This window comes from Neolamprologus brichardi, chromosome 12, assembly GCF_056152115.1.
Source record: "Neolamprologus brichardi isolate AB-2024 chromosome 12, ASM5615211v1, whole genome shotgun sequence".
Classification (NCBI taxonomy): Eukaryota; Metazoa; Chordata; class Actinopteri; order Cichliformes; family Cichlidae; genus Neolamprologus; species Neolamprologus brichardi.
Genome location: NC_142115.1, coordinates 33,029,956 through 33,239,326, shown reverse-complemented (window position 1 = coordinate 33,239,326; position 209,371 = coordinate 33,029,956). Strand labels below are relative to the sequence as shown.

The window sequence follows — 209,371 nt, the reverse complement described above, 5'->3', positions numbered from 1 at the left end:
TGGTCAACCTTCAAATATTGTGATTCCATTTTTGCCAGATGTTGGATATTGGAAAGTCTCGAAAGCCATTCACTGATGTCAGCGGGTCATTTTTAAAATGTTCTGCTGCAACTTTGTAGTGACTCACAGAAAGTCTTTGATACAACAGATTTTAGAGTGTTCAAGAAACTTGTGAAGTACAGGATTGGAGCTATAGCTCGTATGTGGCTGAAAAGCAACATGGAACAAACACCAGAGAATTAATGATACAGTCAATAGTTAATAGTCAAAGGCCATTTAAAGTAATGATACTATCATTTTATCATTTAATATTCTTAGGAATGGTTTTAATTATTGTATCTTCTTTTATATATTTTCTTTCCAAGTAAACATATTTATTGTGATTTCTTATCCTTGTATATTGTGGATATAAAAGCCCAACTAGTCACAAGGGTTGGAAATTACGAATAGCTATACAATCTGTGCAACATATCACTTTTATTGCACTGCATTGCATTGTCTCTATCAAATAACATTTAATATGTAATAATTAGTAACAGTAATTTACTCTCTTATTTCTTTCGTACAGACGATTCAAATTTATTTTGTTCTGGGAAAAGTCAATAATCAATATATGTCCCTACCATCACGAATCGTTGTGCGCTCTGGGTAGTGACCAAAAGAATGATGGAGATTGTAGATACAAACGACCAGTAGGGGAAATGATCTTCATCCAAAGATCCTCCTGTCAGGATCCTCCTCCATCCTGTCAGATGGAGAAGGATCATTCAGGAGGCATATAACCACCTCTCCACCGCACTGAAAGGAGCTAGTCGAGATGCTTTGGTCACCTGACCTCCTGGATGAGGTGTTCGGGACATGTCCCATCAGGAGGAGGCCCAGAGTAGAGCCTTGAGTCTTGCTGGTTATCTGCCAACATCTCAAATTTCTTCAGCAAGAGTCAAATCTGTCTTGCACACAAGTTTATTCATGCTGTGCATTTTAGCATTTTAACATTAGAGTCTATGGGGATTGTCTCACTTTTGCAGTCAGCCTCTTGTGGCCATTAGAGGAACTGCAGTTTGGGGGGACATTTCCAGCCTTGAAGGTTGCTGATCGTCTTTTGAGCAGAACGTTGCTCTGTGCTGAGATAAATCTCATCAGCTTCACCTGACAGTGGGTTTAATGTTGTGGCTGCCGTGCACAAACGGACTCTTTCATGTGATATATCTGAAGCTGTGGTCGGGTTACCAGCAGACAGATTTTCTCACAGTGAAACTTTCTCCTCCAACATGTTTCCAATTAAAACTTAAGAAGAAAAAAAACTCCAAAGCTTGATGTCTAATTGGTTTTGAAAGTGCAACCTCTACTCTGCTTAATATGCTCCCAGTCTTCCGAACAGGAAATTCCACTCAAAGCAAAGCATTATAACCATTACACCCATTACACACACACACACGGTGGGGGGAAACCCCATTCTCTGAAGTCTTCTTCTCTTGTATCTGCCACTGTGGAGTACAACCGAGCTGACCCACAGTGTTTGTTCTAAAGTGTGTGTTTTAGTTCCCATTAGCCATACTGTCGTTATTATTATGTTTCTGTTAATCCACCAGTATGTGCAAGCTCTGAAACTCAATTTGCAACTTTACTTATTCATGAATGAACAGTTACTTTTAGTGTTTGACCTGATTGACGATTGATTAATGTTTGACTTCTCGGTGTCCAGGGTGTCAGCTCAAATTTGGACATCTATTTCAGTGAATGTAATAAAAAATAAATTCTTAAAATAACTTTAAGAAAAACGCTGAACAAGTACAGTTTGTCTGGAGAGGTTGCCTGTAAGAAGAAAGCTGCTTCCCTTTATAAAGAACACGGCAGTATAGCTTCTGTTTGCAAAGTCTCATCTGCAGAAACCACCAAACGTCTGCAACAGTCCTTTGGACTGATGAGACCAAAGTGGAGATCTTTGTCTATAATGCCCAGCGTGCATTTGGAAAAAACAAAACGCAGCATATCATCACAAACCATCATCATCATCTCCGAATCACTGTGGGGGACGGGTGATGATGCGGGCTTGTTCTGCAGCCACATGACCTGTGCACCTTGCAGTCATTGAGTTGACCATGAACTTCTCTGTAAGTGTTTTAGAGAATGCCATTTCTAACAAATGAAGCTTGGCTGACAATGGGTCAAGCAACAGGACGTTACCCGTTACAGTTAAGCACAGAAATCTACAAAATGACTGAAAATAAAAAGAATCAAGTTGTTCAGTGGGACAGACCTCAACCCGATCAAAATGCTGTGATGGGACCTCAAGAGAATGGGCTGTTAGTAAAACGAGTCACAAAGCAAACCAGATTGTCATTTGATTGCATTAAAAATACTCCAAAATGAATCAACAGCACAAACCTGGTTTAAAAGTCCGGTTCAGTCACTCACTTAGCAAAAACGAAGCAGTTAAATGTCGCAGCATCCACCTGCCTGTCAAAGAGGACACGCCCCTAAACTTAAAACTGGACATTTATGACAGGAGTCTGTGGAGACTCTCTTTGGGAGTCTAAGCCAAAGAGAGTCTCCAACCTTTTTTGCGCCACGGACGGGTTTACGCCCGACAATATTTTCACGAACCGGCCTTTAAGGTGTCACGGATAAATACAACAAAATAAAACTACCGGTACCGAAAAAAAAGAAAATTTATTCATAACACACGTGAAAAGACCCAGGAAAACAGAGTTAATGATAAAAACGATAACAAAATAACGCTGAAAACCGATAAAAACCCTGAAAACCATACATTTCACACCTGAGCCTCAATTGTCGCGGCCCGGTACCAAACGACTCACGGACCGGTACCGGTCTGAGGCCCGGGGGTTGGGTCCAAAGGTGCTCTAACGGGGGCTTAGCTAAGCCCCCGTTAGAGCACCTTTGGTTTTCCAGCCCTGAAGGTTGTGATGCCTAAACCTGCAATGCTTAGATCCCGTTTTGTAGTTTAGTGTTTTTATTTTCTTTAGTGTTGTTTTTTGGTAGTTTTCTGTCTGTTTGTTACATGTTTTGTTTATTATCATTTTATAATAAAAAAAAGTTTAATATTATTACCTCCTTTGATGTTAAGCAAAGCTTGTAATAGTAAAGTTTCATTATTGCACATTAAGTTGTTCTTGGGTCACAGTAACCTGATTTCTATTACAAGTACTCTGTTTATGGTCTAATTTACATCCTGTTGTACATTAACAACTTTTTTCCCTTCATTTCAACTCATTTCCAAATGAGCGATTGCTATAATTATTGTGCAATTTTCCTTTTTTCTGATTTTCCTCATTGCATAATCTGGATTCTCTTTCAGCTGATGTTTTAAATTATTTAGGTTGAGGTCATAAATCAGGCATTCTTGTCTTTTTTTCCTCTTCCTGGGAATTTAATGTCTTTGTTCATTTTTCACTTGTTCAAACAAATGAAACTGAACAGTTTTCCTTCTCTCTCGTCTCTCAGTCAGCAGTTTCTATACGTTTGTTTTTCTTCCTTCACACTAACTGCTTCTAATTAAAACTATCGCTGCCATAATCTCATTACGTGTAATCTAATCTTGACTCACTCATGTGTCTGTCAGACATTTAGAAAGTGGGGGGGAAAAAACTTCTCGTTGTGGGATCATTTGTTTGGCTTCGGAGTTTGGATCAGTTTCCCACGGTGAAAAAAAACCCCTGTGAGTGATGTCTGAAGGCTCGCCTTGTGTTTGTTTTGGTAAAATTTTGTTGAATCCTCACAGGAATAATTTCAGAAATCAGACTGGAAAGTTTGAAAATGCAGCTTGCAGACTGACAGAGAGGAGGTCAAGGCAGGGCTGTGTGTGTTACACATTATTAGCAGTAAGTAGAGGCAGCTGGTGATTGAGGGATGGACCATCCTGTGTGACAAGAAGATAAAATATTTAAGCCGTGTGAAGGTGAAAAACTTCAGGGAAATTATTTAAAAATAGAATTTGGGAACAGGGATCGTTTTAATCTGATTAATATCCGATTCTCGTCTTATTAGCACCTCTCTGACCACTTAAAGGTTTGACAGTGACAACTGACAGCACCAATACATGTAGGGTAAACACCAAAGACTGTATATAAAAGATGGCTGGGGTCTTCGTGATGTAACCCTTTTCTTTCTAGATACATTTTGAAGGCTCAATGTTACCATCATGACCACTGATCATGCTGTTTTTGGGAGCCATTAGTGATCACATTTGTTAGATACAGTAAAAAAAATTCAGCTAATGATAGCAAGCTAATAACAACTTCAGTCATTTTTTTTACATTGCTAAAGCTACTTTCATAAACATAATTTAAATTTAATTAATGGAAAAGAGAATTTTCCCCATCAAGGACAAACTTTTTGGACTCCTTCACGAGTAAATCATCTGTAAATATAATGTAGCAGCAATAAATCCAGATGGATGAGTTATAAAAAAGACAACAAAGAAATTCTATAACGAAGATGTTACAAGAGGCTAAAATAATTTTCGTATCAGACCAGTTATTTCTGCTCTATAACAGGACATTTGGAGAGACTCACTTCTGGAAAGAGCCTTTAAGCCAAGTCACAGTAGTAATATTTTCTGTGCAGAGATGAAAGCGGTGTCAACTTTTGTTGTAAACAAGACAAATTTCAAGTTCAACAAATCGCCGTGGACATAAAAGTGGTTACATTTTTCTGTCATCACCAGAAAGTTAATGTAGTGCAGGTGATTTCAGCAAACAATGCAAGACAATAAGATCACAGAGAGCATCATGGGTAAGAATCAAAAGTGGATGTCAGCTTTATTTTCCTCTGGAACAACGTCTTTTTGCTATTTGAGCTCATTTTGTCAATCTTTTTAAAAAATGGGAATGGGAGGAGGGAGGGGAGCTGAGGGAATCATGCAAACAAGATTGAGCTGAAATTGGAGACTTTCTGTTTGACATTACAGAGCAAATGATTATCATCATCATCATCATCATCATCAGAGGCCCCAAGTAAGTTTCACTTTCTGTTCAGGTCATCATCAGAGTTTAACCCTGAAAATGTCAGAAGTAGGACTTAAAACACAGAAAGTAAATCTTTCTATTGCCTAAATTATTATTAGAATACTTACCTATTTAATTAGAAACATCTGTTGGAGCTTTTTTTCTCAGGTTAGAGTGTTAAAGTCCGGCTTCTGGATTCTGAACAAGAAGTGAGTTTGGTCAAAGTTTCACTTTAGTCCCAACTGATCCATAGTTTGCATCTTTCTATATACATCGTTGGATCGAGCTGCATTCTGAGTAAAGAGATATTTCTCTCAGGTGCAAAACTGTTTTACTTTTAAGAACACAAACGAGTCTGTAAGAGTTTGAGGAGCACCTCTGTCCAGATGCTCGACTGCCCAAACATCTGGATTTATTATCTTTATTGCAGAGGCTGAAGGCTGCCAGTTGCTAGGTGAAGTTGGATGCTAACAGCTAATCCTCCTCATTGCTTTGGTCACTAGCAGGTTGCTGCTGTTGCCTGCACAGAAGACGTGTCTGTAAACACAGTTGCCAATCGGTAGTGAAAGAAATAGAGCCATTCACCTGCAAAAATAACAGTTTTCACCTTTGGAAATATGCCGTGTCAGCACTAATTTCGTGGGGTTTTTTTTCTAGTTTCTGGTTTGCATCACACCTTTTGGTTTTCTGCACAATTTACAGCTGAGAGCAGTAACCTGATAGAGGCCAGAGGAATCCCAAGGACGTGTTTGGTGTAGCAATGTCCACCAACCAGTGTGGGATTTTTCTTTGGTAACCTGTGGTTTCCAGGTGGATTCTCACTGGTTTCTAGGCCTGTGTGACTTTAGCGATGATTCTGTCGTCAGCCTTCACCAACTGGTTGGGGAATAAACATTTTTTCAATTTCTCCAGGCCTGTGTGAGGTCTAAAGGTGCTCCTGACCTCTCTGAGACACGCGTGTGATAAAAAATAAAATAGTTTCCCTGCAGTGAAACATCTGTTTGAGTTTTGGTTTGGACAGCAGAGTTACATCCACTCGGCCGGTCTTTGGAAAGAGAAGCTACAGTTTTCAGATTATTATCATTATTAAAGCTTTTTTAACGCTCAGGCACAAAAACCTATTTGGTGTTCATCTGGTATTAAATGTGCTTTTTTACCCTCAGTCGTTTTAATAGAAAGTGAATCGTTATGACACAGGACTATTTACACATCTGAGATCTGAGTGGATTCAAACTTGCATCGCGTAGCAAATATACTCTACCAGACAACATGATAAACTATTCTTCAAAACCCAAAATTTGTTAACATGTTTGTGCCTCATCTGAGATAAAAAAAAAAAAACCCATGAACTTAAGAAATGTTTAGCATACGAAAAAGAAATTAAACACATGCTGTCAACTTCATATTGAAACCTTTTAAAAAATGATTATTTCATCAAGAAAAAAGAAATTTCAAGAAATCACATCCATCATCTCTGCACTATTTCCCTCCTTTCTTCATCATCTCTAATATTAAATTATAAACGTTTTAAAACAAAAGTGCCTGAAGCATGATATGAGGAAAAAGATAAATATAATTTGTTTCCTTTGTCCTTTCTCTTTTTTTTTGTCTGTTTTTTGTTTTGTTTTTGTTTTTTTACAGTACATACTCTTTGTATTGTGTTCATTTTGTGATGTAAAACTCGAGCGTCATCCTCAGACGTTCGAGTCGTTGCTCGGTGTTTGCTTTGGTCGCGCCCTCCTTTGGCATCACTGTTGCAAAAAGAAAAAAAAAAGAAGTAAAGCTACAGACAGACCATTAGTCTTAATATTTTTGGTATTTCATTGTTATTGTCCCGGTTTCAGGAAAGAGTTTTCTTTGGAGGGAACCCTGTTGTGGATTCCAAAACGTCCCCAATAAATATTCAAAAGTTTGTTAGTCCGACTCCTCCGTCTGAATCTCTGCTGAGAAAAAAAGAAGGAAAGAAAAGAGATCTTTGGTTTGGTTGAATCAGGAGTTTCTCCAGCAGGATGAATGTGGCTTGAATGCTGCTCCTCTCCAGAATTCTCAGTCAGTCAAGTCAAAAGTGTAAACAGTCAGACAAACGTTCACACCAAGACAGATAAATCTGAAAAAAGTCTTAAGTAAAGACCCCCATCCACACGGAAACATCGGGAAAGCATGAAATCTGTTCCCTTTCTTCCTGTGTGCTTTAATAAAGAGCATTCAGTTTGTTTGCAGAGACATGTGACCTCTACTGTGTGTTTTCAGAAACACTGAACATATCCTGATATAAATCTGGTGACAGTTAAAATAACTGTTTTTTTAATGGTCACCTGACACTGCATCACTCAGCAGAGAGAGGCCCAAAAATGAGCCCTAATAAAAAGCAATCGTTGGTATTTATTAGGGGACCAACACATTTAACTCCCTCTGTTGGCATCAGCTAAGACCTCCAGGGAAAACCATCCCAATCTAGAATCAGCTACAAAGTGAGGATCTGATATTAGGAGCTGGTTACTTATCATATACTGACTCTTCTTCCCATCATCAAAAAAAGTCTGCAATGGTCACGGCAGACTGCGCCAGCTCCCTGAGCCTGCTTCTGCCAGAGGTGTTATTCCTGTTTAAAGGGAGTTTTTCCTTCCCACTGTTGCCTTTCTCATAGGGATCATCTGATTGTTGGGGTGTTCTCTGTATTATTTTAGGATCTGTACCTTACAATATAAAGCGCTCTGATGCAACTTTTGTTATGATTTGGTGCTAAATAAATAAAACTGAACTGAATTAAAAAGCGTTATCGTGTCTGTTAAAATGGGCCGATCTATTCAGCTAATAGATGAAGGAAGCTAACAATGACTGGTGGAGAGTTTGGACATAAATGCCACAACCAGCAGCTTTTCTCTGTGTGTTTGCAAGTTTTTTACTTCAACCGCAGTCAGGTGGGTCAACACTAAGGGTGCAACGATACTCTTATCGATATTGAACCGTTCGATACAGTGCTTTCGGTTCGGTACACATATGTATCGAACAATACAAAATTTTTAATTTATTTTATCAACTTTTCTTCTGACGATGCTGTCTGTGTTGAGCGCTCAGTGGATCTGCGCTGGACAGTGCAGCCTAGGCGGAGTAGTCGAACACAGATTCACTGAGCGCAGGGCAAGCTAGCGAGACAGAAGTTAATCTCTCCTTGCAACATGGCAAATTGAACCTCCCCCACCCTCATTCAGATGTGGCCTTTGGAACTATTTTGGTTTCCATGTGACGTATGACCCTGAAGGTAAGCCGTCATGGACTAAAGTAAAACAGTATCTTGGATGTGCCAGCAATGCTCAATTACATTGGTGGGAACTAGTGTGTTAGCGCAGTTAGCTCGTCAACGTGTTGACGCTGTCCAGCCCCACGCACGGGGCGATCCGCAGTAGCTCGTTAACGGAGATTTGCGGTGTTGTGGCGTTAACGTCATTTCAGATTAACGCTGACAGCACTAGTGCGAACACAAGGAATATGACTGCACATTTACTCTGACATCATCCTAGTGCAAAGACAAGTGGAAGCAGACAAAAACAAGTCATTTAGACAGCCGTTAGCACATGATTCTCCTTATGGGGACCTGATATGTTTAATGTGCTGCTGAGAATATAGCCCAGAAGAAGCGTATAGTATAGCTTTTATTTTGGAAAGAGCCATTTCTCTGTAATAAACTCTCTTTTCCAAAGATGAGTGGAGAGAGATGTATTTTTTTTATTACTTTGTTGTTTCAGCAACATTAAATTTAAAAACTGTACTTTTGAGTTAAAACATATATTTATAATTTTAATAAATGAGAAATTAAAAAGGCATCAACATTTTTTTGTATCGAAAAAATATCGAACCGTGACACCAAAGTATCGAACCGAAACGTGAATTTTGTGTATCGTTGCACCCCTAGTCAACACGACTGAAAAGTTACAACAACCACGACACTTCCTCTCGTGTTGTTTGGTTTAAAGCTTGTTGGAAAGCTGTTATTGCATTACTGTGGTAACCTAAGGTGTTGTCGTCAACTTAAAAGCAAGGAAAGGTGAAACAAATGTGATTGTAAATAACACCAAAGTGACTCTCACACTACACTGAAATGATACTTGTCCAAAAAAATTAACCATACATTCCCGTTTTGTTGTTTATCCCCGGAAACTCCTGGAATTTGCAAACTTTATTTTTAATCCACACGTTTAATTTAGTGCAGGTTGGACCCAATTAACACAGTGATGCTCCTCAGGAGCTTTATTTCTGGAAAACTAAATTAGGATTAATATGAAGTGAGCGTCTTGGTGTGGATGGAGGTCCAAAACTGAAGAAAGAGTCACATTTTCATATTGAACTGTCTTAATGTGGACGTGGTCTCAGTCGGGAAACAGTCGGGGGTTAATCCACCTCGATGGACTCGCTGGTCTCGTTCACGGGTTTGCACTCGTTGGGAAGTCGCTGATGGCGGCTGAGCTGAGTGGCCTGTGTGAAGCTGCGGTCGCAACGCTCGCACCTGACGCACAAACAGAAAGACGCACAAAAGACGGCGATTAGAGGAGTCTGAACAGAGCTGAGGAGAAATACACTTTAATCTGCTGACGCACATGTACACAATCACGCGCACGCACACACCTCCCTGTTAACCCTAATATCCAGTGACAGTATAAAGTGTGTGTGAGGCCCAGCGGAGCAGCAAGCTGTAATTGTTGCCCTGATCCTCACAACCTGACCGACAAATTACACACAGTCCACCTGTCAATAATCTATCAGGCGGGCTGAGGAGGGTATTCCCATCTCACACACTTTAACACACACTCAGATATATCCAGGCCCGATAAGGCAGTGTCACTGTCACTTTCAATAGAAGTAAAGAAGAGAGGGAGCTTTTAGTGTGCGCTGGAGGGGGTTAGGGGGTAATTTAAATGTATATAAATGTGTGTGTGTGGGGGGAGGCTCTTCAAAGAGAAAGCTGTGTGGAGATATTGGACTTAACAGCCCTGAAACAAGACTAACGTGCTCTCGGATAGATAGATAGGTTGAAGGGGAGGGAGGAGGTGTTAGACACAGGAGGGGAAACAGTGTGGACTGGACAGCGGTCGTTAGGAAGCTCTTTAACCAGAGCTTTTCCTCAGTAAACCTCATAAACACGACACAGTTTTGTGATACAGCTTCTGCCACTACATTCATCACAGGGCCTGACTTTCTGTCTCGTACATAAGGTGATCTCTGCCATAAACCGGCAGCAGGATTATTGGATGCAGGGTTGCTCAACTATAGCAAAAAACACTCATTATTTAGGTCAATATTTATAATAATGAACTGATCAGGTTATTTATTCCTTAGGTTTTGTGCATTTGCTGAACTTTTTAAAAGAGTATTTATCAGAGATTGCATATAAAAGATGGATGTAGCCACAGTGAAGTCAGCCGGTGTGTTTGTGTTGAAGTCAGTTCACATGTGGACAGCTAAGACACTTGTAAGCTGGATGGGTGCAGCGCACAAAGCGACAGCATCAGCGCCTCCGAAATGTTACTAAACCCACAAACTCTGTCATGATGTCTGGTTCAGTGGCTTGAGTTTTTTGAGGGAAGACGGCTTGTTGACTGCTGCCTGTGTCAAGATCCTCTCAATTTAAGTTGCCACAAGCATCAGTGAAATCCAGGTTAAAGAAGAAGAAGAAGAAGAAAAACTTAAGAAAAACCTTATTGAGCACACACAGTTATTAAAGCTTTCTCCTTCTGTGAAGGTGGACATTTTAAAAAGGAAGTCTTTAACGATTATCTCACTTATGGCCTCAGCTTCAAGTGAAGTATTTCTCAATTTCCGAACAGGGAACGCAGGGACGACATGGGTGTTCAACCATCTAGCGTTGACACCGTTAATGTGGTGGAAAGTTGCAGAGACAGTCATCAACTGCCAAGAAGAGCAGGACAGGTTAACTGAACTGATGTCTGACGACGGGTCGCATTTGTAGCTTTTTGGATTTGGTGGTTTTATGGTTGCTCTAATTAAAATCATATGTTTTTAAATGTGTTATTTAAACGGTGTAATTTTAGCTAATGTTGCTGATCTGACTGACCACTGTAAACCGAATTTCATGCTAATATTTTGAATAGATTACTGTCAAACATGTTGCTCATGGGCGAACCTAAACTTTAAGGTCTCAGAGAGAAGCATTTACCATGAAGGATCCTGTACTTTGCATTCAGTTTTATTCCAAAACGTCTGCAACAGCTGAGACCTGAACTGGTTCTCCCTGTAACGGCAACCTTTGGTCCTTCTTTGCCGTTTCTGCAGGACGTAAAGTTTCTGACTCGTGCTGTTGTTATGTAGCTTGGATGCCTTCCGGTAGCAAAAACGAGGCGAAGGAAAAAAGGGGCAAAACATTTATTTTCCATATAAATCGAAAGGTACAAAACAAATGCCTCTGGTGGGAGCTCCGTTTACATTCCCTTTATGTTACAACAAAAAATAACATTAAAACGGCGACGGTCAGAAAACTGTTGCTCCACGTCCTGCTTGCTTACCTAACCTTTTACCCACACCCCTCCGCATGCGGGCCAAATAAACTCCCCCTTTACGACACCTATCAACACTTTACAACAACAGACTAACAAAGCAGGATTAATTTATGGAGCACAGCCGATTACATTATAACATAAAATGATCAAGATTATAATAGAAACTTAAAGATCATGACAAATACTTAAATATGGCATGATGTAACTGAGTAAAATATTTGCCTGGACTTGGCTCCAACACTCCCCATTTTTTTGACACATTTTGTAAAAGCAGCTCTAGATTGAAAGTACATTAAAACAATGAAGCTTATTAAACACGTTTTCAGTGGGTTCCACCTATCTTAATCTGTTTGGGTCCCTGTGATGTAAATTTCAGCATCAGTCAGAGCGTGCAGCGGTCTGCACAGACATCCACCCGCTTGCCTGTTTTCATGTGTCCAGCTGTCCAAATCCATGTCCACAACCATTTATAATCCAGGTTCGGGCAGTTTGCGTTAACACACGTGTAGGGAGACAACGCTGCAGCGACTTCTGCCTTCTCATTACTTTGTCTGTCACTCTTAAATAACCAGTTTCTTTAAAAAAAAAAATAAACACAAACTTCTGTTTAAGCTTCACCAAAATTAGTTTGACAGAAACTGTTAGTTCGCCCCATCACATCACAGGATATGAATGTTTTTCTGTGATCACATGAATTTCAAGAAGTCCTGTATGTTTATATATATTACATATACGTGTGTGCGTGAGGACCAGACTTTGAGCTGATGGATTGGAAATGATTCTCATTTTCTAAATTTTCTTGCAGCACAAGAAAAAGAAAACAGACTGCTCTGCCATTAAGGTGGATGTTCCTGCTGTCATTCGTCTGTAAATTTACAAAACCACAACAGCCACGGACTTCAAAGCTCCTCTGAAGCTTCTCTGTCACAGCGACTTATCCAGGCACGAAGACGGCTGTCCTGCACAACAAAGAGCAGAGCTGAAACGAGGCAGCTGCGGGCCGCTGGCTATCGACCAGCGGGCGTCTGTTAGCGGCCGCCGCCTCCATTTCTCAGCAGGGAAAAATAATGTTGAGCTGTTGTCCTGACAAAATGACAGAGGCCGCTTTAATCACTTTCCCTCAAGGATCAGTGAAGTTTCAGCTCACCTCTTATCTTAATCTCATCTGTACGGATGTGGATCGAGTGCGTGATAAACAAGTACAGACTGTGTTCAGTCACAGACTGATAGAAGCTGAAGGGCTAGAAGAAGTACAGACGAAGTCTTCATTTACAACAACGTTCACATTTACTTCCGAAGCACCGAGACCGAGCAGTTCAGACAAACTCTGACCACACCTTTACTTCAAAATCAAAGGCTGTGTTTGTGGGAAACGTGCAACTCTGGTTAGTGAGATCTCTTTCCTGAAGGAATATTTTTGAAAATAAATCATGATCTAACCATGCATTCATGTGGTGTTGGATTAACTGGAAAAGAGAATTTCCCACTGGGGAAAATCCACATGAACACCACCTTAAAGTTGGAACACTAACTGGGAAAGTCTGAGAAATTGTTGTTGAGCTTTTGCAGTCACACATTAAAACATGGTGGATGAAAGACAATATTTTGTTGAGTGCAAGAAACTTTTTCAATTATTGGTGCAAAATGCTCAAAACCTGTTTGGGCAGCACCATCGAAATGAAATTTCATTCTAATGGACACAACTGCAATAATATCTGCATGTGGAGAATTGTGTTTTAAAAATGTGTTGATTTTTTCCCAAAATAAGTTGTATCATCTTCTCTGTTTTGAAGAATTTCTCCAGAGATGGGGATGATTACATCCCCATCTTTACATCCATTCAATGTAAATGCTTTGCGGACTTCTGTGAAATTTCAAAGTTCAGTCTCCCTCGAGTCTATCCATCATTTTATGAACCTTCTACTTGGAAAGGTAGCTACATTTGATCTGAAATGCCCTCTATAGCAGCGCTCCCCAACCCCCGGGCCACGGACCGGTTTAATGTCAGACAATATTTTACGAACTGGCCTTTAAGGTGTCGCGGATAAATACAACAAAATAAAATGATACGACCAAGACAAAAACTGTGGTATTTTGTAAATATAATAATAAACGTGAATTCACTGTGTAATTGTGTAACTTTATTAGCAGCGTCCTCCTGAAATGTGCCAACAACACTGAGAGTAACATCCTCCTCTCTGCCCCTTTATGGTCGCTGTGGTAACGCGTAAATATTTCTTTCAAAATAAGACACACAAAGCTACGGAGCCCCGCAGGGGACATGGGAGGAAAAAAAATTACGGACTTTTGCGAGATCTCGCAAAAACTTTTGCGAGATCTCGCAAAACACACTCGGGATCTCGGAGGCCGCCAGCTCAAAGCCGACCGGGAGGTCGAGGCACGATGTGCCGGAAAAGCGGTGTTCCTCCCGGCTGTAGTAGGTCTCGACCTCCCGTTAGCTTCGAGCTACTGGGGTCAGATCTCCAAAAAGGTCGGAGCACTTTTGCAAATATGTGGTGTCTTGTAAACTCAGCAGGTATCTGACATTTACACAACTACATTCACGCCTCAAAATATCTTAAAAGTGCATTTTGTGACCCAGAAAGAGTAATATTACAACTAAGTAGCTGCCGCCATTGTTGGAATTCAACTTTTGCGAGATCTCGCAAAAGTCCGTCTTAATTTTTTTTTCTCCCATGTCCCCTGCGGGGCTCCGTACAAAGCACATGAAAATATATAGGAAATTTATTCATAACACACGGGAAAAAAACCAGGGAAACTGAGTTAATGATAAAAACCCTGAAAATCATAAATTTCACACCGAGCCTCAACTCTCGCGGCCCGGAACCAAACAACTCATCCGTGGCCCGGGGGTTGGGGACCGCTGCTCTGTGCCACGGTCCTGAGTCTGGCGACTCATTGTTTATGTTCTTGTTTATTATTATTCTTTGATTGATTTAGTTTCTGCTTATACTTTAGTAATTTTTAGATCTCAGGTTTTGTTACTGTCCTTGTGTCACATCAAGTCATGTCAAGTGTTATTGTCTGTTTTTTCCCAGTCTCCATATTCATGCACCTCCCGTGTCTCCCCAGTCAGTCATGTCGCCGCGTCGCACTTTGTTACTCTTGTCTCTGTGCTCCATGTTCTCTCCGTCTTCCCTGTCAGCCGTGTCTCCTTGTCAAGTCTGCGTTCCCGTGCCTGTGTTCAGTATTTCCTGTTTTACTTTGACAGTCTGGTGTTCGGTGTTTTCAGCTTTGCTTCCGCCCTTTCTCGTTTGGTCAGATTAGCCCCAGCTGTGTCTCACTCCTGTTTCCCATTCCCTCGTTACTCCCTGGTGTATTTAAGCCCTATGTTTTCCTCTGTCCGTTGTCACGTCTCCTGTTTAAAGTGCTTTATAAATAATATTGAATTGGATTGGATTAGATTGGATAGCTATCTAGTTTCCAGTTTAGGTTAAGTTTCTGTGAGTTTTGGGTTTTGTTTGATTTCTGCTACAGTGCAATAAAGCTGCTTTTTTATTTCATCTGCATTTGGGTCCTTTATCCTGCCTGCCACACAGCGCTGCGTGACAAATAGATTCAACAAATGTTTAAAGAAACATTGAAAAAATGTTTAGTTTTCCTAATTTATTACAAGAGGTAATGACTCTACCAGCATCTACTACACAAAAGCATAATCTCTGTGTGCTGGCTATAGAAATAGGCATTTGTTAGTCCTAAAAAGCATAGTACATATTAGTGTTTTGGTTTTTGTCAGTGTTCGCTCACTCTGAATGCTGTCTCTATGCAGCTTCACAGTAATAGAATCATAAATATAATGTACTAAGTCAAACAACTTTCTTTGGTCTCCAGGATGACATTTAAAGCTAAGACGTTGCTTCTCTGAACAAAATACAGAAGAACAAAAAGCGGAGCCGAGAAAACAGCAGCACGCTTTGACAGCCTGCACAGTCCAGTGAGCATCAGCACCGAAAAGCTGCCGACCACACAGAATCGCGGCCTCCGTCTCCTCAGCGGGAAAATAAAGTTGAGCGTTTTCCTCCTGACAAAGTGACAGTGGCAGCTTTAATCTATCCGCCGCACCGTCCGAAAGGAGATAACTCCCCGAGGCCATCGATCCGCTAAAGATTTCTGACGCACGTCCGTGATTGTCTTTGTCCCGCTCTGCCTCCACCGAGACTCTGAAGTGCTGATGAAAAGGTTCGGGGGTTTCCTCTGATTGCTTATTAAGAATGCTGATTTGGTTTAACTGAATTTAATCGCCACCGCTTGTCGTTTCACTTTTTACACCATGATCTCTTGTTCCTCCTTGCTCTCTCTCACTCATCCTTCTCGCCTCTTCGCTCTCCACGTCAATGATGACTTTGGATTTCTCTGATTGCTTATTAAGAAGGTTAATTCGATTCTACCCCCGTGTTCCCCTGATGCCAGTCCTTTAGATTTTGCACAACTCAAACATCTTATTTTGCTTTCTTCACTTTCTTTCATGTCTCTTACTCTTTGGCCCTTCTGGCCTCCACTTGAATGCTGACCTCTTGGTCCACTGGAGGAATCCTTATTGTCCTCTGTTGCTGATTAGATGACAGGATGACAACAACAGCATCCAGAAGCCTCGAATTGCAGCGTGGCATGCCCTCTAATTATATTAGCCTTAACCAGCAGAAGAAAATGGAAATGAGTGTGGGGGGATTCATTACCAGGCTGCTAACAGATCCTGTATTTACACTGGACAATCTGCTGATGCTCTCTGATTTACAATGAGGAACAAACAAGAGAATTTCCTCATAGTTTAACGTTACAGGCAGCCAACAGTAAGGAATCAAAGGTCAGAGGTCACAGCAGACATGATGGAAGTGAATGGAAGCAAGAATCATGAAAAATAGAAAAGTGATTGAGAAAGTAGTAAGGGATATAAAAGCAGTTTGCAAATGACTCTTATTATGATTTTGTTTTTTAGGACCAGAGCTAAATTTAGAGCTGAAGACCAAAAAGAAAAATGTAGACAACAAATCAACTGGTTTCTAAACTTCTGAAGCGTTTGGTAGTTTCAGTGAAAATGTGTTAGCCACCATCATGTTTGATTTTTGGAGGCAGAAGTGATGCGTTTGGATGGAGTGCTAACTTGTCAGCTAACGCTAAGTAGTTTGGTGAGCAAGCTGGATGTAAGTGTGTAATGCACAGACAGATATCGGCGTATTAGTAAGTAAGTAAGTAAGTAAACTTTATTTATATAGCACCTTTCACAGACATATGTCACAAAGTGCTTTACAAGGTAAAAACATAATACAGTCATAAAATACATGAAAACCCTGGTCTAATTAAAAGCTTTTTGAAATAAAAATGTCTTAAGCTGCTTTTTGAAGGTCTCCACTGAGTCCAAACCCTGTAGAAATAGGGGAAGTGCATTCCACAATCTGGGTGCAACAGCTTGGAAAGATCGGTCCCCTCGGGTTTTAAAACGAGTGTGGGGGACCACTAAAAGATTTTGGTTTGCTGACCTCAGATTACGAGTGGAGGTGTGTGTATGAATCAGATCAGCAATGTAGGGGGGTGCCTGTCTCTGTAATGCTCTAAAAGTTAAAACTAGAATTTTAAAATGGAACCTGAATCTGATTGGTAGCCAGTGCAGCGACTTTAACACAGGGGTCATATGAGCACCCTTGTTCGAGCGGGTCAGTAGCCTCGCTGCAGAGTTTTGAACAACCTGTAGGCGGGCTAGCCCTTTCATGTTTAGACAAGTAAACAGGCTGTTACAGTAGTCAAGTCTTGTAGAGATAAAAGCATGTATTATCATCTCGAGTTCACTTGTTGACACGATGGATCTAAGTTTAGAAATGTTCCTCAGGTGAAAAAAGCAGGTTCTTACTGTCTGATTTAGATGTCCCTCCAAAGAAAAAGCTTCATCAAAAATGACACCCAAGTTTCTAAGGTTATGTTTCTGGGAGGAACCTAAGTCACCCAGTGCTTCTTATTAGTGCATCAAAACTGAGGCATGGACTTCTTAGATGGTCTTTTCTCATTTTTAAACTCCAGTGTTTCCTTCACATAAGTTTAGATCAGGGGAGGGGAACTCAAGCCCTCAAGGGCCGGTGTTCTGCAGGTTTTAGACGTGTCCTTGATCCAAATGGCTAAATTAGCTCCTCAACATGTCTTGAAGTTCTCCAGAGGCCTGGTAATGAACTTATCGTTTGATTTACGTGTGTTGACCCAGGGTGAGATCTAAAGCCTGCAGGACACCGGCCCTTGAGGCCTGGATTTCCTCACCCCTGCTTTAGTTGGTCAGTCCTGGTATGTTAACAGCTGCCAAAGTAAAACTGTGACTCAGTTGGAATATTTACCTGTAGATAATCTGAATGGCCACTCTAGAACCTGCAGCACCATTGGAGGACGTGTTGATGTGTCTTTCCAATATTCATGAACAAGAACCTGAGTTCCCGCTGCTTTAGTGCATATTATTTATTAATTTATTTACTAAAGCATATCTGTGTACATCTGTTGACAACAATGAAATCCAAACCCATTTGCTACCATTTTATATTTTTTTCTTTTGTGCAAGCTAAAACCTTCAGGACTTCAAGCCCTCGGTGGCTCACTTTAGTTTTCTTATGGTGACGTAATTAGCAATGCTAATGAGAGAAAGCGTTGGTTTCAGGAGTGCTGGGGGAAATTGATTCAGCATGCAGACAAAGCAGATGTGACACACTTAAAAACATATCAATCATTTTATGATTCTACAAATTTGATGTCAATGACATGAAATCATTCCATTGATCTGTATCAGACTCATATGGGAATATACACCATGATTGCTTTTAATACTGATTTAAAAACCTGAATAATTTACAAGCTGGCGTAACAAAATATTTCGATTCACAGTTCTAGTACCTGCTGTTAGAGAAGTTCGGTCAGAGCTTTATTTGTTCTAAATCGTTCTCTGCTGTACCAACATGGGTTGCTGTTGATAATTACCAGTTTATGGGAACATCTATTGCCCTCCACATTAAAAACAATCCATGGTGCCTTTGACATTTTGAGCGGTTTAGCGGATCCCTGAGCTTTATATTGTCCTCTGTACAGTTTATTCAATGACCTCAAAGACATAATTATGAGAGACACAGAAAGACAGAGACGGCGCTCAAAGCTATGGAAGTGAAATTATTGGTGTCAAAAGTATAATTTTCAGGAGAGGAAAAACTTATTTGGGACAAAGTCACCCAATATATCTAAAGGTGAGACTTGCTTCTACAATAATTTTGGTGGTGACAGTTAAGAGCAAGTCGAGTGGTATTAGCTGGGTTGTTTGTCGCAACAGGTGGCAGGTAAGGTGGGTGGATTTTATGGGTGTTTGGGGGTACTCACTGTTACTTACTTGAACGGCTTCTCTCCCGTGTGTGTGCGGATGTGGTTGTTGAGCGTCGTGGCGCCAGCGAAGGCCCGGCCGCAGTATCCACATTTGAAAGGTCGGTCGCTGGAGTGCGTCACTACATGGTTCCTCAACTCTGACGGCTGAGAGAAGGACTGGGAGCAGTGGCCACACTGGTATGGTCTGAGGACAAAGAGAGTCGGATGAAAGAAGAAAACAGAAGGTGTGTGCGTGCTTAAATATTCTCCCTGCAGGTGTCTGATTTAATAACGAATAAGTACAATAAAAAACTTTTACATTAAGATAACAGCACGCTATGTATTTTTGTTATTGATTTTTTATGGATGTTGCTGAGATGAAAGGCACTGCCTTAAATTTGCATTCTTTCTAACAGTCAGCAGGGGGCACCATTTGTAGTTGCACAAAGAGGACTGCTACTAGTGCTCACTTTATCGAAAATGAATTTAGAATATTATTGTAAAAGGCGAGATTTTAAACTAGTGATTGAGGCGAGGTCATAGAGGATGTGAGCTGATGCTTCATTTTCTCATAGACTTCTACACATTCACATCCTCTTCAGTTACCCGAGATGTCTCCCCCTACTGGCCATGATGTTACTTACCCTTAGGTCTATTGGTAAGATCTTATTTTATTTTGTTAGCTCTGTTACTTTGTGACTCTTGTGCTTCATGTATTAATTTACCACAACATGAAAATTCATCAAAAAAAGAATTATTTCTTCATCTTGCCCATGAAGATTCTTCATTTTTATGGGTTTGTTCCACCTTTTCTGTTGTTCTATTATCACAAAGAAACAACAATGCACAGATGAATTTTTCTGGGTGCTTGTAACTGGAGTGGAGCAACGTGAATTAACACAAAATGAAAATTTGGAGACATTTTGTTTGCATACAGAGAAACATAAGCCTGCACACATTACAGCTCACTAAAAAGCAATACATATGGTCTATAAACACACGCAAACAGGGGGCAGGGGAAGTCGGACACTGCTCCGGTAACCATGGCAGCCTGACCCTCATCAACAATGCAGGCCTAGATCATGACTGGACCATTTATCATGGTGTGTGTGTGTGAAGAATAGCAGTTACACAGAATGAGATAGAGACAGTAAGAGAACAAGAAAAGAAGAGATATATTAGGTTATTGTGTGTCAGTGTGTGTGTGTGTGTGTTTGGCCCAAATGGGAGTTAAACAAACAACCAAACAGAAGCTGTGTGTCTGCTAATAGAGTGTCCTGCTTCCATACAGCAGCAGATCTAATCTCACACTCCTTCCATTCGCTGAGCCGAACACGCAGCCAGCTGTGAACATTATCGAGGTATTTTGTTTTCACTTACAGGACACTTCAGCCTCTGCTCATATCTTGCATCTCCTCTCTTTTTCCCCCATTCTCATTTTCAGGTTCTGTGTGCAAACCTCTGTTTCCCACATACAGACTTTACTTAGGCAGCCCGCCCAAGCATATATGTTGATGCTTTTCTTTATTATCTTTTTGAGAGGATCATTTAGTACTGCTCAACCCTCTGCTAAACAAACTCACATGTTTTCCTTACAGGCCACATTGCTATCTGTGTAGGTTTCTCGATATCATTTAGCTACTTCTTCAGAGGGGATCTCATTGTCCACCTCCCTGATGGCAGCAGTCCCTTCATCTGATCTGAAAACTTACTGAAGTGGAGAGTCAGTCTAACCAGAACACAGCAGCTGATTATATCGGTCCAATATACATTTATCAGTAAGTATTTTTGAAATGTCACTATTTACAGAGCAGAGACTTGTAGCAGTAGTATTTCACATGCCTTTTTTCTTCCACAGTTTGGTTTGCATATTGCATTCCAGTTTTATGGACTGCTTGTTTAAAATCACTAAAATTGCGAGTGAGACCTGAAACAAAATCAAGCTTCGAGGCCCTCCATGGCTTTGACACAGCACCACAGGAGGATGTGGGGTTAAAGTACATAGAAAGTCAGTTAGTGCCGTGTATCAGTCAGTGTGTATTGATGAGCCGGGAGCTCTGAGGTGATTAGCTGCCGTGTGTCTTCTGTCAGTCACATTAACGACCTCAGGAGTACACAGAGGATCCCGTTTTTAAAGCTGCTTTAAAGACAGGGATCAGGGACGCTCTGGTGATTACCATTGGTACTTTATCTGCTACAGTCACACTTTAGCTAAGCATGGATATTATATTTATAATTACTTTAATGAGTGTTATGGCTACTTTTACTCATTGTAATTGTAATCAGCATTATTATTGCGTCAAACGCAGGTGGGGCTCCTCTGTGTTTCATTTGCTGGTTCTTCCCATGTGTGGATTTTCTCCAGGAGCCTGGGAGACATTCAGGCCCAGGATACACTCAGAGCTGGAGCCTATCCCAGCTGTCAGAGCTACCTCTCACCCCACGAGAGCAGGGTTCACCTTGGACAGGTTGCATGCTCACATTCACACTTACGGCCAGAGATGGGCATAACACGTTAAAGGTAATGCGTTACTGTAATCCGATTACTTTTTTCAAGTAACAAGTAAAGTAAGGGATTAATGTTGCAAAAAGGTAATTAGATTACTGTTACTTTCCATAATATGGAGTGCGGGAGAGAGTACGACCATGCAGTGTTTAAAGCTTGGAAGCACTTTCATCACTTTGAGTTTGATTCCATGAAAAGTGACAAAAACATCAGCGTCCAATGAAAATTTCTTTCTACAGAGAAAAATTAAACTTCTAATCTGAGCAGGCACCTAGCACGCCGCCACGGGAATGTGAAATTTACAGAGAAACCCCCGGATCACTGACATGACTGCTGCGGCACTGGGCAAACCTCCACCCGCCTCACACGACTCAGTGCTGCTGGATCTTTGAATGTATTTATGTGTGTTTTACTTGCATCTATTTGAAAGAGTGAGTGTAAACACAAAACACTTGATTTTATATGACGGATTATGCAGAAGAAATTGAATTGGGCTGAAAGGTCTATGCTTTATTATGCATTTAGGTTGTGTGTCATCATGTTTTTGAAAAGTATCTAAGTAATAAGGTAACAAATTACTTTTCAAAAATAAATAATCAGCAAAGTAATGAGATTACTTTCTTTGAGAAGTAATCAATAATTAGTAACTAATTACTATTTTCAAGTAACTTGACCAACACTGCCTACAGCCAGTTTAAAATCACCAGTTAATCAGGCAATCATGGAATACACTGCAGAAGGATTTGCAGCTCTCTCAGCTGATTTCGCTGAGAGGTGTCCTTCTTCGGTGGTTTCTTTCTTCCTCTTTTTCTCAAATTTACAGATTAATGAAGTTTATTTTATCCTTTTATGAACCAGGCTTTTAGACCTCTCTGAGACACACTTTGATTTCTTGTCTTTACCATCTTTATCTCTCTGTAGTCCAAAAACACCTCATCAGACTTGTATATCCATCCATCCATCCATCCATCTTCGACCACTTATTCGGGGCAGCAGTCTAAGCAGTGAACCCCAGACTGCCCTCGCCCCCTCCAAGTCTTCCAGCTCATTCAGGGAGCACACCAAGTTTATCCAAGACAGCTCAGAGACATAACCTCTCTGGTGAGTCCTGGGGCTGCCCCTGGTTCTCCTCCATGCCCGAAACACCTCACCTATGAGGCACTAAAATCAGTTGGCTCAACCACCTTAAGTGGCTCCTTTCAGTGGAGGAGCAGTATCTCTGAAGGAGATCCCCTTCATGATTTCCCCCTGGTAGGATCTCCCAAGGCAAATTGGACCTGGGTGAGGAACCAGACAACGAGAAATTCTGACAACCGCTATGATGACTAAAAAAAACCCCTCAAAAATCAAGGGTCCAGTTTACACTGTCCAGACAAGGTCACCAGAGGTAGAGGCTGAAGGTGCGAGCCTCTGGTGGCCCGATCCAACTAGGCTTAGCCTGAAAACCTACATGAATATATAGAAGCCGCCAGGGAGGGCTTGAAAAGTGTTTAGTCATGAAGGAAATGGAAAAATGATATAGTTTTTTGTTTTTCTTTTCATATGGGTCACTTGGTTCTGTATTACTGTGTAAGCTGTTAAACTGACAGGATAAACTCCCATGTGCTGCCTGAAAATAAAGTGATTTTCATTCTGAAACTAATAAGACAAAACTCTGACATCAGTTCCTTACAAATGGGCAAATACCCCAGAACTAGAATAAAACAAATAGACCAACATCTTCACCACTCTAATAAATCACAAACACCCACAATACCCCGAGACGATGTAGACACACACACACACACACACACACACACACACACACACACACAGGAAAGTAATAAGAGTAAAATAGTGTAATATAAAATCGAAAAATTCTCACTTGCAGTTTTTTGCAGGGGGTCGGTTCATTTATCAGCCGGCCGGTCTATAAGTTCACGCCTCAGTGGGCCGCACCACTATTTATTAGGTGGGTTTTCTATGAAGAGCTGCATTGATTGTGAATAGTTTAAGTTGATGAATGTGTGGATATTATTTATTAAGGCAGCAGGCCGGGAGATTAATGCCCGGTTATTGTTTATTACAGGGAGGAGTGGAGGAGGAGGAGGTGAAGCATAAACACCTCTATCATGCACATAAACACACATGGACACGCAGGTTTGTGCATATGCAACCAAAATATGGGAACAGACAGGGACATGCAAATACGATCATTTATGCATAAATTACCACGCATACTGTATGGTCTGGGTTTTATACCAGAAACACTGAACTTCTTTAACATGAAACACAGGGGTGTGCGAATAACACAGAGAGGGGAAAAAAGCTTTAGGAAACTTTTTAACAGATTTTACTGGTGAATGTGACACTGAGCACTGAAATGAAATACATATAATATTTCAAAATATCAAGGTTTTACCTTTTAATGGGTGTGCTGAAAACCAGACTAGGTCTGCCTATAGCTAAAACAAGTAGTCTGTGTTTCCACGTTTAAAAGGACCCTTTTCCTGTCAATTTCATAATGAAATGTAGCTAGCAAGCTTTCTACTCTTGTTCTATGACAGCTGAGGTAATTAAGAAAAGTGAGACTGACATTTTTTGCATGCGGGATAAATCCTAATTAACTCCCCAAATAAGTTCCCAGAGGACTGTTACTGAAACGGCACATTAAATTTGTTTTGAAGGGGAAACAAATTTCAAACAAATTGTTTTACATCTTAGAATAAACTCATATTTTGATGGAAAAATAGGTTCTAGGCAAAACTGAGAGTCATTCTAAAACCATTTTAAACCCAAAGTCAAAAAGCATGGGGAGAAAATATTCTCACAAAATAGGGTTGAACTCATCTTTATGACTCAGTGACTCAGATCATGTTCATATTATCAAATCAAAGGACTAGATGTCAAACATATGACACATCATCTCCATTTTAGGGATGCTCCTCGTGACTATTTTACTGACAAACAGGATTTTAAAAAAGTCTAAAAGTAAGAAAACACTAACGAGGAGAACAGAGGAGAAGTGGAAAGTGTATCATGGGGTCTACAGCAGCATAACTAAGTGAGGCTCAGGGTCAGCCGATCAAGCTCTAACTATAAGCTTTATGACAAAGGAAATCTTAAATGAAGAAAAGGTCTGTCTCTTGAATCAAAACTGGGAGCTGATATCACAGTACAGGAGCCTGATAGCTGAATCCCTGCCTCCCATTCTACTTTAAGAAACTCTAGAAACCACAAGTAAGCCTGCAGTCTGAGACTGATATGTCTACTCGGATATACATCATAACATCATAAATGGAGCCTAATAATTATGTGACAAGAAGGATTTAAAATTTGGTAACAAAACACATTTTAAATGTTGCAAATGCCTGAGAAGTCCAACCTTTATATACAGTCTATGTAAACAGTTGGACATGATTTTTACAAATATGAGACTTTTTGACTGCAATTTTGGCTGGCTGAGTAATATTTTCACAATTTTTATGTTTTCCAAATAGTGTTCATTATAATTTTTCAGAAGCCTAAGCTCATGTGTCAAAAAAAAATAGACACACTGGAGAGCATTTGACATTTATGATGAAAATTTCCTTATTTTACTGTCAAATTAATGAATTAATTTGGTATTAATTCTTGTAAGAAGTCATTATTTCAGTCTTTTCTTCATCTTTCTTACAGCTGATCTCATGAATCTCTCTGTTTCTCTTTTTATTGCTACAAACGAAGCTGCTCCATTTGGACTGCTGGCTAACTGTATCACGTCTCTCTCGGTGGCCGTTAGCATCAAGTCGTTACTCAGTCCGATTGTGACGACAGCACAGACAGCCAAATATGTCTAGAATCAACAACGCAACAAGTTAATAAAAACACCAAATGGACAAGTTAAGAATGCTTAGTTTGGATACTCGACGAGAGCAACATCAGCTGCTGTGTTTTTCACGCTTAGCTTAGCCTGTGTGTGTATGTGAGATCTGTAAAATTAGCCATTTTCAACACATCCGTGTAATACGGTTCAGGACAATAAACCTCGTGTCAGCTTTCAACACAACATGTGGTAGGAACAACAGAGTCAGAGTCAACATGTCGCTGTGTCCACACCTTTAACACATGAGCTGATGAAAGAGGCAGCGTGTGTGTGAGAGACCCGACTGCATGCCGACCAGACCTCACTACTGAGACTACATGGGAATGAAACGTTCTGGCTCGCATACATGTTTTCATGGCATCAGAGAGAGGTCAGAGGTCAAGAAGGTGGACAGGAGAATGGAAAGTAAGAGCGTTGCCGATCAGATCTCTCGTAGACTGGAGAGAAAAACATTTAAACTGTGTGTGGTGAAGTGGGAACTTCACACGACGACAAAAGCATGTAAATGACTGCTCTACTGCAAAACAGCAGGCAGTGAAATTATGGGCTCAAATTGTGGTCATAAATATTGTGAATTGAGTTTTGTAACCTCGTAAACCAAAATATCTGAAAATTTTATGTTTGTCCATCTATTTGTATGTTTGTAAAAAATATTTACACAAGTTGCTTTTTTTGGTTAAGGTCTAGTTACAGATACAAACCAAAAAACTACGTGTAAAACTCACGTTCGCTCGCTTGCGTGTGAAATATTCATGACCACAATTTGAGCCCAGACGAAAAGTCTGTCCATCATATTGCTTTTACAGATTACTATGAAACAAGGGCCTGTGGGTTAGAGTTTTCCCTTGTGACTTCAAAATAAAAGCCTGGGTAAATATAATCACTACGACTCTAGACAACCTGAGGTTTGCAGTAGCGGTGGAAAAAACTTACAAAAACACTATTTGAAAGTCTATTTTCTAAACAGTTTGTAACATTTTCTTTGTCATTTTTAAAAAATGTACAGATGTTGTAACATCTGTAGAAATTGTAAGATTATCAAATGTATGATCAGTTGCCATTTAAGGCTCCAAAAGTGAGTTCATTCAAAAAAACCCAAAACCAAACACAATGCATCATTAGCATTACCAGGGGTGCAGCTGGTCTGACTGACAGGTGGATGTTCTGCTCTGACTGTAGGTTTCACCTCCACTAATTGGAGTCAGTGAACTGGACTTTTTCACCGTGTCTCTGCTGCTGCTCCTGCTGCTTTTGGACCTTCTTCAACAGAATTATCTTAGAGTTTGTGCTGTTTTATAGCAGTAGTTTGCAGGTATGCATTTGTGAGTTGCACTCATGCAGTTTCTGGATGCAGACTAACAAAGTGAGCGTGACAAGTGTTAGCGTGTAAGCTTATTTTTACAGAAGGACAAACATATCTGCTTCTAGATTTAATAAAAACAATATTTAACCACTACATTTCTGACAGCATCACATTCATATTTTTATGTGTTTGGGGGTTAAATCGGTTGCTTGCAGATGATGTTTTCATTTTCTGAGCTTTTAATTTGATTTAGGACCTCAGTGACTCAGTGAATATGTGTGTGTGTGTTTATTTGCAGCGCGCAGTGATGCAGAGTGAAGTGTGTCGATTGACCCGCATGGACTCAGTCTAATCCATATGGAGTTATATCTGTGCTGTGAGGACGTCTCCTCTGTCTGCCTCATATGAAGACATTATTCCCTTGAGACCAGCAGCTATAAATCACTGCTCCCACATCGTCAATACAGAATCAATGGCCCTCTGAACACACATAAAAATATGTATGTATGTGAGTGGAGCACGGACATCCTAGCACAAACAAAATCACCGGAAGACAACCGTGAACACACACAACTCCTTCTTTTATGTGCTGTTTTTTATCCTCCAGTATCCATGTCTTTTTGTTTCTCTCTGTCTTTTCTTTTTCTTTCAAACCTTATTGACTGATCTATTAGAGCAGAAAGCTCACATAATGTCCTCTCATCAGCTAGCTGTACTCATCAAACCAACCTCATAAAGAAAACTAAGCCAATATTGTGTCATTGTAGATAATGCCTTTTGTGTGTTTTGTCTTTTTTTGTATGTATGTGGTCAGGGGGTACTGAACATACATTATCGGTATTGTAGTTTAAAAGGAAAACATAGTTATTAAGAAGATCTACTGATGGGTCCCAAGCAACACTGGGTGATTTTACCAATTTACCATTTTCTGTTTATACTCAATAATGGATTTCCCGCCATTGTAATATCTGCAGTAAATGTCAGCTTTGAATGTGCATTTTGCAACTTTTTTCACTGATGCATTTATGACCACGCCCTGAATGAACAGACCAATTTTATGTTAAAATGAGTGTTTGTTTTGTCTCAGCGATCCGGTCTTTAAGTCTGACGTCATTAGCCGTGTCTGGGCCCAAACTCTGCTGCAGGTCCATAAGTCAACGATCACTGCGGGATCGCTGAGAGTTGAAAAACTGTCTAAATTCTTTCATCTGTAATAAAATGATCAGTGTGGCTGCTCTACCAGTTGTAACAATTAAGTTTAACATCCAGGCATCCATGGAAATCGAATTTATTATCTCTCTGTAGTTAGAAGTTAGCAGGGAGGTAGCTTGCTAGTTTCCATCTAAATATAATATACCATGTCCTGACTGAAGGATTTCTGAAACAAATTAAGATGTACAGCTGTACAGCTCTGCTATCACTTCCGACATAAATGAAGACAGGAAAGTAAACAGCAGTGGCGTTTGTAGGGTTACTGAAGTTTGGCTAACTGGTATAGAACGATGTGCTACGTAATCGGTGGCGACACAGCTAGCATAACATAAACAGTGAAGCTGGAGGATGAACGTTAACTTTTTTCCTCCACTCGATAAAAGTTAATGTAAGGATTCTTGATGGTCATGTGCACAATCACATGACCACGTTTACTGTGTTTGTAGTGTGTAGTTAATGTGTTGTCTTGTGTAGTTAGTGTGTAGTGTTGTGGATAGTTTTGTGTTGTGTGTCAAAACAAGACTGAAGACTGCTGTCTTCAGGTAGAAACAGGAGTGATACACCTGCTGTCAGACCTGTAGGCTGTGATTTTCTCCTTTATAGTGGACAGAAATGATTTTTTTGGAGTGACACAAATAATTTGTGTGTATTTAATGCAGAACACCTGATTGTTATGCAAATAGTTTGAAATGGTTATAACAACGGGTAAAAGGTAAATGGCTGCAAATAACTTTGTTTGCAAAACTTGTGCATAGGATTTTAAAATTGACAATTTATATTTGCATTTTAAGTTATGAAATATGATTCAATAAACATGTTTGTGGTTGTTACAGTAAAAAATATTACTTTTTCTACTCTGATTTTATGTTTTTTGTCTGATTTTAGGTAAATTCTGTTAATACAGTATGTCAAAATGAAAACATAATTGTAAATTCAGACACGTGAGGTTGTGCTGAAAAGAATGACATCAATTTTTAACACCAGTTTGTAAAGGTATGTAGAGGAAACATCAAAAATAGTTAAAAATGGCCAATTATAACCTGGACCCCAGAAGGTTAACGCAATAGTTACTTTTCAAGTAATTAATTACTTTTAGAATCTTGTAACTCAGTTACTAACTCAGTTACTTTTTTGAAGAAGTAACTAGTAACAATAATTACTTTTTCAAAGTAACTTGCCCAACACTGGTCACATCCAAGCTAATGCTATTGTCATTATTCAGGTAGTATTCAACATAGTGATACATGACAGAGCAACTTAATTGTGCAAGGCAGTCTTGTGCATGTCTCAGCAATGTTTTTGTCAATGCCAGCTGACAAATGTGAGCAGCGGTTTACTGACTGCAGTTCACTTAACAGCCACGGGTTTCATTTATACGATGGTCTGAGGGTACCCTGAGCTTTCTGCTTCGGTTTTCAGAAATGGTGGCTGTAAATGTCCCAGGCCTCTAAGCACTGTAATATGACCAAACTACATTAAACAAATAAAAGCGATTACGGATAAGCACATGGGAACATTTTAAACTGGAAAAAGTAAAACCACCTGAGACTTGAGAGTCTAAAATTTGCTCCAGTGTGCTCTGCCAGCCCACAGAGCTTTACTTACTGATACTAAACAAAACCCACTTGCATGCAGATGCAAAACAAAGTAGGTGTTTATTATAATGGCAAACATGACAGATAAAAATAGACTTTGAAGAAATTTCTACAAGCCCGTCCATCACTGTGATGAATCATTATCCTGCGGCTACACATTGAAAAGAGAAAAAAGCTATTTTTCAACACATCTGCATGTCCAGCAGGGACAACACACATCTGTGTTAGTGTTAAATGCAAATATGTCTTCACTGCCGGGTGATAAATCTCCTAAATGTCAACTGTTTAGTAACACAAAGGAACAGCCTCGTTATAGACTGGCATGCAAACATTTTGAGTTAATTGTGTTTTGAGAATTTTCTCAGCTGACAGAGCAGCAAGTGAGACCCAGCTGAAAACATGAACAAGTGTGTTGGTTTTAACACTGATAAACCCATTACACTTCTACAAAACATCTCTGAGCATTGCTACAGCATCAGATTCTTCAAGAGACAACTACGTTTTAAATGTGTAACCAGTTACAGTCCAGAGGTTTTATATTTATATTTAATTCACAGAGAAACACTTTCAGATGTTAATTACCACCACTGGTCCACTCCCCCCAGTGCTCCCAGTGAGCTATGGTTTACTCCGCTAAGATAAAGGAGTGCAAGACATAATTAATTAACTCCATCACGTGTCCCTCACCATCTAGCATTTTGACCTGTAGCTGATGACAGTAATACTTGTTTTGCTTACAACAAGCTGGAGAACCAACTGCCAAGTTGATTAGTTCTAACCAGAACCTGACACAAGCAGAGAACTGGTTTGATGCTGCACAGCAGAGCAAGGACTATTTACACCAAGATAGTGGAGGCGGAGTCTGTCCATAGGATGACGAGCTTAGTGGAATGGTAGCTGATTATTGCTCCATTTTGTATTGGGATGGTATTATTCTATAATAAATATTTATTTAAAATGTGTACTACTCAAACAATGTTAGTGTTGGGAAGAGTTTAATTAGATCATTAGAGAAGGGTGATTGGACAAAACAGCAGAAACTTAATGCAATGAAAAGTGACAGATGAAGCTCCAATTAAGGCCAAACACAGGCTGATATATTAATGAAGAATAGTCTACCAGAGTGCTAATATAAAGTCAGTGGCAGGTTTCTCAAACTGTGGGGCAGGCACCACTAACAGGACTTTAAATCATTGCAAATTGGGTTTGGCTGACCAGGAACAGAGTGAAACTCAGTTGAATAGATGAATTTGTGGGGGTAAAATTTCAAAAGATTACAAATAGATTGTTAATGCTTTGGTGATCTTTATTTTACTAAAATTGAACATTTTTATTTTTGATTGGCAAAAACTTTAGGTATTGGGTATGCTGGTTGGGTATCCCAGAAAAATGTTATTGTCTGTAAAATCAGCACATTTACGTCAAAAATATTTGAAACGCTTATGTTTTTACCATTAAATTAAAAAAAATAAAATAAAATAAATTTGTAATCCTAAAAAATGATAAGACAAAATAACACATTTTGGATTATTTTGGGGTTGAGCTAAATGAAGCCACCAAAAAAGGAGGAGCTGGGGTGGAGGTGGGTTGGTTAAGGCTAAATTTTGTATTTTAAGTAGGCTATATTGGATATGTCGACGATTATCAGATGAGCCATCAGTTGACCTGGACTGACATTTGATCAACATTAACATCAAATATAATATATAAAATACATAAATAAAAATCAAATCAAGTGGGAATTAGGGTTTGCCATATATACTTGTACATATGATAAACACGATGATTAAAAATGAAATATTGCTGTCATATTTATATTTTTCCTTTGGGATGCATGTCGGTGTAAAACAGACGTAACAGGTGCTAAAAAAAATCACTACTTGATTAGCCTGTAACACCCAACCCATCAAAAAACAGCCTGAACATTCTTATTTTTTTGGAACTGAGATGTTTATTAACCCTTATAACAAAATTCACAAAAGCTTTATTGCTATATCATGTTGTTAATGATATATTTATTATATATTTTTTGTATTGCATTTGTGCGTCTTTGGCAGGTTTTTGTTAACAACAATGTTAATTTTAGACAAAAAAAGCGATTTTTGTACATAACATTTTGAAATTATGACAAGCATTGATCATGTTGATGAGCTAGAGGTCTCAGAAACTCATGTATCAAATATGATGCAAAAGCATTATAGGGTTAATAATCAAGTGGAGAATATAATATCATGATGTTCCTCCCCAGCGGTATTATATTCAAGGAAAAAAAATATCTAACACGATTAATGTCTAGGAAAACTTCTCGCTCTATCAGTTATCTCGGTTCAGGGTTTTTCGGCTTTTCCACTGAGAAACATTAAACCTTAGAACATTTAAATGCCTCAATGCTCTCATTATTGTAGCGCTTACGTGAGTAATGGAGAATTTTAAATGTTTAACTGGGCTGCTGGAAAGCCGGAGAAATCAGGCCAAACCACCAACAAGCGATTGTTAGATGCCAGAAACAAATGACAGAAATTAAAATTTAATTCCTCCATAAAGTCGGGCTCTGTGATGATACACTTTCAATCGGCTGTAAACCTTCTGTCCTCCGATATACAAGCGTGATTGTGTCCATATACAAATACAGGCCTTACTCATAAACAACATCAGCCACCAGAATGAGACCTGAATCGTGAACTGTGGAGATCAAAGTGCTTAGCAAAAATATCCAACTTTCCCTAAAAGCACTAATGACTCTTTTAAACACCAGTATGGTAAACACATCAATCATAAAAGCAGTGGTTATTAATTTAGTCCATTGCTGTGGTTTACACTGCACTGCTTTTGTAATATGTCAAGGCTATAAGTGGAAACGCAGGCCATTTATGATCTGATTTTTTCCTGATTCATCACTCATTGCCATCACAAAACTTAAACAGTATCCTGTATCTCGACACCAGTTTAAAGCTGAATCGAAAGCACTTCCAAGGCCTCGCTGACATAAACAAACTGCTCCTCTGATGATGGATTCTGTTGAAATGACACACAGAGGGGGGAAAAAAATGACAGAGAAGAAGAAAAAGTTCAGAAAAAGAAACAGTCAGCAGAAAAAAGCAAACCGGAAAGAGATGGAGCTCAGAGGAGGTGTGCAGTGTTTTTTCTTTCCCTTTTTTTTAGGCTGATATAAAGAGCCATCAGTCTTCAGCTCCAAATGTTCCCATCAAGTAAACATCAATAAATATGTATGAAGGGGGAGAGGGAGGCCAGGAGAAAGTGAGGGAAGCTGTTAGAAATCAAAGTGAGAGATGAGCTTTTATTACTAGTGAAACCATACTGGAAGAAGAAACTAAACCTTACCATACTGGTAGTAGAATCTAAAGACTCAAATCTGCAGAGGAAAAACAGAAATCTGTAACTTACCAATTTCCATAATTTTTCAAAGTTAAAACCAACTATCAAATTTAACAGTGTTTGAATGTTGTTAGGGCAGTACAGCTGTTGCACCAGATGATGGATTTAAAACAGGGACCTTCTTGCTGTGAGGTGCAATGATCAGCACTGTGTTGTCTCCCAACAAGAAGGTCCCGGGTTAAATTCCAACATCTGGCCAGAGGTGTTCTGTGTGTTTAGGTTGTTTCCAGGTACTTCGGCTCCTCTCCGTAGACCAAAGATATGCAGTTAGTGGAGTTAAATTATGATTCTAAATTGGCTGTAGGTGTAGGTGTTGGCCCTGTAGGTTGTACCCCAACTCATGGTCTATGATAGCTGGGATAGTCCCCCTGCAACCCTGAATTGAATAAGTGGACAAAAATGGATGGATGCTGTTAAACTTGATTTCAGAAGCTAACATTTTAATCAAATCGATATTTAATCGAACATTTTACTCTTCCCTACAACTCGCCTTAACCCTACAACACTAACATGAGTTTTGTAACACTATCACTTTTTAGTGTTCTACATTTAATCTTGGATATTTGATGTCAATGAAAAATTTCACACATGGGGTATATTGAGTGCTTGTTTACACTTTAAAGACCTTTACAGGATGTAAGAAACTAATACCAGTTTTGCATTATCAGCATGTCATGACTTGTAGGGATAGTGGTAGTTCATAGAGCGCATTTTTGTGAAACACCTGGCCAAACAGAGCCCACAGTGATACACTATGATGACTTGTGAGTTTGTGTCCAACAGAAGCTTTTCTGATTTGCTTTACTTTCCATTATCACAACTTCATTCATGTTATGAACTTAAATATAAAAGATAAGAGATGAGATAAGATAAGCTTCATTGTCCTCGTAAGCACAAACATGCAACGGAACTGGAAGCACTGCTGAAATCATTCTACTTGAATGAAAGAGTAATAAAATATAAAAATAAAGTAATAATTACATAGCTAATAATCCTAATGACAGCAGCTTTGACAATGGCATAGGTAGAAAGCAGAATAGATGATATTTAGAGGTAGTTTAGCTATTGCACTTTGCACTTAAGGGGGATATTGCACAGGATTGGAAATATTCAGTGAATTCTTAGAGTTTAATTTGGGTGTTGAATAGCCTGATGGCCCAAGAAGCTATTCTTTAGTCTTCTGGTACTGCTTTTAGAAGGTGGCAAACTAAAGAGTTGATGGCCAGGGTGAGATTGAACCTCTTAAACATACAGACTGCCAACTCTTGTCCTTTGTACAATGAAGAATAGTGCAGCAGAAAAACATAAATTTCATCATTTGACGCATATAATAGTCTGGTTAGGTGCAACTTTAAGAAAAAGATTAGTGCTTATGTTGGGGCATGACTTTGCCTCATGGGCATACTGGTATAATGCCAGTTCACCTGAACGGTACAGTATGGCCTTGGAGATCCAGGACTGTTTCTGTTTGGCTTGTTCAGCTGAATTTTATCTGCTCCTCTGTCCCATAAAACCTTCCTATTGACAGGCAGCTCCCCATCGACTCTCCCTCCCTCCTCCATATCCAGCCCACATTTTTCTTCCCTATGAGTATTAGTTTATTGAATAAGTGGCATCTGTTTTCCTGGCCCCGTCACCGTAAGGCGAGGTATTTCTCAGTGACGCACAGCGCTGATTTATACGCCGCTCTGACTCTCCCCACAAAAATAAAGCTAAGCAAAAAATTTCCAATACATCCTGTGTCCCCCCCTATGCACACACATACACACACTCCACGCATGCTGTATATAATTAACTTGGCAGATGTTATACACACTCAAACACTTTTACACACTCTTCACTCTCATCCCCAAACTCCCACTTTCTGTCACACACAAATAGTGCCATGATGGAACAACGAGAGTCATAAATCACAGCAAACGCATCAGATTTGCTGGCTTCCTCTAGGAAAACAGCAACAACTATCTGACACTTTGTCACTTTGAGGGTCATATTTTTTTCTTTTTATACAAAGTATTCTACACTATAATACAAAAGACATTGATGTGGTGAAGTGTCATCTTTGTGCCAGAAAAGTATTTCTTTTCAAGCTGCCAGTAGGTACAGACCAAAATCTCGAAGCCAAATTCTTGACTGAAAATGGCGTTTCTGGACATATGAGCACTTGGCACTTGCTACCTATGTTGTTTATACACGTTATCTCTAGATCGTGCTTTGTTTACAGTTAAAATCTTCGCCTTTATTCATTTAAAACTCATTTTAAATGATGCCGAAGCCCTTCTACCTTCTTTAAGGGCTTTAGTACAACACAGTTGCTTACAATGTTGATTGTAAGCTATCAAAAGATTTTGATCCCCTGAGGTTTCAGACATAAAGAAAAGTTTTTGGACTCATTCTCAAACCAACACTGTGTCCATTTAGTGTCAGTTTATCCTGCATTACAACAACCTTGAGACAAACTGTCAAGCACCTAAAACCACTGTGTCTTACCGGTCAGGATTTTGCGGACAGACATGCATCTGGAGCAGGATCCTCTGGGTGAAGGTCTTGAAGCACTGGCCACATTTCCACAGGTGCCAGTCGCTGAACTCACTGCTAAGCTGGCTGGTGGATGTGGGACTTGCCAGGACTCTCTGGTTCTTTGACCCCAACTGGCCAAAACTGGAGTCCGACTGAACCCCAACCTTATCCAACAGGGAGAAACTCCGAGGGCAGGGGGAGTGGGGGAAGACCATGGAGCGCATGAGGGTGGAGGACGGAGTGGAGGACGATGAAGAGGACGAGGAAGAGGGTTTGCCGTTTTTGCTGAAGGACTGGAGGGATTCCTGCCTCGTCATGGCCTCCACCACTGTGGCTGGGACATTTACTGGACACAAGAAAGACAGAAATGATTTGGTTTTAAGTAGAAACAAGAGAGTCCAACAACTGCCAACAACTGAGGAAAATGATGCAAGTGATGAAGATGAAGATGTTCTTTAAAATTTTGACTTGGAGGAATAGCTGGAAGGCACTCAGAAGACTAGCAATGCTAACATGGACTGTTAAAGTTTTCAAAACTGCAGCACGGGATCAAACAAGGGTGCAAGACTGGAAAAATATTCTTGGCCTGAACACAAACAAATGGATGAAACCATTTATTCTTTCAGGTGGCCCTTAATGATATCTGTCCCTATAGGTTGTTGTCAGTGGGCTGGGCTTAATAGATAAAAGTATGGTTTAGCTGTTTTGATGGGAGGAAAGGAAAGCCAGAACTTTATTGTCCTAACTGACACCAGAGCTGGCTGACCAGCCCGGGGCAAACTGCAGCTCCTGGTATCAATGAATGGAATTATGGGAATTATGTTAGTACAGCAACTCACTGTTTTCCTCTCAGGGAAGTCAGAAAGCTGAAAAAGCTACGTTTTAGGGTCAAAAAATGGACCTCCAGCATGATGCTACCACAGATGAGTTTTCATTTACAGAACTACTAACATTTCTACTTTAAACTTTGCTTTCATTCCAGAGACTCGAACATTCTAAAATGTTCCCTTCACTAGTTCACTGTTAAATCCAGAATTAAATCTACCAGTCCTTTTCATATAAAAAGTTAGCCCCCATCATATCTGAAAGATCTCATAGTCTTATACTGTCCCAATAAAGCATTTTGTTCTCAGACTGCAGCCTTACTTTTGGTACCTAGTTTGTAACAGAAGAATGGGACAACAAGCTTTTAGCTATCATGAAGTTCTACCACAGAACCATCTCCAAGTTTAAATTTAGGAGACAGACACCCTTTTTACTTTAGAGATTATACTCAAAACTTTCCTTTTTAAGAAGGCTTACTGTTAATGCTGGTTGAGTTGATATTGAAGCATCCTTTAGTTGTGCTCCTATAGGCTCAAACTGCTGTGGGACTTCCCATAATACACTTAGCACTTCTCCCACACCCTTCCCTTTTCACTGTTGCCTATCATTAACTTTGTCTACTCTCTGCCATAATCGCCTTCAGAGCAGAGCTGAGCAACTTATTTATTGTTTTATAGAAACTCACACAGATTTAGATAAAATAAGCAAAGGGCCCTAGAATAGAATAGAATAGAATAGAATAGAATAGAATAGAATAGCCTTTATTGTCATTGTACAAAGTACAACGAAATTGGAGTGCCACTCCCTTGGTGCAAAATGCAATAATAAATATAAATGTAAATATAAAAAGTACAATAAAACAACCGAAGTACTCAGACAATAATAAGTACGATATATACAGGATAGCAGCATAATATAATGATAGTATGAATAGCAGCATAATATAGTGACAATGGCAAGTGTGGTATAGTTAAGCAGGTTCAATTGTTTTGTGCTTATTTACTACGGTGATAGCTCTGGGAAAGAAGCTATCCCTGAATCTGTTTGTCCTGGTTTTATGTGACCTGTACCGTCGGCCTGACGGTAATAGTTCAAACAGTTGATTACTGGGGTGAGAGTAGTCCTTAATGATATTGCCAGCTCTGCTGAAGTATCGAGAGTTTGCAATGGCCTCCAGACTGGGCAGAGAGCAGCAGTGCAGTGATCTTCTGGGCTGTGTTGATGACCCTCTGCAGTACTTTCCTGTCTGCAACTGAGCACCCTGCATACCATGACCATGACCAGAGTCATATTGCTAGCACTAGCATGCTAATAATTGCAACCATGGTTGCAGGTTACAATGAAAATAATACATTCTATGCAAAAAAGCTACCTCAACATTTGTATCTTGACATTTTTCGGTTATACTACATAAGTGTGTCACTTGAATTGAGATTCCTTACTATAACAAGGCCTCTTCTTGATTTTGTGGGGTTTGTTTGGTTTTACCTTTACCTTTTTCTGGTCAGATTGACCAGACTCGTGGGCTAGTTCTGGTCATTGGAGCTTTTTTTCTGATGTTGTTGGGCCCTTATGTTACAGTACAAAATGATTGCTTTGACATGACTGCTATATGGTGCTATATAAATAACACTGAATTGAATTGAATATAGTAAGTGCTTCGGAGGAAAAAAAATGAACACAGGAGCTGGCATAATAAATCCATTAGACCGATAGGAAAAACAGATTCTGGATAAAGTGTTGCTGGTGAATACAACAGTCAACTACAATGAGATTAACAGGAAAAAACACATTATATAAAAGTGTGTAAATTAGATTTTGGTTGATGCCAGCTGTCCTCACTTGACCCAGAAGTCAGCTGTGTTCTGTTTCGTGGTCAGACCAACTGACAGACCTGGAGTCCATAACCCTTCATCATGTTTGAAATTGCATTAAGAGGGTTGATTTACTTTAACTCACTGTGGAGGGTTTTGCTTTTCATTCTGTAAAACTGGTTTGCTTGGGAAAACTTGGCATGCAGACTGGGAGGAAGGAAAACTATTGCACAAGTTATTTTACATCCTTAAACTTAACCAGACAAACCAGTAGATGCTCATAACGTGTTATTTAAGAAGACAAATAGCTTATTTTGTGACTTCTTTAGTTAGACTCATTTGGGTAATTTGTGAGTCCATTTTGTTATCATTATTCTTGGGTACATTTTTCCTTCTCTACCCACGCACTAATGCATAAACGACACTTCTGGCTTTCTTAGTTTTCCTGAATTTCTTCACATCATTTTGATTGCATCATTTTACATGAGTAAACACCCCTCTCTCTGAGATCTGCTGCTTCAGTCGTCATAACCATTTTCCATCCCTCATCAGCTCACCTCTGCCATCAGGCCACCAGGCTCGATTGATCCTCTAATAACCTGATGAGGAGATAATTACACCATTTGTAAGTTGCCCGACGGTGTTATTGACGCCCGCGTTATGCGCCGCTCGCCCACACTTAATTCATTTTGCAACCAACATTGCATATACAAAAAATGCAGGTCAATACGGTTTGGATTGCGTATGAAATGCATCATCAAAATGAGAGAATTATGCAGATGCAGCTGGCAACATTGCAGAGTTTGTATTTTCTTTCTTTATGAGGGGTGTGTTCTCTCCTACACACCCCTCATAAAGATACAAATGGAGGAGATGCTGGTCTTCATCGCACAGAACAGAGTTTTAAAAGCAACTTCTGACACCTAAACTTGGAGTTTCATCCTCCTCTGTATTGTCTGCCTATCCATCAGTTCTGTGTATTCATTCAAACATTTTTCCATGCCATCTTCATTACGAGAACCATCTGAGGCCCTCTCCTCATCCTGTCCTCTTTCCCCCCTTTTTGTATCTATTTGTCATTCAGTTTTACAGCCATCAAAATGTATTACATATAGAAGTTCCCCAAAAATCAAAACTGCCCCCGCTCCCCCCCAAAAAAAAAAAATCAAAAAGACTCATCTGTCAAAGGAGTTGGTGTTATCTGTTTGTAAATGTAAATGCAATCTATTTGTGGAACTATGGTGCTTAACAGTGATATAGTTGCTCTATTAAAGGATGAACTGATGTGTTCATATTCTTAGATAACAAATTAGACCACCTTATTTTGTAAACCTTCACCAGTCTATTTGAGATGGATTGCAGTCACTCCAAGTAAGACCCCAATTGTTTGGAGACAATATCCCTTCCACCAAGGGCCTATCCAATTACCATACGTTAAGGTTGTTCCACCAACCTTCGGGTCACCAGAACTACTTGCTCTTGGTAGTTGGCAACAACAACAACAAAAGAAAGTAAAAACACTGAGCAACCATTGTTTATTGTGATCAAACTATGAAAGGACTCTTTATTTTGATCACAAGAGTTTCACTTCCTGCAGACCAATTAGATTGTCCAAGTTGTCCAGCGCCTCCAGGACGGCATAATTACAACCAACGTCATATGTGCCATTGTAAGTAGGTATGCTGTGACTCTCAGCATAGTGTCAAGACTTAGGAGGATTGCCAACAAATTGCAGTCAATCTGTCTGTATTAATCAGTGGAAGGACAATTATTTTGAAACTTTCACCAATGCATTTGAGTGTAAATACAGTCAAGTCTGAGTCTGACTGTCATTGTTTGGGGACAGGCTGCCTGCTATCTGCGAGGCATCTGAGAAGGATTGCACTTCACAGACCATTGCCCTCTCCTTATCCGTCTCAACTGACTTTTCTCTGGTTTTGTTTTTTAATCAGTGTCCTTCTCATGACTGGTAACATGATACAGTGACTGGAGGCCATTCAGGTCCTCCAATAGTTAAGCTCCTCCAGGGTAACCACACGTGCTGCCACAAGAAGATATGTTATGTCTCCCAGCATAGTCTACAGAATGAGGAGATACCAGGAGATGGGCTGTCAACATGTGGATAGTTGGACAGGGCCATAGAATTGAATCATCTCAGCAGAACGACGGTTATCTGTTCCTTTGTGCAAGGAGGAACAGGCGGAGCACTGTTACAGCCCTACAAAATTACCTCTGGCGGGCTACTTGACTTCATTAGGGTGTCATGAGAGACCAACATCCACGGATTTACATGAAACAAGTTAAAAATAATAAGAATATGCTTCAGTCTTGTACATTTCAATCATACTGAATTAGCAGGAAGTTTGACTCTTGAGAGGCCACCGTTCGTCTCAGAGTGTCTTCCTCTCTTTACAGGAATGAAGTACAGTTCTGATTATGTTGCCAAATCTTTGCTGGGTAATCAATAACCATAACGTTACAGCGATTATAAAGTTTCATAAAATCAATGGAGGCAATTATAAGACTGGTAATAATAATACGTCACATAAAGAAGAGAAGTACGGAGGAGTTTACTGCAGAGGTGGACAAAATCAAAATCATTCTTCCCTCTCCTTTCTTTTCTTCAATCTTTTGCTTCTTTGACTCCTCCAATTTCCCTCTAATTTCATCCATTTTCCTGTTTTCCCATCATTTCTCACAGTTCTAGAGGATAAAGGGAAGTTGAAAAAACGAAATAAAGAGCAGGAGCAAAGAAAAGAACGATAAAGCAGAGTCTTTCTGAGATGTTTCCTCGTCTGCTGGTGCATATGTTGCTGTGGAGCGTCAAGCCGACAGGCTGTGATTGGATGGAACATGTATGAGTAAACAACCATGGGGCGTGTGTGTTTTCTTTGTTGTGTGGTTTGGATCTTGATTCATCTTTAATGTGTCTGTGAGTGTTTGAGCTCTGCACATAAGCAAGAGTATAGAGAAATGTGTGTTTAATGGTATGTGCGTGTTTCCTGTTGTTTGTTGTTTGCCTTTGTGTATATGACTTTACTTTAAGGGGTCCTATGATGTTTTTATTTATTTTCTGTACTACTGTTACATACTGTGGTGAATGCTCATATTTAACATGGACAGAGTTCCAAATAGTGATCAGTAGCACGTGTAACGCATTGCAAAGTAACACGTTACTGTAATCACACTACATTTTACAAAAATGCAGTTAATATACTAGATTCAGAAATCACAATACAGTTAAAATTATGTTATTACTTGGTTTACAAAGGGTCTTCAGTTATCTGCACTGCAGCTGGAAATAATGAAAGAAAAAAAACATCACATGCATTTTCCTTCCTGCACACTTCACCTACAAACAGCTGATTTCAGTTTGTGTGCAGGGAGGAGGAAAATAGTGGATCAGTGTGCCGCTTTTTTGAGGAGAGGGGATATGGACATCATTTTTATTTTTACTACATGAAAGAATAAGTGCGTAATAGTAAAATTAGGACAGAAATAACTACATTATACTGCAAACACAACACTGCCTCTCTGCAAGAATTTGCATAGATAGCATGCTAGCACAGAGCTAGCCAAGAACCCAGAGTGATGTTATAGCTGAGTGTATGCCGACCAGTCCAGAGCCTGATCTTCAGCAGGTAAATAAGGCAGTGATGAGCAGCCAGGCTTGCAGCCAATTCTGCCTGTGCATGCTTTGAAAGTAGAGTCACTGTGGAAGATCGGTTTGAAGTCTCTTTGGATTGTTGTCAGCTTTGCATTTTTGTTGGTTTTATGTTCATACGGAAACAGCAACAGAACGACTGTATGTGTGTCCTACTGTAGCCTCAGGTTTATATAACGACCTGCTAATTGTGTGGCAGTGCATTTCAGGTCATGTTATGGAATAGCACGAAAGTAACATGATGCGTTCTTTCTCTAACATATAATTAAGTAACATGCTGCACTGGTTTCAGGAAAAGTAACAAGTAGTGTCTAATCCAAGACTTGTTTGTAGCAATGAGCCCAACACTGATAACGAGGACAGAGTATGTATGAGTCAGTCAACTCAGATTGCTCTAAACAGTTTTAGACAGTTTTTTTTTCCTGCTCTTTGATATGTATTACATCAATAAGAGGGGATGTCCTTATATGGTCACCACTTTTAAGAGTTTGAACACTGTTGTACCCAAACACAGCAGATAGAGCTGCAGGACAATGTGACTGCACTGGACATTTCCCAGTCTTATTGTGTTCAGGCAGCCTTTGGAGCACTAATAAAGGTCAAAACTTTAAATGTCTGTTCCACTGAGGACAGCCTACTGTCTCCAGTGCAGTGTTTTGACGTCACAGTCGTCCTTTGTGGGTACAATTACAAGATAACAATGCCACAGAAACTAACTGCTCCAATGCAGTTAGAAGCAAAATGTCTTTAATTTGGAGCAGAACTGCTGCTTTTCATGTTTGTACAAAAGAAGCTTAATCTAATTTCATTTAATTTTCATGTGAACAAACTTTTTTCACTGCAGGGTGGAACAAAAGCAAATTCTCCGGTATTTGTTTGTGCGATGCCAGGGTGTGTATGTGTGTGTATGAATGTGTGTTTGGTACATCTGGACTGTTGAGGACCAGATGCCTTCACATGAATAGAAACCATTCAAAGGTCTCAATTGTCATCCCGTAAATGCGGACAGTAAATGGTCCATGTCAAACTGTGAACACGGAAGAGGATTTTTTAAATTTATCCACTTCATTTATACTAATTAAGTCACTCTAATTAGCAGAAACGTATTTCTGTATAACACAATTTAACAACGTTGCTGACCATGTTTTTCAGACTGTTCACAGAGCTGAATTAACACCTCATCTCTAAATCTGATACTATTTCAATAAAACCTGAACAAATAACACCATGTCAGCAGGGCTGTTGAATTTAACTCATTTCATAAATCTGATGGCATCATGTGAATAAATTAATGAGGAATCTGAGTCTGAAACAACCTTGAAAATAATGTTTTCAGTTCACACTGTTTTTGTTGTCCTAAAACTAATACATGTTTCTCATAAATGAATCCCATTTTCTTTCAGTATTCATATTATTTTTATTTAATATTTAATGAAAATCTGAATTTTTTGGAACAAGACAAATTTTCTTATATGTAAAATCCATACATGCATAATTCTCCTGCTTCCTTCTCCAACTCACTTCGCCCAGTGTTGCCAACTTAGTGACTTTGTCACTATATTTAGAGAGTTTTCAGACCCTCTTAGCGACTTTTTTGTCTAAAAAGCGACTAGCAACAAATCTGGCAACTTTTTCTGGTGTTATTGGAGACTTATGACTTTTGACGTGAAAGCACGTATCGCTCTTACTGTCAACAAGCAGAGGGTGCTACTGTTAACAATGTTATAGTTAAAAATATTCTTCTTTTACTGTTACTTTTTGTGGATCACAAAGTTTAAAACTACTTAAACACACACACACACACACACAAAGAGTGCCTATTTTGGGTCACTTTTGCCAGTACCAAGCCTGGATAAAGGAGGAGGGTTGGAATTGACATTAGTGACATAATAATTGCTGAAAGAAATTTAATTTTAGTTCTAAATATATTCAAAATGCATTTAGGGTGTTCTTTACTGACTTTATGTCTCTTCCACGATGTTATTTCTCTCTCTCCTAAAGCGTCAGTTACAATTACATAAGCATGACCAATTATGCAAATTAGGTGATGACATCATTTTGTGACTTCTAGTGACTTTTAGGACAGCCAATAGCGATTTTCCTTCCTGAGGAGTTGGCAACACTGCCTTTGCCTACCAATCAGGCTTAAACTCCTCTATGTGTTTGTTAAAATGTCTTATTAATAATAATAATAATACATTTTATTTGAAAGCACCTTTCAAAACACTCAAGGTCGCTGTACACTTAAAAGCAACATAAAAGCAAGAAGTTTACAGAATCATAAAAGCGTAAGACATAAACAAATAAAATAGGAGAGTGGAAAGGTTATGTGGGATAAGCTATTTTGTACAAGTGGGTTTTGAGTTTGGACTTAAAGAGAGAGAAGGAAGAGATGTTTCTTATATCAGGAGGTAGGGAATTCCAGAGTCGTGGAGCAGAGCAGCTGAAAGCCCGGCTCCCCATGGTTGCAAGACAGGGGGAAGGGACGGAGAGTGAAAGGGAAGAAGAAGATCTGAGACAACGAGATGGGGCGGTGATCTTAACCAGGTCAGAGCGATATGGAGGAGAGAGATGATGAATAGCCTTAAATGTGAACAAGAGTATTTTGAAATTGATGCGATATTTGACCGGGAGCCAATGAAGCTGCTGCAGGACAGGAGTGATGTGATAGATAGAAGGGGTCCTGGTGATGATACGGGCAGCAGAGTTCTGGATGCGTTGGAGCTTGTGGGTGGATTTTTGAGTAAGACCAAAAAGAAGTGAATTACAATAATCAATCTGGGATATCCGGGTCTTATATATTATCAGAACTTAAAAGACCATCCTGAACAGATGGCCAGAACAATACAAGTCAGGTTGTTTGGCTGAGGCTCCCTAAAGCCTGCGTACTCGGTTGCAGACACGAAAAGCTGGAGACCTGACGGTGGAGTGGGGTCTGCTTGAAAATTCTCCACAAACTAGTCCACATAGTCATAAAAAGAACAACAGTCAGGCTCGTGGATGTCCACGAGTCTAAAATCCGCTTCACATTTTTCACTCAGTTGTTCACAAAGTGGGATGAAACGTTCATATCTTCAGTGCACAATTCCTCCTTCAAACCACGGGGATAATGGTCTTTAGTTTCTTTCTCCCCCCTCTGTCTCTTCTCTATCCATTCTCTCTTTTTCTCTGTCACTAATTTGTTTTTGTTTACATCTCCTCCAGTTTTCTGCTCAGTCAGCCTGTTTATATCTGTTCCATTTAAACATTTTTTTCCTCCTGTGGATTTGACAGAGCAAGCCCCTGCAGGGGGATAAAAACAAACTTTGACCAAAAAAACCCTCCAAAAAACCAAACATGAAAAAAGATTTTTAATCTGTGGAATCTAAATTGAATTGAATTGAATTAGAGGCTCGTCTTTCACAGAGTCGCAGTGAAATGAGATCGTGCTGTTGATTGCAAATTAGAGACGTTTGGCCACAAACTGGTTTTACAGATGGAACAAGTCTTTTACATGCCATCGTTCATCATGGCGGGACTGTGGCAGCAAACTGCAAACGCACACAGTTGTATTACTTGTGTTTACAAAGACCTAAGCTGCCTATGCATTATTTTTAATTTCCCCTAATTTAATCAAAACTCAGACATGAAACCTTTTAAGTATTTTAGTAAAATGCATGAAATAACTGGCTAGTATTTGCCCAAAAAAGCACCTATAAAATGAGGATGGGTGTTGAAGTTTTTCTTGACTTTATTATAATCGTCGATTTTGCTTTTTGATTAATTCTCGTATTGATTCCTGAGCAGTTTCGTGCGTTTGTAGGAAAAGTAGATCTGTAGAAACAGAAACGAGGCTTGAATATGATTCAGCAGGGTTTTTCCTGGCCCACAATGGGCATTTGTGGACTAACTACATACCAGTAAGCATGACTCTTGCACATAGTAAAGGATCTGAGTCACTGTTACCTTCTTGATAAACATCTGTTCCAATGAGTTCGAAAGGATAGACACAAGTATCTACATAAAAGGCAGGTGTAACAAACAAAACTAATGATCACAACAAACACTTATGTAGTGATGGGAACTAAAGCAAAGAGAGGCAAACAAGGAAAGGCCATTACCAAAATAAAACAGGAAGTGGAAATAAAAGAAAGTTATCAAAGACACAAGGTTAAAGCTAAATATAAAGCGCCTAGGGGGAATGATCCAAAAGATACTGAAACGATGACAAAACCCCAATACTGTAACAATATTTATGCTTTTTCCTGTTAATATGGCGATAATATTAATACATGCACCTGTGCTTTGAGCGAATAAAACCTATAAAAATGGATGGTAAGGATTTCTTCGTAACACTGTCAGGGAGAGGGGATTTTTCACAGTTCTAACAAAAACAAAATCCTGCAAAAGGTGTGCAACAGCTCCTTTGGTATGAGTTTAACATCATTGTTTTGCAATGTTCAGGGAAACGCCTACACTGATAAAAGACACTGATAAGCTTGGAGACAATTACGAAAGAGTGACTATGTGGAACAGGTTCTCAACTGGTCCTGGTTCTCATGTTTTTGTGCAACAATTCCTCACAGTGTTTTCTTATCTCATGGGGGAGAGGTGAACTTTTGATAAAATGGTGTTCTGCTGCTGCTAAAAACACAAGATTTGGATAACAAGAATATTTAAATTACAATATATAACCTTTACTCTGAAGGCAAACACCCTCCACTTTGGAGACCACTCTTCCACTTTTCTCAGTTTCACTTCTACTCGCCAAGTGGTTTGAAGTAGTTGTTGCGTAGGTGCAGATCAGTCAGAGCCCCTGCCCTGAGCTATCACTCAGGGGCTCTGACTGATCTGCACCCACGGCTCAGTAGGTAGAGTGGTTGCCCCATGATCGGAAGGTCGTGGGTTCGACTCCACTGAACGGCTACCCTGAGGTACCCCTGAGCAAGGTCCCTACACACTGCTCCCCGGGCACCCACTGCTTCACTAGATGAATGGGTTAAATGCAGAGGAGTAATTTCCCCCTGGGGAACAGGGGTGTCATGCATGCATGACAGGTGTGTTTAACAGGTAGCTTTTTTTCACTAAACACCTGTTACTGGTCTTTAAAAAGATTTTGTTTTTTTATGTCTGCATTTGGTTGAAAATAACTGTGAGCTGGTCGTTTATGGTGCTTAGTTCATAGCTTTCAGGATTGCCGGATCTTTGCTTTTGTATTCACACTATGTTTGTGCGTTACTTTTATATTCTGGTTTTTGTTGGTGCTAAGATTTATTTATATCTGTTTCTTTGTGTCTAGGTTTTACCTAGCCTCCCCAGTATCTCCTGGTATCGATGTCAAGTGTTTGTCTCTCTGTTTCCCTGCTATGTTATTTCCTGTTTTATTTTGATACTCTGTATCTTGTACCTTTTCTTTAGTTTTACTTTACTTCCATTCCCATGCTTTCTTTGAAGCTTATAAACTTTGTTCTTCCATGTCTGTTTTTGGATTTTGTTTCCTGATGGACTTTAGACTTTCTTGGAACTGGGCTCTTTACTATGAAGCAAGCTCAGCTTACCCAGGGTATCATTCTGTTATCTGGATTCACTAACTCTAACACTGGCAATAGAGATAAATGGTTACACGAAGTTGGTTATCAACTGGCTAAGTTAACCCAGGATTTCTTATGTGCATAAATAAAATAAAATAGTAATAAATACCTGTAAAGAATATAAAAATCCACATTGTAACAGTATAATAATGCTGCAGGAAGCTGTTAGTCTAGTAATTTAGTGCACAGAGTGGTAAAATAAACATTTTAATTCCAGGTAATTCATTTAGTGTGTGCTCAGTGCTCAGTGCTGCTATTTATTTCTAAGGTGAAGGTTGCGTATAAAGGTTACTGGGCCACAGCTGTGCCATGCTTTATTATTTATTTTTAGCACAAATAAAAAGTATACCCCAGTACACAATCTAAATTGCACCTAAATAACAGACAGTGTAAACCTGGCCCTGCTACGTGCGTTTAAATCGCAACTCAAAACACGACCTGCTCCCAGCTGTTTCAGTTGTTACTTTTTCAGCTGCAGATTTAGTGCTATTCAAGAGTTTGACACTACTGGTTAAATATAAAAACAAATTCAATATGAGGTCAGTAAAAGAGTAAAAGAGTAGTAATATAGTAGGCTATATTAATGCGTATAGAACTAAATTAATTTTCTGTTGCCAACAAAAGAACAGCTGACCTCTGATCGTTGAACCTAACCTGCTCTGGAGTAGAGAGAGCTTTAGAAATGTGGGTTTTCAAAGAAGAAAACAATGAGAAGTCTTGATGGAAAACATCCTTAGTTTCATTTGATTTAAGGACAGGAAAATAGGCAAGTGTGTCAACACTAACCCACAGTGTGGCCACATTTTAGCAAATAAAAGACTTTCCCCAGTCCTGTTTTGGCTGGCTTGGTTTTTCAGACAAATAAATCCCATTTTTTTCTTTCTTTTTTTTTTTTTTTTTAAGAAAATGCATTTGTATCATTGTTTTTGTGGCAGGCCAAAAGATTTCCTCCAGTTTAAATACTGTCAGTAATAAAAGTTGAGGAATGGCCAAAGAAAACAGCTGATTTTAAATACAGGCAGGCCATTTTTCAGGGCAGAGGTTTGGCTTATGTTCGGACGTGTCAGACATTTAGATATCATAGTCAAATTTACATCTGAGTCCATTTTTAGTGCTTGAGTTTAACATAGGGCAGCTGAAGAAGGTGAACCTTTTGCCTCCTAGGAAACAGATGACCTTTAAACACATTTTCTTAACTATGTAAATAATGTTGTACTTCAACAAACTTGGAAGGTGTGACCTAACAAAGTTTGGACAGAAAAACACATTCAGTAAACAAATTCTTGTTTTGTTTGTGTACATATATGTACATATACATACACTAGACAGGTCAACTTAGATTATTGGGACATTTTCTCACAGTTTTCATCCTGGGCGATGCACTGCAGCGGGATACCGAAGAACGAGGTGTAGGAGTCGTTGTACCAAACCAGCAGCTCTGTTCCTCTGGGGATGTCCATACATGCTCTGTAGAAGATGCAGGATCTATAATACAGACACAGGCATTTTTAGTTTGAAAAGTGCATCAAAAGTAAACTTCACCACTCTCTCTGGTCATGTATGGACATTTGATGAGGACTTGTCACTTTTAAATTACAATGCAGGGTAGACATTTAGTGCAGTTTATTTATTTATTTATCCCAAAGTGTAGTGACATTTCATGGGAGTTGCAGGGAGTGCATAATTCAGGCATTCATCCTGAAAAAATAAGGTGTTTTACCTGAGAAGAGCTGAAGGAAACCCAAAATATTCTCTAGCTGAATCGACGTTAAGAAATAAACACTAAATAGATAAATGTAACCATTTTGATATATAAACAGCTTCATTCATTGGCAAACCTGAGAATTGATTTGTGGATAAAGTGTGATGTTTCAAATATATATAATTGAGCTTTGCAAGAAAATTACAATTTAAAAAAATAACTACCTTTGAACAAATAAAACTATAAAAACTTTAAAGTTATGAACACACAAAAAACACACCAAACTATATGCAAATGAACACAGATATCCACATTATATGCATTAGAATATTGAGGTCAACAGTGGTTCAGTTAGAAAAAACAAACAAGCAAACGAAAAACTTTAAGAGTAATAATGCTGAACAAAAGTGAAAAGCATTAATGTTAATCTATCCCTCTGTGGATCGGCGCCCTACAGGTTACAGATCAGGTCACTGAGGTCGTCCTCCCTGCAGCTCCTCTCTGTCCCAACCTCACATAAAAAACTAAAGGCGTGCAGGCTTTCTGTTGTTGCCAAAGCCTCTGGAATAGTTTGCAATTACACAAAGTCCACAAAGACTCACCTGTTGCTGTTTACTTCGAGTCAAGTCTGAGGTGTCTCATCATTTTTCTCAAGCTGAGTATTGTTTCTACAGACTTTTTATTCACTGATTTTTTAAAATTAATATAATTTTAACATTGCCAGCAATCAGTGCAAAGATTTTTTTTCAATCTATACGTGTTCATCTGCACCATAGAGCGCAGCTTATCTGCAGTGTGTCTCTTTTCAATATGGGACTCAAACGACCTCCAATGTCCTATATGCTGAACACAGGTTTCAACAAAGGGTGCAGTTAAATCCGTGACTTCTTGCAAAAGCAACATCAGTATATTTATGGAGGAATGTTTAGATTTCTGCCTTAAAACGTGGCTGGAATCCGAATGTGATCATTCAGAGTAAATTTCTGTGTGTGGACAGCAACAGGTTTGTCATTTTTCCTGGTTAATCACAATATCATCACAAACAGATTGGACGTAACTGCCAACTTGACCACATTCAGTCACAACGTGATAGCAGACTGATGCTGTCTTATCACAGTTTATCACCACCTTGACGCACCAAAGTATCTTTAAAGATGTGGTCGCAGACCTTTCCATAACTTTGGTTGTGCAGAAGTCTTCAAGTAGTGTGACTCTAGCATTAACTGTGTGCTGACTCTGGAGAGTGAAGGCCATTGTATGTACCTGGCTAAGAGGAACCCACCCTGAGGAGACGTTTATATAGACTGCAGAGGTTTATATATAAAAACATACAGGGACAGCCAGACCATTAAGTGTAAAGCACATCTTAAACATATTTTTCTTTTATAGGTACAGACCGCTGGACTTCTGGAAGGAAATAACTTAATTTTCCCTGCAAGGAGCCATGCAATTTTACTCTTTACCTAGAAGTGAAGCAGCACCAAAGCTCTTCAAAACAATAAAGAAAAGACGTCGAAGATAAACGCATGCCTGATTTATACATGTGTGGATAACAACTTTGATGAAAATGTTGAACAAACTGTCCTTAAACCCTACTTCGGATAAAAACAGTCCTGGAAACAAGATGGTGTGAGGTGGTCGGTGACTCTTTCCAGGTCTGATTTTACAAAAGCTTCCCATCTGATAACAGCTTAATTTCACATCGGACCAAATCCGAATGATTTATGGGAAATATCTGGTGTCTCTCACTCTGTTCAGACCAACTAATCACCAGGATATTGTTCAAACATGCAGCCACTGAGCTGTCGGTTCCCGGGTCACACCACCGCTAAAACAAACACCTCATCCACCCAAAAACATCTTTGTAACAACATGAGCGAAATCCACATTCAAAACCACATTTTCATACCCAGACTATTTTAAAACACTTTCCCACATGTTTTTCTCCCACCGGGGCCGTACAGTGTCAGACAGACCAGATTGTAACAGAGGTCACAGGTTCAACTCCCTCACGACTCCCTTGTTTTGTTTTGTTTTTGCCAAAGTGCCTTTGAGCCAGAAAACTTAGTCTGTGCAAACAGCTTGTGACAACCACTTAAAGTGAAATTAAATTTAATACAAACCAGAACTCCTTTTTTAAAAAAAAATTTAAATAATGTATTCATTTTAGATTGATTTTTGTATCTTGAAGGAGACATCAGTTCTCCTGAAAGTATCTATAGAAAGATACTCACAATCAGAATTTAGGCAACTTTATTTTTTCTGGTCAAGTGACTCTCTGGGGAAGAAAGGGTTGAACAAACAATGAGAGTTGGAGAATTTAAGGAGGACAAACATTAAAGCAGAAACACACACAAAAAAGTTAAAGATGATACAAAGCAAAATCAGACAGGCAGGAGAGGGAGGTGGGAGTCAGCCAGTGACATTATGCTTTTTTAATTAAGTTACGACACATAAAACTAACATATTAAAAGGGAGGAAATGGAAGAAAATGTAAAAAATCAAACATAGAGACAAACAAATTAAAAGGAGGACTTAGAAATACAGAAATATACGTTACATTTGCACTTAACATTGGGGGAGACAAAAATAACAGAAAACAGAAGCACCATAAATCTCTTTAAAATGGTCTTCCTCTCAGATGCATCAGTTTATGTTGTCTGAAAAGATTTATATGATTTTTACAACATAAGATACTGAAACACACTGATGGCAACAATAACATCTAGAGCTCCCATGATCACCATGCACTCCTACAAAAGTTGCACAATCTGAATGCATGATAACACTCAGCACAGCAATACTTCATTTTGGTTTAATAGTAGTTGATAATGACCCTGGCTCCGCCCCCCAAAGACACATTTGTAGCTGTAGTAGTCTAATTTGTAAAAAACAAAATAAAATATTACTACTACTACTAATATTAACAATAATTTTTAAATTCCGTCTATCTCATTTACAAAATAATTACCCAGTAAGCATTTCAAAGACGCCTATCAAGTGCGTTTAGAAAGATTTTTACAGGACTACACTAATTAAATTCGGTTTATTAACAGTGCACACACTCTATTTATATTGCAACACCTTTCCCATTGTCTACAGTGAATTGCTATTATCAACTGACACTGAGAGGCTGAAATGGAGCTTCCAGGTTACGCGAGTACTAAAAGATCTGCTTATGTAAATGTTCATGACTATGATAACAGGAATGAGGCATTTCCCTCTTGTAATGTGTTATAATGTCAGAGAGGAGTTAATGAAGCCAGACAAGTCCTGAAGATCTGCGTTTAAGAATGTGTGTGTTTTATTAATTCTTTCCACACAGTGAGAGGAGTAAGGTGTTTTTGGATCCATGTGAAAACACAGCTAGGAGGGACCGGGTTATAAATCAAACACACCCAATGACCTCCCAGGAAAAAAAGGAGAAAGAGGGGTGCACAAACACGCAGAAGCTTGTATGCATTGAAACAAATGTATGTATTGAAAACATGCGTATTGAACACATGCCACTACTTTCAGGTGGGGCTGTGTTATAAATCAAACACGCCCAACAGGCTGCGGTATGAAAAATAAAAACCCCTGCTGCCTTACAGCAGCCGACAGAGTTCAAAACGATTCGTCTGGCAGATCAGTGGGGCAGCATCGTCAAGCGTCTGATCTTCTTCTGTTGTCTGTTTTCATAGAAAGCAAAAGTAAAAGCTTTATAATCAGGTTTTCAATAATAACACATGCCAGTCCATGTGCGCGGTTCAGGATTATAAATCACACAACTCCAACACCTCACAAGGAGTGCGAATGTGTCTACATTTGCTTGAATGTGTTAAACCATTCGAGCTGACAAAATGTCATAAAGTCATGACTTCAGACTGAGTCTAAAGGGTCAAAGACCGACTTGTAACTCGAGAATCTCGAGCACGAACATGAAGGCAGGAATCCTGCTCTGTTGCCTCATCAGTCTTTTCAGATAAAAGCCTGTTTGTCTTCGAAGAGGATAATTTGAAAGCATCTCCAGGAACTCAACAGGGAAGTGAACTCATGTCCTGACACACCTTTTTTTAAAAATAGATAGAGGTTATTAAATGTGTAGTTTGATAATGTGGATGTGTCTTAGCTTGGATCAGTATTACCAGTTTTTCCAGCCCTGCACCATGCAAGCCCATTAAGCTAATTTTAGACTCTGCTGTGTTTTTAATGGGAGGGCCCTACAGTTGGAGTTTCACTTCAGTCAAGTTTTTCTGATGGGAATCTAGCTAAACCCAATATATTACTATAAACAGAGACATTTTAAGAGACAGGCATGGTGCTCAATGATACATGATTTGTCTGAAAGAGCAACACTGTTGGTAGAAGAATAATGCCCAGTAGAAATTAGATTTGACTGGTAATTCTGCACACAAAGTGTTTAGATTTTCATGACCAAGATCAAGTTAAAGTTATTTTAGATAATGCTTTAAAACAGATGTCCAAATAAGTGTCTATTCAGGATTTCTGCTCAATGGCAAGACTTTCTTCTAACATACAGTAGACATGTTAAGTTTCACTTCACTTAACTTTCACTACATGTTTTTTCAGTCGCACGTTACCATTAGACTTTTGAATCTATCAGGAAGATGTTTTAGTCACCTGACCCAAGGCTCTTTATAATACTGTGTCAGTAAAGTATTAGATATAAGAAAGTATTGCTGCAAACATAATTGAAACTGAGCGGCTGATGGGAACCCTGGCAGGGTGTCAGGTTTCTGTTGTCAGGCTGAACAAAAACATTTCATACTTTTTGGAATTTGGCAGGCGTTTGTCAGTGCATGTATCCTGCCGTTTAGTTCTCACACAAACTCTTCCTTGACATTATTCTATTTTGAAGCAGCTCTCCTATCTGGTATCTGGTAAGTATAAAACAGAATATCTGTGTGTTTAAATGCATATTGTTTGTGTATATCTGCAATCTAAATCTTTTTTAGTCATCTGTAACTTTCAGACAACTGGAAAGAAAGTGTGTCGTAAAGCACTTTTGTGGGGTCAAATAAATACCTGCTGCATATTTAGTGACAAAAAAAAACATAACTTACATAGGTCTATGGTGATGTCATGTTTAGAAGTAATGATTATTTTCCAATAAAAATGTACAAAACTCTGTAAAATACATTTTTAAATCCAGTTTGTATTTCTGTCTATATTCTATTTCTACAGAGGGGTTAGTTCATAGATTAGTAAGACCTAATGTAATGCATATTTGTAAATTTTTTTAATACATTTGCAAATTTAGCATTATCAAACATGAAACTTTAGTAAAATTTAAAAAAAAAGTTGTTTCTTTTTTCATTATTTTCAACATATACTATGTTCATTCTGGTTTCCTTAAAAACAGACAAAGCGACATGACGGTGACTTCAACCAAAAATATGACAGAATAATGTTCCAGTAAAATATACCACAGCCTCAGGTAAGTGCAGCAGATTTTTACTTTGCAAAGCAAAATGAGTATTCAGCACGAAAGCTGTAATTTGGAATTTTTGTTTGCATTATAAATTAAATATTTGTTTGTTATCACGGTTTCTGTCAAGTTAAAGTTTGCAGAAACTAAAAATGTTGCTACTCATGCACTTGTTGAGTGTAATGATTTTGAATTATTTCATGTATGTGTTTAAGTTATATGTTTATTGTATTTTATAGTATGGCTTGGTGCATGGTACTTGATACTTTGGCTACTATTATTCACTATTCCACATAAAAGTGTAAATGTTTCTTTTTCTTTACTGCTCAGGTGAATAATGCCATTCTATATTTGGCGACATCTATGTTTAAATTCTATACATTCACCAGCCTCCAACTGTAACACAAACGAATCTTGAATGGTTAAATGTATGAAAATCTTATCCTTAAATACATTTGTTTATGAAACAGTTTATGATTTTTTTGAGAAACGAATTCTTCTCCTTATAAACTAACATTTACTTCTGAACATTTGTGCTTCTAGTAGAAAAATATTTTAGCTATATTGCTTGCAGTAATGAAACAATTAATTAACTTTGCTTTTAATCTGAACTGAACTCTTCATAATTGTATTTAATTTTTTCAAATTTAACAGACACTGAACTGAACTTCTGTGTGGTGGAGTTTTATTTGCACAAGATGGCAACTGGTAGGTCCAGATGATTTTTGTGTGCAAGAAGAACATAGGTCACATAAAGAAGAATAAAGGCAGCTCACACACACACACACCTGCAAGTTGGAGAGAAAATAGAGAAAATGTACACTCTAACCTTGGCCTGTGTTACCATAAAATACGTCAAGAGGTTCATGTTCTTATAATATGAAGTTCCTTGACAACTGTTTTGATTTGGCGCCTAATCAATAAAATCAAATTGAATTAAACTGAATAAAGAGCCGACAAATGATCTACAATAGTGTATTCTGCAACACACAAAGCATTACTCTTTCCTGGGATAATATCAATCCTGTTCTAATCTTGATATTAATAGAGAAGGGCTGATAATTTCCTGTTATAAAATTGCAGCAATATGTAATGACTTTGTTTTGGTTTTTTTGTCCTGTTTTTGTCTTTTACAGTATCTGAACTCAGAATTGTGATTCTTGGAAAAAACAATGACGATAAGACAACGCTGAGCACTTTCATCAGTGAAAGATATGTCTGTCCTTATCAAAAGACAAACAAGCAGTTTACTGAAATTAGAGGAGAGTGGAGGAGAACTCCATTCACTTTATTGAAAACATCAAATATCTTCATTGTGCCTGCAGAAAGAGTGCGATATGAGATAAAAATGTGTATCGCACACTGCCAACCCGGACCAAATGTTCTGCTGCTGCTAGTGAATCCTTTGGATTTCACAGAGGACGATAGACAAAAAATGAAGTTCATCGTGAGTTTCTTTGGACGAGATGCTTTTAAACACTCATTGGTCATCACAACACGTAATGACTGGCGAGGGAATTCCTCAGTGAACCAACTCGTCCAAGACTGCAGACAAAGACAGCACAAAATCAGGCTTGATGAAAAATATTGTCCTGAACACGATCTTCAAGAACTGATGAAACAAATGGAGAAAATAGTAAGTGATAACAGAGGGTATTTAACTTTTACTGAAGACGCTGATCCCGTTGTGGTGCCTACAACTACAAAATCCCCTCTAAACCTGATTCTGTGTGGGAGAAATGAAAGCTTGAAAACTTCAGCTGTTAATGCCATTCTGGGACGAAGAAAATGTATTTCATCTAAGAGCTCATTAGAGCTGACCAAACACCAGGCAGAGGTTTGTGGCCGTCGTGTTTCTGTGCTGGAGCTGCCTACTTTGCACGGAAAACCTACAGAGACGGCGAAGAATGAATCGTACAAGTGTGTCTCTCTCTGTGAACCTGAGGGTGTCCACGCCTTCATGCTGGTCCTTCCACTGGACCATCCTACTGATGGAGACAAGAAAGAACTGGAAGCCATCAAGAATACTTTCAAGAGTGTGATTGATAGGTTCACTGTCTTGCTTTTTATTGTTGAAAATCCAAATCTTGACCAGTCTTCAGCAGTGGAGAAGATTCTAAAGGACAACAAAGACATCCAAGACCTCTATAGGCGCTGCGGTAAACACATCGTTTTTGACATTCAGGATACGCATCAAGTCGCTGATTTGTTGCGTACCGTGGAAACAATGAAAACTGTCGGTTGCAGAAGCTTCACAAAAGATATGATTCCAAAACCTCCACTGAAACCAGTTTCAAGACATGTATCCCTTTTAAAGCCAGAAAATTATAGAAATCGCTGGACACCACCTATTAGGATGGTGCAAAGCAGAGAGCCTCTCAGGATGGTGCTTATTGGGAAAACTGGTTCTGGGAAGAGTGCAACTGGAAACACCATGCTGGGCAAACAGTGCTTTTATTCAAAAGTCTGTCTGAAGTCTGTAACAAGTGTTTGTCAGAAAGAAACAGGAGTGATTGACGGGCGCCCTGTCGTCGTGGTTGACACGCCCGGCTTGTTTGACACGATTTTGTCCACTAAAGAAGTTCAACAAGAGCTTGTTAAATGTATCAGCTTACTGGCTCCTGGACCTCATGTGTTCTTACTGGTGGTGCAGATTGGTCGCTTTACAAAGGAAGAAAAAGATACCGTGGAGCTCATCCAAAACTTTTTTGGTGAGAAGACAAAGGACTATATTATTGTCATATTCACCAGAGGAGATGATCTTCAAGATCAAACATTTGAGAGTTATATAAAAGAAGACAGCGAAGGATTATTAAAAAAAATGTCAGCTGATTGTGCAGGGCGATACCATGTCTTCAATAACAACGATCATAACAATCGTTCTCAAGTCAGTCAGCTTCTGACCAAAATTGAATTGATGGTGAGGAAGAATGGTGGTGGCTACTACACCTCAGAGATGTTTCAAGAAGCAGAGGCAGCAATACAGATGGAAATGCAGAAGATCATGAAAGACAAAGCAAGAAAGATAGAGAGTGAAAAGAGGGATCTTAAAAGAAAATATGAGGAGGAAATGCAAGTGAAGAGGAACAAATTAGCACAGCTAACAGCCAAATTTGAAGAAGAAATAAAAGCAAACCAAGCCCAGGTAGCCAAAGAAATGGAGGGTCGCTTTAAGAAACAGCAGGGAAATATGAAAGAAAGAAGAAAGAGAGAAGAAGAAGAGACTGCTATAAAATTGGAGGAGAAGAACCAAATTTATAAGTGGGATAAAGAAGGTGAAGCTCTGCAGAAAGAAATACAAAGACAAGTGATTCCTGATGGGATTTTATTACAGAACAGAGAAATAATACAAAAAGAAAGAAAGGCTTGGGAAGAGGAAAGAAGAGCATGCTGGGACAAACAATTTTTTGAGGAGGAAGAGAGATTTTGGGAGGAACAGAGACGACTTAAAAAGCTCAGAGAGGAATCTATGCAGGAACTAGAGAGATATGAAATCGAAAGAAGACAAGAGGAAAGACAACTGGAAGAAAACTGTAGGAAGAAAGTCGAAGAAATGATGAGGAAACATGAAGAGGAGGCCAGAAAACAAGCTGAAGAATGCAATGAATTCAGACAGAGATTTAACCAGGATATATCAGCTGAGACGGAAAGATATAGAAATGAAACAGAAGATTTGAGGCATGGTCAACAAAACCAAAATGACTTCATGATAAGGCAGCTCAGGAGAAAAAAGGCCTATGACAAAGACTTCAACAAGCTGCAGAAAAGACAACAAATTCAAATGACTAACCTAAAACAATCAAGTTTGCACTTTGACAGTAAAGAGCAGCTAAACAAGCAAATTGATGAGCTGAAGAAAGCGCATCAAGAGGAGATAAATGAGTGGATTCAGGAACATGTGAAGAAAGCCACACAACATAGCGCTTGTAGCATTTTATGAGAAGTTTTTGTGTTTCAGTGTTGTTCAGTTTTTCAGTGTTAGATGTATTATATGTAAAGTCTGTATAAATAAAGTGATCACCATGGCTAATGAGTTTTGCACATGCAGGTCAGAGTAGCTGTAAAAGAGAGCCAGGATGGCAAGTTTCACTTTGTAGACATTTTTGGATTTCTTTTCTTTTTTGCCATTCGACACAGGTCAAATGAAGTTTACTTAAAAAGCATTTACTCTGTTAATATATATGTATTATTTTAAGACAGATTGGAAAAGTAAGATGTAGAATTGCTGACAAAGCACATTTATTTTTATTTCACAGGGAGCCTTTTATTCTTGAAAATTTTGACTCCAGTGATACATTTATGTACAAAAATAGGCAAAGACTGCAACAACACTTTTGAAAAAATATTGTTCTTATTTTCTTATATTTTCTCTTATATTCATGTTATTAATCACCACGGACGATCTGATATCTTTGTGTTAGTGTTGTTCCCACATCATCATAATAAATGTTGTTCCAGGTTCAACATTGCAAGTGACCAATCACATTGTTGTGACGTCGCCCTTTTGTGCCTTTGAAAAATCGACTTCACTTGCGAGAAGAGAAACTTCACTTCTGTCCGTCGATCCAGGAACTTGAATTCTTTGCATTTCAGGATACTTTTCTTTAATTATACATATTGTCCTTACAGAGGCGGTTTCTCTTCTAGCAAGTGAAGAAGATTTTTTGAAGGCGTTTGTTTTTTTCGAGGTTGCGGATGACCTCAGGAGAAGGTGATTGGTCACTTGCAATGTTGAACCTGGAACAACATTATTTATGATGACGAGGGAACAACACCAACACGAGGATATCAGATCGTCCAATCACTGGCAGAGAAAGCATGTCTTACACTGCAGTGCCAATCAGCTGGAGATTGTTACCTGTCACTTTGTTAAATTGGTCATAAAGAGGTGAAAATAAATAAGTAATGGTGCTGCACAGAAAACCACTTTGTGATTATTGATTTTACTTTTTAGCTGGTGTTTCTAGCAGATTGCCCTAGCAGAGCTCTGCACCAAAGGACAGCTAGGACGAGGACGGAACATGTATGTGTGTCAGCTCTGTTGACTGTCAACATATAAACTTTACTTCAGTGTGTTATTACACTAACTTCTTCTTTTTGGCACACGCCTTATAAATGTTCTGGTTGCTTGTTTTGTTGTCTGTTATTATCAGCTTATTATTCATATGTAAATCTTCACTTTAAATCTCAATAGAATATGCTACACAAATTAAGCTTGACTGATTGAGAAAAAAATCTTTACAGAATTGAACATAAACATTAGAGTCCAGTTTGAGACTTTTCTCCGATTGGCACTTCATTACAGTAGGTCAGAGTTTTACTGCGTCCTTGTATATTTTTACTGCACAGTAACTTTATATACTGCCAGGTAGGTTTGTGTATCACAAAGAAAAATAATTTATTAGCAGATTTGACATTAATGGATGAATATGATCGTATACCTAAACAATAACTAACCGTAGGAGACTAAAAGAAGAAAAAAGTACTATGTTACATTCCACCACTTTCTGATAACGCAGAACATTGTCAGATGGAAAGGAAAGGGTTGGGCAGGTGCATAGTTTGACAAGGTGTTTCATGTTTCAGGTGTCATTACTGAAGAGAGAGAGAGAGGGGGGGGGCAGGTTGGGTGCTGCCAAAGTTTGTTTTACCTTCAGGGAACCACACCACTTTACTTGTTGAGTCAAAATCGAAACAAAACGAATCATACTAAAGATGTCACTAGCAAACAGGAAATGTCACCTGAACATGCATTTTTTTTTTTTTTTTTTGCTTTGTTGCAAAATTTCTGTAAGCCAACAGGAAATGCTGAGAACAAGTCCAACAACTAACGACATGCTGCAGAAACTTACAAATCACTGACAGTGACACCCAGAAAGACGAGTCTGAGTTTCAAATACATTTTCATATATATCCTTAATGGATAATAATAAAATACCTTAGGTCAGTGGGAAGCGTTAAACTCTTTTATTTGAACTGAAGTACACTCAAAAAACTGGTACAATATGAGTGCATACTTGGGATACATGGGATTATTATTTTGTTCCAGTTACACACAGATAAATGGCCTGCCTGCATTTGTGTAGCGCTTTACTTAGTCCCTAAGGACCCCAAAGCGCTTTACACTACATTCAGTCATTCACCCATTCACACACACATTCACACACTGGTGATGGCAAGCTACATTGTAGCCACAGCTGCCCTGGGGCGCACTGACAGAGGTACCGGACTCTCGCGCCACCGGGCCCTCTGACCCAAAGTATAGTTAATTGTATACGGCAACCTGTTTAGGTTTCTACTAATTAAATATAAATTGGTGTATGAAGTCTCAGCTTCAGTCTCAGTATTTTTTTGCCCATTTGAAGCTGTGCTTTTAGAAATAGTTTCACAACAGCAGCAACATATCTTGACTGTTTGCATGTTTCAGATTTAATCCCAACATTTCATTCTCATTTCACACTAAAGTTATGAACATCCTCCTGTGGACAGGTTATACTAGTTTTTACTGCCACCCTTTGTTTGTTTAGAGCCCAAACATTTGCCTTATGGTTGTGGAAGAACTTGAAAACTTGAAACTTGAAAAAATAAGTGTAGAGAGAACAAGTAAAGTCACAGTCATAAAAATCCAGTAGCTGTTTCCTTGACGTACCACAGTTGTCAGTCATCGTTATAGGTTAAGTCGTCTGTCTGTCATAATAAACACAGCTCCGCCTTAGTGAAGTACGTGAGCTGCTTTCCTTTTAGAGTGCTACCTTCATTATTAGCTTTGACACCATGAGGAAGTCATCTGGTGAGTACTTACATTAAAGTATATTTAACAAAAATTTAAAATACATGGATGTATGTGGAGTTCAAATGGTTATCCTTAAACTGTAAAGAGACCAAAACAACAACAACAACCTTTTAATTCTATTTTTGCTTAGGTATAAAAGTAGTATTACCACATGCTCTGACAAAGGGACAATTTCAGTGCAGCATGTTTAAGTATGTCAATGTAATTCGACTCAAAATGTAATTCAGATATTTAGGTTATTTATGCTGAAGCTATTTAAGTCAGAGATTATTCATTGAACTGTATTCATCATATACATGTACTAATGCTTAATTATTACATTTGCCAAGATACCACAGAGATATAGTTTTATGCCAGAACACTTTATGTATTATCTAAGAATACATTTTACATTATTTAAACACTTGTTAGCTTCTTCTTGTGTGACAAAGTCAGCTGATTTAAAGAAAAACACTGCTCCATCCCACCGAACAAAAGGAGAGATACCTTAGACACACCCTGTTAAATGAGTCTAATAAGTCAGTGAGCAGATACAGAAGGACCTCTAATTCAAACTCTAATCAAATCAATGTCTTTAGTTCATGGTTCTGAAAAGCTCATTGTAGAAAACACTCCCATAAATACCATAGGTAGACACTCCTGTTTCATAAGATTGTATCTGCTGAGTGTATATATACACACACATACATATATATATATATATATACTGTGTCACAAGTTCATTGTTAATCCCTTGTTGATGCTTTCATTTAACCCCAACAGATTCCAACATTTTGTCCAGCTGAAGTTTCCAGGTCAAAAAGGCAAAAACATGACAGCACGAGGTGAGTCCAGCAGATGGCCAAAAATATCCCTGCATTCAGGATGGTTGCTATTTGAGAAATTAAATACAAGCTAGCAACACTTAAAGATGTTTAAGTAACAGATCCATGAGTTTGAATATTTATTAAACACTGAAAGACTTCCCAAAAGAGTTGAAAGACGATGACATCTTTCATTCTACACATTATCCAAGTAGCAAGTAGTTCACTGTAAAGTCATTCACCAGGAATGTGAGCTTACAGGTATTTTTGGACCACCAACAGACACTTTACTGTGTGAGTGTGTGCATGTGTGCATTGTGTTTAGCAGCTCTTTTTTTCCTGATGATCCTTGGGTTTTTTTCACCAGAACCCTCCTAACTTTTCAATTCTGTTTTATTTATATAGCACTAAATTATAACAACAATGTCCTAATAGCACCTTATATTGTAAGGTAAAGACAGAGAAACAGAAACCAAACAAGCAGATGACCCGCTATGAGCAAACACTTGGGTGTCAGTGGGAAGGAAAAACTCCCTTACAATACAAAGAAACTGCCAAAAGAACCGGCTCAGGGAGGGGCGGCCATCTGCCACGACTGGGTGGGGGTGAGTGGAGGAAGACGGGACAAAGACATGTTGTGGAAGAGAGTTCGAGATCAATAATAACTATTGATTACAATATAGAGTGGTGGCAACCTTACTGTCCCACAGAGCAATAGGTATCTATGGAGTGTTATCCATGGGTTAAATTTGATCATCAATTAAATCTTTGTAAACCTACAACCGGTCATTGAAACGTGGGTTGTGTTTACTGTACAAAAAAACCAATCACGTATTGCTGTTATTTAGACATCTGCAAACACATCTTTTCAACATCTTATCACCGTGCTTTTGCCATGTTGGGATGTTTCATGACTAGCTGCAATTAATTTAAAAAATGAAAACCTTAAAGTGACACCAAATGGAGATACAGACTTAACAAATGCAAGCTTTTGTATGACAGGAAGACCCCTACCATTAAACAGCTTCACTAGATCAATGCAAGACAAAAACACAAAATTAAAAGACAACTATGACACTAAGCAAATTGGAACAATATGGCATTTAATATGTCTTTTGTGTTTTTCTACAGCATCTCAATTCAGGATTGTCATATTTGGGAAGAATGATAATGAAAAGACTGCACTAAGCAACTTCATCACAGGGAAAAAGAATCCTATTCGTTTAACATTATCGAAGAAATCTATAGCCCAAGGAGAATGGAGAAAAATACCTGTAACAGTGGCAAAAACCACAGACCTCTTCAGTCTGCCCGCGAAAAAAGTGAAACTTGAAATGAAGATGTGTGTGGCCCGTTGCCCCCCTGGACCAAATGTTCTCCTGCTCGTACTCAATCCTTCTGATTTCACTGAGGATGACAGACGCACTCTGAAGTCCATCCTGTGCTTGTTTGGTGGTGATGCCTTTAAATACTCTATGGTCATCACAACACAAAAGGGTGAAGCAAAGAATACAGCAATAGATCAGTTTATCCAGAACTGCAGCAAGATGCATTACACACTTGACTTTGACAAAAAAGACTTTTGTGACTCAGATCGTGAAACACTGATGGGAGAGATGGAAAAAATTGTGGCTTACAACAGGGGAGGACATTTGAACTTTACAGAGACTGCTGACCTAGTAGAAGAACCACAAGAAGAATCTGGACATGGAACTGAAGAGCCTCAAATTCCTAATCTAAGGTCTTCTTTGAATTTGGAACTGTATGATAAGGAAAACCTGCAAAGTCCACGTTTAATTCCTCCTTTAAACCCGGAACAGAATGAAAACCCTCAGGCCAGTACGGAAGTACCTCAAAGCCAAAAACTAAAACCTTTGAATTTGGTGCTGTTTGGGAGATTTGGAGTTGGCAAAACTTCAGCTGCAAATGCCATCCTGGGAGAAAGAAAAGTAGAATCTGAATCATCTCAGTGTATTAAAAATGAGGCTGCGGTGTGCGGTCGTCTGGTTTCACTAGTGGAGCTGCCTGCTCTCTGTGGAAAACCTCAGGAGAAAACAAAGAAGGAAGCATTCAAGAGTATTTCCCTCTGTGATCCAGAGGGTGTCCATGCCTTCATCTTGGTTCTACCGCTGGATCCTCCAACCAGTGAAGACAAGAAAGAGGTGAAGACTATCAAAGATACACTGAGATCCCAAATTGACAACTACACCATGATCCTTTTTACTGTGGAGTCAGATCCTACACACCCAGATGTTGTTAACTATGTAAAAACTAATAGAGAAATCCAAGAACTTGTTCAGAGCTTTTTTGGCCGATACATTGTCTTCAACATCAATGACCAAGAGCAGATCCCTCAGTTATTGGATGCTGTAGAAAAGATGAAAGGTAAGGCATCAACAGGCTTCAAAATAACAATGATTCCAAGACCTCGCCAAAGACGTTCACAGGAGGGATTGAAACCTGAAGTAATGTCTGAACTGAATAAGAAGATACATTTTGAAAAAAATATGAAAAAAGAACAAATTCCGAAAAAAGAACAAATTCCGAAAAATGGACAAATTCCACAAAAAGAAATTCAGAATCATCTCAGAATCGTGTTGATTGGTAAGACTGGAAGTGGAAAAAGTGCCACTGCAAACACTATATTGGGAAGGGACTGCTTCCACTCGAAAGCCAGTATGAAATCAGTAACCAAGCTCTGCCAAAAGGAAACAACAGAGATTAATGGGCACCCTGTTGTTGTGGTGGACACACCTGGTTTATTCGACACAAGTCTGTCCAACGATGATGTTAAACAGGAACTCGTGAAATGCGTCACAATGTTGGCTCCCGGACCTCATGTGTTCTTACTCGTCCTGCAGGTCGGTCGTTTTACAGAGGAGGAAAAAAGAACTGTGGAGCTCATCCAAAACTTTTTTGGCAAGAATTCAAATGACTTCATCATTATCTTATTCACCAGAGGAGATGACCTAAAAAATCAAACAGTTGAGAGTTATATAGGAGAAGACAGCGAAGGATTCCTAAAAAAGCTGACAGCTGATTGTGGAGGACGATACCATGTGTTCAATAACAATGATCCAGGTAACCACTCTCAAGTCAGTCAGCTGCTCACCAAGATTGAGTCAATGGTGAAGAAAAATGGTGGCGGCTACTACACCTCAGAAATGTTCAAAGAGGCAGAGGCAGCAATTCAGAAGGAAATGCAGAAGATTATGAAGAAGAAAGAAGAAGAGATAGAAAGACAGAAGAAGGACCTTGAGAAAGAACATGAAAAGAAACTCCAAGAGGCACAGCTAAAAATTCAACAAGAAAGAGCTGCAAGAGAAAAAGCATTGCAAGAGAAGGAAGAACGCATTAAGAAAGAGGAGGAGGAGAAGAAAAGGATGGAGGAAAAGAGAGCAGAAGAGGAAAAAGAGAGGAAACGGAGGGAAGAAATTCAGCAACAACAGTGGGTACAGAAAGAGAAAGAAATTAGATCCAAACCGGAAGAAGCTACATATGTAAACCAAAGGAGCGAAGAAATACAAAAAGAAAGAGAGGCTTGGGAGAACGAACAAAAAGAGTGGGAGAAAAAACGACTTCGAGAAGAACAACTGAGACTGAAGGAGCAAGCACGACTGGAAAAACTCAGAGCTGAATATGAGCAAGAAAAAAAAGAACATGAATGCAGAAGAAAAGAAGAGGATCGACTCAGAAAAGAACAGGAGGAAAAAGAATGGAGAGAATTGCAACAAAACTTAGAAAAGCAAGTGGAGGAGATGAGGAGGAAAAATCAAGAGGAAGCCAGAAAACAAGCGGAGGACTTCAATGAATTCAGACAGAGATACACCACTGACTTTGCAGTTGTGGTAGCTAAGCATGAAAGGGAAGTTGAGAATATAAAACTAAAGCAACAAAAAACCAACGACTTAATGATTCAACAGTTGCGCAGGAACAAGGCATATCAAAAGGACTTTGACCTAATGAAGATGAGGCAAGAAGAAGAAATGAGCGAGCTCAAACGGTATATTCCAGAGCAAAAACAAATTGATGAACTACAGAAAGCTCACGACGAAGAAATAAATGAGTGGATCCAGGAACACGTGAGGAAAGCCACAGAAAAAAACTGTTCCATCTTATGACTTTTTACATTGATATGCTGATATGATGACACTTTAGTGATGATTACTTGGATGTGAGCAACATTTGAAGTTATCACATCAATGAGTGTTTAATGGAGGCCATTTCCTTTGAAAGAAAAGAAAAAGAAAACAAGTTTCCATATGTACGTTTCTACATATAAACATAGTCATTGTCAGTGTCCCACATTAAAACCCCATGATGAATATAGATTTCCTAATTGCCAAGAAATGGTTTGCAGTAGAGATGAAAACGGCCTATGACATATTTTTTTTCTTGTGTAAGAATATAAAGAAACCACTCACTATGGAACACACAAGGATGAGCAATATGTAAAAAGATTTAATGTAGGCACTGTGCTTTTAGCTTTGACCAATAATTAAGTTGTTTGGTTTGTTTCTGGTTGGACTAACATTACATCACATATGACTTAATTTCCTTTTTGTGCTTACGGTAAAGCACTCCTGTGCTGCTAGAAAGTTCTATAGCTATCCGGTCGTTAAGTCTGACGTCACTAGCTGTGTCTGGGCATAAAATCCGCTGCAGGTCCATATATCAAACGATCACTATGGCATTACTGAGAGTTGAAAAACTGTCTAAAGTCTTTCATCTTTAATAAAATGATCAGCGTTCTGCTCTACCAGGTGTAACAATTGAGTTTACCATCCAAGCATCCATGAAAACGGAATTTATGACATTTAACAGAGTTAGAAGTTAGCAGGAAGTTAGCTCGCTAGCTTCTATCTAAATACAATATAGCATATCCTTTGGAAACAAATTAAAACGTACAGCTCTGTTATCACTTCCAACATAAATGAAGACAGAAAACTAAACATCAGTGACGTTTGTAGGGTTACTGAAGTTTGGCTAGCTGGTATATAATGATGTGCTACGTGACCGCTAGCGACACAGCTATGTTAGCATAATATAAACAAGCTAACTTTTTTTCCACTCGATAAAAGTTAACATGAGGGTTCTCGGTGGTCAGGAACAAATGTAATCGCATGGCAGGATGCTGTAAAAGGACCAAACTTCAGCCAGGAGAACAACTGAGATAATCCATCCACAATACGAGGTTAGTCATTCATATACTGCTGCATGGGCTGGGCTGTAGTTACATCCTAAGGTTTTAAAATCTTAAATAAATGATTAGCGTTAATAAAAGCCGAGGGAGGTCAACAGTGATCACTGACTGTTTTAGGAGCTTTTTGAGATTAAATAGAAGAAAATATATAATATTAAACATGTTAACAACACAAAAGCCATATTAAACGCAGACTACTTTAGGCCCGGAAGTAGGATTCGTCACATCATCACTTAACGACCGGATAGAGCTGTAGGCGAACACAGTCACTGTTTCAGTACATTTCAGTCTCCAGGGAAAGGAATAGGCTTAAGTTTGGAACACTTGTGTTAAATGTGACTTACTTAAAAGCCAGATTTTGAACATATCATACTGGTACAATTCTCTTCTCTGATTTTAGGTAAAGTTTGTGAACAGTTTCGGGGTTAGCACTGTACTGCATACTCAGTATAACTGAGAAACAACCTAAATGTATAATTAGATTTAGGTTGTTCCTTTTGTTTAGTGACTACTTAATATGTTAGCAATTGAGTTTACATCAAAAACAGACTATAGGCATTGTTCTTTACATCACTTAAAATAACCAATGGACAAGCAGAGTTATAAAATGAAGCCCCATAAAGTATGGGGTTTTGGGACACTTTGTTACTACACCTAAGCCAGTTCTCAGGGAAAATAACTCAACTCTGCAGATAATGAAGATCTTTAGATCCATGCAAAAAGTGCACAAAAACACAATTTTTCCTTAGCTGAACAGCTGTACAGACCTGTTGGTACAATATGTCCAGTACTTTACTTTATAGGTGTTCACTTAAAAGATCACTTCAAAAAACCATCAACAAAGTTTAGTGCATAGTATCTCCCAATGATTGCTTTTTGGTCAGGGTTGCTCGTGTAAAGACATATTTTTGGCAATATTTAGCCAAAGTAAAAGGACAGTTAAGAATATTGTAATAAAATATTTTTTATTTGACCTGCTTTATTACTTAGGCTTGATCTACTCACGCCAATACCATCTCCATTTTAATTTGTCTACCACCAGTTGGCAGCAAAGTCCTAATATTACAGGACTCAGTAGGAATGGTAATAATTGATGTGGCAGAGTTGGTTTATTCACAAGAATCATTGCCCATAAAAACAGAAGTGGGGTCAACCGGAAAGAGTGCATAACAATGTTGGGAGCTATAGTAAGATAAAAGTTAGTGTTCCTAACACAGTGAATATAAAACGTGCTTGATTTTAAGTTCGTTCTTAAAAGATCATATTCCCAGTTTATTCCCATAAAATGCGAATGCAAAGTAAAAAAAACAAACAAAACAAAAACCAAGGTTAATTTCCTTTATAGAATCTAGATATAGATATAATTTGTGCAGTGTGAAACAATATCCAGCACTTACCCCCGACAACCTAAAGCTAAATAAAAGCTTTATAATAGGTGGTTACACCCATTAAAAAGTCCTTCTACAAGCAAGTGTTGCCACATGGCAGCTATAACAGTAATTTTAATGACCACTGGGACATAGATATACACCACAACTTCAGAATACCAAGAATGCTACATATCTCATTTTTGCTATTAAGGATTTCTATAAAATTATATTCTCAAACTTTTTTGTGTGATGTGTCACTCTTTTTTATTAAGTCTATGAGCTTTATTGGCTCAATTGCCCACTTTGTGTTATAATGGCAAACTGCTTGTAAAGCATCACATGGTTTTGATTTCTAAAGTCAAGGCATTCAGTACATATGGTGGACTGTTTGTGGGTGTTACGCCGATGTGTATAAAGGAATGTGATAAGACTGAGTTTCATTTTTACGATTTGTCCACTGGTCTGACAACTCACAGAGATGAAAGACAAATGTTTAGTGATCTGATAATATTACTTCTCTAGTAGCAAAAGGGCAACTTTGTTCAGTGCTGGCATTAAATAAGAGATAGGACGTAGTGACTCACAAGGAAGTAGTCAACACATTCATTATAAATTTTATCTCAAGGCTAATACCTGAAAGACTCAGCTGAGATATTCAGGATATTAGTGATAGGATATTAGTCCTGGGTGATTAAAGGAAGAAAAGAGTACTTCACAAGTTTAAAAGCATGAACACACTAAAAATAAAACCAATGGTAACAACAAATTAATAGACATTTGGGTTACATGGTTATATATTGTCCTGACAAATATCGCAAATAAGTAGTCAAGTGGTTACATGTTTCCAAAAACATCATCTGCAACAAAATGTAAGCTCAAATGAATTCATTTATAATTAGTTTTGTTGACTGACTGCATGATAATATCACAATGTCACTCACAGGACATCAGTAATGAGCAATATGTCAGTAATGTTTTTTCTCAGTCAACCATAGCCATTTCATTGCTGTAATAGCTGAACAGAGCACTCCTTTCAAACTCTCCTGATAAAGGTTTTTTCCAGCTGACCTGTTTTCAGTTTGGGTTTTTAGTTCCAGTGTTGAACTTTGACAATAACATTTTCATCTTGTGAACCTTTTAATTACTGCAACAAGTCCTAAGTAGGCCTGTAACTTCAAACACTGCTCATTTAATGACTACCACAGATACTGATATACTCAGATGTTCTCCAATCCACGCCCAATAAACAAGAGTGGTATAAAATATCATAAATGAATTCGGGTCAATTCGTATAATCCAAAAGTTTTTGTACACTCTCAACAACATGACATAAAAGAAAAATGGAACTGAAGAGGAAACACTATTAAGACAAAAGTACTGGGCCACCTAAATATTATACCTACATAACAACTGCTGTTAATTTCACAAGAGGCTACTTTATGTGATCTGCTACTTTGTGGCTGAGTTACTGTAGTTGCTTCCACTTTACCATTTATAATACCACTTATAACTGATTGTGGGATATCTAGGAGGGCATACATTTCACATAAACTAAACTGTTGATGCTCAAATTCAGTGAGGTCTTTAGAACAACCCTATTCCTTAACCCTAGACTAATATTCAACAATGTTTGTGAAGACTGCTTGATGCTTGAAGTGCTTAATTCCATACACACATGGCAACATAATGATAAACACCTAAATTCAAAGATTAAACGATATGACACCAATGCTTTTAATATTATAGTGTATATTACACCCATAAATCCAAGTAATATAATGTGCATTAACTGTGAATTAGGTTTGGCCGTTTATTTATTATTTAATACAAAATAATTTTAGCAGGACTTTCCAACTCCTATGGGTCAAATTATTTTTAACTAGGAAACAGTTGTGGTAGTAAAAGTATGAACTAAATCAAATGATGATACACATAGATTTACAAAGTATCATTTGGTTGAAAGAATGGTTCGCTGAATTAAATGGCAGAGCTGTATCAATTTAGAAACCAAAACCAGTTCAAATTTCTGTAGTATCTTAAGTTATCACAGTTAAATCATGGCACCCAGATGGGGGTGGCATGCCAGGTTAAGGCATGTTTTTATAATGATAGCTGGTTCTGAGGTCTGGCTCTGTGTGTGTTTGGCTGCAAACTGGATACTTCTGAAGCACTGGTGGAGAAGAGGTCACTGCAGATTATTTTGTAGACCCTCTGCAGTTCCTGCTGAACGGGGAGTGAAGCCCCTTCCCTCACAGACTGACCGACTGATTCAGCTTTGTTTTACATTCATCAGGTTTTGTATCAATTCAGTTCATCCGACAGTAAAACCATCTATATGAATGTGTTCTAGTCTAGTGTTCTGAGGCAAATTTGACCTTCACAAGTATTTGCTCCCTAAAATCCTAAAACTTTATCGATTTTCTGTAAATATAAACCAAATTAAATGGTTGCTGTTTTGACACACTAGTGTAGATTCAGTTGAAAACACAAAAAATACAGGACATTAACCACATTTGAGATGTTTTAGAAAAAGAACATTTTTAGAACACCTTTCTTAGAACTCTTGATCTTACAGCGCGCATGGTATTTTACCGATGGACCAAAATCTACAGATTTCAGTTTCCTTCCCTTCAGTTAGACAAGTTAAGCCCCTTTTTTGGCCCATGGTTTGCTCATTGCCTTGGGTAGCAAGTGAAGCACTCTCAATAATATTTTAGTAAACATTTGCTAGCTGTAAGCCAGAGTGGCGACGTGACTCGAGCTGACACTCATCAAACAGGAAATAGTCATCAGTGATTGGAGTCTTAGATAAGACCTTTACATGTCCTGTATGTTTTAGTTTATCAAGACTCACTCGGTGGATGGAGCCTTTATGATAGATTTCAACTGAAAGAAAAATTCTTTATGCTAAGATGCAACCGAGCATAAACAATGCAGAGAATGTTCTAACTCTATCAGATATAGCCTTTACATTGCTGTCATACTTGTACAGGGCAACACCTCCCAATTCTGTTAATAAAAGGTACTTTCGAGTGACCTGATTCAGTTTGGATCTGCAAAGGAACATTTAAAACCGCTGAGGACGATCAGCAGTTTCACCCGGTAAGTACATTCACAAAGAGTAAAGGCAATAAATATAAAAACCTATAACTGCATCTGTTCTCGGTTTTTTAGGTCATGGTAGATCTGTAATTGTGCTACAAAAAGAGTGTGGTCTTAAATAGATTAGTCACAACTGTGTATATTAATTAAGTGTATGACAGCAATGCAGGTAAGTTAAAGTACCGCATTTTGTATATATTCATATTATACTTTGGGGTGAATGTTCTACAACATGCAGTGTTGGGAAGGTTACTTAAAATGTATTCCATTACAGAATACAGAATACATGCCCCAAAATGTATTCTGTAACGTATTCTGTAACGTATTCCGTTACGTTACTCAATGAGAGTAACGTATTCTGAATACTTTGGATTACTTAATATATTATCATGCTGTTTACAACTACATGAATGTACTATTGCTGTGATTTATTACTGTTACTGAAGGTCCGCGGCTCCGAACCGTAGTAAAGGGACCTCTGGCTAACACGTCGGGTTCTGTGTCGGGCTCGTAGCCGAAAACTAGCTTTACTTTGTTGTCTGGGTCACTTTGCTAGCGAGAGACAGAGAGAGGCGTTGAAAGGCTGCTCCAACAGAACTTATTGTTTCAGAGGAAAACACGAACACGGTGTACAGTCGAGTCTTAATAGCTTACTTACAACTGGGCTCGTCAGGCACTCTTCTTGGCTGCAGTGGTTATTATTATATTTACATGCTTCCAGCTCCCGTTTTTGCTCGATGACAGCTCGTACTTTTCCTTTTTCTCCCTCCCTCGCTCATAGACACATAACGTGTATGGCAGTCCATTCTCCCTGCAGCACGGACTACACTGCCTATGATGCTACATTCTTTCGAGCTATACCGGTAGCATTCTGCCTATTAGCTTAGCACAACAACAACAACAAAAAGTCGCTCTCTCACCCAGGAAACACGCAGAGAGAAAGCGTCACCCTGTAACCACGGCAACCGTAACGCTGCCATCTGGAACAACAGAACGTAGCTGTCAAACAAAACCCAAACAGGCCTGACCCGCGACAATATGAAACAGGGAAGTACCGCCGTGTAATCCATTTATTTCAACAAAGTAACTGTATTCTAAATACCACCTTTTTAAACGGTAACTGTAACGGAATACAGTTACTCATATTTTGTATTTTGTATTTTAAATAGGTAACGGTAATGTATTCCGTTACTCCCCAACACCGACAACATGATACGAGCAATACCAGACATGTCAGTTTTTAAATCCTATGTACAAAGAAGCTGACTTTAATTCTCCAAGCTGAATTTACATATAAAGTTCACCAGTATAAATAAATAATTTAGATTTACTTTATTTATTTTCATAATTCAACTTTAGTTGGAAGCCTTTTGATACCAAACTGTTCTGATGATTGTTTGCATTTTTTAAACATCCATTTTTTATACAACTGCCAGTTCCGCCTTATAATATTATTGCACTCACTGACAGACCTTTACCACACCACTACACTGCACTATACTACATATACAACACATTATCAGGTCTTGTCAAAACTTTTTGTAGTGACACTATGCAATTATTAAATAAAACATATATTTTGTACTCCAGTGCCTGAGCCATTATTATCAAATCTGATAAGGAGAATATTTGTAGCCATGCTATCCACAGGCTGATCCTATAGTGGCAATGATATTGCACTTATTCTACCTGCTCCAGTGGCATCATATCCACCACACGATAGAGCCCAGTTTTAAGGTTTCTTCTAAAGGTCCATGTATTCAGATTCTTTTTGTCTGATGGTTTATTATTAGATGGCAACTTTCTCTTCCTTTTTCTTTCATCCAACAGACACCACCCAATTCCTCATATTTCTATCACAGTGGCACTATGGCATCACAAGCTCTTTCATTACGCGGTGAGTCTGGCGAGATTTATCAGAACATAACACAGATAGCAAGACAGAAAGAATGCAAGTATCTGAGCATGACGAGGACAGCTAAAATCCAGGTTAAACCCAGTGCTAGGCAAAAGTCACAAAAAAATAAGGATGTGTTAGGGAGGATAAAGGTGACAAAGAAAATTATTAACAGAACCAGAAGCCACGTTTACTCCCGTTAACACTCTTAGAATGACAGTTAGATACACTAGTTATGTTGGCAGTAGGGACAGTTATGACTTTACCCAAACCCAGGGCTGGACTGGTAATCTTGCATACGCATAAGTTTCGTCAGGAAGAAATGGCGGAGAGGTGGAGCTGGAAAACAAAATGAAAACAATAAAAAGAAACTAAAAATCGGTGCAGCTAATTGTAGTACTAGCAAGAACTAGTAACAAAGCTTTGTGGAGAAGTGAGAAAGAAATCAAGGAATGTGTAATTCACAGGGTAAGACAACGATGAAGGGACATAATGGGATTAAAAAAAATGCTAGGACCAATTTTCTGACCCAGTCCAACCCTGACCAAAACACATGAACATCCGAATCTAGAAACAAACTTTGAAGCTGTTTGACACTTATCCCAAACATGTTACATGTTTCTAATTTACAAACTAAAGGACAATTACTACAGCTATAAAAAGCATCAACTTTCCCCACATTTCTTAAATGTGCCCCCTTGTGCAGTAGTGAGACATGCAAGCAGCTTTTGCACATTATCATTTGATGCACCAAAAATGTAAAAAGGCTGGTGTTCACACCTTCACAGTGGTTTTGGGGAGAAGGATAAGAGTGTTTAAAAAGATTATTTGAGCACTTCCCAGTAAAGAGTAGATATTTTTTACAAATAATTAAAAAAAACATTAAAGTTATAAAAGAATAAAAGAAATAAAAGATATAAATATGTATGTATGTGCTGGAAAACATGTAATAACTTTTTTGTTGATTTACAGCATATGAACTTCGGATTCTGGTTTTTGGAAAGACTCAAAGTAAAAAATCAATTCTAACCAACTTCATCACTGGGAAAAAAGATTTGACTGGGGATCTTCTGCAAAAGGTGTCCCCATCCACTACAGTCACTCAAGGACAGTATAGGAAAACACGCCTAACAATAGTGAAAACTTCAGATGTCTTCAGTTTAGCTGGAGAGAAGGTGAAGCATGAAATGAAGAAGTGTGTGGCTCTTTGCCCCCCTGGACCAAATGTTCTGCTCCTGTTAGTAAAGCCTTCTGAATTCAGTGAAGAAGACAGACAAAAACTAAAGCTCATCCTAAGATTCTTTGGTCAAGATGCTTTTAAATATGCAATGGTCATTTTGACACATAGTGAGGAGAAAAAAACTTCAGCTGTGGATCGACTCATACAGGACTGTAGACAAAGGCAGCAGAGAATCAACTTTGACAAAAAAGATCTGCCAGAAAAGGATCTTCAAGAACTTGTGGAAAAGATGGAGAGCATAGTGAATGAAAACAGAGGAGGCTATCTAAACAGAGGTGAAGAAGCTGACACAACAACTTTTAAACCGCCTCTTAACCTGGTATTGTGTGGGACATATGAAGTTCTGAAGAGTTCAGCAGCCAATGCCATTGTAGGAAAACACCAGTTTGGTAAACCTGCTGACTCCTCAGAATGTGTTAAGATGGAGACACAGGTGTGTGGACGTTTAGTGTCCCTGGTGGAGATGCCTGCTTTGTATGGAAAATCTCCTGAGGCAATAAAGAGCTGCAAAAAGCAATGTGTTTCTCTCTGGAATCCCGAAGGTGTCCATGCCTTTATCCTGGTCCTTCCTGTGGGACCCCTCAGTGACGAAAACAAGCGAGAGTTAGAGATCATCCAGAATGAATTTGGATCTCAGGTCATCAACTTCACCATGATTCTTTTTGCAGCGGAATCAGATCCCACAGTTCCAGTTGTTGTCAACTTTATTAGTGAAAACAGAACCATCCAGGAGCTCTGTCAGAGGTGTGGAGGACGAAACATCATCTTCAACATCAAAGACAAGCAGCAGGTCTCTGAGGTGTTGCACACTGTGGAGAAGATGACAGCTATGGGATCTAAGTGCTTCACAAGACAAATGCTTGTTAAGCCTCGATTGATTAAACTCAAAGGAAACCCTTCACAGAAGACAGAATCCTTTGATAATCCCAACCACAGCCCAGATGCTCTCCGGATAGTGATGATTGGGAAGACTGGCTGTGGGAAGAGTGCAACTGGAAACACCATTTTAGGCCAAAAATGCTTTTATTCTAAAGCCTGCATGAAGTCAGTGACAGAGGTTTGCAAAAAAGCAAAAGGAGTGGTCAATGGCCATCCAGTTGCTGTGGTCGACACACCAGGCTTGTACGACACGACTCTGTCCAACCATGAAGTCAAACAGGAGCTTGTGAAATGCATCAGCTTGTTGTCTCCAGGACCTCACGCGTTCTTACTGGTAGTGCAGATTGGTCGATTTACCAAAGAAGAAAAAGACACAGTAGAGCTCATCAAGGAGTTTTTTGGCAAGAAATCAGAAGACTTCATTATTGTTATATTCACCAGAGGAGATGATCTTCAAGATCAAACAATAGAGAGTTACATGGAAGAAGTCAGCGATGACTTTGTTAAAAAACTGATTGGCGACTGTGGAGGAAGATACCATGTTTTCAACAACAGAGATCAAAATAATCATTCACAAGTCGCAGAGCTTTTAGACAAAGTACAAACAATGGTGAAGAAAAATGGTGGCAGCTGCTACACTACAGAGATGTTCCAAGAAGCTGAGGCAGCCATACAAAAGGAAATGAAGAGGATCCTAAAAGAGAAAGAAGCAGATATGGAGAAAGAGATGGAAGAACTTCAAAGGAAACGCGATGAAGAAATTCAGGCGAAAAAGAAATTCAGGCGAAAAAGAAACAAATTGATCAAGAAAGAGCAGAAAAAGAAGAAGTACTGAAGGAGAAGGAAGAACTGATTAACCAGGAACAAGAGAAGACAAAGAGAGAGGAGGAAAAGAGAGAACAGGAGACCATAGCATCAATAAGATATGAAGAAAAACTCCGAATGCAGTGGGAAGAAAAACTTGAAGCTCTTGAGCAGAAAATAAAATCAGAATGTGAAAAAAATGTGCATGCTGACAGAAAGCTGATGGAAAACCGAGAAGAGATGAAATTAGAACGCGAAGCTTGGGAAAAAGAACGCAAAGAATGGTGGGAGAAACGAAATCAAGAAGACAAACAGAGAAAAGAGGAGGAACAAGCGCTGCTTATAAAGCTCAAGGAAGAATATGATAAGGAAAGAAATGAATATGAAAGCAAAATAAAAGAACAAGATAGACTCAGGAGAGAACAAGAGGAGAGAGACTGGAAATTAGCGCAGGATATCTATGAGGCAAAAGTCAAGGAAATGAAGAAGAAAATTGCAGAAGAAGCCAGAAAGCAAGCAGAAGAATTCAATGAGTTCAGACAGAAATATTCAGTAGATTTTGCAGCGTTGAGAGCAAAGCATGACTGTGAGATGGAAGACATGAAGCAAAAACAACAAAAAAGCAACGCCATCATACTTAAACATCTGCTCATGAAGAGAGAATACAAGAGAGACTTTGAGAGACTGAAGAAAAAACAGGAACAAGAAATAGATGAGCTGAATTACAATCTTTCTATAGGAAATGAGGGCGAGCCAAATGAAGAAGATATCAACCAACTACAGCTAGAACATGATAAACAAATCAATGACTGGATAGAAGAATGTGTACAGAAAGCTGACGGAGATAAGTCTTGCACCATTTTATGAAACGGGCTCTTTTACCTGAATGTCAGTTTGATTAAACTTTGATAGCTTTTGGTTTTAAAGCTTTTAATAAACAAATACTTTTGTTATAGCTGCATGATAGATGACACTTATAGTTCCATATAACATAATATACTCAAATTATTACAAATTGATTCATTTGTTCTAAAATCCCTGTCAATCTTTTTTTTTCTTTTTTTTTTAACTGCAGAAAATGTTGCCTGCTAAGTAAAAACATGAATGAATGTAAACTAATCATATAAATCAGTTAGGTAAAAATCTAATTTAATTTGCATCATGCCATTTTACTGCAGGAATTAATGCATATTTTTCCACTTAAAAACAATCACTGGTGTCAATAATCTCACGAAAAGCACAAAATGTCTTTGGCTCAGATGTGTTTGTTATTTACAGAAAACACTTTATTGCACTATATAACCATTTTTTGGCACTGCTTGTCTCTTTTTTCAGAATGATAAAAATGTTTCGGTTCCTGATTGTTTTTTTTTTTTATAAAATACTTATTGCATCTGATAAGTAGTCTGTGTAGAGATACATTAAAATGTAAGCTTCATATTTTGGACAAAAGCCAGTTGATGTTCTTATCGTTAATTTTGATGATCACTTTATCACCAAAAATAATTCTGATTCAATACGGGACAATGAATAAGTACTACTGTTGGGAAATATCACTGTAAACTTTAAATAAAAGCAACCATTAGCTGAAGACTCTTTACGGATATTGATTGATAGGAAAAAAAGACTGTTGTAATCTAACTTTAAAGCGAAGGAAATGTAACAAAGTATAGGCAACCTAAGCATGGAACCGCACTTCATAGTGAAATACAAACCATATTTGTTGAAAAGCTTGATTTAATTTGTTTCTTCAATTTTGAATCTTTGAAATAAGGGAATATGTCCTGCCTTTATTCAAAAGGTCTTTTCATATTTAAACCCAGTTTCAGAAAATTCATTTCACAGACTTTATAGGGTAGACATCATCTTTTAGACCGTAACAAATAATCTACACACCTGACAGTTACGCCACATTCTTTAAACGTACATGTACATAGGAAGAACAGTGACAGTTCTCAATTATAATAATGTGAGTGTTTGAGGTGGAAACACCACTGTTGGAATAACACAGCTTGTACTAATGCCGTGAGCTCTTTAGGACAAGAAATTATTTAAAAAACTTGTAAAGGTAGACTCCATGGTTTGCTGCTTGATTTCATATACCTGTGGCAATCATGCAGAAATAAATAACCAAATTCAAAAATTAAGAACTGTAGCCCATTGATTTTGTCCCTAAAGCATATACAGGTTTTGATTCTGTGGTTATGACTCAGCAGTTTTTACTCATTCACTCATTCACACAAACCGCTTTTTCTATGTAAGTCTATTAACCGCATCTTAATTTAAACCCACTGTCAGTTTTTTGATAATGGACCAAAATCCACACATTTCTGTGTTTTCAACTAGTTAAGCCAACTAGTTAAGGCAATGTGCCCTTTGCCACCATTTGCTCCTTGCCCTGCATAGCAAGGGATATCCTTGCCATCACATCTTGTGAACATTTTCTACATGTAGATCAGGATGATTAGCTCAACTTGATATTTATCACTGACAATGATTAGATCTTTGGGTGTCCTGTACGTGCCTGGTTAATCCAAGTGGAAAAACAGCCCAATAATAACAAAACAACTAATGCGGATTCTTGCTTAGATTAGACATAAAACCACCTGAGACTTGTATGACCTTTTTCTGTTGTTGAAGGTTCAGACAATGCATGGAGCTTGCGCAGTTGCAACAGAGCATAAAGAATCCAGGGAATGCTCAGTGTTTGGTCATTTATCAGTAACTGTATCAGACATCACCTTTACTCTGTTGTCAACTATAAACTGAGGATTCTCTTCCAATTTACACACAGTACAGAAACTTCAGCAGGGGTTTGAGTGGTCACTTGCGAAACCATCATGCCAAAAAAAAGAAATCAATTTAGACTTGAAGCAAAAAGATTTTCATGCAGTCTGTATAGGATCTCAGTCATTAAGGTCATGGTCAAAAGAGTGTAAAGTAAAGTTATTGTCTTTTTTAAGGGGACAGCACTTAGCCACTGGTATAGATATGTGGATGGCACCTGGGTCAAAATCAAAACCCAAGGAGGAGTAGCCTTCATGGTTCAAATCAACTCGTTGGAAAGAATAATATTTTGCCATTTCTAGACTGTGCATAGCACATTGAGGAGAATAGAAACTGGTGAAAAAAGTCAGAATTCTGACTTTTTTTCTCAGAAGCAGAAGGACACCTAGTATACTCCTCCATCTTTGTTTCATCACAACATTCTGTAGTGGGATACTGAACTTTCTACCAAACAGACCCCAGACTGTAAGGATGGACAACCAAACATCCTCCACCCTGTCTCTGAGCATAGGTGTTATTCAAGGTTATGTGCCGAGTCATGTTTTATACATTATTGCATGACTGTATGCTAATCCACCTGTCCAACTTTATTATTAAATTTGTTGATGACACCACAGTGGTAGGCAGAATATCTAATAGCAAATGCACTCAGAAAGTGCAACTCCACCAAAGGACAGGCTCACCGTAGTTCGACACACAAGATGTTATCATGTGACTGGAAACATAATCTATTCTGCTTTCAGCAGATGTTTGTATTTTATGAGAAGTTTGAATTGTTTGGTTATTTTATTTCTGTCACTATAAGTAACAAAAAGGTCTTTGACAAACACATATCTAAACACGCTGTAAACATTTAATATTATATTGAGAACTCGTGCAAAAAGTCAAAGATTTAGAATGAAATGAGCTCACTTTAGACAAGCTTTTTAAAAGTAACGCCCTGTGCAGGAGGAGCTTCAACCAGCAGTTGAAACACCGCCTCCAGATTTTGTTTTGTTTTCTGATCTGCATCTTTTTCTTTCTCTTTTACTTTATGTGCTATAAGGACTGCTACAACAATCTTCACCTGGTGAGTTCTTTAAGATAAAAACAAAACAAAACACAGTAAATCTAAGCAGGAAATACTATATATGCATATATAACTATGTTATAGTAGAATGTTTGACTAGATGAAATGTGCTAACTGGAAAAGGAATATACATATTTCTAATTGGGGGGGGGGGGGGGGGGAATCAGTGTGTTTAGAGAACTCAGTCTTACAAATAATTGCTTTTTCTTTGGTCAGTTGGTTATCTAAGAGTATCAATATTGTGATTGGACTATTTGATTAAAATGTTTACTGTACAGAACTTGTTTTTTCCAACCAGAAGTTTTCTTACCTAATCTAATAAAAAAAATAATAATTTCAGTCTTGTTTCTGCAAATGAACTTATCTAATTGATAATGAGTCAAAACGTTTTGGTGACAAATCTGAATCATTAATAAGCATTCAGATAAGGCACTTGAAAGTGGAAGTAAATACAGAAAATACCACTGGTGTCAGGTCTCAGGTTTCAGGTATCAGGTATCAGGTGTCAGTTGTCAGGTGTCAGTTGTCAGGTATCAGGTGTCACAGTCACATACCACTGCTTACCATGTGCATCTTAACCACCTAGCTTTCATTTCTCTTTTAGAAATCACAGTTAAAACTTCAAAGATTGTTTAAAACTTAAATATAGCACTGTACTGTTGTCAGTGATATGTCAGTGACAAAATAAAGAATATCTAAGAGTATCAATATTGTGATTGGACTATTTGATTAAAATGTTTAGTATATGGAACTTGATTTTCCCAAACCCAAGTTTTCTTACCTAATCAATAAAAAAAATAATAATACATTCATTCTTGTTTCTGCAAATGAACTTCACTATTTAACAATTATAAATATGCTATCTCATTGATAAGAGTCAAAACCTTGTGTGTGTTAAGCAGTGGCATGTGACTGTGGCAGTGTATGGGCTCAAATTGTGGTCATAAATATCTTGTACTTGTAAATCAAATGCGAAGTTGTGAACTGAGATTTTGTAACCAAAATATCTGAAAATTTTATGTTTGTGCATCTATAGATGAGAATTTGTGTGTGCATAAAAAAGATTTGTGTTTGTAATTTACACAAGTTACAATTTTTTTTTTGTTAAAGTCTGGTTACAGATACAAAGCAAAAAGCTATATGTAAAACTCTACGCTCAAGTTCCCTGCCCGTGTGTGAGTTTCAACTTGCGAGTACAAATTTTGACCCAATTTTTCTTGAATTTCAGCTGCTTGTAATTGACATGACTTTGACCAAATTTAACAATCCAATTAGAGAACAGATGGGTTTGGCTGTTGGTGGGGTGCTTTACTGAGCTTCAGGTCCTGAAAGGGTAATACAGTTTGAAACTGGAGGACCTCTATATGAATATCACATAGGGCTCATACAAGCTAGGTCCCTTAACTTTTGGTAGCTGTTAAAAGGATAAAGTTGTGGTATACCAGTGGTTAGAAATACCATTACTACTTTACTTTACTTACATTATTACTTCAACACAAAGTCAGGGCTGACCTGAGACCATTGCTGTGAGTTACACTAGGCAGCATAAAGACCCTTTCAGAGTGGACGCGGCATGCGCTGCTAACTGCTAACTAAGAGCTAAGGATCCAAAATTTGTTGCGCTGTCATTGTTTTGCAGCAGCCTGTACTAGATGCGCTTGCTCCTTGTCGTTTCAAAACATGTATATCTCTGACTTTATATCCTCTAAAAGAGTTTGTAGAGGACCCCCGAGGTCCACAGAGCCGCTGAAAAGGCTCTGGAGTAGTGGTTGTATATTTGATTCTTTTCACTGAATTTAGTTTGAATGAGTCACTCACCAAAATAAATCAGGTTTTTTGAGTCATTTGAGTCACTGAGTCATTGCCAAGAGAGTGCAAAAAAGATACATTTTCACTCAAACTTAATTTGTTTCTCTTTTCATGTAAATCCTACTGCTAAGATGAGTGACTGAAAAAGAAAACAACTATTTCATAGAGCAAAAAAGAGCAAAAACGTTAAGATTTCTAAAGGGAACATTTATTTTTCTTTCAATAGAATATCAATGAAATTTCTGACAAACAGAAAAAGAAGTGTGAATCAACAAAATAAAAATCCAAAATATAAATAAAAAAATAAAGTTCACAGATTAATGCGTTCAAATTTACTAGTCCACTTCAAAATGAACTGTCCCTTAAAAACACAAACACCTTTATCAGAATTTTCTGGGGGTCTTTATTATTAGTATTTTCCTCAAATGTGTCAAATATAAATTTTCTGATCTAAATAATGTAGTGAAATAGCAAATTTCAGATTATTTTACTTACATTATTGCAGCAGAAAAATGCAACTCAGACACTGTTTTTTTTTGTTTTATATAGCGGTGGAACTGAGTTCATATATATTTTTTCTTTTAGTCTGCTTGTTATCTTTGCAAAACAAACAAAGTGTAGACTGAATGTTATATTGCGTCAGTCAGACAATCAGACTTCAACTAAGGTGAAGGAGCGACTCTTCCGCGGTAACACGCTCTGAGTTTCAGCAGCTGAGAGCTGGGAGGGAGGGATGAGTGAGATGTATGTAGTGCAAGCGTCCACTGAGCTGTGAGCTGGGGTGCGGTAATGCACCTTAACGTTGGTTGCCAACCAAGAAGAAGATGAAGAAGAAGCTGTGAACTGGAGGGAGGGGGTGAGTTGATTCGTTCAACTTGTTTGAGCTGTGAGCCGGAAGGGAGGGGGTGAGTGAGTCCTTAGTCCTGATTGAGGCCGGCTACAGAGGAACTGAGCGATTCATTCATGCTACGATTCCGCACTGGATATTAGATCTCAGGAAGGGAGGGGGTAAGTAACTCAAATGTGCTGTTAGGATGTTAGCAGAGCGATGCTACTGTGAACCGAGGAGCTATTGTCTTCATGTGAGCTTTCTACTCTGGGTTTTTTCTTCCAGTCCAGAGCAGGAATGTTTTTTGTTAAGAAACTGGCTGTTGTTTTTTTTCACACAATTTTAATTATAAGCTAGATATATTTCTACTAATGAAATTAGTTTGCTAACAGCAGCAGGGATGAGTCAGTGAATGAGTCAGTTGGGATTGTGAATCATGATTCACGAGTCAGTAAAGTGAATCTCGAGTATTGAATGATTCGTTCATGACTCGCACATCACTACTCTGGAGGTCCCTATAAGCATGTAAACCTGTGACAAAAAATTCACAGAACTTGAACACGCACAGAATGTTTTCCTTCATTGTGTGGTAATGAAGGAAAACGCTGGCATGCATTTACCCTTTACTGAAGGTCAGTAAAGCACCACTCCGACAGCCAAACCCATCTGTTCTCTGATTGGATTGTTAAATTTGTGACATGACATTGACCAATCAGCTGAAAGGAAGAAAATTTGTTGCAAGGTTACAGTTCACAACTACGCATTTGATTTACAAGTACAAAATATTTATGACCACAATTTGAGCCCATACACTGCCACAGTTACATGCTACTGCTTACCACACACATCTTAACCACCTAGCTTTCATTTCTATGTTAGAAATGACAGTTAAGTTAAAACTTCAGAGACTGTTTAAAACTTGAATGTAGCACTGTACTGTTGTCATTGATGTCAGTTATTTAATACTTTACAATTTAATACATTTTAATGTATGAAACATAATTTTCTACAGTCCCAGGCTCACTGTGGGTGTAAACAGCAGGGTGTGAATGTGCAATATTCAGTCTGCCTTCAAAGCTGCAGTAATTTAACTTGTAAGTACAAAGACTGATATATTTTTTTTACAGTGGAGACTGTACAAGTACAAGTGTAAGTATTAGCTACATAATTAATTCAAATTGTTTATGATTATTCTCAGGTCTGGTGACCAGATACACAGGATTCACAGTCTGAAAATATTGGAATAAATACACTATACTGTTTTTCGTAACAAAATAAGCTAAATTTGAATTCTCCTATATATATACAGAATATCCCCTATGGCCACTGCTGTCTGCTGTAATGGAAGAGCAATAATGTCAGGTAAGTATACATGAATCTTATATGCTGAAATCCTGTCTTATGCACTATTTCCATAACTAGAAGGCTTTGCTGGCTCACATCTCACAGTATTTCTAATCACAGCAAGAAGATGAAGAAACTAAGCATTATAAACCATTATTGCTTGCATTATGAAAGATTTTGTATCTTGTTGTAATGGTGATGAACATAAAATGCACCTATGCATATAGGGATATTTCTGAAAATCATTATAGATAAACCCAGAAATTTCAATTAAAAGCTTTGAAATTAAGCTTCAAAACTATTACTGCTAATTTATGTAGTTGATATATGTCAAAATAAATACATTTTAGGTTTAGCCACTTTAAAAAGAACAGTATAACATAATCTTAATTTGAAATGTGTCTTTTAATTTGACTTTTCATTCACTTGTCATTTAAGAACTATGAAAGGCCCTAACCTGCATCCAGAGGGCTAAATGAATAAGCTCTGATACTGTAATATTATTCAGTAATATTTTGGGGTTGGCTTTTTTTTTGCAGGCTCTGAGCTGAACATCGTGCTACTTGGAGGTACTGACTGGGACGAGACAGTACTAGGCAACTTGATTATTTGCAGCAAAGCTTTTCAACATTCATCACTGTTTAAAGACAAGAAGTGTGTGCACGCACATGGAGAATGGAAAAGAACATTATTAACAGTAGTGAAAACCCCAGATATTTTTGATCTTCAATTCTTATCAGTGACAAAAGAAATGGACAGTCTGATGAGTCTTTGCACACCTGGACCAATTGTGATACTACTGATAGTGAAACCTTCCGATTTCACTGAAGAGAAACGGCTGGCACTAAAGGCAATTCTAACCTTGTTTGGTCACGATGGTTTACACCACTCAATGGTGATCATAACACAAAAACAAAATAAACTAAATTTGAATTCTCCTACGCATAAATTAATTCAAGACTGCAATCAAAGGCAACATGAGATCCAACTTGATAGAAAGTATCTATCTAATATTAAAAAACGTCAAGAGCTGATGGAAAAGATAGAAACTATGCTCACTGATAACATGAAAACAGCAAGTGATTACAGCAGCCCGCAAATGTTGCCTTCCCAAGAAGAGAGAAACATACAGATGGAAGAAAGCCCTAGAAAAATAACAAACCTGGATTGTGAAACAAAGAGAAATGAATGGTGGCCAGAAAAAGACAAATATATGAAATGTGAAGCACCAGAAAAGAACAATCAAATTAAAAGAGAACAGAAGGATAAGAAGCAAGCAGAGCTCCAGAAAGAATATAAAAAAGGACTTGAGAGATCATGCATTCCAAATTATTACTACCTAAAAGAATTACAAAAGTACATCAATCTCTTACCCGGTGATTATGAACTAAAACTGACAGAACTGGTTAAAAACAAGGAAAAAAATCAAGAAAGCATGAAATTGACAGACGAGTGTGACAAACTAGAAGACCTCAATAAAAAGCATGCAAAGCACATTGCAGATCTGAAACATGAGCACAGTGAATATATAGAAGATCTCAAAAAGAAACATAAGGAAGAACTAATGTATAATAAAAATGAGCACAGTGAAAAAATAAAGAATCTCACAGAAGACCATAGTAAAGAAAAAATGGCTCTGAAAAAAGTGTATGAGCACAAAATATTTTATCTGAAGATAAATCACTTGGAAGACATAACACAGCTTGTGCAGAAAAACACTGAAATAGAGCAAGAGCAGGATGACAAAATAAAGAATCTAAAACAAGACTGTGAATCAACCATCCTCGATCTGAAGCAAAGGCATGATAAGAGCATTGCAGATATTACACAAGAGAATGACAAGAAAATGGCTAATATAAAGGAAGAACACTTTAAAGAGATCAACAATTTGAAGAAAGAGTGTGAAGTAATAAAGCTAAACCAAAAATATGAACATACAGTACAGGACCTGATAAAGCAGTACGAAGACAAAATAAAGCAGCTAAAGCATGATTGTGAAGACAGCACCGGATATTTGAGCATAAGTTCAAATATAGCGATGTTAATTAACCTACTGCAAGATCATGGCAACAGAATATCACAAGCTGCCCAAGATTATATTAAAAAAATATCGAAGCAACAAAAGGATGATGAAATAACGAACTTGAAAAAGGAATATGATGAAAAGATCCATAAACAAGATATGGAAAATGAAGCCAAAATAAAGAATCTGAAGGAAAACAATGACAAAGAAACGATGGATATAAAACAGGAGTATGAGAAAGAAATAACAAATCTGAAAAAGGATCACATCAAAGAAATGAGAGATCTGAAAGAAGAGTATGAAAACAAAATGGCTTCACAAAAACAAGATCTCAAGAAAGAATATGACAACAAGATAATAAATTTAAGTAAAGAAAATGATGAGAGGATACAAGACCAGAAGAAAAAATATGTCCAGCAAATTAAGGATCAACAGGAGGACTACGAAGACAAACTGGATACTCAACAACAAGAATATGATCAGAAACTAAGTGCTCAACAACAAGAGCACCAAGACAAGCTGACTACTCAAAAACAAGAGCATGAAGACAAACTGAATGCTCAAAAACAAGAATATGAAGACAAACTGAATGCTCAAAAACAAGAATATGATCAGAAACTAAGTGCTCAACAACAAGAGCACCAAGACAAGCTGACTACTCAAAAACAAGAATATGAAGACAAATTGAATACTCAAAAACAAGAATATGATCAGAAACTAAGAGCTCAACAACAAGAGCATGAAGACAGACTTTCAACTCTGAAACAAGAGCACCAAGACAAACTGAATGCTCAACAACAAGAGCATGAAGACAAATTGACTACTCAAAAACAGGAGCATGAAGACAAACTGAATGCTCAACAACAAGAGCATGATCAGAAACTAAGTGCTCAACAACAAGAATATGATCAGAAACTAAGTGCTCAACAACAAGAGCACCAAGACAAACTGACTACTCAAAAACAAGAATATGAAGACAAACTGAATGCTCAAAAACAAGAATATGATCAGAAACTAAGAGCTCAACAACAAGAGCACCAAGACAAACTGACTACTCAAAAACAAGAATATGAAGACAAATTGAATACTCAAAAACATGAATATGATCAGAAACTAAGAGCTCAACAACAAGAGCATGAAGACAGATTTTCAACTCTGAAACAAGAGCACCAAGACAAACTGAATGCTCAACAACAAGAATATGATCAGAAACTAAGTGCTCAACAACAAGAGCACCAAGACAAACTGACTACTCAAAAACAAGAATATGAAGACAAACTGAATGCTCAACAACAAGAATATGATCAGAAACTAAGTGCTCAAAAACAAGAATATGATCAGAAACTAAGTGCTCAAAAACAAGAATATGATCAGAAACTAAGAGCTCAACAACAAGAGCATGAAGACAGACTTTCAATTCTGAAACAAGAGCACCAAGACAAACTGAATGCTCAACAACAAGAATATGATCAGAAACTAAGTGCTCAACAACAAGAGCATAAAGACAGACTTTCAATTCTGAAACAAGAGCACCAAGACAAACTGAATGCTCAACAACAAGAATATGATCAGAAACTAAGTGCTCAACAACAAGAATATGATCAGAAACTAAGAGCTCAACAACAAGAGCACCAAGACAAACTGACTACTCAAAAACAAGAATATGAAGACAAACTGAATGCTCAACAACAAGAATATGATCAGAAACTAAGTGCTCAACAACAAGAGCATAAAGACAGACTTTCAATTCTGAAACAAGAGCACCAAGACAAACTGAATGCTCAACAACAAGAATATGATCAGAAACTAAGAGCTCAACAACAAGAGCACCAAGACAAACTGACTACTCAAAAACAAGAATATGAAGACAAACTGAATGCTCAACAACAAGAATATGATCAGAAACTAAGAGCTCAACAACAAGAGCATGAAGACAGACTTTCAATTCTGAAACAAGAGCACCAAGACAAACTGAATGCTCAACAACAAGAATATGATCAGAAACTAAGAGCTCAACAACAAGAGCATGAAGACAGACTTTCAATTCTGAAACAAGAGCACCAAGACAAACTGAATGCTCAAAAACAAGAGCATGAAGACAAACTGACTACTCAAAAACAAGAGCATGAAGACAAACTAAGTGCTCAAAAACAAGAATATGATCAGAAACTAAGTGCTCAAAAACAAGAATATGATCAGAAACTAAGAGCTCAACAACAAGAGCACCAAGACAAACTGACTACTCAAAAACAAGAATATGAAGACAAACTGAATGCTCAACAACAAGAATATGATCAGAAACTAAGAGCTCAACAACAAGAGCATGAAGACAGACTTTCAATTCTGAAACAAGAGCACCAAGACAAACTGAATGCTCAACAACAAGAATATGATCAGAAACTAAGAGCTCAACAACAAGAGCATGAAGACAGACTTTCAATTCTGAAACAAGAGCACCAAGACAAACTGAATGCTCAAAAACAAGAGCATGAAGACAAACTGACTACTCAAAAACAAGAGCATGAAGACAAACTAAGTGCTCAAAAACAAGAATATGATCAGAAACTAAGTGCTCAAAAACAAGAATATGATCAGAAACTAAGAGCTCAACAACAAGAGCACCAAGACAAACTGACTACTCAAAAACAAGAATATGAAGACAAACTGAATGCTCAACAACAAGAATATGATCAGAAACTAAGAGCTCAACAACAAGAGCATGAAGACAGACTTTCAATTCTGAAACAAGAGCACCAAGACAAACTGAATGCTCAACAACAAGAATATGATCAGAAACTAAGTGCTCAACAACAAGAATATGATCAGAAACTAAGTGCTCAACAACAAGAGCACCAAGACAAACTGACTACTCAAAAACAAGAATATGAAGACAAACTGAATGCTCAACAACAAGAATATGATCAGAAACTAAGTGCTCAAAAACAAGAATATAATCAGAAACTAAGTGCTCAACAACAAGAGCACCAAGACAAATTGACTGCTCAAAAACAAGAATATGAAGACAAACTGAATGCTCAACAACAAGAATATGATCAGAAACTAAGTGCTCAAAAACAAGAATATGATCAGAAACTAAGTGCTCAACAACAAGAATATGATCAGAAACTAAGAGCTCAACAACAAGAGCACCAAGACAAACTGACTACTCAAAAACAAGAATATGAAGACAAACTGAATGCTCAACAACAAGAATATGATCAGAAACTAAGTGCTCAACAACAAGAGCATAAAGACAGACTTTCAATTCTGAAACAAGAGCACCAAGACAAACTGAATGCTCAACAACAAGAATATGATCAGAAACTAAGAGCTCAACAACAAGAGCATGAAGACAGACTTTCAATTCTGAAACAAGAGCACCAAGACAAACTGAATGCTCAACAACAAGAATATGATCAGAAACTAAGTGCTCAAAAACAAAAATATGATCAGAAACTAAGAGCTCAACAACAAGAGCACCAAGACAAACTGAATACTCAAAAACAAGAATATGAAGAAAAACTGAATGCTCAACAACAAGAATATGATCAGAAACTAAGAGCTCAACAACAAGAGCATGAAGACAGACTTTCAATTCTGAAACAAGAGCACCAAGACAAACTGAATGCTCAAAAACAAGAGCATGAAGACAAACTGACTACTCAAAAACAAGAGCATGAAGACAAACTAAGTGCTCAAAAACAAGAATATGATCAGAAACTAAGTGCTCAAAAACAAGAATATGATCAGAAACTAAGAGCTCAACAACAAGAGCACCAAGACAAACTGACTACTCAAAAACAAGAATATGAAGACAAACTGAATGCTCAACAACAAGAATATGATCAGAAACTAAGAGCTCAACAACAAGAGCATGAAGACAGACTTTCAATTCTGAAACAAGAGCACCAAGACAAACTGAATGCTCAACAACAAGAATATGATCAGAAACTAAGTGCTCAACAACAAGAATATGATCAGAAACTAAGTGCTCAACAACAAGAGCACCAAGACAAACTGACTACTCAAAAACAAGAATATGATCAGAAACTAAGAGCTCAACAACAAGAGCACCAAGACAAACTGACTACTCAAAAACAAGAATATGATCAGAAACTAAGAGCTCAACAACAAGAGCATGAAGACAGACTTTCAACTCTGAAACAAGAGCACCAAGACAAACTGAATGCTCAACAACAAGAATATGATCAGAAACTAAGTGCTCAACAACAAGAATATGATCAGAAACTAAGTGCTCAACAACAAGAATATGATCAGAAACTAAGAGCTCAACAACAAGAGCACCAAGACAAATTGACTGCTCAACAACAAGAGCATGAAGACAGACTTTCAACTCTGAAGGAAGAGCACCAAGACAAATTGACTACTCAAAAAGAAGACCACAATGTAAACGTAAGAAATTTAAAGTATGAGCATCAGTCCAAACTACAGGATGTGAAAGAAGAGTATGATGTGAAAATGAAAAGCCTGTGTCAAGAGCATAATGACAGACTAAAGGATATCAGACAAATACACAATGAGGAAATCAAAGCTCTGACAAAACACAATGTATTGCAAGGGGGTATAGCGTTTATAAGTTTCTTATTATTTTTACTTCAATGTTTAACATTAGCTTTTCAGAAATGATGCAGCTTGTGAGGAAGCTATAAATGATTCCAACAGTACACAGTGTGTGAGAAACAGTTTGTATGTACAGGTACTTACATGTTAATTAATTCTGTATCCTTCTCTCACAGTAAGCGTTTATTTGACTAAAGGTTTTAACTTAAATGTTTAGGATTGAGATATTTAAATGTGCTACATGTACTTTGGTTTTGTCTTTCCTTACAAGTGCAGACTTTTGCATAATGATTAAATAATATAATATACTGAATATGACGAAAATATTGTTGTGTTGTGAGCACAGAAGCATTTGTGCATGGAGTCAACTTTTTAAAAGTTGGTTTGCCAACACTGCAAAGATTGCAAAGTTTTTTTTCTCATTTTTCTGTTTGATAGTTGATTAAAATGTGCCATTTGTCAATTTGCAAATAAAAGGCTGTAAAATGATTTGATAATATTAAAGCATACTTTTAGTGTAAGTCTCATAACCGTTCTCATATACTGACCAAATGCAATTTTAACCCCAGGGGTCCTAAACAAAACAACTTTAGACAAAAATCTAACAATAAAGCTACCTTCATCCCATTAAATACTTTTTTTACTCTTTTTACAAAGAGATTTTGCATAATTGCATATTAGGAAGTCCCAATTTCCAGTCTTGGTAGCCGGGGCTCAGTCCGCCAGGGTCTCCACTCCTGCCGCCACCCAGCACACAATGCACCTGACCCCTACGGTGCCTCCTGTGAGTGGTGGGCCTGCACGAGGATGGGCCTGTAGTGGCGAATTTCTGTTCCAAGCTTTGATAAAAATAATTCTTCCACTTCTTAATGTGAGCTGTCCAGATTTATTTCTGACTCGTACATACAAACAAACGATGTCACGGTCAAAAAACTATTTGCTGCTACAGCGCACATTTCCATTGCCGTCCTGGCTCATTCTAACCTGCTACCACACATGCGTTGTAATGTTTTCTTACCCGACACAAATTAAACGCGCAACATATATTCTCTAACAACATATTATACAAAATCAAACATAACTGAAACTGTATGAAAAATATTTCTCGATAGATTGGCTCTAACAGGGCCCATGTCCCTTTTTGGGCTGTGCCCAGCCAGGCCCCATGGACTAAGGCGGGGCCCCGGTAACCCTATCAAGGTGAACTGTTCCCTTGGTGTTCTGCTCATAGGGGTCTTCTGAATCACTCTTTGTCTGGTCCCTCAGACCATGTTTCCTCTCAAATTTTTTCAGGGAAATCTTTGATGGTCAGGTTGACATTTGATGAATTGACATGGAATGACTGATTTACACATGACACAAAAAGAGATGTGCTGATATATGTATACACCCCTACTAAAACCAAAAGCTGATTAGCAGACAGAACAACAACTGAAATAACATTTAAGCTTCCCTAATGAATTAATAATAAAAATTGAAAAAAAAATTCCCAAACTTTCATTTCTATTTCGCTTATAAGAAGTTGGAAAAACTGCATGAAATGAAATATAGCACACTAGTTCTCACCAGGTGAGTTTTTATTTAATGCCACTGTGAGCCTTCAAACATGAAACCGATTTGAGCCTAAGCAGTAATTAGGGCTGTGCAATATCCCGATATAAGAATTCTATTGTCCGATAACGATATAAATCAGAAAAATGTAACATTTTCTGTAAATTCTGTGAATCTCGGGCAGCTCGACTTGCGTGAAGTGTTTCCAGCTGAGCATTGTGTAGCTGGAGTCGAGTGTTTTAACCGATGCATGAAACGATACATTTTTAGACATAAGTTGTAAAGGCCGCCGTTTTCTTTGTGAGTATTTATTACACGGCGTGCTGCGGGGAAAAGCCTGTTCTAACGTTTGAGTCTAAGGTTTCTTTTTTAGCACCTGGCGGCTCTTTTTTACTTCTCATCTGTAAATAATCTGCTCTTTCACGTGATTCAGTTTATTTTAAAAAGTCTCAACAGAATCTTGAGCTTTATTGTGAAAGGTTTATATGGAACATAAACAAGCGGACACGCGATGCTGTTGCCGTCGTTGTTGCTAACGACAACGCATAAAAACAGGCGCTTTTCCGTCCATAGTGTGGTTATATTAAATATAAGAGAAAGAGAGAACTTTAAGAAATTAATATAGCCACTACAGTGACCATCAAAACCATGAAAAAATATTGCCGTAAACAGTTTATTTTGCAACACCAAACAAGCGATAGCGTAAAATGAAACAATAGATGTTTCTATATCGTCATCCGATATATATCGTTATATCGAACAGCCCTACCAGTAATACAGGGAAGGAAATCCTTTTTGCGCATCAATCGCCAGGGGATGTTGCATAAAAAGAGATGACATGTGCCAAAGTCAGGGTTTAAAGTGGGCCGGAATTTGTCTGTTTGTTTGTTCTTTGCCACAGCACCGGAACGACTGCAGCTGTCCATAAGTTGCAGTTGCGGTACATCAGCTAAGACTAGCTAAGGCAAACATACAGAACACAAGCTGTGGCAGGGCGTGGTCTGCGGTGCCGCTCCAGTGGAGATGGACACACACGACGGCATCGGCAATCATGCCTTGCCGGCATAAAAAGCTCTTCCTGACTGTCATAGTTGTTGTTGGTATGTGTTCGGCTGAAAAGCTGCAGCCATGTGTGTTTGTGAACAGCAACCATGTGTAGTAATAAAGAATGCTGAAAAGCATTGAATTGTGGATCGGTCTGCCGTGTGATTATTGCAGTGGTGCCAAAACCCAGGAGGGGGGGCACAGCAGACCAAGAACCAGGCCAGCCAGGGAAGGAGCTGGCGGCCATGCAGCGAGAGCAAGCGGCAGTGTTATTGTGAGTTGTGATTCTTTTCCCCACACTGAGCCATTACAACCAATTTAAGGTTCCTCCACCTGCTGAATCCACTTTAACCCCTTCCCTACTCATTTTTCTGTTTAGAGGCAAAATCACCCTCTACAGTGTAGGTGACAGAAAATCAAGCATGACAGTGAGATCGAAGACATGAAGCAAAAACAACAAGAGAGAGACTACAAGAGAGACTTTGAGAGACTGAAGAAAAAACAAGAACAAGAAGTGGATGAGCTCAATTACAATCTTTCTATAGAAAATGAGGGCGAGCCAAATGAAGAAGATATCAACCAACTACAGCTTGAACATGATAAACAAATCAATGACTGGATAAAAGAATATGCACAGAAAGCTGAAGAAGCTAAGGCTTGCACCATTTTATGAGACGGGCTCTTTTACCTGAATGTCACAACAGCAGCATAGTTTGAGTTAACTTTGATAGCTTTTGGTTTTAAAGCATTCAAATAACAAATACAGTAAGACTTCATTGTTTTGGTACAATATACTCATTCTTTTATCTAATCCCATAAGTGTATTAATTAGTTTTAATCAAGCTTTTGCGTGCAAATACTAAATTTTAGATAAGCTTGTTCCAAAAAGGTCTGTCAGCTTTTTCAGAAAGGGACATACTCTCAAAGACATAATGCAGAAAATGTTAGCTGCAAAGTAAAAGCATGGATCATTAATCTTATGTAAATATTTCAGTACATTTTTATAACTGTATTTTTACAGCAAAAAGCAATAACATTTTTTCATTCAAATACCCTTTTCTTTGGTTCTGATGTGTTTGTTATTTTGAGAAGATACTATATTGTATTATACTGCAAAGCTTTTTTTTGCTGCCCGTGGGATTGTAAAAGGCATTAAAACATGTTGCATGTATGAGGTTAGTCTGTAAAGAGATAGTAGTGTGAGTAAATCATTCATTGGTCATTGATATGAATGAATGCTCACCATTCATTGATGACTGCTTTATCATGGAACAATAAATCTAACTTAATATGCCCCAAAACATTAATAAGCATAGTTAAGCGTTTGAATGAAACTTCAGTACCCACAAATATATGAAAAACTAGCTAATAACATCTCAGGCCATTTCAATGTTTTATCATTAAGTGTTACTACTGCGCAACTTTCAACAAAGAATTAAAGGAAAGCTGAGAACTGAAACTAAACTGAAACTGAGTTTTCAGTTCTGCAAATGTCAGTCGCTTGTCTGTCCGTAGTGTGGTTATTTTAAATCTAGGAGAAAGAGAGAACTTTAAGAAATTAATATAACCATTACAGTGACCATCAAAACGACAAAAAAATATTGCTGTAAACAGCTTATTTTGCGACACCACGAAACAAACAATAGCGTATAATATGAAATGATAGATGTTTTTATATCATCATCCAACATATATTGTCATATCGAACAGCCCTAACCTATATTATTTAATGAAAGATTTTTTTATTTACTTATTTTATCTTCCAAGATCATTAAAAGACCCACACTTAAATTAGTTGACCTTAGACAACCTTCTTGGAATATCTAAAGGGCAGGGTTTTGCACAGACATGGTTTCATTTCCACTTCAACCAAAACTAGTTGACAGCACAGGAATAAGGGACTGGTAACAGCAGTCGGGACTGAGGTTTTTTCTTTTACTTTGGAAATTCCTGCCTTAACAAAGTTCTACCTTTTGATTCCGAAAAAAGTGATTAGTTTTTTGTGTGGCTTGTTTTTAACATTTAAGAACCCTGAGGAAGATTGACACATACAACTGGTGAGTAAATAAACAAATAAAAAACAAAGAAAATTTATTAATATAGTAAGCAAATTCAGTGTTTGTACAGTATGACTAAACTTATCAAGAATATTAAGGGATTCAGTGCATAAGACATTGCAGAACATTAGGCTAAGAAATACTGAAGTGCTGTAGATTTTCATTAACAAACACGTATGAGAAGAAAGTATAAGTAGGCTATTAAAACTTTCAATTCAGTATTTTTAAAACATATACCAAATAGACAATCAACCAGAAAACAATAAATACAAAGAATAAAAAATAATCCTCCAAAACCAATCCTCCTATTTAAGTGTGTCTGACTAAGAAGAAGCGAAAGGAAAAGTTTGTTTTGAATCATCTATCAAATATTGGAGACTTATTTAGAAAAAAATGTTTTGAGTTTGGGGATTTTATGATCAAACAGCAAGTATAACAGATGAATAAGGTGTAACATTTCTATTTTTATGTATAAATCCCAAGATGTTTCTAGGTTTCAAAATTCTACAACTACAGTGACGTTTAGACTTTCTTGTATTTTTGCCTCTATACACCACCACAATTCATTTTAAGTGAAACAGTCAAAATGAGATTACCAAAAAGCACCACTGAACGACACAGGAAATCCTGCCCATGGACATCTTCCTGTACAACTCCTCCATCTAATACACTGTAAACACTGTAATATTTACACCCTTTTTGCACACGCTCTAGAGTAAAATAGCAAATAGCAAATGACAAAGTTCACAGGTTAGAGTCAAATGTCAACCATATATATTCACCACTGTAATAGTCTCACGTCTGTAAAATTCTTTGTCAATATTCTTGATATTTATAATTGAGCAATTTGTATATATTAGTGCAATTTCTTAAATTTGTAAACTATTAACATATTGTATTATTTAATTAGTTTAGTCTGATACTGTTACTGTCTTGGAGCAACTGTAACACACATCATTTCCTTAGGGATTAATAAAGGATTCTGATGATTCTGAAAATGTGATTGAAATGCAGACTTTCAGCTTTAATTTGAGGAGTTTAACTAAGAGTATTGCATCTGCAGTTTGTGAATTACAGCAGAGTTTTGTTGTTGTTTTTAAATATAGTCCCTCATTTTCAGAGGCTCAAAATTAAATGGACAAACTGACATAATTTTAAATATCAGGATTTTTTCTTATACTTTGATACAGTGGAGGGGCCAGTTTGATTGAGCCGCCTTCTCCCCGGCAATCAATTTGGTCATTCTTTACATTTTTGCTAGCTTTCTAAAAGGGATTATTTTTGTTTTTCAACCTTATCATATGGAGGGTTTTATTTGCATCATTTGTTACAAAATAATGAGAGAACAAGTCTCATCTGACCAGGAAACTGTTTGAGCCTCTGGAAATGGGGGACTATGTATGAAAATGGCTATAATTCCCACTTCTTACATATTCTAAGGCCTTAAATTTGAAGTTAAATGCAAATTGTACTTTCATATGAACCAGTAGATCTCAGAGCAACAATCTAGTTCTTTTTCTCCTTTGCTCTCGAAAGATGCTTCGGACACAGTCTCTGGTTCAAGAGTGGCCTGTGTCAAAGAGGCTGAGCTCTCCAATGTCTCATCCACTCAATTTTACTTAAATGCAGCATTATAAATGTAACAAAATAAGATAAAATAATCATTTTGTAATGAGTCTGAATAAGAAAAGTCCAATAGTATCACAAGCTGGAATTTTTTTTACAAAGGTCACGATGTACAAACAGTAGAAAATAGGACCCAAACCGCATCCTCAATTCGCACTCACGCTACCTAGCATTATCTACTAGAAATGGCATCAAACCTAAAAGAAGATGTGGTCTCAGCTAGAGAATGGGATTTACATTTCTATCTTTTCTCTGCTCATCTTGCCATGTTGGCTTGAAGCAATGAGGCATTTGGGGGGCATTGTACTGAGTCACTGCTTCCCCAGTTGGACTTCATTGGGCATGGTCAGGAGAAAACCACAAGCTGGGTGTACTCGCTCAAATCATCTCAAAGATTGGTATTAGACATTTAGCATCAAAATAGATTACATAGTCAGAAAATTGTAAATTTTGTGTGATTTGATCACCCTTACCTTTAGAGTTGATGAATTTAAGATGACATAGCAGCAAGATGAGTCCTCACAGAGTCTCCATTCAACTTGTATCAAAGGTGCAGACTTCAAATGTAGTATAGGTGCAGTCTATCCCCCCCCCCCCCTATTTTGTATTAAAACAATAAGGTGCTACTGAATGTCACAGACATTCAGCTAGCCAGAAAGCCACCAAAGGTCAGTCATCCCTGTTGCGTATGCACCTTTTCCTACCACACCCTTTCTGCCAGTCAACTTTACAATAATATGCCTGGATACTGTAATTTACTCAATTTTCCTATTTCTACTACGTTGAGACTTTTTTTCTAATCTATAAGCCAAAAAGGTACATCGAAAAGAAAAACACTAACATAGAAATGAAATATTAGGGGTTTTTTTGGTTTAATTTTAGAATTAAACCTAAAATCTTCCTTTACACATCATCATTTACTCTACACATTTGTTTTCAGGTAACTACATATTTTGCTGCTGAAACAAAATAACATTATGGCAGCATCAGCATATGGAACTGGTAAGTGTGCAAAAAAAATGTACAAACTTCGCTTTATTAAATAAATGCATATGGCAATATGCTTTAAGTAAATGTAGGAATGTATGATACTTGAGTTTGGCATCTAAGAATTTTAGTAACGCATACGATTTTGAATATTTGTCAGATAGTGATGTAGTGGGAATATGAAAAGTGTAATTCAGTGAAAAACTGTTAAAATTTGCAATAACTCAAAGTCATAAAAAATATAAAAGAAAAGAAAACTGAATCAATGCAATATTTAATTATTTAATGTCTCTTGTGTCTTCAACAGCATCTGAATTCAGGATTGTGATATTTGGAAAAAGTCAATTTGAAAAGATAACTTTAAGCAACTTGATCACAGGGAAAAAGGATTCTCGTGATATAACAATATCCAAGAAATCTATTGCCCAAGGACAGTGGAGGAAAATACCCATAACCGTAGTGAAAACCTCCGACATCTTCAGTGTTCCTGTGGAAAAAGTCAGACACGAGATGAAGATGTGTGTGGCCCGTGTCCCCCCTGGGCCAAATGTTTTCCTCCTGTTAGTGAAGCCTTCAGATTTCACAGAGGAAAACAGACAAAGGCTGAAGTTCATCTTGAGTTTGTTTGGTCCACATGCGCTTAAATACTCAATGGTCATCATAACACAAAAGGATGAAGAAAAGAATACTGCAGTAGAACAAATTATTCAAGAGAGTGGACAAAGACTGCATAACTTAAACTCTGACAAAAAAGAGTGTCTTGACTTTGATCAGGAAACCATGATGGAAATGATGAATCAAATTGTGACTGAAAACAGGGGCGGACATCTAAATTTTTCTGACAACCCTGATCCAACTGAAGCCCTTGAAAGTCCAAAATCAAGGCTTCCACTTAATTCAGCACTGTGTGAGAGATCTGTTGTTGGGATGGAGGAACCTGAGCATCCAAAACCAAAATCTCTTGTGAATTTAGGACTAAGTAAGAGACCTCAAGTTGGTGTTGAACAACCTCAAAGGCCACATCTAAAACCTTTAAACTCAGTAGCATGTGGGAGCTTTGTTGTTGAAGAACCTGAGCATCCAAAACCAAAACTTCCTTTGAATTTAGGAATGAGTGGGAGACCTCGAGCTGGTATGGAAGAACCAGAATCTCCAAATATGAAACCTCTTTTGAATCTGAAACTGTGTGAGAAACCTCAAGTTGATATAGAAGAACCAGAGTCTCCAAATATGAAACCTCTTTCAAATTTGAAACTGTGTGAAAGACCTCAAGTTGTTGTGAAAGAGCCTCAAAGTTTAAATGTAAAACCTTCTTTAAACTTGGTACTGTGTGGGAGATTTGGAGTTGGAAAAACTTCAACTGCTAATGCCATCCTGGGAGAAAGAAAGTTGAATTCATTAGAGTATGTTAAACATCAGGCAGAAGTTTATGGTCGACTGATTTCAATGGTGGAGCTACCGGTTCTATTTGGAAAATCTCGGGAAGAAGCGATGAGGGAAGCCTTCAAGAGCGTTTCTCTCTGTGATCCTGAGGGTGTCCATGCTTTTATCCTGGTGCTACCTTTGGATCCCCTTACCGATGAAGACAAGGGCGAGTTGGAGACCATCAAAAATATACTAAGCTCTCAAGTCAAAGACTTTACAATAATTCTTTTTACTGTGGAGACCAATCCTACACACCCAGATGTTGTTAACTTTTTAAAAAGAAACAAAGAGATCGAAGACCTCTGTCGGAGCTTTAGTGTCCGATATCTTGTCCTCAACGTCAACAACAGACAGCAGATCCCCCAGCTACTGGATGCTGTGGAAGAGATAAAAATGGTTTCCAAAAGTTTCAAAAAGGAAACCATTGCAAAATCTTGTATGCACAACAGTGCAGAATGTACATCACAACTGGAAGAGGCTCCTCACACATCACAGAGCCTGGATCAACTCAGGATTGTGATGATTGGGAAAACTGGAAGTGGAAAGAGTGCCACTGCAAACACTATTTTGGGCAAAAAGTGCTTTCATTCGAAGGCCAGTATGAAATCAGTGACCAGGCTCTGCCAAAAACAAACAGCGGAAATTGAAGGGCATCCTGTCATCGTGGTTGACACGCCTGGTTTATTTGACACAGCTCTATCCAGTGATGAAGTTAAACAGGAACTTGTCAAATGCATCACAATGGTGGCTCCTGGACCTCATGTGTTCTTACTCGTCTTGCCGATTGGTCACTTTACAGAGGAAGAAAAACAAACTGTGGAGCTCATTAAAAACATTTTTGGCAAGAATTGCAATGACTTCATCATTGTCATATTTACCAGAGGAGATGATCTTAAAAACCAAACAATTGAAAGTTACCTCAACGAAAACAGTGAAGACTTTGTCAAAAAACTGTTAACTGATTGTGGAGGACAATACCATGTCTTAGATAACAATGATCAGAGCCGTTTTCAAGTAAGTGAGCTGCTGACCAAGATTGAGTCAAGAGTAAGGAAAAATGGCGGTGGCTATTACACCTCAGAGATGTTCAAAGAGGCAAAGGCAACAATTCAGAAGGAAATGGATAAGATTATGAAGGAGAAGGAAGAAGAAATGCAGAGATATAAGAGGGACCTCCAAAGACAACATGAAGAGGAAATCAAAGAGATGAGGCAAAAAACTGAACAGGTAAGAGCTTTAACAGAAAAAGCATTAGAAGAAAAAAAGGAATTCATTAAGAGAGAGGAGGAGAAAAAAAGGGTGGATGAGGAAAGGGCCCAAAAGGAAAGGGAAAGGAAACAGAGGTATGAAATTCAGCAAAAGCAATGGGAAGAAAAAGAGAAGGAAATTAAGTCTGGATCATTAAAAAAGACAATTAAGGGTCAAATATGGGTACAGAGTTCAAAAGAAAATGAAAAAGCAAGAGAGGCTTGGAGGAAAGTACAACAACAGTGGCAGGAAACACATCTTAGAGGATGCCAACAGAGATCGGAGGAGCAAACACAATCTAAAAAACTCTGTGAAGAATATGAGCAGGAAAAAACAGAACATGACCTCCGAAAAAAAGAAGATCAACTTCGAGAAGAACAAGAGAAAAAAGAATGGAGAGAACTGCAACAAAACCTACAAAAGCAAGTCGAGGAAATGAGGGGAAAAAGTCAAGAGGAAGCCAGAAAGCAAGCAGAGGAGTTCAATGAATTTAGACAGAGATACACCACTGACTTAAAAGCTGCAGTAGCAGAGTGTGAAAGGGAAATTGAGAATATGAAGCTAAACCAACAGGAATACAGTAGCTACATGATTCAACAACTGTGCCAGAACAAGGCGTATAAGAATGACTTTGACCAACTAAAGAAGAGACAAGAAAAAGAAATGAATGAGCTCAAGCCATTTATTCAAGACCAAAAACAAATGTACGAGCTACAGAAAACACACGAGGAAGAAAGAAACAAGTGGATCCGGAACATGTGCGTAAATCTAAAGAAGAAGAAAGTTGTAGTATTTTATGAAATGTTTTCAGATATTTACTTTAGTGTTGCCCCATGACTTATCAATGTAATACCAATATTTTTGCCAATTAAGATACCAAACATTGGGAGCTGTTTTTGTGAGATTAAAACCATTTATCCTTTACATGTAGTTTTTATGTCCAACCCCTGAAGTTCTAGTTTGTTCCTCGTTCACTTGGACATGGGGTTTTAAAATGACTGTCCAAAATAAATGCCTGATGCCATTACCAACATGGCTACCAAGTGATAAGACTTGACTATAGTAGGACCTTCTCACTACAAAATTTCAAGTAATGTGATGCATACTCAATCATCCGGGTAAGGAGATGCCAGGAAGTTCAATCTGTTTATCTGGACATAGCATGTTTCATGGGAGAATTTTTTAGACAGTTTTTGAACAGAGTAGGTGTCTAAGGGTACATCTATGTGCATAGCTCTTCTATCTATGCACATTCTATCTATCTTCCTCTACAAACCCCCAAGGTACAATGTGCACACTAACACGATTGCCATATCATGACAGCACATTTTACAACTCTAATAAAATGTGGCACATGAAGTAGTATGTGGCTTACTGCCTTACCTGGATACAATTTTATGCCACTGCAACTGCACTGCAAACCCTTCTGATTTCAGATGAATAAACTAGTCTTCATTCTTAGTAAGATACTTTTAAAAACTGTGTTGCAGTGGCATACAGTTACTTTACAGAAAAGCTGGCAAAGTCAAAGACCAAACAAACTAACTCAATCACTCAAACCACACCACAAATAAATGAGTCTAAAACATGCCATTTTGTGGTGCCATTATTTCAAGTTTCTCTCCGGTATAATGCTACTCTTGGCCTAGTTGAAGAAATGTTATCATTATTATTTTTTGTAACTAAAGAAAAAATAACTAATGCTCTAGTAATCTCTGTGATTTTTCTAGCTAACAGCGACTGGTGGTTGAGAAGATATTTTTATCTCTTCCTTTAGTAAAAGTACTGATATCTCAATCTGAAAAGACTTCATTATAGATTATTATAATTCCTGCTTTTAAAACTTGACAACTGTGTGAACATTAACAGCATATTTTACAGAATATATGAAAAATACAACTACTTATTGTACAAGAAAACCTCTATCTATCATTGTCGAGGTAGTTGCATATAAGGCAATGAGTATGCTCTATAAAATTTATAACGTGCTTGTCCTGTGAGGCTATAGCATTTCATGAGCTAAAAAACTAGCCCTCCAACATAATTAAGAAATCTGTTTTTAAAAAAAAGGAAAGGAAAACTCAAAGTGGTGTGTTTAGCAAAGCTTGTTTACTTCAACACATAAGGTCAACAAAGTGTTTCTTGAAGTGTTTTTTTTAAAGGTTGGTGGAGGCTGCATATGTTGAACTTGCTTGTTTTATCAAACCTAGCATGAAATTAGCTTATTGTTCCTTCACCATATGTGAACATTTCCTTGCTAGCATGCTAAAGAAGTTGCTATTTCACATTACTCCACTGCACATGTTAAAGCGTTGCGCAAATTATTTCCAAGAGATTACTTACCTTGTGAGATGATAAATTGGAGTGTAATTTACTTTATGCATTGTTAATGCTACTTCTTACATGTTTAGTTTGCATACACTGCTAGAGCCCACTGCCAGGCAATTAAACAATCGGGCGTGTTCATAGCCAAATCAAATTTTACATGGAACCAGTCAGGACAACTTGCCTTTGTTTTAAGTGACTCAATGCAAACAAACCACTGTAGAAGTAACATTGTGAATTGTTTGTGTGCAAGTATACAGTGTGGATAATAAACACATAAAATGTGAGAAAAGAAGACCTTCTCCTACCTGTACTGTACAACCATCATGTTCTGCTCCCCACAGTGTCTCGCACAGCGAATATACCTCATCCAGCTGGATTTACTGGGATCATTACCATCGATAAAGTGCTGTAACGTTCCCTCTGAATCGTAGATCTGGAAAACACAAATGATCAGAGTTGAAAACAGAGGGCTTGTTGTGATTAATTCAGGATAGTATTGATATAGCTGAAAAAGGCAACCTTCAGATTTAGATATCTATTGAATTATTTTACTTTGAGCGACTGACAAGTCAAAGATGTTTGCTCATTTTCTGACTGACAATGAAACAAACCTCACTTAAGAATGGCAGGAAAATGGCAAAGAAATACAATGTTTGTAACATATTATAATGTCATAGCTCAGTGGTCTGTATCTGTATCTTTACCATTAAAATCTATTTGTATCTATTTGAGTTTTACTATGGTGTAGTTGCAAAACTAAAATCAAAAGAAAAATATAATAAATTATATTAGTTATAGTTTTAGTCAACAGACAACACACTAGTGAAATTGGGATGTTTATATTGACTGAGTGTTGTACCTTTACAAGGTATTGTGGTTATTTGGTAATTTTTTCTGAGGTTCTGTTCAACATTTCCATCAACAAATAACTAGTTTAGTTCATTTAAAACACTATAGTTTAGCTGAGACTATCAATATTTTTAACTAACAACTGAAATTACTGAATTCACTCTGGAAACCAATGCAAACTTAGACTGTACTGGATGTAAACTTAAAGGCAAAAGTTAAAAATTACTTAGAAATTACAAAACTAAAATTCAGACAGGAAGACAATGTTTCTGTTGCTCTGCCAAGCTCCAAAAGAATTGCAAAGTAGCCGATATAAAAGATTGATCATGTAAAACAATCTGCAGCCACAAGGTGAATAAAAAGTCTTGCAAAAAAGACTAAGAAAAGTCAGGATCTACACAAATCTCTGCTCTGATTTGCCATGAAGTCTCAAAGATATAAAATGGACTTTTTTAGGACATTTCATCCAATTTTTAGGATTGCATTTGTCATGATGCTGGCAGTTGCAGATTAATTTGTGAAGCTAAAAATATATGACTTTTTTCTAAATAAGATTTAGTTCCACTATAGTTATACCGAGAGTTTAGGTTAAATGAGTACTTGTAAAACTGCAAGAGGTGTAAGGATATTTATGGTAAATCAAAGCCAAATGTTTTAGATTTTGGAGATTTAAAGTGTGATATGTACCAATTTAAGGGTCAGCCTCTTTTCATAAGAATGAACCCTTGCAACTGAAAATGATATCGAGTTGTGCACTTGCAGCTCAGACAAATAACTTAATTTGATTTGAAGTATTTTAAACAAGCTTTTGCAACTACTCATTAGGCTCTTATCCACAGTCAGCTGGAGCTGTGATGATTACAGCCTGCTGGGCGTTAAACGTTACACAGACCTGATTTACACCTGCTTAAAAGCCTTACAGCTCTGTCTGCCAGCTTTAACATCGAGGCCTAAAAATACTTTTTCACAGCAACAGTGGAAGGCTGCACATCTAATAAGAAAAATGGAGCTGAAACGTAAACCAAACAAGGGTCCATTAAGAGGAAGAAGCAGCTTGCTTTTTTTTCCCGTTGCTCCTGGCTCAAAGATGAGATCTCTCAGTCTGATCCCCTAAAGAAAACCACAAGTCCTACTTTTAAACGGAAAACGTTAAAATGAAATGTTTGAACTGGTGGGAAATTTGCTGATCACATTCCCCAGAGATTTAATGTTTCTTGTATTTATAATGACCCAGTGACCTCTAGTGCCACCCTGAGGCTCAGTGATTTCATTCCCTATTCAAGCTTTCAGTTCCTTCAACAACAGATCTTTTTGTAGCATGGAGAGTCTGAAGTTATCATTTTACATTGATTTGAGAATGTGTGTAACTTAAAGGATCACTAGTATTACTGGACCGATGTAAATGGTATATGAGAAGATGACATCTAGATATCTGCTGCAAAGGCAACAGGGATGAGACAATTAAAAATGAGTACATAAATCAACAGAAATCTGAAGAGTGCACAGCTAATAGTGATCATAAGCACTTAAAAGGAGTCGATCTCCCTTAGCCTCCGTCTGTGTGTGTGTTCATTATTAATCCATCCCTCCGTCCATCCGTGGTAAAGATGCAGTGTGACTGTATTGAGGCGGCGTTGAGTGTGTTTATAAGGTGATGACCTGAGCCAATAGCCTGCCTCTCTGCTGTCCATACAGCCAACAAACAATCAATGCAGTAAATGACTGTGAGAATCAGAGGAAACAGCTTCATTTATTATTCTCTGTATGTAAGCACTTTACTGTCTGTCGCTGTTGGACTGCCTGCACACTCTCCTGCCTTTATGCGAATCTTTGTCCATTTCACATAAACTACTTTATATGATTAAGTGTACATTTTTTTCTAGGTTGTTTATCTTGTGGCCTGAAACTCTTTCCACGTTTTCTCTGTTTTACATAATTAAGACACAAAAACTTCCAAATTAGCTTTTTTGTGCTATGTACAAAGATGTTGAGTTTTCTATGATAAATACTATTTAATTTATGCAGTAAACCTTCACATGAGAAGCTGGTGAAAAAAAAAACAATCTATGATTAACGCAATTAAGTAAACAGACTGCATATAAAGACTGTGAGAGGCATGATGGCTTTGCCCATTTGTTTAGGGGCATTTTAAAGCCTCAGTGTTGGCCATTCTCATATTTTTTGGGTGGGAGGGGGTGGGTGCGTTCAGGGGGTGGAGGAGGTTACTATAATTAAACAGAAATGGTTAGTTACCAACTTTGCTGAGCTCGGTTAGCACGCTGCATTCATAAACTATATGAGTGCAATGCAGAGACATAGACACCTGCTATTTACTGCCAAGTCGCATCCAAAAAATCATTTTTAGTACATGCACTATAATATGAAAATGTTTATTTCTGCTGTAAATCTGGATATTTTTAATATGGGAATCTATAAGAATGAACTCACCTTGGAGTCAGCCTCAAGTGGACATTAGAGGAACTGCAGTTTCTGGCACATTTGTTTTTCTTTTTTTTCCCCTTTTAATTTTTTTTTTTTTAATTCCAGGAGGTAGCCACTCAGTAAAGTTTGTTTTGTTTTGTTTTAAATAAATGAGGGCTCATAATTATTGTCTACAGCAACATTTCTCCTGGGGATGACTGATGAGGTAAAATGGTAAATGGTAAATGGCCTGTGTTTGACTGTGTTTGTATAAATGTATAGCGCTTTACTCAGTCCCTAAGGACCCCAAAGCGCTTTACACTACATTCAGTCATCCACCCATTCACACACTGGTGATGGCAGCTACATTGTAGCCACAGCCGCCCTGGGGCGCACTGACAGAGGCGAGGCTGCTGGACACAGGCGCCACCGGGCCCTCTGACCACCACCAGTAGGCAACGGGTGAAGTGTCAGCGACCGAGACTGTCCGAGCTGGGGCTCGAACCGGAAACCTTCTGATTACAAGACGAACTGCCAACTCTTGTGCTTTATTTATAATTATGCAGCATCATGGAGATTAGAAACATTAGATATTTCAGTCACTTCCAAATATCACTGTTCTGTTCTATTCAGAACTTTACTTGTTAATTTTTTTTAACATTTAGATTTTCCAAAATAGTTTTAAAAAATTTAGCCTGCTGGCTTCACATTCACCGTGTACAGTAGTGAATGAGTGTCATTAAAAGTATTTTTTTATGATATTTTTGTTTTTTGTGGGGTTTTTAATCTTGTTTCAGATAATGACAAACAACAATGATGTATCCAGCACATTTCTTTTTCCTGAAGCTTTAAAAATGCACAAAGCAAAATATACAGGAAAGTACTTCAGAAAATATATTAAAACTTGTTTCAGTATTAGTCCTCTGCATGCTATGATCCAATGGTGTCGTGCACTGTAGGATTAACAGCACTCTTGGAAAAACTGAGCGATTAGCTCAATTCTATTTTTTGCTTTCGTAGACTTTTAATTTTTGTTTTCTTTTTGTAATTTGTGTCCTTGCCTCATTGAAGCATTTTGAATTTCCTGAAATGGTTTTAGCATCCAGTCACGTGCTGTGCTCACTTTTTTTAATAGTAAAACATATTTAAAAGTTATTTACGTACATTTAAATGTTACCATTTCTTGTCACGAATCTGTGCTGATTTAAAGTTTTACCCTTGGTATTATATTATGTCACTTTCTCATTGGCAGGGCCACCTTTTGCTGAGTTTACATATGACATCTGAAGCTCCAGTGAACTTGGGCCTCTCAGACCAGCAGCTGGTTTCTAGCTCGATGCTGTTCTGTCAAAGACATTTTGGCCGCCTGTGTTTATCAAATCTATCGCTACAAAATTCCAGCCATAAGATAAACGGCCAAAGAGAAAATGTTGTTTAGCTGAACAGACAGAAAATGTTGCAAACATTGCCAGGCTGCCGGATTGGCTTCACGGCTCCAGCTGTCATTTTTCCATCTGAGCACAACAGTCGTCACAAAACGAGACTTTTTTTTTTTTCTTCGTAGCTTCAGTCTGTTGAAGTTAAGTAAATTCTCCTTGTTTGACCCTCGGGACAGATGACCCTTACAGCAGCACACTGGTTTATTTTCTCACACTAAGACCACACATAATACATACTATAAGTGTTGCTTCTGCAGAAAGCGCAGTGTCTTGGGAGCTTTATTCAAAGAAACTGCAATGACTAACACATCATTTCATCTTTGTTTAATCTATTGAATAATTCTATGTAGTTTATAAAACAGTAGAAAAAATTCACACCACATCATATCCACACTTGTCTTGTTTTTCCCGACACAGCAAAGCTTTCCATTTTACTCCCATGTATAAATCTGCAGACGCTGGAGTTTGACAGCTTTTCATCACAATTATAACATTTTAAGATTTTATCTTTCAATTCTGGTACAAATCCTGACAATATTGAGAAAGCCATGCACAACACACTTTCACGTGGTAAAGCACTATGCTCTGACAATACACTTAAAGGTACTTATTTAAATTACCCTCTTTCACCACCAAGAAATTACATTTTACATATAGGTATACAATATGAAGACATTTCCTCCCTTTAAGGTTTTAAATTAATAATGTAACAAATACGCCGCAGCTCTAATGCAGCTTCATCTGATATCTCTTCAACACAACACATTTGACATTTATCAGTAAGTGGTTGTTTTGTTAATATCTTTAGTTAATGTTGCACAGAGTGCTGCCGAGGAACACTTTACTACATGTGCAAGCTGTGGTGTAAAATCCACTTTCAGACATTTCTACTACTATTTCACAATATTGTTTAGAGAAGGATCGTTCAGATCTGCTCCTTACTTTGAGTATTGGATGTTTTCTGTCCTTATTACTGTGGAAAGTGTGGCAAGTTACATAAAGTCAAGCAAAACTGATTATTTAGTTTCAACTTTTCAATAGAGCTGAAGTGGAGGGTGAGAGAGCCTAATCTATCTGCATCCGCCTCTTTGGCTTTACAAGAACCAGAAAGCTGGAGGTAAGAGGGAAGAATAACACACTCACTCACTCACACACACACACACACACACACACACACACTCACACACACGTGCAAACACAGAAACCAGTGACAGCTTGTGTGTCTTTTTAAGAGAGTGGATTACAGCTCTCTCTTTCAGTCATTGATCTCTGCTGTCAGGTCTTCACTTACTGCTCTGTCACTGTCCACACACACACACACACACACACACACACACACACACACACACACACACACACACACACACACACACACACACACACACACACACACACACACACCAGGCTATACTAAATAGATGCTCTTACTTGTTACCCTGGAGCATGGATGTATGTAGCTTTCATAGATTAAATATTTAATAATTAATTTTTGCTTTCGAGCTTAGGAATTTGAATTTGGACGTATTTGTGATTGATGGCTGTTAATGAGGGACCTGCACAGCCTCAATCAACACCCTGGAATGCACACATACACACACTCTCTCTCACACACACACAGAAGGAGAGACTACAATTTGCCAACAGTGTTTTGACCTTCTGACCTAATTACAGAGAGTAAATCTTGTCCTTGTCTGGGCCAAGAGCAGAGATACTCTGTGATGTGTGTGTGTTTACAGACAGGAATGCATTTCAGCTATCAGTTAAAAACACTTAGCTGTCGCTCTGAACCTACACTGGCATGTAAATGGCCACTTCGCCATCAGACGACGATATGAGTGAGACAAGTGTGTGCGTGCGTTAAATGCATTTATCACTTTGTGTGTGTCAGTAAGTCACTAATGCAGCTGTGAGTTATCAGTTCTGAAGGCGTTACGACACTTCCTCTATCACACACACACACACACACACACACACACACACACACACACACATATGGGACTGTTTGAAGCTTTTATCTTAACAGAGAACAGTTTTGTTTGTTATGAAATGAAGTTAATATTAGGTGATATTTGGTGTGACAGTTCAGTTTTTCCATCTTCAGTATGTCAAGACACACACACACCAAGTGTCAACAGACTTCAGAGTCTAAATTCTCTCTGCAAAATAACAAAAACTGTTTTATAACAGACACTGTATATGTAATAAGTATACGAATCAAAAACAAAAACATACTTGTAACTAATTAAAACCCCTGGAACTGGATAATTAATACCATAACCTTTGTGTTCTTAAAGGTCTTGGGGAAAAAAAGGGTGGAAGACTGACTTCAGGAGTGAGTTATGATTGCTGGGGGAAAGACTTTTGCATCTTAACAATGTTAGATTTCTTTGAAATTGTAAATGTTCTATTTAGGCCCCAAAACACTGCAAAAAAAGGGAAAAAAAAAAACCACCAAAACAAACACAAACACACTTGAAACATAAATTTCTTTGTTACTCAAAGCAAGCAACGTGTGGTTACACTCAAAATGAACACTACCATTTTATGGTGTTAAATGATGTGTAAAAAAAAGTTAGGGTTAAGGTCAGGGTTAGAGTGCTGCTCACAGCATGAAAAGAAATAAAATTCAAAGATGAGGGTCCTAAACAATTTCCTTAACACCATCTTACAACATAACAGTTTCCCTCTTTGGGGGCACTTTATCTATATTTAAGATTTAAGATCTTTTAATATATTAATATATGTATTTAATTCCAGTTGAATAACTGAGTTTGAATCATTTTTAATTGATTTTTTTTGTTTTTGTCAAAAGTAAAAAGCAATGACCAATATTTCCTGTATGTCCTGAAAGTAGCATTAAAAATGTAAAAGTTAAAATAAAAAGGTTCAGATTCTCTGCTGTGAGTTGATCTTGTCCTTTACTTGGGGCTAACTCCAAAAGTGAGTTAATCTCCATTGACTTTCATGTTAAAATGTGCAAATTTAATACAGAAATAAAAGTGCTTACAGTTATTATTACGGTCTTTACAACTAATGTCCCCCCTTTATAACAACTGAGTCCATCTCACCTATTAAAGGGCATTTTTTTTTAAATAACCTAACCATTTCAAACTTATGAAGGCTTAAGGTAACAGGTGTGATTCCTGTGACTGACCTATGCGTTGCATCCACAGCTTTTATGACATCCCATTCTAAACAGATCCCTCCCTTGGCAGCTCTAACAGCTTCCATTATTCTGAGAAGGCTTTCCACAAGATTTCAAGCAGCGTTTGTGGAAACCTTTGCCCGTTCATCCAGAAGAACATTTTTAGGGTCAGAGTTCAGGGCTCTATGCAGGTCAGTCCAGTTGATCCACACTAAACTTATCCAACATGCCTTTATAGAACTTGTTTTGTGAACTGGGGCACAGTCATCCTGGAAGAGAAAAGGGCCTTTCCCAAACTGTTCCCACAAAAATGGAAGCATAGAATTTTCCAAATTGTTTCTGGTGAGCTGAACCATTAAGAATTCCCTTCACTGGCGCTAAGAATGCCAGGCCAAAACCCAGAATGATCAGGGTAGCCCAACTTTTGTCTTTATGGAGCATCAGCTAGGCCTCATCTCCACTGTGTGCTGTTGGTTCATTTTGGAACATTTTAAATACAATTATCTGACAAATAATATGGCATAATGTATCATATTGCCCACCCAGGACGTTTGTGGGGGCTTTCTGTGAATAAATTCTTAGTATTTTTGTTAATTAGCATCAGTTAACAGGAAATCATCTGTAAGTAACCAGCCAAGCATGCTAGCAGTAGCTGACTGAACAACTTAATATGCCACCATCTAATCCTTATATGCTATGCTAACCAAAAAAACCCAATATGGTGGTGGTGAAAACAGAGGCTTCAAAAGAAAAAGACCCCCTGACACACAATGGCTGATTCCACTTTTTATTTCATAATATACACACACACAAAACACTATGTAGGTTTTTTTGTTTGTTTTTTTTGCAAACCTGCAAAGTTGAAGTAACTGCAAGTCACAAAATGTAATCGTGGTATTTATAGCTGAAAACAATAAATCACAGATTTTCCTCTGAGGGGTTTTCCAGACTGTAAATCACACAACAAATCTGCCCTCAGACCCTTCATGCAGAATTAATGACTGTGCAATAAGTTTTAATACTTTTGTTTTGATGCACAATCTATCACACAGGTAAGGAAATCCCAGAAAGGTGTATATATATATATATATATATATATATATATATATATATATATATATATATATATATATATATATATGAGTGACAAAGCAGTTCTCCCAGTGAAAATACTACAGCCAGATGAACAGACTTCCTGGGATGTTATATGGATAATGAACCAGCTTAACCTGTAAGTTTCCAAAAGCTTTCAAATCAAAACTACACTGTGTGTAATTTAACGTCATTTGTAATAATTGAACTAAAACATGAGAAAGCTTACATGCTAATAAGTATGTAGTCTTGATAAGGTAACATTAAACCACAAACGCTCTTCTTTTATTCAGAACTCAGTCTGACCAACCACATGCTTTTCTTATCAGCTGACCACATCTGTCAGCTGTTATAAAAGACAAACATCAGCCTCGGAAAAAGTCAGCCTCGGAAAAAGTCAGCCTCTCCACCCTCTTCTTCTTCTTCTTCTTGTACTAAACGCACTGTTTTCTTTTTCTCGTTCTTCTTTTTCAGTCCAAATCCTGTAAAACTGTTCCTGAGAGCGGATCAATGCTTGCACACTTCACTTTTACAGCTAATCAATGATTATCCGCTAATTCCACTGTTATCTGCTCTCTTCATCTGCCTCCTCCTCCTCCCTGTTATCTTACCCTGTCTCCTCCTCCTCTGTCCTCGCTCACACTGCTCTCCTCCTTCACCTCTTCCTCCTTTTTCTAATCTTACTATAAAAGATCTCTGCATTCACAACTTGCACAATTGACTTGATTACAGGACGGTGGGGCCACGTCTGCAGTGGTTTTGTATCTGTATGTGTCTGTTTGTGATCATTTTTGTGTCTTTGTGGTCATTTAACCTCTCTATTTGACTATTTTTCTGTCACTTTGTGGCAATTTTATTCATCTTTGTGTTCACTTGTGTTTTTTATGGTGATTTTTGATCTTTATATAGCCATTTTGTGTGTTCATGGTCATTTTTGAGTCTCTGCCATCATTTTGTTTCTCTTCATGTTCACTTTGTGCCCCTTTGTGGCCATGTCTGTGTCTCAGTAGTCATTTAAGACCTCTGGTAAATTTTTGCTTCTCTTTGCGCTCATTTTGTGTTTCTTTGTGGTCAGCTGTGTTCGTGCAGGCCTTCAGTAGCCCTACATTGTCATTATCTTTGTCTTTGTGGTCATTTTGACTCTATTCATATTCCTTTAGTATCTTTTTTTAGTCATTTATTCATTGCTGCTTTGCAATTGTTTTGGATTTCTTTGCCTTGATCTCTTTTTTCTCAACCTTAGACAATACGTCCCATAAGGGTAGTATTCATATCTGTAGACATTTGATTCTCTTCGTTATTGTCACTCTGTTAAATCTTCCATAGCCACATGATTTATTCAGCCTGCCAAAAATAAATGGAAGGTTAAATAAAGCCACAGTCCTGCTTATTCACCCAATCTGACACACTGCTATTCAATCGTTCAGTTTCTTTAAAAACACAACATGTCGCTGAGGGGTCCATTTTTCAGCACCAACCCTTATAAACTGTGCTGCCATTGCTGCCATCACCACCGCTGCCATCGTGCCCAAGAGCAACAGTCTGGGCCTCTGCACGCAGCCAGAGCAGCCTCACCATCTGAAACTGTGTTTTCAGCAAGCAGCGAGCAGAGTCATAAATCTGAGGGCTAATAATCGTTCAGAGAAACGGATAATATTTGGATAACCGACCCTGATTCACCTCAACGTCAACAGCAGAAAGTTCTTGTCTGGAAGCAGAGGTGCTGCTTTCTCACACAACAGTAAGAAGCAGAGGGGGGCAGCAGCCCAGCACCCAAAAGGACAGAGACCACCACCCATCAGAACACCTTTGTCTGTGCTGCAGTCCATGGCACAACTCAGCTCCTTCCAACAGTCCTGTTGACCCAAATTAGCCAAACCATAGCTCATCTCCAGCAGATCTTCATCATGCTTAGATCTGACTTCTTTTTACTTTTTCAGCAATTTTTTTTAATTTGAGTTGACTAATGATTCTTTAAATGTAGTTTTAAATGTGACTCGCAGTCTTAAGTGTTTTGAGTGGTCAGTGAGACTGGAAAAGTGCTCGATATAGATGCTTAAAGGTTTCTGCAGAAATGTGACAACCAAGAAGACTGCAATAACTTCAATAAGGAATCTGCTTTTGTACTTTTAAACTTTAAAGTTTTGGCTCCTCTTTTACGCCAACTTGTTGCCATTTCTGCCTCTTTGCCTTTTAAGAGCCACCCTCCATATTTGCAGGTTTAAGAGCGAATTTTTAATGGGCAAAATATGTGGGCTGCATCTGCCAATCATTGGTAAATTTATTGCAGTAGCCCCTCACTTCGACGTGGTTTCAGAGCGTCCAAATTTAGGACCATTTATTTTGTTTGCAATGTGTGAAACGGGGTTTAGATTGAGCATCGTCTGCATCAGTGGAAAAGACGTAAACAAGAGTAGCAGTTCCACATTCCATACTAATGTGGGGCATAATCGCTGCATTCACTGAATCCATTCCTTCAAGGTCAAGAGTTCAGGTTTTTCTTTTAATTTGTCAAAAGTCTGTGTTTGTATGTCTTAGCCTGAAACATTCTAATCAGACAGAAACAATAATTTTAGAATGAGTCAGTTTTTCCATGCACACCATGACACTTTTTTTTAGCTATTATTATGACAGAACAGGAACGCCGGGAGAGAGCAGGGAAGACATGCAGTAAATGGCCCAGGGTGGATATGAACCCGGGCCTTATGGCATCTGGGTCACCAGCTCAACTAGGTGGGATAGAACAGCACCCACAACAGACGAGTTCAGGCTTAAAGCCCTATTTATTAAAATAAAAAAAGACACTATTTATATCATCCACGCGTCATTATTCCAGGCCTTCATTTATATTCAAGTCACCTATCAAATCTCAATGATCTAGCAATGTTTGAAGCAGAGATTTAAATTTGTGAAACCTTTGTATAATCACAATCTTGTCACTGCTTTGTTGGATAAAAGTCATTTATAAAATCAGCACAAACACAAAATTTTGAAAGTTGCCAAATTTCAATCACACCGATGTATTTGGCCAGGCTCTGACAAGCATGCTAACAAGCATGCTAACATTTTGGCCTTGTGGCCTTCAGAGCATGAACTGCTTGCTCCCGTCACTGTGCCACTCTGATTTCGTCTCACCCCTGAAAGTCTGATAGCTCGACCACAGGAAAGGCAAAAGTCGGGAAAGCTAAAATTGTCTTTTTGGATAATAATATTGAGAGATTGGAGGTGATTTCCCTTATCGGATTTCTGAGATTTGCATACCATTTTCTTTTCTGTTTTTATAAATGCTTTTTCACACTTTGTGTCATTTCCACTCTGTCTTTTCTATCATTTCTTCTCTCGTCTTCTTCCTATAAAGCCCTGCTGCTTTCCAAAGAGCTAGATTAATAACGTTCAATCCTCCCTTCAGCAGCTGTCTTCAAGACCCAATCCAGAAGACTGCCTATTGCACATTATGAGGCTGCTTCAGCATCCAGCTGACCCATCTGTAGCCATGACCCACACCCTCTGCTCTGATGCTACTTCTTAAAACTGACCACTGACAGAAGATCCCAGCGTAACTGAGCTATTTAGATGATTTAAAAACTTTCCAGTAAATTAAAACTGTTTTACTTGTTTTTAGTTCCAAACTGAACAACAATCTCTCACTTCCTTCAGGTCATTTCTAAAAAAATGTTTTTCCCGACACAAATCATTTGACACAAATCATAAAACTGAATATGAACAAAAAAATGTTGTGAAAAAACAGGAACGCAGCCAGTTTGATGATTTCGAGCAACCACCAATTACTAATAAAATCATAGGGATAGTTGTGGAGAAGGCAGACATGCGTGCGCGCACACGCACACACACACACACACACACACACACACTGGAGAAAAGAATGCAGAATCGTATATCTTGGGATTATTTTCGCTTTAAATCTTTCTGGTGAGATTAGATAAGAACACATGGCTAGCTTACCTAGCATGGACTCCAGGATAACTTGTTAGCTCAAAAATTTATCTGACACAGAGCAGACACATTGCACACTGGTGCTTTGTTCGATGGTTTTTAAACACTGACCAGTGCTTTCTTTGACAGACAGGTGGGTGATAGCAGAGGCAGCTATAGCTGCTAGCTGTCTGCTGGGGTTCCCCTCCACTAATTGGAGTCACTGAACTGGACCTCTTGGTCAAGTTTGGGCTGCTGGTGTCTTTGAGTATTTTTAACACAATTATCTGACAAATAATATGACTTTCTGTGTGTTTAATTATAAGAACAAACCACCGCAGCGTTCACGAACCCATGAATAGAGTCACAGTGGTCTGTTCATTTGTACAGCTGATGTGCACAACACAACAATATAAAATTAGATAACCTATACACATAAAAATAATAATAATAATTTAGAAAAACCCCACATTATCTCATCAATCAATTCTAACCATTAGGAAGGTGAGAATAAAGAAAGTCAGTGTTTGCAGAGTAATATATAAAAAGGATCTTAAGGATAGCAGGAGTGTTGGTAACACTGAAAAAACAGAGTGTGCATTAAATTTCAGATTTGTTTTCACAAAGTACTAAATTATAGTTATAATTTAAACCATATAATCATACAATATGCCTGAGGTGAGCTGAAAGAAACGATAAATGACTGTGGGTACTACAATGAACTTCAAACATTGGCTCAAACATGTGGTATGAAGAGAGTGGACATGTTTGTACTACAGCTCAGCACAGCAGGTGAAGCCTCCACAGAAACCAGCACAGGAGAGGAAACAACCAGCGGCTCTGACACTGGAAAAACACTCTGATCAAACATGCTGCTGGATTATGAAGAGACTATATACATGTACACACACACACGCACACACACAATGTTTTTCTAACATGTAGGTCTGGGTGGAAAACCCCAGTCTTTGTTCTTGAACCCCTGCTGTTACCATGCCTACAGGGTAAAGTCACGCAGAGCAAGAAATGAACTGAGTTAACCCGACTCGCCGAGTGGGTTTAACCAAACAGCACCAGGCTGAGTGGTGGTTTATAACAGCCACAGTTTGACCTGCAAGGCAAATGATTCCCCGAGGTTTGAAAGAGTTTTTAACTCAGAAATGACAAAAGAAGAGCATGAAGATGGGCAGGAGAAGAATTCGAGAAAGGTCTCTGGAAAAAGTTTGGTTTGGTTTGAGTTTATATAGCAATGGATGGGAAATGGTATCAGATGATGATGCAAATGCACCTTCCAAATAAATTCCATCATTTGATACGTCCAAGAAAAAAGTGATGCAATACCAAATGACATAGAGGCTGTATTGTACAGATGTACAGAAATAAATACAAACATGTCTTAAATTTTCTAGCTTGTCCGTTAGCATGCCTTCGGCACAAAAAAACGGTCTACAGACTCAGACCAATACAAATGGTAAATGGCCTGTATTTGTGTAGCGCTTTACTTAGTCCCTAAGGACCCCAAAGCGTTTTACACTACATTCAGTCATTCACCCATTCACACACACATTCACACACTGGTGATGGCAAGCTACATTGTAGCCACAGCTGCCCTGGGGCGCACTGACAGAGGCGCTAGAGTTTAAACTTAAACCCAGTTGGAGGACTGTGGATTCTGCTGAATTTTGACTGGATCCGGAAGAAGGCAGAAGAAACAAAGCAGGTGTCCTCAGTCATGCTTGCAACTCCAAGAGGTTTCATTGGGAGCATGGATGCATAGATTAGTACTAACATCACATCAAAGTAGTACTATTCTACCAACACGCTTTTATATTCCTGCATATACTGGGGTAGCTTTGCATGATTCACAGCTCAAAATAGTCCCTGTTGATCTTATACGAGCCCTGATGCGGCTTTTCAGTTCAAAATGAGTTGTTTTAGCTCCTCCCACCTCTTCTCCTTTGACTCAGCTTTCTTATAGCTTTCCTATTGGCTGGTCTTCACAAACAGAAGGTTTGTTCTAGTAGTCTGCTCACAACTTGAGCTCAAGACCAGTTTGGTTCACATTTCACACCCTGTTGGGCATCTTGGGTACCCTCTAGAACCGTGTGCCCAAGATGACCCTATTAGGTATATCCCAGCCATCCATGGGATATAGCTAATACAGCCTTAAGTCTCTTCTCTCTATATGATATCACAGAGAGACAGAAATAGAAAAAAAACAACTTGGGAAAACTGGGTAGTAAGAGCAGCAACCTGATCTTTTGGCTCACAGAGATAAGTTGTGCAAGGGACTTTATCCACCAATTCCTACAATTCAAAAAGAAATCAGGACCCTTATAAATATGTGCCTCTTGCTTGCTAAACGTCTAATTGCATTGTATTGGAGAAAAATTGATAGAGCAAAACTGGGGCATTGGTTACGGGACATGTCCTCATCTCTGGCTATGGAAAAGATAACCTTTATTTTGAAAGGGAAGAAGGAGCTGTTTGAAATTGTCTGGAAACCTTTTATATTAAACTTGGAAGGAGCGAACGTTTCACAAGTGTTGGTGGAAAAGGGGAACCTGGAGTCACATAATTTGGAGAGACATAACGTGATATAACTATGAGGGATATGGTGGAATGATACTTTGTATAGTTCATCTGCTTTTTTTGTTTGTTTGTTTGTTTGTTTGGTTTTTTTTTTTTGGGGGGGGGGGGGGCGTTGTTTTTTGTTTTTTACGTTTTTTTTCCTGATGAATATTCTGTCATATTTCTGTATACGATTTATTTGACCTGTATTTTATGTGTTCTCAAAACTCAATAAACATATTGTTGCAACAGAGATAAGCTGTGCATACACTGGCCTCATTGTTTGAAACTTTGTCCATATTGTGAGCATCCAACACTGGAGCAGTTTAAGTAACAAAAAATAAGGAAACGTCTCCAAAAAAAGTGTATATGGACATGACAGAAGCTCTCATCAGTCAGAGAAACACCAGTTTTGTACATTTCCTTTTTAAAGTTTTGTCTATATTTATATAACAATAATTTGTTGTTCATTTATTAAATCAAATTTTTTCACTGAATTCTAAGTTGGAGGAATGCTATTGTCATTATCAATACACATAATAACTTGCTTTAATCATTGGGTGATTGTTTGAGGAATTAATGTCACATCATGGCTTAAAAAAAAAAAGCTTTTGTAGTCGAGTGCCCAAAAATCCAACGATATTGAGTTTATGGTTTATGGTCACATGTGGAAAATTATTTTGTTCCTGCCATCTATCTGACGTCATATTATCAGTGTGACCGTTTCTTCTTTATTAATAATTCCAATGATAAAAACGTACTTGCCTCACTGAAATCCAAACAACACGAAAACCACCTTATGGAATTTGCCATAAACCATTTCTGATTATGTAATCAAAGCGATGACGTCAAAGGCGATCAGGCCCTTTAATAAAACCCAGAATATATAAACATGAAATAATGACATCAGTCAAGAAAACATTACAAAGCCTTTACTGGATGCTGTGACCACAAACCACTAAAAACATAAAGTCAATGGGAATTCTGCACTGATGGACGGACAGGAAAACACAAACGGACAGACTGACAGCCAGGAACAGACAAAGAAAACAGCCTCATGATGCAAAAAGCCAAGATGCCAACAGGCATTCGGAATTTTCTGAATCCTCATGTGTCCCATCAACATCCCACACTAACAAAATATTTTGCCTCAAACTGAGCAGCTCCAGTTTTTCTTTCTCTGCGGCTCTGAAGTTATGATGTTTGGGCCACATTCACCGACTCGGCGCTGACAGCTCATCTAGTCTCTGATCTGTCCAAAAAGAAAACTCCTGTAAAACCCCAGAGGACGAGGTCAGAGGACGGCGCTCGTGTTTTCACTGCACATTCTTTTCAATCAGAGCGAACTCGAGGTTCAGATAGAGAGGTCGCCGGTTCGAGTCGAGAATGAGAACCTGTCACGCTTTCCCTCAAAAAGAAACTGAAACTCAAATTAGGAATATTTGGATGTGTATGAGATTTTCCACTGCTACATCCAGGATTGTAACAGGATCTTCTTACTAAATCACCTGCAAACAATCTAACGTTCTGCTGTAGCCACAAATAGACAAATTTGTAGGAAGAGTTTACATTTAACTTCATTCAAACCTTTTGGCTTTATAGTTTTTCTGTTTAATGTGTTCCAGATATTTTAAAACACTTAAAAAAACACTTAAAAAAAGAGTGGACCCAGTTACTGGGTCTCCAATAACTGGGTGGATGTTCAGAAGCCAATAAAGCAATTTAATACCAGTTTCCATAAATAAACACATAAATAAACAATAAAAACAAGCTGGAGTGAACCAAGACTTTCTCCCTGTGTTATGGCATTAGTCCTGTCCTTCCTTCCCATCCCTTTTTTCCTTCCTTCCTTCCTTTCCCTGTCCTTTTCAGTCTGTCACACCTTTCATTATCCCTTTCTTTCCTTTTCCATCTTCTTTGTACACTTTATTTATCCTTCCCCCACTTCCTGCCTTCCTTCCTTCTCGCCTTTCTTCATTTCTCTGTGCTTTCCATCAGTTATAGCAGCGGTCCCCTGGAGTCATTTGGTACCGGGCCATGTGAGTTGAGGCTTGGGTGTGAAATTTATGGTTTTCAGGGTTCTTATCGGTTTTTATCTTTATTTTTTTATTGTTTTTATCGTTAACTGGGTTTCCCTGGGTCTTTTCCCGTGTGACTTTTTTTGGTACCGGTACTGGTTTTATTTTGTTGTATTTATCTGTGACACCTTAAAGGCTGGTCCGTGAAAACATTGTTGAACCTAAACTGGTCCGTGGCTCAAAAAAAGGTTGGGGACCGCTGACTTAGAACACTTATTCATTGCTTTTTTTGGCTTTTTCCTTCACCTTCCATCTTACCATCTTTTCACCTCCATCCGACTCTTCCTCCCTTTTCACTTTTTCCATCCAACAAGCAGAAAGGACTTTCTGAAGTTTTAATTGACTCTGTGAATATATTTTAAAATCTATTTATCTATAATAGCATAAATCAGTGAATCAGCATTTTCAGAAAGCTCAAGGTAAGAAATGAGAAAAACTGGACTGTGGGAACTGCTTAACCTACTCAGTATTTATTTCTCTTAATTGATTAACTCATCAATGTAGCCCTAAACTAAACTTTATTACAAAAATTACATTTACATCAAGATAAAGTTCGGTTTTAGCGCTCTGCTCCTGACTTCTCTGCCACAGCGCTGGAGTAGGGAGTGATGAAGCTGCCGGTCAGATAGTTCAAGAATTATTCCACCATAAAGTTGGACTGAGCTCTGCCTCGGAGGGGATCGATTTGTCGAGCAGTAAAATACTGCCGCTCCAGAAAACCCTCCGCTGTTCCACTCAGACGTAACGGTAAGTGTCTTAATTAAAACCGGCTCTTCTAGGATGCCATAGACAACATGACACCAGCTCCCTGATTGGCTATAGGACAAGCATCTCTTCCTGTTTTGGGAGGCGTCAATAAGTGAGTTTAACAACCAGTGAGTTTTAATGGAATCTGTGTGTAAAGCTCCTTCATCAATAGGCCTAATGGCCAGTCGTGGCCTGGCAGCCGGTAATCTGCTGGTTAGAGCTGGGTTATCTGACCAGACCAATTTCTTCAGGGTTAGTGAGTTTAAAAAGCTGGTTTCAGACCCCATGGAAGGTCACTGAGAGTTTGTGCCAGGTCCAAATAATGAACTGCAGCAGCAAAACAAAAATTACATCCAGGATATTCTTACAGCTTAGCGCCAGAATATTCAGTTTCTACACTTTGTGTTGTAGATTTCATTTTAAATAGGCAAATTGTCTCAGATTGTCAGTTTTAATTAGCCTTAATATGCAACTAGAACAGGACCGTTTAAACTAACTATTTAAAATCACCTGTGTTCATTATTCATGCCTATCTTATCGAAACAGCATTTTGAGACAGTAATCCATGCCTTTGTTACTTCTAGGCTGGATTATTGTAACGCACTTTATTTTGGGGTTAGTGATGCGTCCATTAGGCGCCTGCAGGTTGTGCAAAATGCTGCAGCACGTCTTTTAACTGGAACAAAAAAGTCTGAGCACATTACCCCAATTTTAATTTCACTCCACTGGCTACCTGTACATTTTAGGATTGTTTTTAAAATTCTCTTATTTGCTTTTAAATCTCTTAATGGCCTGGCCCCCCCTACCTCTCGGAGCTACTACAACCACATACACCTGCCTGTTCCCTTAGGTCCGCCAATCAGCAGCTCCTTAAGGTACCGAAAACTAAGTATAAATTTAAAGGTGATCGTGCTTTTGCTGTAGTTGCACCAAAGTTGTGGAATGATCTACGCTTGCATGTTAGGCAGGCCTCTTCTCTTTCTGAATTTAAAAGTCTTCTTAAAACATATTTATTCGCTGAAGCCTTTGGCATTGATTAGAGGGGTTGACTCAATTTGTTTTAACAGGTTTCAATTTATTTTAGTTTTTTAGTTATTTATCTTATCTTATCTCATTTTAATTTTTCTTTACTTAAGCTATTAGCATGTACAGCACTTTGTGAACTCTGGTTTTATGTTAAAGTGCTTTATAAATAAAGGTGGTATGGTATGGTATGGTATTCATGCTGCACATCGGGACAAACAAACTCTTGAAGTCTCCACAATCTTTACCTGATCACAGATGTGTATAACTGTAGACACCAGACCAGCCCAGGCGTCAGGGACAACAGATATAATATTGATATTATGTTCCTGCCTTGGAGTAGATTCACAAAGGCATTCGATGGCGCGCTGAGTACAAAGATACACTTGTTTATAGTTTTCCAAAAAGCCAGTAACTACTCAACAGGAAGCGATGGCATCCAATTGTTGAAATAGAGTAGTTCACATATTTATGAAACTGCCCCCTGGTGACGATAAACAGCTACAACAAGCAGACAAGGCTTTGCAAAGCTCTATCAAAAGCATAGCATGTAAAAGGGGAGGTGTAGTAGATGGGTTAGAAAATGACCTGCAGACATGGTGGTCATAAATAAGTTTGCTGCTGTCTGTCACTTGGCAGATTAGCTATTGCAGGTCATACTGTTGGGCACAACAGATTTAACTGCAGCTTCACTTTGGGTTCAACAGGAGTTAACATGTGAAAGTAAAATCTGCTCAGTGATTGTCTGCATCAGATAAACTCATAAAAACATGTCGTCAGTTTAATCCTCATCACTTTCATGTTCTTTTTCCCCCCCAAGTAAAGCCCTGGTGCTCCTGCCGGACTTGGCTGATCATGTCTTCTGTGCCCCCTAACCTCTGACCTGTGATCCTCTACAGCCTCCCACCACCACGACCAGAAGCCCCTCTCCACCCACGCCCACGTCCTCCTCCTCCACCTCCTGTCCCGCTGCAGTCAACAGCAGAGAGACTGATGTCCGGTCAACCGACGTCTGACTGACCTTTACCAGCTCAGCCACACGGGACTCATCTATCTCTGTGTCTCCCCGCATGCCTCAGTCCACCCTCCCTCGCTCCCTCTAATGCTAATGCAGCTGTTTATAACTGCCACATTGACTTTCTCCTGCCACTGTATGTAAATACAATCTGCTCTGATCAATGGACTGAGAGGTGACATGACGCTGACCACAAGCACACACGCACAGAAAAAAAATCCACACAAACAGGCAGACACACAACTAAGTGCAAAACGCGAGAACAGGATGAAATTTAAAAACCTATTATTTGTTGTATTAGTATCAGTTTTTCCCCCTGCAGAATACAACAGGAACTCCAAATGATGCAAATAATACAATTACTGCCGGGGTCTTGAATAAGAAGCCTAACATAAATGAATGGGTCTAACAATTCAAGTTAGTTAATTTAACATTTTAAGTCTGGTCCTCATGCCCTCATTTCAAACTATGTGACTGATGTGTATTCGACCACACAGAAACTCTCTTTTAAAAACCAGCTGAGTCTTTCCAGGTATAGAAAGAGAGAGAGAATTCAATTTGTAGACATCGTAACGTAAAAACGCACATAACATAACCCCCTTCTATATACTTCCATCATGTGATAACATTGATAATGTGATGGTTGTGATGCTAAAACCAGTGTTATAGTCACAGATAAACATGAGGCTCCATGAGGACATCCCTGTACTCTCCAAATGTCCGCAAGAGACTACGCTTTATTCCACCAATTGCCCATACATCATACAAGCAGACTCCAAGTGCACATGAAGAACGTATAACAGGCGCTTGACTACAGTTTCATGGTTTTTTCACATGTATGTCAGGATAAAGTATAACCTAAGAGTACCTCCAGCATCTAGCTAGCTGTTTGTTGTTTTCTATTTCCTCACCGCACTGCTAAAACTCGATTTAATGAGCTAACCACCTGTAAAAATGCACCATTAATTCCCAGGTAAATAAGCAAAAAGCAACCCCAGTAATGTTATTGATCTCAATTCAAAGATACATTTCAAAATGTGTCTTTACCAGCCAAAAATAATTAATCTTCCTCGTATGCGTTTTGATTCCTGTGCATCGGAGCAGCCATGAATCTTTTTGGAAGGATTTAATGACACTTATTGCACAAATGCACAAAGCCACGAGGCAATCGTGGGTGCACGCATAGATATGAAGCTCTCCCCTCCTTACCTCCCACAGGTGTCGGGTGTTCCTGACCACTCCAGACTGCACTTTTTCCAGCATCAGGGGGACTCCTTGAAACGGGCCAATCCAGGTTCCCTGAGGGATCCTCTGAGCTGCACAGATTCCGTAACCCAGACCAGGAACTGTGCTGGTGCACAGACACACCTGCACACAGAGGTCAAAACAACGTGACACCAGCAGCTGCAGTCAGCTAAAGGTGAGACGTGTGTAGTTTGTTCTGTGTAAGAATTTACTTACAAACTGTAGCTGTGATTTATCATATCATGGTCTTACAGCAGCCTACTTATCAGGCATGTATCACCCAGTGGAAGAACTAGTTTCACAGTATTTGTATAGTTTTATTTATTTATCTATTGTGTGTTTTTTTGCAGTGACTGTGTGTTGTTGTTTTTTTTACTAAGCTATACTTTCCACCACTGACACCTCAATTCATCAACCAAAATGACCCACACCTGCTTGAGCCCAGTTACTGTGATTGACATTGTGTGTGGCCAATAAAAAATAAGCAACCCTCGGGCTTGGACCAGTTGGATACCTGGAAGTAGAGATGAACGAACTTCACCCAGATACAAAGCAGAGGTAAGCTGTGTCCCAATTCAGGGTCTGCACGCTTAAAGTACGCGCACTACGCGTACTACGTACGGTGCTTACTATAAGTACGAGAAGTGAGGAAGTGAGAGGCTTGTGAAATGGGACGGTCTAGCCTTCATCGCGCTGTTCAGGTTGCCTAGCAACCATGATACTAACCGCGAGAAACGCGAGATTGTGTGACATAAATGACGAAAAAAATGTTTTGTTGGTCATTCATTTTGTCATGACATCACTTTGATTAGTTGAGTATCTGAGGCTGAGACCACAGGACTGTAAAACATGATTGTTGGGCTTCATTTCTGTACTGAACAGTCATTTAAGATTAGCTAGTAAATAACAATTAGCTAATGTTGTTCATGAGACTAAAGTCATCTCACTGTGGTAATGTAAATATATCATGCCCAATATTATAGTATTGTCAGATTATTATGATATATATATGTGTATATATATGTGTGTATATATATATATATATATATATATATATATATATATATATATATATATATATATATATATATATATATATATGTGTGTGTGTATATATATGTGTATATATATATGTGTATATATATATGTGTATGTATATATATATATATATGTGTGTGTGTGTGTGTGTATATATATATATATATATACACACACACACACACACACACACACACATACATATATATATATATATATATATATATATATATGTGTGTGTATATATATGTGTATATATATATGTGTATATATATATGTGTATGTATATATATATATATATGTGTGTGTGTGTGTGTGTATATATATATATATACACACACACACACACACACACACACACACACACATATATATATATATATATATATATATATATATATATATATATATATATATATATATATATATATAGTAGATAAAGATATTAAAATGTGGGTGCACAATGAGGTACATTTATATGATTACTATTAAATATAATTTTGCAGGCACTACATTGAATTTAAGTATTTTTCAATAAATAATGAACCACTCAAATATCAGAGAAGAAAGGGGGATTTTACTTGCTCTGAACCAAACTGTTTTTAGTTAGAGGCTGTATTTAGGAAGTGGGGGTCACCTCTCTGGGCAGGTCTCTCAGCCAATCAGGGATGTCTGGTAGGGTGACAGGCGCTGCCGTGCTGCTGGTGCCGACGAGCCGGCGCAGAGAGTGAAGAGGGCCGTGCATCGGACACTCACCGTTCCTGTTGTCTGCACACATGTCACAACCTGGCAAGGAAAGAGAGACTTTTTAACGCCAGCAGATGGAAAACTGAAAACAAAACAACATAACATACCATAACTGATGACATTTGTTTTAAATATGATGAAACTCATTTTTAATAGGGGCAAAAAGTGTTGTTTGGGTCCTGGCTGCAGGCTTTCAAGTGTTTACACATGTGTGCTCTGTCTTCATTTGGAGATCAACGCACTTATGAACTGTTGCAACTTTATGACAACTTGTGTTCCCAGACTTTTAATTAATACAAGAGCATGAAAAATGTGTTGCTTTTGGCACAAAATGTCAAAATCATTTCTCACTGAAGTTAAACTCACTTGTGCTCGCTCACTCCTTTAAATTAATATTTTACTGTTTTGCAGTTTTCTAGTGTTTATTATTTATTGTTGAAAAGAGATGATTTATTTTGAAAATCTAGGAAGTTCCCTGGAATTTCCTTTCAAAATTTATTGGAGTTTTTGTTTTGATAGCATAACAAAATTTCAAAATCCGATTTCTATGTGAAAATTCTGATTTAATAACTGTATGAATGCATTTTATCCGTTTGGATTGTTTATGCAGAATTCCATTAAAAACCTGCAAATTCCATTTTGAAAACACCAATTGAAAAGTTTTAACTGGAAATGTGACTGAATGCTGGCACAGTTATACAGATTTTGTACTGATATATACTTTTTATTAATTACCAGCTATTTAAAAAAGTCCCAAATCTCCAAATTGCAGTTCATTATGATGTAAGTGGATGAAAAACTGACATATCTTTTTGTATTTTTACTTGTAACTACACGACTGGAAGAAAATCCACAAAGCAGTCATTGCAAATCTAATCTGGAATCTTTATGTAACAGTAAATAAACAGTTTTAGAGTCAAAATTGAGGCACGAATGATTAAATCTTTCTAAGCAGTGGTTAATCCTTCAGACTGAATGAAAAACTGAAACTGAAGAAAAAGCAAAAGAGGAATAAAAAGCAGGAGCCCTGATGAAGTCCAAATGAGGGAAAAAAAGTCTTCTCCTCTGTGTTTTTCCAGGTTAAATGTGGCAAAGAGCGTATTGCTGGGAGTTAGCGAGTGTCAACATTTACTCAGAGATGCAGTCTGACAGTAATGGATGTTAATTGACTGTAGCAACATAATGAGAGATTATTATCTGCGCAGAAAACTCCCACAGAACAGAGCGGCTGAGAGGAACAGGATGTTAATGTTGTTTTTCTTCTGTCTTTCCCAAAATTAAATATCCGTCATTTGATCGACTGACGGCTGCTTTTACACCATGATGGATTGAAGTTAATTAAACCATATTATGGTCATTTATAAAGCAAAAAATGTAACTCTGGGTCACGGTCGAGTAAATGGGAAAAATTCTCCAGGATCCTTGATTATTAAAACGAGATAAAATAAAAACGTCACTTTTATTTCAGCTCAGGGGTAAAAGTAAAGTCTGCGACAACGAGAAACACCACAGAGCAGCCACTTAAGATATTTCCTCTCATGACTGCTTCATTCATGTGGGTAAACAAACAAACCAAAGAAAACAAAAGAAATAACTAAGTAAATACATATGTGTGTGTAGGAGTCCCGACGCATGAGCCAACAAAAGCTCAAAGCGGAGCTTTGACAAACAGAATAACTGAAGCAGGGAGAAGAAAGATTAAATCTAGATCGCATGGAAAAATGAGAGGATTTTAATAAGGTGCAGCAGCTAATGTTTGGACATAGAGTATGTCTTCATCAGGATGTGAGGAGGCAGGGGGCATGTGGATGTTTAAACTTTTACCCAAAGAAATACTGAACGCTAAGAAGACATGTGGAATAAAAGAAGAAAAGAAAAGCATCTTGATTTTTTTAGGGTACAAAGAGATCCCAGAGGCCCAGGATTGGAGCTCTGGTCTTCACCTGGAACAAAAAGAAGAAAAACACAAACACAAACATGATCTTGAAGACCCAAAGACAAAAAAGCACCAAAAGGAAACACAAATGTGAGCACTGTTACTTAATTTAGGAGAATAGAAAATACATACAGAGTGAGAGTCAAATTCTATATATAAGAGTTGGACATAGCCGCTGTGATGTCACTCTCTGGTTTAATTTATTTTAAATTTCAGCTCCCTTCATAGTGTTAGTAGAAGAGAGGACGGAGAGTTGAGTTAACAGTTGTGCAAGCTGTTGCCTGAGAGTGCATGGGAGACACACAAACCCATCCATCCATTTCATCTTCTACTACTTATCAAGCCACAGGGCAACAGTCTAAGCAGAGACGCCTAGATCCCCACCAACCTCCTTCAGCTCTTCCATGGGGATACAGAAGTGTGTTACCCTTACAAGCAATAGATATAAGGTTCTGCCCCGAAGGTCCTGCTAGGAGATGTCCAGAGGGTAAACTATCTAAACAATAGGCTAATAAAATACTATAAATTTACTCGCTGTACATCAACTATATTATTTTTCGGCCCAAGTGACCAAAATATTTTTGCCCCCAGATGTAAATATGTTGATTTCTGCTGTAAAACATAAAAGATTTATTATGTGAGTCTGTGGATATCAACTTGCTTCTAGAGCGAGCCTCCAGTGGCCAATCTAGGAACTTCAGCTTCTGCCACTTCCTCACTGGCTTCATTTTTCAGACCCAGAGTTTGTTCCTTGCTTTAAACACGCAAAAAGTCCTGGAGACAGAAGCAGACATAAATCTACTGGGGTGCACTGGCCCAAACTGGGTGCTGAAACCGAACCAGGCCTGTAAGTTGCACATCTGGCCACCATTGTCAGTGCTACATCCATCTGACTGCTAGAAACACAAAGAGTTTGAGGCAATCTCCTGATTCAAGCTTGTGATCCTATAAATCTGATGATAAATATCACTGGTCCTCAAGTTTGTGGTGTTCCAGTTTAAGCACGTGAGAGGATCCTTCAGAGGTTTGTTGTATTTAAGTTGAAGTTACCCAGGTTTATATTTCATGTGTGTGTGTGTGTGTGTGTGTGTGTGTGTGTGTGTGTGTGTGTGTGTGTGTGTGTGTGTGTGTGTGTGTGTGGTTTCTGGAATAAAAACATCATAAGAGAAACCACAACAATAAACAACAATGCTTTGGCTGAATAGGCCTTTATGTCATCTTTGCAAGCTGTCAGTCCTGCACGACTGTCGATATCTTTAAGAATAAAAAACAAACAAAACTAAACTAATACATATAATAAAACTACTATAATGCCAAGAAATTAATATGCTCACGCTACATTGGATGTTTCTATCTGAAGCACATGAATGAGCCACATTTTACCAACGAGTCTATCAAAACACATCAAATCACTGGACCTTCTGCTTCGACACTGAAATAACAAATGTAAAGCATATTTACACGTTAACTGAAACATACAATCCCAAACATCTCCATCAAACAGAGATCAAACAAACTATGGGCCAGGTTATCAGTTAACCCCTCAGAAGAGCTGATGGACTCCTGACATGTGTGCACACACGCTGAAAGAGAAGAGACTGTGGTTTATGAATCTATGAACTGCAAACCTTCTTTACAGAAACAATTCAGCTTTATATCGAGATAGCAGGGAAACTAATAACACTACTGGAACTACTTTAATGGGCTATAATTGTGTCTTATGTATACTTTTTTCCTATTACTTATCATTAACACATACTTTTACGTGTAAGTAACTTTATAATCGATTCATAAACACACAAAAAAATCCCAATCCTGTTGTAATGTATACAGGTCAAATCTAATTATACATAAAAAGTAATAAAACTAACATTTTAATTTTTTCATGCTAAATATTACAGGATATGCTGTGCATCAATAATAATAATAATGGATTGCATTTATATAGCGCTTTTCGGGGCCCTCAAAGCACTTTACAATTCCACTATTCATTCATTCTCACATTCACACACTGGTGGAGGCAGCTACAGATGTAGCCACAGCTGCCCTGGGGCAGACTGACAGAGGCGAGGCTGCCATATTGCGCCATTGGCCCCTCTGGCCAACACCAGTAGGCGGTAGGTGAAGTGTCTTGCCCAAGGACACAACGACCGAGACTGTCCAAGCTGGGGCTCGAACCGGCAACCTTCCGATTACAAGACGAACACCCAACTCTTGAGCCACGAATACACTAGAACCAATCCTTTTTGGACAGCCAAGACCATTGTGGAGATGCACAGTTCCACACTTAAAGAAAATTAAAGAAAGGATAACAGCGCTAACACTGAATACAGACTGTCAAGCAAGATGGTGGAGGGGTGAGGATTTTGGATCGTTTGATGCTGCAGTCATTGAGTAATAAAGTACTCCAAAGTCAAATATGAGGCCTGAAAGCTAAAGAAAGTAGGAAATTAGGATTGATGTGGTTCATCCTAAGCACAGCAGCAAGTCTACAGCAGACTGGCAGAATGAAAGGATGTGAAGGGACTGTCATAAACAAATGCCCACAATGAATGAAAGCAACACTGTAAAAAGTTGGGCCATTGCTCCACAATGATGTGAATACTGATAAAGTCACATGGGAAAATAGTACTACAAGTTATTGCCAGTAAATGTGGTTCTACAAGCTATGTATGTTTGTTTTCACGACTGCATGTCTTTTTCACATGACTGTGTGCAACACACACAAAGACGCATGCTCATATTAAATGTGACAAAGATGTAATGCGGTCAGAATATGTGTGAATATCCTTGTAAGCCAAAAGCTCAGACTTCAGACTGCTCTAAAGGCTCAATTCTGTATGATGACATGAAGATATCCCCAATATGTCATCTGAGACACTAAAGCCCCCTGACCGTAAGACCTTGTTTTTATGTCTTGATGCATTCTCAATCATCCAGGAAAATAAATCTCCAAAAGTTGATTCTGTTCATCTGGACGTAGCGTATTCTGGGAGAAACGTTTCGTCACTCATCCAAGTGACTTCTTCAGTCTCAACTGACTGCAGGTTTCCCCAATCTTATAAACAGTACATTTGCATAATGACTGAAACCTCTGTGAATGGTACTCATGGCCATTGATCAGTGGGCTTTGATCAGTGGGTTTTGGTCAGTGGTTGTTGATCAATGGTCATGAGAATTTGCATAATTATGATTAAGGAACTGACCTCACAGCCCATTGTTCCTTCAGTGGGGTGCTTTCAGTCATTATGCAAATGTACTGTTTATAAGATTGAGGAAACCTTCAGTCAGCTGAGACTGAAGAAGTCACTTGGATGAGTGACGAAACGTTTCTCCCAGAAAACGCTACGTCCAGATGAACAGAATCAACTTTTGGAGACCTTGTTTTTATGAACGTGACCCAATCAGAAGAAAGTTAGCTGAAAGGGGGAGGAGCTAAAATTGTTTGTCTTGACAGATGATTGGTGATAATATCACCAGATGCGCCAAGGTCCAGAATGAGATAACGATTGTTTATTTTAAATAGAGTCCAAGAACACAGATCCCCCTTTAATTTGACTCTGTTGTTATCACTACTGAGACTTATACTGCTGCTAATTCACTGCATACAGGAGCAGACTTAAATCTGTAAAAGTGTCATTGGTGAACATATCTTCTGTTTCTTCTCTATCCTTCACTCCTCTCTTCCTCTCCTCCAGACTGATGAACTGGCTGTGAACTTGTTATGGCATGCTCTCCTTGCTGCCCATCATTCAACCTCAGTATTCTGTTGCATCCATCGCCAGTGTTTAGACAGCTCTGCTCTGCCTCTGAGCCCCGAGCTCCTTCCAGTGAAAATGGCTACAGGCACTTCTTATTCTGCTGCTTTATGAAGTGTTTTGTTCTCATAAAACAGATATTTTAAATAAGTGTGTTTGACTTTGATATCTCTTATCTCTTTATTATCTCTTTAAACTCCACGCCGAGTTATTAATCTGCTCCATTTACGTCTTAGTAACAAGCATTTTCATGTTTTGAAACTTTAAGGTGCCTCTTTCAGTCTCCACAGTTTTTCTTATGCCACCTCTGATCTTCAGCAATAACTGTAAGAGTAATATACACTTTGTGTTATTTCCTGACTTACAAGCATCAAAGAGCAAGAAATCTGAGTTTCGATGACTTCTCTTTGGCAAAATCATCACATTTGATAACAGCTGTGGATGTTAATAGCACAGCTGTGAGTCCAGAGGAGATGGGACCACACAGTGAGGCTTATACTTACTTCTTCTACGACCAGAACTATACTGCTACACTTTTTAGCTCTTAGTTATCCTCTTTAGGTTAGAAGGAAGTGGTTATAGAGGCAGATATTTCTCTCAGGATTTTGCTTTGAGACTATAGATATTAAGTGGACACAAAAATACATTCTGTAGTTTACTCATGTCTGCGGTTACACGTGTAAAACACTTTTTTGTTAGCTATATCAACTGTCATGTGGAGTTTGTGGTGAGTCTTCTGCCTCCTAGTGGTCATAAATTAGACGGTGCAGCTTTAATCTATTACATCAAAGTGAACTGCACACATATATCCTGCAGCATCTTTAATATCAAGCCAGAAATGCCTTCTTAAAGCAAAGGCATGCATTGCATTGAGTGTCTAATAGTTTGTCTTAATTGTCTAGATCAGGGGTCGGCAACCTGCGGCTCTTTAGTCCTTATAGTGCGGCTCCGTGTGGCTTGGGAAAATAAATTAGAAGTATTTAGCTGAAGTGTATTTTATTTATGTTAGTTCTTTTTTAACTTGTAGTTCTAAATTGGAAGATTATTGTGATTTTGAAATATAAAAATACAATTATATTATTTTATTTTTTCATCGCTCAAAATAAGCGTCACACTCGCGGAAGCCGGTGTACCCGCCAAAACGGCATTCATTTATCGAGACTTTCAACCCCAGGTAGGCCAATTATGGATCTTCGGATCCACATTATGTCAGCAGCTCCATCGTGAACTATGTTAAAACAAACACGCTCACGCCTCACAGATGACAGCTTACAGTCCTGCGTAAAGATAAAAGTGACTTTGTACAGCCCCGATTTGCAGACGCTGTGCACAGAGGTTCAGGAGCAGAAGTCCCATTGTAAACATCACGGCAGACCCGACGATGTTTGCATGAACACGCTTTTCAGCATCTCTTTATTGACCGCTTTACACACACGGTTGCTGTACGCATACAGCCGGCTGTAGCTTTTCAGCTCACAGCCCGACACACACCAACACAACAGCACAGATAGCGCAGACGTTAAGGCGGCGAGGCGTGATTGCGGGTGCCGCTCAGGTGTATCCGCCTCCCCTGCAGCAGCGCTGCAGACCACGCCCCGCCACACACATTAACCAGGTAAAATACATATTTAGGCAGAATTTTGCAAATATCTATTTTTCAATTTTTAGCAGCATAGTGCTTTTTTCCAATTGTTTTTTAAAAGTCAGGTCAAGGCTCCAAACGCCCAAAGGAGATATAACAGTTTTTGTTTGCTACATGGATCATTTTAGTTCAGCTGGGTGTCTTTCCTTTTGTTATATTTCTTTAAGAGTTCAAAATGTGTTAATTACATAAATAAAATGTAATTTTCTCTGTAGCACTTCATGGATTTCATAAGCAACACACTTTAGTTGTTCACACAAAGCATAAAGGTAAAAAAAACAGTATATACAGTGTTATCTTCATTTTAGATGTCAAAAAGTATTTGCGGCTCCCAGTGTTTTCGTTTGTGTGGAAACTGGGTCCAAATGGCTCTTTGGATGTGAAAGGTTGCTGACCCCTGGTCTAGATGGTATATAAGAGGTCGATGCATTCACTGTGACATCACCTATTACAAACTCTATATATGAAACCTCTACACTAACGTTGTCTCCACCACCATCTTGTTTTTTAGTGATATTTTGGGTAAACAGGTGTGCTAATTTACGAGCTAATGCTATTTCACTCACCGACCTGTTCTGACTGTACAGCCGTCTGTCTTAGCAGATTAAGAAAACAGAGAGTGAGTCAACAGTTCATTTTGTTTTTAATGTTAAAGTAAAAGACATGTCCTTTGGTAGAGGCAGAGTCCACTTAAAAACTAATAGTTGTTGCTGTGTTAGGGACAAATTCAGACTCCAAAGTCAGCATTTGCCCAAAGAGTAAAGTTTATAAGTGAATAAATATATATTTCTGTAACATATTCAGTATTCTTGAGTTTGTTCTTCCACCTCGTAGTGGTCAGAAATCATTGTGGACATCTTAAAAACACAATTAGGTAGAAAAACCTTTTCCTGTTTTTGGTTCTCCTTTTAAAATAAAAATAAAAATACTTGTACAATCATAAAATATATACATAAAAACTATTCACATTCTGTGATTCTTTTATTTTTCTTTTCTCAAAACCATTTAAAAGACAGAGGTGTCGTCCTGTGTCCAGTCTGGGAGGTCTACACTTTATGTGTATACATGTTAAACATAACAGGCTTGACTGCCGTAGTGTAATTATGAATTTCATAAATGCAATTATTTATTTTTCTCCACTTGAATTACACCGACGGCAGAATATCAAGGTCTTTAAATGATTTTCTGAGACAGGTCTGGTTTAAATCTTTCAACCCTCTTTATTTCCACGATTGATCATAATCAGGAAAATCAGCTCTGTGAGGTCTTTCTGAGCAACATCAGCTCTTACACAGAAAATAATTGTATCTGGAGCTCTGTAATATGATGGCTTTTTGTTTTTTGTTGGAGAAACACATATCAAACACAGGAAATACTGTCATGGTTTAATATTAAACATGTCAACAAACCATGACATGTTTAGATTTTAAATATTTAATGAAAACCACAATCTTTTACTAACATGCATGATTCTGAATCCTTCTCCCTGCATCGATGTAACCAGATGAGACATAATCCAGGCAGCAGTCACAGCATGCTGCCTTTAAAATGCGATCGCAGCATCAGTCAGAACTCTATGCATGTGATTTTTCAAGAATTAGATTTGCACCGAGCATACGTGACAGAGCGTACGCTCCTCGTCTTTACAGAAGGTTTGAATTTCATTTCAAGCCTCTCATTAGCACTTAAAGACAGTAAACAACAACTTGACCTGCAAGCTTGTCGGTTAGAGAGAGGTTAAAGTGTGATTTGCATTTAATATCTGTCACACAGTATAGTTTGTGTGCTAAAGTTGTTTTGAGTGACTCCACACAAACTGACAGAGGCTGAAAACCAACATACAAGCAGTCAGAGGTCTGTGTGTGTGTTCAGCCGTTATTAAATTACTGTAAAACTGTCAGCTGGTATTAACTCCAGATGTAACTCGGAAAAACTGATCTGTGTTTCCTATCAAAGCAGAATGCATCCCAGCTGGCTGATAACTTCCAGCCATACGTTTTGCTGTTGGGAAATCGACATAAAGCTTGAAAATTTATGTATGTATTTATTGAACATAAAATTCCAGCCCCTTTATGTTTTCTTTCGGTTTGTTTTTCCACTTCTGCTCAGTCACATAAAACTGATGTGAACATATATGACTTAAACATCTAAAGGACTGGGGGAAATATGGCTGGAATTTAATTTGATTTTCAAATTATTAAATTAATAACTAAAAATGTATATATTTAGGCAATAAACCAAAGGAACTAATTGTATGCTAATCCGCCAGCATGTTAGGTAAGTCTGCTTGATTTATCTGTATTTTTAGCTTGTAATAGTAGCAACAGATGGAAGAATTTGTCATTTATTGATCATTTTTTAATCTAGAAGTAGCCACGAATCTGTGAATACTAACATTATGATTTTCAAATACAAATGAGTCACAATCATTTGTCATCTAACAAACTCACAAATTTTGGAGCATTTAAAGAACTCGGTTTTCTCACCACGAGTAGTTTTACTCAGTCTGTTGAAAAAAACAAAAAAAATCTCTTTGGAAAATATTTTTTATAAAGTCTTAAAAACTACCTCGAATGATGTCACAAAGGCATCCTCATGTTTATCCTGGGTTAGAAGCTTCTAACAGAAAGCTCATGTAACAAAAGCGGACTGTGATGGGCTAATGAGAGGTTGTTCCAGGCATAATGGCAAATGTGGGATCCAGTGTTGCTGGACTTTGAGTTACACCAAAGATTGATCTGTGAAAGCTTTAAACTGTTTTAATAATTATTTAATTTAATAATCATTCAATGTTTGGAGAAAAAAAAAAACATCTTTTGACTAATCAATCAATTAGAAAATAGTGAAAAAAAACAACAAAAAACAAGTGACTTAAACATTTGCAGTTTTCCTCTCTCAAAAAACAAAATAGTGACATAATAATTTATGTCACTCAACAAACCATTGCAGTCAATCATTTTAATAAAAACTTCATTTATTTTAAACTGTATCAACATATCAGTTAGACCTTCAGTCAGTCCCGCATTCTGTTGGTGGATGCTTTTTACATTTATTCTTCTATTAGTGCGAGAGAGAAACAAACATTCTACATTTTTGAAAATATTTATCTAAAGACGTAAGAGCCCTAAAAACCAAGCGTGAAAATCAGTGCCATAAATATTCAGACAGAACCTGTTAGCATAGCAAAGAAGGAAAAATGACTTGCAGCTATTGAACTTAAATAAAAATAATAACCCCCCCCCCCCCCCCCCCCACCCACATGAAATAAGTAAAAACGTAAATGGATAATAATTAACTATCATCATCATTATTATTATTATTATTATTATTATTATTATTATTATTATTATTATTATTATTATTGTTATTATTACTGTAATTAATAATCGAGCTGTGACAGTGACACATGAAGGAGTGCGTATGTGACTGCTTTATCTACACCCCCACTCCACCCACTCAAGCACACACACGCGCGCGCGCACACACCCAGGAGACCTCAATACGACCGTGTTGGGATGATAAATAGCGGGCCGGTAGGTCGGTGGATCGATCCCCCCTCCTCCTCTCTCACTCTCTCCCTCTCTCTCCCCTCCACAAACACAAAACTATATACGGCAATTAATTCCTGCTTGTCCCTCCATCCCTCATCGGCCCTGCCGGCGCGTATCGACTCAGATTACTGCTGATGGTCCGTTTTATCACCGCGGAATATACGCGCTCACACACACACACACAATCTGCGTGCTGTTTAGGATCGCTGCCATAACGCCTGAAAGCAGAAGCGGCGGAGATGAATCCCGAGGTTACGGCACAGACGCCAAAGCGCCAGATTACAGGATTATTACAGCAGAACGAGACAGAGCGGTGACGCTGCAGCAGCAGAGAGCACGAAGTTTAACGTTTAAAGCAAAACAGAAATAAAATGAAGTCCTCGTTATTCTCCTGCAAATTCTGAACACTTTACAAAACCCAATGAGATCCGACTGAAATTAAGATGGATCAGGGTGCAGCCACTTTAAAATCACCTTTTTTCTGTGGGAATGTTCAGGAAGTCGGAGATTAAAGTAATCAAAAACGGACCTTTTTTAAAGCAGTGAGCGACAAATTCCTCCATAATGTTAGAAATGTTGTGAGGACATTAAAATAAAACTGATAGCAAAATAATAATAATCGGGCAAATAAATGATTAAATTACAATAATAAATAAATTCTGACTGTAATGTTAAACTAATGGCAAACAATGCGATTTCAAAAACTTAAATTACGCTTGAACAAATCTGTTCAGTTCAGGATTTAACTCACTCGGTCAAAGTTTAATTATATTCAGAGGGTAACATCACAACAGAAAACTGAATCACTGATATATATGAAATTAGAAGCATTTTTCTGGGTATTTAAGTGATTTCCCGGGGTAGATGTCAAACTTTCCGAAACTTTAAATCAATCTCCACGTGCACAGCGGCTGTTTACAGCGCTGAGCCTCCACCGGGAAGTATGCATGTGTGTGTGTGTGTTTCTTTTAACGGGACGTCCCGACAGAACTGAAGAAACGCACCTCTAGGCCAGACTGGCGAGATTTTAACCGGCGTGTTCGTGCGTCTTTTACGCATGACAGCACCTCGTCGATATCTGTGTAAACGTGTGCGAGGATTCACAGCCGATATCGAAGCTGGAGTTTAGTCGGCTTTAGAGTGAAAAATAGCCGTTTTTAAGGCGGATGAAGATTGTCTTTTTTCGAAGAACACAAAAAAGTAAAAGTGAAAAACCTTTAAAACAAAATAAAACTAAGGAAAAAAATCTCTAAATGTTTCTATTTTTTAATATAAATTTTTATTACTTTTAGGGAAATAATCCGCAGCTTTGACCGGAATGAAATGACAGCGCACTCTAATAAACACCCTTAAATGGTGCGTGAAGGCCGACAGGTGCAGAGAAAAGAGGCGTTTGTATTTTAACACAAGATCCAAATGGACTCTGGTTAATATTAACTGTGAGCTGCAGGACTGCTGCTGTCTGAGAGCGTGATCCCAGGCCAGGCTGCTGACCTTTGACCTCTGACCCTCCACGCCAACCACTATCCTCTTCTTCCAGCTCCTACTGTCCAGCACAGCAGCTGTCAAACCAACTGTAACCTCTCACACGAGTGCTGCATGACACGCTTTAAAACTGCAGTGAATGCAATTAAATCTTACATTAGTTAAATCATGTTAGATTTACTCTAAACTTAAGTTACAAGTTTAGTGCACTTTAATGACCAAATAAATCTGAAATGATGTGCAGTTTAAGGAGTGAATCACATGTGGAGTGATGGAGGAGATTTAAATACATAATTTTATTGTGTATAAATTATTGTAATTTTAAGAGGTTGTTTAGGTGGAAACCGATGCTGGCAGCATGCCACATATGTGTGTATTTTGAAAGAAACGCCGCAAAACAAAAAAGAAAATTATTGTGGTCAAAAAGAGGAGACGTTATGTGTTAATTTATCTTTAAGATTAAAAAATATATATTTTAAAAGATTAGTTATAACTTTTCAAAAACTAGTAAAGAATTTTTTTTGCAGTAATAATACATAAATATTCATGGGAAATTAAAGAAATAAGCAATTTTTTAAAATAAAAAATTATAATTAGCAACACTCAGTGGTTAAACATTTTATTAAAAATATGTTATTTTAGTTGTAATAATAGGATTAAAAAAACACCTGAAACGCTGAGCAGACGATTTTAAGCCCGACAGAAACACTGCAGTGTGATTATAAGTACTTGACAGTTAAACACTGAGTACACCACAAGGTCAAAGGTCATGGTCGAGCGCCACAGAAGGATTGTTAGAACTGAAGATTACAGGATTGCTTCTCTAAATAAAGCGTGTGTGTCAGTGTGTGTGTACATACGGTTGTTGAGCTCTCCCGTGTGGTTGCTCAGCGGGATGATCTCCATCCTCTGCTGTCCGTACAGATAGTAGTCCAGCTCCTCTGCCGTCAGCTTGAACCTCGTCACGGTCCCTTTGCCGCCCTCCTCGCTGCCTCCTCCGCTGCTGCTGCTCTTCACGCTGGACGACACCACTCCAACCCCCACCCCTCCGCAGCTCTGCTCTTTGGCCTGATGGAGGAGCCCAGCTGCTGGGTTGAGCCCCTGCGGGTTCTCTGGAGGGACCACCACCACTAGGTCTCCTCCTCCGCCTCCTCCTGGTCCTCCTCCTCCTCCTCCAGGACCTCCAGGTCCAGCGCACACTGGGGCCAATGCCTGCCCAAAAAGTGCGATCTGCTGGGGCACAGGCAGCTGGGAGAGCCCTGCGTTGGTGGAAATGGAGATGGAGGTGGACGGAGTGAGGGCTGCTGCTGCTGCTGCTGCGGCTGCTGCGGCTGCTGCTGCTGCTGAAGAAGAAGCTGCTGAAGAGGAGGACGTGGAAGAAGAAGAAGTGCAGTGCGTGGAAGCCAGGAGGTGGCTATGCAGGCGGGATGGGCGCACGGTGTCAATAGGGATGGAGAGACGGTCAGGTGGGGGCGGCGGAGGAGCCAGAGGAGCTTTTAGCTGAGCCTGAGGGAACAGCTGCTGCCAGTGCTGCAGGTAGGACGGGTCCACCTTAAGGAAGGCCGAACCGCTCGGGTCGCCCGGCTTCAGCATGGCTGTCCACTGACTGCTGGGAGGAAACATCAGAGAGAGAGCGGCATCAATCATCAGGATCAAAAAACATATAGAAACATTCAAGAGTCAAAACATGAAGCGCTGAACATGCAGAGGCTCCAGTTCGTTCACTTCAAACACAAGATATACAACAAGTGTCAGATTCACTACAGACATTTTTCAAATTGTGTGTTTAATTAATTTTTAAACATATTTAACAACTTTAGTGAGACATTTATGACTTTTTAAAAGATAAAATCGGTGCCTTAAGTTACTGCGTTTTTACATAAATCAGTTTTCAGGGACTTAAGAGAGAGCTCGACTCCAGAACTCAACTGATGACCGATGTGTTTGCTTGATTTTTTTTTCTGCAGAATTCAGTCTAATTGCTCATTTCAAAATCTACAACAGATCACACCTGATTCACACATTTTTTTTATTTTTTTTTTTACCAGAAAGCGTTTTGTTTCAAACAATTTCTTTTCTGAGGATTCATCCCAAATTACATTTGTGTTAAATTTGTGAGCACATTAATCATCAGCTTGCTGATCGATAATGTTTTTTTTTTTCTTTACTTTTTTCCCTTTTTCTTGCGTTTTGTAAAAATTGTAAATGTAAAATGGTGCAAATTGCATTGAAATGTTTTAGGTATAAAGTTTAAAATGACAATTTATCAACATTACATGTAGTCTGAGTTTTTTTTATCTATAAATTTACAAATCAGGTGTTTCACTTTTCTACAACTTTGATTGCAAACCAAATCTCAAATAAATATGTTTCACAGTCTGGCTTCTGCTCTCCTTTCAGTCACCCTAATGTGTTTCTAGGCTTCAAACAAGCTATAAAAGGATAAAATCCGATACAAAATTCCAAATTTAAATTTATATCCGTGTTTATAATTAAAAAAGAGTGAGAGGGTCATGCTTCAGATGTTTTAGGTGATCTTGCTGAGTTTGTTCAGTCTTAAATACTCCACTGGTTCAACCTGAAGCCTTTCGCAGAGGAATTTCAAAGGTGGATGTCCACTCTGGTGTGTTTTTTGTTTAAAAAAAGAAAGAAAAGAAAATCTGCAGATCTAAATTCCAATGGTAAGAATGAGGTATGATTCTACACATCTTAAGAAGACATTATTAGAAAGTAGAAAGAGTTTTTATAGTGCTGAATATTGGCGAATATTAAAAATAGGAAACAATTACGTCCACTGAAATGAGGAGACGTAAACGATGTACAAATAAAAGAATCTTCTGTATGACTTAAAATAAAACGATCTTATAACTGAATTGTTTGCCTCTATTTGCAGTTTTTATTTTTCTTCTACCTTCTTTTTAAAACTCGTGACGAATTAAGTCTCACCAACCAAATAAAAGCACTCAGATTGGAACGTAAACTTCGAACACCAATAAAACACCAAATATAAACTGACTTCTGCCTCCTTCCTCTGCTCCGCTGTCTCTGTCTCGGATGGTTTGTTTTAGCGCGGATTTTACGCACACCGAGCGCAAAAAAACAAAACGCGTTAGAAAAGCCAACAAAAGCCGTTAACGCACTCACGTTCACACTTCCGAGTAGTTTACAGTGTAAACCAGTTCGTGATGAATAGTTTCATCTGAATAAGTGAGCAGATGATCCGGATAAGTCCCTGGAAGCTCGGCGATCTCGCGTGCTGATCGAGTCCAAGCAGAGGCAGCGCTCGGCGGGCAGAGACGCGGAGAGGCTCCGATAGGTTTTGCTTGGAGTTCCCTTTGATGTTTTCCCTTTCTTTTTATAACGTGAAAGTTGGCAAAGCAGCAAAGCCTTACAGTTATCAGAGTGTGTGCGGCTCCTGGGCGCCGATTTCCGGGCAGCGGTGGAAGGTTTGTCCCTCCTCCGGGCTGCGGTGAACCATCGAGAGGAGCCGGGACAGTCCGCTGCGTCCAGCGCGTCTCCGGAGCCAGAACTACCGGAGAGTGTTCTACACGAGTCTCTCTCTCCCACCCCCTCTCTCTCCACTTCCATTCACTTATCCTCTCTCCTCCTCTCTCCCCGCTTTTCTCCATAGTCTCTCTCTCTCTCTTTCTCCCTCAAATTCACACGTATCCTTTCTCTCTCACTTCTCTTTTCTCCATCCTCCTTTTTCTCCAAACATTCAGTTTTTACTATCTCCCTCCTTTCCCCCCTTTTATTTCTTTCATGTCTTCTTTACAGTGCTTTGCTTCAGACTGGACTCTTTTTACTTCATTCAAATGATCTTTATTGACACTATGAACAAATGCCAATATGGTGAAAGCAGCACTGGCTACACGCAAACCTCTCTCATGTGTCTATCAAAGGTTGCTGGTGATTTGTAGTGAATCAGTTTAGCACACCTTTGTGTGCTAAAGACTTGTGTTTGTACAACTAAGCAATTTTTCTTTAAATCAGTTCAGTTTGGTTCATCAAACCAGAGGTAACTGAAAGTTTTTCAAATATCAGTCCGGTACATATACTTTGTTACCCCTAGAGGTCATAACACCCCGTAACCCTAATAAAGAAATGCTGTTTGTTCACTAATGTCACTCAAAGCTGACAGAGCAGAATCATTCCACTTCCTACTCAGTGCCCAGCAGATTGTTCTTGATGTACAGAATCACAAAAGATTTATAGTTTTTTCCAAAAACAGTACAGATAATGACTAAGTCATAAAATCTTTGAGCAACATCTTTGCAAATAGGAAAAAATAACTTTCTGGTGACTGGATTTATTCTTTTTTTGCAAGTAGTGTCCAGTGTAGCGACCAACTAGTACCCCAGAGGTGAAAGGTGCTGCATGCTCAGCCTCTGGGGGACCGCAACATGATTACACAGGTCACCTGGTGGGAGGCAAACTGCCATGCTACAGCAACTACATCACTCTTTGTGGAAGAAGTTCAGAATTATACAGTTTCAGCTCTATGGGGTTCTAGCTAGATTATGAACATCAGTAGTGAAAGCGAATTTCTGAATTTTTGTGTATGTAGACATCAGCAGACTTATGCTTTTAACAAATCTGCTACTAATGAGGTTTCACTGCAGCAATGGAGGCGATGTCTACAACCTGGATTCTCTATGTAGACAAGCAATCACATCCATAACCACAAGAGGTCTCTTCTCAGGAAAGATTTTTTTTAAAATTCGTATAGTTTTTGAGCTTCTTGTCAGTTATTTTTCATTCTCCTCATTCATCCACAGAAGAACTTTCAACAATCTAAAATCTTGTTTTTCTGATATTTATTTTTATTTCTGATCTTATAGGTGGTCTTTCTGCCAGTTCAAATCGCTCAGCTTTCATCCACTGTGTGTCTGTGTAATGTATGTATGTGTGTATGTGTATGTATGTGCGTGTGTGTGCGCACGTGTGTACGAGTGAAGATAAGACAGATTACAGCCGAGCTCATTGTGTTTGGGGTCTGACTTGTTATCCATGACCCCAAGCTTTCCCACCCGTCTGCTTCACAAACACACACACGCACGCACGCACACACCTACACACACGTAAAGCATACAGTATGTGTGTGTACATCAGTCATTGTAAGCTGCTGTGGATAAGAACAGCTAAGAATCAGCTAAATGCCTGAAAATGTAAATGTGTGTGTGTGTGTGTGTGAGAATGAGTGTGTGTTGTTATGACTGGCGTCGCCCTGACAGGACCCATTTGTCATCCTCGAGACCTCTGGTGGATTGATAACGAACAAAAACACAAACATAAGCGTCTGAAAATGAACTCTTGTCGGCTTAAAGCGACTTTTTCAGCACGGAGGAATGTGGAGCGGCAACAGCCCGTCTGATTGGCTGAAGCACAAGTTCAGGGTCGACAGTAGCCAGCAGGAAAGCACAGGGTTGGTAGTTCAAATCTAGGGTCTTCTTACATGTAATTTTTCACCTCCGAGGATGCAGGTTCTTATTGTTAGGAGATTGTTTTGTTTTTTTTAACGTGCACTCAAAAAGGCAATTTTAATCACAACATCAGTAAAAATGTCCTTGTACGGTTGGTTGTTCAATTTGATGAAAAAGGAATTTTTTTTTAACAGTGAAGGAAGCCAGCAGCACTGCAGCACAATCCCACATCTTTACTTCCTTTTTCAGTGATTTGTGTGTCTTATTCTAAGGAATTAGCTGTTAGTCACTGCTGAAGAGTCAAATCGCTGGCATGACACTTCCTTTTAGATCTAAGGCTTTTCTTTTTTTTTGCATCCATCCACAAATGAACAATACCGATGAATTTTTAGTGCTGAGTTTTAATAAAACGAAGAAATCCATAAAGCTGGGAAAAAACAACCTGAGCATTATTGTTTACATTTCAGTGACTTTTTAGACTTCCTGCTCCTGGCAAAAACTATACAACTATACTAGTGAACAAAAAATATTTGGTGCATTTTACATTTTGAGTTTAACTGCTGGCCAAAAATGTCATGATTGAACTTATAATAGTTAAAATTAGTTTTACACTTACAGATTAATTTGTTAAATGTTAATAAACGACATTTTACAATGCTAGCACTCGTCTCAGATTTGTTTTTATTTTATACAACAATAACAATGCACAAATATATAAAATTAAAACTCCACATTCCTACTGGGGAATTACAACACCTCATAGTTGCATAGGCGAGATATTCTTTTCATTCCGTTTTCATTCTTATCTATATAAAAGTAAATAACTGCAGCCACAAATCAACATCAGCTGAGTTCTTCAGTCTATGAGCTAAACTTCCTTTGCTACACTGAGCAGGAAATTGCGCCCTCTACCAAATATGTTTATTTTGGTCCTAGCTTACTTCGCCACTAAATAATTGTCTGGGACGAAAAGAGCCCAGTGTGAGGAAAACTAAGCCCCAAATTCACCGTTAAAGACGACAGAGATGAACGTAAAGTTCACTTTACTATTTTTTTCTCATGTTCTTTATGTTCTGTTATGAATTATTGTAAGAATTTGTAATTTATCATAACACTTTACATTTAAATGCTGGCTTCCTCTTCACTGTGCTCGCTGTGTACAATAGTCAAAAAGCTACACTTTGTGCATTTGTTCATCATAGTTTTTTGCCCTCTTGTGTGTACAGACTGTTGACTGACAATATATTGTTTTAACTTGTTCATAAACATTACCCATGATACGATAGTGGAGGTATTTCAATGTGAGATTAGAAGATTGCACATTAATAACACACCGCTTCTGTCATGTTTTGGTTGTCATACTTGGCCGTTTGTGGTGTTAAATGAGAAAAACGTTTAAAAAAACCCCACACAAAATAATGGTAAATGTGAATATTATTCCTACTAACACTTGTTATTGTCACTGTCAACTGTTTAATTTCATCTTTTAAATTAATGTTTAGCATTTATTTTCACCCAGTTATGATATTGTAACACCATTCACTGGAACAAATTCATAATATTTAATATAAAGGTCTTTTTTAACATCAGCATGACTCCCACTTTAAGCTGAACTGAAGCTGTGGTGTTTGTTTTTATCATTACAAATGTAAGATTGAAGCAAATGTTCCCTAACCAGCAGATACAAATGATGAATTCATGGTGCTTTTTATTCTAAATGTACATTTCTTATATTTCTTCTCCATCACCATCATTTTTAGTTCATAGTTTTGATTCGTCTCCATAATGCCGCGGGGGATTTTCCATTCCAGACAGAATGCATAAAGAAAGAAAAGAAAAGGGGGGAAAACAGAGCAGGAGTAGAATTAGGTGTTTTCATCCATTGATTAATGACTTTCTAAAGCAAAGCACATCGAAAGGAGCCGGACGATCAATAAATTAACTGCCCAAATTCATCATTTTCTACAACAAAAGCTAATTATTTAGACGGCTGCAGGAAAGGAAAAAACACAATATAAACAAGAGTTCATTTAGCAAAGCTGTGTATTCCTGCATGTGAGAACATTGCAGGAATGCAAGAGGAGTTTCATTTTCAACAGCGACATGGACGCAGTTTAACTTTAGATTACAATTATTTAAAAAACATTCAAACTCAGATATGGCTGTGCAATAACTGTGCGCAGTAATGTATATTAAAGGATAAAAGATAAGTGTAAATAGAACCGATACAAATGAGTGGCAGCAGACCTCGGACGAGAATCATCCTATGAATGTAGCCATCCATGGAAAAAATGAAAACTGTCCACTGCAGTTACCTCCTTTGATTCTCATGCTGTACTTTTGATTGTTGATGTATTTTATTTATTCATGTATTTATTTATTGAGTTGTTGTTTTCTCCTTGGCACACGGGTACATCTTAGGCCCCTGAAGGTTCTTATCTATATCAGAAGTTCTGACATCATCTTGTTACCTAGCAACCACCTAGCAATGAGCTAAAATGGCCCATTTTCTGCATTTATTCAGCTATAACCTCATAAAAGCAGTGTATCATTTTTATTTCTTAACAATAACATCTAAATTTTTAAACTTCTCTCAGTGTAATTAAGTATATCAATTTGCCAACAGCACAAACAGGCCAAGCAATACTGCACGAGTGTTTTTGGAAAAAAAGATTGCTTACAATGAGATGTTTGAAATTAATGAAGTGAATAAGAGACTTCTCGTGTATACGGTACAGTCCCTGATGCCAGTGAATATAACTTACACCACTGATATGTTGATATATTTGGCATAACTACATGCAATAATATATATTGTCTTTAAATATAAAGTTGCTTCCAGAGAGCAGATTTCATGGTAAAAATGGCCACATAAAGACATCCTCGTATAGATTTTACACAATATTTTATCTACTGTGTTACTAACGAGGTTTCCTGAAGTGATGGAGTCGTCAGCCTGAATTCTCTATGTAGACACGTAATCACATTTATGACCACAAGAGGTCTCTTCTCAAGGAAGATAAAAACACTTTTAGTTTTTAGTTTGTTTGTTTGTTTTTTAGAGTTTTTGAGCTTCTGTTCCTCCTGTTGAAGGTGAGCTCAGTTGTCACTCCTCTTGCTCTTCAAGCACAGTTTTTAACCCCATCAGGATCAGACACAGTGTCACCCACGTCGACTTACATGCTGTTCATTATGTGCATGCACATTATGCATGCAAGCGAGGTTGGAAATCCCTTTGTGTAGGCTCTACGCAGGCAAAAAGACCAGTCGTACCATAGATTCTACATTTGCCCCTCCTGAAAACTGAACTCAACGCAGAACTGCCTTAAACATGTTTCTTTCTAATGGACAGCAGGTGAAGATCCTTCTGGTAACAGAAACCCAAATATTCACTTGACTTATGACCTCAATAAAGATTCTTCTGTTTAAAAACCACCGAGAGGGAAGATAGTTTCTTTGAAAATGTGTTTAATTAGATCTATGCATGTTACACATGGGGTCATAAAATAGTTATATTTATTTCAGATTTGATGTATTTGGGTTAAAACTGTGTTAATTTAGTTCAAGCTGTAAAACAGCTGCAAGAATTCAGCTGAAAGAAAAACTATTTTATTGAACAACCTAATTTATAAAAATAGCACCAAATGACAGTATGAAAGGTCAACATAGCTTTTGATTCTGAAAGTGAAGCCAACACTAAAATGGCTAGCAGGGGCCAACATGGCTTTTTAGCAGTTGTATCGTTTTTATGGGAAACGTTGCCTCAGGTTTCTTTCTCTGTGAATAGAACAATGTGTCAATTTTCTAATTTATGGTCATTATTAGAATCAGAAAGGAGAATTATTGAGGTTATGCTAATTGGCTACACATTGACTTACTTCCCATTAGTCAGCAAACATGGGGTGTCCTTGGTTTCATAGTCAGCTTCACACCTCACACGTGAAGTCTAGTTTGATCATCCTTTATATTGCCTATGAGTACTAATATGAAAGACTACAGCACAATGCAAAATGAAGGTCCCAAACTGCTGCCAGGAACACCTAGTAGTTAAACAAAACAAAACAAAACAGTGTTTTAATAGAAACACTATTAATAGAGGGGATTTTTTGTGCCCCAGGCTGGTATGGAAGTACTTGTGATGCACACTGTCCCAAAAGGATTTTCCCACTGTTGAATTATTCCCAAGAAAATTGACCTCAGGTTTTGCTTTACAAGTAAAACGTCAATCCAACAAGTTTTCAAGTATCAGACAATTATTACAGTTGACTTAGTTTCACTTAAAGGAAGTCAGAGTATGACTAATACTCAAGCTCTATGGGTTCCATTTCAACCCATCAGTGACAGAGAAATCAGACAAAATGATCAACAAATCAAATCTTGATTTGTTGATAAAAACGATCATCTAATTTACTTGTAATTAATATGGCTACGAATCACTCTTGTGACCATTAAAGTCAGGAGATGTTTACAGGGTTCGCTTCCACTATTGGTTGATTGAAGCCCTACTGGTTTAAATGCATGGGGCCAATTAGTACACAAGTGGTGTTAATTCAATTAAAATGTTTGTAGTTACGCTGTGCAGCACACACACACACACATGCATAAATACATGACTAGGCTGCTGTGACCTTGGTATAAACCCACATGTAAACACACAGGTTTAAAGCGGTGTCACTTTCATTTACATAGGAGCATGTTGTTAAGGTCCTGCTTTGACATTCAATTAAAACGTTTACATTTCTGCTTAATTAATTCGGCGGATGGCGGCAGGAAAAGACGAATGGACGGGCTGCTTTGACAGGAGGCCGATAACCGTGTGTGTATGTGTGTGTGTGTCCCTGCTGTGGTGTTAAGGTCACGGCAGGCTGACTATTATAATTCATCTCTATAGACATGTATTCAGCGGGGACTTATATTCTCTTTTTCAGCTTTATTTCCTGCAGCTGAAGCCAAGCCCGAGCAGACCTGAGGTGTTTTTAATGCAGTAAAGTATTTTAAAGATAAAATACTCTGCTGTATGGACTTCATTATCCTTCATTTAGTGTTAGAAACAAGCCACTGCACCTTATAGATCACTGCATGCAGGAAAATGCAACTCTTTGTCAGTTAGTCAAGAAAAATATGATCCTCTGAGCTACAGAATCTTTTTTCCCTGTTTTGAGGTATTATTATTCTCATTGGAAAATAGTAGCTTGTGTCTTTAGATTTTTTTATTCTGTATATTAGACAATCTTACAGAAGCATATATAATTCATCTATTCTTTAACATACTTAAAGAGCCCTGCATAATTTCCATAAAACTTTTATTATTAATGACACACATAGCAAAGTGAACTTAAGTAAGAAATAAGATGCTCACTATAATATGTGCTATATGCCATGTGTCTGCACTGTATACATGATTATCATAGAAATGGACATGCCAATGTCACCTGTGTCAAATATATGGTGCTAGCTAGTTGGATAACTACCTCCTGTGTTGGCTTTTATGGTATCTGACGAAGAAATCAAAGGGATACTGCACCCTAACATAATAGCACTAATTACTTACAAGGTAACTTTGCACTTACGTTTACCCCACTTTGTTGTTTATTTTACTTTAAATGGGACCAACATTTACAATTTGAACATGTTTTTGTATTGAAGAAAGGTTTGAAACTAGCGACTGACACCACAAACTCATCATGAAAGTGTTTTCTGAAGTCACAGGTGGGAAAGGCTGGCGGTGAAAGAAAACTCATCTCCTGTTGGTCAGCAGAAAGAATACATGTTTACCTTGCCTTTACTGCTTCACTACTCAAACACAGAGGCTTCATCCATCTTTTATATACAGTCTATCACTAATATAAGCACAGATTTTTATTACACATGGCAAAATACAATCCTGACAAGATAACATTTTTGCTTTTTTGAAATCTGTGTAACAACCCAGTGGAGGATTTGACTATAAACCACATGTACACTGACAAACAACTTTCGATCACAAGTCATTAGCCAGTATGCATACTCTGCATTATCCTCCTTCATGACACTATATCATCATAAACTATAATCATCAAAATTTCTCAAGTTTTAACATTTATTTTCTCTGCTATTCTTGTTTCCTCGTCAGTCTCGTCTTTTCCTTTCACTCTGTCTGCTCTCCTCTCCCTCTCAGTAGGCAGGTCTTTGGTCCAGACTCAGCCCACAGGGGGGAGTGGTCTTATGATGTAGCCGGGTTATGAGCGCCGTTCCCCGGCCAGCCTTCCAGCTGTGACTTGCTGTGACTGCCTCTTTATCCTCTCGCCCTTTCTGCGGTTCTCGCAGCAGGGGCCTGTCTCCGCTAATCAAAGATGGAGCTCCGGACGAGCCTCCCCGCTCTCCTCTTCCTCTCTGCCGTCGTCCTGCAGTCGGTGTCCGGCGCAGTTTCACGGACAGGACCGAAAGTCACAGAGAAGGTGGGTGCAGATATTTTGCCGCATTTATTTGCATTAATCCAAAACCGCGTAGGCTTCTTTTCCGCGTGCTCGATCTGCATCTTCTCGTGGGTTCACGGCGATCCCGCAGAAGTGCTTTACTACAGGAAGGGCACGCGCGCACAGGTCACCCGGAGTGCGAGGGGAGACGTGTCCGGTGACAATAGGAGGCCAAGGCTTCTGTCTCCGTGATTCTTCGAGAATATGTGGGACACACACACACACACACACACACACACACACACACACACACACACACACACACACACACACACACACACACACACACACAGCTGTATACGTGTCCATTGAGATTAACTTAATGCGCAATGCGTTTGTCCGCAGGCGAACACACGCGCACACTCTTAGATAAATGTGACCTCCTTACTCTGAGGCTGTAATAAACATGCACAAACCCTGAAAAGGCATGAGCCACTTAACATCTGCAAAAGCCATCTGTTAAACTCACACTCGGTTATTCAGCCACATTCCTGCTTTTACTTTGAAATTCATTTAAACATGGAGCTCGTGCATGAAAGTGTATAAAGAAAAATCACCAGTGATTTTCAATAAAATTACCCGTATATCACCCGGCATGCCTTTGGCAATTTTTTGACTACAGGATTATTCTCTTTTTTGCATTTACAGTTGCATCTACATACATCAGATTTCTTACAAAAGGAACATTTGGTCTCTAAGTGTCTTTTCTGGCACCATGTTGGTATTGGCTAACCTCTCAAAAAAGCTTGATATACTTGGGTTGAGGCCTGTTGACATCTTGCACAGATACAGACCATAAGACAGGCAGCACTTCTTTTCTTTATTTGGTTTCTTCTCAGTTTTCACCCTTGTTAACCTATTTAGTGTCAATTGTAGCCTTTAATGTTACATACTCTTTCAATTCTCACCATACACCAGGTGTGCCAAGGAGTGGATTTATTATTATTATTATTATTATTATTATTATTATTATTATTATTATTAATATGGAAAAGCTGCATAAAACCCACACCTGAACTTTCAGAACCATTTTGCAAACACTGTGTTAACATATGTGGAGCCCAAACCCTGGTGTACTCTAAGACGATGTTAAGGACCTTCTTTGAAGAGCCATGAGATCCTGTCTTGACATTATAGCTGTTGTATTTCTTTTATACTGTGCTTAAAGGGTGCATAGCTCTAATTAAACCACACATTTCTGTGATTCTAAAGTAGGAGCTCTGGTCAGTTTTTGGAGCCACAGAAACCTGATACTTAAATGCAACAGAGATGGCAGAGGGAAACTGACTCCCTATTACGGCTGATATGGCCTCTGGTTGCAAAGGAAAAGTAGCACGCTTACATATAGACACAGAGGATGAGTGCTCAGTATAAACTCAGAGTTAAGTTTGCATAGCATGGAAGGTTTTTTTGACTAATTTTAATGTTGACATCCATGTGCTACATGAAGTTTTATCTGAACCTCTCCGGCTTATCAGATGGAGATGAGTCCTTTGGCGTCATGTTTACAAGTGCTCCTACTATTTGCAACAGTGGGATGTACATGAATGATCTTCTAACTTCAGACTATAAAAAGTAAATGGGATTGTAGGAGATGGCTAAATTCACATGGTATCTTGAAGTCAGTCTCTTCGGGTGAATATGGCTTCTGGAAATGGGTTTATTTTAGGTAAGGTCATTATCTTGAAAGTGTGTACAAGAGGAATGGCACTGGATGACGACTTGCTTGGTTTTCTCTTTTCACAGAAGCCTAGTTCGCCATCACATGTCTAGAAGAGTACATGGCTGCAGTACATGTGTGAAATGATGGCCATTAGTGAGCTGATTGGATGACAATACGTTGTATGACGTTTTATTAAATGACAGCTGTTTTGTTTTCCAGGTATTTTTTGACATAACGGTGGGAGGTCATGAGGTGGGGCGGATCGTCATTGGTCTGTTTGGAGAGGTCGTCCCTCTAACAGTGAATAACTTTGTCGCACTGGCAACTGGAGAGGTAGGATGATGTTGGACAAATACACATTTCCACGCACACTGATGTGATTATGGTAGATATTCAGCAGCCACTTCAATTGATACACCTTGCTAGTACTGGGTTGGAACCTCTTTTGCCTTCAGAACTTCCCGAATCCCTTGTGGCAAAGATTCAACAAAGTCCTGGAAACATTCCTCAGAGATCTTGGTTTATATTGCCATGAGTTTCATCCTTGATTTGAGTTTCCCATTCCACCACATCCTAAAGGTAGTCTGTTGGACTGACATCTGGTGACCTTTGGGTGAATTCATTCTCATGCCTAAGAGAACAGTTTAAGATGATTTTAGCTTTCTACCCTGTTGGAAGCAGCCATCAGAAAATGGGTGGTTGGTGGTCAGCAACAATAGTCTGTGTTGTGGCTGTGGTGTTAAAACAAGTGCTCAGTTTGTATTGGGGAGGAAAAGTATGCCAAGAAAATATCCCCCCACACCATTAAACTGCCACAATCAACCTGAACTGTTGATACAAGGTACATCCAAATATTGTAGCAGAAACCAAGACTTATTAAAGCAGGCAATATTTTCCAACATTGGAAAATACAATGGCCATGAAAACAAACTGTGGCCATTGAATCCTGCATGGCCTTCTGCTGCTGTAGCCCATCTGCTTAAAGGTTCAGTAATCTGTAAATTCACAGATACTCTTCTGCATACCTTGGTTAGCTATTCGAGTTACTGTTGCCTTTCCATCAGCTTGAAGGTGTCTGCCTATTCTCCTCTGAAATCTGGCATCTAAAAGGCCTTTTTGCCCAAAACTGCTGTTCACTAGATATTTTCTCTTTAAACACTGGAAATGATTTGGCAGAAACAATCCAGTAGACCAAAATACTCCAGTACAACGCAGACAACCATGCCACATTCACTGAAAGCAGCTTTCTTCCTCATTCAGTTGCTCTGATGCTGGTTCGAACTTCAGCAGTCTCCATGCCTAAATGAGCTGCTGTCACGAGACTGGCAGATGAAATATGTGTATTAGCAAGTATTCAACAGGTGTAGCTAATGAGATAATCAGTGAATGTGCATAATCTTTATAAATTAATGTGTCAAATACAACATAAATGTGAATAGACAAACAGATGAAAACACATACATAAAATTTAACGGTAGTGATGACGATTAAATGTAGCCATCATCATAACCACAACATGTCAGTCAGAAAGTTAGAAATTAGCGTTGACATTGTTTCCAAGGTTACTTGTACAACATGTTTATATTTTAAGTTCTATATAATGTTTGGGACATACAAATGTATCCACAGGTGGAAAAATCTAGTTTTCACATCGATCACTTCTTTTTTTTGTTTTGCAGTTTCATAATCATGTATCACTCTTGATGCACGGTGGTCTTTGTGTTGCAGCATTATGTTTTTACATGTCTCTGCAGAAAGGTTATGGGTACAAAGGGACGAAGTTCCACAGAGTCATCAAGGATTTTATGATCCAAGGAGGAGATTTCACATCTGGTGATGGGACTGGAGGTGGGAATGAAAGACAAAGTTGTACCTACACATTAAATTTAAACCTTTTTCATTTTAGGAAAAAAAATCCACCAGAGCTTAACTGAATCTCCTTTTTTTTAAAAAATCTAGGTCACAGCATTTATGGAACGACTTTTGCAGATGAGAACTTCAAACTGAAGCACCTTGGAGCAAGCTGGGTGAGCACACTCTCACTAGCAATTCATGTATTGGAGAATAAGGTAGTTGACTCAAACCTAAATATGACAAGTGATGACATGACGTAACAAAGAGTTGTGTGTGTAATTGTGTACCAGGTGAGCATGGCAAATGCTGGGCCAGACACCAATGGGTCCCAGTTCTTCATCCTAGCTTCCAAAGCTCCGTGGCTGGATGGGAAACATGTGGTTTTTGGCAAAGTCCTGGATGGGATGGTGGGTGGAACTTAAGATTTTTTTTCCATAAATCTTTTTCTTACATCTGGTTGCAGGGGAGGAGAAGGTGTGGGTTTATTTGTGCAAATGTGTCCTGACTGTGAAATAATCTGTTAACAGCCTGCAGGGTGAGCAGTGTGATACACAAGTGGGCCTCTGAGCAGAATCTCAAAAAACGTCAGAGATGCATAAAATGACCTCAGTGACAGCAGAGTACTAAAAACAATCCAAAGAGACAATTAAAACAAAGCCAGAACAAATTAAGCATAAAATATATGAACAGAAATAGAGATGGGAAACTGTCAGATTGCCAACGAACCAATATTACATGCTGAAATGTTTTTCTTTTCTTTTTATGGTCGTCTTTGTGCCTCTTAGATGGACCTAAAATGTTGTCCAGACTTTAATTTGTAATTGGCAAAAAAAAAAGCCTAATAATAATTGAATGGGTGGAAAAAGGCAGAAGCAAAGTGGCGACTAACATCACCTGCGAAGAACCATGAGTAATTAGCAGTCCCATTCAAACATGTCAAAACATAAACAATTCAGCTGAATGAGCCATAAATAGAGATCAAAATAAGAATGACCAGCAAGATGAAAAATCACACTAAAGAGAAGCATTTGCATGTAATGCACAAAACTCCAAATTAATACAAATTGCACCTAAGAGACATTAAACAGCTGCATATCCTCACAAAACTGGACCCTCGTACTTAAAAGGAGAGCTGGGGGAAGGCATTTTCCTGTCTGCTCAGAGGGCTCATAAAGTTCTGTTTCCTTCTCCCTTTTTTATTTATTTTTCTATTTTTAAAGGAGAGTACTGATGTTTGAATAATATTAGCTGAATACAGCGGGCATGGGAGGACTCTGGTTTTCAGGAAGCTCAAAGACTCTTCACTGAGAGCTAATGAGTTACTAAATGTACAAACTATTAAAGAAAGTAAGCTCACATTTGATTCTCTTAGTCCTTGTATTTGTTCTGAAAGGTCTGCCACAGGCGAACTAGTTTCTTGTATAGATTCAGGAACTCCACCCGTACAGGAAATAATCCAGACTTGGGCTGCATTCAGCAGGAGCAAAACTTGGCAAAGCATTAAATCAAGGACAAGGAAGCAACAAGAGAGATGAGCACAGGTATGCAAAGGCTATAGCTAGGGAAGGTCAGTATTAGCAATGTTCTGAGGTGTGGGGACTCAGCAGAGGGCAGGAAACTATTACTTAGGTTTCTAAAATTTACTGGGCTTTCTCTGAGAGTGTAGTAAAGTCAAAGTGCTGAGAAAATAATGAGTGTAATGTAACAAGGGACAGAATAAGATAAGTACTACACGTGGAAGTGGAAAACATGTTTTAATTTGGCAGGTTTTGTTCATCATTATCAGACTGAATCTGTCCTGGGTAGAAGAAGGTAGGAAAGGAAGGACATTTTCTAATCGTGTGCTGTAAAGGATTTCTGATTTTAGGGATATTATGTAAATGGAAGAAAGAAGTCCTTCTTGATTGTTTAGTATGTGCATTGAAGGACATGTCCTGGTCAAAAAATGACTCCAAGGTTCCTCACGGTAGTACTGGAGGCCAAGGTAATGCCTTTCGAAGTAAAAATATGGTCTTTAAGGCCGAGTACAATAACCTCAGTTTTATCTGAATTAAGAAGCATGAAGTTAGCGGCCATCCAGGTCTTTATGTCTTTAAGACATTCCTGCAGTTTAACTAATTGGTGTGTGTTATGATCAAATTGGAGTCTATTAGATAGATATGATTCAAACCACTGCAGCGCAGTACCTGTAATACCTACAGCATGCTGTAATCACTGTAATAAAATATAATGATCAGCACTGAGGTCCACTGTCAGAGGCCATAAGAAGATCATTTGTAACCTTCACTAAAGTTGTTTCTGTGCTGAGCTCTGAAACCTGACTGAAACTCTTCAAATAAGCCATTCCTCTGCAGATGATCTGTTAGCTGTTTGACAACTGCTCTTTCATAAAGTTTTGGGATAAAAGGAAAGTTGGCGATTGGCTGCACCAAAAACCTTCTAGTGATTGCTTTGATTCTTATCAGATTTCTGCATTTATCTGTAGTTTTTTTATTTTTGGCTGCAAATACTTGCTAATTAATAGCATAAATGTGACAAAGTGTGAGAATATTTGCCTTCAAAGTAAAAGTTATTTTAACCCCACAGCCAGTATGTTTAAAAAGGTGCAATTTTTCTTTGAAGGCTTTACTTTCAAAGTACTTTATTTCGGGTTCAGGTCGTACTTTCCATAGTTTTATTAAAGCTCCTGAGAATAGCAAGACATTGTTTGCAAGTCCATCACTTGTATTCCAACTAAGAACACAAGAATTAGGGAATGTCCATTTTTTTTCCCCTCACAACCTGTGGTTACCAGATGGTCAAATGCTAGTTTTAAGACCTGTGTGAATGGGACTTTAACGACTTGATCCGTTGTTACGTGTTTAGTGGAAATACTGCACTGCATGTTAAAGGTGACACCTAAAACAAACTGATGTGTGATTCACTGTCACTAAAATAAAGTATCTAACCTGCTTCTGTGGATCTCCTTTTGCAGGCTGTGGTTCACACCATTGAGCTGCAGGACACCAACGACAGGAACCTGCCATACACAGAGTGTGTGATCGTCAACAGTGGCAGGATCCCTGTTAAAGAGCCCTTCGTAGTGGAGGTGGAGGGCTGGTAGATGCCAATGGTGCAAGACTGTCTGTAGGAGAAATATAGTAGAAAATACTATACACTAGTGATTAATCATTAGTCCTACTGAAAGCGTGCCAATTATTATTATTTATTTTTTTTAAATATTCCTTTCGTATGTTAACATGCTCTTTCTGGGGTGCTAGCATGTTGGACTGGGTACTTTTTAACACACTTATAACTAAAAAAGTCTGAAAATTTCACCAAGCAAGCTCATATGATGCTAACTGGGAACATATTAACTCACAAGCTAATGTTTACATGCTAACATACACCAGTGGCTAATGTTAACTAAGAGGTACTATACATGTTAAGTATTGTAATTCTTAACATGTATAGTAATAATGAGCTTGCTAATGCTACCTTGCTAGCATTTAGCAATTGTGGGTCAAGTAGTTAAAGCAGATCGTGACTTCTGATTGATTTTCATTGTATGCAGATGTAATAAAAATTGGAAATTTCTATTACGTTATTAACTGAAATTGTTACAGTAGCTAAATAACAGGTATTAACTTTCTGAGAAAACAGGAAAACGGTTCAAAAGAAGGTGTTAAACCTGGATGCCGATGTACAGGTTCAAATATTAATATTAGCATTGTATTCATATTAATTAATTGGTATTAATATTAATTTGTCATTCTTAGACCATCAAATGGAAGCTATACATTTCTGAAACGACCCATTTCAAAGTCGTGGCAGGGAAAAGGAAAAACATATCAAAACCTCAAAACACAAAGTCTTTAACAGAGGAGTCGTGGCAGTGTGTGAGTCGATGTGTTCAGTATTTATCAGGTTCACTGTGGTAAATGCTAATGGTGTTACACATTAGTATACTTCAATACTTTACGTGGATGATGCCAGTTAGTATCATCTAGTATCAGTAACAAATAATGAAGACACTGTGTAATCTGCCGTCAGAAACACTTATGTAGCATTTGTTGCCAAATCATTCTTTCTTTGCCAAATGCACTTCCTATGCATCTATTTGATAAATATCAGAATTTTAAAATCCGTTAACATGCATATGCAAAAAATATGTAGCACATGTCAAGTGCCAAATAATGTTTGTTTTTTTAACATTGCATCACTGTAAACATAGAGTTTGCATTGTGCTTGGGAATACATTATGCACCATATCATGTTTGCAGAAACTACAGCACAAACTGCACAGGTTGAAATGGTTCAAAAATTGCGAAAATGAGTTCTGTACGGACGGTTTTCAGTGACGTTGGTTGTAATGTTGTTGTAATGACCCAAAAACTGTCATGGTAACATACTGTAGAACATATTCTTGTGCCACTGCAGCTAATACAACATTTAAACCTCTTTAAGAAACTTTTTTTTTTCTTTATTTCAGCAACAATAAAGGAAAGTGCCAATGAGTATGTTTTCTACAATAAAAATGTTATTGCAAAACAACCAGAACTAGTCTTTATATTTGTTTTTACTTCTTGTGTATCTGGCTTTTCACCATTCACCTACCCTGAGCCATCAGCTGATCCTCTTTGCTAATTCAGGTAGCTGTGCTGATAAATTCTGTGTCATATCAAGTGGAACAATTGAGAAGCCACTAAATTATAATAAAATTAACATTATAGACACTACATTGTAAATCACATTTTGGGTTTTTTGTAAGCCCCTAACATAAATGACTGTTTAGGTGGTTTTTGACACATGCTACGAACACGACCCCCTAAATTATACAACAATATACCTCCTACAAGCAGTAAAAGCATAAAAGTCCCCTTTTAATAACTGTAATTCGGATTAAATATGCTTAACTCATGGATTCTGATGTGGTGAATTTTCATATTACAATGAAAATGGCTTATCGCTTCCTGCACAGATGTTGGTAAGAGCCTATTCAATCCACACATGCAAAGAGACTAACCATACATGCCCATATATTAAGTATTGAACACATGGAGAAAGGCAGGTGCAAAAAGGTATGGAAAGTCACGACATTAGCCAAAGTCTATCAGTAATTAGAAAGCAATCCTGCCATTTTGCATAAATTAATATCAGCTGGTTCAGTCCCAACTGATGGCCTATAAATAGATGTCACACAAAAACTGAGCTCAAGACCTTCACAGCCTTATTTTTGCAAAACACACTGATTGTGACTGACACTGATTACAGAAGATTTTCCAGTGAGAACTGTTGGTGCCATAATCCGGAAGTGGAAAGACCATCATTTCACCATGAACCGGCCACGACCAGGTGCTTTTCACAAGATTTCAGACAGAGTAGGGAAAATAATTATCAGAAGAGTTGTCCGAGAGCCAAAGGTCACTTCTGGAGAGCTACAGCAAGATCTGAAATCATCAGGTACAATTATTTCAAAGAAAACAATAGGTAATGCACAGCCCATAACCTCTATGCACGCTCACCGTGCAAGACTCAATTGCTGAAGAAAAAGCATACTGAAGCACGTTTAAAGTGCATTTAGACAAGCCTGTAAAAACTGGGAGAATACAGTATATACGCCATGTTTGGAGGTCAAAAGGTATCTCACCTTAAAAACATCATACCGAGAGTGAAGTTTAGAGGTGGGAACGTCATCATGTAGGGCTGTTTTGCCAGCAAATGGCACAAGCACGCTTCATATAATTGATATAATTGTGCTGTATATTAAACCCTACGGGTGGCTGTTTGAGGAGCGTTTCAGTTAAATGGTGTAATTATAGTTGGTAAAAGGTGAAGCTGCAGCGGAAGGCCGAGAGCTGACAGCTGATCTCTCAGCGCTGACACAAAACTGCTGCTAATGAGAACTACAGCGGGTGATTTGTTTTCCCCTGTTCTACAACATACACACATACACACACTGATACAAACAGATAAACACACACACGCACACACACACGCAGGGGGGGGGAAAACATCTTCGAACACAAAGGTCAAAATGGAGCAGAAATCTCTGGAGGAAGACAGGAAGTCGACAGAAAACAATGAAATATATCACAGCCGTCTGCTCAAAGCCTCCCGCCTTCTGAAAAGTCAGACCTTCACAAATGAACAAAATAAGAAAATAATTTCACTGACACCTGTTTATTACAGAGCAGCTAAAGATGAACAGAGTATGGGAGAGGTATTTAAATAATCAGAAAGGTCGTTGGTTTGTTTGTCTGTTCAGATTGTTCACATTCATTTCCTGTCATGTTTCTGGTTTTTTCATTTGATTCTAAATGTCATTAAACCTACACGTTTTATCTCGCCACAATTCAACAGTTACTGTAATAGATTACGTCTAAAATTAACTAAAATTACTGCTTAAACATGACACCAAAGATTAATTTCTTTGAACTGTGGGATATTGGATATTTTGTCATAGAGAAACATATTTTTGTGATTTCTTACAATTTTTCGTCTACCGCATTCTTTCTAATTTCCTGGTTTTGAACCAAATCAGCTCTGTAAGTGGTGTAAAACTGTTTCAATTTTTACGTAACAGATCTTACGGCATCATTGTGTTTCTGAGATTCTTTGGTTTCTTTGCTCAAACTCTGTGGTCTGCTAAAATTGTCAGGCAGAGAGCAATGAGAGGCCAGAGTGTTTTTGGATGATCTGATATCGTCGTGTTGGTGTTGTCCCCAGATCATCATGAAAATGTTGTTCCAGGTCCAACATTGCAAGTGACCAATCACATTGTTGTGACGTTATTCTTTTGCGCGCCAAGCCATTCATGCATTTATGAAATTCCAATGTTGCAAGGACAATATCAATTCTGCTTAGCGTTTATTAAAGGGTTAGGGTTAGGGTTTGGGTCAGGGTCCGTTGATCGGCGGACAGAGGTGGTTTCTCGCAGCTTAAGTACAGTTTTTTGTTTTACAGCGGTTTTTCCCGAAGTCGCAAAAGTATGACATCACAACATTCTGATTGGTCACTTGCAATGTTGATCCTGGAACAACATTTAGTATGATGATCTGGGAACAACACCAACACGAGGATATCAGATCGTGCGAGTGTTTTTAGAGACCACAGCAACAAGAAGAAACGAGGACTATCCTCTGATTGCAAAAACAAATCAGACTGTATCACGGTCCCTGCAATTACCCTGCTTCAGTCAAAGTTTTTGCTTTGATTTATCACCTTGGTGAAAACTTCTTGATGAACTTATGGTTTCAGTCTTTTTTATATAACCTGATTAATTTGAACCTGGTTGATTTTCTAAATTATAATCCCATTAAGAGGTAAATTAAACATTACAGAACTACTTCACATCTGGAGTCTAAAAAAACCACCTGGTTGAAATAACGGTGGTCAATTTTTTTTTCCTATGTGTACTGCATGTCTTATTTTGTCCATTTGTTATGAATTCATGAGTAGTTTTGAATGATTTAAATTTGAGGACATGTAAATCCTGGCTTCAAGCTTCCATTCTTTTATGTTTTCAGTACTTAGTCACGCTGCTACAGTGAATATCAAGCTGTAAAGACGACTAATAAAGAAATTGTGGAAACTTAGACGTGCCTAGAAATTCACTTAGGACATCCAAACCTTCATTCATCTCATAATTCTGTTAAACGATCATCTGTAGATGCTTAATTGTATGTGATCACAAAGTTGCTGCAAAAGGTTTTCCATTTGAAACCAGTTAAAACAACTATTGTAATTTAGAAACCAACTGTTCTGACCTGCAACTCACTGTCAGTGAATTAAAGGTAAATAGAGACATTTAAAATAATCTGTTTTAAAGTTTTGAAAGCTACTATGTGCTAATAAAATAAATAAGGGCTCTGCTGGTAGCCTGTAAGACTGGAAGCTTATTTTAGATGTAATATAAACTCACTCAGAAATGTCATTTTTTGATCCTGTTACTTTCCTCTCTCTGAAACTTCTCAGCTGAGTCTATATTTCCTAGCTGGGGTTGTTTTATTTTTCCACAGGAACACCAGGTGAGACGACGGACAGATGGACAAACTACCACCTTAAACATCCACCACCTCCACATCGGCACGCCGTGGAGAAACCCCTTTCTGTTTGTCAGCCGATATAACAAGACTGTCTGAACCCAGCGAAGGAGCCGAGAGCCGGAGATGGAGGGGGGGTTTGGGAGGACGGAGGAGAGAAACAAAACACGATAGAGAGACACAGAGGGAAAGAGACGGAGAGGCAGAGGACAGAGAGAGAGAAAGTGGTGGTAGGTTTTTAAATGGTCCAGAGGGATACGTGTCGAGGAGAAGGAGGAGGAGGGGAACGAGGGGATGCTCCCACAGTGACTGCTAGTTGTTATATTGGGGATCTGTTAGTGGATCAATGAAAAAAGAAAGAAAGAAAAGAGAAAGAGGGAGGGAGGCTGCGTGGAAGGATGACAGGCCTCATTACCACCAAACCTCAGACAGTGATGCCTCTGTGTGTGTGTGTGTGTGTGTGTGTGTGTGTGTGTGTGTGTGTGTTTTTGTGTGCACATTTTTACATGTATACTGTGTGTATCCCTGTGCTGAGAGAACCCATTTACATGCATGTGAGTGTGTTTGTCTCTTCTTTCTACCTCTGTATAATCCAGTGTGTGTGTGTGTGTCTGTGAGAGTGTGTGTGCGTTCACTCCCAGTGGGCCTCTGTAGGAGAAGCAGAGGATGATGGGACAGAGTTGTTTAAAGGTCAGCTGCAAACACATCATCAGACAGAGAGAGTTGCTCTGAGAACTAACAGCTAACCTGCGCACAACCAACACCCAACCCCAAATTAAACTACCCACAACAGCTTATACACAACTGTGAGGCTGTATTCAGGCTGTTATCTAAGAAGAATTATTATATTTTTTCTTATTTTTATATTTTATTAAACAATTCCTGTTGGTAATAATGCAAAAAAATATACAATTGAAAAATTATGTTATCACCCTTTTTTCCCTCTACAGAGGATAATATAACACCATAAAGTCAGATGTCTTCTCAATCAGTGTGCAACAATATTCGCCACCATGAGATAGCAGTAATTTTTTAAAGACCTATGTGTGTGTTACGGGGTTGGCATGTTTACAGAAGCATAAATCCTGACTTGTCAGCCAGGAGACCTTTGTGTTTTGCACTTTGCTTTCTTTTCTGTTTTGTTTTTCATTTCACCTATTGGTTAGTTTTCGTTAATAGAACTCCTCGGTTTGGGTTAAGAAAAAGATTTGACCTAAAATATGCCCCTAGCAGTGACCCTGCTCTTTGACAGATCTCTGGAGTGGCAATCCTCCTGACAAATGCCATAGCTCGGTGTGTTCGAGCACAGACGCCAAAAGAACACCAGCCACACCGCTGATCGAGGTAGGAGAATGGGCCCTCCTGTAAGGTCTTTACTTTATACTGTGATTTTTATAAAAAGGAAAAGGTGTCCTTCGGGTTGGTGCCTTGACATATTGGTAGTGGACACAAAACTCACAGCCCAACCCTCCTTACAGTTTGTGGACTTATGTTGCTCTCTGAAGCAGAGCCAGTTTTTGGGTATGTCTGCAATAATTGCTCCTCACACTGTTAGGGTTTCTACTGTGTAAACTAAGTGAGCAAAGTGATCCTCACATTTTTTATTAACTTCAGTTTCTACAAAATCAATTCAAAAATCTTTGGGAAATAGTCTTCAGTAAAACAATCTACAGTTTGAACTCAAACCTTTCAGCCTTTTGAAGTGAAATGTACTCTTTTCTAAAACCCTTTAAGTTATAAAGGACATGAGATTTTTTTTAGAGCTATTTATTACTGGAGAAGTGCATTTTGAGGCCAGTGAAGTCATAGACAGGAGACAAGCAAAGCCTGAAGTGTCCCAGGTGTAAATGGTGATCATAAAGAAGGAAATATTATACTCGTTTTAGACTAACTGTTCTTCTCGGACATTACTTTGCATTATTTACAATTACAGTTTTCAGCTTTTATTTTTTATTTTCTGCAATATTTGCTTTATACTGGGGCTAGGTGTACCCATAGACAATAAAAGCTGGATGGAGCTTCAAGTGAATCCAACCTGCAGAGCCTCTATTCTGTCTAATGGCCAGCAGCAGGCAGTTCCTCTGATAGCAAAACCCTTTTGGTTGTCTGTAGAAAAGGGTGAACTCCCTTCATCTGTGACTAGGGATGCACCGATACCGATACTGGTATCGGGTATCGGGGCCGATACTGTAAAATGTGTGTGTACTCATACTCGTAAAAGTTGACCGATACCATGAACCGATACTAACTTATTTCATTAATCAGAGGGTGGCTTGTCATTGTTGTTGTAGTCTTTTAGATTGGCCACTAGGGGGACATCCCGCGCTAAACAGGCACAGGGTTAGACGAGTCAGACACTCTGCAACAATTTAAAAGTTTATTTTATTCTCAAACCTAATTTGTATTTATTTTATTCCAAACAGAAGTGTTTATTTATTATTCCGAAAGCTCGAGACAATAGTTCAGTGATATTTTGTTAAATTACAATGTGGAGACTCAATAATTTAACAGATGTGCTTATTTTTCACTTGAAATTTTTTTGTGGTCATTTTTATTAAGATATTATTTATTATCGGCAGAGAATAAAATAAAACCTGTCTTCCAATTCATTGCATTTGTGTGTGTGTGTGGTAGAAGTATCGGTTTTTGTACTCTGTATCGGCAAGTACTCAGATCCAAGTATCGGTATTGTATTGGTTTGAAAAAATTGGTATCGTTGCATCCCTATCTGTGACCCCTGTTAGCACTTTCCTGAGGACTTTCTGGGCTCAGTCCCCAGTTTTAAGTGATAGTGAATAAAACTGTGACCATATTAAGGATATCTCCTTTGACACCATACTGAACCATCTATAAAAAGCTAACATTAAACACTAACATTAGAATTAGAAAATTGTTCAATGCCCAATATGACAGGATATATTATTTTGGTGAGTACATCCGAAACACACTGGATTCAGTGTTACTTGAGTAGAAGTCCAGAGTTTTCAAATCTACAGGTTTTTTCGAACTAAAACACAATAATTAACCGTCATGTTCTTTCCTCACCTTTACCTATACAGGCCCACATTTTCAATACTCTTAACATGTGCAGAGGAGTCTCACACTCCCCTCCATCCTCCTTTAAAGCGACAGCTTCCTTCTTTCCCCCACCTCATCCTTCCTTCTCATCTCTGACTTCAATTAGAGGCAGGAATAATCATATTGACAGGGCTGACAGGTCGGGGCAGGAGAGCGGGAACGTGAATAGTCACATGTCTCAAAGGCAGAACGAGCCGGCGGAGGAGGAGGAGGATGGGCGGTCAGTTATATCAGTGTGTCTTATTGTAGCTTTGATATTATGGCAATGACACACAGTCAATTCAAATTCAGAATCGCTGGGGCCACCAGCTCTAGTAAATGCCCAGGAATTAGTCTGCTGACATTTCTACCAGTCACTTTGACATCTAACACTGTAGAACTGAGCAGACTGAGACTGCCGCTGAACCAAATTACATATCGACACACATGGACCGAGAGACTTCGTGCTTGATATCAGCTGCCTGTAAAATTATAGAGATAATCACAAAGTTGTTGGATAGATCATTCATCTTGAAGTCAGCGAGTTACTTGAATTGGTTTTTGGTAAAAGTCCCACCTGTGGCATAGCCCCCCATTTTCAGATGCTCAAAAGTAATTGGAATATATTTAATCAGGAAAGGTGTTTAGTGTTTTTTTCATGTTATTTAGATTTTTCTTCATTTCCTTGCATACATATATATGTGTACGTGTACATGTATAGGCAGGTATATATATTGATTTGATTGTTTTATATGTCCAAAATGAAAAGTTGTCATCCTCATCGTCAGACCTAAACCAATAACCCTAAACTTTTATTCTTATCTAATCTTATCTTATTAAGATAACATAAAAAAGCCTGTACATACTTATAGTTATAGAATATTCATAACATACTTCATACCATGTACATTATAACATACCATAATAGACCCATTTCTGTAATATACTTACATATCTATATTATTGCTAATGTATATTGTAATATATCTATATCATGGCTAAAGCACTTCTGGATGGATGCAAACTGCATTTCGTTGCCCTGTACCTGTGCATGTGCTATGACAATAAAGTTGAATTCTATTCTATTCTATTCTAAAATAAGATTCTCTGTGGGACCTGAACTGTTTTCAGTTACGTGAGTAATGAAAAGATCTCTTTTGCTTATAAATGTGGATCTTTTCTCTCTTTACAAACTGAAAATCTTTGATTGCAATATCATTGTGATGAAGAATGCAGTAAACAAAACAAAAATGGGAAAATGTGCAGATTAATAGCTAATGTGTCTTGAATATTTCACATATATGGGGAGTATGCTTGTTTAAAATTTTACCAAAACTTGCATTTACCAAAAAAACCCCAAACAAACCAAAAAAAAAAGTTGTTTCAATTTTGAGAGGATTTACAGTTTAAAGTTTCTTCTTTATCTTCGTGCATACATTTGTGTATTACATTTTTTTTAACTGTAGTGTGTCTTGTGGGAAGGTTAATGTAAAACTAATTTCTTCTTGCTTAACTGTGTGCATCAATTCTCCTGTGTTCTTTGTCCCATTTAAATTCAGCCGTGTATTAAAAGCTTATTTTCCTCTGCTTCTTTCTTACGAACGCTATTGCATTAAACCCAAATTTCTCTCTCTGTATGCATTTTGTCATTAACACCTAATTGTCCAGTAATTTTGCTCCCATCTGTATGCGGCCCTGCGTTGAAAGCCTCATTCTGCCTCCACTTCTTTCACCACCCACACATATTAAAAGCTATTTCCCGACTCTGTTTCTGTCTTAACTACATGCATTCCATCATTAAAAGCTAATTTTCTGACAGCCTCGCTCCCATTTATATGCATTGCTGCGTCGAAGCCTAATTTTTCTACTTTCTCTACACCTCCTCTCCTCCCGAGCTCCATCAGTCGGTGGGAGCCGGCCGGGGAAATCGTTAGAGCGCCTTCTCTTTAAATTGGGGAGGTGGACGGCAGGTGAACATCGCATTGATCGCCCTCTCAAGGCCTCATTCTCCCCCCTTCATCCCTCTCTTGCACATCCCTCACCACCAATTGTCTGGCCTTTACTTTCCCCCTCCTCCCTCATCACATCACCACCAATTGCTGGCCATTTTCTCTTTCCCTCCATCTCTTCCTTCTTCTTTTCTTCAGATGCTCGCGGAGCTCACAAATTTACAAGAGAGAGTTAAGGGGAGGGTTTGTGGGGGGTATTGCTTTCTATCTGTCTAACAGCCACCATCATGGGGCGGAAAACAGAGATATGGGATGGGGTGGGGTGGGTGGTTAGATGGGCCAGGGCAGCAGGGGGTTATGGGACAGAGATGGTGGGTGGCGTGGGAGGAGGGAGGGGCCGGTGTAAACATAGTGATGATTTCCCCTGAGTTTCGTTCATCCAGACCAATGAGGAGGGAGGGAGAGAGAGAGAGAGAGAGAGCAGCTGCTGTCCTGTCACCACTGGCAAGTACAGTTGTGGTGACACCTCCTCCACCTTCTCCTCCTCCTCTTCATCCTTAAAACAACCAAGAAAAGAGAGGGATGGTGCAAGAAAATCGAAATGCTGACACACACACACACACACGCACACACACGAACGCCAAACAACCTCAGCGGGCTCCTCTCATCGTCCAATTAGAGTCCTAACTGAGAGGAGAGAAGAGGAGAGTTTCCTCTGTCAGACATTGTTTTATTTAAAGTGCTCTTGTTTTTCCAGGTTTTTTCCTTTAGTTGTTTTGAGTGAAAAGCTTTTGGATGTTCGGACCATTCTTTAACTCATTATGTCCATTTTTTTAAAGACCTGGGGTCAAACAAGACACATTAGCATCCCTGTTCTGTAACTCGGTGTTAGCTTCACACACACATCAAAATGTTTGTACTGGCTGTTCGTAGGCATCACAGAATGGTACATCAGATGTTGCCTCCTCCTCCCACAAGGGCTCTTTTGGCTTCTGGATTGGCTTTATGTCTCCACACCTGACTTTACCAGGAAGCTTTCCTATTCCTGATGACTTTGAGCTGTTGAGCTGTTGAGGTGGTAATGATACCACTACCATACTTTGCTCTACCACCATGATATTGCCACCTAATCAGATCTCCTCAGAGTAGCTTCTGTCAACCATAAAGGCCAGATCAATGAAGTAAATGGTTTCTTAAATGCTTAAATGGCTGTCCTTCTAGTAGGTTCTCCATCTTTCCAGAGGACTTCTTAATATCTGATAAGCAGAGTGCTGGGTTTGTGGTCACCTTCCTCACAAGGGCCTTTCTTCCACAGTTACTCAGTTATTCTTCCCAGAGTCCTGGCGGCCTTTAGATTCTTCAGAGTTGGAGGCCGGGGAACACTGAAAACTTTTGGAAGCTTTTATACTTTTGTCATGATCCGTCTCGTGACAATCTTAAGTGATCTTGTGTGATAATCTTAGATAATCTTAATTGGTCTGACTTTGTGGTTTGGTCTTTGTTCAGACATGCAGTGTAGATCGGGAGTTCTTACACAGCACAGGTGCTGGCTTTTCTAAACTATACATAAAATTTATTTCACAGACCTTTAGAGCAAATAATATTAACCGGACTCCAATTTCAAGCCACAGGAAGGGGTTTAAAACCTGTGTAAAAGAAACAAAGAAATCCTTCCTACTTCTACTACTTCTTATCCAGGTCCTGATTTCATGGGGGGCCGTCTAAGGAGGCCATGTCAGCCCAGAGTTGTAATGTCTCCAGCCTCACCGGAGTCTACTCTTCTGGGATCTGCCATCCTGCCGTGGCGTCTGCATTCGTGTGGTCAAAAAATGTACACATTTAGTGTGCACAGAAGAACAAAGGCATGCAGCAGAGTTGAGGGAATTTGTAATGAATCTTTCTCTACAGACGCCTCGGGAATTTACAAGAGAACTCTGCTTTACATTAATTCACGCGATCAAAGACCTACAAATGTAAAAAAGAAAAGAAAACCTAATGTGCCACCCTCGACCCTGCACAGGCATTAACAAGTGATATGAACAGGACTCTGGAAATGGTCCAGAGTCCTGAGATAAACTTAATATAGACATAACATTCATTTAAATTGAAATTAAATAGGTCTTCTTGTGCTTATAAAATCAAAAAACTTTTTGCATTGCACCTTATCTACATTAGTATTAAGCTTCAGTAATAATAACACTATAAGCAGTTAGTCAATATGTAATTTAGATGTATATTGGTACTAGTAGATGCAATAAAATAAATGTAGAAGTAATTCCATCTGGAAAAGTGTTACCACTGCATATTGATACTCACAGCAGCAGTTGTCGTAGCTGTTACAGGTATGCTATATAATTAGGTTAACCCTCGATGTAGTAAGAGTCATTTTTACTAAACTCTCCATTTTCTCTCTCTCCTCCTCATGTGTCCTTTCTTCTCCTCTTTCTTAGCTCCTCACCCTCCCTCACCCTTCTGTGCTCTCCCTCTGAAACTAATTAGCAGTGAAGGCCGGAGCAGAGGGAGGAGCAAGGGAGGGAGAGATGAAGAACGAGAAGGGGACTGAGAAACCAGAGGAGGAAGATGAAAAAAGATACTAAAAGTGGAAAAAAGATCCATATTAGATGGCTTGAGCCCTGGTTCATCCTGAGAGCTGTAAACAGCCTCTTTCTACGTGTTCTTGACAACTGTGCTGCTCACGTGCTAAACTTAGAATTGCTTTAAGATGTCCGTCACCTTATCCGTTGAAAGCAATTTCAGTTTTCATGTTTCGTGCTTAACAAAGCCAGCAGGAAGAAAAATGTTACTGTTAAACTCCCATGGGTCAAATTTGGAGAATAGGGACAAACAAGCTAAAGGTCTTTAACGCTGGGCTGAAATGTTGTGTATGACGCACTTCAGTTAACGGATCGAGCATTGTACTACTGTAAAACTGTCACACCTATGAAGAGACAGTTAAAAACAAACAAAGGCCCATATTACTTGTCACATAGTTATATTTTATTGTTTGTGAAACTGACACCACAAACACAGAGTCCAGTTTACTAACTTGAATTAGTGGAGGCGATGGCTAGCTCCTTGAGCCATCTGTGTTGGTGCACCTGTCAAAGCAAAGCAGCCAAAAAAGGATTATTTATCCATTCACCCACTATACAGTTGTTATAAAGGGGCGATGAAACTAACAAGAGCAAAACCACATTTTGGTGCAGCTGTACACATGTGGATTTTTCAAACAGTTACACTTGATGTTAGCACAAAAGGTATTTTAAGATTACTTTTGGAGTTAACGTGGCGACAGGTCAAGGTCAACGAGTATTTTGTGGTACAGCCAGGCACACATTACCTAAACTCATATAGTCACAAACAAGAAAAACAAGAGCGCATCACTGCAGTTTCTTATTCAGAACAATAATAGCCGACATAACAAAGGAATACCTACATTTATTAGTCCTGAACTGTGGAAATTTGTATCTTTGACCAGATGGAAGCAGCTCAAAGGGTGACACGAAACAACAAATACTGACTGAGCCTTACTTTGAACCCTCAAATTGCCCTCAAAAGTCCATCTAAAACAACACGTTCTTTGATTTTGATTTTTTGATTTTATTGATTAGCATTCAAATATCTCAATGAATACAGAACAAAGATCTTCCTAGAGTATTTAAAAGTAGAATGGGAGGGAGAGCCTTCAGTTGTCAGGCCCCTCTTCTGTGGAACCAGCTTCTAGTTTGGATTCAGGAGACAGACACTATCTCTACTTTCAAGATTAGGCTTAAAACTTTCCTTTTTGCTAAAGCATATAGTTAGGGCTGGACCAGGTGACCCTGAATCCTCCCTTAGTTACGCTGCAATAGATGTAGGCTGCCGGGGGATTCCCATGATGCATTGAGTTTTTCCTTTCCAGTCACCTTTCTTATTCACTATGTATTAACAGACCTCTCTGCATTGAATCATATCTGTTATTAACCTCTGTCTCTCTTCCACAGCATGTCTTTTATCCTGTCTTCCTTCTCTCACCCCGGTCGCAGCAGATGGCCCCGCCCCTCCCTGAGCCTGGTTCTGCCGGAGGTTTCTTCCTGTTAAAAGGGAGTTTTTCCTTCCCACTGTCGCCAAAGTGCTGCTCATAGGGGGTCATATGATTGTTGGGCTTTTCTCTGTATCTATGAAGCGCCTTGAGGCGACTTTTGTTGTGATTTGGCGCTATATAAATAAAATTGAATTGAATCGAATTGAATCTACCATAAAGCAAGAAAGCATGAGACAAGGCTAATCAAAAGGTATTGGCTGAAGCATTTGCTTATTACGCCAACCCTTTTAACAAAATATCTTTTTGCAGCTCCTGTACACAGGGCTCGAAGCAAAGAATAAAACAAAGCAAAAACAAACAAACAAACAAAAAAAAGCTTTCCACCTTAGATAAGTATACATCAAAGCAAAACAATCAAGAGTTTCAGTATTATTATTTTTGCTCTTTTCATTCTTGATTTATATATTTTTCTAATACTCTATTTTTAAACATGTTTTTAAACAAGGAAAATGAACTACACCTTTTTAAATCCCTGTCATAACTATTCCACAGGTTAACTCCTCTAACAGAAACACATCTCTGCTTTATATTTGTCCTTAGCTTGTTTTTTTTTTTAAAGAAATCTGTTCCCCTTAAGTCTTATTGACTCTCTCTGACTTTAAACGTTCTCATCTCAACACGTAACATACGGACACTATGTGACAAATCATCGGTATGTTATGCATTGGGATGAGAATGCTGTGTTTAAAATGGTTCCTGTCACTTTGAACCATGCATTCACACACCCTGAAGGTTTTTTTTGTTTTGTTTTTAATGTTAAGGAAGTCATACCAACTGATAAACGTGAAGGCAGGTAGGTGAGCGACATCTGCATAGCATTGGAAAGGTGTGCAGTATTTCCTCAAGAAGGCATTATGTAAGAAGTATGGGTCCTAACACAGAACCAAGGGGAACTCCATGATTAACTTTTGCGTAGAAGAAAGACTTAACATGTGTGCGAACAAACTGCAACCTGTCCTATTAAATCATAACAATATCCTCCTGAGAACCAGGAGAACCAGCCTTCATTTATGTCCTCTGTAATGGACTTTTGTTTTTGGTCTATATCTTTTGACTTTTTGAGCAACCCTACTAAGTCCTGATATACTAAATAGAGAACATCCTTGAGTTTCCATTGATATCTCGTGTGTTTGGGTGGCCTTTTTAGCTCCAAAGAGGAAGGAAATCACAAAAAGCTCATTGGGTTGATTCTTTTCTCCTCAGTTCTCAGGAGGATATGTCCACCTTCCCACGCCAGTGCTGTATTCCCTTTGAATTCAGCTGGACTTGCTGGTATGGTAGTAATTCAAGTTAGGAAAGCTTGTTTATCTGTCAGCGTGTTAACAGTTAGAAAGTTCCTACCTCCCACATCAGCAGAGAAAAGAATAAAACAGACTAAAATAGGCTCTGGTCTCATTGCATCTCTTCTCCCCACTTAAAGCTTATTTTTCTGTCAGTAAACAGCTGATGGGCTGTGTAAAGCTACAGCTGATCAATAACATTATGCAAAGCGCGAGAAAATATATAAAGAGAAATGCTGGAGAGGAAGAAGAAGAGGAGGGATGAAGTTGAAAGGAAATCAATCCATGAAGCATTTTAAACCCCGCGTCTGGTCATATATGTATACTTAATTTTGTTTATGCACGTCGGGTGTCAGCGAGAATGCAAATAAGCATCAAAACAGGCTCTTTGCTACTTTCTGTCAAGTTTGGCTATTTTATTTCTGTTATCTAACCACGGAGCAGTAAAACAACAGTTCCTTATATCGGATCTGATTCTTCATGCCTGCATTTCTCACAGAAAGAAGCAACAAAGCTTTCTTTGACAATAGTGACAGACAGGAAACATGTGGAGGCAGTTATGTAACAAGCTGCTCTAACAGTGCTGTAAATCTGCTACCATTGGGGACAGTTGAAAAAAACGTATATATGGCTTAATCTTGTTCATGTTATGCTGGAGCATGAAGACTCTGATGAAGTTTACTTCTCTGATGAATATCTCATAAAGTTTGACGAATTTTGAGTGTATGAAGAATCACTTCATAAACTGAAGTGATATGTCTTTACAGTTGTAGTGAGGAAGAAGTTGATGCAAACCAAATTTAATCAAAATTACTTTTTGTCGAGGTTATAAAGAGCAACACCTAAGTTGATGGCTGAAAAATGATGCAAACTTGGAAGAAAAAAAATGAAAGGTAACTCCCCCTCCATCACAACTACACAGAGATAAATTCATTAAAAGTATTTAAAAGTAGAATGGGAGGGAGAGCCTTCAGTTTTCAGGCCCCTCTTCTGTGGAACCAGCTTCCAGTTTGGATTCGGGAGACAGACACTATCTCTACTTTTAAGATTAGGCTTCAAACTTTCCTTTTTGCTAAAGCATATAGTTAGGGCTGGACCAGGTGACCCTGAATCCTCCCTTAGTTATGCTGCAATAGACGTAGGCTGCCGGGGGATTCCCATGATGCATTGAGTTTTTCCTTTCCAGTCACCTTTCTCACTCACTATGTATTAACAGACCTCTCTGCATTGAATCATATCTGTTATTAACCTCTGTCTCTCTTCCACAGCATGTCTTTATCCTGTCTTCCTTCTCTCACCCCAACCGGTCGCAGCAGATGGCCCCGCCCCTCCCTGAGCCTGGTTCTGCCGGAGGTTTCTTCCTGTTAAATGGGAGTTTTTCCTTCCAACTGTCGCCAAAGTGCTTGCTCATAGGGGGTCATATGATTGTTGGGTTTTTCTCTGTATCTATGAAGCGCCTTGAGGCAACTTTTGTTGTGATTTGGTGCTATATAAATAAAATTGAATTGAATTAATAACTCACATATTCAAATTAATCGTAAGTAGAAGCATGGCTGCACTTAGCAACTGGTGGGTGTAGACACTGGCCACTGTAGCTGCTTGTTGTTCTTTTTGTGTTGCTAAAAGAAGTTTTTGGTGCATTTTTGTAAAGTAAAATTCTAACTAGCACTAGCTGATCATTTAACTGTCCACCCACTTGTCCACCGCTCATTGGTCCATTCTGCAGCCTCATTTTTGCTAACATATGTTAGTTTATTAAAGCCAGAAATTACATATTAGCACAAGAGGGAATAATACGTTAGCAGCTCGCTAGCTTGGTTAGCAAGCTGCGTTCATAAACAAAATGGTTGTGATAAACAGGCAGATACGTGCCATAATGAAGCTCACTGTATGTGTAAGTTCAGTAAGGAAGCGCTGTCCCTGCTTTCCTGGGTGTTGAACTGCTAGTCCATTCTTTACATCCTGACATTATTGCTCTAGTCCAATCATTTTCTTACTTACTTTCTCCACCTTCAGCCTCCATTCTGCTTGTTTAAAATCTCAGTGCTCTTCTGTCATTCTGCCTTTGAGACTCTCATTTGTGCAACATGCCTCCTCTGCGTCTTTACCCCATCCTGGTCACTCGGAGCTTCGTCTTCATGTTCACCCCACCCGTGTCTAGATGTTGGGGGATTCTGTCCTAATTCATATCACTGCTTGGATTCCATTCTGCTCTGAAGGGTCATTAGTCTAATTGCCAGGTAGAAAACGATTTCTTCTTATTGAAACATTAGTCAGATAATCTATTAAAATGTTTCAGAAAGCATTAACAGCACAAAAATAAAAGGACGGTCTAGCTCAGTGACTCCAATTATTGAAGATGAGGCCTAGAAGACAAATAGTGTTATAGCTGTGTTCTCCTGCCAATCAATGCAGTCATACCATGCACTCTAGTAGCCAGCTGCATGAGTCAGTAGACACAGGTTAGCCAACCCTTGGCAGGTTAGTAGGGAAAAAGTTTTGTTCCCATACTAGTTGGTGAGTAATTGTTAGAGGTTGTTTGCAGGTACCAGGTGAAACTGGTCAAAAACTCCATCGAGTACCTCCTTGCAGCTTGTAGACTGCTACAGTCAACCATAGTTTGGATGGAAGACTGATATTTACTCCGAAGGCGAAATTTCCCAGTTTCTAGCTTCTGTTGCTTTTTTTTTTCTTCTTCACTATAGTTCTTCGCTACAAATTGGCGACTAGTTGCAAATTTTGAAGCAAATACAGCTGACCACAGCAATCTGGAAGTGACCAGAGCAATCATAGGGATGTTTTTGATGTAGGACTCTTACTGGTGGGGTGGTTGTATATCAGGAGATAAAACAGGTCATCCTGTAATTGGAAGGTTGGCAGTGTAATCTCTGGTTGCTCCTGTCTGCATACGAAGTATCCATGGTCAACGTTCTAACCCCGGGTTGCCCTCCGATTCATCCACTGGAGTGTGAATGTGTGTGAATGTTAGATAGTATGAATATCTAAATGCATTTAAATTGGGCGCTCATGTAGAGCAGAAAAGTTTCTCCCACTGGAAACGCTACGTCCATGTACGTATGAACAGAATCAGCTTTTTGGGACTTCTTTACTTGGATGATTGAGCTTGCATCAAAACACTATATAAGAACTATTCTATTTTTCCATTGCAACCACTTTCACCCAATAAAAACCAGCAACCTTCAGTAACCACTCACCAACTGTTCAGTACACACTCTTCCTGAGTCCACAACCAGCCTTTTGGCCTGTGTGACTGTAGTCAGTAAGAGAAACCAAAACTGTTTTGTGTACTGGGCCATAAACATGTTTCTTCCTTCTTCAGGGTTGGTTAAAAAAAAAAAACCCTCTGGTGGCCATGTGAGGAACTGCAGTTTTTAACACCTTTATGTTGGCTTAAAGTGTGCAACATGGTCACTTCAGGTTTTTGGATGATGGATGGACTTTTAAGTTTCAGCTGCTGTTGTTTTTAATGAGACCTTCACGATGTCTCAGCTGTTTCTATGTCTTTGATACTGGCTTGTTAAAACTGAAACCACCTACAGAGAGAGAGAAGATTTTTTTGTAAGATGATGGAGCTCTCTCTCCTCCCCCCCTCTCAGTGGGATGGATGGATTTTTCGTCCTCCTCCATCTCTCTTATTGTTTTCACACACCAGTAGGACGAGATGCTCCACTGAATGGCCTTAACACCCCGCGGACACGTGTGTGTATGTGTGTGTGTATTGGTATTGCTGATGTTATGGGGACATTTATATATTTACTGTGTAGACTGTATTTCATTTTGAGGGTAAAAAGCAGGTCTACGTGAGCTAGATCACTGTCATTGTTATTTTTTTAAAGACATTTTTGTATCAAGACTTGGTTTCGAGTTCAGTTTAAATCACCTGGGAACAAGTGTAAGTCAATGTAATGTCCTCTGAAGTGAAGGAAAATCTACTTTGGGTGTGTCTTTGTGATCTTTACTCACAGCTGGAGGTCTGAAGATCGAACACACACACACACACATTTTAATGCACTTTACTGGCATGATTGTTAAAGAGAAACAGGAAATGTGAACACACACACACACACACACACATGCGCAGTGATAAATGCAATGCTGGCAGCAGATCAATGATACCAAACTTTGGTTGAGCAAACAGCGATCCATAAAGAGGACTAATGCTTGTTTTTCTATCACTCCATCTTTACTTTTATTTGTCTTTCTCAGCAGTCAGTCGTTGTCTTTCAAATCACCCTGACTCTCTTTTTCTACATGTCCTACATGTCTTCTTGAAATGTTCTCTTTTTGTACTTGTAATCATGTAAAATCCTGTATTTGCTGCTGATGTTCTTTTAGTGTTTAGTTCTTTTCGTCGTCTGTTCTTCCTCTCTTCTTTTCTTAAAATATTTTATATTTACAATTGTGTGTGAATCCTTCAAATTTTAAGAATAAATGCAAAATTAAGGCTTATATTGTAATTTAAATGACCATGAAAATAAATGAAATCCATATTAAAGAGGTTTAAAATAATCTGCAAACACAAAAGATAATATTTATGTCCGTTATCTTGATTTTTAAAACTATAAACAAGAGACAGAAGGGGGAATTTGGCTGTGTACATGTTGAACATTGATAGCATCAAAATAAAAAAAAACTAGAAAACAACAAAACTTGCTTTTTCCCAAAGCAGCAGAAAGATATTTCATCTTAGGTTGTCCCAGAATCTTTCAAATTTAACATTCTTAAATTCCAAACAGTCATCATTAAATCTCTGTCTGCTCTAATTTTCCTGTAGTTTCTCTCCTAGTGAATCCATCCATCCATTGTGTTCTTGCGACCTCCACCCTCTGTTCTTCCCCTTATTTTCTGCTTTGATGACTCTGTCCACCCTTGAAAGTAAAACCAATGTGATGGAGCTTCAAAAGGGACATCTTCCACTTTTTTTGCCCTCACTTCCCCTTCCTTCCTTCCTTCCTTTTCCTTTCTTCATGTCTCTCCTTTCTTTTATCTTCCCTTTCATCCCTTTTTCTTTTTCATTCACACCCCCAATTCCCTCCCACCCATCTAACCCACCCCTGTGGCCATTTCTTCCTATTTTCTCTTTTATTGTCCTCGTAATGTCTTCTCCTGTCCTCTTCCCATTCCTTCTTTATCACTCCTAACTCCAGATATTGCACTTCATAATGTTTCACACCCTTTTTTCTTTCAGCTTAAATCATCTTCTGCTCCCTTTTGCTTCACTTGTCCCTTTATGTCTTTTCCGCTACACATAATTTTTCCTCTTCACCTTTCCCTTTCATCCCAGTTTCTACATCTTTTATTCCCCTTCTATCTCTTTTCCTGTCCTCCCTTCCTAGTTTCCTCTTTCATCTTCCTTCCTCCTCCTACCTCCGTCCGTCAGATATTGTTTAAAAAGCGGAGCTGCAGTTTGATGGTTAAAACGCTGGCAAATCGATACCTTCACACATGACAGAACGCCGGCAGACGACAGGACGGCGGGCGAGTGAGGAAGGGAAGAACAGACAGCGAGAGAGAGACTGAGGAGGAGGAGGGAAAAATAACAAGCTGACAACGAGGAGGCCCTTATTTCCACAAGCTGAGATGGATGGATAGCAGGGGGACGAGTGTGTGTGTGTATCTTTAGTCTTCCTCTTGTTTCAGTCTATTACTTTTTATCTTTTCTTGGTTCCCTGGCGACACCTTCTCCGCTCTGTCTCTTTTGCTGTCTTTCTTTTCTTTCTTTCGGACTTTATCCCTTCATCTGTCTCTTGCGCTCTTTTCCTCCTCTTCATCACTGTTTTTTGTTCTGATTGTCATCCATTACTCCTCACATTTTTTCTTAATACTTGCTTTTCTTTTCCGTGCCTTCATTTTCAGCTTTTCATTCTTATTAATTCTTATTGAATCTATAGCCTATCAATTTGGGGATTTTTTTTCTCTCACCTATATTGTTGGGCTGTCTAAATGACAGATAGAAGAAAAATAAACACTCCAAATTAAAGAAGATAACCTGACCCATATGGAAAAGATATATATAAATCTTATAAAGTTTGTATCTGTCTTGTATGAAACTTGTATGAAAAGCATACAAGAGTGAAAACACATATAAGAGCCCTTGAAAAATTATATAATGAAACTTGTATGTTTTGGATACTTATTAAAAAAAAAATGAAAGTAATGAGAAATGGCCACTTTCATGAGTAAATCATATATGTTTTTACTAATCCTTTTCCATATGGGGAAAACTGCTGAAGATACCATGGATGTAATGTTCTCTGTGCTTTATTAACCTCATAACCTCCATCATAACCCTGCCTGTGAGGTGGGGCCATATAGGCATTCTGTCATAACGCGTTCACTTGAGAATACCATGGGCATTAAAATTCCATATGAAGCTGTTGACGTGAACTGATCCCTAATCCTTATCCTCAAATTGTCGGCCTTGTGGATGTTAAGTGGTTAACATAGTGCAAACCTTTATATGTCAGACTTACATAGTGTATATAATGTTTACTGTCCACAATAAAAATGGACTACCTATTGATTTAAATTCTCCTCAGCAGAATTATGCATAAAGTTCCATCCAGCAGGAAACAAAGTCAAACTCGTGTGCAGTCCTGGTAGATCAGGTTATCTCAGCTTATCAAGCTCACATCAGCTGATGGTTCGGTGGATACCCTTCCATACATTAAATTTTACCTTTAGCATAGCTCCAACAGCTGTAGGTCTGCAAGCCACTTTGCAGCCCACCTACACTCCAGCTCATATTTTCCCTGCTATTGTAATCAGTGCCATGATGATGCCTTCTCTGCTGTGTGCTGGAATCTTTCTGCTGTTCTTCCCTCCCCTGATTTTCCATATATGTGCACACAGAAGGGCTTCGAGGTCCTAGAACAGAGGCGTGCCACAAATAAACTGTAAGATACTGCAGATAGAAATCACAGTCTTTTAAGTGTGTTGATTGTCACTAATAACATATTCTGGTTGTTATGTAGGGAATGGTAGGGTAAAAATCATGATTTAAAGTTGGCTGATCTGACATTTGCGATGATCCTCTTGTGCAGCGGTCTCCAACCTTTTTTGCGCCACGGACCGGTTTATGCCCAACAATATTTTCACGGACCGGCCTTTAAGGTGTTGCGGATAAATACAACAAAATAAAACTACCGGTACCGAAAAAAAAGAAGATTTATTCATAACACATGTGAAAAGACCCAGGAAAACAGAGTTAACGATAAAAACGATAACAAAATAACGCTGAAAACCGATAAAAACCCTGAAAACCTCAACTCTTGCGGCCTGGTACCAAACGACTCACGGACCGGTACCGGTCCGAGGCCCGGGGGCTGCTCTTGTGGACATCTGGACTGTTTCCAGAGTATGTGATATTGTTCCCGCTACACCTGTTCCACTGTCACAGTAATCCAAATATCTAATCAGCCTTTCACATCAGCAGCGACTCAAACCATTTAGGTACGTAAATCACCTGCTGAAGTTCAAACCGAGCACCGAATAAGGAAGAAAGATGCCTGAACGTGGCTTGGTGTTGATGTCAGACGGGCTGGTGTGAGTATTTCAGACATTGTTGATGTACTGATATTTTTCCATATAATCATCTCAGGGTTTGGTGTGAATGAGAAAATATCCAGTGAGCAGCAGTTCTCTGGGTGAAAATAGGTTGTTGATGTCAGAAGTCAGAGGAGAATGGCCAGAGCACTTGTTGTATGGAAGGCAAGAAAAACTCACCCAACCACTCATTACAAACACGCCATGCAGCAGAGCATCTCTGAAAAGACAACACATCTGACCTTGAAGCATACGAGCTATAGCAGCACATGACCACACCTGTGGGGCCGCACCTGTCAGCTAAGAGCAGGAAACGGAGGCTAAGTTTCATAGACTCACCAAAATTAGACAGCAGAAGACTGAAAAACACTGTAATGGTCTCCACTGTCACCAGATCTGAGTCCACTGGAGCATCCTTGGGATGTGCTTAAGAGAGAAATTTGGGTGAGCGGCTCTGGCACAACAGTGAAAATCTGTATTTCAGTGCGTTATTGTATTTGCTCTTTTACACATATTTGAACAAAACTTGAAGTGACTTGAAAACACTGCAATGCAGGACCGTTTTTGGGAAAATGAGCGATCTAGAGCTGTGACTGAATAAAGTACAAAGTGCTTTGATGAGTTGTCAGATTCAAGCGAGAAGTGCATAACAAATTTCCCACCTGTGGGACTAATAAAGGTCATCTTATCTTAATGGAGGAATTATGAATGAATTATCTTAATCTGTTACTGATTTGAGAACTGCATTAAGAGTAGTGAGAATGACATTTTTTTCTGCTGTGAGAATTGAGCCAAAACTGTAATTCCAGCCTCTGTACTGTTACTGTTATTGAATCCATCGCCATTTTTATAGCTTGCAGAGGGCTGCACATTTGGTGAAGTGACGGCATGGGTCTACTGCATTTTCCAACGGCCTTAGATAGCTATGAGGATGTAATTTAAACCCTAATTTGTAGACTTGATTAGATGGAAGTGAAATAGCTGGTTGAATGTTTCGCCTAAATTCTCCAGACCATCTCTTTTCCACAAACACGAGAATTTTCATTTTGATCTTGCAGTTTTGAAGATATTTCTGAAATAGGGATTTTAAACATTTTTATTAGGTGTAAATACCATAACACAGTTCATATTTTTTCTGTATGTGAAGGTGACAGAACAAAACATAAGATAATAAAAATATGAAAATACGTAAATATAAAAACAGTTGTTTGAAGGAGAAAAAAAGGAAATGACAGGAGAAGGGACAAACACTGAGAAAGAAGGGGGTGCATAGAGGGAAAGAGATGAAAAATAGAAAAAGAGAAAACGGGAGCGAGCTGATTAACCCTTTCTCCAGCTATTTGACAAATGAATAAAATCAACAGGAGCCGCACTGCATTTATCACTGCTGAAACACACACGCACACACACAATCACACACACAGGGGGCCCCAGAAATAACTAGTTTCTGCTAATAAACCCAACTAGCATGCCAGGACACATTACTCTGTCATAGGCCACACACACACACATCCATCTTCTGCAAAGAGGGCAAGAGAGAGAGTGTCGGGCGGGCGATCGAGCTCCACTACACAGGCAGGAGTGATAGGGACATTTGTTAAGGATGTGGTCCGTTCAATAGCAGTCATAGACCACCGCCGTCACTTTAAGGCCTCATCCATCTCCACCACCCTGCTTTTTTTTTTTTTTTTTTTTTAAATAAAAAGCCTTTGTGAGGAAATATGACTTCCTATTTTTATTGTTTCATCATTTGTTAAAGGGCTCGTCGGCAGCCGGGTGACCGGATGCGTGTCTCTCTAACGGCCACGAGGCGTCGATAACTTGCTGCCGCCGCCTCAGAGTGGATCTGTGCGGAGCGAGGAGGCCGATCACAGGTCAGGGCTGGATCTGAAGAACAAATCCATCCAGCTTGTTAGCTGAAAGCCACTTCTCTGCTGCTCTGATCCCAAATGTGTGTTCAATGTTCAGACCAGAGACCATTTATATATCTGGAGCAGTGTCAGATATCACACATTTAAATTATAAACTTCACCATTCGTAGTGTGAACTTTTAGAAAAAGCACTTTATGTATAATTAATGTCACAGTGTAACAGCAGTACTTGTCTATTCTCATAATCTAGGTTTTAATTAAAGTCTCTGTGATAAATATTTTTATGCAATGAATTAAATTAGTGTGTGATGTGAACTGAGGAAACTACTCTGTCACCATCACGGCACTTGATTTTTAAAAAGCTAGCTGCGGCTAACTCCCCCCAAAAAACACTAAAAATAACAAAGACTTTTAAATCCTAAAATCACAAAAACATCAACATCAAACAACATCAACAAATGTGAAAACAACAGCAAAACAGAAAATATCACAGGAAATAGTCCGACGTTATCTTAACTCTGTTTTAGCTCCGATTTGGTCTCCACCAACTCATAAACTCATAGCTGGTCATTGACAATCACTGATGACAAACATACACTGTACAATTATCTGGAAACAGCACATAAATAAACAGACACACCAACATAATAAATACATACACAAAAAAGGCTACTGATAAATGTCTTAAAGCTAAATGCACTCAGACATGTTAGTAAGAATGCTGTCCGAGAGTATATTGTTCAATTACTTCGAGTCACGTAACGTAAAGCTAGCTTAACAGCTAGCTAGCTGACTAGCAATATCATTCAAATACTGGAGCACATCACCGGTCGACCGGAATAACTCAGTAGAGCGTCTCAAATACCAACCAGCGGTAGGACTTCCTTGAGCTCTCTATTCGCGCACTAAATTTGGTTAAAAATATTATGTCCTGTTGAAATAATCAAGTTATATAGTTGGTCTTGGCTTCAACGTTTAACCTCTTAAGCCCCAAGCCTACCTGATTTCCTGCCTTTTGCCCTCGTATCAGGGGGCGTTGGGGCTTAAGAGGTTAAGTAGCTGTGATTAATTTTTTTCAGGGTGGGGCTACTTTTCCTTTGTTGTTTTTATTTCTAATAAATTGGAGCTCCTTTGTGAGAAAATTGTTGTTTTTACATTTGAGAAAGACATTGTTAAGCTGTCACAGCCTACACTAAAACAACACAGTCAAACCAAAGGAACATGAATCACTAGCCTGGAGGACAGAACATAAAACATGCTAAATGTTAGGCCATCCATCCACCCCAACCTCCTCCCTTTCCCCAACTGCTGCTAGTTAGCAACGTCACCTAACGTCCCCCTTTGTTCCCAACAACAGTCACAGCAGCAGCTTTGAAATGTGTTCATAAGATCTGATAAACTGATGAAACAAATCATAGATGAGCTATTTTCTGAAAAGGAGTTTTCTGAGCAACACAGAAACTCATAAAATATCCAAGAGAAAAGTAAAACGTTGACCCACAAAAGAAATGGACTCTGTTAAAAAGAATCACTTACCTTTGACCCCTTTTTAGATATCTAAAAAGGTTTCATCTTTGGAAATATTCATTTTACAGGATTGATGATTTTTTATAACCGCAGCTCATTAGATCTTTATATTTGTTTTGTCAATATTCACAACAGCTGGAACTATATTATTTCTGAATGCCCTTTCACTCAGACAGTGGGGCCACTTGGTACTTAGCAGAATGTTATTCTTCTATTTTGAAAGAGGAAACGACTTTTTATTTAAGACAATATTTAAGAAAAATCATGATGTTGAAAGCTCAGGGGAAGTGGACATTAGTTTAAAGTGTTTTTAAACGGCTGTTTGTTGGTGGTCCGACCCTGACAATCCTTTATAAATAAAAACAAGTAAAGCCCTTTTGGTTCACCGTGGTTCACAGGGTTTTGTTGGTTTTTCTGCTGGTTTGTGTAACGGGCTCTCAGACACATCCATCACTGCTCACAGTCACAGCGCGCCTAACGTTGGCAATCTGCAGCTAACACGCCCTCACACCACAAGGTCAATTAGCCTGACCCGGCTAATTACACAACCGGTCAGCTGGTGCGTGCACACACACACTTGAACGTGTTCACACATAAGCACAAAGACCTTCATGTATTTCAGGACACACACACACACACTCAGGTCCATTAGCACTATGTGTTGGCCCAAATGAAGACCAATGGCCAGGCAGCTTTAATCTGCTGCTCCTAATGAGGAAACAGAGGAAATAAAACAAGGCTAAATGATGATACAACTCTCCTTCAACTGTTTGTGTTTGTGCACGCTCGCCCCAGTAAAACACTCAGCAATTCTCCAATCTGATGTTCAGGTTTGCTTGAAGCTGATTTCAGACCACAGCAGTGACCACAGAAGGAAAACGATGCAGGAGATAAAGTTACCGTACGAGTCAGACTGGATGCAGCATGCAGCAGTGGTGCAAAGAGGTGCATTTGCACCATGAGTCTTTTACTCCACTGTGCTTCTTCATCTTTAGCCACTAGATTTTTGCAGATTTTGATAAAGAAAAGAAACTATTAACTCATCACTAAATGTAGAAGCTAATCAGCAAGATAAAGTCAAATGAGAACAGCTCATTAATATATTGCAAAGATAGTTTGAATTTAACTACTATAGTTTAATATAGACCAGTATTCATAATTAACTAAGTTTTAATGTATTCAAATGGCAGCTTTCTGTCAGGCTTTCTGTTGTTATAAAACGCTTGTTATAATGTGAAGGTAATGCTACAGGTTTTAAAGGTTTTGTGCAGATAATAGGTGCAATAGGAACAATCACTGACAACTTTGACTGTGATTTTGTTATCTTGCCTCTGAGCTTTTACATAAACCTCTGTTTTGTTGATTTTCTGCAGTTCTTTGAGTTCAGTACAAATCATAAAGATTTCACCAGGACTTCTGGTAAGATTTCAAAATCCATCTAAACAGTGAACAGTTCATTTTTGGTACAAAATATAAACAGTAAATGAACAGTAAATTAAATCAAACACTCAGGGGAACGTAAAATAATGTAATTAGCTTAATTTGATAGTAATCCTGTAATTGAATTGACATTATTTGGAACTATGCTATTCCTAATAGAAGTCTCAGTTATTGTTGAGTTTCTTGTCTGTTGGGTTTTTTGGCTTTTCTCAGTGGCCTGTGTAAGCTCAAACTTCACATAGATGAGAAAAAACCCTAATAAAAAAGAGAGAAACAAAACAAACAAACAAATTAAAACAAAACAAAACAAAACAGGTCGCTACAATGCAAAGTAAGATCTAGCAGGCTGAGTAAAACCTAAATAATGTAATACACATTCAACCAAAATATTAACAAGAGGGTGTTTTTCAAACAACTCAACACACACACATACACACACCCACCCACACACACACGCACACACACAGTTTCCAGAAAGTGAAGGCAATCCAGACAAAGAGGAAGGAATTATTTTTTCTTTATTAAGAGAGCTGCTTTCCTCCGGGACAACAAACACAACACACATTAATCTACCTGCTACTGCTGCGTTTGTGTATGTGTGTGTGTGTGTGCGTGTGTGTGTGTCTGAGAGGTTGAGTCTCAGGAGTTTTGGCTGTTGCAGAAACGGCGTATTGGCTCTCTCCTCAGCACAAAGACTAATTACTCCGAGTGACGTGGTGGCTGCACTCAAGCAAACACACACTCACGCACACAAACACACATAAACACACACAAACACACACAAACACACATCTCAGTGAGTCAACAGGTGTGTGACGCTGCTGCAAGTTGTGGAAACATTGCAGCAGAGAAAAGCAGACACACAAAGAAAGCAAATTTCAGCTTTGTGTGCATTAAATTGTAAAACAGGTTTCCTGTCTTTTCACATGCAAACTGCATTATAAGCCATATTATAGATGCCATTAGTGACAATGAGACACATTTAGCACTATCCCCACCAATGACAAAATATCCCAGCGTGTTCAACACCAATCCTTCCACATCACATGTGTGGATCTCACGGTTGAAAAGCCTTCAGGGAGCTTCAGGTGACTTGAAAGAAAAACCATTTGCTTCCATATTAGCACCTCTTTGAAATCCAAAATTAAATTTAGGTATTTAATTTTAGTAAATGAGTATCCTTACATACAATCTGCTAAAAGATCAGGCCATATCACATCGTAAAGAACTTTTGGGATGTAGGATCCCTACACAGCACTTTATTAGTTTCACAGGCTTCTCTCCAGGAGTTCAGGAGACGGACGCTTCACTTTTAAGATTAGGCTCAAACAGTTGGTTTTTAGCTAGTTTTAGTTTCCATTAGTTATGCTCAGGCTCAGGCTGCTGGGGGGACTTCCTGGTTTTGTTGAAGGTCTCTTCCTGTTAAAAGGGAGTTCTTGCTCCCCAACATTACCACTTGCTTCTCAGATGTGATCATCTCAACATTTGCTTTGATATTGCACAATTTTGTATTATGTAAAGCACTTTTTAAAAAACTGTAACACTAAAGATATTTATTACAATATATTGTAATTATACTGTACTGTGTTGTGTTGTTTGTGTTGCGTTGTGATGTGTCATATCGTGTCATGTTGTGTTATATGTAGTGCCGACGTAGGACAGTTTTCCAATTTCATTGTACTACTGTACTATGTATGACTGTGCAATGACTCTTATCTTATCTTACAAAGTTCATATAACTGAATAAGTAGCTCAAATTGACTCTGACAGATAGTACACTCGATATTTGTGTGTCAATCATTACAAGGCCTCACTCACCAAGGCTGGAAACCCAGAAAGCAAAAAAATAGAAATGGAAAGAATGAAAAACACATTTTAAAAGTATAAAACGGAGAGAATGTAACGCCAAAAGACAGAGACATAGCTGTATGTACAGAAAGGACAGACAGAAGGAAAGGTGAAATGAACCAAAGCAGAGGGGAGAAAAGAGAAGAGGAAGACGAAAATGAACCCAAGCAGATAAAGTGGAGGGAATTAGACACACACATACAAGCACACACACATCGCGGAGTAAATCGAGCGAAACAGTGATGGATTTCAGTTATTAGCCAATCAGAAAGATGGATGGCGCCGCGCTCCGTCCAATCAACATCATCATCTAGATCCAGTTAGCAGATAGCGCCTCGCCGCTAATCAACTTATTAAAGTTCCTGATAATATCGCCGCAGAATAATCTCACACGCGGGCGCACACAAACACCGGCTGAGGAGTGGAGAGTCGATAAAATCACTTGAGGCGAGGGCGAGCGCAGAGGTAAGTAATGACGCTGGAGGTCATTAATATTATTTAACACCTGCAGGCACAAACACTAATGAAGAAGAAAAACTGGACCGCCCGCTTCCTGCTGCCTCGTCCTCTGGCTGTGAAGAGAGAAAGAGGGTGTGTTTTATTTTATGTATCTCAGGTATACCACACATGTTGGTTTGAAGGGTTTCTTCATGCTTAAAATAAAAACAAAATTAAGCACCTAGCCATGTAGTCTGCCTTTACAAACATCTGTGAAAGACAACACTGCTGCAACAAGTCAGTTCATGAACTTTCCCTTCTAGATCTTTCTCCATGGATTGTAAGGTGCATTTTTGCAAAGCAGAACCATTTAGGAACCAAAGCAACTCAGCCACAAAGTGGTAGATGTAAAGCATCCGAGCAGGGTCGCTCAGTGCGGCAAAAAGTGCTTAAAAGTTGACAAGGTTCTGATTAATCACTAACTGCAGCACAAAAAAACTTAACATCAGCACAAAAACTGTGAACCAGGAGCTTCGTGGCCTGAGATTTCATGACTAAGCACCTCCAGAAGGTGTAATATCTGCGTGCCCAGGACTGTCCATACAGTGTATTTTTAAAAAATATGTGTAAATAACTGATTACCATTCTGCTCACCGTTACCGCATAACAACATGCAAAAATGATCTAAAAACACTTTTTTAGACCTCGTTTCCTTGTTTTCAATACAAGATTTTGAAAGATTTTATAATGAGTTGGGAAATGTACAATTTTAAAAATTATACCTAACTCAGTATGAAATGGTTAAAGCTTAATGGCATGGTTTAGGTTAGATAAAAATTCACCTGCAGTTTGCAGTGCCCATTTATTTTTCTCAGATGTTACCACTCAACTTTGTTTGGCATATTTATTTGGTACTATAATTATTCCAGCAACAAAGCACCTTTTTCTAAATTTATATGGGAACTCGTATGTCTTCACACAGACTTAGAGAATTGTACATAAACCATTCAACATTATTGCTTTATATACACTTGTCCAAATATTTAAATAAATAACCATTTGAGAGTGGTTTAATCGCTACCTCGGCCAAAAAGAAATTATCCCTTAAAGAGGCACTCATTTCACTGGAGGGGTCAGAGTTCAAAGGTCACATGAAGCCTTTTTGATTCAACAAGGAGGAACAGAAAGAACGGAAACTGCAACCATGCAGCTCTGGAACAATGCGAAGCACTTGAAAACAGACAGGACGATGACGGTGTACCTTCTCACTGTCAACGCTGTTTAATCTGAATAGATGAGCTGCTATTAGTGTTAAAAAGGAAAATAGAAAAAACAGCTTTTCTACTCATTAAAGAGACTCCTAATTGAGTATCAATTCTACTTCAATGAGTCCTTGTGTTTTGGCTCTTCTGCTGGACGTCTAGGCTCTGGGACAGGATGTTTGATTTCCATACAGATCGAACCCTGAGAACTGGCTGTGTTGGACATATTTGAGAAGCTGAAGTCTGACAGGAAACATACATTTACTACAATATACTGTTTTGAAAACATAAAGTAAAATTAATACAAACAGACCAGTTAGAAATATATGACAGCATATTAGGACCATTCTAGAAAGAGGGTGGACATATTCAGAAAAAGAAGAAAAGAATTTAAGATTAAAGTATTAAACCCATCCATATCCATCCTTTTTCTGCCACAGACTAAGAAGACATGCCCACACCTTCCTCTGCCTGCCACCTACGCTAGGTCTACTCCACCTGAGAGCCTCTCTAGCATGTTCTCAGTCTGGGTGCCTCACTCTGTTTTAAAGAGGGACCCCAGAGTCTTTTCAGTGTAAGCCTATTTTTTTGCCACTTGATCTCATTTTTTACGGTGGCCCCTAGAGACAAAGCACGTACAAACTCCAAAGCACGTACAAACTCCAAAACACGTACAAACTCCAAAGTACGTACAAACTCCAAAAACACGTACAAACTCCAAAGCACGTACAAACTCCAAAAACACGTACAAACTCCAAACTACGTACAAACTCCAAAAACACGTACAAACTCCAAAAAGCACGTACAAACTCCAAAACACAACGGAAGTGCTCCAGGACACTAGGGGCAGTGTTGAGCACTGTTGAGCTCCATAAATGGCAAGTTTGTTGCAAACACATGGAGTTGGATGCCAGCTGAAAACACCTACAAGGATAAAACAGCAACACTTTATAAGAAAGGTAATTTGCAAAGTGTTGTTTGTTTGATTTGTTTTTAATTACTATGAACGCTTAGTTTATGGTGCAGTCTAATCTGACCTAAGCTCACAGTCAGTGTGCTTTGCCCAGAGAGAAGCTTAACACTGCCCCTAGCGTCCTGGAGCACTTCCGTTGTGTTTTGGAGTTTGTAGGTGCTTTGTCTCTAGGGGCCACCGTACATTCTTTTGTCCCTACCCATAGCTCGTGACCATGGGTAAAGGTATGGCCCAGTAAATCAACAGATTCCATGTAAGTAAGTAAATAAGTAAAATGTATTTATATAGCACTTTTCACTGATAAAATTACAAAGTGCTTCACAATAAAAACAGAAATATAAATAATAATATAAAACAATGACAAAATTAATTAAAAGCTTGTTTGTACAGAAATGTCTTCAGCTGCTTTTTAAAAGAGTCAATGGAGTCTAGACAGCGTAAAGACAACAGAAGACCGTTCCACAGCCTTGGTGCGAGTGCCTGAAAAGCCCGATCCCAACGTGTTTTGAACCTAGTATGTGGGACCAACAGTAACTTCTGACCTGAGGACCTCCATGTCACTACAGATGCTATACCATGTCGTATGCCAATTTCTCAGTCCATTCTTCCCCTAGCTGTGGACAAGACCCTGAGATATTTGAACTCCTCCACTAGCAGAAAGTCCTCCCTAACCAGGGAAGGGCACTCCAGCCTTTTCCAGCAGAGAACCACAGCCTCAGATTTGGAGGTGCTAATTCTCAGCTAAGTCCCTTTGCATTTGGCTGCAAACTGTGAGAGTTTGAGGTCATCACTAAGTGAAACAAGTGAGATGCGATTCTGAAGCCGGTGAACTCAACTGTACATAAAAGTTATGAACAAAATCTGTGTTATGGACATTCTGCATGCGCCTCACCAGTTGGCATGGACTTATCCTTATCTGTTAAGGTAGAAAAATGAGTTTGCATTTTTTACATTTAGTATTTACATGTTATATGCATATATATGCAACTTCCAAACGAGTAATGATAATCTGTTGAATCTACCTCTGGGGTTTCCCACATTTACCTCTGCTAACTTAAAACTTCTGCCTTCTGATGGGGCAGAATGAATGATGTGGGCTTGGAGAAAAGGTGTTGTTAATAAAGCTAGTCATTTTCATTCTACTACTTTTTGTAGTCACAAAGTCACAAAAAATACAAAAAATATACAGAATATAAAGTCAACATTTCATGGAAAAACAAAAAAAAGGCTTTTTTTGTCAGTGAGGGTGACCCTTCTTTGCAAATTGAAGTGATGTCCTTCAGCAGCTATCGGTCTAACTTTACAGTTTTTGGTTAAAGAATAAGAATAAATAATTACCCAGATCTTATCTTCTTTAAAAGAGCCACATTAGACATTATCCACATTCTTCACACACACACACACACACACACACACACACACACACACACACACACACACACACACACACACACACACACACACACACACACACACACACACACACAGTCTCCCAACATGTCATCCATTTACTAATGGAGATAGTTGGGATTTGATCCAGGTCAGCATGGAGGACAAAAAGGTTAGGAGCGATGGCTGTGTCACTGCCCAGCAGGCTGACGTCGACAGCCATCACACTGGGAAAATGACTGTCACATTACTGTCACATACCTGAACCTTCCCCTGTGCGTGTGTGTGTGTGTCAGACATTGACGTGGGGGGGTCAGGATCCTGGTGTGACCCCTTAGCTGGATCGATAGCCGGCCCATCAGAGCTGACAGATGGCAAACCTGAGTCTGACTCTCCACCAGAGAATTTCTGCCACATCCGGCCACTGACAGACAGCGAACGCACCACAATGCCCCGCCCCCCTGCAGCACCACACCTGCCTGAGAGTCATCCTGCTTTCAGACCAGCTGTGAAAACATCTATTTATCACTTTATATAGTCTGACTCTAGAATCTGTTGCTATGTTTAAAAAAAATGTGATTTGTATTTTATTTTGTTATTTGTTAATAAAATCTTGTCAGAGCACAATATCTTAAAAATCTTGTAGTTTTAGAATTAATTTTAAAAACTTTAAAAAAAAAAATACACACTGATCTGTCCCTCCAAATTAAAAGCAGCCTTGCTGTGTGGAGTATTTGTGCGCTACTGCTTGTTATTATTATGACTTTTGTCATCATGGCACATTTCCCCATTGTTGTCTTGTTTTTGTTTTTTTGGTCATATGTCACTTTGTCTGGTCATTTGGTGTGTTTCTTATTGTTATCTGGAGAATTATGGTCATTTCGTGTCTTGTTGTTGCCTTTTTTGGTTTGTTTTGCATCTATTGGTTCTTATTTGAGTATTTGCAGTCAGTGTACTTTGTATTTGGGTTTGTGTGGGGGGTTTTTAAGCTGTTTATCAGCTTTTGTCATCTCCTTATAAGAATTTATTGTCATTCACCGGTCATTTTCATTTTTATTTTGTTGCTCTGACTCTCTGAGTTTGTGTTGCTTTTCAGTCAGTGTACCTGTCTTTGTAGTCATTTCATTTCATTTTTCAGCAGTTGTGAGGCTTTTGTCACTGTATAATCAGTCAGTGTTCTTTATTTTTCAATGTTTGTCCCTTCAAAGCATTTTTTCATCTGTTATGATTTAGAATCTTATTTTTGGAAAGTTTGTGTTTTTGTTGTTGTCAGTTTCTTTCTGCCATGACTCACTGAGATCATCTTGCATCTCAGTAAAGATCACTGGTATTATTTTATTTCAGCAGTGTTTTTGTGTATCTTTGGGGCCATTGTGTCAGTTTGTCGTCATTTTGCATGCTTTTGCATTTTGCATGCTCTCTTCAAATTCATTTTCATTTATACATTTTTGTCTTTTAGTGGTTGTGGTGAATATTTGTGGGGGGTTTCTTCCTTTTTGGGTGTTTTTGCAGTCATTTCATATCTGTTTTTGGTCATTTTATGATTTTATGATTTTTGTTTGCGCGTTTACAATTTTTTTCTGCATGTTTGTCCTTATTTTGAAACTCATTTGTTAGCTCCTTTCTGTGCTGTCAGTCATCCATCCTGTCTGAGCGAGTGAGGATTAGTTTTTCTGTCTGAGCTACTTGAAAAGACAATTCACGACAAATATCAGCTAAAGCAACCCTTCACGCTGAGATATACAGCTCCTGACCAACACACACACATTTACACACACAAACACACACAGAGGATGGAGTGTGCTGTGGTTGATGTGTGAGGCTCATTAACACCATTGTCTCTGTAAGGAATGGTGGACACAACAACAACAACAGCAATAACGACAGCTACATCCATCCTGTGTGAGGATTTACACACTCGCCGTTTGAACCGCCGCCTTATTTTTAACTTTCAGCCAGCTGCACCGTCTGCCAGCGTTTTAGCCTCCTTAACAATTTCTGCTCTTTGTTGTTTCTTGTTATTTTCTTTAAACTGCATTGTTCATTAAAACGCATCGGTCTCATCTTTTTTTATATTCAAATTACGTTTTCAATGTTTTACTTTTTTTAAGATCATAATTAATTAATAATAGGAAAAGTAATAATAGGATACAATTTTAAAATATATCTGGCTTTGTATCAAGAAAAATATAAAGTAATTGATAGAAACTCCATATCTTATTTAGGTTTGAGGTAGACGGTGTTACACTCATCATTTTGATCAGAAATAATAAAGCGTACTCACCCAGATAACAGCAGAAACATGGAGCCATCACTCAGAGTCTGACAGAGCAAATTTTTTTCCCCCAGATTATCTAAATAACTTCATTTGGAGGTCAAAATCAAAGTGACCCGAGCGAGACCCAAGTGTCAAGGCCTCCCCCCACAAAAAAATGACCTTGTAGGATTTATCACTTGCATTTTACTGTTAGTTGATCTCAAGCGGTCGAGATGAAGACGATGAAATGAAGATGATGAAAATGCAGAATGTAATATCTTGGGAGAAGGAATTAGAATATTGAAACATTCCCAAAAATTTCATTGACATGCTTCAAAATCCAGGTAGCAATTGTCCAACCTTCCAAAGTGATTTGTTATCGTTCCTTAACAAAATGGAAAAACACTAGATATTAATTTCTACTTTAATAAAACTACTTTACAAACAGTATTTTTTAAATTTGTTTGTTTTTCCGAAAACAATACCTTATTTTTTCTTCTTGATCCTTCGTTAAAATATATATTTGTTTTTGTTTTTGTGGTTTTACTTTGTAGAAATAAAAGCATAAAATACTGGTTAAAATATCAACTCTAAAATAAAATAAAACACAGTCACTGAAATTCAGAAAATAAAATAATGACAATGTAACGCATTGTCATCAGTTGTATCTATCCAATATCTAGTGAGCATGAGCAGCGTGTACTGGACGCCTCCCACAGGCCTTACACCACTATGATGATGACCCTCGACATGCTCCACTGAGAAGATGGGGTCAAAGGTCAACATCAAAGCCAAGAAGGCTAGTGTGCGTGTGTAGAGTATTCAGTGGAGTAGTGAAGGGGGAGCATCGATGAAGATTCAAACCTCCCCAACAGAACATTGTAAGATTTTGTTCTTTCAGACTGCTAAAACCTGTGACCCCTGCAGGAGGGAAGAAAACTGACAAAACATAACAATCTGCATCTTCTCTCTGGAAGCGATGCTTCACTGGAAATAATTATTATTTCAGAATTTTGATTTAGATTCTGGTTTTCTTCATTTTTCAGAATTGTCACTTTTTTATGTTTGGAGCTGTTTGTACATTGCATCTATGGAAATTAAAAAAAAGAATCAAATAAATTCATTTATTTTTGTTATTTTGTGTTTTAATGCCCAAATTCATCTGATTTAAACACTGATGAGAATTCTAGTGACAAAAAGAGAATGGACTGTTTCTTTCTACTCTGCTTCAAACTGCTTCATGATTTATTCACCCAAGCATTTTTTAAAATAAACATTTGCACACATTTAAACTCTCGGGAAAAATTCAAGAGTAAGTTGGGGTTCAGTATCTTAGGATACTTTGGCACGCAGCCTGGAGCAGCCAGGGACTGAACTTTCCAATTAGTAGATGACCTGCTCTGCCTCCTGAATGACAGCTATCCCACAAAGTAAAAGTAAAAAAGGAGAAAAACTGCAAAGCACTGAATGGAATTTACCAAATTCTGTGTTAAAGATTGACTTAAGATGGAAAATAATCTAGAAGTGTAAAGAGAATAGTGATAATAATCACCAAAACCCCATAATTAAAGATTAAAGTGAGTAAAGAGGTAAAACCACCAAATGGGTTAATTTTATAAAAGTCGATTTTATAATGTGTATTTTTGGGGGTTATTCGCTCTTGCAGACTTTGACTGCTCTTAAAACATCTTGTTTCTAACACTGCTTTTTTCCTCTCTCTCCAATTCCCTTGTCCCCCACCCCTATAAAAAATACTCCCACCATCTCCTCCATCTTTCCTCCCTCCCAGACTTTGCTGCTTCTAAAAATAAGAGTTTCTGGCCTCCCCTTCTGCTCCTCTGCCACCCCCCATCCTTAACCCCGTCCTGGTCTGCAGCTGATCTTCCTCGGCCGGACCCTCAGGTACCGGGCTAACCGGACGCCGAGGCTGAGGCATGCATCACTGTCAAGCTAAATGTAGAATCAGCATTTCTGAGCCCGCCAAACCTCCGGCTGGGCCTAACCCTTACCTGGTCAGTCCAGGGGAGACGCCGCGGCCCCTCAAGGCTCCGCACTGCCCTGGTATTGATTTCTTTCTTTTACGGCAGAAACAAAGAGACTTTCTCTGTTACATGATATATCATAATCACGTCATTTGTAGCTTTGAGTCCACAGATGTACTAGAAACAGGCCAACATTACAGAGAGAAAGAAAGAGACCTAGATAAAGAGGTCTGACCTGTCTCGAGGCAAAAAACTAATTGTAGCATCAGAATTTCTGCTCCATTTCTTTGAGCTTTCTTCTTGGCTTCAGTTGTATGTGTAGTTGAGACCAAACTTTATAGTATTGTCTCAAAGGATCTGGATTAAAGCACACCAATTATAATGTTTTTGTAAAATTAATAGTTTTAGAGTTTAAAATAGAGACTGAGAAGCACAGAGCTGGAACAAGCTCTCAAGTTAAACGTTCACATCCTGGTGTTAGTTTAACCCTGGACACCAGCACAAAGCATCCTGACCCTCTGAATTATACATCACTTTAAAAACCTCACAATTCAAACTGTTTAATTCATTTTTACAGACCAACTGCACAACAAAGGTTCTTTACTTTGGAAGCTAAACTGTTGGATGTCAAAACTCTTTCTTTCAAACTTTTGGTTTTATTTTAAATGAGTCAGTCCTCATATACTCCCCTGTTAAAATAACCAGCTTCAGAAAATAATGAAACTTGTTCACAATCTGACAGAAAAGTGTTTCAAACCCAGTGTTTGAAGGCCGGATCTTTCAATCCTCACTCTGTATCTCACTATGCAAAGCACAGTTTAGCATGATGAGTCATGGAAGCTCCACTGCCACTATTATAAGGGGGTCGAGGGACCCCCTTATAATAGCCCCTGGCCCCGCACCAGCCATTCTCACCTTCTCCTCTGTGAAGATCATACGAGCTCCTCAACGGTTCTGGACCAGGATGATGAGCTTTAGTAGTTTTGACTACTGGATCCTCTCAGGTGAACAGCAGTGGTGGCGTGGTTAAGGACGTCATGTCCTGCTCTTGCCCAGTCACTTGTGGCTCAACTTGGGGAAATACCCTGAAGCCTTGCTGGGAGACTGGCGAGCACTGCTGCATAATGTCCAGCAGGATCTGGGAACAACATTTGTGAGTGGATTTCCCCTCTAAAGCCAATTCAGAGAATCCAGCTCATCTGCTTACTGGGGGGACATTTAATGTGGCGTATCATGAAGCCTCTTTGTTTAAATTATTTCAGCTTCAAAATCTTTCTGCATTATAAAGCATCTATGGCACATTCCATTTTTTTAAAAAAATGTCCTTATAAGATCCACGATCTACCACAATCCAGAAGGTGGACTTGAATATTAAGTCTATTTTGCAAATTTTGGTCATTCTAAGCATTATCACTAAGTTCACAGTCTAATGACTTATAACTGACAAGTTGTTACCCAAGTCAGATTGATTCCTTGTTAATTTGGTTTCAAAACACCAAGATAGCAACGAGTAAAATGCTCATTCTGAAGTTTTAAAATATGACTTCATACATGAATGTGTGAATTTACAGTAGCTACGTCCATTTTTATGCTCTCCAATGCTGCACGCTGACCAGTCTTGGGTGTTGTACTGTAATCACATTACATTTTTCAGTAAATACATTTACTTTAATTACTGTAATTACTGTGCTAGATTCTTTATTCAGTGCAGCTAATGGAAGAACTTTATCTGTTATCTGTGCAGATGGAAAGAAAAAAAACATCAGACATGTTTGCTTTTCAAAACCAATAGAAAGATCTCGTGTGTCCTCATTAGGATGTTGATTTGTTTTGGGTTTGTGGGAAAATATAAACAAGTTTATATTGTTTACTGGTAATTATGTGACAGTGTGTTTCGGGTAATTTTACAGAGTACGATAAATTAATGTAACAAGTAGTGTAACAAATTACTTTCCTCGGCGAGTAATTAAGTAACGTACTCTTTGTAATACGTTACTCTTCTTGAGTAATGACCACAACACCGGTGCTGACATTTGGTTGTCTATTGTTGCTGGCATAGTTGTCATAGCAACAGCAATCGATAAGAGATGAGTACGCTAACAGAGAGTTTAGCAGCTAACGTGAACCAAGCTAGCCTCCTGTTGCTAAAAACAAACTTTTAGTAATTATCAACTTCTTCATCCTTTCACCACTAAACAACATCTGTACATTAACTTCACAGTTTCAGGATATATCCATAATGTGATTTTATTGACTAGAGGTAATGTTGGACCTTTCTTACTGAATACAATTTTACTGCCTTTTCTCAAGAAGCAAGTCAACAAATCCACTACTCGTTGTAGCAACGTTTAGCATCACATCACTCACAGCAAATAAGAGCCGAGACCACTTAAGCTTGAAATGGATACTTGAATCCTCCCTAACATGTTGATGTCTTCTGCGCGGGTCAGCTAAAGACCATATTATTTTTAAATCATTGTTTTGAAAACTTCAAGAAGTTCAAGTTCAGTTTTTCTAAGCAGCTTAAACTTTGAGTTTAAAGCTGTTTTCAGAGTAACACTAGCTCTTGTTATCACAGAGGGCTGATACCATGAAAACTCTTTAAATAGATCATTACTCAGAGAGGTAGGCAGTTAAAGAATCACTGTTAATATTCTGCCTGATGACAAATACCTCTAAATTCTTTGTTTAATGCATATTTTGGCAATGCGGGACAAAGTTGCTGACACCTTGCCTCCCCGTCTCCATTTATAGATTACATTTACTTTAAACCTTAAGTCCAAACAGCAGCTTCTTCATCATAATTGCAATGACCAAATAGGCAAAAAATCTTTCTTTACACTCCTGATGGATTCAGCCGTGTAAAAATGTCCAAGTACAATATTACTACCAGGTTTTTCTTTTTTCATCCAAAGCAGAAATACATGAGCGCATACCAGTAAAAACACACGTACGCAGTCATGACCGGGATGTCTTTTTGCCAGAGTGTCATGCTCAAGAATATGATGGATGGTTTCCAAACAAAAACCGAGTTTGAGGAGCGCGCAGCAGAGAGACTACGAGCTGATGATGGATGGATCAGTCAGCTGCATTGCCTTGCCACAGCACACAGTGCTCACAGCACAACACATCATGCCACCCCACAAAAAAAATAGAGAAGAAATCACCAGTTTTGGCAGGAAACACCCCTCCTCCTCCACACACACACACACACAAACACACAGACTACAAAATGACCTCGCATAGACTTTTTTAAAAATACACAAACTCCGAGTACTGCATGTGGTGTGTTTACTGTACGACGCCAAGCGTGAAAATTTAATATCCGTTCAGGTGACAGAAAACCAAAAATCCCCCAGACAGCATCAAAGTTGAGCTTTAACATCAGTGTTTTTGGTCAAACATATGAACTCCTGAGGAGGTCACGCTGCCTGCTGCTCTGCAAACTCAACTTTAATGGAGGCTGAAGGCTTTCACTGAGGCTACAGTGGATTCTGGGAGACACACAGAGCATCTCAGTCCTAAGAAAAACATTGATGATGCAGGCACCTAAAATTAAGTTTAAAGCCAATGTCTCTGCATAAACGAATCATTAAAGCTTAATGCTTTATTAAGCAAATTCAGGGCACCACTCGATCTGTCCTGTAATTAACGCATGCTTCATACATCCTGAGTAGATCAGATCAGATCTGAATCTGCCATCATACAGAAAATGGAAGGCTAAGGGTAGCAGTGATGGCTCTATTCTACGAGCAGACATAAAATTACTACACTATGTACACATTTAAGGAGGAAGTGGCCTGACGTGGCCTGGGTGTTAAAGGTGACTTATATGAATTGTTTCCTGTCCCACAGTTGTATTCATGGACTCTAGTAGAGTGCCTTTGCATGATTCAGAGTTCAAAAAGTTCCTTTTGATCTTTTACAGTGTCTTGGTGCACGCCCACAGTCCATCCTTTATCTGAAACAAGCTGTTTTTGTTCTTTTCCCTTTAACCTTTTAAAGCAGGTCGGAGCAGCATGCTCCGTTTTGCGTAACTATTTTTAAATCCTGGTAGCACTGCAACCACGTAAGCTAGCGCAATAATTTTTTTGTACTTAGTTAGTTGTACTTACATCTTATGCCATCAGTTTGTCCTAGATCACAGTTTCCTTCCATATATAGCTTTGCAAAAACTGCATGAAAAGCACTTGCAGCAACAAAAACATAATATTCCAGAAACACGCTTTGCCGATTCATCAGCTGTTTGTAACACTTCCTAGTCCATCAGCACGAACTATCGCATGTCCGCCATGACCTGCCCGAAACTAGAAGTGACGTCATTTTGCGGAAATGTAGTTTTTTACCATCAGGAGCTTATGAGCCTATACTGGTGTTTTTAAAAGTTATCTTTGACTTTATGACTTTCTGTGTCGTTTCTGGGATGCTTAGGACTCATATTGCACAGCTGGAAAGTTTATTTTGATGCATATGCTGCTTTTTAGCAAATTTGCATTATAATATTTATTTTCGTTTTTCCTGCAGTATATAAAAATTGGTTTATTTCAAAAGTAAAACTATGAAGACACTTAAAAAAAAATTCCTGTGGTTGGAAACTATTTTGTGCAACTTTTTTGTATTTACAGTTTTGAGGGATAAGCCTCTTAAATTTCTCTAACTAGAAATATATGTTAAAAAAACAAAAACAATTTTACATTTTTTTGTAGTTTATTGCACTTTTTTGCAATTTATGTAATTACTATGCACTTAATGCATACATATTATTAAAATTTGGGCTATAATGGTTGTATTGATGTATAGCAACTTGAAATGCTCCCAAAAATGGCACTACAACATGTAAAAATATAATATAAGCTCTGGCGGACTTGGTTCTATGGTAGATCTTAAAGGGTTAAGTCAGTTACAACCCCAACTCCAAAAAGTTGGGACACTGTGTCAAATATTCATTAAAAAAAAGAATTCAATGATTTACAGATGCCAGAAATCCAAATCTCATTCACAATATAACATAGAGGAGACATCAAATGTTTAAAATGACTAAATGTACCTTTTTAAGAAGAATATGAGTTTATAGCACCCCGTTTTCTTTTAACAACAGTCCATAAACTTCTGGGAACTGAGGAGACGAGCTGGTGGACCTCTGGGGCTGGAATGTCATCCCATTCTTACCTAATATAAGATTCTAGCTGTTTAACAGTCCAAAGTCTTCTTCACTGATGCTGTCCAAGCTGAGTTTCAAATTTTTATTTGTACGAACACAGAACAGTTTTCCACTTTGCTCAGTGAAATTTAAATTAGCTTTGGCTCAGAGAGGCTGATGTTTACATATGGCTTCTTTTTTGCACAGTAGTTTCAAGCTGCGTTTGGGGACAACACAGCAAACTGTGTTTACAGACAGTCATTTCTGGAGGTTTTCCTGAGACCATGCACTAATTTCCATGTACTGTATATGTTAAGATGTCCAAAGTCTTTGCAGTTCGAGATTGGTGAACCTCTGCCCATCTGCACGTCTAAGATACTGTGTCCCTTTACGTCATTCGTTTTTATAGCCAATCATAATACTGACCTGTTGCCAGTTAGCTGAATTACTACCTAAATGTTCCTCCAGCTGTTTCTTACTTTTCCAACTTTATTTTCCCCTATAACAACGTTTTTAAGAAGTGTTGCTGTCATCAAATTAATTTTTCATGAAATGTACGTCTCATTTTAAACATTTGATATGTTTTCTACGTTCTATTCTGAATAAAATGTGGCTTTATGAGACTTTATCAGACATTGTACACAGCATCCAAACTTCTTTGTCAGCCCTTCATAAACAACAGGTTGGAACAGCAGGTAGTTCTGGACTTCTGTGCTCACAACTAGAGCTCTGTGCCTGAAGTCTTGATTGTAGTTCATTGTGGACATGGATACAGGTAGCTGGAGACCAGATGGCTGAGCAGTCCTTCTCATTATACTTCTTACGGGGCGATCGTGGCTCAAGAGTTCGCCTTGTAATCAGAAGGTTCGAGCCCCGGCTTGGACAGTCTCGGTCGTTGTGTCCTTGGGCAAGACACTTCACCCGTTGCCTACTGGTGGTGGTCAGAGAGCGTGGTGGCGCCAGTGTCCGGCAGCCTCGCCTCTGTCAGTTCGCCCCAGGGTGGCTGTGGCTACACCAGTGTGTGAATGTGTGTGTGAATGGGTGGATGACTGAATGTGTAAAGCGCTTTGGGGTCCTTAGGGACTAGTAAAGCGCTATACAAATACAGACCATTTACCATTTAAAGTCTGCTTGAGATCTGCTGCCTTGGGTGGATGCGTAGATGGTGAATAATGTAAATTCTCCTCTGACGAGTCTGCATGATCACAAAAAACGGCCACGCACATAGACGTCTGCACAGATCCTGATAAAATTAGTGTCACCTACACCCACAGTGAACCTTATCGGACTTGGATATGTGGAAATTATAATCAGTGCTCAATATGACCATATTAAGAATACGCTCCCTCTAAGATGTCACGCAGAGTAGAAATAAACTGTCAGGAACTGAGTGATTACAGCAGCTTTTGGCTCAAAACACAAAATAAAGATAGCGGGTCAGTTTGAAAAGATTCATAGAGTCCATTCTGTTCCTTTTAATAAAAAACATCTTCATTTTGAAGTAAAAATCACTATAATCCTTGACTTTGATGCCTGCGTGTGCGTGTTGGCTCTGAAATCAGAAATGTCATTAGCAACGGAGCCTAAGGCCAGCTGAACACTGGGTAATACCTGTCACAGAGCGTCAGGGGAAAACACATTTGGTTGTTGAGCAGAGTGACTCTGACTCACTTATAATCAATACGAGCAGATCCCGGCGCCCCGCGTCCCTCAGAGGCTCCAGCATTTACATTTTGATTCGGGCCCTCGATGAGAAGAGGAGGGAGTCATCAGAATAAAAAAGGTTAACTCTGCAGCCTTTTAACTCTCCTCCTCCTCCTCCCTCCACAGAGCAGCTCAGAAGATGAAGGCGGGTTGGATCTTCCTCACAGGCTGGTAGCAGCAGCAGGAAGCATACAGAGATGCCACGGAGCATCAGAGCCAGTTTGCCTTCGACTCTCCGACAAGTCTGAAGCACTTCTCCTGATCTGTGCCCTGCTGATGGCTTGTCAATATATGGATCCCCCATCCCCCCGCTCTCTAATTCAGTGAAAAAAATCTAGTTTTCCATTAGTCTCTGCCTCGCCAACGTTACCCCGAGCTTCTCCACCTGTAATTATTAAAGGCAGATTCCCTGAAAGCAATCAGCCCGCCGCCATTTGTATCTTTGAAATCTTAATAAGCCGAAGGGAGGGAAGGGAAGGTGAACAGGAAAAAAAAGAAATGGAAGTAATGAGAGGGAAGGTGATAGGAAAAAGTAAAGTGGAGAGGAGATGAAGGAAAGAAAAGGATGAGTTAGGGGAGAAAGAAAAAGTTTGCAAGTGACGAACAAAAGGAACGACAAATGGGAAGACAATGAAGAAGCAAATGAAGCACCAACGAAGGAAAAGAAAAGGAGACAAGGAAGAGGGTGGAGAGGAAAAGGAGAAGGGAGACAAGGTCATACCAGAGGATATGGAAGAAGAAAAGAGGAGACTAGAAATGAGAAGAGAATGTTTTGAGGTGGAAGAACAGAAGGTGGAGAGAAAGAGATAAGGAGAAAAGAGGAGAAGGAGAAACCAGAGACACAGGATGAGGTACTGAGTTATAGAGAAAGTTTAGAGCTGACAGGAGGAAATAAGAGAAGGTGTAAGATGACAAACTAGAAGAGGAAGAAGGCTAAAGTAGGAGGAAGGGGAAAATATAACAAAGTTGGGGAATGAGAGGACATAAAAAGAGAAGATGAGAAAAGTTGAAGAAGGGACAGAAAGAGAGAAGAGATGAAGATGCAATGTTCAAGTGGATAAAATGATGTTAGCCCAGCATCAGGCCAGTGACCTGTCCAAGGTGTATCCCACCTCTGACCCTATGGAAGCTGGGACAGGCTTCAGCATCTGGATTATGAGGTCTTTGTTACTATTTTCTCTCTCTTTGCTCTCTTTGCTTTTTTCCTAATTTGCTGTTTCTCAGTTTTATGCTCTAGCAGATGGAGGTGAACTTTACCGAGGGTTCTTTCCCCATTCACATTCTGTCAGGATACAACGAACAAACTTTGTAGAAAAGGTCTTTCTCTTGCATTTTTTTCAGATTCCTTTATCTTCAGAAATATCTGACAGACAATGGTACGTGCAGAAGCACCAAATTAAAAGTAGTTACTGGCAAACAAAGATCATCTGTGATCATGCTTAGTTCTGATTCTCTTGGGTCTGATTTTTGACAGCCTTTAACCTTTCTAGTACAACCTGAACATGAGCAGACGGGCTTATTTGAGGACAGGAAAGGTAATTATACTAGTGTTACGTGTCCTGCCTGCTGCTCGCTCTAACAAAACAACAGCCACAATGTACCCACATTGTAGACTGTATACAAAAGATGGACGTAGCCTCTGTTTGTCTTGTTTGTCGTTTTTTTTTGGGGGGGGGGGCTCATCATCTTTTTGAAACCATACATACCACGGACAGAGAAACCAAAGGACATTGGGTGCCGGTACCGTTTCAACTTGTCATTCAAGTTGGAGTACTATAAAGGACACGCTGCCTTTTAATGATTCTTCAACTTCATTCAACTTGAAAGTAACAGTTCGTACCATGAATTAATCAGCAAAGTATTCACTGAGGCCACAGATAAAGTGAGTATCCTTCCACAGACTTCCAGTGTTGGGGAGTAACGGAATACATGTACCGCCATTACGTATTTAAAATACAAAATATGAGTAACTGTATTCCGTTACAGTTACCGTTTAAAAAGGTGGTATTTAGAATACAGTTACTTTGTTGAAATAAATGGATTACACGGCGGTATTTCCCTGTTTCATATTGTGACGGGTCAGGACTGTTTGGGTTTTGTTTGACAGCTACGTTCTGTTGTTCCAGGCGGCAGCGGTACGGTTGCCATGGTTACAGGGCGACGCTCTCTCTCTGTGTTTCCTGGGTGAGAGAGGCCTTTTTGTTGTTGTTGTGCTAAGCTAATAGGCAGAATGCTACAGGTATAGCTCTAAAGAATGTAGCATCATGGGCAGTGTAGTCCGTGCTGCAGGGAGAATGGACTGCCATACACGTTATGTGTCTGTGAGCGAGGGAGGGAGAAACAGGAAAAGTACGAGCTGTCATTGAGCAAAAACGGGAGCTGGAAGCATGTAAATATAATAATAACCACTGCAGCCAAGAAGAGAGCCTGACGAGCCCAGTTGTAAGTAAGCTATTAAGACTCGACTGTACACCGTGTTCGTGTTTTCCTCCAAAAACAATAAGTTCTGTTGGAGCAGCCTTTCAACGCCTCTCTCTGTCTCTCGCTAGCAAAGTTGACCCAGACAACAAAGTAAAGCTAGTTTTCGGCTATGAGCCCGACACAGAACCCGCCGTATTAGCCAGAGGTCCCTTTACTACGGTTCGGAGCCGCGGACCTTCAGTAACAGTAATAAATCACAGCAATAGTACATTCATGTAGTTGTAAACAGCATGAAAATATATTAAGTAATCCAAAGTATTCAGAATACGTTACTCTCATTGAGTAACGTAACGGAATACGTTACAGAATACATTTTGGGGCATGTATTCTGTATTCTGTAATGGACTACATTTTAAAAGTAACCTTCCCAACACTGCAGACTTCTAACTAATCAGACGTCTTTTTGTAGTCAGAAGTGTTGCCCCCTGCTGGCCATTTTTGTGATTGGTAAATTTACTTAGTTACTCAAGTTCTTTGGCTCCACTTCACCTACCTGGTGAAAAAGAAAAACGGTTTCCTGTTCCTGTTTTTATGGCAGCATAGTGAAAGTGAGGCTTACAGGCAGCCGATCTGATCCTTTGCTTTTTGAATTGATTGTAAAATGTTGTGGCTCTAGAGTAACTTGACTAAATAAATTCAATTAACATTTATTTGCCGTGTCAAACATTACCTGCGTCTTTAGGTTCGGGTGATCAGTGTCATTTTCTTGGCTTGACACACATTTTTCTCGTGAGGTAAATATGAACCTGGGGAAAATGTAAGAGCACACGCTTTTGTGGCAGTACTTGCATATGTAGTTTTCTGTGTGACTTTTGTTAGCGGTGTTTTATATTGTTCGTGAAGTTGGTTTATTTCTCCTTTCACCATCTTAACAGTCAGAACTTAAATCTTTTTTCTGACTTTGGTGCTTCTCTGTGTAGAAAGAGATGAACTTTACCAAGTGTCCTTTCACATCCTCATCTTGTCAGGACGGAGGGAGAAAACTTTGATGGAAAAGGTCTCCCTCTCCATCTCTCTCTCTGTCGGCCTTCTGAGAAATGAGGCCTTCACCCCGTTTATTGCTGAGCTGCGGCGTTTTCAAGTGGCGGGGCCCGACAGGAAAAGTGTCAGGCCAGTTTCTGACATGAATTTGCATCCCTCAATGACGGGTGACAGCACTGAAAGGCCAGGAGAAAACCGGCGCATCGATTGATTCGTGGAAACTATTCAAAGAAACAGATGAGCTGAAGGACCAGAGGGCTTCTCATACCTCCCTTCCATCCCTCCATCCCTGCAAACCACCACTTGCTTTAAAGAACAGAACTTCATTAAATTGTGCCACTCGGTGTTTGTATCACGGTGCGGAGGGGGAGTTGTGGCGGGGATGCGTGCGGGGGCGTTGAAGGATCAGAGCTTTGCCACAGAAGAGCTATTAACTCGACCCCGTCATCAGTGCTGGTCTCCTGCATACGAAAGTAGCAGGTTGTCACAGTGCGTCCCCACAACGAGAACACCGGGAGCAGTGCCAGGTAATGAGGGAGCACACACACAAACACGCTCAGATGTATACATACAGTCAAGAGCGCACACACATATAAGCGCAAGCATGCTAGTAGACAGAAAATACTGCAAAAGAAAAAAGTACAACACACATATGTCTGAAAGTTGGAAAGGAAGCGCTATTTTACTTTAGCAACACTGAAAGATGCAGATGACAGCAGCAGAGTCTGAGTAAGCGTTACACTTTTGGTGTTATCTGAAATAAAGGCAATTAATAAAAATGTAGGTATTGTGTGTACTGAGTGTTTGAGGTGGTTTAAGCACCTGCTGTTGGTAGTCTACCAGGCAAAGCCAAACGATAAGAGACCCTGAGGGAAAATGTTACACCAGTTTTTCTAGAACTGGCTCCAGGATGAGCTGGAGGAAATCACAAAGAGCAGAGGAAGAGAGGCATTAACAAAGTCTAAAGGATTTTGTCTTTCCTTGATTAACATGAATAAGAAGTACAGATTCTTTGAAGCAAAATTATTCCTGTTGGCTTCGAGTAATTATAAGTAATGTTATTGTTCTTTAAGCCTTAAAATAATCACAAAACAGGGCACCTAAGTCGATTTTTATTGAGCCAATATCACTTTTGGAAATAAGCTTTTTGTTCTTTACTTCTTCTCAGGCTGTTTAACACCACCTGGGATGCAGCTGAAAGAATACACACCATGAAAAAGGATGTGGGAAACACATTTAATGGAATAGAAAAACCACAATGATCGTCCGATGGACCCATGATGCTGATAAATCTGTTAACTCGCACAGTGGGTTTTGTGCAGGATTATATATATGCTTTGTTAGTAATGGCACTTTTCAGTACACATATGTCAGTATTCATACTATTTATCTTATATAGCATTTTTACAAGTGGAAATAAAAGATATGACATAGGGTTGTCATGTGCTTCCAGAGCCAAGATTGGTACAAAACTATAACAAATATGGTGAGAGGGTATCCCTTCAGATGAAAGAGTGCTTCAGTGTGAAGTGAGTACCTGCATTTATAGACAGGTGCAGTATAGGTAGCTGAAGTAAATGAAAAAACAAACAAACAGTTAATTAATTCTGAAATTTGATAATCGGATGTAGCGCTCATGAACCAATAAGAAAAAAAAAGAGAACAAAAATGCACAAAACAGAACAGCATATGAAAACCCCGTATACAGAGACACACACACGCACACGCACGCACAGGAATGGCTGGACTGACAGAGCCAGCTGTGCTCTCTCACTCTTCAATTAATTCTCTCTGCCGCTTTGACCTTTTCCTTCGACAGAAACAAAGAAACTAGATGCTACTCCAGTTGTCGCTCACACAAACACACACACACACACACACACACACACACACACACACACTGTGTGTGTGTGTGCACATATGCAAAGAAAGAGACACAGACACTAATATAAAGAACATGATGCCTAAACGTATAAACCTCCTCACATATTGCACACAAAGTCAAAATTTGGAAATTCTGACATACTATTCATAATTTTTAATGAGTTTACAGATGTTTAAAGTTTTGAAATGACTGCTGTGTTTGGTGATTAATCTCAAAGCCCAGATTTCCACTAAATTAACTAAATAAACCATGTTTCAACAAGTTTTAAGAAGATGATTTCAACCCCAGAGAGTCTCTTGAATGGGTGTTGTAGCACTTCCTGAAGGCTTCAGATTAGGCGTGCAGTGCTGACCACATTCGTTTGGTCACGTATGCCAGTGTTTTCAGTTCTTTGTTGAACATCATCTTTTTGAACTTGAAAATGCAGATTATTGCCTGATAATAATCAGCAACCCAAGACATTCATGGATGACAACAAAGTCCCAGCTTTGTCATCTATTTCTGCTTTTGATATATGAGCAGACAGATGTGCTTACACTTAATACTGTTTGCAGCACTGTGTAAGCTGAAGACGTGTGTTTTTTCTTGCGTAGACAGTCCAATTTGTCCGAGACAGGATGGTGCTTCTGGGCTCCCTGCCCGAAACAGTAACACAACAGCGTCTGCCAGTTAAAAATATAAAACGTTTTCCAAATTTTATTGATCACTGATTTAAAAAGAGGACACTTAAGATCCAGAACAAAAAGTGATGAAAGTCCAGACAGGAAGTTATTCAAAAGGACAGTTGGACATTTATCAATTAAATGCATTAATTATGTTTATTTGTTTAAAGGTCCAAGTAAAAGTTGACAATTACCCAGTCAGTATCACCAACTGCAACGGGGTGCAATGGATTCCTTATGTACTGGACAGTGCAACTAAATAAAAATGACAATTGAGTAATATATGTTTTAACCAAACCTGATCTAACAAACGTCAGGTATGTTAGACCATGATAGGTGGGAAACCAACTTAAAACTAGTGTTTTGCATTTTAAAATACTAAGAAAGTGTCATTCCTACTGCTGATCCCACTCAAAAGCCCACTGTGTAAAGCTGTAAGAGTGAACATTGCCTATAGACTGTAAAGAAAAGATGGGTGTGGCTTCTGGGTCTAAAATGTTCAGCCAATGGAGAAAAACCTTGAAGCTGCATTCCTTCTAATGGCCAGCAGGGGACAGCTACTATAGCTGCAAACAGAAGCTGCTCTCTTCTGTTTCCCTTCACCCCCAACCAGTCAAACCAGTCACCTCCCTAAACTTAGTTCTGAGTTTTATTTTCTTAAAAGGGAGTTTTTCCTCCCCACTTTTGCTTGATTGTAGGGAGTCATGTGATCATTGGGGTTTCTTTCTTGGGTCTTTACCTTAGAACAGACGTTCCCAAAGTGTGGGGCCCGCCCCCTAGGGGGGGGGCGCAGAGCCATTGCAGGGGGGGCGCGGCATGAAAAGGGAAAAAAAAAACAAAAAAAAAACAACGCTTGGACACTGCTAGCACGGGGCGCCCACACAAACGCAAAGCAGGAGATGAAGCATAGCTGAATATGTTTCCAAACCAACTTCATTCTAAGCCAAAGACTAGAAAATATGGTGAAGCACATCTTCCCTTTGATTTCACCTGCACAAGTACCGAGGTAGGTCTCCCTGCAGGATTGGTTTTCCCTTTGTCGGGAGCAGCGCTGGGCTGTTTAAATCACGGACAAACAGGATCCCACATTCTTGATTTGTAGTTCACAAACACTTGTTGTAATGACTAACTACTCCTGACATTTTGGAGATGTTAGTTCTTTATACAGTAAAGTTACAGTGGGATACAAATAATATCAGGCTGATCCTGCCACGATTTGTTCCCCCGGTTCAAATCACGGACAAACAGCATCCAACAGTTGTTTATGTTTTTGAACCCATTTTGCAGAGGGATTTTTTGAAAAATGTATTGATAGCAATGTTGAATATTATTACACAGGAAAAAAAAACAACTACATGTAAAATAATTACACCGTGATGCCTCTGCCTTTCTAAATGGAGGGACAGTAACTGCATGTATATGTAAGCGTGTAAAACCTGCAGATAGTCAGATTAACA

At 38.7% G+C, this 209,371-nt stretch overlaps 5 protein-coding genes and 2 pseudogenes across 6 annotated transcripts; 6 read left to right on the top strand and 1 right to left on the bottom strand.

Moving 5' to 3' along the window:
* Nucleotides 1-8,738: 8,738 nt before the first annotated feature.
* prdm6 (PR domain containing 6) lies at nucleotides 8,739-142,227 on the bottom strand. The gene is made up of 9 exons (XM_087848783.1): nucleotides 141,864-142,227; nucleotides 139,580-140,325; nucleotides 126,238-126,386; nucleotides 124,527-124,685; nucleotides 103,310-103,437; nucleotides 48,433-48,557; nucleotides 35,170-35,545; nucleotides 18,852-19,028; nucleotides 8,739-9,474 (listed from the first exon to the last, which is right to left on the bottom strand). Exons 2-9 carry the CDS (start codon nucleotides 140,310-140,312, stop codon nucleotides 9,360-9,362), a joined length of 1,962 nt encoding a protein of 653 aa, XP_087704909.1. The 5' UTR covers nucleotides 140,313-140,325; nucleotides 141,864-142,227; the 3' UTR covers nucleotides 8,739-9,359.
* LOC102780758 (GTPase IMAP family member 8-like) lies at nucleotides 53,578-58,514 on the top strand. Its single transcript, XM_087849419.1, has 4 exons — nucleotides 53,578-53,657; nucleotides 54,140-54,214; nucleotides 54,860-54,913; nucleotides 55,342-58,514. The coding sequence occupies exons 3-4, from the start codon at nucleotides 54,904-54,906 to the stop codon at nucleotides 58,143-58,145; spliced, it is 2,814 nt and encodes a 937-aa protein (XP_087705545.1). The 5' UTR covers nucleotides 53,578-53,657; nucleotides 54,140-54,214; nucleotides 54,860-54,903; the 3' UTR covers nucleotides 58,146-58,514.
* Nucleotides 63,041-66,600, top strand: LOC118453395 (GTPase IMAP family member 8-like). The gene has a single exon (XM_035916568.2). The coding sequence runs from the start codon at nucleotides 63,136-63,138 to the stop codon at nucleotides 65,920-65,922; it is 2,787 nt and encodes a 928-aa protein (XP_035772461.2). The 5' UTR covers nucleotides 63,041-63,135; the 3' UTR covers nucleotides 65,923-66,600.
* Nucleotides 74,546-77,163, top strand: LOC118454712 (GTPase IMAP family member 8-like; annotated as a pseudogene).
* On the top strand, nucleotides 84,110-91,557 carry LOC148100321 (uncharacterized). The gene is made up of 3 exons (XM_087848808.1): nucleotides 84,110-84,152; nucleotides 84,674-90,726; nucleotides 91,420-91,557. The coding sequence occupies exons 1-3, from the start codon at nucleotides 84,110-84,112 to the stop codon at nucleotides 91,555-91,557; spliced, it is 6,234 nt and encodes a 2,077-aa protein (XP_087704934.1).
* On the top strand, nucleotides 97,994-101,536 carry LOC102795013 (GTPase IMAP family member 8-like; annotated as a pseudogene). The gene is made up of 3 exons (XR_015719821.1): nucleotides 97,994-98,018; nucleotides 98,311-98,874; nucleotides 99,289-101,536. The product of XR_015719821.1 is annotated as a GTPase IMAP family member 8-like (transcript).
* An 8,122-nt stretch (nucleotides 142,228-150,349) lies between the features above and the next one.
* ppic (peptidylprolyl isomerase C) lies at nucleotides 150,350-158,645 on the top strand. The gene is made up of 6 exons (XM_006797676.3): nucleotides 150,350-150,579; nucleotides 152,480-152,593; nucleotides 154,015-154,108; nucleotides 154,220-154,287; nucleotides 154,405-154,521; nucleotides 157,089-158,645. Exons 1-6 carry the CDS (start codon nucleotides 150,475-150,477, stop codon nucleotides 157,215-157,217), a joined length of 627 nt encoding a protein of 208 aa, XP_006797739.1. The 5' UTR covers nucleotides 150,350-150,474; the 3' UTR covers nucleotides 157,218-158,645.
* Nucleotides 158,646-209,371: the final 50,726 nt, after the last annotated feature.

Excerpts from the sequence above, each read along its gene's own strand:
- LOC148100321 (XM_087848808.1), top strand. The coding sequence starts at position 84,110 with ATGGCCACTGCTGTCTGCTGTAATGGAAGAGCAATAATGTCAG. Across the intron at positions 84,153-84,673 it reads TGGAAGAGCAATAATGTCAG|GCTCTGAGCTGAACATCGTG; the intron begins GTAAGTATACAT and ends TTTTTTTTGCAG. Across the intron at positions 90,727-91,419 it reads AAGCTCTGACAAAACACAAT|GAAGTCCCAATTTCCAGTCT; the intron begins GTATTGCAAGGG and ends ATTGCATATTAG.
- LOC118453395 (XM_035916568.2), top strand. The coding sequence starts at position 63,136 with ATGAAGATGTGTGTGGCCCGTTGCCCCCCTGGACCAAATGTTCTCCTG.
- ppic (XM_006797676.3), top strand. The coding sequence starts at position 150,475 with ATGGAGCTCCGGACGAGCCTCCCCGCTCTCCTCTTCCTCTCTGCCGTC. Across the intron at positions 150,580-152,479 it reads GACCGAAAGTCACAGAGAAG|GTATTTTTTGACATAACGGT; the intron begins GTGGGTGCAGAT and ends TTTGTTTTCCAG. Across the intron at positions 152,594-154,014 it reads TCGCACTGGCAACTGGAGAG|AAAGGTTATGGGTACAAAGG; the intron begins GTAGGATGATGT and ends ATGTCTCTGCAG.
- prdm6 (XM_087848783.1), bottom strand. The coding sequence starts at position 140,312 with ATGCTGAAGCCGGGCGACCCGAGCGGTTCGGCCTTCCTTAAGGTGGAC. Across the intron at positions 48,558-103,309 it reads ATGATGGTTGTACAGTACAG|ATCCTGCATCTTCTACAGAG; the intron begins GTAGGAGAAGGT and ends TCTGTATTATAG. Across the intron at positions 35,546-48,432 it reads CATCGCCCAGGATGAAAACT|TAAATGTCCCAGCCACAGTG; the intron begins GTGAGAAAATGT and ends TCTTGTGTCCAG.